Below are 288,358 nucleotides of genomic sequence, written 5' to 3' on the forward strand. Positions count from 1 at the left end.
TAGCAATATTAATACTGTGAGCTGCAACTTCATGAACCAGTCCACGATACCTTTCCTCTCAAAGAAACATTGGCTAGAAAGTCTACCATTGAAGCTTTTGCATGTGTGGATGGCAAGTGCTTAGCATTGCTGCCTTGCAGCGCCAGGGACCAAGTTCAATTCCAGCTACGGGTCATAGTCTGTGTGGAGTTTGCATGTTCTCCCCATGCCTGCATGGGTTTTCCCTGGGTGCTTCGGTTTCCTCTCACAGTCCAAAGATGTGCTGTTTAGTTTGATTGGCCATGCCAAATTGACCGTTAGTGTCAGGGGGATTTGTAGGTTAAATAGTGAGATTAGTGGATTAGGTCCTGGGTGGGATTGTGGTCAGTGCTGACTCGATGGGCCAAGTGGCCTCCTTCTGTAGTGTAGGGATTTTATGTGTGCAAGTTTTATAGCAGCTAATGTGGAAATTAAAAGTAGCATGGCTTGATTAGAGTTGGAGAAGAACAGACTGCATTACTGTTGATGAACATTTCCAATCTTTCCCATAGGAAATCATTTGCATCCTGCAACATTCTGTATAGGATATCCTGGTGTCTTTCTGATTGGGAAATGATTTGCTGAGACACAGCAATACTATCCATTCAAAAAAACAACTCATTCATGGATTCTTGATTTTGAACCAAAGGCGTGATGGAGAAAAGCCTCCCCTAGCCTTGGGAAGGTGAAATATTGCTCCCTGTGTATCCTTCCCGAAGCCATTAGGAGCAGCATTTTCCTGCTGCTTCCCCATGTCGACACAAAGGACAGCCAAGCTAGAGTGTGAATTCATGTACAGCAACAATGTTAATATGGTACAGAGGGGATGAGTCTGAGCTACTTGGAAAGTGAGTTTCACATTGTACTGCCAAAAGCTTTTCAAGTCATGGAAACAACCTTTCTAATTATCTGAAGACACATTCAGCCTAGATCAGTCAGCGATTCAAAGGTGTTTTCTCCCCCACTGTTATTGTGTGGTCATTTTTATTAGTACAAGCAGCAATTATGTCCCAGCAATCATAAATCTAATATATATATCTTATGTGATTTCCTAACTAACTTCGGCAAGGAGGTTTCTTGGTTTGTCTGACTACCAATTATGATTGCGAGAAATAGAAATTAATTCCTGCACTACATTTTCATAGAGTCAAAGAATCATACAGTGCAGAAGAGGCCCTTCGACCCATCGAGTCTGCACCGACACACGTGAGACACCTGGCCACCCGCCTAATCCCATTTATTTAAATGTTTATTTAAATGACCTAATACTTTTGGGATGTAATTGATTATTTAAACAATACTTATTTTTACAAAGGAATGTAGCCAAAAACTCAGAATGATCAATTATATGTGTGTGTGTGCCTGTATTTGTGAGCATTGTGCATTCATGTGTGTGTGTGTGTGTGTGTGTGTGTGTGTGTCACCATTACCTAATTTAGAAACATGAACTGTTTTAAATATGAACATTGGTTAACAGATCTTAGTTGGATAATTGGTGAATGCATCATAGCTTCTAAAAGAATGAAACTGAAGCTAAGAAATCAATATCCTCTTTGCTGCTCCTATTTTTACTATTGGTAAATTATAGACTGAGATAGCACAGGGGTGGATATTTGGCCCATTGTGCCTGTGCTGGGGCTTTGAAAGATATCCAATTAGGTCCACTTAACCTGCTCTTTCTCCTCAACATTGCAAAGGTTTCTCCTTCAAGCATTCACCCAATTTCCTTTCGAAATGGTGATATTGATTTTAGATAACAACTTTTTTAAAAAATGCCCTGTTCTAATGTAAGTGTCCTTTTTTATTTATCGAGACCATAAGATCTATTAAATCTATCTCTTCACCTGTGCAAATGTAGAATTATATATATATGTGTGTGTGTATATATAGAACATTTTACAATTAAATAAAAATGCAGAAAGCTTTGTGGAGTGTCATTTTTTTTTAACCTGGCCTGCCTCTTTAAGTAGGCACTGCATATCTCTTGACAGGGAGTCTATTTGAGGGAAGTGTGGGACAGGGAGGCTGTATGAAATGACAGAACAGGACTTTGCTGTACCGAGCAGCAGTTGGGAGCTTGGGCTGCAGCCATCAGCAGCAAGGAGGTAAGAAAGGGGCAGGTGTAAAAGAAGGACAAAGAGGGATTTATTACCTGCAAGCTCCTCCTCTTGATTATCACAGAATTATAGAATCCCTACTGTGCAGAAGGAGGCTATTCGGCCCTTCGAATCCACACTGACTTTCTGACAGAGTACCTTTCCCAGGCCCTCTGCCCCGCCCAATCCTACACATTTCCCATGGCTAATCTCATCTAACCTACGCATCTTGGGACACTAAGTGGCAATTTAGCACGGCCAATCCACCTAATCCTCACATCTTTGGAGTGTGGCAGGAAATCTGAGCGCCCGGAAGAAACCCACACAGACACAGGGAGAATCTGCAGACTTCACGCAGGCAGTCGCCTAAGGCCAGGATTGAACACAAGTCCCTGGCGCTAACCACTGTGCCACTGTGCTGCCCATCATATGAATGCCTAAGGGAGTGAGCACAGACAGGATAAGAAGGTGCTTCTACTTCCTTTGAATTTCGAATCAGGTATCAGCAAATCATCTTCACTCTCATTTCACATTCCAACCACAAACAAAGAAACATTGGAATTAGGAGAAGGAGTCGGCAATTCAGCTAATCGAGCCCACTCCGCCATTTAACATGATCGTTGCTGACCTTATCCTGGTCTCAACTTCACTTTCCTGCCTGCTCCCCATAGCCCTTAATCCCGCTTTTCATCAGAAACATATCTATCTCTTTCTTGGTCTGTTGACTGATTCTGCCTCCACTGCACTCTGGAGCAGTAATTTCCACAGATTCACAACCTTCTGAGAGAAAGAGTTTCTCCTCATCTCAGTTTTGGACCTACCTCCCCTCACTCTATATCTATAACCTCTTGTTCTAGACTGCCCACAAGGGGGCACATTTGATCAATCTCCACTTTATCACAGAATCACAGAATACTGCAGTGCACAAGAGCTCCTTCGACCCTTCGAATTTTCAGCGACGCATGAAATGCCCTGACCTGTCCACCTAATCCCATTGCTAGCAAGGCCCACAGCCTTGAATGTTATAAAGAACAAAGAACAACACAATGCGGGAAACAGGCCCTTCGGCCCAACGAGCCCACGCCACCATTTTAACATTGTGAGTTCCCTCTTCCAGCCATGACCCTTGTCTACGCTTATGACACTCCACATTGGCATGCCAAGTACTCATCCAGGAACTTTTTAAAGGATGTGAGGCATCTCACCTCCACCACCCTCCCAGGCAGTGCATTCCAGACCATCACCACCTTCTGAGTAAAAAAGTTTTTTCGTAAATCTCCCCTAAACCTTCCACCCCTCACTTTTAATTCATGTCTCATTGCAACTGACCCATCAACTAAGGGGAACAGCTGCTCCTTGTGTATCCTGTCCATGTCCCTCATAATCTTGAACACCTCAATCAGGTTGCCCTTCAGTCTTCTCTGCACCAATGAAAACAACCCAAGCCTATCCAACCTCTCTTCATAATTTAAATGTTCCACCCCAGATAGCATCCTGGTGAATCTCCTCTGCACCCCCTCCGTTGTATTCATGTCCTTCCTATAATGTGGTGACCACAATTGCACATTGTACTCTAGCTGTGGCCTCACCAAAGTTCGATACAACTCCATCTTGACTTTTCTGCTTTTGTATTCTATACCCCAATTGATAAAGACGAGCCTTTTTCACCACCCTATCTACCTGCCTTTCTACCTTCAGAGATCTATGGACAAACACGCCAAGGTCCCTTTGTTCTTCAGAACTTGCTGGTGTAAGACATTTCCTTCCTTGTCAAATTACACTTTCCAAAGTGTGTCACCTCACACTTTTCAGGGTTAAATTCCATCTGCCCATTTGACCATCTTGTCTATATCTTCCTGTACCCTAGACACTCAACCTCACTCTTAACCATCTGGCTAATCTTGGTGTCATCAGCAAACTTACAGATCCTACCCCCCTACATAGTCATCTATGCCATTTATATAAATGACGAACAATAGGGGGCACAGCATGGATTCCTGTGGTATGTCACTAAAGTAGCCATCTGTCATCACCCCCTGTCTCCTACCGCTAAGCCAATTTTGAATCCACCTTATCAGATCACTGTGTATCCCATGTGCATTTGCCTTCTTAATCAGTTTCCCATGTGAGACTTTGTCAAAGGTTTTGATTAAATCCATGTAAGCTACATCAACTGCACTACCCTAATCCACACACTTGGTTACATGCTCAAAAAATTCAATCAAATTTGTTCAGCATGACCTCCCTCTGACAAAACCATGCTGTCTATCCCTGAGCAAACATTGCCTCTCCAAATGGAGATAGATTCTCTCCTCCAGAATCTTCTCCAGTAGTTTCCCAACCACAGACGTGAGACTCACTGGTCTCTAATTCCCTGGCTTGTCTCTACAACCTTTTTTAAATAGTGGCACCACATTAGCTGTTCTTCAGTCCTTTGGCACCTCCCTGGTGGCCAGGGAAGAATTGAAAATTTGGGTCAGAGCCCCTGCAATTTCCTCCCTTGCCTCCCACAATAGCCTAGGATGCAATTCATCAGGACCTGGAGCTTTGCGCGATACCTTGTCACTCCCTATGATAATTTTCTCTGGAGTCTCATAGTCTCTCTCCCCAGGTTCCATAACTACCTCCTCATTCTCATGGGTAAAGACAGATGTGAAATCATTATCATTTTATATCAATATCATTTTATATCTGCCAATTAGATCCCCCTCATTCTTCCGAACTCCAGCGATTACAAGCCTAAGTGATTCAGCCGGTTCTTGCATGGCAGCCCTTTCATCCCTGGAATCAATCTGGTGAACCTCCTCTGAACTGCCTTCAGTGGCAATAAGTAGGATAGCCAACTCAATAGGCCCCATGATCCTTCAGACTAGAAAAGAAGAGAAAACCACAGTGAGCTCTACGAATTTGTGAGGGAACCCTGACTCTCATCCCTCACTTCCTCTGGGCCTACGACCCAATGGCAGCACACTCAGTAGGTACCTCAATGCCATCCCTCGCACCCCCCACTCGGATACTGTAGGCACATCTCCACATTGGTCCCTGTCAACTTCAGCAGGATGCAGCGTGTAGATCCATCAAATTCCCACATTGTCCCAGACCCCAAGCCCCGCCAAAGAAACCTGGCATCACATTATCTGACAGGTACCTGCACAGTGTCCTGTGTTCGCTTCCTGGTGGGGGAGTTCGCCAATGCACCCAGTCGTGACCTCGATTGGGGTGCGTAATGATAGACATCCCCTTGCAGAGGGGTTCAATTCGGTGTTATCCATGTGATGATGCAGCTTTTCTGGGCATGTCAGCTCAATGCTTGGGACACGCATTAAAAGGTGCCCTCCACTAAAAGGCTGTGCTGTTTGGCTGCACAGAATTTATTGTCATAACCACTAGTAAGGGGAGGCCCCGGGATGGCTGTTCAGCCGAGTGTCTGCCTCTTGTGGCAGATGAGGCGCAGCTGAATCATGAGACCAGCAGTTAGTTTATCCAGCGCATTCCCAGAGTGCACCCTGTTTCCCCAGGTCACAAGGGATGCAGGACTGAGCAGCCTTCCATGATCCATTGAGAGTACCGTTACACGCAAGCACCGGGACAATAGGTTTTTGGACTGCCAGACATCTTCTCCCCTTTGTCCTCACACCCCTGCCTGAGTGTGGCTTCCAATCACACTGCAATCACCCTCCCGTGAGCGCAAGGCCCTTCAGGCCTCATGTGGGGATTTGCAGCCCATTACTGACTTGCCCATTCTGCCCTTGCAGCCTGGCCTTTTATGGGACCCCACCAGGGTAATGCACAGTTGCCCCCAGTGCTGAGCCTCTTGTTTTCAAACCCTCCCAGACAGTCCCACTGAGGTCAGGCACTTCCTCAGCTGCGATATGACAGGAACCCAGGAAGGAGGACATGGGAAGTGAAGTCAGCATACCAGTGTTCATAACCCCTTTAAAACAAGGGGTGCCCCAACATGAAGGGAAGGTAAGGCCTGCAAATGACTCCTGTGGACACCTCCCCAAAAAATGATGATCCTGGAACCCCATCTTCAGCCCGGAGTTGAACTTATCTGGGTCCCCTGCATTGTCTCTAGTCCCCCCCTTGAGCAATGAACACCGTGGAGCGCTTACCTCTGAAACCTCCCTGTGAGGTAAAGGTGGAAGCTTCACACTTATGTTGTAAGGTCTTCATCAGGCCTTCCAAACCCACTTCCTGACACCGGGGCATCTCACAGGCAATGGGAGGAACAGTGTGGCACGGCTACATCAGTGTCATCTGTAAGTCGGCTGGGGTCCTCCAGGTCTTGGCCCCCAGGGCATCACAGGCCAAAGGGTACAGAACGCAGCTGATGTGCATCCTGGGGAATCACCTAGACAAAACCACATAACACTAAAAATGTTTTACCGTCACCAAGAGGTTGTCAGGTTTGGGCTGTATGCCCTGTAAATAATCAGTAGCAAATGTTATTGCACCCCACAATGGGGGACAAATGGGGGGGTGGATTTGAGACCAGGGAGAGATCAGCTATGACCTGATTGAATGGCGGAGCAGGCTTGAAGGGCTGAATTTGTTTACTTCTGCTCTTAATTCCTGTGTTCCTGTGCTCATATTGCAAGGTGGCACAGTGATTAGCATTGCTGTCTCACAGCACCAGGAACCCGATTCAATTCTAGCCTTGGATGGTTGGCCACGGTCCGAAAGATGCGCTGGTTAGGTGCATTGTCCATGCTGAATTCTCCGTCAGTGAACCCGAACAGGCGCCAACTATTTTCACAGTAACTTTATTTGCAGTGTTAAGGTAAGCCTATTTGTGACACTATTAAATAATCTTTTAAGAAACTATTGTCAGACAAATTATTTAGCCAAACCAGATGCAGAGCTGAGCCAACAAATTCTGACTGAGGACTGGGTGCTATCAATTGAGCTCAATTCTGTCTATTTTTTCATGGGATGGGAACACCAACAAATTGCTCTTGAACTGGCTAGGCCATTGCAGGGGGCAGTAAGAGTCAACCACATTGCTGTAGATATGTAGGCCAGATCATGAAAGGATGGCAGATTTTCTTCACAGATGGGCTAATGCTTTCATGGCCATTATTTAAATTCCCGATTTTTCTTGGATTCAAATTCCACCATCTGCCAATGGTGATGGTACCAAATAAACCCGTTGGACGTTAACCTAGCATTGAGAGACTCCTAACTGTGCTTACCCCAGCCCAATGCTGGCATCATCACTTTCCCTGACTCCAGTGATTCCCAAAAGATCACTGCTAATGCCTTCACAATCTCAAAGAACAAAGAAGAATCACTGAAGAGATTGCTGAAGAGGTCTCTGGAACGTTACCCTGCGTGTCTGGATTAATACTCCAGTGATAAAACCACTACATCACCATCTCCCCAGACCTGCCAACAAATTTATGGGGAACCAAATAACTATGTCGACAAGCTTTTCCTTTTCCGTGTAAAAAATTACCTTCTCTACAAGTCTACGTGATTATGAGAGTTACGGGCAGTGTGGATAGTCAGAAGCTTTTCCCCAGGATGGAAGAATCAATTACGAAGGGACATAGGTTTAAGGTGCGAGGGATAAGGTTTAAAGGACATGTACAAGACAGATTTTTACACGGAGGGTGTTGGGTGCCTGGAACTCACTGCAGGGGGAGGAAGTGGAAGTGGATACAATAGTGACTCCCAAAGGGTGCCTTGACAAATACATGAATAGGATGGTACTGGAGGGATATGGTCTCCAGAAGGGTAGGGGGTTTTAGTTGAGTCGGGAAACATGGTCGGTGCAGGCTTGGAGGGCCAAAGGGCCTATTCCTGTGCTGTAACTTTCTTTGTTCTGATTTTTTTTTAAATGTTGCCTACTGATGTGGATGCATAGTATGTGTACGGACTTCTTTCAGCGCCTATGTTATAGGGTTCTGCCAATTGTGTAGCCAGAGACCTGGGGAGAAAAAGTGGGTGTTGGCAGCACAAGTGGTTTCCTCCCTGCAACAAAATGGGTCAATGACTGCAGAGTGTATGGCGCAAGAAAGGAAAGTGCCTTAAACAAGGTGAAAACAGTGGAAATACTCCCAAGAGAATCAGGAGCCAGAGATGAATATAGTGGCCATTACTAAGGAGAAGGTGCTAGGGAGGCTGAAGGGTCTGAAGGTGGCTAAATCATGCATACCAGAGCTCTCAAATTGATTGCTGAAGAGATGGTGAAGACATTAGCAGTGATCTATCGGGAATCACTGGGGTCAGGGAAAGTGATGATGCCAGCGTTGGTTTGGGGTAAGCACAGTTAGAAGTCTCACAATGCCAGGTTAAAGTCCAACAGGTTTATTTGGTAGCACAAGCTTTCAGAGTGTTGCTCCTTCTTCAGATGAGTGAAGAAGGAGCCAGACCCCAAAAGCTTGTGCTATCAAATAAAACTGTTGGTCAGGAAGAGTCCCCGAGGACTGGAAAATAGCTAATGTAACACCCCTGTTTAAGGACGAAGGGAAGCAAATGATGGGAAATTAAAGGCCAGTTAGCCTGACCTCAGTTGTTAGTAAGATTTTGGAGTCCATTATTAAGGGTGAAATTTCGAAATACTTGGAAGTGCATTGTAAAATACCACAAAGTCAACACGGTTTCATTAAGGGGAGGTCATATCTAATAAATCTATTAGAATTTGTTGAGGAGGTAATGTGCAGGCTAGACAAAGGAGAACCAGTGGATGTTATCCATTTGGATTTCCAGGGGCATTTGATAAGGTGCCATACAGGAGGCTGCTGAATAAGATAAGAATCCATGGTGTTCGAGGCATGGTGCTGGCATAGATAGAAGATTGGTTAACAAGTAGAACATAGAACATTACAGCACAGTACAGGCCCTTCGGCCCTCGATGTTGCACCGACCAGTGGAACCAATCTAATGATCCTCAAACCTAAACTATTCCAATATTATCCATATGTCTATCCATTGACCATTTGAACGCCCTTAAAGTTGGTGAGTCCACTACTGCTGTAGGCAGGGCATTCCAAGCCCTTACTACCCTCTGAGTAAAGAATTTACCTCTGACATCTGTCCTATATTTATCACCCCTCAATTTAAAGCTATGTCCCCTCGTGTTAGCCATCACCATCTGAGGAAAAGGCTCTCACTGTCCACCCTATCTAACCCTATGATCATCTTGTAGGAGACAGAGAGTGGGGATAAAGGGGTCCTTTTCAAGATGACAGCTGATGATTGGTGGAGTTCTATAGCAGTCAGTGTTGGTTCACAATTTTTCTCTTTATACAGCAAAGATTTGAAAAAGGAACTGACGACACTGTGGCCATGTTTGCAGATGATACAAAGATAGGCAGAGGAACAGGTAGTATTGAGGAAGTGGGGAGGTTGCAGAAGGACTTGGACAGATTAGGAGAGTGGGCAAAGTAGTTGCAGATGGAATACAAAGTGGGAAAGTATGAGGCTATGCACCTTGGTAGGAAGAATGGAGGCTAGACTATTTTCTAAATGTGGAGAAAATTCAGAAATCAGAGTTCAAAGGGACTTGGGACCCCTAGTCCAGGGTTCTCTCAAGCTTGAGTTGCAGGTTGAGTTGGTAGTTAGGACAGCAAATGCAATGTTAGCCTTCATTTTGAGAGAACTAGAATGCAAAATAAGGGATGTACTGCTGAAGCTTTACAGGGCTCTGGTCAGACCACATTTGAAATATTGTGAACAATTTTGGGCCCTGTATCTAAGGAAGGATGTGCTGACCTTGGAGAGGAGCAGGGGTTCATGAAATACATCCCAGGAATGAAAGGCTTGACATTTAAGGAGCATTTCAGTGTCTGGGCCTGTACTCAATGGAGTTTGGAAGGATGAAGGGCGACCTCCTTGAAACATAGAGAATAGTGAAAGGCCTGGATAGAGTGGACGTGGGGAGAATGTTTCCATTAGTAGGAGAGACTACGATCTGAGGGCACAGTCTCATAATAAAGGGACAACTCTTTAGAACCAAGATGAAGAGGAATTTCTTCAGCAGCAGGTGGTCAATCTATGGAATTCATTGCCACAGAAGGCTTTGGAGGCCACGTCATTGAGCGTTTTTAAAACATAGATAAGTGGTTCTTCACTGGTAAGAGTATCAAAGGTTACAGAGAAAAGGCAGGAGAATGAGAGTGAGAAACATATCAGCCATGCTTGAATGACAGAGCAGACTTGATGGGCCAAATGGCCTAATTCTGCTCCTATATTTTCTGGTGTTATGATCAGGCAGCATCTGTGCTGAGTGTAGGGTTGCTAAGCACCGTGATTGTGCTGGGATATAGTTTTACGTTTATTTATAAGTATCACAGTAGGCTTAGCCCATTTGGTTCACTAAGGGAAGAAAATCTGCTGTCCTTTCATGATCTGGCCTACAGATCCACAGCAGTGTGGTTGACTCTTACTGCCCTCTGAAATGGCCTAACCAGTTTTTCACTCAGTGTAAGATTCGGGGACAAGGTCTGCCCCCGCTTGGCCAGCTCACTTGGCAGCCATTTAACGACTATTGGGTAGTTATTGGCATGCTGTGGGCCTACATCAGGGATGGTAGTCTCGTCTCCAAGACTGCAAGACAAATAAATCCCTGCAGCACCACTAGTGGGACTGCAGCCAGTCCTGAAGTAGGCATTCAGAAATGAAGGCAGGGATTTAAGGCAAGTCTGGGATATAACCAAGCCCCAGAGAGGGCAGCGAATTGAATAGGTGTGGAAGTATTTGATGGTGTGAACACAGCAAAGCAATTGGGGAAAAGCGAGGGTTGGGAGAACCTCTAAATTGGTAACAGGAGTCCTGTAAAGGGTGGCACCCCACCTCTGGACAGCCAACCGGCCCATCCAGTGAAATCTGTAGACATGGCTTCGGCCTTTCCTGCCACAGGTAAAATCTGAGCGATAATGGGGGAAGAGGCTGAGGTCACAACTGACCTGCAGATGAGTGGGTGATCCTCCCAACATCTTCCCACACTGCTGGTAAAATAGCGGTGATGTGGGGACAAATAAGTGGCCGCACGCACTCATAGCATGGAGCCCAATTTACCAAACCACCCACCAACTGACAATCACCACCCCCCCCGACTACTGTTGTTAGCGATGAAGGATTCCACAAGTGAAATATTCCGTCAGCCTTAACTGTTCAAACTGACTTTGATTCTTAACAATGTTTTCCTTTAAAATTGATGAGACCTCACAATACTCTGACTATAATAGGAAAATTCCGTAACCATGGAAGCTTTTCCAGCTATGACGACATAGTCAACAAAAGCAGATATGCACTTCATTTCCGCTTGGGTCAATGTGTTGCGAACACTGTCGATCTTAGTGCTGTTTAGCGTATTGCTTGCCTTTTTCTTTCTCAGTAGTTTTTAGAGTTATTGGAAAAGCGTTAATTGAAGTGGAGTGAAAGAACAACCACTGCGGGAGCGTCACGCAGGTTTTGCGTGAAGAGCTTTCAGGTATTTTGAAATCACTCAGAGTTGAGCAGAATTTGTCAAAGTTGGAATGTTAGGTCAAATTCAGATGTGGGAGAAATGGAAACATGAATGCCAGTGAGAGTGATCCTGTCTGCATTGTGGCAATTGGTAATGGCTCCCCACAACCAAAAATAAATTGGCCACTTTTGTGTCTGAATTGGGGCAAATGGAAAATGTTTCTTCTGTCAGGGGTGCCACCTTCAGGATGAAACACTTTATCAAGTCTCTGTCCCTTAGGTGGTCGTAAGATCCCATGATACTATTCAAAAAACAATAGCAGAGTTATCACTCCTGTTCTGGCCAATATCAATCTCAAAAAAAGTTTATTAAAATAGATGATTTAGTCGGTATCACATCGCTGTGTGTGACAATTGCTGCATGCAAATTGTATGGTGTCTTTTCTATCTAATAGCAATGATGGCAACGAATGAAGCACCTGGAAAGTGGGAAAGTGTTTTGGGGTATCCTTTGAGGTTCTATTTTGGGTGATGTATTGAAGTGCCTGATGGATGATATCCCAGGCTGGCTCAGTGATCTTGTTAAAGTTTAAACATTCTTATTGAGACAAAGTGAACATTAAAAAGGCAATGGACATGAAGTCTGCTTTGGCATCTATTTAAGTCTGACTGCGGTCTTCTACCTTCCGTGTTTTAATTTAGGCCTGATGTTTGTCTTGTTTATATCTTAGATTTGACTGCATATCATCTTAGAAGTCACACTTGGAAGCAATCCAACTTCCGTGCTGCTGCTTAGAAGCAGAAAGGTGATTAACTATTCTCACTTGTTCATTTATGTTGTCATGGTTGGAATTCATTTCATGGTTACAGATTTATGCTGCAGACCTTTGTCAGATCAATGTATTTAAGAAAATGCTCTTGGAAATATCGACCAGAATTTTAAAAACCTTCATCACAGGAATAGGTTGGCAGGCATTGGACACAACTATATTGAGTCAGTTGGCAGGAGATGCTAGTGTCCATTATCTATTTGGCTCCACTGGTATGTTAGCATGGTGGAAGGATAGTTGGCAAGTACCGCGCCCTCCTTTAGACTAATTGAACTAAATTGATCACCTCTTAAGAGGATGTCTTCCTCAGCTGCTGCTCATATTTTATGTGAGGGACAGGGCCAAAGTCTCTTTGTGACCAATGGGCAACCAATCTGCCATCCTTTCATGGGCTGGCCTACAGGTCCACAGCAGTGTGGTTGACTATGAAATGGTCTAGTCAGTTTTCCACTCAGTGTAAGATTCAGGGACAAGGTTTGCCCCTGCTTGGCCAGCTCACTTGTTGGCCATTTAACAACTATTGGGTAGTTGTTAGCATGCTGTGGACCCGCATCAGGGGTGGTAGTCTCATCTCCAAGACTGCAGGACAATTAAATCCCAGCAGCACTACCAGTGGGACCACAGCCAGTCCTGAAGTAGGCATTCATGAAGGCAGGGATTTAAGGCAAGCCTGGGATCTTAGCAGGCCCCAGAGAGGCCAGCGAATTGAATGGGTGTGGAAGTATTTGATGGTGTGGACACAGCAGAGCGTTTGGGGAAAAGCAAGGGTAAGATGACCTTTGCGGGAACCTCTAAACTGGCAACAGGAGTCCTGTAAAATGTGGCACCCCACCTCTGGACAGCCCACCAGCCCAACCAGTGAAATCTGTAGACATGGCTCCGGCCTTTCCTGCCACAGGTAAAATCTGAGCGATAATGGGGGAAGAGGCTGAGGTCATAACTAACCTGTGGATGAGTGGGTGATCCTCCCAACACCTTCCCCCACTGCTGGTAAAATAGCAGTGACGTGGGGACAGATAAGTGGCCGCACACACTCATAGCATGGAGCCCAATTTACCAAACCACCCACCAACTGACAATCACCACCCCCCCACTACTTGTTGTTAGCGATGAAGGCTTCCACAAGTGAAATATTCCGTCAGCCTTAACTGTTCAAACAGACTTTGATTCTTAACAATGTTTTCCTGTAAAATTGATCAGACCTCACAATACTCTGACTATTACAGGAAAATTCTGTAACCATGGAAGCTTTTCCAGCTATGATGACATAGTCAACAAAAACAGATATGCACTTCATTTCCGCTTGGGTCAATGTGTTGTGAACACTGTCGATCTTAGTGCTGTTTAGCGTATTTCTTGCCTTTTTCTTTCTCAGTAGTTTTTAGAGTTATTGGAAAAGCGTTATTTGAAGTGGAGTGAAAGAACAACCACTGCGGGAGCGTCACGCATGTATTGCGTGAAGCGCTTTCAGGTATTTTGAAATCACTCAGAGTTGAGCAGAATTTGACAAAGTTGGAATGTTAGGTCAAATTCAGACGTGGGAGAAATGGAAACATGAATGCCAGTGAGAGTGATCCTGTCTGCATTGTGGCAATTGGTAATGACTCCCCACAACCAAAAATAAATTGGCCACTTTTGTGTCTGAATTGGGGCAAATGGAAAATGTTTCTTCTGTCAGAGGTGTCACCTTCAGGATGAAACACTTTATCAAGTCTTTGCCCCTTAGGTGGTCATAAGATTCCATGATACTATTCAAAAAACAATAGCAGAGTTAGCACTCCTGTTCTGGCCAATATCGATCTCAAAACAAGTTTATTAAAATAGATGATATATTCGGTATCATATCGCTGTGTCTGACAATTGCTGTATGCAAATTGTATGGTGTCTTTTGTATCTAGTAACAGTGATGGCAACCAATGAAGCACCAGGAAATTGGGAAGTGTTTTGAGATATCCTTTGAGGTTCTATTTTAGGTGACGCATTGAAGTGCCTGATGGATTATATCCCAGGCTGGCTCAGTGATCACGTTAATTTTCAAATTTTGTTATTGAGAGAAAGTGAACATTAAAAAGGCAATGGACATGAAGTCTGCTTTTGGCATCTATTTAAGCCTGACTGCAGTTTTCTACCTTCCATGTTTTAATTTAGGCCTGATGTTTGTCTTATTTACATCTTAGATTTGACTGCATATCATCTTAGAAGTCACACTTGGAAGCAATCCAACTTCCGTGCTGCTGCTTAGAAGCAGAAAGGTGATTAACTATTCTCACTTGTTCATTTATGTTGTCATGGTTGGAACACATTTCATGGTTACAGATTTATGCTGCAGACCTTTGTCAGATCAATGCTTTGAAAAGAATACTCTTAGAAAAATAGACCAGAATTGTAAAATCCTTCATCACAGGAACAGGTTGGCAGGCACTGGACACAATGATATTGAGTCAGTTGGCAGGGGATGCTTGTCTCCATTGTCTCTTTGGCTCCACTGGTATGTTAGCTTTGTGGCAGGATCGTTGGCAAATACCACGACCTCCTTTAGACCACTTGAGCTAAATTGATAACCTCTTAAGAGGTTATTTTCCTCAGCTGCTGCTCATATTTTATGTGAGGGACAGGGCTAAAGTCTCTTTGTGGCCAATGGGCAACCAATCTGCCGTCCTTTCACGGGCTGGCCTACAGGTCCACAGCAGTGTGGTTGAGTCTTACTGTCCTTTGAAATGGCCTAGTCAGTTTTCCACTCAGTGTAAGATTTGGGGACAAGGTCTGCCCCTGCTTGGCCAGCTCAGTTGGCAGCCATTTAACAACTATTGGGTAGTTGTTAGCAAGCTGTGGGCCCGCATCAGGGGTGTTGTCTCGTCTCTAAGACTGCAGGAGAACTAAATCTCAGCAGCGCTACCAGTGGGACCGCAGCCAGTCTGAAGTAGGCATTCGGCAATGAAGGCAGGGATGTAAGGCAAGTCTGGGATCTTACCAAGCCCCAGCAAGGCTAACTAATTGAATGGGTGTGGAAGTATTTGATGGTGTGGACACAGCAGAGCGATTGGGGAAAAGCAAGGGTAAGATGACCTTTGCGGGAACCTCTAAACTGGCAACAGGAGTCCTGTAAATTGTGGCACCCCATCTCTGGACAGCCCACCAGCCCAACCAGTGAAATCTGTAGACATGGCTCCGGCCTTTCCTGCCACAGGTAAAATCTGAGCGATAATGGGGGAAGAGGCTGAGGTCATAACTAACCTGCAGATGAGTGGGTGATCCTCCCAACATCTTCCCGCACTGCTGGTATAATAGCGGTGATGTGGGGACAAATAAGTGGCCGCACGCACTCGTAGCATGGAGCCCAATTTACCAAACCACCCACCAACTGACAATCACAACGCCCCCGACTACTGTTGTTAGCGATGAAGGATTCCACAAGTGAAATATTCCACCAGCCTTAACTGTTGAAACAGACTTTGATTCTTAACATTTTTTTCCTTTAAAATTGATGAGACCTCACAATATTCTGACTATTACAGGAAAATTCCGTAACCATGGAAGCTTTCCCAGCTATGACGACGTAGTCAACAAAAACAGATATGCACTTTCATTTCCGCTTGGGTCAATGTGTTGCGAACACTGTCGATCTTAGTGCTGTTTAGTGTATTTCTTGCCTTTTTCTTTCTCAGTAGTTTTTAGAGTTATTGGAAAAGCGTTATTTGAAGTGGAGTGAAAGAACAACCACTGCAGGAGTGTCACGCAGGTTTTGCGTGAAGCGCTTTCAGGTATTTTGAAATCACTCAGAGTTGTGCAGAATTTGTCAAAGTTGGAATGTTAGGTCAAATTCAGATGTGGAAGAAATGGAAACATGAATGCCAGTGAGAGTGATCCTGTCTGCATTGTGGCAATTGGCAATGGCTCCCCACAACCAAAAATAAATTGGCCACTTTTGTGTCTGAATTGGGGCAAATGGAAAATGTTTCTTCTGTCAGAGGTGTCACCTTCAGGATGAAACACTTTATCTCGTCTTTGTCCCTTAGGTGGTCATAAGATCCCATGATACTATTCAAAAAACAATAGCAGAGTTAGCACTCCTGTTCTGGCCAATATCGATATCAAAACAAGTTTATTAAAATAATGACATGTTCGGTATCACATCGCTGTGTTTGACAATCACTGTATGCAAATTGTATGGTGTCTTTTCTATCTAATAACAGTTATGGAAACCAATGAAGCACCTGGAAAGTGGGAAGTGTTTTGAGTTATCCTTTGAGGTTCAATTTTTGGTGATGTATTGAGGTGCCTAATAGATTATATCCCAGGCTGGCTTAGTGGTCACGTTAAAGTTCAAATTTACTTGCTGAGACAAAGTGAACATTGAATAGGCAATGGACATGAAGTCTGTTTTGGCATCTATTTAAGTCTGACTGCATTCTTCTACCTTCCATGTTTTAATTTAGGCCTGATGTTTGTCTTATTTACATCTTAGATTTGACTGCATATCATCTTAGAAGTCACACTTGGAAGCAATCCAACTTCCGTGCTGCTGCTTAGAAGCAGAAAGGTGATTAACTATTCTCACTTGTTCATTTATGTTGTCATGGTTGGAACACATTTCATGGTTACAGATTTATGCTGCAGACCTTTGTCAGATCAATGTATTTAAGAAAATACTCTTGGAAATATAGACCAGAATGTAAAATCCTTCATCACAGGAACAGGTTGGCAGGCAGTGGACACATTGATATTGAGTCAGTTGGCAGGGGATGCTTGTCTCCATTGTCTCTTTGGCACCACTTGTATGTTAGCTTTGTGGCAAGATCGTTGGCAAGTACCGCGACCTCCTTTAGACCACTTGAGCTAAATTGATAATCTCTTAAGAGGTTATCTTCCTCAGCTGCTGCTCATATTTTATGTGAGGGATAGGGCCCAAATCTCTGTGGTCAATGGGCAACCAATCTGCCGTCCTTTCATGGGCTGGCCTACAGGTCCACAGCAGTGTGGTTGAGTCTTACTGCCCTCTGAAATGGCCTAGTCAGTTTTCCACAGTGTAAGATTCGGAGACAAGATCTGCCCCTGCTTGGCCAGCTCACTTGGCAGCCATTGAACAACTATTGGGTAGTTGTTAGCAAGCTGTGGACCCGCATCGGGGTGGTAGTCTCGTCTCCAAGACTGCAGGACAAATAAATCCCAGCAGCGCTACCAGAGGGACTGCAGCCAGACCCAACGAGGCCAGCCAATTGCATGGGTGTGGAAGTATTTGATGGTGTTCAGAGCGTTTGGGGAAAAGCAAGGGTAAGATGACCTTTGCGGGAACCTCTAAACTGGCAACAGGAGTCCTGTAAATTGTGGCACCCCATCTCAGGACAGCCCACTAGCCCAACCAGTGAAATCTGTAGACATGGCTCCGGCCTTTCCTGCCACAGGTAAAATCTGAGCGATAATGGGGGAAGAGGCTGAGGTCATAACTAACCTGTGGATGAGTGGGTGATCCTCCCAACATCTTCCCGCACTGCTGGAAAAATGGCAGTGATGTGGAGACAAATAAATGGCTGCACGCACTCATAGCATGGAGACCAATTTACCAAACCACCTACCAACTGACAATCACAACCCCCCCGCCACTGTTGCTGGCGATGAAGGGTTCCTCAAGTGAAATATTCCATCAGCCTTAACTGTTCAAACAGACTTTGATTCTTAACAATGTTTTCCTGTAAAATTGATCAGACCTTACAATACTCTGACTATTACAGGAAAATTCCGTAACCATGGAAGCTTTTCCAGCTATGACGACATAGTCAACAAAAACAGATATGCACTTCATTTCCGCTTGGGTCAATGTGTTGCGAACACTGTTGATCTTAGTGCTGTTTAGCGTATTTCTTGCCTTTTCCTTTCTCAGTAGTTTTTAGAGTTATTGGGAAAGCGTTATTTGAAGCGAAATGAAAGAACAACCACTGCGGGAGCATCACGCAGGGTTTGCGTGAAGCGCTTTCAGGTATTTTGAAATCACTCAGAGTTGAGCAGTATTTGTCAAAGTTGAAATGTTAGGCCAAATTCAGTTTTGGAAGAAATGGAAACATGCATGCCAGTGAGAGTGATCCTGTCTGCATTGTGGCAATTGGCAATGGCTCCTCACAACCAAAAATAAATTGGCCAATTTTGTGTCTGAATTGGGGCAAATAGAAAATGTTTCTTCTGTCAGGGGTGCCACCTTCAGGATGAAACACTTTATCAAGTCTCTGTCCCTTAGGTGGTCATAAGATTCCATGATACTATTCAAAAAACAATAGCAGAGTTAGCACTCCTGTTCTGGCCAATATCTACCTCAAAACAAGTTTATTAAAATAGATGATTTAGTCGGTATCACATCGCTGTGCCTGACAATTGCTGTATGCAAATTGTACGGTGTCTTTTGTATCTAATAACAGCGATGGCAACCAATGAAGCACCTGGAAAGTGGGAAGTGTTTTGAGATATCCTTTGAGGTTCTATTTTGGGTGATGTATTGAAGTGCCTGATGGATGATATCCCAGGCTGGCTCAGTGATCTTGTTAAAGTTTAAATATTCTTATTCAGACAAAGTGAACATTAAAAAGGCAATGGACATGAAGTCTGCTTTTGGCATCTACTTAAGTCTGATTGCAGTCTTCTACCTTCCATGTTTTAATTTAGGCCTGATGTTTGTCTAATTTACATCTTAGATTTGACTGCATATCATCTTAGAAGTCACACTTGGAAGCAATCCAACTTCCGTGCTGCTGCTTAGAAGCAGAAAGGTGATTAACTATTCTCACTTGTTCATTTATGTTGTCATGGTTGGAACACATTTCATGGTTACAGATTTATGCTGCAGACCTTTGTCAGATCAGTGCTTTGAAAAGAATACTCTTGGAAAAATAGACCAGAATTGTAAAATCCTTCATCACAGGAACAGGTTGGCAGGCAGTGGACACAATGATATTGAGTCAGTTGGCAGGGGATGCTTGTCTCCACTGTCTCTTTGGCTCCACTGGTATGTTAGCTTTGTGGCAGGATTGTTGGCAAGTACCGCGACCTCCTTTAGACCACTTGAGCTAAATTCATAACCTCTTAAGAGGTTATTTTCCTCTGCTGCTGCTCATATTTTATGTGAGGGACATGGCTCAAGTCACTTTGTGGCCAATGGGCAACCAATCTGCCGTCCTTTCATGGGCTGGCCTACAGGTCCACAGCAGTGTGGTTGAGTCTTACTGCCCTCTGAAATGGCCTAGTCAGTTTACCACTCAGTGTAAGATTTGGGGACAAGGTCTGCCCCTGCTTGGCCAGCTCAGTTGGCAGCCATTTAACAACTATTGGGTAGTGGTTAGCATGCTGTGGACCCGCATCAGGGGTGTTGTCTCGTCTCCAAGATTGCAGGACAATTAAATCCCAGCAGCGCTACCAGTGGGACCACAGCCAGTCCTGAAGTAGGCATTCAGCAATGAAGGCAGGGATTTAAGGCAAGTCTAGGATCTTACCAAGCCCCAGAGAGGGCAGCCAATTGCATGGGTGTGGAAGTATTTGATGGTGTGGACACAGCAGAGCGATTGGGGAAAAGCAAGGGTAAGATGACCTTTGCGGGAACCTCAACGTTGGCAACAGGAGTCCTGTAAATTGTGGCACCCCATCTCTGGACAGCCCACCAGCCCAACCAGTGAAATCTGTAGACATGGCTCCGGCCTTTCCTGCCACAGGTAAAATCTGAGCGATAATGGGGGAAGAGGCTGAGGTCACAAATAACCTGTGGATGAGTGGATGATCCTCCCAACATCTTCCCGCACTGCTGGTAAAATAGCGGTGATGTGGGGACAGATAAGTGGCCGCAGGCACTCATAGCATGGAGCCCAATTTACCAATGCTCCTGCCAACTGACAATCACAACCCCCCCGCCACTGTTGCTGGCGATGAAGGGTTCCTCAAGTGAAATATTCCATCAGCCTTAACTGTTCAAACAGACTTTGATTCTTAACAATGTTTTCCTGTAAAATTGATCAGACCTCACAATACTCTGACTATTACAGGAAAATTCCGTAACCATGGAAGCTTTTCCAGCTATGACGACATAGTCAACAAAAACAGATATGCACCTTCATTTCCGCTTGGGTCAATGTGTTGCGAACACTGTCGATCTTAGTGCTGTTTAGTGTATTTCTTGCCTTTTTCTTTCTCAGTAGTTTTTAGAGTTATTGGAAAAGCGTTATTTGAAATGGAGTGAAAGAACAACCACTGCGGAAGCGTCACGCAGGTTTTGCGTGAAACGCTTTCAGGTATTTTGAAATCACTCAGAGTTGAGCGGAATTTGACAAAGTTGGAATGTTAGGTCAAATTCAGACGTGGGAGAAATGGAAACATGAATGCCAGTGAGAGTGATCCTGTCTGCATTGTGGCAATTGGTAGTGACTCCTCTCAACCAAAAATAAATTGGCCACTTTTGTGTCTGAATTGGGGCAAAAGGAAAATGTTTCTTCTGTCAGAGGTGCCACCTTCAGGATGAAACACTTTATCAAGTCTCTGTCCCTTAGGTGGTCATAAGATTCCATGATACTATTCAAAAAACAATAGCAGAGTTAGCACTCCTGTTCTGGCCAATATCGATCTCAAAACAAGTTTATCAAAATAGATGATTTATTCGGTATCACATCGCTGTGTATGACAATTGCTGTATGCAAAATGTATGGTGTCTTTTCTATCTATTCGCAATGATGGCAACCAATGAAGCACCTGGAAAGTGGGAAGTGTTTTGGGATATCCTTTGAGGTTCTATTTTGGGTGATGCATTGAAGTGCCTGATGGATTATATCCCAGGCTAGCTCAGTGATCACGTTAATTTTCAAATTTTCTCATTGAGACAACGTGAGCATTAAAAAGGCAATGGACATGAAGTCAGCTTTTGCCATCTAGTTAAGTCTGACTGCAGTCTTCTACCTTCCATGTTTTAATTTAGGCCTGATGTTTGTCTTATTTATATCTTAGATCACACTTGGAAGCAAATAACTTCCGTGCTGCAGCTTCGAAGCAGAAAGGTGATTAACTATTCTCACTTGTTCATTTATTTTGTCATGGTTGGAACACATTTCATGCTTACAGATTTATGCTGCAGACCTTTGTCAGATCAATGCTTTTAAGAAATTACTCATCGGGAATTGGACCAGAATTTTAAAATCCTTCATCACAGGAACAGGTTGGCAGGCAGTGGACACAACTATATTCAGTCAGTTGGCAGGGGATGCTAGTGTCCATTGTCTATTTGACTCCACTGGTATGTTACCATGGTGGTAGGATAGTTGGCAAGTACCTTGACCTCCTTTTGACCACTTGAGCTAAATTGATAACCTCTTAAGAGGTTATTTTCCTCAGCTGCTGCTCATATTTTATGTGAGGGACAGGGCCCAAGTCTCTTTGTGACTAATGGGCAACCAAACTGCCGTTCTTTCATGGAATGGCCTACAGGTCCACAGCAGTGTGGTTGAGTCCTCCTGCCCTCTGAAATGGCCTAGTCAGTTTTCCACTCAGTATAAATTCAGGGACAAGGTATGCCCCTGCTTGGCCAGCTCACTTGGCAGCCATTTAATAACTATTGGGTAGTTGTTAGCATGCTGTGGGCCCGCACCAGGGGCGGTAGTCTCGTTTCCAAGACTGCAGGACAATTAAAACACAGCAGCGCTACTAGTGGGACTGCAGCCATTTCTGAAGTAGGCATTCAGAAATGAAGACAGGGATTTAAGGCAAGTGTGGGATCTTACCAAGCCCCTGAGACGCCAGACAATTGCATGGGTGTGGAAGTATTTGATGGTATGGACACAGCAGAGCGATTGGGGAAAAGCAAGTGGAAGATGGCCTTTGTGGGAACCTCTGAATTGGCAACAGGAGTCCTGTAAATGGTGGCACCCCACCTCTGGACAGCCCACCAGCCCAACCAGTGAAATCTGTAGACTTGGCTTCGGCCTTTCCTTCCACAGGTAAAATCTAAGTGATAATGGGGGAAGAGGCTGAGGTCACAACAAACCTGCGGGTGATCCTCCCAACATCTTCCCGCACTGCTGGTATAATAGCGGTGATGTGGGGACAGATAAGTGGCCGCAGGCACTCAAAGCACGGAGCCCAATTTACCAAACCTCCCACCAACTGACAATCACCACATCAACCCCCCCGCTGATGTTCTTAGCGATGAAGGCTTCTAGAAGTGAAATATTCCATCAGCCTTAACTGTTGAAACAGACTTTGATTCTTAATAATGTTTTCCTTTAAAATTGATGGGACCTCACAATACTCTGACTATTACAGCAAAATTCCGTAACGATGGACGCTTTTCCAGCTATGACGACATAGTCAACAATACCAGATATGCACCTTCATTTCCATTTGGGTCAATGTGTTGCGAACACTGTCGACCTTAGTGCTGCTTAGTGATTTCTTGCTTTTTTCTTTCTCAGTAGTTTTTAGAGTTGTTGGGAAAGCATTATTTGAAGTGGAGTGAAAGAACAACCACTGCAGGAGCATCACGCAGGTTTTGCGTGAAGCACTTTCAGGTATTTTGAAATCACTGTGAGTTGAGCAGAATTTGTCAAAGTTAGAATGTTAGGCCAAATGCAGATGTGGGAGAAATGGAAACATGAATGCCAGTGAGAGTGATCCTGTCTGCATTGTGGCAATTGGCAATGGCTCCGCACAACCAAAAATAAATTGGCCACTTTTGTGTCTGATTTGGGGCAAATGGAAAATGTTTCTTCTGTCAGAGGTGCCACTTTCAGGATGAAACACTTTATCAAGTCTCTGTTCCTTAGGTGGTCATAAGATCCATGATGCTATTCAAAAAACAATAACAGAGTTATCACTCCTGTTCTGGCCAATATTGATCGCAAAACAAGTTGATCAAAATAGATGATTTATTCAGTATCACATTGGGTTCTATGACAATTGCTGTATGCAAACTGTATGGTGTCTTTTCTGTCTAATAGCCGTGATGGCAACCAATGAAGCACCTGGAAAGTGTGAAGTGTTTTGGGATATCCTTTGAGGTTCTATTTTGGGTGATGTATTGAATGCCTGATGGTTTCTATCCCAGGCTAGCTCAGTGATCACGTTAAAGTTCAAAATTTCTTATTGAAACAAAGTGAACATTGAAAAGGCAATGGACATGAAGTCTGCTTTTGCCATCTATTTAAGTCTGACTGCAGTCTTCTACCTTCCATGTTTTAATTTAGGCCTGATGTTTGTCTTATTTATATCTTAGATTTGACTGCATATCATCTTAGAAGTCACACTTGGAAGCAATCCAACTTCCGTGCTGCTGCTTAGAAGCAGAAATGTGATTAACTATTCTCCCTTGTTCATTTATTTTGTCATGGTTGGAACACATTTCATGGTTACAGATTTATGCTGCAGACCTTTGTCAGATCAATGCTTTGAAAAGAATACTCTTGGAAAAATAAGCCAGAATTTTAAAATCCTTCATCACAGGAACAGGTTGGCAGGCAGTGGACACAATGATATTGAGTCAGTTGGCAGGGGATGCTAGTGTCCATTATCTATTTGGCTCCACTGGTATGTTAGCATGGTGGTAGGATAGTTGACAAGTACCTCGACCTCCTTTAGACTAATTGAGCTAAATTGATAAGCTCTTAAGAGGTTATCTTCCTCAGCTGCTGCTCATATTTTATGTGAGGGACAGGGCCCAAGTCTCTTTGTGACCAATGGGCAACCAATCTGCCATCCTTTCATGGACTGGCCTACAGGTCCAAAGCAGTGTGGTTGAGTCTTACTGCCCTCGGAAATGGCCTAGTCAGTTTTCCACTCAGTATAAATTCAGGGACAAGGTATGCCCCTGCTTGGCCAGCTCACTTGGCAGCCATTTAATGACTAATGACTATTACCATGCTGTGGACCCGCATCAGGGGCAGTAGTCTCGTCTCCAAGACTGCAGGACAATTAAAACACAGCAGCGCTACAGGTGGAACCGCTGCCAGTCCTGAAGTAGGCATTCAGAAATGAAGGCAAGGATTTAAGGCAAGTGTGGAATCTTACCAAGCCCCAGAGAGGCCAGCCAATTGAATGGGTGTGGAAGTATTCGATGGTGTGGACACAGCAGAGCGATTGGAGGAAAGCAAAGGTAAGATGACCTTTGCGAAAACCTCTGAATTGGCAACAGGAGTCCTGTAAATTGTGGCACCCCATCTCTGGACAGCCCACCAGCCCAACCAGTGAAATCTGTAGACATGGCTCCGGCCTTTCCTGCCACAGGTAAAATCTGAGCGATAATGGGGGAAGAGGCTGAGGTCATAACTAACCTGCGGATGAGTGGGTGATCCTCCCAACATCTTCCTGCACTGCTAGTAAAATAGCAGTGACATGGGGACAGATAAAGCTGCACGCACTCATAGCACGGAGCCCAATTTACCAAACCTCCCACCAACTGACAATCACCACCCCCCCCCACAACTGTTGTTAGTGATGAAGGGTTCCACAAGTGAAATATTACGTGAGCCTTAACTGTTCAAACAGACTTTGATTCTTAACAAGGTTTTCCTTTAAAATTGATCAGACCTCACAATACTCTGACTATAACAGCAAAATTCCATAACCATGGAAGCTTTTCCAGGTATGACGAATAGTCAACAAAAACAGCTGTGCACTTCACTTCCGCTTGGGTCAACGTGTTGCGAACACTGTTGATCTTTATGCTGTTTAGCGTATTTCTTGCCTTTTTCTTTCACAGTATTTTTTAGAGTTATTGGGAAAGTGTTATTTCAAGTGGAGTGAAAGAACAACCACTGCGGGAGCATCACGCAGGTTTTGCGTGAAGCGCTTTCAGGTATTTTGAAATCACTCTGAGTTGAACAGAATTTGTCAAAGTTGGAATGTTAGGCCAAATTCAGATGTGGGAGAAATGGAAACATGAATGCCAGTGAGAGTGATCCTGTCTGCATTGTGGCAATTGGCAATGGGGCAAATTGAAAATGTTTCTTCTGTCAGAGGTGCCACCTTCAGGATGAAACACTTTATCAAGTCTCTGTCCCTTAGGTGGTCATATGATCCCATGACACTATTCAAAAAACAATAGCAGAGTTATCACTCCTGTTCTGGCCAATATCTATCTCAAAACAAGTTTACTAAAATAGATGATTTATTCGGTATCACATCGCTGCGTGTGACAATTGCTGTATGCAAATTGTATGGTGTCTTTTCTGTAATAGACGGCAACCAATGAAGCGTCTGGAAAGTGAGAAATGTTTTGGGATATCCTTTGAGGTTCTATTTTGGATGATGTATTGAGGTACCTGATGGATTATATCCCGGCTGGCTCAGTGGTCATGTTAAAGTTGAAATTTTCTTATTGAAACAATATGAACATTAAAAACGCAATGGACATGAAGTGTGCTTTTGGCATCTACTTAAGTCTAACTGCCATCTTCTACCTTCGATGTTCAATTTAGGTTTGACTCGAGTCTGATATTTGTCTCATTTATATCTTAGATTTGACTGCACGTCATCTTTGAAGTCACACTTGCAAGCAATCCACGTCCGTGCTGCTGCTTAGAAGCAGAAAGGTGATTAACTATTTTCACTTCTTCATTTATGTTGTCATGGTTGAAACACAATTCATGGTTACAGATTTATGCTGCAGTCGTCAGAGCGTAGTGAGATCAGTGACACGAGGCAAAGATCACTTGGAATCATTGCTTCTTAGGAAAAATTTTCGAAAAATCGGCTGCAATTTTAGAATCACTCATTAAGGCCAATTCTCTACTTCTGGTATGAAGCTCTTTGGACATCCTTCCAGTTGTGCGAGGTGCTATATAAATCAAAAATCCCATTTTGAGTGGCCCACTGAGGTATCTGAAGGATTCAATCCCAGGTTGTCTCGGCCGACATGTGTTGGTTTCTCCTGTGACAATTTAACAGGGTATTCAATTCCTGAGGGAATGGCATGAATGTGACATTATTGAAGGCCATGCTAGCTGGCTGAGAGCGTAAAAAGTAAAGCGAAAGAAAGATTTTTTTTGTACACCAGAGTAAAGAGAACTGTGCAAAATCTCAGAAGCACGTGGAGACCATGGAGCGCCCCAGAGAGGCAACACAATTGGGTGAAGGGAGATTGAATTTGAATAAATGCATTGAAAAATGTTGACTGCACAAATTAAAGTATTACGTTTCTTAGCAGACCCTGAAAGGGCAAAAAAATGGTGGCAGATGAAAACTGTGGCATTTATCACCCAGTATTTAAGTTTGCATGCAGTCTTCAACCAGTAGTTTTTAATTTAATTTTGATGTAAATCTGATGTGTTCTCCTTTATATTTTAGATTTGACTGGATATCATCTTCAAAGTCTACTTGTATAAAATAATCCAAGTTTTGTGCAGGTGTTTTGAAAGAAAACAGGTGATTGTTTATCCTCAGTTGGTCACTATATTGTCAGAACTAAAATATTTTACCACAGATCACAGTGTTTAAATTGACTGGGTGTGTAAGACAACCCCGTTTTCAGCCCCAATCATTGACGAGATTATCCGGCCTCCCTGCTGTATGTTTCCCGCCAGCGGGAGGTAGGACGTTGTTTGCTAGTGGCAGGAGTCTCTGCTCCTGCTGCTGTCATTGATGTCACCCCACGCCGGCAGGTGAATAAGTCAAACCCAACACCCCACCCCCACCCCACGCAGCCCCCCACCTCCCCTATCACCACTTCAGCTGCAGCTTTTCAGCCACAACATGCCATATTCACATTGATAGGCAACCTCAATCTTTCACCCCACAGATAGAGGTTTAACTTACCGGTTTGCAATAACTTGGTGCAAGCGATCCAGCAAACGATATGGGCTGTGTTTTGACAATGTGTGGGAGTTTAAGATATTGCCACACAAAGCAAATACGCCTAGTGCTGAATGACCAAAATGGTGACCACCCACAACCAGTTCATTATCATCCTCAGCACGTAAGCCAAATCACACATTTTGATTTTCTGAAGTTCTACTTTGGGTGATGTACTGAGGTGCCTCATGGATTATATCCCAGGCTGGCTCAACATTAAAGTTGAAATTTTCTTATTCAGACAAAGCGAACATTAAACAGGCAATGGACATGAAGTCTGCTTTTCGCATTTATTTATGTCTGACTGTCATCTTCTACCTTCCATGTTTAATTTAGGCTTGACTCCAGTCTGATGTTTGTCTCATTTATATCTTAGATTTGACTGCAAATCATCTTTCAAATCACAAGTGGAAGCAATCCACATCCGTGCTGCTTTTTAGAAGCAGAAAGGTGATTAACTATTTTCACTTCTTCATTTATGTTGTCATGGTTGAAACACATTTCACGGTTACAGATTTATGCTGCAGTCATCAGACCGTAGTGAGATCAATGACACGAGGCAAAGATCACTTGGAATCATTGCTTCTTAGAAAAACTTTTCGAAAAATCAGCTGGAATTTTACAATCCCTCGTCACAGGGAACAGGTTGGCAGGCAGTAGACACAATTACATTGAGTCAATTGGCAGGGGATGCTTGTGTCCGTTGTCTACTTGACTCCGCTGGTATGTTACCATGGTGTTAGGACCGTTGGCAGGCAGGTACCTCGCCCTCTTTTAGACCACTTGAGATCAATTGATAAACTATTAAGTGGTTTTCTTCCTCAGCCGCAGCTCATATTTTATGTGAGGGACAGGGCCAAAATCTCATTGTGGCCAATGAGCAACCCATCCCAGCAGCAAGGCCCACCCCTTCCTGGAGAACCCGTTCCTATTCTGGCCACTCAATCACACCACCCCCAATCATCCCCCTTCCAGGTTCAGACTGATGTCTCCTTCTCACTTACCTTTAAGACTATAAGATATGGGAGCAGAATTAGGCTCTTTGGCACATCAAGTCTATGCTACCATTCAATCATGACTGCTAAGTTCCTCAATCCCACACTCGGGTGTTGGTGATACCACCTCTGGAGTATTCTGCACAGTTTTAGTATCCTTAAATGAGGAAGGATGTCCTTTCTATAGAGGGAGTACAGAAAAACTTCACCAGGCTGATTCCTGGGTTGGCAGATCTGTCATCTGAGGAGAGATTAAGTTGGTTAGGATTATATTCACCGGATTTTAGAAGAGTGAGAGGGGATGTCATAGAAACTTACAAAATTCTAACAGGGTTAGACAGGGTAGATTCAGGAAGAATGTTCCCAACGGTGGGGGAGTCCAGAAGTACGGGTTATAGATTGAGGATAAGGGGTAAGCCGGTTAGAACTAAGGTGAGGAGAAATTTCTTCACCCACAGGGTGGTGAATGTGTGGAATTCACTACCGCAGAATGTCATTGAGGCCAAAATGTTGTGTGTTTTCAAGAAGAAATTGGGTAGCTCTTGGTGCTAACAGGATCAAGGCATATGGCGGGCAAGGAGAGAATCAGGATATTGAATTCTGTGATCAGCCATGATCAAAATGAATGCTGGAGCAGGCTTAAAGGGCTGAATGGCCTACTCTTGCTTCTAGTTTCTATGTTTCCATGTTTTTTCCACATCTTATGTTTAATTTAGGATTGGCTCCAATCTGATGCTGTTCTCATTTACCCTTTAGATTTGACTGTATATCATCATAGAATTCAACTTGTGGGAGTAATTCCGTGCCGTTGTTTTTAAGCAGACAGGTGATTAGCTATCCTCAATTGTTCGCTATACTGTCATAGCTGAATTGTTTAGTGATGTAATAGTCAGTCTGAATATTACACCAGCACAATGTACAAAGTATATTAAAGAATTATTACTTTTACAAAAGCTCCTTGCAAACACTGAAAGGAGTATACTTTAATAACCATATATTGTAAATGCTGGTGGAATACTTCACTTGTGGAGAGTCTCCATCATTGATTATACCAGTCAGGAACTCTGTGAAAAAGTCCTCTTAAAGGACCTTACCATTTACTAGACAATGACATGCAATGCTACCTGGATTACTATTATAATTGTCAAAAGCCAAATAAGTCAATGAATGCAACTCTCTCCTATTGCCGCAGTGACATACAAACTTACATATATACTCCACAGTGTATATGAACTTAAAATTGTTACACTGGGTGGCACATGATAGATTTAAGCATTTATTATCACAATTAATAAATGGTTGAATTCACCTGGATTTATCAGTTAACTTTGCACTAATTTAGCATGTATGTAACTACTTGTGTGTAATTCTAAAGCCACCACAGTGAATTGTGGAAAAAGGGGCAGGAGAAAAAACAATTCCTGAAGAGGCAGAAGGCAATGGTGAGCTTCTTTGCCTTCTGGCCTTTTCTGCTTCCATTCCCATCCATGATTGCTGCACCATGACAATGCTGCCAGAAGTAACTTCAGACTTGCATCAATAGCAGCTCTCTGACTGGATTATAGTCATCTGAGCAGAAAATCTAGGCTGACAAAGGTGTTCGGTACCGAGCAGGTGTCACATTGTCAGAAGTGCCATTTTTCAAATGTTAACCTGAGCTCCTGTCTGCCTGCCTGATTGGCTGTAAGATTCCATGGTACTATTTGATGAAGAACACTGGACTTCTCCCTGGTATTGCTGCTAACATGCATGCCACAAACAACATTAAAGTAGATTATCTGGTAATTTTTTCAAACTGCTTGTGGGAACTCGCTGACTGCAAATTGTCAATAGCATTTCCTGCATGAAAGCCAATGAAGGACTTCTGGTATGAGGCTCTTTGGACATCCTTCCAGTTGTGCAAGGTGCTATAGAAATCAAAAATCCCATTTTGAGTGGCCCACTGAGGTATCTGAAGGATTCAATCCCAGGTTGTCTCGGCCGACATGTGTTGGTTTCTCCTGTGACAATTTAAGAGGGCATTCAGATCTTGAGGGAATGGCATGAATGTGACATTTTAGAAGCCCATGCTAGCTGGCTGAGAAGGTAAAAAGTAAAGATAAAGAAAGATTTTTTTTGTACACCAGAGTAAAGAGAACTGTGATAAATCTCAGAAGCATGTGGAGAGAATGAAGGGCCACAGAGAGGCAACACAATTGGGTGAGGGGAGATTGAATTTGAATAAATATATTGAAAAATGTTGACTGCACAAATTAAAGTATTATGTTTCTGAGGAAGACTTAGCAGACACTGAAAGAGCAAAAAAATGGTGGCATATGAAAACTGTGACATTTATCACCCAGTATTTAAGTTTGGATGCAGTCTTCAACCTGTAGATTTTAATTTAATTTTGATGTAAATCTGATGTGTTCTCCTTTATATTTTAGATTTGATTGGATATTATCTTTGAATTCTGCTTGTATAAAATAATCCAAGTTTTGTGCAGGTGTTTTGAAAGAAAACAGGTGATTGTTTATCCTCATTTGGTTACTACACTGTCAGAACTAAAATATTTTACCACAGATCACAGTGTTTAAATTGACCGGGTGTGGAAGACAACCCCGTTTTCAGCCCCAATCATTGACGAGATTATCCAGCCTCCCAGCTGTATGTTTCCCTCCAGTGGGAGGTAGGACGTTGTTTGCTTGTGGCAGGAGTCTCTGCTCCTGCTGCTGTCATTGATGTCACCCCACGTCGGCAGGTGAATAAGTCAAACCCAGCACCCCACCCCCACCCCACGCAGCCCCCCACCTCCCCCATCACCACTCCACTTGCAGCTTGTCAGCCAGAACATGCCATATTCACATTGATAGTCAACTTCAATCTTTCACCCCACAGGTAGAGGTTTAACTTACCGGTATGCAATAACTAGGTGCAAGCGATCCAGCAAGCTGTGTTGTGACAATGTGTGGGAGTTTAAGATATTGCCACACAAAGCAAATGCGCCTAGTGCTGAATGACCAAAATGGTGACCACCCACAACCAGTTCATTATCATCCTCAGCATATCAGTCAAATCACACTTCTTGACGTTTTGAGGTTCTATTTTGGGCAATGTACTGAGGTGCCAAATGGATTATATCCCAGGCTGGCTCACTCGTCACATTAAAGTTGAAATTTTCTTATTCAGACAAAGTGAACATTAAACAGGCAATGTACATGAAGTCAGCTTTTCACATCGATTTATGTCTGACTGCTATCTTCCGCCTTCCATGTTTAATTTAGGTTTGACTCCAGTCTGATGTTTGTCTCATTTATATCTTAGATTTGACTGCACATCATCTTTCAAGTCACACGTGGAAGCAATCCACGTCCGTGCTGCTTTTTAGAAGCAGAAAGGTAAATAACTATTTTCATTTCTTCATTTATGTTGTCATGGTTGAAACACATTTCATGGTCACAGATTTATACTGCAGTCGTCAGACCGTAGTGAGATCAATGACACGAGGCAAAGATCACTCGGAATCATTGTTTCTTAGAAAAACTTTTCGAAAAATCGGCCGGAATTTTACAATCCCTCGTCACAGGGAGCAGGTTGGCAGGGAGTAGACACAATTACATTGAGTCAGTTGGCAGGGGATGCTTGTGACCGTTGTCTACTTGACTCCACTGGTATGTTACCATGGTGGTAGGATCGTTGGCAGGTACCTTGCCATCCTTTAGACCACTTGAGATCAATTGATAAACTATTAAGTGGTTTTCTTCCTCAGCTGCAGCTCATATTTTATGTGAGGGACAGGGCCAAAATCTCATTGTGGCCAATGAGCTACCCATCCCAGCAGCCAGGCCCAGCCCTTCCTGGAGAACCCCTCCCCATTCTGGCTATTCAATCACACCACCCCTATCATCCCATTTCCAGGTTCAGACTGATGTCTCCTTCTTGCTGACCTTTAAGGCCATAAGATATGGGAGCAGAATTCGGCTGTTTGGCACATCAAGTCTACGCTACCATTCAATCATGACTGCTAAGTTCCTCAATCCCACTCTCGGGTGTTGGTGAGGCCACCTTTGGAGTATTATGTTTTAGTGTCTTTAAAAGAGAGATCTTTAACCTATCTCTTCAACCTATGCTAAATCTCTTTAAGCTATGCTTAATGCTATCTCCACTCACATTGTCTGCTCCTTTAAGACTTGATTAGTTGTAAAGAATTGCATCCTAATCAGTATTCTGTAAACTGAGTGTGTGTCTTTATATGCCCTGTTTGTGATCAGAACTCCCCATTCACCTGACGAAGGAGCAGCGCTCCGAAAGCTAATGGCATTTGCTATCAAATAAATCTGTTGGACTTTAGCCTGGTGTTGTGAGACTTCTTACTGTGTTTACCCAGTCCAACGCCGGCAACTCCACATTATTAGTGCTGCACCATGACAACGCTGCAAGAAGTAGGTGTCAGTCTTGCCACTCAATCTGACATTTGTAGGTTGCTGAGATTTGTGCACATAATCTGGGCTGACACATGTGTCCAGTACTGGGCATGTGCTGCGCTGCCAGACGCACCATCTTTCAGAAGAGACATTTAAACCAAGCTTCATCTGCCCACTCCAGCAGTCATTTGATTCCATGGTATTATTCTAAGAAAAGAGTAAGGCAGGTTTTAGTGGTGTTCTGACCAACATTTATTTATTCTCAGGCAACACTACTTAAACAGATTATCTGGTCATCATCACATTGCTGTTTGTGGGAGCTTGTTGTGTGCAAATTGATTTCCCTACTTCCCTGTATTATCACAGTGACTATACTTCAAAGGCCTCAAATTCATTTCTCCTTTGAAACACTCTAATGTTGTGAAATTTGCAATTGTCTTCTTTCAAAGTAATAAAACGTGGAACAAAAAGACTGGCAAGTGTGACACTCTGACATGTCCAGCACTAGTCCACACTAACTGATTTTTAGCTAGTTTTTATCCCAATCTTCATATCTTCCTGGAAGGTGAAAATCCGCAAACTGGTCTGGGACATTAATGACAGGATATCACTCCTGCTGAGATGATAATCATCTTCTATTATCTCCGCAAGAGATACTAGTTAGTGTCTATGACTTTTATGCTTTTGATGTGTCCTTGTCTTAAAACAGAGTGTGAATCCATTGTTTCTCTCTTTGTATCATACACCAGCAATTTAGCCAGTGATTGAATTTACATCCTCAGCCATCGTTGACTTTTGTGTCTATTTTTAAAATCACAGGACTTATTGAAAAGTTCATTATGTTCATACGTAATATTTGATTTTCTTCATCATCATGACATGAGAAATGTCTTATCAATTCATTTAGACAGAGAAGGCTGAAGAGAGAATGGACAAGACTTTCTGCAGTAAGCTCTGCCGCTGCATCAGTGGAGGCCCCCCGCCATTGGAAGAACCTGACACTATGAGCAACGAATTTGGTTATTTAAACCTATCGTTGCCAAAATCGAAGCGCAACCACAGGGAACAGTTGACAAATCTCTCCCAATCTGGGAGTGTTAAAAGCAGACGCAAATGGGTGAGTAGACAATGGAGCTAGAAGGAAATTATAGATTTGTTGAGGGGTATTCTATCAGTTTTCATATTAGATGCTGATAAAATATCAATAGTACAGAGAAACCTATAAGTACATCAAAGTGGGAAACCTATTGAATCTAATATAAGGAGTAAAATAATAATATTAGTGCTGCACCATGACAATGCTGCAAGAAGTAGGTGTCAGTCTTGCCACTCAATCTGACATTTGTAGGTTGCTGAGATTTGTGCACATAATCTGGGCTGACACATGTGTCCAGTACTGGGCATGTGCTGCGCTGCCAGACGCACCATCTTTCAGAAGAGACATTTAAACCAAGCTTCATCTGCCCACTCCAGCAGTCATTTGATTCCATGGTATTATTCTAAGAAAAGAGTAAGGCAGGTTTTAGTGGTGTTCTGACCAACATTTATTTATTCTCAGGCAACACTACTTAAACAGATTATCTGGTCATCATCACATTGCTGTTTGTGGGAGCTTGTTGTGTGCAAATTGATTTCCCTACTTCCCTGTATTATCACAGTGACTATACTTCAAAGGCCTCAAATTCATTTCTCCTTTGAAACACTCTAATGTTGTGAAATTTGCAATTGTCTTCTTTCAAAGTAATAAAACGTGGAACAAAAAGACTGGCAAGTGTGACACTCTGACATGTCCAGCACTAGTCCACACTAACTGATTTTTAGCTAGTTTTTATCCCAATCTTCATATCTTCCTGGAAGGTGAAAATCCGCAAACTGGTCTGGGACATTAATGACAGGATATCACTCCTGCTGAGATGATAATCATCTTCTATGATCTCCGCAAGAGATAGTAGTTAGTGTCTATGACTTTTATGCTTTTGATGTGTCCTTGTCTTAAAACAGAGTGTGAATCCATTGTTTCTCTCTTTGTATCATACACCAGCAATTTAGCCAGTGATTGAATTTACATCCTCAGCCATCGTTGACTTTTGTGTCTATTTTTAAAATCACAGGACTTATTGAAAAGTTCATTATGTTCATACGTAATATTTGATTTTCTTCATCATCATGACATGAGAAATGTCTTATCAATTCATTTAGACAGTGAAGGCTGAAGAGAGAATGGGCAAGACTTTCTGCAGTAAGCTCTGCCGCTGCATCAGTGGAGGCCCCCCACCATTGGAAGAACCTGACACTATGAGCAACGAATTTGGTTATTTAAACCTATCGTTGCCAAAATCGAAGCGCAACCACAGGCAACAGTTGACAAATCTCTCCCAATCTGGGAGTGTTAAAAGCAGACGCAAATGGGTGAGTAGACAATGGAGCTAGAAGGAAATTATAGATTTGTTGAGGGGTATTCTATCAGTTTTCATATTAGATGCTGATAAAATATCAATAGTACAGAGAAACCTATAAGTACATCAAAGTGGGAAACCTATTGAATCTAATATAAGGAGTAAAATAATAATGGAGAAAATACTAGAATTTCAGTTCGGTAGTCCTACTGGGTAATTTTAAGGAACTGGTGGGATAATTGCAGGCATCCTGGATATAATTTCCAACATGCTCTATATTGTGGAATTATGTGGTTAGATTGTAAAATAGGAATGTCACTCCGTTATTTATCATTTAAGAAGGGTGAGAGAAACCCAGGAAACTTTGGGGGTGATTCTCCCATCACAACCCTTAAATTTTCTGGTCAGTCGGGTTGGGAGATGCGCGTGTAGGCCATTTCACAGGTTTCCCATGAGCGTTTACGACTCACTTGCATCTCCCAACCGGAAAGAAATGGCACCACAGGGACCGCACGGAAAACTGGTGTGCCGCTGATTTGCATGTCTTACCATACCCCAGCATGCCATTATCGGGATCGACATGGCAATCTCCAGCCACATTTCCATCTCCCACCTCTTTGGCGTGATGTCACTTTGGCGCGAATCAGAGTAGGTATATAAAAGTCTCAACCTGGCGTGGCAGCCTTGAACTGGTGTGAGGAGGTAACTGCTGCTAACGGAGCATGAGGGATGTTGCAGGCAGGCCCTGGAGATGCCTGGTGGCCTTCGTTCTGCTGTCTTCAAGTGTTGGCCCATTGACCAGTGATATCTGGGGTGGGGGGGGCACAGAACGCTTCTATTTTATCAGAGCTCTCTGAGCGAGGTTCCATGAAAGAGTTCTGCTCAGCCCTCCCCTCCAGGGCACTTTGCAGTGACATTATCTTGCCGTGGGGTGTGGTCAGGGGTTGTACTAAGTGCTGGTATTACAGGGTCGGGGACAAGTGTACCATGTGCTGACTGAGGCCTAACCAGATGAAGCAGCTGCTGCTCCAGAGGTTCAGACATGGACTGCATGGAATCTGCTGTCACTGGGCTCACATCTGGTGCTGATTTACAGTCTGTCCCTGCCCTGTGACACGGACCAGCAACACATGCCTGCAAACAGATGTTGCAGTTGCACATGTAGCAATGGCTCAAGGGTACACATTGCCCACAGTTGCACACCGACCTGCATAATCTGTGCCAGCATTTGGCATGATGGAAATCTCACACAATACTAATCGGGCCACTCGTGGCACCATGGATTGTGTGGTGTTGCCAGTCATTCCATGCTCTTTCCAAACCCCACTGTGTAGATGGATCGCAGTTTGCTCAATTTAGAGCTGGCCATTATGGTGGATCCAGGGGTAGAGGAGGAGGAGGAACAGGCAGCTTAGAGGTGGTGGGTATGGAGAGACAACCACAAGAGCAGCCACCACCAGACCCTCAGGAAGGAGGACATGGGGCTGCTGCTCAGGGCCAGGAGGTGGGTGAGCATCTCCCGAGAGGATGCACAGAAAATGGAGGATGCTGAGGCTAAGGAGGTACAGGCCCCACAATTCCTTCCAGGCTCTCTCGAAGGAGATGTGCTGTTGCCGGCTGTGCCTGTCCAAGACCACCGTGAGACACCTTTGTGAGGTGCACTCACACCTGCCACTTCAGGGGAGGGGCGGCCACTCGTTCCCTGTTGATGGGAATGTTATGGCTGCCCCAAAGTTTAATGACTCTGGCTCACTTCAGGCACCTGTGACACAGATATGGGTCATGATATGGGTCTGATGTGGGCCGTGCACAGCAGGATACCTGGGCTCTCGGCTCTGCTTCTATTGCTGGGATTCCCCATCCAGAGAGCAGTGACCGGGACACACATCGCCTTGCAGGCCCCATATACAGGGCCCCAGCAATTTGTGAACAAGAAGGGATTCCATTCCCTGAACATCTAAATCGTCTGCGACCATCTAATGAGGATCATGCAGGTCAATGGATGTCCCCCGGGGAGTGTTCATGACAGCTTTGTGCTCAGGCAGTCAGACATCCCTGGGCTCTTTGAAGACCAGCCCAGGCTCTTGGGATGTCTACTGGGTGACAAGGGGTACCCACTAAGGTCATGGCTGATGATGCCTGTGCAGAGGCCCCAGACCAAGGCAGAGACCCACTACAACAAGGCCCATGCAGCCACCCGGTCCATCGTTGAGCGGTACATTGGCTTGCTGAAACTGCGGTTTCACTGCTTGGACCGTTCTGAGGGGCCCTCCAGTGTGACCCTGTGCATGCTTCATGCATCGTTATCATTTGCTGCTCTTTTCACAATTGGAAAGGAGGAGGAGGACGAGCAGCGAAGGGGCCAGGTGTGCACCCCACCACATGAATAGCCGCAGGAAACAAGGCAGGCGGCAATGGCAGGTCTCGGCAGCCTTGATTGCAGCTGGTGCTGTGCAGTGAAGCGGGTGCAACCAACACATGTCCACCACTCCCCAGGAGCAAGTGCAGCCACTATTCCCCCTCCAAACCACCTGGACCCCCAAACCACATCATCCTTCCCATGCTCCTGTCATCCCACTACCCTGTCCCCCAGAATCTTCCAACCCTATTAATCTGCCTGGACTGGCAGTGGTTGTGAGTCTTGACTGGAGGCTGGAGGATGATGACGACTCGCTGCTGTGCACACTGGGATCCTGCCCCTGGTGCCACTCAAGTCTGTACTTGGAATGCACACTGTCACATAGCCATAAGGGTTGGGGACACATGCATTTTGGCCAATGTTGGGGGTGGGGGGGGCACTTGCACCAAGGATCTGGTGGATGTTGGGGAAGGTAGGGCAGGCACTCTGAAACATTGGCTGAGTCTTCAGGCTCAGCAGACAGCACCTCTATGTTTGGGACTCAGGAACACTCAGCTCTGTGGGGGATGAGGGGGGAATCAGAAACACATTAGTCACAGCTGTGAGGTGCAATTAACAGTTTATTATGTTCTTAACATTATTGATTAATAAATCCTGACTACTGGTGACCATCACCTGTGCCCTCTAGTGAACTATAACTTTCTAATTTTGTGTGGTCTACTGCTTCTTCTAGATCTGGAGGGCTCCGGCTGATTTGCGGATGGCAAGGTTTCGTGCCACCCTGTTCATCTCACTGCTCTTAAGATGTTCTGGTGTGAGGAAGGGGGGAATTGGAAGGTCTCGGGACATCCGGGATCTCCTGGGTGTAAGGCCCCAGCATAGGCTTAACCCTTCTTCCTCCCTTGGGGTGCCCAGAGGCTCCAGGGACACTCCATGGGATGCCAGGGTAGCTGGACTGAGCTTCAACCTCTGGCATCACCTGGCTCTGCCAGTCTTGGAGACCAAGATGTGTCTGCCCCATGATTTGTGATCCCTCAGCCCTGTTCCTCTGCTTCAGCATTCTGTAAGCAAGCCAGGCTCTGGAGCCTCTCAGCAGTAGCCCTCTGAGCCTGGGCTAAGTTGTCGAGTCTCACAGCCACTGCCTGCTGCGTCTCCAGAATGCCAGCAAGAGTCCCAGCCGTGGCCAACAGTATCTCCCACATATCCCCGACACCCACGGCCAAAGAACCCTGTGCCACCTGGATGACGGAAACATACTTGCCTTTGGCCCAGAGTGTCTCCAGGATAACCTGGACCCTAGCACCCATGAGGACAGACCCCTGAGCCAGACTTTCCACTGCAGTTGCCACCCTTGCAGTGTTGGTCTGGGTCTCACGCTGAATCAGCACCACCTCCTGCAACAGCACTTTGTTTGACTCCCTGAACAGCCTTGCAGTTGCAGCATGGTTGCTGACAGCCCTTCCACAACTCCCCAGGTATCCTGATGTATCTCCACCAGCCTTGGGAGGAACAAACCCAGAGGCCCAGCAGCTGACCTGAGGACAGCTGAATCCTGGCCTCCGGCAGACCTTTCTGTGCATCTGTGAATGGTAGGTCAGGCTGGAATGAACTGGTTGAATTTTTGTGGTGCTCACTAATGATGCAGTTAAGGGAATACCTATGTTATTTTTAAACTTGAGCCAAGTTACTTCAGTGTTTGTACACATGACATAGACATGTCTTGGACATATGGAAACTTTTGTCAGACTACAAATGTTGGGCTAATTCAAAATTCCAAGACCAGATAGAAAGGGAGATAGGTAAATGTTTATTTTGTCAGGGCATTGAGGAATATGGATAAATGATGGGTAGGTGGAGTTGATAGAGAAATTAGTCATGATCTGATTGATTAGAACACATTCAAAAGGCCTCCTAGTCTCATGAATGCAAATAGAATGGTTTAAATCTTGAGATTTGCAGCAGACAGAATATTGGAGAAAAAGGGCAAATATATTGAGGGTGCTGGAATACAGATTGCTGCAAACTTTGCTGCTTAATGTTAAATTAAGTAGTGTTGTAGGTAATAGGATACTTTAATTTAATACTGGTCTAAGTTCCATCTACCTTGAAGACAATATACCTCAATTATATGTATTTATTACAACATAATTGAGCTCCATGATGTAAAATGCTGGGGTCAGTGGAGATGACTATTCTGGTTTTGGCACCTCTTCAATTTGTATAAACAAAAGAAAATGCTTTAAATGAAATTACTTCTGAATCACAAGCTGCAGAGGACTGTTTTCACCTTTTATTTGGGGTTAATGATGGATGGTGCTGCATGTGTTGGCCACCTTCCATCTGCTCTCCCACGTGTTCTCCCTGCAGTAAAGAGATTCCAAATTCAAACCAGATTTTCAAACTACTTCCTGGACCCGATACAGGAAAATAACATGTCATCTGCTCGGCAATCCTTCTGTTCACTGTAAGCATATTGTGGTATTATGACTGCCAAAACAAGGAAAACAGTGTTCCTGTGCATATATACTTTCTAAGTTTTTTACCTGAATGATTGCACCAGAATTGATGTTCTCCTCTGCATATTTAACTTCAACACCCCCATCAGGTTTTGCTTTGAATATTATTAAGCTTCAAAGATTTCTTCCATCCCCGTTGATTGCTTAATTACTCCATCTATTCAATGTGCTGTAAAAAAACACAGCAGTTTTGATTTATGACTGTGTATACTTGTGTTGGATTATGTATGTTATTTTGCTGGCTCTGTGAGCATTTAAAGGGTTTTGAGATACTGGAGGTCAGAAATACCCATAGTGTACACTGGGGTGTACACTGCCAGGGACCTCGGTTCGATTCTTGACTTGGGTCACTGTCTGTGTGGTGTTTGCACGTTCTTCCCATGTCTGCGTGGGTTTCCTCCGGGTGCTCCAGTTTCCTCCCGCAGTCTGAAAGACATGCTGCTTAGGTGCATTGGCCATGCTAAATTCTCACTCAGTGAACCCAAATAGGCACTGGAGCTTGGTGACTAGGGGATTTTCACAGTAACTCCATTGCAGTGTTAATGTAAGCCTACGTATGACACTAATAAACAAACTTACAAAATGACTCTTCTTCTGTTGCGCCATGCAATGAATGGGAAGGAAGGATTGAGGAGGAGCTCAGAGAGTGAGGAAATGATAATGAACTCCATGTGGTGTGGGAAGAAGCCAAGAGTGTCGAGTGAGAACACCATCTCCACCATCACCCCACCGCCCCCCCACCCCCGCCCCCACTACCACCCCCTCCCCAAATGCTGCATAGACCAAGGTTTCTGGACTTCTCTATAGAAAGCCTGTGATTATCAAGGAGGATGCCATAAAGCTGAGTTATTTAGAAAACTAAGCATTGATATCAAACACACTGATTTAAAACTAATTAAAAGGTGATTATGAAGAAGGAAAGCTGAGCGAGAGTTGACAGCCTGCTACCTCCATGGCAGAACAGATGGAAAGAATGATGAATAGAGTGAAAGAGGAAGGAACAGGAGAGAGCAAAATACTTCATGCATTGTAAAAGTCAAAGGGAATGTATTGACAGCTGGTAGCCTTTATTTTAGAAATTTATTGCAACCACTTAATAGTTCTTTTGCTGAAGCATGGACTTCCCACAATCTCCTTCACTCAGATTGTCAAAGTGGTTGAAAACCGCCAATTTATTTTACTATAATTTGTCTTACTAGATTGAAATGTGATGGTATATAATCAACAAGAGCATTGTATCTAGCAGTGTTTTGCCTGAACATCAAAGTGAATGATACGTGGCCCTTTCTTCCTGGATTGAGCTTATAAAACAATGCAGCACACATAAAATTATAATTACTGATTTCAGCCACAATGGTAAAATTAAGTTTTGATACCTAGTTACGTTGGGAGACCAAAATTAATTGGGCTTAATTCTTCTTGTCAAAACCAGCTGTTAAAATCATTATCAGCATCCTGGAAGTTACCATTGACCAGAAACTGACTTGGACTAGCCACATAAATGCTATGGCTGCAAAAGCAGGTCAGAGGCTGGAAATGCTGTGTGAGTAACTCATCTCCTGACTCCCCAAACAAAGCCTGTCCAACTTCTACAAGGCACGAGTCAGGAGTGTGATGGAATACTTTCCCCTTGCCTGGATGGTGCAGCTCCAACAGCACTCAAGAAGCTCAGCACTATCCAGGACAAAACAACCCTTTGGATTGTTACCCCTTCCATAAACATTCACTCTCTCCTCCATAGATGCACAGTGGCAGCAGTGTGGACTATCTACAAGGTGCACAGCAGCACCTCACAAGGCTCCTCCAATGGAACCTTGCAAATCTGTGGCATCTACCTTTAGAAGGTCCAGGACAGCAGACACATAGGAATGCCACCACCTGCACTCACCAAGCCACTCACCATCCTAATTTGGAAATAGAGCCCCATTCCTTCACTGTCACTAGGTCAAATTCTGGAATTCCCTCCCTAACAACATTGGGGCTGTATCTACACCACATGGCCTGCAGCAGTTGAAGAAGGCAGCTCACCACTGTCTTCTCAAGGCCAATTAGGGATGGACAATAAATGCTGGCCTAATCTCTGACACCCAAGCCCATGAAAAGAAAAGTAAAATAACAAAATAACTTTAAAATTCAAATGAGGATTTTTGATTGATGTCAGATCTGAGACCATAATATTTACAGAAAGATGAGTAAGATTCAGGAAGCTGAGACTGACTGAAGGTTGGGGCATGAAGGATCTGTCAAACTTTAATAGCAGAATTTCTAACATAACTGGCAATAAGGATAGTGAGATCCAGTTATTATGTATGCCCCTATGAGCTAAGGGTACATATCACGAGGTAGGCCTGGCAACTTGAACAGTGGGACCTCTTTATTAGAGGTGTACACTCATTCACAGTCAAGTCTAAGACTGCCCAACAGGGTTCCATACTGGGAGGAGCTGGGGTTACCCGACCTGCATTTTTAAAGGGCCGTTCGCACTCCAAACTTCAACGTACAACATATATGTATACTTCACACCCCTCTAGCTCTCACATAGTGAGAAAGGCACTTGCTTTGTGGAGACAGCACCTTCCTCCTCGCTTTAATGACCTAAGAAAACCAAGGTCCCAATTGTTCTAAGGCTTTATTATAAATGATTTGTGTAAGATCCCCCGCCCTAAAGAGGCAGCACACTTGAATCTCCACTGTTTTACAATAGATGTGTATGAAATATGTTATTAGCATATTCCCCATTTATTGCCTTTACTGCCCAGCATGGATGTTTGAATCCATCTTGGCTGTGCTTTCATTGTATTTTTGTTTATCCTCAAACATGAAATCTGAACAGGTTACTTGGATTTGTTTTGTTGTGTTCATTATGTGGAGCTGGGTGTTCCTGGCATTTATTGCCCATCCCTAATTGTCCTTGGCAGTAATAAGATAACTAAGCAACTTGTTCAGCGTCTTAACTAAGAGGGCAGTTCAGAATCAGTCACAATGTCAAAGGCCAGATCAGGCAATGACAACAGACTTCCTTCCCTGAAGAACACCAGTGAAGCATTGTGTTGTTATGACCTTCTGGTGGATTTATGACACACTGATGCCAGCTTTTTAAGATTGAAATCAAATTTTTAAACGATTGTTATTAGTCTAGGCCTCAGGATCGCTAATTCAGTTGCTTAATCACTGCACTACTATATGCACTTACATGGTGGCATGGTGTCACACTGATTAGCATTGCTGCCTCCAGGGACCTGGATTCAATTCCAGCCTCAGGTCACTGTCTGACTGGAGTTTGCATATTCTCCCCACAGGTTAGGTTGATTGGCCATGCTAAATTGACCCTAGTGTCAGGGAGATTAGCAGGGTAAATATATGGAGTTACAGGAGTAGGGCCTGGGTGGGATTTGGTCGATGCAGCCTTGATGGGACGAATAGACTCCTTCTGCATTGTAGGGAATCTATGATTCTAGGAAATGTGTACTATCCCAGGGACAGCTCAACATGCTTCATAGTGAGCTACTTTGGTTGAAGTGCGATCATTGTTGCTCTGTACACAATGTGATAACAAATTTGCTTGTAGGAAGATCTCACATACAGTAATCGCGATGAATGACTACTTAACGTGTCTCCTTTTTAAATTTTTATTGGGTTAGGTTGAGGGATGAATGTTGGCCTGATGAGTGAGAGAGTCCCTTCCGTTTCTCTGAACAGTTTCATTGAATCCTATGTTTATTTGAGCAAGGCAGATGGATCTAAACTTAAAATTTTGCCCAATTTTGTCAGTTTTTGAAGTTGTGCTTGCCTTGGAAAACTGGGTTGGATGGGAACAGTAATCCAGAATGCTGGTTGGGGAGTGATGTTGGAGATGTAATGGTGGGTACCACTTCAGGGTGATCAAAAGTGGAATGACAAGTTTAGCCCCTGATTTCTCATAATGACTTAGTCTCAAGCTTCTTAGTAGAATTTTAACTCAGAAGAACATGCAAGTTGGGAAGCAGCTCACCTGTAATCTTGTAACAAATTTTTCCATTCATGGCTGGAAATTCCCAACCTCGCCCATGGCTGGGATTCTTCAGTCCCGCTGCAGTGGCTGGAGTTTTGACTGAGCACACATTCTTCATTCTCACTGGCAGTGGTAGCGTGATGCATAAGACTGGACAATTTCTGACAGCTTCATGCTTAGTCTCAGCTTGCTTCTTCTCATTTCTCATGCATGTTGCAGTAAATTATGTACTTACATCTATAGGAGCAGAAGTAGGCCATTCGGCCCATTGAGTTTGCTCCAGCATTCAATAAAATCATGATTGATATGATAATTCTCAACTTCATTCTCCTGTCTTACCCCAAAAATCTTGATTCCCTTTCCATTTAACAATCTACCTCAGTCTTGAACATAATGACCCAGCCTTTTCAGCTCTCTGCAATAAAGAATTCCGCAGATTCACTACCCTCCGAAAGAAGAAATTTCTCCTCGTGTCTGTCTCTCACTGTTAGATAATTCCCTCTGGTCCTGAGTTTCCATATGGAGAAGATGTTTAATCTGATGGGTGATACTGAGCTGAATTCTTTATTCTGTCCTGGGATGTGGGCATCACTGGCAGGGCCAGCATTTTTGCCCGTTCCTCATTGCCCTTGAACTAAATCACTTGCTAGCCATTTAAGAGTGAACTGCATTGCTGTGGGCCTGCGGTGACATGTAGGCGGACCAGTGGTAAGCATGGCAAGTTTCCTTAGTGAACTAGATGGTAGTCATGGTCACCATTATTGATTTTTCATTCTAGATTTATTAATCAAATTAAAATTCGAACAGTTGCCATAATGAGTTTTGAACCCATGTCTCCAGAACAACAGCATCTGAAGTGTTCCATTTTTAGGGTTGATCGACCTTATTTTGAATTAAACAGAATGGTCTGTCATTTTAACATGTGACTGGTCTCTGCGCCTCCCAGTCCTCCCCCGCTGTATTTTGATAACTTTTTTTTCTGTCCAAAACAGCACTGGTTAAAAGAGTGCAGCAGTCACCTCTATTTTCACTCCCTACAACACAGACCAGCCTCTGAAGCTCTGCCAAGAACAACACAGACAGTGGGGAATGTTGTTTTTTTGAGACACCAGTCAGTCACAGAGCATTGTCTCTTATTCTTCACGAGCTGTGCCAGTGCTGAAAGTGGATTTAATCACTGAAATAAAAACAAATGGAATTGGGTAACAGCTTCTTAAGCCGGCTCGATGCCTCCAGTAATTATCCCCCGTGATAACTGCGTCTGTCTTTATTCCACAGTAAAACTGCGTTAATTCAAAAGTGGCTGTGACTGGAAAAGCTTTTCAGTGTAACTTCTGTGTCATTCTATGATTTGTTAGATAAGTTCCTTTTCTCTCCCATTCTCCCCGTATTTCCAGCCTCTTGCTGCAGGGCTACTTTCTGCATTGAGAAGTGCTTATCTCACCCAAAAGAAGTATGGACAGGATAGAGTCTTTGGGCACTGTAGTGTCTTGGAACTTGTGACTGCTTTTCTTATTCACAAGTTTCATAATGTGCACGTTGCCACAATCTGATCCTTCAGTCCACAACATCTAATATCAGCGGCTGCAATCTTTTTTTTTGGGGGGTGGGGAAGAGATATTGGAAGTAAAGGTTTAAGTCAAGGGATCCATAGAGGTAAGTGTTGCGTCACACACAGCGTGGGAGGAGTTGCAGCTGAATTCTGTGTCAGAAATGGATTTATTACTGTGCTGCTTAGCTTTGGAACTCAGTGGAGTATGTGACAGGATTTCTAAAACTTCAGTTCAAAGTGCTCAAGGATCTCTGGAGTAATTGTCATGAAGAGAAAAAACGAATGTGGTTACCTTGGAAGTATAAAGTGGTCCAGGTAGTTATTTTTCTATGTTTCATTTAAATGGATCTGAGAGAACCAGAGCCAAAGCTCTTGTAGTTAGTTTTTCCTTGTCACTGAATATGTTGGTCTTGTAATGCAGTGTCTGAAATATATTGTGTTGTCCTTTTTTGCTGCCTAGTAAACATAAATGCAATTTGATATTCCACAAGATCTTTTTTCATGCTTGAGCTTCTGTAAAAATCCATTGTGATCCCATGGGATCCTTGCTAAAGTTTGGTTTCAGTTTTTAATTGATTCCTACTGTGCCAACATTAATTAGACTTAATTTTATTATGGCCAAAGGGGAAACTAAAGCAAAGGATTTGCAACATGTTTGCTCAGTGAAATGCTGCTGTTTCAGTATCATCCGTTTGGTACCAAAATTTTATATTAAGATTGGTGCCCAGATTTTCCAGGATGTTGTTGGGAAAATGCTGGGACATGTGTGGGAAGAGGTATAGAGGGTTTTTTTCCTCATTAGTAAGTTGTACATTGCACTACATTTACAATGTTCATGAATCAATGAGCAAAATTAACACTATTGTGATTATTAATACAACTCTGCAGTTTGTAAAGTAAAATTGGAAGCTGCTTTTTAAACCCCTATTATACTGTGTGAAGACATTCTGCACTGTGGATGTCAGGAAAATAACAGCACAATGGGGAGTGACAAGTGTGTGAAGGATCTTTAGTATAGACTTTGAAACAGGGGTAATTTGCATCCCTTGTTAATTTAATTAATGTTGGAAAGTCTCGCTAAAGTGCTCAGGAAGTCCCGTGAGCATTGTGAATATTTTAATATCGTTTTGAGAGCAATATGTGAAGTAGACAAAGTTTCCTCAACTCTACAGGAGTCTATAATTAGATATAATACTGTCTGCATTCTGGATACAAAATTTCAGGAGCTTCTCCAGAGGGATTTACTCTATTTTTGGTTTGACTTCTCCACAGCACAATTCAGTTGAAGACTGTGATGAAGAGATAGAAGACGGGGCTGTTTATAATGTGAGCTTGAAGAAAATCCAAATACAACAAGCGGCCAGCAAGAGTCCAAGATGGCCGGGGGTGAGTATAGCTTAATCTTCCCTTCTACCTTTCCTCCTTTTTTTCAAAACAATGCATGTATATTTAAATGCTTATATTGGGGTTAAACTCTGGCTTTATTACATGCTCAAAAGGTTGAATGGGAATTGTCCATTTCATCAGGAATACATTTATCTAAAATCCTGTGTATTGAGGTTAATAGCTGATCAAGCACTAAAGAAGTGGAAACAAAAATGAAGCGATACAGCATCAAACGTTAGCAATTAAATTTGATGAAATTAAATCTTTGGCAAATGTGCTTCATCTAGATTAATCTGGTTGTTCCCATTACTTGGTCAAATTTAGCCATGTGCTTTCCTAGTTAATCTTCTAAAGCAAACTTCAGATATATCCAGTGAGTGCTTGCGCTTGGCCAAGTCATTCTATGGGTGTGCATGAAATATTCCTATACCATTGTGGAAAAACTACTTGAGCATTTACAGGGACTAGAGATGCTCACCCTTCTTACCAAGAAAATACTTTCTTTGTTACCTCATTAGTTTGACCTGAAACTGAGAATTCTGGTGTTCCATGAGGGATTTCCCCCCACAAAAGTAGCTTGTACATTTGATGGCTGATTGCAATTGTGGATGTTCAGCTCAGATCCTTATTTACAGTACTTCTTTGCAAATAAGTTTGATACCATGCTGTTTTTAATTTCCAAATAGCACAGCTGTTTATAAAACTGAACCAACACTGGAACAGAGCTAGGATCTTTGCAACTTGATAGGGTAGTGAGTTAATGTGGTGGCATGTGGGATTATAACCTGATATAGAAGGAGCAATCTGATTTTGTTTATCGATTGTTCTCTTACTTTGTGGTGCATTTAATGCTTTCAAACACGGTATCTTCTTTAGAATCCCTAGAGCGCAGAAAGAAGCCATTTAGCCCATGACATTTGCATCAACTCTGACAGAGCATTTTATCCAGGCCCTTTCCCTTGCCCTTTTCCTGCAAGCCCACACACTTACCATGGCCAATCCACCAAACCTGCACATCTTTGAACCATGGGAAGAAACTGGAGCATCCAGAGAGCCCATACAAACACAGGAAGAATGCGCAAACTCCATACTGTCACCCAAGGCCTGAATTGAATCTGGGTCCCTGGAGCTGAATCAGCAGTCCTGATCGCTGATGTTGGATCTAATGTACAACCATGGAAATCCAAGTTACTCTTGTGACAAATTTGGTACTTGGGATGTAGGAGTTTCAGCTCATTTTTCTGAATAGAGTTGATCACTAATACAGAGGCTTGAGGATGAATACTCACTTGGAAAGATTTTGTCGTACAGGTCACTTCATATTGTTTGAGAAGCTTATTTTGTCCATAGCCCGTACTTTGTGACTTTTTTAAAGAAAACTCTATTTGCATGGAGCTGCAGTTTGCTTAACCCCTTCCTTAGATGCATTATCTCACTTAATATTGTCCTTTTGACATTGTCATCATAGTACTAACAGCACCTGCCTAACCCTGGCCAGCTCCAGAACATAAGAGCATAAGAACTAGGAGCAGGAGTAGGCCATTTGGCTCCTTGAATTTGACCGTCACTCAATAAGATCAAGGCTGATCCTTTTGTGGACTCAGCTCTCCTTGCCTGCCTATTCACAACCCTCGATTCCTTTACTGATTTTAAAATCTGTCTATCTTAGCCTTACAAACCTTCAATGAGGTAGCCTCAACTGCTTCACCAGATTCCACCGAGATAACAAGAATACCTATTTCAGACTCCTATTTATTGACTACACCTCAGCCTTCAACACTCATTCCTGTACTCTGTCTCGTCATTGTTTGAGGTCTGACCCACTATGGTGGTGTCTTCAGCAAACTTGAAAATCAAATTGGAGGGGGATTTGGCTGCACAGTCATAAGTGTCTAAGGAATATACTCATCTCTGAACTCCATGGCCTAGGCCTCGGCACCTCCCTCTGCGACTGGATTCTGAACTTACTAACTCTCAGACCACGATCAGTAAGGATAGGCAACAGCACCACCTCCACAAGCATCCTCAACACCGGTGCCCCACAAAGCTGTGTTCTCAGCCCCCTGCTATATTCGTTATATGCCTATAACTGTGACTAATTTCTCCTTCAATTCAATTTTCAAGTTTGCTGACGACGCCACTGTAGTGAGTCGGGTCTCAAACAATGACGAGACAAAGTACAGGACACAAAGAGAATCTGAACTGATGCGGCAACAATAATCTCTACCTCAATGTCAACAAAACAAAGGAGAATGTCATCTACTTCAGGGAGCGTAAAGGAAAACATGCCCCCGTCTACATCAACAGGGATGAAGTATAAAGGTCGACAGCTTCATGTTTTTAGGTATCCAGATCATCAACAACCTGTCCTGGTCCCCCCAATGCCGACACTGTCATTAAGAAAGCCCACCAACGCCTCTACTTTCTCAAGACTAAGGAAATTTGGTATGTCAGCTCCAACACTCTCCAACTTTTACAGATGCACTATAGAAAGCATTCTTTCTGGACAGTTTGGTATGGCTCCTGCTCTGCCCATGACGGCAAGGATCTTCAAAAGGTTGTGAATGTAGCCCAATCCATCTCGCAAACCAGACCTCCCACCCGTTTACTCTGTCTCCACTTCCTGCTGCCTTGGCAAAGTAGCCAGCATAATTAAGGACTCCATGCACCCTGGACATTCTCTCTTCCACCACCTTCCTTCGGGAAAAAGATCCAAAAGTCTGAGGTCACATACCAACCGAACAACTTCTTTCCTGTTGCTGTCAAACTATTGAATGGACTTACCCTGCATTAAGTTGATTTTTCTAGCTATGACTGTTTCACTACATCCTGCACTCTTGCTTCCTTTTCTGAAGTGTTTTGTTTGTATAGTGCACAAGAAACAACACTTTTCACTGTTCATATACATGTGACAAGAGTAAATTAGATTCACAACACTTTGGGTGAAGAAGTTACTCTTCAACTCATTCCTAAATCTGTTTCCCCTTATTTTGAGACTATGTCCCTTGAGTTCTACTTTCCCCTGCCAGTGGAAACAACTTCTCTGCCTCTCTCTTAAATTCTCTTAATTTTATGTTTGTAAGATTCCCACCTCATTCTTCATTCCAGTGAGTATGGTCTCAGTCTCATCACAACCCAACCCTCAACTCCAGAATCAACCTCATGAATCTCCTCTGCATCCCCTCAAGTGCCATTATATCCTTAAGTAAGGAAACCAAAACTGTACACAGTATTCCAGGTGTGACTTCACCAGCACCTTATACAGCTGCAACATAACCTCCCCGTTTCTAAACTCCCTCCCTCCCTCCAGCAATGAAGGACACAATTCCATTTGTTTTTATTATCTGCTGCACCTGCGAACCAACTTACTGTGATTCATGCACAAGGACACCAGGCTCCTCTGCACAGCAGCATGCTGCAATTTTTTACCATTTAAGTAATAGCCCATTTTGCTGCTATTCCTACCAAAATGGATGACTTCATATTTAACAATATTTGTACTTCATGCCCTACCCACAAAGTATCTATATCCCTTTGCAGATGTTCTTGCACACTTTGCTCCACCAGTCATCTTCGTGTCATCTGTGAACTTAGACATTCACTTGGTCCCCAACTCCAAATCATCGATAAAAATTGTAAACAATTGTGATCCCTATACTGATCCCTGAGGCACACCACTAGTCACTGATTGCCAACCAGAAAAACACCATTTACTCCCACTCTTTGCTTTCTGTTAGTTAACCAATCTTCTATCCATGCTAATTTGGTATCCATAATACCATGCACCTTTATCTTGTGTAGCAGCCTTTTCTGTGACACCTTATCAAATGCCTTCTGGAAATCCAGATACACCACATCCACTGGTTCCACAGTGCTTCTAATGTCCTCAAAGAATCAGTAACTTAGTCAAACTTGATTTGCCTTTCATAAATCCATGCTGCGTCTTCCTGGTGGGACAATTTCTATCCAGATCTCTTGCTAGTTCTTCCTTGATTCAAGCATTTTGTCTCACTGCAGAAGTTAAACTAACTGGCCTGTAGCCACCTTTTGTCTACTTCTTATTTACAAGCAGTGGCATCACGTTTGGGGCAGTGCCAGTAGATTGGAAAACAGAGTCAGCAAATTTGGTAAATTACCACAAATGCATTTGCTATTTTTCCCTGCCATCTCTTGCAGTACCCCGGGATGTATTCCATCAGGGCCAGGAGACTTGTTTCCCTTTAACCCCATTAGCTTGCCCAACACTGCTTATTTAGTGATAATGACCATTTCTAGGTCCTCACCTGTCATAATCTTTTTCATCAATTTTTGGCATGTTATTTCTGTCTTCCACTGTGAAGACTGACACAAAACATCAAAATGTTCAATGCCTTGGCCATTTCCAATTATTAAATTCTTGTTCTTGTCTTCTAAAGAGCGAATGTTTACCTTTTCATTTGTATCCTTGTAGAAACTTTTGTTATCTGTTTTTATATTCTGAGCTTGTTTACCCTCCTCTATGTAGCTTTTTTCATTGTCTTTCTGTTGAGTTTTAAAGATTTCCCAATCCTCTAGTTTCCCAGTAGTCTTTGCTCCTCTTTATGCATTTTCTTTGCATTTGATATCCATGGCTGATTATCCCTTTTTCTACAGTCCTTCCTTATCACTGATATATACTTTTGCTGAGCACTTTGAAAGTCCTCCTTTGTCCTATCATAAAGCTATTGCTCCCAGTCTACCTTGGCCAACTCCTCCCTCATCCCATTGTAGTTTCCTTTAAAGCACTTGGATTTTACCTTGCACTCCAGGGTCCTGCTCCTCTGAAATAGCCATGAACAATAGAGCTATTCCTCATTTACAACTCCCAATGTAATCCTGAAAATAGTGCGCCAAATGAAAATCACTTTGGCCTACCCCGGTGTTGAAGTGGAAATTTTTCTGCTTCTTGACTGTGATAGAGAAAGGGGCTCAACAAAATTCATTCCGACCAAATAACTAGTCTTTATTTACAAAAGACTGCATGCAGTAGTGGCAGTAACATGAGTTTGGAGAGCCGTTGTTATGACTTGCTAATTCCTTTTCAAGTCCTCACTTACATATAGAATCAGTTCAGTATTTAGACAAAATCATTATCAGTTTGTGTGACCAGAGTTTATTCAGGAATTCAATCAGTAGTAGCATCATCAGCAATATCATAAATCATGGTACAACTTGCTGACCTCCTAGAACTCTTTGTCTCATCAGTCATACCTTTATCTTGTCCTTTGATAGAACAGAAGAAACTTGGTGACTCCTTCATCCCTAACCTTATCTTGTCGTAGTCATACAGCCCTAGGTTATGCGGAGTCAGCCTTATCAGGTCTTGACCTTCTCCAATCTTATTCATGTCTAGGGTTATGCGGAGTCAGTTTTCCTTATTTTGTACCAAATATTCGACCAATTTTCCCATCATGCTATTACTTCATTCGTACAACTTCACAACAGCTGTATTCAGCTCCTCAAGCCTGATGGCATTTGGTTCCTGTACCATGTTTACCCCCTGGTAATCTTTCACCCCTTTGATTACCAGTTCCCCTCTGTCTACCGCACTAGTCACGTCCTCATAGAAATCCAATAAATTCATCAAACACGACTTCCCCTTAACAAATCTGTACTACGTCTGCTCTATCAAACCATTCTTTTCTAGGTGCCTCACTAATTCTTCTTTGATGACGGATTCAAGCATTTTTCCAACTACAGACGTTAAACTAGCCGGCCTATAATTCCCTGCCTTTTGCCTGCTACCTTTTTTAAACAGCGGCGTAACATTAGCCGTTTTCCAATCTTCCGGCACTTACCCGGAATTCAGCGAAGTTTGGTATATAATCACTAAGGCATCTACTATCACCTCTGCCATTTCCTTCAGAACCCTGGGATGCATTTCATCCGGTCCTGGGGACTTGTCCACAATCAGTCCCGTTTCAGTAAGTTTCTTACTACTTTGTGTAGTATGCTTTGTCTGTGTAGTGCACAAGAAATAATATTTTTCACTGTACGCTCATGTGACAAATCAAAAGCAAACTCTCCAAACCTCTGCTCCATTTTAAATGGATGACCCGAGAGGCTTGCTAGACAGGATAGTCATGAGTGAACCACATTGCTGTGGGCCTGAAGTTTCATGTAGGTCAGACCTGGTGAGGGTAGCAGAGTTCCTTCCCTAAAGGACATAATGAACCAGATTGTTTTCTATACAATTGGTGATTTTCCTCTCCTAGATTTAAGTGAATTCAAATTCCATCAGCTGCTCTGATGGGATTGGAACCCATGTTCGTTACAGCATGCGTCTAGGCCTCTGGATTAGTAATCCAATGACACTGACACTGCCACCATTCCCTCCATGCTCTTCACCCACCCCCCATCCCCCAAAAGAAAACATGTAATAAGGGTGGGTTATGTTCCTGACCGGGAATACGTACATTCAAAAGCCTATTGGCTGCCTTGAACCTAACTGGCTCAAAAATCCTCAACTCTTGATTCTCAATACAATTCAATTACCTCCTTGCTGCTTCCCACTGTCAGCTCACTGCCACTCCTGATTCTCCTGCTCAATGCTTCCCTTTGCTACTGTAAGCAAGGGCTTGGGACATGGATGGTGAGAGCAAGGGAGCAAAATGAGCTGCAAGTGTCAAGGCACATGGGGAATGTCAGGGTGGGAGGTGGCAAGCAGAACAGTCACAAAGGGAGATGCCTAGCAATAAACTGTGTCCCTGTTAAAATGAAAGAGCACAATTGGAACATCCTCTAATTTGACAAACTCACTCAAATGCATGTGTTAGAATATACTTAAAACGGGTGATGCTTCCACACTGCTGTGACACTGCATTCGTTCTCCCTGCCACAGTTTGTTTCTTGACCCATCTTCAACCCTTTGACACCGTTGACCAGAACATCCTCTTCAATTAGTTTCTTTTTCCATGTTGGTGAGACTGTTCATCACCATTGTCTCTAGTCTTCCACTGAGAACTTGACATCCATTTGTGGGATAAATACCAGCTGGGAGCTAAGTGGCTCATTGGAATAAAAGTTGTATGATCCTGCATTTCTGAGAGGCGCAAGCGGTGAGACAGTGACTGATTGCAGGGCCACCATGAAGTACAAGATTGATTTACAACAGAATAGTACACATTACAGAAATGAACATGTGCTGACTCCTGGCAAATTGATCTGTGGTTAACCTGGTGGTGCAAAGTATTTACTAACTGAAGAAATTGGTGCGATTCTGGCTAAAGTTGGTTTTGACCATGAGGAAAGTTAGTAGTACTGCTCTCTGCATGTACAACATCTCCAAAGGGCTTTCAGTACTAGCTCTTCTAGGAGTGCGCAGTAAATATAGAATAAATTTCAAATTTAGAATTGTTCTTCTTTTGTTAATTGTTGAATTGAAAACCAGCCAGGAAGAGTTGATAGAAAATGGAGAGATGAACTAACCAAGGACATTTAATGTTGAAACTTGCAGGTGGCTGGTTAGTTGGATGACTTGTTATTCCATTCCATCTCATCACTTCAATCCCACCCCTCCAAACTAATTTCCTTAAGGGTTATGAAGGGCATGTAATAAGTGAAAAGGATTCTGGAGATGATTGTAAATCATGGAAAGTATGTTTTTATTTTATTTAAATTTTATTTAAATTTCCCCTTCCTGGATGTGGTACAGCAAGCCAGATATCTATGGTTAGCTCATACAGGTGTGAGCTTAAATAGAGTTCCAGCAGGCCATTTTACCAGGTGGAGGTCAACAAAGATTGTGTAGAGCTCGCGATTCTGCTCCTGACACTTCTCCTGAAGTTGGCACGCAGCAAAAATCATGTCAGTAGTCCCACAACCTTTGTGGAAGCCACACTGTGACTCTGGAAGCAGGCCCAGCTCCAAATGAGTGACCAGACGATTTAGCACGACTCTTGCAAGGGTTTTCCCTGTGATGGAGAGCAGCGAGATTCTTCAGTGGTTGTCGCATACTTGCCGATTGCCCTTCCTCTTGTAGAGGTGTATGATGGAAGCATCTTTAAGTTCCTGAGGAATGGATCCTTGCTTCCAAAAGGACAGGAACAACTCGGTGAGCTTCTCGATAAGTGCAGGACCAGCTTTATAGATCTCTGCGGGTATGACATCTGCCCCTGGGGCTTTGCTGCTGGATAGCTGGCTGACAGCTTTTGAGACTTCAGCTACTACCGGTGGGTCATCCATGGCACTGTTGATATCAACCTGGAGAACCCTGTCTATTTCCTTATCGTTAACAGATGACGGTAGTTGAGGATGGCTTCAAAGTGTTCAGCCCATCTCTGCAGGATCTGAGCCTTCTCCGTAATGAGAGATGTACCATCTGTACAGAGGAGGGGGGGAACTCCCGAGAGATTGAGATCCATAGAGAGTGTTGAGGGCTTCATAGAAATGCTTCAAGTCGTTTCTGTCAGCGTATCCCTGTATGTTATTTCCCTTGGCGCTCAGCCAGGCATCCTACATTTTACACAGTTTATTCTGGACTGTCCTGCAAGCACTGGTAAAAGCATTTTTCTTGGCAGCTGAAGATGGGTCGTTCTGACAGACCCTATGAAGATAGTGCTTTTCAACAAGTAGAGCCTGTATCTCCTCATCATTCTCATCAAACCAATCGTGCTGTTTGCGGGTAGACAGTCTGAGCATCTTCAGTGCAGATGTATGGATATCATCCCTGAAGTGTTCCCAGTCGTCCCCAGCGCTGCCTGCGAGGTGTAGGTCAGCAAGCTTGATTTCTAAGTCTTCAGCCAGTGCTGAAGCTATGCTGGGGTTCTTTAGCTTGGCCGCGTTGACTCTTTTCATTACCTTGCTTCCTTGTGGTCGCCTCTTGCGTCTGATGCGGAGCCTCATTTTGGAGACGATGAGCCTGTGATCTGTCCAGCAGTCAGCACCACACATGGCCTTCGTTAGTCTGACACCCTGCCTGTCTTTTCTCCTGACAATGACATAGTCGATAAGATGCCAATGCTTAGAGTGGGGGAGTGCATCCAGAAGGCCTTGTTACGGATAGGCAGACGGAAGGTTGTGTTGGTGATGAGGAGGTCGTGTGCTGCACAGGTCTTCAGTAAGAGTAGGCCGTTACTGTTACACTTGCCCACTCCATGCCTCCCAATGACTCCCTGCCAGATTGCAGAGTCACACCCTACTCTTGCATTGAAATCGCCAAGCAAGATCAGCTTGTCGGTACTGCTCACTGCTGATAGTAGGGCGTCTAGTTCTTCGTAGAACTTGTCTTTCATCTCGTCCGGGTTGTTCATTGTGGGGGCATAGGTGCTGATCAGGGTGGCTTGACTTCTGTTCTGTAGCAGAAGCTGTAATGTCATAAGCCGGTCGTTCGCACCCTTTGGTAGACTATCAAGTTTCCAAACAAGGTGACTCCTCACGGCGAATCCAACTCCAGCATCACAACGCTCATCACTGCTGCGACCACTCCAGAAAAATGTGTATCCACCTCCAGTTTCAGTCAACTGACCTACGTTGGCAAGACGAGTTTCGCTCAGGGCTGCAATGTCAATGTTGTACCTTGCAAGCTCTCTGGCAACTAAGGCTGTTCATCTCTCTGGTCTGTCTGCTGTAGGGTTGTCCAAAAGCGTGCACATGTCCCAAGAGCCAATGGTGAGCGGTGTCACCTTGTATTTTATTTTGTGTGTTCAACCTCAAGATGGGATCCCCGCCAGCCGCGATAAACTGGCCAGCGTGTAGTGAAGCAGGAAATGTTTAGGGCACCTTTTCTAGCCCCTTCCTCATCCTACAGAGGTGAGTAGTGCGTTCCTGAAGAGGACTGCTCAGCCGCCCACGTAGTCGCCGAGTTCCACTGCTGCTTCGGTCAGCAGAAAACGACCATTAGACCTGAGCCGCCTGCGTGCGGATCTGTGACTACAGCTCCCAGTGTATCCATACCTGCTGCTTCATCGCTTGCCCATCGCTACAGGACTTCAAGGGTTAAACATGATGATGGTGGTGTCAAAACTAGCGTTTGATTTTGATTAAAGTGAGGGAGAGTTGTGCAGTGTCAGCCTCACTCTCTCTTCCAAATTCCCATCAAGATCCAGTGGCAAGACAAGACTCAAGACATCTGGAGGTGGGACTAGGCACAGTGGATGACCAGGACGTCTTCTGTGTCTTGTCCTGCTCTTCGCGTTCCACGATGCTTGCACAGACCGCCTCTTGACCGTTGGACCTTCCATTGGTCTCTTCCGATCAATCCGCCGGACTCTGTCTTCACATACTGGGATAGACATCTCCCTGTCTCACTGAGAGTTGAGACCCGTCGGCTACCGGCTTGTCGAGGCCGTTGCCCGGGGTGTGGCTGCTGTCGCATGCAAACAGCTACGGGGAGCCCACAGGTGAGAGCTGCATGCCAGGTGGGGACAAAGGATGGACAAACAGCCCTGAAAGGACGCGATGTGTTCCCCCACCAAAGGTATTATCCCTCCCTGACACCTTGCTGCCCAACTGAGGCTTTTTTCTTCTCCTCCCCACTCATGTGGGGAGGAGAAGAACTAATTGTGGAACCCCTTTGTCCTGCTCCAGCTGGACAGCTTTGGAACTTGGAACATTCTTGTTTGGTTCCGTTGGGAAGCTTTCTCTTTTGTCATCTACTGGGGATTACCCTCTGCATTTTTTCATGCTCCAGTACACTAATTCCTCCAATTATCAGTGAACTAGTCACATGCACATAATGTTTTGGCTTTAACTATTTTGTATGAAATGGTTTCCATAGTACATGAAATGACCAGTCAATGTCAAATAAGATTGAACAAAATCAGTCTCCCTTTCATTGTAACCACTTCCGACCTTGCAATGCATGCACTCTTATTGTTTATCCCTGATTTTGTTTCATTCTGTGATTGGTGACCAGGCCTTCAAATGCCAAATCCTTAAACTCTGGAATTCCTTCCTAAAACTCATGTTTTCCTTACCTCTACTGGTAAAAGACTCCTCTTTAAAAATGTATATTTCTGATCAAGTATTTCTCTTCAAGACTTGGTCTCAATTTCATTTAATAATGTTTCTGTGAGGCATCTTGTAATGTCTCTACAGTGCAAAATGTTATGGAAATGAATGTTCTTGTTGCTGTACTTTTGCGTGGCATTGACCTTTTTTATCTTTGCATCTTGTAGGTGGAAGGAAACGAGGTGCCTCCAGGTCACACCGTCAGTCAGTTTGAAACACGTAGAGTCCGCACAATTAAGGCTGGGACCTTAGGGAAGCTTGTAGGAAATGTATTTACAGCTTTTGATAACAACGATTTCAGCTATATCAGCATATTCCTCTCAACATACAGAGCTTTCACTACTGCTGATCGTGTGTTGGAACTCTTGCTGGACAGGTGAGAACAATTAAGTGGCATCTCTTGTTTAATGGCAGTGGTAGAAAGGATTTTTTTGGTCAGGTTGTTATTTTTCATGTTGTTAATCTGAAGCTCATCTTCTGGAAATATCAACAGTCACTGGTCATGGACTGAGCATCCTGACCATGAGGTATGGGAACAAAATTAGACCATTAAGTCCACTGAATCAGCCCCACATTTCAATCATGTCTGATATGTTCCTCGACCACATTTCCCCTTTAATCTCCTTACCAATCCAAACCCATCATTCTTTGCCTTAAATACACCTGGTCTTCTGTGGTAACGAATTTCATAGATTCACCACCCTCTAGCAGAAGAAATTCCTCTTCTTCTTGGTTCTAAAGGGTCAGCCCTAAGTCTGTGCTCTCGGATCCCAGTCTCTTACAAATAGAAACATCTTCTCATCCACTCTATTCAGGCCTTTCAGAATTCTGTAAGTTTCAATGAGATTCCCCCCTCATCCTTATAAGTTCCATTTGAGTACAGACCCAGAGTCGTAAATGTTTCTCATTCATCAAGCTTTTCATTCACAAAATAATCCTCATGAACCTCCTCTGGACCCTCTCCTCAAGGTCAGTATATCCTTCCTTGGATGTAGGGCCCACAATTGCTTTCAATATTCCAAATGTGGTCCAACCAGAGCTTGCCATGATGACCAGACACCTGTATTAAAAGTTTATTACCATTCCTGAGACTTGTTGTTTGTAGGTTATAGCTACCTGCAACAGGTAATATTCTGAATGTGTAAATGTCTGGAAGGGTTGGAGGATTAAAAAATAATTTGTTGTTGTGCCCAATGTAAAGTTTCTAAATTGAATATTTAAAACTAATCCTGATTAGAAAATCTGAGATGTTGGTCAAATCTGTTTATTACTGAAATATGCAAGATATCACAATCATTCTGCAGCAATGGCACATAAAATACTTTTTAAGTGCCATCAGAGATAAGACTGGTTTCTCCTTGTCCTGTTCCCCACACTTACTGTGCTTCACAAGTGGTCAGTTGGGGTCACTGCGCACAACTCAGTAGTGGTGCTAGCCAGTGTGCCCCAACTGAGTTGATGACCTTTGTGTTCTGACTTTAGAGAAACAAACTGCATTTGGGGAAGAAGAGTTTACCAAATGTGCTATGGTTAGGAAAGCTTAAAATTGGCAAAACAACCACAGAAGATTTTTCTTGAAAGCTACGAGCTTGTGATCTGGTTTGCACTGTCTGCAAGGGTGTTGGAAGTATTAGTAACAATATGCTTGAAAAGGAAAGTATTGCATGGCCGTGTAGAAGGAGTGGAGTTTACGTATAGCAGTTTCAAGAGCTTACACAGGTCTATAACAGCCCGAATGTCCTTAACCGGTGGAGTCTATGATTTTAAGATAGAAAATGTCACTATGTTAAAAATGGTGACATTTCTCATCTCTTCCCTCTGTTTCCCCAAACATGTTTTCATGAATATTTGGGCACTGTTAAACAGGTGAATGCAGCAAAGGCACATATGTGAATATTGAGCAAAGATAATAGTTCAACACTAAGCTATAAAATGTTAAATAGGAATTAATAGAAAGAGCTTCAATGAACAAGACCAAGGCTTGAAGTTTTGAATCCTGAGTCTTCAGGGCTTTTCCATGGTTGGAAGACAATCCTAGATGCAAGTGCTTGTTTAAAATGACTTGATTTATGCTTTGTAAGAAATCACAAGTACGGAAACTTTGACCCTTCAAATGGAATTCTAAATTCTTCAGAAACAAATGCAGTAAACAGACAGTAAGTTCAATCTAACAAGTCTGCTTCAATCAGAATGCAGGAGAGGTGGTGGATCATGTATAAAATATGAGAGGTAGTGGCACAGTGGATATCACTGGTTAGTAATCCAGAGAGTCAGAACAAAATCTGGGAATCCTGGTTTAAATCCCACCACAGCAGATGGTGAAATTTGAATTCAGTAAAAATCTGGAATGAATGATCTAGTGAACCAGATGGGTTTTACTACAATGGTTTCATGGTCATCAATGTCCTTTAGGGAAGGAAATCTTCTGTCTTTATATGATGAGCCCTACATGACTCCGGATCCACAGCGATTGTGGTTGACTTTCAAATGGCCTCTGAAATGGAGGGCAGTTACAGCTGGGCAATAAATGCTGGCCCAGCAATGCTCACAACCTGTAAAATGAATTTTTTAAAATGTTTTGAATCTTCAAAAGTGGACACTTTTCCTGACTATAGCAGTCACATTAAAGAAGCTATTAGTTGCCTTTAATATTTGTATCATTCCTAGAGATTTGAAAGCTTCTATTTTAAAAATTGCAACGTCACAATACTTTCAATGGAATGATTATTTAGGTCTTGGAGTTAAGGTTCATCTGGCACTGTTGGACAATGAAACAAGGATAAATATATTGAAAAAATGGATCATCTCTGCTGCACCCGCTGCAGCCTCATTTTTGGTGTCCTGTAAACTTCCTATGAAGGTTTTAAAGGAAATTATTCATTGCAGTCATACATCTAGAGTGACTTACAATTATAGAATCCCTGCAGTGCAGAAGGAGGCCATTTGGCCCATCAGGCCTGCCCTAAGAACTATTCCTGTAACCTCCATTTGTTTACTCTGACACTTTTAATAACAGCCAAATGTCAATGCAACTGTTTTCATAACTTTTTTCCTGATCAATTGCTGGTGCAGAAACTGTGATAGTCTAAACTATGAGGAAAATCATAAGTGTTTTCCAGGGGCACTTGCAGTCATCAGACGGCAAGTTCAATCCAATGTGTAACCACATTCAGAAATTATAAAATATTAAAGAAATGAGTTTGCCGCTTCCTTCCACATCTCCCTTGCACACTCTGTCTCTTCCCAGTTGCTGTTATCCATCTGGAGTGTGGCAGATCAGCTTATCAAGGGTTTAAATACCAAATCCTTAGTCTGCAAGGGTTCATTTTAAATGGCCAGATGCATATGCTTTTTGGAAATGATTTAATTTGTGCGTTTCGATGAATTGCAGGTATGGAAACCCCCACAGCCCCAACTATATTGCAGATGGAAATTGTACTTCTCCAGGAACAATTGCAGTGATCAGAGAGTAAGTTAAATTCTGCTTCATCCCAAACAATGCAAAAACAGAATTGCTGGAGAGACAGAAATTCTTGTAAGATTATGTGGCAGCAACTTTCTGAATGCATCTCATGGAAGTGCCATTCTGAACAATATCAACTGAATTAGAGACTGCTTGATACAGGAAAAAAATCTGTAATTTGTGATTGAAATTTTATGAACATCTGATCAAGTCTTATTGAGACTGTTAAGTGGGAGCTGATCTTCCTTCAGGCAATGGGACCCAAGGCTGCACGCTACCAATAGTGACCAGTTAAGAGACTGCAGCTGGGCCTACTATCCAATTTAGGATGCAGTCTAGTCTCAAGAGCTTCTGGTCCAATCAGATGGATGGCAAATTAACAGCCTCTCCTCCAGTGGCTGCTGAGGATAGGGCATCTCAATGATGGGTTGGGGGGGTGCCAGAAACTTGAGAGATTGGTGGGGTTTAGAAGCTGCATTTATATGACAACAGAAACTGGTGCAGCAGCCCCTCAAGGCAGGAAGTGGTCCTCAGTTGGTATTGTAATTGGCTGCCCAGTGGTTTTGCCAAGCTGCCCAAGTGCCACACTTTTGGCAAATATGGCATAGCACTGGATAATGATTAGGCTAGACTCCTGATTACTCCCAGTATTTTGCCAAGATTCATACCCCCTGGCCCATCACCAATTATCCAGGAAAGTGCAACACTATCGACACAGCATCAAAACTCTTCAACGAGTAATTGGAAAATGATTTGCCCTTCAGGCATTGTTCACTTCCAGTGTCTGGTTATACCACAAAGTTCCATTTGAAATTTCGAAGATTTAAGAAAAAGTCACCATCTCATGCATTTATGAGTATCTTGAGTGTGATTTGTTTTATAAACCCTGCAGATCAAGATTTGAAATACTGCATCTTCAGTTCAAAGAGGTGTCACGGAGGCGCGGGGGAGTGGGGGGGGGTGGTGGCGGGCGCGGCAGCAATGTTTAATGGGTTAAATTTTGAATGCAAATACATGCTTAAACTGATGTGCTGTATGACTACAGCGATGAGGACTTTGACATGCCAAACAGTGAGTTAGTTTCAATGCCATGTTCTTCAGAAGCTAACTCAGTCAAGAAGTAAGCCTGATCCAATATCTGACTAAACTCTATTTCATTCAGAATCTGTGTAAAAGGGAATTGCTGGCTCTTCCTGTAAGAATCATGTAGGAACAGCTTCATATAATAATGTAGTGAAAACCATTCCAGACCACAACACTGACATTACTGCCTCTCTCTGCATTTGCCTTATTCCTCGGCATTTCTAAATGAAAAATACATTAGTACAGAATAAAAGATGATGCATTGATGCAAATCAGCTGATCAAAGGTTGAAATATTGAATCCCGGAGTCTCCTGTTTTTGATATGAAGACCACTTGTGGATGCAAGCGTTTGTTTAAAACCACTTTTCTTTGTGACCAATTGCACCTGCAGAAACTGTGACAGTCCAAATGGTGAGGAAAATGGAAATCGTGTATCTGCAGGAACCATTGCAGTAATTGGAAAGTGAACTTAATCTGATGTGTGACAACAATTCCTTCTTTCAGAACACCATAATGTAAATGTGAATGGCTGTGGAGCTAGCAGTTCCTACAGATAATGTAGGAACTTGCTCATAAAGGCATGTAATAGTGCAGCAAACATCATCTAGACCATAGCAATTACATGAAAGGAAGTGACTGAGGTCTGGCACAGTAGCACAATGGTTAGCATTGCTGCTTCACAGTCCCTGGTTTGATTCAGCTTGGGTTGCTGTCTGTGTGGAGTTTGCACCTTCTCCCTGTATCTGCTGTGGAATTCCCAGCCTCTGACCTGCTGTTATAGCTGCAATATCTATAAGGCTGGTCCAATTTAGTTTCTGATGAATTGTAACTCCCAGGTAGAGATTGTTGGGAATCGGCAATGATGATGCAATTGAATTTCAAGGGCGATAGTTGAAATCAAGTTACAAATGGTGCTGAATCATGTAAGGTCATCAGCTAACATGCCCACTTCTGATCTTATGGAGGGAAGGTCATTGAATGAAGTAGTTGAAGATGGCTGGGCCGAAGACACGCACTCTTCTGAGGAACTCGCGCAGTGATGTCCTGGGTCTGAATTGACAGACCTCTATCAAGCACAACCATCTTCCTTTCTGCTGCTTGCAACTTCAGCCAGGGGAGAGTTTTACCCCTGATTTCCCATTGATTCCAGTATTGCCTGGGTTCCTTGATGTCGATGGCAATCACTTTGAACTTGTCTCTTGATCTCCATTCTCTGTGTCTGTGATGTGGCCAGGTGCTAAGTGACCCTGACTGAATCCAAACTGAACACTTGAGCACAGGTTATGCTGTATGATAGCACTGTTGATGGCCCCTTCCATCACTTCCCTGATTGAAAGTAAACTGATGGGGTGGTGATTTGCTGGGCTGCATTTTGTGTGCAGAACCTACCTGGGCACATTTCCACGTTTTTGGGTAAATACCAGTGTTGTCGTTGGACTGGGACAGCAAATTCTCAAGCAGAAATCTTCAATACTATTGGTGTAATGTTTCTGGGGTCCTTGCTTTGAGGTATCCAGTGACTTCAGATGTTTCTTTATGACATGAAGTGAATCAAATTTGCTGAAAACAGGCATTGATTATGCTTCGGTCATGGAGGCCAAAACGGATCATCTACTTGGCACTTCTGGGCAAAGATTTTTGCAAATACTGCTTCAGCTTTGTCTTTTGCTCAGATGTGCTGGGAGTGGAGATAATTGTGGACTCACCTCTCCAGTGAGTTGCTTAACTGTCCGCCACCATTCATCAAGAGATGTGGCAAGACGGCAGAGCTTGGCTCTGATCCACAGTCTATCACCTGCTGCTTATACTGTTGGGCAGCAAATAGCCCTGTGTTGTAGTCTCACCAGGCTGACGCCACATTTTTAGGTCATCCTGATGTTGCTCCTGGCTTGTCCTCTTGTACACTTCATTCAACTAGGGTTGACCCCCAGCTTGATTATAATAGTGAGGAAGTTGCCACACCATGAAGTGTGTGCCCTGTTCGACAAAACACAGGTGGTGTTTAAGGGGGGATGGGGGTTTTAATGGGTTGAATTTTGAATGCAAATACTTGCTTAAAATGACCTGCTTTATGACCACAGCCATGAAAACTTTGACAGTCCAAAGTGCGAGGAAGATAAAAAGTCATGTTCTTCAGAAACCAACTCAGTCAAGAAGTAAGTTTGATCCAATCTCAGACTAAACTCTGCTTCATTCAGAATCTGTGTAAAAGGGAATTGCTTGCGCTTCCTGTAAGAATCATGTAGGAACAGCTTCATATAATAGTGTAGTGAAAACAATTCCAGACTACAACAATCACATTACTGCCTCTCCCTGCTTTTGCCTTATTCCTTGACATTGCTAAATGAAAAATACATTGGTACAGAACAAAAGATGATGCATTGATGCAAACCAGCTAATGAAAGGTTGAAATATTGAATCCCAGAGTCTCCTGTTTTTTAAATGATGGCCACTTGTGGATTCAAGCGTTTGTTTAAAATCACTTTTCTTTGTGACCAATTGCACCTGCAGAAACTGTGACAGTCCAAATGGTGAGGAAAATGGAGATCGTGGTTCTCCAGGAATCATTGCAGTAATCGGAAAGTAAGTTTAATCTGATGTGTGACAGCAATTCCAGTTCATTCAGAACACTACAATGTAAATGTGAATGGTTGGGGGGCTAGCAGTTCCTGTAGATAATGTAAGAACTTGCCCATAAAAACATGTAATAGTGCAGCAAATGCCACCTCAGCCATAAAAATCACATGAAAGGAACTGACTGAGGTCCTGGCACACTAGCACAATGGTTAGCACTGCTGCTTCACAGTGCCAGGTACCTAGTTTGATTCCTGGCTTGGATCACTGTCAGTGTGAAGTTTGTACCTTCTCCCTGTATCTGCGTGGGTTCCCTCCCACATTCGGAAAGATGTACTGGTTTGGTGCATTGATGTGACGAGGGGAATTCCCCAGTAACTTAACTGCAGTGTTAATGTAAGCTTTACTTGCGACAAATATTTATTTTTGTCTAATGTTTGCATTATTCCTAGAGGTAGTTTTTAACTTTTTTGTGGGTGTTTGGGGGGAGGAAAGAGAGAAAAGGGGAGTTTTTTTGGGTGATGGCAAAGTCCTGCTGCTGGTCCTGAACTGGCATTGGACCCAGGGCAGCATGTTGCTGGTGGTTGCCTGCTGCCATGGGCCTGACCAATAAATGGTGTTGCCTGGTATCCAGAACTGCCTGTCCAATCACTAGGATGTTTCAGCAACCACCTCTTCAGTGCTACTGGTGGCCATTGCTGAGGTTGCCTCCAGAATAGGCCAGGATCTATCTGGTGACTTCCCCAAGTGGTGGCCATGGTTGGCATGAGCAAAATGCCTGTGGAGGTAGGAAGTGATTGGCTACTTTTTGATCCATACATGGGATGTGGGTGTTCCTGGCTAGGCCAGCATTTATTGCCTGTCCCTATTGCCCCTCCAGAAGATGGTGGTTGGTGAGCTGTCTTCTTGAATTGATATTGTCCCTGAAGTGTAGGTACATCAATGGTGCTGTTAGGGAGGGAATGCCACGACTTTGACCCAGCAACAGTGAAGAATGGTGATATATTTCCAAGTCAGGATGGTGAGTGACCTGGGGGAAACCTGGGAGGTGGTGGCGCTCCATGTGTTTGCTCTTTGTCCTCCTCGGTGGTAGAGAACATGGGCTAATAAGATTGTTGAAGTGGGCCTTCGTGAGTTCCTGCAGTGCATGCTGCAGCTCATGTACATTAGTGTCACTGTTGGAGGAAGTGAATATTGAAGGTGATGGATAAGGTACCAATCAAGCAGGCTGCTTTGTCTTGGAATGTGTTGAGCTTCTTGTGTTGTTGGAACTGCAGTCATCAATGGGAAAAAGATTATTCCAAACCACTCCTGACTTGTGACTTGTAGATACTGAATAGTTTTTGGAGAATCAGGACGCAAGTTACCTGCTGCGGAATTCCCAGCCTCTGACCTGCTGTTACAGCTGCAATATCTTTAAGGCTGGTCCAGTTTTGTTTCTGAAAAATTGTAACTCCCAGGGTAGAAATAATTGGGAATCAGCAATGATGATGCAATTGAATTTCAAGGGCGATGGTTGAAATCAAGTTACGAATGGTGCTGAATCATGTAAGGTCATCAGCTAACATGACCACTTCTGATCTTATGGAGGGAAGGTCATTAAATGAAGTAGTTGAAGATGGCTGGGCCAAAGACATGATCTCTTCTGAGGAACTCACGCAGTGATGTCCTGGGACTGAACTGACAAACCTCTAACAAGCACAATCATCTTCCTTTCTGCTGGTTGCAACTCCAGCCAGAGGAGAGTTTTACCCCTGATTTCCCATTGATTCCAGTATTGCCTGGGTTCCTTGATGTCGATGGCAGTCACTCTGACCTTGCCCCTTGATTTCCATTCTTTGTGTCTGTTTGAACTAAAGTTGTGATGCGACCAGGTGCTAAGTGGCCCTGACTGAATCCAAACTGAACACTTGTGCACAGGTTATGCTGTGTGATAGCACTGTTGATGGCCCCTTCCATCACTTCCCCGATTGAAAGTAGACTGATGAGATGATGATTTGCTGGGCTGCATTTTGTGTGCAGAACCTACCTGGGCACATTTCACGTTTTTGGGTGGATACCATTGTTGTAGTTGGGCTGGGACAGCAAACTCTCAAGCAGAAATCTTCAATATTATTGGTGTAATGTTTTTGGAGTCCTTACTTTGAGGTATCCAGTGAGTTCAGATGTTTCTTTATTACATGAAGTGAATCAAATTTGCTGAAAACTGGCATTTATGATGCTTGGGTCACGGGCGCCAAAATGGATCATCCACTTGCCACTTCTGGGCAAAGGTTTTTGCAAATGTTTCTTCAGCTTCGTCTTTTGCACTGATGTGCTGGCAGCGGGGATAAATGTGGACTCATCTCCTCCAGTGAGTTGTTTAATTGTCCACCACCATTCATCATGAGATGTGGCAAGACTGCAGAGCTTGGCTCTGATCCACAGTCCATCATCTTGCTGTTTATACTGTTGGGCAGCAAATACCCCTGTGTTGTCATTTCACCAAGTTGAAGATGCATTTTTAGGTCAGCCTGACATTGCTTCTGGCTTGTCCTCTTGTACACTTCATTCAACTAGGGTTGATCCTGCAACTTGATTTATAAAAGTGAGGAATTTGCCAGGCCATGAAGGGTGTGCCCTGATCAACAAAACCAGCTGATCAAGGTTTGAAAGATTGCACCTTCAGTTTAAAAGTGGGGGGAGGGGGTAATGGGTTTAATTTTGAATGCAAATACTTGCTTAAAATTACCTACTTTATGACCACAGCCCTGAAAACTTTGACAGTCCAAAGTGCGAGGAAGATAGGAAGCCATGTTCTTCAGAAACCAATTCAATCAAGAAGTAAGTTTGATCCATTGACTGAATCCAAACTGAACACTTGTGCACAGGTTATTCTGTGTGATTTGCTGGGCTGCTGCTTGTGTGCAGAACCTACCTGGGCATATTCCCACATTGTTGGGTAGACTCCAGTGTTGTAGTTGCACTGGAACAACTTGAATAGGGGCACAGCAAATTCTCAAGCACAAATCCTCAATACTATTGGTGTAATCTTGTTGGGTTCCTTACCTTTGAGGTATCCAGTGACTTCAGATGTTTCTTTATCACATGAAGTGAATCAAATTTGCTGAAGACTGGCATCAATGCTCCTTGGGTCATCAGGGAGGCCAAAATGGATCATCCACTTGGCACTTCTGGGCAAAGGTTATTGCAAATGCTGCTTCAGCTTTGCACAGATGTGCCAAGAATGGGGAAAATTGTGGACCCGCCTCCACCTGTTTAATTGTCCACTACCATTCATGATTAGATGTGGCAAGACTGCAGAGCTTGGCTCTGATCTACAGTCTATCACCTTGCTGTTTATGCTGTTCAGCAGCAAATAGCCCTGTGTTGTAGTTTCACCAGGCTTGCGTCACATTTTTAGGCCAGCCTGGTACTCCTTGTCCTCTTGTACACTTCATTCAACTAGGGTTGACCCCTAGCTTGCTTATAAAAGTGAGGAATTTGCCATGCCATGAAGGGTGTTCGACAACACCAGGTGATGAGGGCTTGAAATATTGCCCCTTCAGCTTGGGGGTTGCGGGGGGGTGGTGCAGTTTAATGGGTTGAATTTTGAATGCAAATACTTGCTTTATGACCACAGCCATGAAAACTTTGACAGTCCAAAGTGCGAGGAAGATAGAAAGTCATGTTCTTCAGAAACTAACTCAGTCGAGAAGTAAGTTTGATCCAATGTCTGACTAAACTCTGCTTCATTCAGAATCTGTGTAAAAGGGAATTGCTGGGGTGCTGGTTCTACCTGTAAGAATCATTTAGGAAGAGCTTCAAATAATAGCATAGTGAAAACCATTCCAGACCACAACAGTCACATTACTGAGTCTCTCTGCATTTGTCTTATTCCTCAATATTGCTAAATAAAAAATACATTGGTACAGAACAAAAGATGGTGCATTAAAACAAACCAGCTGATGAAAGTTTGAAATATTGAATCCCAGAATCTCCTGTTTTTTAAATGATGGCCACTTGTGGATGCACGCATTTGTTTAAAATCACTTTTCTTTGTGACCAATTGCACCTGCAGAAACTGTGACAGCGCAAATGGTGAGGAAAATGGAAATCAGGTTTCTCCAGGAAACATTACAGTGGTCATAAAGTAAGTTTAATCTGATGTGTGACAGCAATTCATTCAGAACATGACAACGTAAATGTAAATGGCTGGAGAGCTAGCAGTTCCTGTAGATAATGTAGGAACTTGCTCATAAAGGCATGTAATAGTGCAGCAAACACCATAGCAACCATGTGAGAGGAATGTGAGACCCTGGCACGGTCGCACAGTGGTTAGCACTTCTGTTTCACAATGCCAAGAACCTGGTTCAATTTCCGGCTTGGATCACTGGACTTTGCACATTCCCCCTGTGTCTGTGTGGGTTTCCTCCCACATTCTGAAAGATGTGCAAGTTAGGAGGTACGTTGACTTTAACAGGTGCCGGATTATGGTGACTAGCAGAGTTTCACAGTAATTTAATTGTAGTGTTTATGTAAGCTATACTTCTGACAAATAATTTTTTTGTCTAATGTTTTCATTATTCCTAGAGGCAGTTAACTTTTTTTATCCGTGTGTTTTGGGAGAGGGAGAAGGAGGTTTTGTGGGTGAAAGCAAAGCCCTCCTGCTGGTTTTAAAGTGGCATTGGACCCAGGGCAGCATGTTGCCGGTAGTCGCCTGCTGCCATGGACCTGATCCAATAAATAGTGTTGCCTGGTCTCCAGAACTGCCTGTCCAATCACTGGGATGTTTCAGCAAACACACGTTCAGTGCTACTGGTGGCCATTGCTGAGGTTGCCTCCAGAATAGGCCAGGATTTATCTGGTGTTTTCCCCAAGTGGTGAGCATGGTTGGCATGAGCAAAATACCTGCAGAAGTAGTGAGTAATTGACTACTTTTTGATCCATACATGGGATGTGGGTGTTCCTAGCTGGGCCAGCATTTATTGCCTGTACCTAATTGCCTTGAGAAGATGGTGGTGAGTTATCTTCTTGAATTGCTATTGTCCCTGAAGTGTAGGTACATCAATGGTGCTGTTAGGGAGGCAATGCCAGGACTTTGACCCAGCAACAGTGAAGGAACGGTGATATATTTCCAAGTCAGGATGGTTAATGACCTGGAGGAAACCTGGGAGGTGGTGGCGCTCCATGTGTTTACTCTTTGTCCTCCTAGGTGGTAGAGAACATGGGCTAACAAGATTGTTGAAGTAGGTCTTGGTGAGTTCCTGCAGTGCATTTTGTAGCTGATGTACACTGCTGTCACTGGTGGAGGAAATGAATATTGAAGGTGATGGATATGGCTGCTTTGTCTTGGATGGTGTCGAGTTTCTTGTTGGAACTGCAGTCATCAATGGGGAGAAGATTATTCCATACCACTCCTGACATGTGACTTGAAGATACTGAACAGGTTTTGGAGAGCCAGGAGGCAAGTTACCCACTGCGGAATTCCCAGCCTCTGACCTGCTGTTACAGCTGCAATATCTTTAAGGCTGGTCCAGTTTTGTTTCTGAAAAATTGTAACTCCCAGGGTAGAAATAATTGGGAATCAGCAATGATGATGCAATTGAATTTCAAGGGCGATGGTTGAAATCAAGTTACGAATGGTGCTGAATCATGTAAGGTCATCAGCTAACATGACCACTTCTGATCTTATGGAGGGAAGGTCATTAAATGAAGTAGTTGAAGATGGCTGGGCCAAAGACATGATCTCTTCTGAGGAACTCACGCAGTGATGTCCTGGGACTGAACTGACAAACCTCTAACAAGCACAATCATCTTCCTTTCTGCTGGTTGCAACTCCAGCCAGAGGAGAGTTTTACCCCTGATTTCCCATTGATTCCAGTATTGCCTGGGTTCCTTGATGTCGATGGCAGTCACTCTGACCTTGCCCCTTGATTTCCATTCTTTGTGTCTGTTTGAACTAAAGTTGTGATGCGACCAGGTGCTAAGTGGCCCTGACTGAATCCAAACTGAACACTTGTGCACAGGTTATGCTGTGTGATAGCACTGTTGATGGCCCCTTCCATCACTTCCCCGATTGAAAGTAGACTGATGAGATGATGATTTGCTGGGCTGCATTTTGTGTGCAGAACCTACCTGGGCACATTTCACGTTTTTGGGTGGATACCATTGTTGTAGTTGGGCTGGGACAGCAAACTCTCAAGCAGAAATCTTCAATATTATTGGTGTAATGTTTTTGGAGTCCTTACTTTGAGGTATCCAGTGAGTTCAGATGTTTCTTTATTACATGAAGTGAATCAAATTTGCTGAAAACTGGCATTTATGATGCTTGGGTCACGGGCGCCAAAATGGATCATCCACTTGCCACTTCTGGGCAAAGGTTTTTGCAAATGTTTCTTCAGCTTCGTCTTTTGCACTGATGTGCTGGCAGCGGGGATAAATGTGGACTCATCTCCTCCAGTGAGTTGTTTAATTGTCCACCACCATTCATCATGAGATGTGGCAAGACTGCAGAGCTTGGCTCTGATCCACAGTCCATCATCTTGCTGTTTATACTGTTGGGCAGCAAATACCCCTGTGTTGTCATTTCACCAAGTTGAAGATGCATTTTTAGGTCAGCCTGACATTGCTTCTGGCTTGTCCTCTTGTACACTTCATTCAACTAGGGTTGATCCTGCAACTTGATTTATAAAAGTGAGGAATTTGCCAGGCCATGAAGGGTGTGCCCTGATCAACAAAACCAGCTGATCAAGGTTTGAAAGATTGCACCTTCAGTTTAAAAGTGGGGGGAGGGGGTAATGGGTTTAATTTTGAATGCAAATACTTGCTTAAAATTACCTACTTTATGACCACAGCCCTGAAAACTTTGACAGTCCAAAGTGCGAGGAAGATAGGAAGCCATGTTCTTCAGAAACCAATTCAATCAAGAAGTAAGTTTGATCCATTGACTGAATCCAAACTGAACACTTGTGCACAGGTTATTCTGTGTGATTTGCTGGGCTGCTGCTTGTGTGCAGAACCTACCTGGGCATATTCCCACATTGTTGGGTAGACTCCAGTGTTGTAGTTGCACTGGAACAACTTGAATAGGGGCACAGCAAATTCTCAAGCACAAATCCTCAATACTATTGGTGTAATCTTGTTGGGTTCCTTACCTTTGAGGTATCCAGTGACTTCAGATGTTTCTTTATCACATGAAGTGAATCAAATTTGCTGAAGACTGGCATCAATGCTCCTTGGGTCATCAGGGAGGCCAAAATGGATCATCCACTTGGCACTTCTGGGCAAAGGTTATTGCAAATGCTGCTTCAGCTTTGCACAGATGTGCCAAGAATGGGGAAAATTGTGGACCCGCCTCCACCTGTTTAATTGTCCACTACCATTCATGATTAGATGTGGCAAGACTGCAGAGCTTGGCTCTGATCTACAGTCTATCACCTTGCTGTTTATGCTGTTCAGCAGCAAATAGCCCTGTGTTGTAGTTTCACCAGGCTTGCGTCACATTTTTAGGCCAGCCTGGTACTCCTTGTCCTCTTGTACACTTCATTCAACTAGGGTTGACCCCTAGCTTGCTTATAAAAGTGAGGAATTTGCCATGCCATGAAGGGTGTTCGACAACACCAGGTGATGAGGGCTTGAAATATTGCCCCTTCAGCTTGGGGGTTGCGGGGGGGTGGTGCAGTTTAATGGGTTGAATTTTGAATGCAAATACTTGCTTTATGACCACAGCCATGAAAACTTTGACAGTCCAAAGTGCGAGGAAGATAGAAAGTCATGTTCTTCAGAAACTAACTCAGTCGAGAAGTAAGTTTGATCCAATGTCTGACTAAACTCTGCTTCATTCAGAATCTGTGTAAAAGGGAATTGCTGGGGTGCTGGTTCTACCTGTAAGAATCATTTAGGAAGAGCTTCAAATAATAGCATAGTGAAAACCATTCCAGACCACAACAGTCACATTACTGAGTCTCTCTGCATTTGTCTTATTCCTCAATATTGCTAAATAAAAAATACATTGGTACAGAACAAAAGATGGTGCATTAAAACAAACCAGCTGATGAAAGTTTGAAATATTGAATCCCAGAATCTCCTGTTTTTTAAATGATGGCCACTTGTGGATGCACGCATTTGTTTAAAATCACTTTTCTTTGTGACCAATTGCACCTGCAGAAACTGTGACAGCGCAAATGGTGAGGAAAATGGAAATCAGGTTTCTCCAGGAAACATTACAGTGGTCATAAAGTAAGTTTAATCTGATGTGTGACAGCAATTCATTCAGAACATGACAACGTAAATGTAAATGGCTGGAGAGCTAGCAGTTCCTGTAGATAATGTAGGAACTTGCTCATAAAGGCATGTAATAGTGCAGCAAACACCATAGCAACCATGTGAGAGGAATGTGAGACCCTGGCACGGTCGCACAGTGGTTAGCACTTCTGTTTCACAATGCCAAGAACCTGGTTCAATTTCCGGCTTGGATCACTGGACTTTGCACATTCCCCCTGTGTCTGTGTGGGTTTCCTCCCACATTCTGAAAGATGTGCAAGTTAGGAGGTACGTTGACTTTAACAGGTGCCGGATTATGGTGACTAGCAGAGTTTCACAGTAATTTAATTGTAGTGTTTATGTAAGCTATACTTCTGACAAATAATTTTTTTGTCTAATGTTTTCATTATTCCTAGAGGCAGTTAACTTTTTTTATCCGTGTGTTTTGGGAGAGGGAGAAGGAGGTTTTGTGGGTGAAAGCAAAGCCCTCCTGCTGGTTTTAAAGTGGCATTGGACCCAGGGCAGCATGTTGCCGGTAGTCGCCTGCTGCCATGGACCTGATCCAATAAATAGTGTTGCCTGGTCTCCAGAACTGCCTGTCCAATCACTGGGATGTTTCAGCAAACACACGTTCAGTGCTACTGGTGGCCATTGCTGAGGTTGCCTCCAGAATAGGCCAGGATTTATCTGGTGTTTTCCCCAAGTGGTGAGCATGGTTGGCATGAGCAAAATACCTGCAGAAGTAGTGAGTAATTGACTACTTTTTGATCCATACATGGGATGTGGGTGTTCCTAGCTGGGCCAGCATTTATTGCCTGTACCTAATTGCCTTGAGAAGATGGTGGTGAGTTATCTTCTTGAATTGCTATTGTCCCTGAAGTGTAGGTACATCAATGGTGCTGTTAGGGAGGCAATGCCAGGACTTTGACCCAGCAACAGTGAAGGAACGGTGATATATTTCCAAGTCAGGATGGTTAATGACCTGGAGGAAACCTGGGAGGTGGTGGCGCTCCATGTGTTTACTCTTTGTCCTCCTAGGTGGTAGAGAACATGGGCTAACAAGATTGTTGAAGTAGGTCTTGGTGAGTTCCTGCAGTGCATTTTGTAGCTGATGTACACTGCTGTCACTGGTGGAGGAAATGAATATTGAAGGTGATGGATATGGCTGCTTTGTCTTGGATGGTGTCGAGTTTCTTGTTGGAACTGCAGTCATCAATGGGGAGAAGAGTATTGCATACCACTCCTGACTTGTGACTGTAGAAACTGAACAGGTTTTGAAGAGACAGGAGGCAAGTTACCTGTTGCAGAATTCCCAGCCTCTGACCTGCTGTTAGAGCTGCAATATCTACAAGACTGGTCCAATTTAGTTTCTGATGAATTGTAACCCCAGGATAGAGAGAGTTGGGAATCAGCAATGATAATACAATTGAATTTCAAGGTTGGATTCAAGTCACAAATGGTGCTGAATCATGTGCAGTCATCAGCAAAATGCCCACTTCTGACCTTATGACTTTATGGGGAAAGGTCATTGAAAGAAGCAGTTGCAGATGGCTGGCCAAGGACACACTCACCTGAGGAACTCATGCAGACATGTTCTGGGGTGAACTGACAGACTTAACAAGTGCAACCATCTTCATTTCTGCTGGGTACATTTGCAGTCACTGGAGAGTTTTTCCGCTGATTTCCCATTGACTCCAATATTGCCTGTGTTCCTTGATGCTGATGGCAGTCACTCTGACCTTGCCTCTTGATTTCAATTTCTTTTGTGCCTGTTTGAACTAAAGCTGTAATGTGACCAGGAGCTAAGTGACTTGACTGAATCCAAACTGAACAGTTGTGCGCAGGTTATGCTGTGTGGTTTGCTGAGTTGCTGCTTGTGTGCAAAACCTACCTGGGCATATTTCCACATTGTTGGGTAGATTCCAGTGTTGTAGTTGGACTAGAACAGCTTGGATAGCGGCACAGAAATTCTCAATCTCAAATCGTCAATACTATTGGTGTAATGTTATTGGGTTCCTTATCTTTGAGGTATCCAGTGACTTCAGATGTTTCTTTATTTCATGAAGTGAGTCAAATTTGCTGAAGACTGGTATCGATGATGCTTGGGTCACCGGGGAGGCCAAAATGGATCATCCACTCGGCACTTCTGGACAAAGGTTTTTGCAAATGCTTCTTCAGCTTTGTCTTCTGCACAGATGTGCTGGGAGTGGGAATAAATGTGGACTTGCTTCCTCCAGTGAGTTGTTTAATTGTCCACTATCATTCACAATTAGATGTGGCAAGACGGCAGAGCTTGGGTCTGATCCACAGTCTATCACCTTGCTGTTTATGCAGCTGGGCAGCAAATAGCCATGTTGTAGTTTCATCAGGTTGAACACCGCATTTTTACATCAGCCTTGGCTTGTCCTCTTGTACACTTCTTTCAACTAGGGTTGGTCCCGCAGCTTGATTTATAATAGTGAGGAATTTGCCAGGCCATGAAGGGTGTGCCCTGTTCAACAAAACCAGCTGATCAAGGTTTGAAAGATTGCACCTTCAGTTTAAAGGCGGGGGGGGGGAGGTAATGGGTTTAATTTTGAATGCAAATGCTTGCTTAAAATTACCTACTTTATGACCACAGCCCTGAAAACTTTGACAGTCCGAAGTGTGAGGAAGATAGGAAGCCATGTTCTTCAGAAACCAACTCGGTCAAGAAGTAAGTTTGATGCAATGACTGAATCCAAACTGATGTGTGCAGGTTATTCTGTGTGATTTGCTAGGCTGCTGCTTGTGTGCAGAACCTACCTGGGCATATTCCCACATTGTTGGGTAGACTCCAGTGTTGTAGTTGCACTGGAACAACTTGAATAGGGGCACAGCAAATTCTCAAGCACAAATCCTCAATACTATTGGTGTAATCTTGTTGGGTTCCTTACCTTTGAGGTATCCAGTGACTTCAGATGTTTCTTTATCACATGAAGTGAATCAAATTTGCTGAAGACTGGCATCAATGCTCCTTGGGTCATCAGGGAGGCCAAAATGGATCATCCACTTGGCACTTCTGGGCAAAGGTTATTGCAAATGCTGCTTCAGCTTTGCACAGATGTGCCAAGAATGGGGAAAATTGTGGACCCGCCTCCACCTGTTTAATTGTCCACTACCATTCATGATTAGATGTGGCAAGACTGCAGAGCTTGGCTCTGATACACAGTCTATCACCTTGCTGTTTATGCTGTTCAGCAGCAAATAGCCCTGTGTTGTAGTTTCACCAGGCTTGCATCACATTTTTAGGCCAGTCTGGTGCTCCTTGTCCTCTTGTACACTTCATTCAACAAGGTTGACCCCTAGCTTGATTATAAAAGTGAGGAATTTGCCAGGCATGAATGGTGTTTGACAAACCCCGGTGATGAAAGCTTGAAATGCTGCACCTTTAGCTTAAGGGGACGGAGTGGGGTTTAATGGGTTGAATTTTGAATGCAAATACTCGCTTAAAATGACCTGCTTTATGACCACAGCCACGAAAACTTTGACAGTCCAAAGTGCGAGGAAGATAGAAAGTCATGTTCTTCAGAAACTAACTCAGTCGAGAAGTAAGTTTGATCCAATGTCTGACTAAACTCTGCTTCATTCAGAATCTGTGTATAAGGGAATTGCTGGGGTGCTGGCTCTACCTGTAAGAATCATTCAGGAAGGGCTTCATATAATAGTGTAGTGAGAACCATTCCGGACCACAACAGTCACATTACTGAGTCTCTCTGCATTTGTCTTATTCCTCAACATTTCTAAATGAAAAATACATTCGTACAGAACAAAAGATGATGCATTAAAGCAAACCAGCTGATGAAAAGTTGAAATATTGAATCCCAGAGTCTCCTGTTTTTTAAATGATGGCCACTTGTGGATGCACGCATTTGTTTAAAATCACTTTACTTTGTGACCAGTTGCACCTGCAGAAACTGTGACAGTCCAAATGGTGAGGAAAACGGAAATCATGTTTCTCCAGGAACCATTACAGTAATCGGAAAGTAAGTTTAATCTGATGTGTGACAGCAATTCCATTTCATTCAGAACACCACAATGTAAATGTGAATGGTTGGGGAGCTAGCAGTTCCTGTAGATAATGTAGGAACTTGCTCATAAAAACATGTAATAGTGCAACAAACATCATCTAGACTATGGCAATCACATGAAAGGAACTGACTGAGGTCCTGGCACGGTAGCACAGTGTTAGCACTGCTGCTTCACAGTGCCAAGGACCCAGTTTGATTCCTGGCTTGGGTCACTGTGTGGAGTTTGTACCTTCTCTCTGTGTCTGTGTGGGTTTTCTTCCACATTCTGAAAGATGTACTGGTTAGATGTACCTGAACAGGTGCCGGACTCTGGTGATGAGGGAAATTTTACAGTAACTTAATTGCAGTGTTAATATAAGCTTTACTTGTGACTAATATTTATTTTTGTCTAATGTTTGCATTACTCCTAGAAGTAGTTTTTAACTTTTCATGGGTGTTTGGGGGGAGGGGATGTGGGGAGGAAAGAGAGAAAAGGGGAGGTTTTGTGGGTGATGGCAAAGTCCTGCTGCTGGTTCTGAAGTGGCATTGGACCCAGGGCAACATGTTGCTGGTGGTCGCCTGCTGCCATGGACCTGACCAATAAATGGTGTTGCCTGGTCACCAGAGCTGCCTGTCCAATCACTGGGATGTCACCTCTGTAACCATCTCTTGCAGCTGAGGTTGCCTCCAGAATAGGCAGGATTTACCTGCTGATTTCCACAAGTGGTGGGCATTTTGCCTGTGTAGATAGCAAGTAATTGGCTACTTTTTGATCCATACATTGGACGTGGGCATCAGTAGCTGGGCCAGCATTTATTGCCCATCCCTATTGGCCCTCCAGAAGATGGTGGTGAGCTGCCGCTATGAATTGCTTTTGTCCCTGAAGTGTGCGTACATCCATGATGCTCTTAGAGAGGGAATTCCAGGACTTTGACCCAGCAACAGTGAAGGAATGATGATATATTTCCAAGTCAGGATGGTGAATGACCTGGAGGAAACTTGAAAGGTGGTGGTGTTCCATCTGTTTAACTCTTTGTCCTTCTAGATGGTAGAGGTCATGGGTGAATAAGATTGTTGAAGTGGGCCTTGGTGAGTTGCTGCAGTGCATCTTGCCACTGATGTACACTGCTGTCACTGATGGAGAAAGTAAATATTGAAGGTGATAGATATGGTACCAATCAAGCAGGCTGTTTTGTCTTGGTGTTGAGCTTCTAGTGTTATTGGAACTGCACTCATCAATGGGGAGAGTATTCCATACCACTCCCGGCTTGTGACTTGTATATCCTGAATAGGTTTTGGAGAGTCGGGAGGCAAGTTACCCGCTGCGGAATTCTCAGCCTGTGACCTGCTGTTATAGCTGCAATATCTATAAGGCTGGTCCAGTTTTGTTTCTGATGAATTGTAACCCCCATGGTAGAGGTAGTTGGGAATCAGCAATGATGCAATTGAATTTCAAGGGGTGATGGTTGAAATCACCCCTTTCTGCTGGTTGCAAATCCAGCCAGAGGAGAGTTTTACCCCTGATTTCCCATTGATTCCAGTATTGCCTTGGTTCCTTGATGTCGATGGCAATCACTCTGACCTTGCCCCTTGATCTTCATTCTTTGTGCCTGTTTGAACTAAAGTTGTGATGTGGCCAGATGCTAAGTGAGCCTGACTGAATCCAAACTGAACATTTGTGTGCAGGTTCTGCTGTGTGATAGCACTGCTGATGGCCCCTTCCATCACTTCCCTGATTGAAAGTAGACTGATGGGATGGTGATATGCTGGGCTGCATTTAGTGTGCAGAATCTACCTGGGCACATTTCCACATTTTTGGGTAGATACCAGTGTTGTAGTTGGACTGGGACAGCAAATTCTCAAGCACAAAGCTTCAGTATTATTGGTGCAATGTTTTTGGGGTCCTTACTTTGAGGATGCCAATGACTTCAGATGTTTCTTTATTACATGAAGTGAATCAAATTTTCTGAAGACTGGCATTGATGATGCTTAGGTCACCAGGGAAGCCAAAATGGATCATCCACTTGGCACTTCTGGGCAAAGGTTTTTGCAAATGGTTCTTCAGCTTTGTCTTTTGCACAGATGTGCTGGGGGTGGGGATAATTGTGGACTCATTTCTCCAGTGAGTTGTTTACTTGTCCACCACCAGTCACAATTAGACATGGCAAGACTGCAGAGCTTGGCTCTGATCCACAGTCAATCACCTTGCTGTTTATGCTGTTCAACAGCAAATAGCCCTGTGTTGTAGTTTCATCAGGCTTGCTCACATTTTTAGGCCAGTCTGGTGTTCCTTGTTCTCTTGTACACTTCATTCAACAAGGTTGACCCCCAGCTTGATTAAAAAAGTGAGGAATTTGCCAGGCCATGAAGGGTGTTCGACAAACCTAGGTAATGAAAGCTTGAAATATGACACCTTCAGTTTAACAGGGGGCGGGGGGTGGTTCAATCGGTTTAATTTGGATGCAAATACTTGCTTAAAATGACGTGCTTTATGACCACAGCCGTGAAGACTTTGACAGTCCAAACTGCGAGGAAGATAGGAAGCCATGTTCTTCAGAAAACAACTCAGTCAAGTAGTAAGTTTGATGCCATGACTGAATCCAAACTGAACATTGTGCGCAGGTTATGCTGTTTGATTTGCTGGGCTGCTGCTTGAGTGCAAAACCTACCTGGGCACGTTTCCACATGGGGTGGATTCCAGTGTTGTAGTTCGATTGGAACAGCTTGGATAGGGGCACAACAAATTCTCAAGCACAAATCCTCAATTCTATTGGTGTAATGTTTTTGAGGTCCTTACCTTTGAGGTATCCAGTGACTTCAGATGTTTCTTTACATGAAGTGAATCAAATTTGCTGAAGACAGGCACAGATGATGCTTGGGTCACTGGGGAGGGCAAAATGAATCATCCACTCAGCACTTCTGGACAAAGGTTATTGCAAATACTGCTTCAGCTTTGCACAGATGTGCTGAGAATGGGGGAAATTGTGGACCCGCCTCCGCCTGTTTAATTGTCCACGACCATTCACGATTAGATATGGTAAGACTGCAGAGCTTGTCTCTGATCCATAGTATATCATTTTGCTCTTTATACTGTTGGGCAGCAAAAAGTCCTATGTTGTGGTTTCACCAGGCTTACGACATATACTTAGGTCAGTCTGGTGTTCCTCCTGACTTGTCCTCCTGCACACTTCATTCAACTAGGGTTGATTCCCCAGCTTGATTATAATAGTGAGGAATTTGCCAGGCCATGAAGGATATTTGATAAACCCAGGTGATGAAGGCTTGAAATACTGCATCTTCAGTTTAAGGGTGTGGGAGGTGTTTAATAGGTTTAATTTTGAATGCAAATACTTCCATAAAATGATATGCTTTATGACCACAGCTATGAAAACTTTGACAGTCCAAACTCCAAGGAAGATAGTAAGCCATGTTCATCAGAAATTAACTCAGTCAAGAAGTAAGTTTGATCCAATCTCTGACTAAACTCTGCTTCATTCAGAATCTGTGTAAAAGAGAATTGCTGGCGCTTCCTGTAAGAATCATGTAGGAACAGCTTCAAATAATAGTGTAGTGAAAACCATTCCAGACCACAACAATCACATTACTGACTCTCTCTGCATTTGTCTTATTCCTTGACATTTCTAAATGAAAAATACATTGGTACAAAATAAAAGGTGATGCGTTAGTGCAAACCAGCTGATCAAAGGTTGAAATATTGTATCCCAGAGTCTCCTGTTTTTTAAATGATGGCCACTTGTGGATGAAAGCGTTTGTTTAAAATCACTTTTCTTTGTGACCATTTGCACCTGCAGAAACTGTGACAGTCCAAATGGTGAGGGAAATGGAAATCGTGTTTCTCCAGGAACCATTGCAGTAATCAGAAAGTAAGCTTAATCTGATGTGTGACAGCAATTCCTTCTTTCAGAACACAGCAATGTAAATGTGAATGGTTGGGGAGCAAGCAGTTCCTGTACCTAATGTAGAAACTTACTCATAAAGGCACATAATAATGCAGCAAACACCATCTAGACCATAGCAATCACATGAAAGGAACTGACTGAGGTCCTGGCACGGTAGCACAGTGGTTAGCACTGCTGCTGCTTCACATCACCAGGCACCCAGTTCGATTCCTGGCTTGGGTCACTCACTGTCTGTGTGGAGTTTGCACCTTCTCCCTGTATCTGCATGGGTTTCCTCCCACATTCTGAAAGATGTACTGGTTAGGTGCATTGACCTGAACAAGTGCCAGACTATGGTGGCTAGGGGAATTTCACAGTAACTTAATTGTAGTGTTAATGTAAGCTTTACTTGGCACTATCTGAATGCTTTTTAAAAGATAAAATTTTACCTGCCTCTACTACTACCTCTGGCAGCTTGTGAGTAAGAAAACACTTCACCACCCACTGTGTGAAAATGCTGCCCCTTTGGACATTTTTGCATCTCTCCCCTCTCACCTTAAACCTTAGACTCCCATACCTTTTGGAAAAGATATTGACTACCTAGCTTGTCTATACCCCTTCTGGGCAAAGGTTATTGCAAATGCTTCCTCTGCTTTGTCTTTTACACAGATGTGCTGGGAGTCCCCATTTTTGAGCATGGGGATAATTGTGAACTCACTTCCTCCAGTGAGTTGTTTAATTGGCCACCACTATTCACAATTAGATGTGGCAAGACTGAAGAGCTTTTTGTTTCAAATCATTTGACCTGGCTGCAAGTTCTTTGTTTGAAATGACTTAACATGTGCTTTATAATCAATAGTAGCGATGGAAAATTTGACGAATCAAACTGTGATGGGAATCTAAGTTCACCAGAACCAAGTGCACTAATCAGAGAGTAAGTTTAATTTGATGTGACTAAATTCTACTTCATTTGGAATACAAGATTGTGAACTGTTGCCATCCCTATATTTAAAAAAAATTAGATAGAAACTTTCTCATGGAGGCCTCCCATAACAGTGCAGCAAACACCATTCCAGACCATATCTATCATGTTAAACTGCTGGATTGCCTCTAAAAGTTGTTACTGCAGCAGAAGCCTATTGTGACTGCCCTGGCTCTCCAAGAGAACATTATGACTTAGTGCCATTGTCTTGCCTTTTCCCTATTTCCCTGCACATTGTTTATAATGTAATCATTGAACACTTCGTTTGAACCTGCCTCCATCACAATTCCAGATGGTGTATTCCAGATCCAAACCACCCGTTGTGTGATATTCTTTCCTTGCATCACATTTGTTTCTTTTGCAAATCATTTTAAATTCTTGCCCTCTCATTCTTGATCCCTTCATGAACAGAAACAGTTTCTTATCTAATCTATCCAGCCCCCTCATGATTTTGGACATAACTATTCGATCTCCTCTTAGCCGCTGCCACGCCAAGGAGAACAGTCCAACCGTGAAGATGTTCAATGGCGTATGCATGATAAAATTGCATCAACATAAATATCCAGAATTCTGTTTACCTCAACTATTTCTAACCCCCATCCCCGGCCACACTACTTGTGAAAGTTTCAAAAACCGCCATCTAATGCAGTCGTGCACCTGGAGAGTGGCCGTTAACAAAACCAGCTGATCAAAACTTTAAATAGTGTTTTTTCATGGTGAGCAAGCAATGGTGTCTAGATGCTTAAAATGACTTGACTTGGGCTTTGTGGCAAATTGCAGGTAGGGAAGCCTTGATAGTCCAAACTGATGATTCTTTGTGTTAAGAAAAAACACTTTCAAATGTAATCATTTATTAGCAGATTGCATCTCTCATGTAATAATGAATAATTCATAGATGAATAAAAACCATAGGTACCTATTTTTTCTTTTCAAGATTGTTGGGGTCATTTTAATTCCCTGGATCACTTCGATTAACTCACTGGAGACCTAAACCCAGGATTATTCTGATCTATGTAGCTCTTTACCTAAGCTCTAAACTCATCATACAACAGAAAACAAAGTTATTAGCAAAAGCTTTTAAACAGCCCATAAGCAATAATGTGGAATTAAGCTTTGAATCTGAGTAGTGTATATCACGGACAATACTATATACACTGAAGCTCCAGGTCAAATGTTGAGTTGGAAGCTTATGTTTGAGGGTTGAATTGGGAATGGTCCGTTTAGAGCTTGAGTTTTTTTTTGTTAGAGTTGAGAGAATGGGATGTTGTCTCTGGACTTGAATTTCCTTTGATTAAAGGAAATGAGAGCAAGAAATTGGTGACAAACAGAGAGGAATCAGTCCTTGACAGGCATGTGAATGGTAAAAGAGTGATTTAGGGATCAAATGGGGAATCTATACATGGAGGCAAAGGACATGGCTGTTAAATGAGCACTTTGCATTAGTCTATACCAAAGAAAATGCTGTCCAAATGAAAGAGAAGGTAATTGAGGCACTAGATGAACTGGGTTTGGTTGGAGAAGTATTAGAAAGATTGGCTATTTAACAATGATCTAGTCTTCATGATTTACCAGACATCCAAGGATAGTTAAAGTGCAAGTGGAACCTGCAAAATTGTCCACAACAAGTGGAACAAGTGCAAGTGGAACGTGAATAACTTGTCCATAACTGTCCAATCCTAATTACAGCAATAACGCCAGAGCACCTGAGAATTGCAGAAGTTACAACCTTGTTAGAAAGGTGTGAAGATAAACCTAGTTAGTGGGAAAGCACTTAGAAATGATATTCTGGGCTAAAGGTAACAGTTACTTCGAAAAATGTGATTTAATTTTGAACAATTAAGATTTTATCACCATGTTAGTTTAATTATATATTTGGAGCGTGATCTATTTAAAACCCACTGAGCCAAGCTTGAAATACTGAATCTTCAGATTTGGATTTAATTGTGAATGAAAGTCTTGCTCATTTTGTGCTTTAAAACCAGTTGCAGTCACGGAAACTATGACAGTCCAAACTGTGAGGAAGATGGAAATCTAAGTCCACCAGGAATGAGCGAAATAATCAGCAAGTAAGTTGCATTTGATGTGTGACTCAATTCTGCTTCATCCGGAATGTAATGTGAAGGGAAATTGCTGACGATTCCTGTAAGATAACGTAGGAATTTCCTCGAAGACATTCCATTGCAGTGTATTAACTGACAACAGCAATCACATAATACTTGCACCATTTCAAGAGATGCGAGAAAACTGTCAGTGCAAAACGTGTTTATTAAATAGTAAGCAATTTTAATGACCAAAGTCTTGAGTTGTTTGCCTCAGTTTAATATTCATGGACTATGCAGCAAGGATGAAATATTGGGGAAATGGATGCCCCCCACCTTCTCTCCCCTCTCTCCCCATTGCACCCATCCCCAGTCCCAATTGCCTTGGCCCTCCAGCCTTGTGGCAATGCCCTATAAACTTCCTGCGAAAGGTTGAAGGGGAAAAAGGAAATCACCATCCATTACAGCGATACATCTGCAGTGCAACCTGTTCAACAAAATGAGCTGATCCAAGTCCCAAAATGCATAATTGATTGTTTGGGTTGCTTTGAACAACTAACCACCACTGTAGATGCGTGCAACGTTTTAAAGATTTATTTTGTGATCAATTGCAGATGCGAAAACTTTGGCACTTCAAACGATGATAAAATTTTCCAGACAAGTTTTCCAGAACCGACAGCAGGGCTCAAAAAGTAAGTTTTGAACTAATATGTAATCACCAAATGCCTCATTCAGAATGCGATGAAGTGAAATTACTGGAGAGCCAGCAGTTTCTGTAAGATTATGTGGAAACTTCTCCCATGTGGACATCTCATTGCAGTGAAGTGAGCACCATTCCAGACCATAGCAGTCACATTAGAAAAACTGGTGGAGAGAGTTTAAAAAATATATACATCAGCACAAAGTGTCTGAAACTCTCGAGTTGGGTTGATTGGCTGACAATATCAAGGTCTTGAGTGACTTTATCTTGGATTGACATTTTTGGACCTTGCATTAAGGGTATAATTAAGTTGGTTTCCCTCTTTAACCTTGGCTTCTCTACAATATACTTCAAACTTCTTGTGAATGTTCTAATAGAAAATAAATTGCCCATCTGGTGAAATCATTCATCTGAACTGTCACTTGTTCCTGGTATCCTACCTTGGTAGACTTCTCACTAAGTTTTCATTTGTCCAGCTGGTTTCTAAATTAATGCTGTCAAGTACTTTTTCCAATTGTTTGAATCATGTTAGTTGAGACCTGCCAAGGGTATTTGACTGTAGGCAGTATCACATACAATGCTGCAGAATACATTGGCGATTGGTGGGAACGCTGTATATATTAAAAAAATTTGACCTATACCGATTTTTGCTGAGGTCATTTTATGGCAGTGGACCAAGTCATCTGTTAACTGAGTTGAGACCTGGGATTAAACCCATGGGTATTCTGATCAATACAACTTTTCAATTAAACTCTGAGCTATTTAACAGGAAAGAAAGAAAAAGCATCAAAAAAGATTGAGTAGTGGACTTGGAGTTTGGTTTCTGTACTCAGGCAGTGGTTCTTTTCTCGGTTTATGGCTTGCTCACTAATTTGTTTTTTTTCTGAGTGGAAATATTGTCTTTTGTCACTTTGGTTAGTGAGAATGACCTGAAAGACCAAGGAGCAAAAAACAAATCTGCTTGTGATCAAATTGAAAAGCATGTTTGTGTTGTATTATAAAGAGAAATAGTCAGTTTGGAGGAAAGACAGTTTTCTAGGAATGCTTTCTCTTGCAATGAAATAGCAAGCAATTCCAACAGGAATGCACTGACACAAAAGAAACCACTCATCAATCTCTGTACATGTTTGAAAATGGTACGCAGAAGAAAACCCTATACTCAACCTAACTGTTGCAGTACCTACCATGCCAACCCCACCAAGAGATCTGTGACCTCTTGGAATGAGCAAAAAAAAAGTTTATCAAAATCTGAGGCATGAGGGAGGGAGAAATCCTCCAACCCCCTAACTAACTCATTTTAGATTGGGGAAACTAATACAGGAGACTACATCTGTTCTGGATGAATGTTATGTGAGTCCTATTTATTGTACCAGGATGTGCATACACAATAATGAAACAGGAAGGGGCCAAAATATTGCTGATTCCTCATTGAGGAAAGCGTAAATCACATTAAGATAATGTGCTAGCTGGCCAGTTACTTAGGAAGTTGATCTCTACAACCCTTTTTGGGTAGAGTGAGGGCAGTATGAAACTCTTGCCTTTGTTTTCCACAGTACCATGATTTTTGAACTGTTGGCGTTGTGTTTAGTTAAGCAAATACCAAGAACAATTTGTATTTAAATGACATTAATGTGGTGAAACATCCAAGATACTTCATAGGAACACTGTTGAACAAAGTTGCAAAAATGACCAAAAGCATGTTTGAAAACAGGTGTTTTAAGGAAGGTCTTTCAAGAGGAGGGAGAGGCAGAGGTTTGTGATGGAGTTGACATTGAAAGTGCAATAAAACTCAGATGCCTCAAAACACAGAACTGGAGGAAAGTGCACAAAGTCCACAAACTTGGTGATTTGCAAATGAAGCATGTGATGTGAGGAAGAAAACACCTTCACATTGATTTGGGATGCACTGCCTAGCAGGGTGGTGGAGGCAGGTTTAATCGAGGCATTCAAGAGGGCACTGGATGATTACTTAGAAAAATATGCAGAGTTCTGTGATACTGTGTGTATAATTATTTGAAATATTACCTAAGATTACAATTATTTCCAGTCCTATTGTGTCCTTGCATTTTTCTCCAGTGTCACCACAGTCTTGAGTATTTTCAGTGTTGGCTTTCAGAAGCGACCATTCTGGGTACTGAAAGGAATGCTGTTGAGTAATTGAATCTTAACAGAAGTTTCAGATGACTCAGTGGCAATATACTCCCTTGTTAATTACGTGTTGTGAACAGGGGTTTTAATCCAGTGGGATCACAGATTAGTGCTTTGGGCCAAATTTTCTCAGCTGCAGGTACTGATTAAATTTTACCATAATGAGTCAGCAGGGTAGATCCTCTTTAGCTCTAACTTATTCCCAACTGGGTATTTTGTTGCTGGAATAAAATTTTATGGTTGTGATCTTTTGAGTTTCTTTCTTATATCTTTTGAGGATTACTGGTTAGGTGTTTTTAATGCCTACACTACTTGATTTGAGCAATACCAGGCAAGAATTTCTTGGTGCAATAAATCATCCTGGTTTCCTCCTGTGGTCTAATTTCAGTTGTAAAGCCATTGTTTCCTCTAGTGAAGGTAACTACCTGAAATATATGTAACTTTTCCATGGCATTCTTCCCCTCTCTATCTCTGATATTTTTCTTGAACCTAATACTGAGATTTCTGATCCTCTTGTGCATCTTGGATTTCCTTTGTCTTGCTGTGCTTTCAGCTGTTTTGACCCTTAACTCTGGAATTCCTATGCAAATGTTTAAAAACTATCATTTATCAAGGTTCAGGTCATGCAGCTGACTTCACTGACGGAATTTACTGATATTTCCAAAAATTCCAGTACTTCACTTTAAATTGATTCCGTATCCTTAAAAATTTAGGCCACCAGTTTTGGGACTGATTTGAAAGAACAGTTATCCCTGGATTTAATTTGTGATCTGAACGCTATCATACTGAATACAGATGAAGTAAAAATTGTCCCTGCAGTGCAAAATATTTCTAAGAATGAGTCATCTCATTATCGAACAGCATAAGACTATTACTGCATGTGACACAGCAAGCCACTGCCACCTCCCCCATCCACCCCCATTTTAATAAGAATGAAATTGGTTAGTCTTAGTAGAGTCTGTGCATGCGTGTAGTCCACACAATATGGAGTTACTGAGAACAGATGCGTGCAACTTTTAAAGGCATGTCCTTCTGTTTCAATTAATGGAGCAAAAAAGGTAAAGTGTCATAGTCCAAAATGACTATAGGCTGCTCTCCCTCTCAAACATTTAACCTGAAGATCCTAAGGCAAGGGACAAGATTGAGAAGATGGGGCTTTTGTGCATAACCTCAGCCAGTACGGGAATTGAACCTGTGCTGTTGGCATTGAAACAGCTGTCCAGCTAACTGAGCTAAACCAACCTCCACTCAGATGTAGCAAACAGTGCAGACTTGTAGGAGAGTTTCCTAATGAAAAACTGATGACTTCAGTATAAATTGTATGTTATTTTAAGAAGAATGGTTCACTTTAGTCTTTACAAAAAAACAACTCCTACTTTAAACTCCCCTTTGTAAACTTAATCTCATCTGGAATTCAGTCCATCTCTATTTGCTGACCCAAATGTTTCCTGCTTCACCAATGCCTGAATTTGATTTTTTGAATAATTCTGATTTCTCCAAGGCCTCCTTTCTCTCTCATCCTTGTGAATCCCTAAAATTCTTCTGGAGCTCCATGTTCCACTAAGTATGGTCTGTTGTGTATCTCAGCTGAATAAATCCTTCCCCTTAAATATCTCCATCTTTCTCTTTTTAAGAAGCTCTTCGAAAAATTGTCTCCTTTGGTTTGTCTGGCTTTGTTTGATGAGCCTCAGGAGGTTGAATCAGTGAAATTCCCCAAAGAAGAAATACCTTGGAAACAGCAGCCCTCAAAGTTCTGTTCAAAGACATGTCACATCCTGACGTACCTTCAATCCTGGAGTGTCACTGGGTTAAAATTCAGCAGCTTGCAGCCTGATGACACCATGGGAGTACCATCAGCAAGCACACAGCAGCAGTTCAAGAAGGTGGCTCATCACCACTTGCTGTCAGTTAACTAGAGAGGTACAAAGAAATGCTGGTATGACCCATGTCGGAAGAATACATTCAAAAACAGGTTTGATCTACAAAGTTTAAAGTTGCAGATTACTAACTTAATTTTTGCTTGATGGACAGTTACTCACTTGTATAATTATTTCCAGTACTACAGTCTCAATTCTACGAGCCTGGCTAGACCAGTGCTCAGAAGACTTCCGCCAAGTTCCAAATTACACACGCCTCTGGAAGGTTATTGCCTACTTGAGGCAGATGATGCCAGGATCTGAGCTTGAGCAACAGGCACAGAACCTCCTTGATCAGTTTCAGAAGGAAGAATCAGGAGAACAGGAGCTTGACAGTAAGATATTAATTTTTGCATTGCAAAGATAAAAACTGCTTGTCAAAACAACAGAGGTAGAATGGAATTTTACTGTCTTGGGGGCCAGAAAATAGGATGAACTGTTCAAAAGTCCACTGACTTCAGCAAGGCCAGGAAATTCTACTGGGGTGGGTGGGTGATGGTTGCAAATATTTTATCGTGATTGCAAATACTAGTGTGAAGCTTATTTTAATTTCATCTTTCAAAACTTATTTATGCCATACACGTGAAATAACATCAGAATTATGGACCTCCAATCCTTCTACGACCCCGTTTTCCTTCCCACTGTGCCAAAACCAGAACAATATCAGAGCTCTCTGCTCCTTCCTCGAATGGAGACCCATCCACTACCTTACCATACCTGAGCAAGCCTGTCCTAATTCTGAACAACTTCTCCGTCAACTCCATTCACTTTCTCCAAATAATTAACTGCGTGAGTCCTAGTTATGACTGCATTTTTGTTTTTGCAGGACCAAGTGGATCATTCATTTTTCCAGTCCTACATGGGGCCCCTCCCTTATCTCATTTTTCCTGTATGTTGATGACTGCTCCAGCCATGATCTGGGAAATTTAATGGACCTTGTTTTTGAATTCCACCCTTCTCTCACCTTCACCAGGTTCATCTCTGAGAAAAATCAAGGGAAGGAAGAATCAGAGATGAATCCAGTTTCTGGATTCAGCCTGTCAATTAATATTTGCCACAACTACATTGACTACATTTTTTGCACTGCTTTCTACATAGAACATAGAACAGTACAGCACGGTACAGGCCCTTTAGCCCTTAATGTTGTACTGAGCTTTGTCCGAAACCAAGATCAAGCTATCCCACTCCCAAGAGTTCTGGTGTGCTCCATGTGCCTATCCAATAGCTGTTTGCAAGTTCCTGAAGTGTCCAACTCCACTATCACAGCAGGCAGTCCCATTCCACACCCCAACCCCTGAGTAAAGAACTTAGCTCGGGCATCCCTCCTATATCTCCCACCAAGAACCTTTTATAGTTATGCCCCCTAATAACAGTTACATCCACTCAAGGAAATAGTCTCTAAATGTCCACTCTATCTATCCCCCTCATCATCTTATAAACCTCTTAAGTCGCCTCCCATCCTCCTCTGCTTTAAAGAGAAAAGCCTCACCTCCCTCAACCTTTCCTCATAAGACCTACCCTCCAAACCAGATAGCATCCTGTAGTCTCTCCAATGCTTCCACATCCTCATAGTGAGGTGACCAGAACTGCACACAATTTTCCAAATGCAGTCTCACCAAGGTCCTGTACAGTTGTAGCATAACCCCACGATTCTTAAATTCTAACCCCTGTTAATAAACGCTAACACACTATAGGCCTTCTTCACGGCTCTATCCACTTGAGTGGCAACTTTCAGAGATCTACGGATATGAACCCCAAGATCTCTGTTCTTCCACATTCCTCAGAATCCTGCCGTTGACCCTGTAATCTGCATTCAAATTTACCCCACCAAATTGAATCACCTCACACTTCTCAGGATTAAACTCCATCTGCCATTCTTCGGCCCAGCTCTGCATCCTATCAATGTCTCTTTGCAGCCTATAACAGCCCTCCACCTCATCCACTACTCCACCAATCTTGGTGTCATCAGCAAATTTACTGACCCACCCTCAGCCCACTCCTCAAAGTCATTTATAAAGATCACATATAGCAGAGGAGCCAACACTGATCCCTGTGGTACACTGCTGGTAATTGGCCTCCAGTCTGAAAATTTTCCAATTTCCTGTAAGGACTCATTCCATTCTCCCAGTTTCTTTGACTCCGTTACATCTGTTCTGCTGATGCAACCTTCCACATCAGTGCTTCTGACATAAATCAGGATTGCCATCCAGAGTGGTTGATCGACCACTTCACTGTGCCCAGTCAACTTCACACATTTTTTTTGTTCTCACCCCTTTCCCTCCTTCCAGAGCAGTAATTAATAGGGTCACCTTGCCCTTGCCTTCCTCCGGATCGTTCTCATTTTTTTTGCCAGCTCCAGCTTAATACTACCACAAAGTACATCTTCCCCTGCCCTCCCCTTTCAGTATTCCAGTCACCACTAACACATGTCCAGCACTTTTGTGTATTCACAGGAGATGCTACACCTGTACTTTGACCTTTTCCTTTCTCCACATCCAAGACCCCAGCCATTCTTACCAGGTGAAACAATGATATTACTTTTACTCTGAGAGAGGAGGGCAGGGGAAGATGTACTTGGTGGTGGTATCAAGCTGGCAAAAAAAAATGATCCAGTGGAAGGCATGGGCAGGGTGATCCTATTAATCAGTGTTCTACCAATACTGTTTGCTGCTCAGTAGAGAGGGCCAAACTGGGTGATGACTTTGCAGAAACATGACCGTGAGTATCCTGTCAATTGTCATTTCAATTCACCACCTTGCTCCCACCTTTCTGTCCATAGCATGCTGTGATGTTCCAATGAAGATTGATACAGGTTAAGGAACAACACCTGATCTCCACACATCTCCACACAATATAGCACTCAACACACAACTTGGATAATAGCCTGTGACTCCTTTTTTTTGCTGAATTGTTTTTGATTATGTTGCAATTGGATGACTGCTATATCATTCATCCCTCACTTGGACACAGCTTTTGTTTCTTTATTCTACACATTATCACTCTCGCTATTGCATCAAAATCTTTTGTTTATTTCTCCTCGCCACCCTTTCCTTTTGTTCCTCCCTTAAAAATCTTAATTCCGACGATAAGTCATTGATCTGAAGCAGTCTCTCCACACACTGCCAGTCTTGCTGAGCATTCTAGCATTTGTCTTTTTAACATTGCACCAGAGCCACTTTCACTTCGAACCTCCATTCAAAAGAATCAGTTTTATTTGTTATGTTGGAAATACTCCAGTCAGCTTTTTGTGCAACGTTTAAACACTGAAGGAGTTAGAAAACCATTGGTGCATGGATTATTACAATTTGCTGGGCGGAGAAGTGCTGAGAAATGAGATTGCAGCTAATGGATCCATTTGAGAGTTGGAACCAGCACCGTCACCTTTGGCCAAATGGTTAACCTGTGTTTCACTTTGAAACATCTACATGAACATACTTTGATAACTGCCAGTTAAACTACTCTACAACTCAATGGTAACTCAAAAGATAAAGGTTTTCAGTCTCTCTGAAAGATAAAAAGGTTTAGTTATACACTGGATTGTAATGGAATTAATGAACTTGGTACAATGATATTTTAAAGATTACCAGATCTTAAAAAAAACACTATTGACAAATTGTAATCACCAACATGCAATACATGTTGTTACAGGAACACCGTTTTACCCACATATACTCCAATTGAGTATTCTGCCAGGTTGGAAGAATCATTTCCGAATGGTGTGGTGTTGTGAATTAGTTTATTTATGTGTATTGTGTAAAGCTTTTCACATTACTGGCATTCTTAAGTAAACTAATTCAGAACATCCGCTGACCATAGGTTCATGCAGAGTTATGCCCAGTGGTTTTGAAATTCATTTGGGTTTCCTTTCTCATTTTTTTGAAATTGTTTCTGAATTCTGAATTTATAATTAAGCTAAGCTTGTTTAAAAATGAATCAGAGTTGAGTGTTGTGCTGACATTGACTGGAAGAGGGTCTTTTTTTTTGTTGTGGTGCCAGATACTTATTTGCCATTTCAGTCTTGACCTTTTGTAAAGCCTGTATCTGTCAAAGTATCAGAAAGGCTTTTCCAGAACTTTCAGTGTTTCTGGAAAGGACTCTGAAATGTTTCCCTCTCCTTCTCTAACCCCAATCTTTTCCTGCCCCCTCCTTGCACTACCAATTTGAGGCGTTATGATTACAGAATACACAAGTGCAAGATATACATCATGCAACCTGAAGAGGAAGATGCACTATGATCTGATTTTTGCCTGGCAGCATTTATTACGACCTATTGGCAATTTCTTCTAGCTGTTGCTATCAATGGTATCTTTATTACATTCTGTGACTTGCTCTATGACAAAGTTTTGAAATAAGAACATACTAAGTGTGGTGGAAGATTTACTCAGACACAGATTAGCTTCCCATCTATCAGGACTGCTGAATGAGAACACATCAATAAATATTTTCTTGCTACTCAAGTGCTCTCCATTAAGAGACTTTGACTGTAACATTGTTGAAGATTAATTTCACTGAATCTAGATTGAAAAAATACAGCTGTAAGAACATTTTAAACCAGTGCTAGATTTCTAATTGTGCATATTTGAGAAGTGTATTGTTTTTAGAAATTTTAGTTAAGTGCCATGAACTTTGGGCACAAAATAAATGTCTCCTTTCAATTGTACAGATAGTAACTATGGAACCATCACTTTCCGACTGGGAGAGGAAGGGGATGTAGAGATAGGGGGAGTTGATGAGAAACAGGACATCCTCTCCTTCCCGTCAGACATTGTTGCAGAGCAGCTGACATACATGGATGCTGTGAGTAAACGTGGACTTGGGGCCATTCTGTAGGGACCAGTTGCCCACTATGCTGCGTGTGATGTTTTGGATGGCAGTCAGTGATCCAATTTCTCTTCACATAATTAGCAGTCACTATAACTGAGTTCACACACAATGCAGTGTCTAAGACACCAGAGCATGTTTGACATGTGACCTCAGTAACAAGATTGGAATATCTTTCAATGAAAACTTCAACTTTGTTTCTCTGAAGGTGAAAGTCATGTGAAACAAGTAGCCTTGGGGGTGACTGAAAACCCCTTTATTATTAACATCTCCTGTTAAACTTCTCTGCATTGTGTAATGGTATTGCAGGATTAAAGCTGCAATGTTCACAGCTGACATAAAAATGGTAACAAATATGAGCAGACCAGTGTAGTTTCCTTTTTAGTTTTCAGATAAACACTGATACAAGTCAGGCTTGCATGGAAAAAGCTTGGCAAATTTTTCATGGTGTATAGCAGTCAAAGTGCAACCAGTCCGCTTGAGTAACCTAGAGAGTTACAGCATGGAAACAGGCCCTTCAGCCCAATTTGTCCATGCCACTCAGCTTTTAACCATTAAGCTAGTCCCAATTGCCCATGTTTGGCCCATATCCCACTCGACCAGTCTTACCCATGTAACTACCTCTGGCAACTCGTTCCAGATGCCCACCACACTTTGGGGGAGGGGGAGGGAAATTGCCCCTTTAGACCCATTTGTATCTCTCCCTTCTCACCTTGAACCTATGCCCTCTAGTTTTAGACTTCCCAACTTTGGGAAAAGATGTTGACTATCTACCTGATCTGTGCCCCCCTGTTTTATAGACCGCTAAGATCTCCCTTAGCCTCCTCTGCTCCAGGTAAACAAAGTCCCAGCCTCTCCTTGTAATTCAAACCATAATGTCCCAGTACCACCCCAGTCAATCTTTTCTACACTTTTTTCCTAGTTTAATAATATCCTTTCTATAATAATAGGGTGACCAGAATGGTACATAGTATTCCAAGTATGGCCTTACCAATGTCATGTACACGTCCCAACTGCTGTATTCAATGTTCTCATTTATGATGAGACCAATTTAACATATGCTAATGGAGGGTGCAAATAGGCTGTAAAATGAGTCTTTTGCCCAATCCCATCTTGACAAGTTACGTTAAAATTGCAACCTATGGTTGTCTCAAAATAAAATGTTTTAGAAATCTGTTTAATTGAAATGCCTAGTCTATGCAGGACATCTTACTTTTTTAGAATATTGGGAGAGGGCAGCTGTTTAACAGTAAAACATTCTATAAATTGGCTTCCTTTAGTCCAGATCAGCTATTCTCCTCTCCAAACATCACTGGATCCAGGTAATAAAGTACATGCTGCTTTAGCACCCTGAACCCACTCACCTACTTCAACTACATGCTGCCTCTGGCAATATGATCTGCAGACATGGGAGTTAGCTTCGACAGGCACTTTGATGCCTAACTCTACCTCTCTGCCATTTTTCTTGACCTTTCGCCTTGTCACTTGCATTGTTAGACTGGCAGTTCATTCAGTTGTGCATGAACAAGCCATAAATTTCCCAGCATTGATCATGGAGGAGAATGGAGGCATAGTCCATCTTCAGCTGGCACTAGAAACTGCATGCTTTCCCAGTCACTATCTCTGATTAAAAACAAACTGTCTACAGCATGCAGAAGTGTCACTTTTAACCCCATTGCACAAAGAATTCAGTTCAATTCTAATACTGCCTGCTTTTGGTCATAGTACAACCAATCTTCCACTGAAGCCATTGTTCATGCCTTTCATTTCCATATCCAAAACTCTTCACGAGCTCCTCCAAAACTCTTGACACTGTATCCTATCAGCACAAATTCACTACTTCTCCAACTCTAGTATTTTCTGCCTATATTCCATGCTTGCATTTCCTCCCCAAATCTCTTCTGCCTCTTCCTGCTATGGCCTTTCTTAAAACATACATCTTTGACTAAGGTTTTAGTAAACCTTCCTAATATTGCCCCTTGTTTCTGGCTATGTCTTGAATCCCATCTCCATATGATTGAGTAATATAGTTGTAGCTGTTGTGGTTCACTCTCACCTTTTAATTTGAAGATCTCATTAAATGTTACCAAATATTTTAATTGGTGTGTGAGAGGCTCTTGTAAAGTAGATAATCTGGTCAAAAATAATCCGTCACTCACTTATGGGGTAGAAATTTGTCTCAGGTGGTGGTGCAAATTATGTGGTATTGGATTAGCCACTCATATATACACCATCCAATGTTAGCAGGCAGCTGAACAGATCCTGCATGTTTCACTCCACTAATGCCTATATCTGTGAGAATTATACACTGTCACTGTCTAACCTTTGTATTTTAGTTTTAAATGTATAAAGCAGTGAAGCTGGTTGACCATTACCTGGGCAAGTTTTGTTTGCACTTTAGTGTTCAAAAGGTCTATGGTAGTAAAAACATCTTTAGTATTCATTTTTATTTTTGATCAGTACCTGTTCAAAAAGGTGGTCCCCCATCATTGCCTGGGATACATCTGGTCCCAACGGGACAAAAAGGAAATCAAACATCTAGCACCTACAGTCCAGGCTACCATCACTCAATTCAATCTCGTCACTAAGTGTGTCATTGGTACCATATTAAAGGACCTCCAGTCGAAACCACAGCAGAGGGCTAAAATAATTGACAAGTGGATTCACATTGCTCAGGTATGACATTGTCTATCGATCTCTATGCAAAAGGCAAAATCCCACAGGGATGTGGAAGGCCGCATGCAAGCAATTTGGGTTGGGTGTTAACAAGTACAGAAAACCTCATGGATAGTGGGTGAGGGAGGAGCAGTGAGGTAGGTTTTTGACAAAGAAAAGTTGATTGCTTCTGTAGAATGTTGAATTATGGCAATCATAATTCCCACAGTGAGTTTGGAAGGTGAAATCAGTATAATTTGCTTTTGTAAACAAAACCCAGTATGTGCTGAACATTGTATCCTTTGGCTGCAAATAACAGAGTAAGCTGAGTAAGCAGCCCCTTCTTAATTTGCAGTACCTATTACAGAAGCTGTTTGCCAGCTCCTGTGCATTAGAGATCCTGTAGTCATATCACAATCTGGCATCATTTAATTATATGAAATGTATGGCGGCCATGTGACTGCCCTGCGTTTTTAAAGATCTAAAGCCACTGTTGGTTGAGCTCTGGGTCAAGACCTCTGCCCAGTTTTCAACCTAGGCTTTATTTTTCCTCAACGAAATCAAATAGTTAATAAAGCTGCAGGATGTCTAAAGAGGAAGAGGTTGGTGTTATGTACCTAACAGGTCATGCCTCTGCTAATGCTTGTATTTGAATATTAACAAGTCACGTGAAGAAACAATGCAAACTGATTTCAGGTTATTAATTGCATTTCCGCAATGAAGTTGAGTATTACAGTTTGTACTTTGCATCCCTTCCCCTTCTGGCTGTAATTAATGTTTATATTTTATTCTTCCTTTCCATCAATTCTTGCTGGTGAATGACCCCATGCCCGAGTGACTTCCCTCCAGCATCTTCCAAATTGGCTGTTCATCACACGCAGAGGCAGGGGATGGGGGGATTAAAAGAGATTGGGAGCAGGTCCTCTTTTAGGTCAGCAATAGAGGCAGACTGGGTCTAAAATTATCAGTGCCAGTTTGGTATTCTGTTTTCCTGCTCATTTTGGGGAAGGTGGGTTTGAGGCTCAGCAAGGGTGCCCACCTTGGTTGCGCTCTTTAAGATCATTGACAGGAGGTTAAATGAGATTTTCCACTCGGTCTCCAGTTTCACAACATGACAGGTACAGTTCAATTGGCTGCAGCCTGGCAGACACCCAGTGGCAGTCTCGCATGTATACTCCAGGTAGGCAGACAGGTCCTCCCTGCCTAACTGGGTACTAGCACAACCAAAGGCCACCCTGTAGAGGCAGTCCCATCCTGTTGGTGGCCTTTGCTGCTTTATCTATAATGAAATCAGATTTTTTGTTTTTTTTTCCATTTTGAAACACCTTCTATTACTTATCCTTGGCAACAGCTGGCTGTTCCCCTCGAGCTGGAAGGCTGATGCCCCTCTAGGTTTGAAAGCCTGCCTGGGATCCCTGTCTCCATGCCTTTTTCAAGTGGGTACTTCCATAAAAATCACACATTTTCACAAACCCTCACCCAGCCTCTCAACCAGGTGGTTTTGGAACCTGGCAACAGTCCCAGATCCTGTTTCCTGCCCTCGGGAGCAGGAATTATGACTGATTTAATTTCTCCCGCTTCCTTTTGTAGAGTCAAGTGTATGGTGGGCACTGCTGCTGCTATCCTAGTTGAGATCAGCTAACTTGGATATCAACAGTTTTATTTTAGTCAAAATGTAGTCAATAAAAATGTACTCAATTTTCTGATTTATATGTTTTTTTTAAAAGATTATCTTGTGCTGCCTGTACTACCCTTTTTACTCTTTGTTAGAAATTACAATATTTGTCACCAATTCATCAGCCTAACAAAATGGGCAGAGGCTTCCCCTCTCTTCTTCTCTTCCCTCCCCTCTTCCCCTCCCCCTCTCATACCCTCTTCCCCTCTCCCCTCCCCGCTTCCCCACTCCCCCTTCCCCTCTCCTCTTCCCCCCTTCCCCCTCTTCCTCTGAAACACACCATCTGACCACAGCTGAAGAGAGTGTGGTAGAGGAAAAATAAGGGAGTAACGAGCGTGAAATGTGACAATGTTTTTCTGTAATTTGTTTTTGCTGCTGTTATTTTCACAGCCGAACTTCTGTTCTTGTCAGCAAATGGGAGCTGCTGTTACTTACACAGAACTCCTTTGTTTTCCAACAGGAATGTAGGATCTTGAAGAATTTTTCATCTCTGTATGCGATTGTGTCTGCAATGCAGTCAACTCAAATATTCAAGTTGAAGAAGACTTGGGCATTCATATCAAAGTAAGTTCCTTTTCCACAGTAGCTGTGAAATATTTCTGATAAACATACAGTACTGGATAGCAAGTTCTACGTGTGTCAGTAAGACTACCAGAGGTACTTGCTGTGCACTCCTAATAATTAGCTAATTGTCAGAATTGATCTTCCTTTGGCTAGTGCCAGGGACCTGGGTTCAATTTAGGCCTTGAGTGACTGTGGCGTTTGCACATTCTGTGGCTGCGTGGTTTTTCTCCTTGGTGCCCGGTGCGACTAGCAGGATAAATCCATGGAGTTAGGACCTAGATTAGATTGTTATTGGTGCAGGTTGGATGGGCTGAATGGCCTCCTTCTGCACTGTAGGAATTCCGATTCTTAATAAAGCTGTTCAGCTTGAACTTTAAATTATTGTGCTCCCAAACTGATCTGCTCTTAGATAAAACCTGCCACAATTCGCCTAGAATGATGCTGTGCCAGCCATATAAGACGGTGGATAAAAGCAAATTCCTGTGGATGCTGGAATCTGAAAAGAGCTGAACATTCAAAGGGTCATCTGGACTCAAAACGTCAGCTCTTTTCTCCCCTTACAGATGCTGCCAGACCTGCTGAGATTTTCCAGCATTTTTCTCTTTATTGATTTCATTTAGAATGCTGGAAGTACAGAAAAGTCAGTCTTTTATCTCCTGAGGAAGTGCAATAAACCCTTGAGAGCATACACATGTAATTTTTATCTCTGTGCTGCAGACAATTTAATCCTGTTTGCATTTTTGAGTTTCTTGGCAGTTTCTCTTGCTGCCAATAATATTTGCCAAAGGATAGCTAATCCGATTCATTAACATTAAATTCTGTAAAACTCCCAAAATGCTCATCATCCTCCATTGTATTTGTTACCTGTTTGTAGATGTTGGAGTCCTTGGCAGCCATTAGTTAATCTCCTTCTATTCCCTCATGAGTAATTTGTCTCATTCTCTTGACTAGGCACAGTACATCAATGTTTCATGAGCTTTCAGATATATCCTTCAATGAAAATAATTCTGTGACAAGTAGAGACCTGCTAATGAAGGTAAGATGTTGCATGTGGCTCAATGGATCTATTTTAGTGAGCTGTTCAATGTTTTAAAGTAAGTAATAAATAGTATCTATAATGAGTTAAACTAGTGGCTGACTGCATGTGAATGTTGTCAACCAATGAAGCAATAAGTGTACTAGGTGGTCTGGCTTGGCTTAAGCATTCAAAGCCTGTCGGATGCTAACTTTTTTAATAAACATTTAATGTGGGTATGCTGCCAAGAATACAACCTAAGTGTATCTTAGGAATTTGAACTTGAAGGATAAAGTGAGACTTGTGCCAATGGATTTTTGCTTTGTGCACTGAGGGCATGTAATTAAAACCCAAAGTGGAAGAGTTACAGATTCGATTGGTTCCCTTAAGTATTTATTTGTTAAATTTTTACCTGTTTTTCTTGTTTGTCCTCTATAATAAGGATTAGTTGTTGCATGAGAACTGGGGCAAATTTGTAATCCGATTGCTTTATTTGTTATATTTCAAATTATAGTGACCTAATTTCATATAGTTTGTATCAAAACAGACACCAATCACAGCATCTGGAAACATTGTGCTTTTATTTTGTTTTAAGAGAGCCACGTACTCCAGGAATACTGAATTACTGAAATATTAACACATAGAAATTTACAGTGATGAAGGGGCCACTCGTCCCATTGTGTCCATACTGGCTGATTTGTAGCCATCAGTCTAATCCCACTTTCCAGCTCTTGATCTGTAATTTTGATAGGTGTACATGCAAGTAGTTAGAGGATCGCTTGTCAATACCAGTGAGTTCCCAAACCCTGCCACTATTATTAGAACCATAGGAATATCCACCCCCACTATTCCACACCCTTGTGGTTTCGAGTGAGTCCTGCTCTTTTATCTGCACTAGCTCTTAATGTATTCTGAAAAAGTCTTTGGGTTTCTTTGATTTACTTACCAATATCTTGATGCCCTCTCTTTACTTTCCTAATTTCTTTTTAAGGTCACCTGTACACTTTTTTTTTACTCCTCCTAGATTCTTCATAGCACTGAGCCTTTGGTATCTGTCAAGAGCTTCCTTTTCTTTCTTTCTCCTAAGCCTCTTGACAGCCAGTGGCTCTGGATTTGTTAGTCCAGTTTTTTTGAGGGACATATTTGACCTAAACTCTTGTTATCTCTTCCTTGCCTGCCTCCCATTGAGAGCTAAGACCAGTTGAATAACAACTCCTTTTCTCTGATGTGCTTATCAAGAATATTGGATGATTGTTAATGATTTTGCCAGGATATTTTTGAAAGTTCTAGTGGACAGCCAAGTATAGCAGAGTCCTCCACCAGAAAAAAACAAGCCCAACTAGGAATGCACACTCACCATGTTTTGGATAGGGCTTGCAACACCTAACTCTCGGTATCTGAGAAGGACCAAAATGCATTCGGTCAAATTGAGGGGTTTGACAGGATTGCCTGTTTTAATATGTGTTTGACATGATTTTGCAATGCCATGCTGTGGTTGTACAAAGTTGATGTGACTATTTATTGGCTTGCTAGATTTTGGCAGTGTGACAATAATTCAGTTCATCTGAATGGATTTTGCCTTTTCTAAAAGAACATGATTCAGCTCAAGCACATGTTGTTGCACTTCTAGGAATTGCAGCTACATTCTTCTCCTTCTGCCCTTTTCACCACCGTGCCTGTTTTTAGTGCTTGGCTCCGTGAGGAGCATTTTTATTTCCCCACTCTCAGGCACTCCCTTTCAAACATGTCTTCTTTGATTTGAATTAGTGTCCAATAGGATGGGAGGCAGTAAATCTATGCTAATATTGTAACAATCAACACTGATACTTGTGTTTTGAAGAAAATGGTGATCTCATAAAGCATTTGTCCATCTCTGGGGGACTGTACCCCCCAAATTAGATACAGATTTTATCTTGAAGTGCTTCCAAAGTTGTTTTTTACTTGATTAAGCTGATTGGCCTAGTAAATGACATGCAGGAGGCCTAAACCTGATTTTGCTTCTCCCTGTATATTTTCCTGCATATTTTCAGTTGAATAATTGGGCTGAATGGTCAACATATTAGTCAAGAAGAAGGTACAATCCCAAAATTCGTAACTTGTGGGTTGCAGGAAGTGTTCAGTTTGTCTCGTGCTGTTTTAAAAAATATTAAGGCACTCCAATGTCATCTGTACATACAATAGTACATCCTGGCATATTTATCATCACTTGGGTATCAGGAAGCCATTGTTTCTCGCTCCTGCCGTAAGCTCCCTCCTTTGCTCAGACTGAACTGGACAGTGGAAAAACTTTGGCTTTCTGTTTTATCTAGACCTATATCCTACATGAACTCCATCACCAAGACCACTTGTTTCTTTGCAGCATCTTGTGTCCCACATCAACTTAGTCCCAGTGTCCTTGCAATTTTTAATCTTTACATTTGATTGGATACTTCCAACACCCCACTTCTGACTAGCCTTAAGTCCAACTTTGTACCTCATCCTTGACTTGTTTCTCCCTGCTTCTCTCTAACTTGAGGAATGTTCTGAAAAGCTTTATTTTGAATCAAAATTTCAGCGAACTCTCCTAATGTTTGTGCTCATGGTTTGTGCTCATAGATTAATATGCTTAATTTCTCCAACTGATAAAGTGATTAGTTACATTATAAATTTCGAGGTGCCAAATTATCCCACATGCTTCATTGTGTACAGAGCAGAAAATAATCAAGCATGGGTTGTTGCTTAATTCCTAATCAATTTTGGAGGTAGTCAAAGCATTTGTCTTCTGAATTCGAAGAGGACTGTGTAATATTTTTGTTAGGACTAATCTGTCAGGCACCCTGATCCATAAGCACATTTGAAAAGGAGCAGCAGTAGGTCATTTGGCCTCTTGAACCTGAGCTGCCATTCAATAAAATCATGGTTCATGTTTTTATGGGCTCAGCTCCACCTCCCCATAATCCTTAATTCCTTTACTGTTCAAAAATCTATCTATCTATGCTTGCCTTAAAGACAAACATTCAACAAGGTAGCCCCAACTGCTTCACTGGGCAGGGAATGCCACAGATTCATAACTGTCTGCTGGGGAATTCCCCCACCCCCCAGCCCCACCCAGAAACCCTAGGTAAAAATTTCAAACTGCAATTACCCTGCAATGGGAGCCATCCAAAAGTACAATATAAATAGCAAACTTTGGTTCCAACTGTCTTACAATCGTTTCCCAGAAGAAGTCAGAATTAAAACCACTTCTAACTTCTGGATAACTATAAAGTACAATATTCACTCTGAGCCCCACCATTGACAACCCAACCCCCATCCTGCTGCTCCCCAATTCTACCCACTTGTCTTACAAACTTACCTTCTCCATGTCTTTCCCAATGTGGCTGGACCTTTTAAACTTGCCTGCTTTATGACAACTAGAGCTGTAAAAGAAGGTGTGGTTTTCCTTTCTCTCCAACTCTCTGCCTGTGCCACATGCAAATATAAGAAATGAGTTCAAATCCGACCACAGAAACTAGGGATTTAAATTCAAATCAATAGGCATGAAACTATCAGATTGTTGTAAAAACCCATCTTATTCACAAATGTCCTTGAGGGTAGAAAATTGGTTATCCTTATCTTGTCTGCCCTACATGTGACTCCAGATCCACAGCAATATAGTTAACTCAACTGCCCTCTGAAATGGCCTAGCAGCTGTCAAGAGAATGGCTTGCCACCACCTCGAGGGCAATCAGAAACAGACCTTTCTAACAAAATCACAAACAGAATTTGCGATTCAAATGCCCTCAATTACATCACGCCGCAAAATTAGAGCAATTAATTCTGCCGTCGACAGGCGATCCAGTCTCGAGTGCATCACCCAGAAAGTGTTCTCATTTGTGTTCTAATCTGAGACTGGCATTAATGATCAGCTTTTGTGTTCATTTGGTTCTCAATATGGGATAAATTGCAGTTTCACTTCAAAATATCGCAGGTTGAAATTGGAATTTGCCCAACATGTTAGCACAAGCCTTCAGATTTGCTATGTAATTTATAAAAACACGAGGCTTTGGGGTTAAGATCTCACTTGGTGTCACATTGGCCAGAGTTCATAATTGATTTTTTTCCTAAATCTTCAGGAAGAAACTTTAAAGTTTGCAAACCTTGACAGCCGTGTGAAAGATAACCAAAAGCGGGGTCAGAAATGGCTACAGATGCAGAAACAAATGGTGTGTCATCTAGTCATTCCAAGACTTAACAGTTCTCAGATTGAATTCAAATAGTGATTCATCTTTACGTAATTCTTTGCTCTAAATGAGGCTATTAACCATTTCTCCTTTCTATTTCCAATGAGGACGCCACTGTTGCTGTTTGACTGGTTGCATTTTAAAAGCTATAATTATTGGGACGGTGCTGATGTTTATAAATATAATCATGTATTGACAACCAATGTATCATTTGAGATCTAAATTGTTCCACATTTAAGATGATCCAAAGCTAGTATGGGCAGAATCTTCGTCATGGTCTAAAGGGTAAAGGCAGTATTCTGACTCAATCACTGCTGAGTATACTGATGTTCACAAGGGTAGAAATTGGGGCTCCCATTTGGTCACCTATTTTAGGATAAGGAAGAAAGAACTAAATTCCGTACAGAAATAGGTAATTAGTGTCAGCTCAAGTCTGTTAGGCTGAATGGATTAGTTCTGGGGATGGATGTATAATCCTGTGAAAGATTTTGCAGGTCAATGCACTGGATTGGAAGAATGAGATGGAATCTCAGTGAAATGCAAGGTTGAGGATTTGGCAGGAAATCTATACACGGAAGAGCTGTGGACACTTGGTTGAAGATCAATAGATTTGAACTCAGGAAATCAAGGGAGATAAGAATCAAGCCAAAAAGTGGAGTTGAAGACAGTCACTTATTAACTTATTGAATGGTGGGAGCTGTAGGGTCTACTCTAGTTGTTACTTGTGTTCTTTCTGCTATAAAATAACACAACTAGTTGGCACTGCTGATAGCTGACCATTAGCTCCTTCTGGAAAGCTGCATATCTGATCATTATTTAAGGACTGCAGTGCCTTTTGATAGAATAAGATACCAAAGGTTATCCTCAAGATCACCATATGAAGAGAAGTTCCAGCCATGAATTTCTGGTAACAAAGGAGAAAAAGAAACTAAAGTGATGGAGGATAATATAATGTTTTGCCTGCACTTACAATTAAGTGGTAATTTGGGGTTAATATTGGCAAATGTTGTATTTGACCAACGCTGTTTACATTTTTATTATTGTTTTGTACATAATTACTTATCACTTAAATATTCACCATTAGCAAGAATGGGTAATCTATTTATAACCCCTGATATGTGAGAGAATTCCCAACCTTCAAGTGATTGATATTGATCAACTCAACATGGGAGATCCAGCTCTAGCTTTCCATCCCATGGTATGATCTGTAATTAAATAGACTCAAGTGTTCAGGTTGCAAACTGATTTAGTTACGTACAAAAGGGAGCGGTTTTAAGTATGGATAGTATGTTTAGGAAATGTGACATGCATTTAAAATGGATTAAACAATTTTGCTCCTCTTTTATAGGGTGTGATGCAGGGAACTGTGCCCTACCTGGGGACTTTCTTAACTGATCTAATTATGTTGGACACTGCTCTTCCAGATTATATTGATGTAAGTCTCTTTACATAAGAACATAAGAAATAGGAGCAGGAGTAGGCCATCTAGCCCCTCGAGCCTGCCCCGCCATTCAATAAGATCATGGCTGATCTGAAGTGGATCAGTTCCACTTTCCCGCTCTCTTCCCATAACCCTTAATTCCCTTGTCTGTCAAAAACCTATCTTCCCGTGTCTTAAATATATTTAGCGAGGTAGCCTCCACCACTTCAACGGGCAGAGAATTCCAGAGATTCACCACCCTTTGAGTGAAGAAGTTCCTCCTCAACTCTGATCTAAACTGCTCCCCCCCACTTATCTTGAGGCTGTGCCCTCTAGTCCTGCTATCCTTTCTAAGCGGGAAGAATCTCTCTACCTCTACCCTATCCATCCCCTTCATTATCTTATACGTCTCTGTAAGATCCCCCTTCATCCTTCTAAACTCCAACGAGTACAGACCCAGTGTATTTAGTCTCTCTTCATAGTCCAACCCCTTCATCTCCGGTATCAGCCTAGTGAACCTCCTCTGCACTCTCTCCAAGGCCAAAGTATCCTTGCGCAAATGCGGCGACCAAAACTGCACACTGTACTCCAGCTGCGGCCTCACCAGTGCCCTGTACAGTTGCAGCAAGACCTCCCTGCTTTTATATTCTATCCCCCTCGCTATAAAGGCCAGCATTCCATTTGCCTCTTTGATCACCTGCTGCACCTGCAGACTGGGTTTTTGTGACTCATGCACAAGGACCCCCAGGTCCCTCTGCACCATAGCATGCTGCAGCTTTTCACCCTTTAAATAGTAATCCCTCCTACTATTATTTCTGCCAAAGTGGATAACCTCACACTTGCTAACATTGTACTCCATCTGCCAGGTCCTTGCCCACTCGCTCAGCCTATCCAGATCCCTCTGCAGCCTTTCCACACCCTCCGCGCAATTTGCTTTTCCACTCATCTTCATGTCATCAGCAAATTTCGTCACCCTACACTCAGCCCCCTCCTCCAGATCATCTATATAAATGGTAAATAGCTGAGGCCCCAGCACCGATCCCTGCGGCACTGCACTAGTCACCAACCGCCAATCAGAATAGCACCCATTGATACCAACTCTCTGCCTCCTATTAGACAACCAATCCTCTATCCACGCTAACATCTTACCCCCAACTCCATGCACCCTAACCTTCTGAAGCAACTTTTTGTGAGGCACCTTATCAAACGCCTTTTGAAACACCACATCCACTGGTTACCCTCTGTCTACCTCACTAGTCACTTCCTCATAGAAATCCAATAAACTCGTCAAACATGACTTTCCCTTAACGAATCCGTGCTGCGTCTGCTCTATCAAACCACTCCTTTCCAGGTGCCTTGCTATTTCTTCTTTGGTGACGGATTCAAGCATTTTTCCAATTACAGACGTTAAACTAACCGGCCTATAATTCCCTGCCTTTTGTCTGCTACCTTTTTTAAATAGCGGCGTAACATTCGCCGTTTTCCAATCTTCCAGCACTTCCCCGGAATCCAGCAAATTTTGGTAAATAATCACTAAGGCACCCACTATCACCTCTGCCATTTCCTTCAGAACTTTGGGATGCATTCCATCCAGTCCTGGGGACTTGTCCACCATCAGTCCCGTTAGTCTATCAAGCACTATCTCTCTAGTGACAGTAATCGCATTCAGGCCTTAACTCCTACCATCCTTCTATCTTTAATATCCGGCAAACTATTCGCGTCCTCCTCCGTGAAGACCGAGGCAAAAAACTTATTTAAGGCCTCAGCCATTTCCTCATCTCCCACCACTAAGTCCCCCCTCTCATCCTCTAAGGGTCGAACATTCACTCTAGCCAGCCTCCTTTACAACATGTTGAGATTTTTTCTTTGCTATGATTACAGTTGTAGTGCAAGTTGCTTGGAGATGGGAATCAAAAAGACAATGAAAGAATTAATGAGACGAATGAATGAAGCACATTAAAGACAGTACATGCACGGCTTTGATTTGATGCTTTGTACTATGGATCAATCACTTGGTGATTTGCATGCAGCTTATTCACAAAGCAGCCAGTTGTGTGTAGCCCGATTTATTTTGTAGCCTAAAAATGTTATATAAATTGCACACTTTTTATTTGCGCAGGTAAGATTCTGTTAATTGGACATTGTTTTCCATTGCATTCTAAACTTTAAGTTTATTAATGTCACAAATAGGCTTACGATAATACGGCAATAAAGTTACTGTGAAAATCCCCCAATCGCCACACTCTGGCACCTGTTCGGTTCCACTGAGGGAGAATTTAACTTGACCCAAGCAGCTAACCAGCATGTCTTTCAGACTCTGGGAGAAAACCAGAGCACCTGGAGGAGACCCATGCAGAGAGGGGGAGAACATGCAGACTCCCCACAGTGACCCAAGCCGGGAATTAAACCCAGGTCCCTGTTGCTATGAGACAGCAGCGCTTGCCACTATCTCCCCTAGCTTGCCTACTTGTATAATAAACTTGGTGTTTACAAATTTGACTGCAGTAGAGGATTCTGTATAATTTTGCAAAATAATGACCTGTCAGTGCAATGCATTTATTTGTGTTGTACACAGCTACATTTTAATTTGGAGCCAGGTTTACAGGACTTGGATTTCACTCCTAAGTATCCTTTCAAGTTCACAATCTTGTAGTGTGATCTGACTGTTCGACAAGTCAAATTAATTTTTGCTGTTCTTGTTTGTCTCATATAGAATGGTTTGATCAACTTTGAGAAGAGACGGAAGGTTAGTATAAATTATTGCACCAAGCAAAACTTCGACAGTTGTATTTGGGGGGGATGGGGAGCATGCCTCTGTTATTGGGTTTGGAAGCAGAAATCCAAAACTCCAGGTCTGAAACATAAAAGTCACTAAAAATTGGATGAAGGAGGAACTTGACATGGTTGTCTTTCCGAGAAAGCTAAATGCATGGAAAAGGAATAAGAGAATGTTTGCAGTCTGATGAAGACAGGAGAGGCATAAATGCCAGCGCACAACCAGTTGGGCCAAATAGCCTATGTCTGTGCTGTTAATTTGAGTAAGAAGTCTCACAACACCAGGTTAAAGTCCAACCAGTTTATTTGACAGTAAACCCACAAGTTTTTGGGGTTTGCCCCTTCGTCAGGTGAGTAGAAAGTACTGGTCTCAAACAGAGCATATAAAAGGCACGCACAGTTTCACTATGCATCAAATCTAGCAAACAAAATGTTTTAAAATAGTTTTGGCACTATTCTAAAATCAATGACTCCGGTAAAGCAGCAGCAATTATAGTAGCTTTAAATCTCAACTTCCAATGTTTCTTTCCATGTTCTTTTTAGGAATTTGAGGTAATATCACAAATTAAACTGTTGCAGTCTGCTTGCAACAATTACAGCATCAATCCAGTCCAGAAGTTTTTAAAATGCTTTCACGGTCAACAATACTTGACTGACAAAGAAAGGTAAGAGGGTATTGCAAGCATGTGCTGATCAAACCATCAATGATTGTATAATCTTCCACCATTAGTGAGCTTGACAGTTCCCTGTTATAAATAGTTTTGTGATGGGAACCATACAGCACACAAGTTCATTCAGCCCATCTTGTTTGTGCCTGCTCAAAGATTTTTTTAAAAAAATAGCCGCCTGTTCTAATCCCACATTTTAGCAACTGGTCCGTAGCCTAACTAATTTAAAAAGGTACCAGGCTTATAACCTGAAAGTATCTGCCTCTACCAAAAAGAATTCAGACACTCACCATGCTCTGGGTGGAGAAGTCCATCTATCAATCACCTTAAATCTGTGTCCCCTGGTAATTGACCTCTCCGTTAGGGGGAGCTGGACTTTCCTCATAGCCTCAATTTTCAAGCTCTGACAACATTCTTGTAAATTTCCTCTACTCCAGAGGAATTATGTTGTTCCTGTAACATGGCAGCCAGGACGGTACATAATTCGAGTTGTGGCCTAACTGGTGTTTTATATGGGTTCCAGCATTACATCCCTGCTTTTGCAATCTATATCTTGTCCAATAACAGAAATATTCCATATGCCTTCTGTATCATAACCATCTGTATTGCCACCTTCAGCGACCCGTGGGATGGACTCCGAGGTATTGCATTTCATCTACCCCTCCCGTTTATTTCCTATTCCCTTGCATCAACTTGCACTTCAGGTTCAATTCCATTTGCCAGTTTTTCCACTCACTCAACCAAATCATTTTGGGTAGATGCACAAACACTGCTATCATATTCATGTCTTTATATCAGTATATAGTAACATGCACCAAACGAATAAGCCAATAGTTAGAGGAAAAAATGAGACCCTGATTCAGAAACCATGTTTTGAGTTTCTACTTTGAACACATCTGCTGGTCCAGATGTAAACTGTGCTACTTTCTGAAGTTTCTGCTCAAACATGTTTGTGCACCACTGACTTTTATCGCACACAATTGGCCAGCATTTTGGAAAGTGATTTTTTTGTTTAAATTTATACAAAATATTTGCCTCAAAGTATTCCTTGATGTACTGCTGTTTTATTAATTATCTCAAAAACCCCAAAGTTTAATCAATATCTCATCCTCTTCCTGGGATTTGAAATAATTGAAATGGACTTGTAGAAAGCTTTTATATAGTTGCATTGAATTGCAACAGTTGGCTTCTTAGTAAATGAACAAAAAATGAGCTTAAATATTCTTGCACCTTTTACACCACCTCAGGCTGCAGACAGACCTGCTGAGCCATTACCTGGAATGATTCATTTGAGCTGGGAGTATGGCCATTTTGTGGGTGGGGGAAGCTTTTACTATTTTCCTTTTTGGAATGGATTGGTTGATTTTGGGAAGATTGCACTCGAAACATTGGCAGCACAAACTTTTGCCCTTTTAATGTTTTGTCTGTTCCCATCATTGCCAGTCAACAAGATCTGCTCCTCATTTTGGTATCTGTACTCCTAGCACATGAGTGTTAGTCACTCAGTGAATGATGGACCAACTCCTTGCATTAACAATGGGTAGCTGCCCACCATCAGCTGTGTGCACTCATGGGTCAGTTTAACTCAGTTGGCTAGATGGCTGGTTAGTGATGCAGAGCAACAGCAACAGATCAGGTCCAATTCCGATATTAGCTGAGGTCAGTAATGAAGTCCTTGCCTTCTCAACCTTGCCTGTTGCCCGAGGTGTGGTAATCCTCTGGTTAAATCACCACCACTCAATACTCTCCATCCAAGGGGAAAGTAGTCTTTGGTCATCTGGGACTATGTCGACTTTACCTTCATGTGAAAATACAGATAAGGCCAGGAACTGCTGGCGATTTTGCAGCCTAATGCTAACTAGTGCACTTACTATTGCTTTATTTTCCTGTACCTCATGTTCAGGTTGGAAGATTTTGTTCCCTTCAGTGTGTCCCACAAAAAGGCTACGATGGTAATGGTGGCTGTCTTCTAAGAATGTCTGACACATGAAGTTAAATTCATTTCCATCTGCATTTCATGCAGTACAAAAGACTGCAGTTCCAGTAGCGAGAACCAGCAGTTAATCATTAATCAAAGTGCAGTGTTCTCCTGCCTGAAAATAAGTGCCTTTTGGAAGCAAATTAATCATTTGTGCAATTATTTTGTTTGTACAAATGAGTTTTTCAAAATATTAAGTTAATGAATATTGAATATTAAGCAAAGACATCACTTTTTTTAAATGGACCTTGTGTGAAATATGTTTATCTGCCATCCTGCAGCTATCGTGTGTCCTGTGAGCCAGAGGCAACTCCTGATGTTAGATCCACATCACCAAAACTCAGAAAGCGTATAGCGAAATGCCTCAGCCTGTAAGTATCATAAACAGAGAAGGTATCTCATCTGGTTGCTTTCTTTGAAATAAGCACCAATAGACAGACATGATGTGCATCAGCTACACCATGAATGTATATTTTAATTTGTGGCCAATATTGTTTTACTGGAGTGTGAAGATTCGGTGGTTGATAAAATTTAGTTTGAGATAATGTGATAACCGTTGGGGGTTGTTTTCGCCTCGAGCCTATATCTGTTGTCGATTAATTGACATAGGCTGATTGCTAATGACTAATCAATGACTTCATTATCATTGTATCATTTGATTGGACCAGATAGTCTTGCCTAGCAATTCCTATGTATCAAATGATAGCCAGTGTATAAATGGCTTGAACTTTTCAAATTTGCACTGAGAGGAGGAATCTCAAAAATGGATTAAAATGAAACGGCTTTGAGCATAGTTGTGTGCCTACATAATAAAAACTGAATTTAGTTGATTATTTGAATGCAAATCCAATCTACATTCCATGTTCTTTAAAGTTTACTGTTATGCGGATCAGCAAACAGCAAAACAAATCAATCTGCAACTCTATCACTGGTGATTCATGTTTGAAGATCAAATGTACAAATTAACATGCAAGTGTGTGTGCATCAAGATTACAAAGATATTTTGTTCTCAGATTGTCCCTGTCGTAGTAAAGCACCATCTTTTATTTATCTCCACATGGGCAAGGACTAAACAATGTGGAGGTTGAGGGAGAATCATTCCTTCCTACTGTGTTGTACCTTGCAAATTGTCTGTATTGCAAATTGTCATTGTTTTGGTCATAGAGAATATTGAAGTCAAGGCAGAGAAACATATATTGATTGCCTGGTATATTATCTTTCTATATAATTGGGTTGGCTTTAGTTGCATGTTATAAGTTCATAAGATATCAGAGCAGAATTAGACTCTTCGGCCCATTGAGTCTGCTCCGCCATTCAATCACCCTTCAACCCATCGCCAATTAAAAATCTGTCTAACTCCTCAAATTTACTCACTGTCCCAGCATTCACTGCACTTTGGGGTAGCAAATTCCACAGATTCACAACCCTTTGTGAGAAGTAGTTTCTCTTCAACTGTTTTAAATTTGCTACCTCTTATCCTAAGACTGTAACCTCTCATCCTAGAATGCCCCACAAGAGGAAGCATCTCTTCCATATCTACTTTATCCAAACCTTTTATCATCTTGTATACATAAGAACATAAGAAATAGGAGCAGGAGTAGGCCATCTAGCCCTTCCTCTTGACCTCCCCTCATTCCTCTCAACCTCTCCTCATTCTTCTAAATTCCAGAGAGTATAGGCCTAAACTGTTTAATCTCTCTTCATTCAGCAAGCCCCTCGTCTCTAGAATCGATCTAGTGAACAACCTCTGAACTGCCTCCAATGCCACTACATCTTTCCTCCAATAAGGAGACCAAAACAGTGCAGAGTACTCCAGGTGCAGTTTCACCAATGCCTTGTATAGTTGCAACAACACTTCCTTGTCTTTATTCTATTCCTTTAGCTATAAATGGCAACATTCCATTTGCTTTCTTTATTATCTGCTGTACCTGCATGCTAATTTTCTGTGATTCATGAATGGGATATCCCAGATCTCTCTGCATCAGAGCATCCTGAAGTCTCTCCCCATTTAGGTCATAAGTTACCTTCCTGTTTTTCTGACCAAAATGCACCACCTCGCACTTGTACACATTCAACTCCATGTGCCACATTTTAGCCCACTCTCCTAACCCATCTGTAACCATTTAAGGTTCTTTCTTCCTCATTGCAATTTACTGTCACACCTATTTTTGTGTCATCTGCAAATTCGGCTATTGAGTTTTTGATGCCTGTATTATGTTGGTTATTGTAGCTTAGTTGTTGTCACGCTCCAAGAACCAGAATGAACACTCTTTATTTGATGTCACAGGTTCTAAACTGTCTTTTCTTGCTTCCCCTATAATACTTAATGCCTATTGTCAACTCCAGGCACCTGTAGTGCTAAATCATTTTTGTTTGCATCCAGCCATCTGTGTCACACAGCAGCTATTTTGGTATTTATACTTATTTCCATGGACCAAGCTGCAGGGAATGAAAAATTGGAGCAGCCAGTGGGCATATTCAGTCATTCCCACTGTTGCAGATGCTTGAAGCAAATTATTGACTAATGCTGTGAGTGCCTGTTCAGAAGTTCTGAACAATTTTGGCTGTTGCTTTCTTTAACTAATGACATACTGAACATGGCCCACTACATTTGCCAACAGTTTTGTGCAACAGCATTAACTGTCAGTTAGATGTTTTGTGTTTTGCCTATTTGGTCCTATCATGCCAGAACACTGCCATAACTGTTGTCGTTGAGCTTTTCACAATATTGCATTTGGAACCTTTTAGGAATGGGTCTCATTTTTGTTCTGCTTCATCTGGCTCTAGTAAGAACATGCTACTTATAGTGACAATTTTATTTCTCTGATTGTCTAATGGCAGATGGCATTGATTCCTATTAAAATTAATTGCATTCATGTGGCTTATTTGTTAGCCTTGACTCAGCCCAGTCAGAGAACTAAATTCAAGTTTCATTCAAAAGATTTAAGCGTATAATCTCGCTGATTTTTCTCAGTGCAATGCTCGACAAGGTGCTGCTCTGTCAGAAGTGCAGTTTCAGATGAGACTTTTCCACAGGAGGTCCCCATCTACTCTCTCAAATGTGAAGGATCCAATGGTACTCTTCAAAGAGCAGCTGAGGACTTTTTATCAACATATATCCTTCCTCCAACATAAACGATATTAATTGATGTCCTTGGGATCCTGTACACTGCCATGTTTTGCACAGTGTGACACTGACTATACAGTCTAATTGCTTATTTGACATGAGTTCACAGATGAGAGAGAGCCTCTTAAAGCTTGACTACATCTGACTGTCTACATCCTGCACTTCAACTGTGACTCCCATCATGCTGATCCACTGCTAATTCAGGTTGAACTCAGATCCACAATATCACAGAACCCAGTTTCACCTCCTAGACATTAAACTATAGGATCCGCTACAATTAAGCAATTAACTACTTGAGCCTGAGTTCTGCTGTTTAGTAAGGTCATTGCTGATTTGTGATCAAACTCTTCCCTCCCCCACCCCCCTCACCTTTGGCATGATCCAGCATCAACCCTCATTTTGAGATGAGTGGGGTCAAAGCTTATGGGGAGAAAAAAGGATTAGGTTGATCAGCCATGATTGTGATGAATGGCAGAGCAGGCATGAAGGGCCAAATGGCCTCTTCCTGCTCCTATCTTCTATGTCTCTGTTTGAATGAGATTTCCAAATTTTGTCTTCCTTTCCATATGAAAGTGTTTCCTAATTTCACTCCTGACAGATCTGACTCTAATTTTTAGGCAGTCTGAACTTCTTCAGCCAACAAAAATACTACTTTGTCTACCTCACAGTTCCCCTTTAAACTTTGATCAAATCATTTGATTGTCTAAATACAAGGAAATATAGCCCTGGTTTTTATAATTGCAAATATGAGGACACCAGGCATTAAGGCTCATTTTGAGTTAGCCACTTATGGTACAGAAGGAGACCATTTGGCTTGAGTCTGTTCCAAGTTTTATATTTACACATGTTTGCATCACTACAACTGTCACCAACATTACATGTAAAATGTGCCTCCTCTACCACTGAAGTCCTCATTCATGCTTTTGTCACTTTTTCAGATGCCTTAACCCCTTGTACTATGTGATCCCTGAACTTTATCTCATTCAAAATCTGTTGCTTGTTTTCTGATTCCTTTTGAATCATACCCTCACCAACCTCCACTGGTTTCCTATCCTACTTCCCGGAATCCTTCTGTTCCTTTGCCCATACCTAGCTCTGTAATTTTCTCTGGCCCTGGGGGACCTGTACAGAGATTCTGCTGATTTGATTCTGATCATCTTTGAATTCCATCTTCCCCTCCACATAACAATTGGCAAAAGACTCCTCGGCATGTTAGATCCTTCATCCTAAATTGTTCTGTGTGTGCCCACCATGAGCCTCCAGAAATCTTATCTGCCATCTGCCCGACTACAATGAAGTGCTTTGAAACATTTAACCACCATAAAGATGGGATGTAAATGCAAGTTCCTGTGTACATCCTTGTAAAAGTTTTTTGTGCAGTTTCTATCAAGTAAGTGATTTGCCCTTATTTTTTTCTGAAAGATGAATTTTATTAAGTACACATTGGGAAATTTTGTGCACTAAATATTTAATACCAGATTTTCACACAAGAGAGTAATAGCAGGGTTGGAATAATACACTGAAAAGTCTAGGCTGCCGTGTCATCTGAACACACAAAACAAAAAACCTCATGGATTTTTCCAGCAAAAGAGGGAAGATCTCCGCAGGAAGCAATTACTGCCCAGGGACTTCAGGGAGCAATTCTCCTACCTCCATCTCAGTGAGGAATTAATTATGCATCAGATCCACACTGCAAACTCCTCTCTCCCCACCACCACCACCCCCCACACGAAACCAGACATTCTGCAAAAAATAACCAGCTTTTTGGGGTCTGAGGATATTTAGCAGTAATTATTGAGATTATCATTAAAAAAAACTCATTCAACAAATAAACTTTTCCGGAGTTTTTGCACAGACTAATAGTATGAAGTTCACTAATTTGCATATAGATAACACTGCAATCTTGCAGAACCAATGGAGAACATAGGGTGACAGGCAATTCCTGGGTATTCTACACTGAGATTTGTCAGCTTCAGTGACTGGATTCTGTTTTGCTCTCCATCCAAAATCTGTTGTTTAAATATGACAAAACAAGCCCTTTGCTGTACATTGCATATAAGACAACCCTATTTTCTGGCTTCAAAAGTCATGGTTTTTCCATAACGCTTGTACTTTCAGTCCTATTGTGCTATGCTTATATTAGTGGCCTCAATTTTTCACCTCATAAATGCATTTTTTCTCCCTCCGATACATATAGTGCTGCACAAGAAATCAGACAGGCAATATGGGCTGTGTTGTGAAGATTTTATGCGGGTTTATAATGTAGTAGACCCCATGTGGTTAATGACAAAGAAGGCGACCACTGAGGCCGCACTGTTCACCTTTAGCTTTACCATACAAGTCAACCCTGTTTGGAAGAATTTTTCTAGGTTTCAAAGGACAACTCAGGCCAGAATTCTCTGATGTATGCCCTGCCACCACTGTCAGTGTCAACAGTGCTGAGGCAGCAGTGACCACTGCAACATGCCATTCATCTGTTCTTATTTCAATAAGTTGCATAATCAACCATGGGGTGGGAAAGAGTATGTACCACTACTTCAAAATATGTCCATGTATTGGGCCATTGTTGGGTAACCAAGTGCCACTTTAATCAGCTGTAAACTCTTTCTGTAGAATGCAATGACTTTTAATAGTCTTTTAGTATTTTTACTGACCGATCCTTTTCCTTTGTGCAGCCTATTTCTAGGAGGAGATGTTAATGAGAATGGCACTTCAACTAAGTGCTCCGACCAGCCTAAACCCCCCGAGAGTGGGAATTCAGCAGAGAGCATCAAGTCGGTCAGCGTTTCATCAGATTCCAGCAGTTTGGAAAGTGAAGAGCCCTGCACTTCGTACGCTTACGCTCAAGAAGGACCCCAGAAAAAGGTGACAGAGGCATTTCTCACAAAACATATTGTGGGAGTTCTTTGTACTTTGTACTTTGATTATCAATGGGATACAAGGGTGCTCACCAACACCTAACCTGATCACTGGTTCTGCCTGCCCAAACGCAGCATGCCTTTCTTCATGGGCACATAATATCTGATTGAGCTAACACACCTCTTGGGAACAAGCTATCGTCCTTAATTTGAATGTATTTAAGGTGACAGCCTCATAATTGGCTTCTGCCTGCAATATGCAACCCCAGATTACAGCACTGGTCAAAGTTTCAGATCTGCAGGTGAGACTTCAGTCTCAACAAAATTCAACCCATGTTGTTTATAAAGCCATCAGATGCCAGAAGATTTATAATTAACTGCATGGAATGCAAACTGATTTTGTTCATATGAAATACGAGCTTCTTTTGCATTGATTTTATTAAATATGTACAGAGGCAGATCCACGTCACAGTAATAACCAATATCATGAATTTAAGTTTGAAACATCTTTGATAGCGCAGGCTGATTTTTATGGTAAAGTTAACACACGGGCTGTTGTGACCATAACAACTTCAAGTGTGTAGTCCACAAAAACAGCACTTTGGATCAAAATCTAACAAACTACTCCACCAATAGCAACAAAGCAATGCAGCTCTGCTTGTACATCAGAGTCCCTCCTGACTGCCTGCTTTGTTTCTTTTCTGCACTTGACCTTTAGTTATTCTTCAGCATATTCTCCAACGGTGAGTGATATTTCTTGGGAGATTATCAATGACCTGGATCGTCACTTTTAGTAGAATATGTTGATGACTTGTTCCTTGGAAATTTCAGTAATTCAGAAGTTTTAAAATACCCTCCCTCTTTATAGATTCTCCTTTTTCAGTCCTTGTATTCCATCTCTCCAATAATGTTACTGCATTGCCAGTACCCTGCATCTCAAGATCTGCATTAGAGTGATTTGGCTTTTAATTCCCTTCTATCTTTCTGTGCCTTCTTGTCTCCTTTTCTGGTGCTTTGCCCCACCTGCACAAAGCATCACCACTGGATGTATTTCATTTCAATCAGTGTCAGTGGGTGCTGCAAGTGAGGAACCAGGTGAGGCAGGCAGGATAACATTCCTGTGAGTATGGGAGTGCTCAACAGTGTGTAAACCAAAATCCCAAAGGGACTATTTGACGATTTAAGCATAGCTTAAATATCTGAATGTAATGGCCCACCGGGCACTTATACATATGTGCTAAATGATAACTGCCAATGTTGGCTTGGCGACTAGTAGACATTAGATGGTATCATTCATCAGCATTGATTTTTAGCTGGGAAGAATCACAAGGATTTCAGTATAACTACCTCGAAATTGTGCATTCCTCAAGGCCAAACTGTTGTGTCCGCAATGCCCCCTCTTCTGAGGGAATGGCAGAAAGTTTGTGTCCAAATAGATGTAACGGGGAAGAAGGACCTGTCTGAAATATAATCATTGGCAATTTTTTTCTAAAATAATTCAGCAATCATCTGAATCCCTCTCTTCTGCGGACACCTCCTCCTCCTCGGGAATTACATTCCGAGTATCGCCGCCGCCAGTATCGCCGCCGCCACCATCGCCAGCATCGTCAGTATCGCCATCGCCGGAATCGCTGCCGGCAGTATTACAGCTACCAGGATCGCGGCTGCCAGGATTGTGGCTACCAGGATGGCGGCTGCCAGGATCGTGGCCGCCAGGATTGTGGCTACCAGTAGCATGGTCCTCAGTATCACCGCCACTTCCCAACCCTACCATGGTTCACAACCATTTTGCCTCAGTCACTTCCTACAATGCAGGTCCCATGCTCGACAAGCCGAATGAAGACAGCTGTATCATCTGGGTCAGCCTAGAGAATGACGATGGAAATCTATACAAAAGCGTTTTGGTAAGTATGTGGATTGTTTTCTTTATTCATGTTCATGCTGTATAAAGGTTGTTAATTTCTGCCAGTATAGACAGAAATGCAAAAGGACATTTATCTTTGAGGGCAAAAACTGGCCTCGGAACCATTTGTTACCGCACAGTCATACTCAAGATGACTTGTGTGACTGTGACCAGTGCTACTTCACTGTCTACTTTCCATGTCACTGAAGCTTTTGATTCCTGTGCGCTCTGACCATTTCAGCTTTTTCATAGAATGTTGTCGCATTTTGTGTGAGTTTGGAGCCTTTTTTTAAATGTCCTTATTCATTAACAATACAGAACACAACAAGATGTAGCACTTTAATATGTTTATTTAAGGGGTGAGCTGTGATTAATTTGTACTATTTCCTCACCCCTTGTGCAACAATGCAGTTAAGAGATACAAATTGAAATCTAAGTCACTTGATTACCGCATGACTAACTATGGGTAGCTCTGGTCCTCCTGTTGGCTAATTGACTAATTTTTGCCAGGCATTCCTTTGGGGCTTGCATGGAATTTAAAAGGATAGAGAATAGAAGAGAGCAAAGCAAAAATGGAGGTGGTGAAAGGGTACAATTTAATTACCAATGATAATTGTTTAATCACACTGCTTTTATCTCTTAACCGATTTTGTATCCATGTTGCCACTGCTTCTTTCATCCCAGTGGCTTCAATGTTGCTTGTACTGTGCAGTACTTTAGCAAACATCTTTTTGAAAATCTGAAGTACCTCACCTATCTTTGTACTAATCCTCTAGTCACTCAAATAATTTAGTGAAGTTAGTCAAACAGATACATGCAGCTGTCATTTGACACATTTTTTCCTAAACGATGAAGATGGCAATTAACTATATCAAACAGATATGCAGTCTCCAGATCTGATTGGAGGAATTTAGCCTATCATCTTCATTTGGACTGAGACATTTCGGGTGTGTACAAACAATTAATTATACATATTAGTTGTAGACATACCTCGTGTCTGATATTGCACCCAAGACGAGACAACCATTAGAAGTTGAAACTATTTCAATTCTGCTGCTGTTCAGGGCAGTCTTCCTGACCCAGTTTGGTTGAGCTATTGTAGAAATTATTTTTCACTTGAGATTGAATAAAGTCAACAAATTAAATTATTGTTTCAAACTGAAAATTTGCAATGCAGCATGCCTCATGAATGCTGAAAGGAATTGCCCCATTTAAGGTTTACTAGATTGGACTTGTAATCAGTATTGCCATAAATGTACAGAGACTGGGTTAGTTAAAATCTACTTCCTTTGAGAAAGAACATAAGAACATAAGAAATAGGAGCAGGAGTAGGCCATCTCGCCCTTCAAGCCTGCCCCGCCATTCAATAAGATCACGGCTGATCTGAAGTGGATCAGTTCCACTTTCCTGCTTTCTCCCCATAACCCTTAATTCCCCTGTCTATCAGAAACCTATCTACCCGTGACTTAAATATATTTAGCAAGGTAGCCTCCACCACTTCAACGGGCAGAGAATTCCAGAGATTCACCGCCCTTTGAGTGAAGAAGTTCCTCCTCAACTCTGATCTAAACTGCTCCCCCCCTTATCTTGAGGTCCTCTAGTCCTGTTATCCTTTCTAAGCGGGAAGAATCTTTCTACCTCTACCCTATCCATCCCCTTCATTATCTTATTCATCTCTATAAAATCCCCCCTCAGCCTTCTAAACTCCAACGAGTACAGACCCAGTCTATTTCGTCTCTCTACATAGGCCAACCCCCTCATCTCTGTTATCAGCCTAGTGAACCTCCTCTGCACTCCCTCCAAGGCCAATATATCCTTGCACAAGTGCGGCGACCAAAACTGCGCACAGTACTCCAGCTGCGGCCTCACCAGTACCCTGTACAGTTGCAGCAAGACCTCCCTACTTTTATATTCTAGCCCCCTCCGTATAAAGGCCAACATTCCATTCGCCTTCTTGATCACCTGCTGCACCTGCAGACTGGGTTTTTGCGACTCGTGCACAAGGACCCCCAGGTCCCTCTGCACCGTAGCATGCTGCAGCTTTTCACATTTTAAATAATAATCCCTTCTACTATTATTTCTGCCAAAGTGGATAACCTCACACTTGCTAACATTATACTCCATCTGCCAGGTCCTCGCCCACTCGCTCAGCCTATCCAGATCCCTCTGCAGACTTTCCACACCCTCCACGCAATTTGCTTTTCCACTCATCTTTGTGTCATCAGCAAATTTTGTCACCCTACACTCAGCCCCCTCCTCCTGATCATCTATATAAATGGTAAATAGTTGAGGCCCCAGCACCGATCCCTATGGCACTCCACTAGTCACCAACTGCCAACCAGAATAGCACCCATTGATACCAACTCTCTGCTTCCTATTAGACAGCCAATCTTCTATCCACACTAACACCTTACCCCCAACTCCGTGCACCTTAACCTTCTGTAGCAACCTTTTGTGGGGCACATTATCAAACATCTTTTGGAAATCTAAAAACACCACATCCACCAGTTCCCCTCTGTCTACCACACTAGTCACGTCCGCATAGAAATCCAACAAATTCGTCAAACACGACTTCCCCTTAACGAATCCATGCTGCGTCTGCTTGATCAAACCATTATTTTCTAGGTGCCTCACTATTTCTTCTTTGATGACAGATTCTAGCATTTTTCCAACCATAGATGTTAAACTAACAGCCTATAATTCCCTGCCTTTTGTCTGCTACCTTTTTTAAACAACTGAGTATCATGAGCCATTTTCCAATCTTCCGGCACTTTCCCGGAGTCCCGCGAATTTTGATAAATAATTACTAAGGCATCCATTATCACCTCTGCCATTTCTTTCAGGACCCTGGGATGCATTCCATCCGGTCCTGGGGACTTGTCCACCTTCAGTCCCATTAGTCTATCAAGCACTACCTCTCTAGTGATAGTAATTGCATTCAGGCCCTCAACTCCTCATCCTTCTATCTTTAATATCCGGCAAACTATTCGTGTCCTCCTCCGTGAAGACCGAGGCAAAAAACTTATTTAAAGCCTCAGCCATTTCCTCATTGCCCACCGCTAAATCCCCCCTCTCGTCCTCCAAGGGTCCAACAGTCACTCTAGCCAGCCTCCTCTTCTTTATATATTTGTAAAAACTTTTACTGTCATTTTTTATATTTAGTGCCAGTTTAGCTTCATACTCTATCTTTCCTTTCTTTATCACCTACTTAGTCATTCTTTGTTGATTTTTAAATCTTTCCCAATCGTCTAATCGCCCACTATTTTTAGCCACTCTGAACACATCAGCTTTTAATTTAATACTCTCCTTTATTTCCTTCGATAACCACGGCTGGTTATCCCTTCTCCTACAGTCCTTCTTGACCATTGGAATATATTTCTGCTGAGTACCGAAAAAGATCTCCTTAAAAATCCTCCACTGTTCTTCAGCCGTCCTACCAGCCGATCTGCACCCCCAATCTACATTTGCCAATTTTGCTCTCATCCTATCATGCTCCCCTCTGTTCAAACAGAGGACACAGGTTCAGGATCCTACTTTCTCATCCTCCAACTGCATCAGAAAGATCCACACAAGTTTAATCATTTTCTACAGAAGCATTCAGAATATATTGTGATAGTCTTTCATAATGGGGGAGAGGCTTTCTGATTCCAAAGATGTATGCAGAAACTTTTCTATCATAAGGTACCAATCCCACCAAGAATAACAGGAATCTTGGAATGTATGAAACATATGTTTCTCTGTTCTATCTGTCTTCACCAGATTACACTCTGACTATGCTGTAAGTGTGATGCCAACTGACAGAGATCCAGCTTGTGAATTCATAACATAACATTGCTATGTTTGAAACTGACACAAGTAAATTCTTTTCAGTGTTCAAATTGATAGTCTGTCATGAGGATGGAGCTGCTAAGGTAGATATGGAGCAATCTCAGGAGACCAAGCACATCTTCACTGATATGCATCCTGACAGGTTAATCAGAGTGGTGCGTGAGATCAAAGTCTGCACCAGTCACTGGACTTGCCCTTGGGCAACTGACCATCCCCAAGGGTTCTGCTACTAAATGACAGCATGAAATTCATTCTTATGAATGGTAGATCATCCCTTTCTTATGCTAGAGGATATTATCATGAATCAGAAGTGCAAGTTTGTCAATTTACAATATCTTGAATGTCTTGCAATTCATCCCGGAATGGGAGGATCTTTAATGATTCCACTGAATCTGCAGATTAAGAGATACAAAAGGTTGTAATTCTCGGATAAGTCAACCTTGGTATCGACAACTGCAAATTGATGGGATCTTGTACTGTAACATTGTTGCTCTTTTATATGTTTACGAAGAGCTTTGTTTCTGAGGGGCTGGAAAAATTGAATTTGTAAACCATGGCCTGCAGCTTAAAAGAAGAAAAGCGTGCACAGTCTCTCAATTGGGAAAACTCCCCAATTCTCTCAAACAAATACCCAGATCTGCCAGTGTACTTCATCTCATGGGATCAGCCATTTGCTGGACTGCTCAAACTTGAGCTGGGAGAAATGAGCTCCAGATGTAACATAGGACTGAACAAAAACCGAAAGGAGGTTGTTTTTAAAAAAATAACACTGCGGTACATTTTGGTCACTTCAATATCCTGTTTACCTACGCAAGTCCAGTGATTCAAAATTTGAGGTGAATATTAAGTTTCTGAACTCCATTCAGGGACTAAATGTTGCTTAATGTCGCAATCATTTTTATGAATCACTTTTAGATAAACATGAACTAATATTATATGTCAGATTGAGTATTGAGCTTTTAGCTCTATGAGCAATAAATGTCAAAAGTAAGCAAATGGTATAGGGGAAAAGAATGGAGCATTTAAATTGATTTTGTTTTGGACAAATTTATTTGCTTTAAACTACAAATATAGGTAAGTTTGCCCAGGAATCTTTGTGGTGAAACACTGGGCTCTGTTTCTCTTAGATATTTAAGCATGTTTCCTCACAAATGGATTTTGGTGCATTGAAGGCAAGTTTTTGCAATACCAGTCCTAAGACATTACAGTTGTAGAGATGGATATTATTTCTCTGTAATTTGTACAGTATTCAATACAATGCCACTATATATCTACTGAGTGAAAACAGCCATTTTTTAAGGGCTTGCACTTTTTTCATTATTCCTAAAGAAAAGTAAATATTTTTTCTATTTAGGTGACAAATGGAGATAGGACACCTGTGATTATCCAGAGAGCCATGTCCAAGCACAACCTTGAACCAGAACTGATGGATGATTATCAGCTCGTACAGATCATCTCAAAAGATGAAGGTGAGAGATGGGAATTGTATCTCAATTTATGATAAGTAGCCACCTTTTGGCAGCAGATTGGTGTTTTCTTTATGTTTCACCAAAAAGCTTGGAAAAACCATATTCCTATTATTGAATAGATCCAGTTTCACTCAGCTGGATCCAACTTGGAGAAACAAAAATAGTGCTTGAAAAACTCAGCAGGTCTGGCAGCATCTGTAGAGAGAGAAAAATGAGTTAAAGTGATACAGACTTGATGTTGACTCTTTTTCTTTCTCCACAGATTCTGCCGAACTTGCTGAGTTTTTTCCAGCATTTTGTGTTTCTATTTCAGACTTACGGCATCTGCAGTATTTTGCTTTCTATCCAACTTGGAGGAATTTGACTTTACATTCCTCAATAAGTAACAATTGCCTGGACCTAATGAAAGCAACGAATATCAACCAATTCTCTGAAAGCAATATTGTGTTGAAGGATGCACAGCTGGAGTTGGTTGCAAATAGTCGACATTATTCTGGTTTATTCATTCTAATTCAAGCTTTGTATTCTGTGGGGGGAGAAAAGATGCAAGAATCATTATTTTGAAACTGAAAGCCTTTTTACCTGCCTTTTCTTGGCCCTCTGGCAATTTAGCAATGAAACAAGAAAATTGAATGGGGTTTCTTCTAGTTTTCTACTGAGCCAATCAGCACTATCAAAATGCATGTGTAAATAACCTTATACATTTCCTTTGCTTTTCAGAGCTTGTGATTCCAGACACTGCCAATGTGTTTTCTGCTCTGGACCCTTCTGGGAAATTTTACTTTATTCTGAGAAACCGGTACTCCTGCAGATAACAGGTTAAGCTACAAATCCGGTCATGCTTGACACTACCCAAATCAGCGCATAGACTAAGCAAGGTTACTCTGTAAGGAGTGCCACTTTTCACACAGCTATACCTGTCGAAGCTTAAACAAAACACCACTTAGTACTGAAAAACCCTGCAATATATGTGAATAAATTACCTGACAGTATTTTACTTAAATTATTGGACACTATGGATAGCATTGTCCAAACACTTGAACGCATGCTTGTCTGCTTTTGAAACATTTTGTACATCAGCCCTTTTGAAAGAAGACTGTCAGATTGGATCCTGTCACCAGAGTCTGTTGGAGAGCTACAGACTTGATGAAGATCATATGCTTGTTGGAATTGGTGGAAGAGGAAAATGTTTTTGTTATATATGAATTGTGTGACTATTTGCAAATGAGCTGGCCTGGGGTTCCTCCACAATCACTTTGTAACCAGTGAACCAACTGCCATCTAGTTAATTGGCCGAATGATGACTACTTCAATGAAAGTAGTTGGATTGGCCCTTGAGCTCTTCAGCACACGTTTCCTGCCTTCCCTCTTTATTTTTCCAGCAGCTTATCCACCTTCTGGAATATACAGCATCAACTTGCCTTCAACGAAGACAACTGCAAGAAATTATGGAATAGTTTATTATTAATGAGACTCCAGGATGGTAGTCTGCCTCCCTGGTGCCAGGGTATTAGAACATAGAACATAGAACATTACAGCGCAGTAAATGTTAAATGCCCTCGGCCCTCGATGTTGTGCCAACCAGAGGAGGGGCTAAAAGAGGTGGGGGAGTAGCAATATTAGTTAGGGAGCATATTACAGCGGTGCAGAGGGTGGACAATTTAGAGGGGTCATGTAATGAGTCACTGCGGGTGGAGCTCAGAAACAGGAAGGGTGCAATCACTATGCTGGGGGTATACTACAGGCCACCCAACAGCCCACGGGAAGTGGAGGAACGGATATGCAAGGAGATTCTGGATAGGTGCAGAAGAAAATAGGATTGTTGTAGTGGGAGACTTTAATTTCCCTGATACAGACTGGAAAGTGCTTAGGGCTGAGGGTCTGGATGGGGAGAAATTTGTAAAATGCACACAGGGAAGTTCTTTGGAACAATATGTAGATAGCCCAACTAGAGAGGGGGCTATACTGGATCTAGTACTGGGAAATGAGCCCGGTCAGGTCAGTAGGGGAACATGTGGCAAATAGTGACCACGATTCTGTTGACTTCAGGAAAGTAATGGACAAGGATGAGTGTTATCCTTTGGGGTAGGGTGCTAAACTGGGGAAAGGTTAACTATAGCTGGATAAGGCAGGAATTAGTGGCCGTTGATTGGGAGAGGCTGTTCAAGGGTAAGTCCACGTCGGGCATGTGGGAGTCTTTTAAGGAACAGTTGATAAGGGTGCAGAACAGGCACGCGCCTATAAAAAGGAAGGATAGGAAAGGTAGGATTCGAGAGCCGTGGATAACCAGGGAAATTGAGGATCTGATCAAAAGGAAAAGAGAGGCGTACGTTAGGTCCAGGCAACTGAAAACAGACAGAGCGCTGAAGGAATACAGAGAAAGTAGGAAAGAACTCAAACGGGAAGTTAGAAGGGCAAAAAGAGGTCACAAAATGTTCTTGGCAGACAGGATAAAGGAGAATCCCAAGGTATTTTATTCATACGGTAGGAACAAAAGGGTTGTCAGAGAAGGGCCTGTTTCCTGTGCTGTACTGTTCTTTGTTCTTTGTTTGTACTACCAATGATATTGCACTTGTTTTGAATTGATGTTCAGCTTTATACTAGATTTATACTGAATTATTATTTTGTGTATATGTAATTGTAAATGTAAACCTTTTTGGGAAAAAATCTTTAAAAGCTGCAGAAGGGACCAGATCACCTGAGATATGAATACTTGTTTCTTTTTGTCCCTCATTTATCTTGTATTCAATTACTTAGAACTGCCATTATTTTGTGGGCTAGCCTACAATACTAAAAGAATAAGCAATATCCTTTCTGTGTGAATCTACAGACCTTAGTAGTCAGAGCATAAATTAGACACTAATTCATTGACCGCTTCATTTTTATGTAATCACTTCTCAGGTATAGGACAGCACTGACTATATATGTTCACTCATTAGATTTACCCCAAAAAAAACCCTTGAAAGTAGCAACAAATGCCAAGAATGTCTTAACAGTCTTTGGGTTTCTATCAAATTCAGATTTGCACATGTATAAATTAACCACCAGAAAAGGCAAGTGCTGAAGCACTTTAACATTTCAAGCATCTTCCACACATGATGCTCCAGTATCCTTCCCCCAACATGAATTGACGTGCCTATGAGTTGTGGTGAGGGGGGGCTTTAGGGAACTCACCACTTAATTTTTGGAGGTCCATGTATTTTTCTTGTTGCCTCCCATCAATCACTTGCTGCCCTGAAATAGGATTCACTAATCAGGCACAATTACACAAGACCACTTGTCACTAAAAAGGTTCAACATCTGTGCCAGCAACAGGTATTAGAGGAAATCATCTGCGTTATTTGTATATTTTTCTAAGTGCACACTTAAATATTTTCTGTATTCCTCACATAATTTGTTTTAAATAAAATGTTTCTAAAATTTCAAAACCTTCATGCTTCTTTCTTTTGAAATGGAAGGCAGGACCTGATAAGACCAGATATGTTATGTATCTACTTCAGTTGAGAGTTTACCTTAATGTGAACCATGCCATCTGGCATTATGGACAGTCCTATTCTAGAAACCAAGGGCAATGACTGATAACTGCAGTGTTCTCATGTTTTTGCAACAGCCGATCATGATCCAGTGGTCGATTGAAAAGCAAAATGGCTAACCTTCTGCATTAATCATGTACAAGTTGTGGTGTGAACACTGAATGGCCAGCTTCGGCATTTCCCATTTTTCTAATATCTTGCCCCATCCCGTGCTGAAATCTTTAACTTTTTGATTTGTTGTTGCCTTTGGTATATTCTCAATCTCTCCTTCCCAGCTCCATCTTTTTATCACTGCTAGGTAGTTCAGATTTAAAGTGGGTTGCCATGTGTAGGGGAAAAATCACAAAGATGGCTATCTGGCACATAAAGTTACTTGGGGAGAGAGACATTAAGCAAGCACTGACTTTTAGCGGACTATCCATAGCAGTTAGTTAGCATTGCTGCCTCACAGTACCAGGGTCCTGGGTTCGACTCCTGGCTTGGGTCACTGTGTGGAACGTGCACGTTCTCATTGTGTCTGTGCAGGTTTCTTCTGGATGCTCTGGTTTCCTCCCACGGCCTGAAAGACATGCTGGTTAGGTGGATTGGATATGTCATACTCTCCATTAGTACAGTTGAACAGGTGCCGGAGTATGGTGACGAGGGGATCTTTACTGCAGTGTTAATGTAAACTTACTTATGACACAAAGAACTAAACATACTGTGGGCAGCATAGTAGCACAGTGGTTAGCACTGCTGCTTCACAACTCCAGGGACCTGGGTTCGATTCCTGGCTTGGGACGGTGTCTGTGTGGAGTTTGCACATTCTCCTCGTGTCTGAACTAATAGGGGACAGGCACTGTGAGATGTTAGTGGACAGGGGAGCATCCATATCTGTCACCGACCTACCCTTACCGACTACAAATAAAATGATTTACCTAACCGTGATAGGAGGAAACACATCCACCTACCTAAGCGAGACCACGTTAGTAAAGATAAATAATCTGTATACACCAATGAGGCTTTATGTGTGCAAAAATAACATGGATATAATAATGGGAAATGATATGATGAAAGAATAAGATTTTGATAGACTGTGGAAAGGGAGAATTAATCTGGCCAAGACAAGATGGTCGTAAAACTAGAATAGGGAAACTCACAAGTCACCTCAACCATTAAGGTGACCAGCCACTACCAGAAATCGGGAATTAGAGACAGGAGGGTTTGGAGCCATCTGTGCTTCCGTCCTCGGGGTATGGGCTAAAACAAAGTTAAATACCGGTTTTACTAAAAAGTGCCCAATAAAGGGGCTGGGACTGGAACAAAAGCCACATCGACAATACCCAATAAAACCAGAGAAAGCTGTAGTGGAGGTAGTTAAAGGGTTAGTGGAAGGGAAGATTCTGAGAGAAACCACAAGCACCACTAACTCCCCAACATGGCCAGTGAGCAAGCCTGACGGAAGCTATAGGCTCACGATAGATTACACCAGACTCAAAGTCACACCCAAGTTGCACCCTGTTGTAGCAAGTCCTTCGACAATCCTGAATGGACTGTCACAGGAGCACAAAATATTGGACATAGCCAACGGATTCTGGTCCTTACCGTTGGATCCCGAATCTCAAGACAAATTTGCCTTTACCACAGGGATTCCACAATAGCCCTGTTATATTCCATTGTGTAATAAGTGACATCCTGAACAGTGTAGAACTGCCAGAGGGTAGTACGGTCCTACAATATGTAGACAACATCCTAATGGCCTTGCAGTCCAAGTCAGGGCATCAAGCAGCCTTATATTTAGTACTGAATGAATTAAAAACCACAGAGTTAAAAGTGAGCCCCAAAAAAGGCACAAATCAGGAAAACACAGGTCCTATACTGAGGACGCTTTATATCCCAAGAACTTAAAGAAATGCCAACGGACAGAAAGAAGGTGATAAAACAAATGCCATGACCCGTCGCCATGAGAGGCGTCAGAAAGGTGCAAGGATTATTCAACTAGAGCCGGAGTTTCATCCCAGGGTTTGCAAAATTAGCAGAACCCATACAAAGACTCGTCAAAGGGGGAAAACCAGCTTTAGATCCCTTAAAATGGGAATCCAAGTAGGAAGAGGCTTACGACAAACTAAAAACAGAACTGATATCAGCCCCTGGACTAGGATTACCAGATTCTAATAAGGACTTCCACATCCATTGTAGTAATAAGGGAGGGTTCTATTCTGCAGTGGTAACACAGGACCACGGCGACAGAAAGAGACCCATAGGCTATTACTCCACCGCAGAAGGGCCGGTAGTCACCAAACTACCAAGGTGCATAGCCTCCTTGGATTGCGCTGTCTGGGCCGTAAAGGTTAGAGAGCCAGTAATCATGACAGGGAACATAATCCTTCACACCAAACACATTTTTGTGGAAATATTGAACACAGGAAAACTAAGGTCAGTCTCAAACATGAGAAGGACTAAAGTGGGAAGCTGTCCTCCTACCTCCAAGAAAGTCCGTGATAATAATAAGGGATACAGGGAAAAACCCAGGAGAAGGGATTTTAGACGTAGGAGAGCCACACAATTCTGAGGGTATAGATAGGGACAAAGGAGAGGGTAGGATAAAGGGTATACCCTAAATAACAGCTGAGGAGACTCTTTTTGTAGATGGGTCACGCAACTATGTGGAAGGCTCACCCCAGACAGTGGGGGGCAGTAGTAAATGACAAATTAGACACAGTAAGGTCAGGAAGGATTGACAGAGGTCTATCCATGCAAGTGGCAGAACTAGTGGCACTCACACAGGCACGAGAGTTATCTGAAGGTAAAACGGTGAACACCTATACAGATAGTTGCTATGCATTCAGAGTCATACATGACTATATGACAGCAAGGGGAAGAAGAAGGTTCATAACCACGGGAGGAACCCCTATTAAGCACCAGCAAAGAATTGAATCATTATTGAGAGATAGCGAGAAACCTAGAGAAGCTGCAGTAATCAAAATTAAAGCGCACCAGGAAGAGATAACCTGGACTAGTTAAATTTCAAAGGGAACCAAGCCGCAGACAGAGCGGCACAGTTAGCCTTAGGACAGGAGACAATTGGCAAGCTGCCAATAGCAACGATAGAACAGACCGGACAAAATAGATATTCGGGACTTACATGAGGACACCTCAAAAGAGGAAGAAGAGAGATGGGAAGCACAGGGAGCAATCAAAGGGACTGATAACATTTGGAGATGGGAAGATAAGGAAATAGCACCAGAGTGATTACAAAACACACAATTAAAACTACACCATGGACTACTCTCACATGTGGGTAGAGAGGCCATGATAACTAGTATAGGAAAGGAATGGTGGTGGAAAGGAATGGGAAGAGATATAGCCCAACACTGTCACCGATGCGTGATGTGCGTGCAACACAACCCTGGTAGACCCATAAAAATTAAAATGGGACACCAGCCAAGGCCAAAGGGACCCTGGGAACATCTGCAAATAGATTTTACAGGACCACTACCACAATCCCACGGCAAAACTTATTGTCTGGTTATTATAGGCAAGTTCACCAGGTTGGTAGAAATGTTCCCTACCACAAATTGTACTGTTTCCACAGTGGCTAGGATATTGGCAGAAGAGGTAATCCCTAGATGGGGAGACCCCCTACAAATCGATTCGGATGAAGGGATGCACTTCACTGGAAAGATGGTAAAAACAGTATGCCAATTAATGAGGATAAAACAAAAATTTCACATCCCTTACCACCCACAGAGTTCTGGAATGGTGGAACGTATAAATAGAACGCTTAAGAATGCACGAGCTATAGCCATACAAACATTGGGAAAAATGTGGACAGAGGTATTGCCCACTATACTAATAAGATTAAGAGCTACCACAAACCAGACAACCGGATTAACCCCTTATGAACTAATGACAGGACAGGATATGCAATTACCAGAAGGCATCATAACGGGTGGCACTGATGTAGGTCCATTTAAAGATAAAATCAGGAGATATGTTTTGGAACTAAGCACCCAACTCAAAGGGATGTGCAAATTGGGAAAGGACAATCAAGAACAAAGAGACACAGAGAGAGAGCTTGAAATGCTCCCTGACGTTCCAACAGCAGGAAGTCACGTCCTAGTAAAAACATTGCCTGACAAACCAGGGTTTGCACTAAAATGGAATGGGCCATATGAAATTATAATTAGTGGAGACACCTGTGCCTGTATAGACATAAGAAGGAAAGGTATATAGAAACATTGGACACAGCTGAAATTACACAAAGAAATGCATGAATGAATGAACGAGTGAACTAACAGAACTGCTTTCCTCAACACACGCAAAGACTGCAAACAAGAACAACTGGCACATGCAAGTCAGTAGATAATATAACTTTTGGAGATTATATAAATTATAGCTTTAGGTTTGATATCTGATCATTGTGAATATGTACGTAATCTCATATGTAACTGTACTACTTAGCATTGTCACGACTGTAAATTTGATTGGATTGGAGGATAATCTATTTTACAAAGCTCATGTACATTTACACAGGAATTGAACTGTATGTTACCCCTCCCAGAGGGGCATAATTGGTAGAGGCCCTATTTGTAGCAACACCTGGATGGACCTCTCATGACTTATATACTGTAGATCCATCAGATGCACCCTGTGAGGGACAAATTGGCAAAGATAAAAGACAGGAGATGTGTGGAACTTGCAAATCCCACAGACCCTATGTGCAGGGCGTTACAACAGAAGGGAGGAAAAGCTTGTTCAGACACTGCAAGCTATCCGCATTGTTTTACGGGGCAGGGATGAGGATGTGCCTATGTCTTTGTCCCCAAGAATGATTCCTGCGTGCAGACGCAGTGTGTCCGTCAACACTTTTGGGTTAATAATGGACAGTTTATTTGCACTTGTGATAAACAGAAATGTCCGAATATAACCACGGGAAAACAGCTCATTTGTGGACAGTGCAATGGAACTCACGTAAGCTCAGCCAAATGGGCATGCCCATTTGATACTTAACAGGTGGTGGGATCAAACGGGGAGTCAGGTAAACCAAGCAACTGGCAATATGAACAAATTCATAATCAAGACACTAGATGTTACTGGGCTAAGAAGGGATATGTGTTCCTCTTCAATGGTACTTACACGACAGAAACACCAAACCTCCCAAACAGTTTTGCAGTAGCAACAATAGGACCACTGACGGTTCCATGCCCTCAAAAGGGGCATATACGGAGAAGAATAGTAACTCAGGCTATCAGCAAGGGACTCTATGCTGATTGGGAAGACTCGGGCACAATGGGATCCTCACTGGGATACAGGTTCCCTGGAGCCCTATCTCTGGGAGGGGCAGCAGGAATGATTAGTGCAAAAAATATGAAATATATTGTTTGTGAACGAACAGACCTGGGAACAGCACTTCAAAAGCACTAGAGGCTGTTAACCAAGAAATGGCTGAACTGAGATTCAATGCACAACAGACATGATATGCAGTGGACTACCAGTTAACACAACAAGGGGTGTGTGTACAATTATAGGCAATAAATGCATAACCCATGTCACAGTCGAGTCTTATAACATTACACAAGTCATCAATAACATCAGAGAACAACTTGATAGCTTCAGACAGGGACCCAAGAAAGGAAGTAACTGGCTGGAATGGCTAGTGGGGGATGGGGGGGTGAGCGGGGGGGGAGGGTTCCTGGGAATGTTATTTATCACATGGATTGGTCATACTCATTTTAATTGTAATTGTCTGTTGTCTAATTGTTGGATGCCTAAAAGTCTGCTGCAAGGTTATAGAATCATAGAGGTTTACAGCATGGAACCAGACTCTTCGGCCCAACTTGTCCATGCTGCCCTAGTCTGGGGTCTAGTGGTCTAGTCTGGCTTCCTCATATAAATTGCGGTTCTGGCTCAGCACCCTAACATACTCTATTTGCCAAATGGTTGCCCACTCAATTCACCTATCTGCATCCCTTTTGTATTCTTCTTACATCCGCTTCACATCTTACTTCCCACCTGTCCCTGTTTCATCAGCAAATTTAGAAACTACACCTTTGGTTCCTTCATCCAAGTCATTTATACATATTGAAAGAAACAACTGAAGCACCAGCACTAAACCATGCATCACAACGCTGGTTACATTTTGCCAAACAGAAAGAGACCCATTTATACCACCCTCTGTTTCAAGTTAACTAGTCAATCATCTATACATGAGTCCTAGATTACCCCTACACCATGAGCTTTTGTTACTCACAATAACTTTGCAACGCGGCGCCTTAACAAATGCCCTCTAAAAATCCAAGTATAATACATCCACCAGTTCCTCTTTATCCACTGCAAGTCATTTGCTCAATGAACTTCAAGTTGGTTCAATATGACTTCCCTTTCAAAAACCATATGGAGTCTGCCTGAATTTTTCCAAGTGTCTTCAATAACAGTAATATTAATATTAGTTTCTAACAACTTTGCCTAAATGGTTAAACAAACTGACTCATTTTTTCCCTGCTTTCAGTCTCCCTTCCTTTTTGAATAAAGGAGTTACATTAACTATTTTCCAATCAAATGGAACCTTCCTCAGAATCCAAAGAATTTGGGAAAATTAAATGCGAATCACAAAAGGAATGGAGGCAATGGAAAACGGAATGGAAAATGGAAAATGGAAAACGGCTAATGTTACGCCGTTGTTTAAGAAGGGTGCCAGGCAAAAGGCGGGGAATTATAGGCCGGTTAGTTTAACGTCTGTGGTAGATAAAATGTTAGAATCCGTCATTAAGGAGGAAATTGCGAGGCATCTTGAAGGGAATTGCTTGATAGAGCAGACGCAGCACGGTTTCATTAAAGGGAAGTTGTGTCTGACAAATTTACTGGAGTTCTATGAGGATGTGTCTAGGGCAGTGGATAGAGGAGAGCCGGTGGATGTGGTCTTTCTGGATTTTCAGAAGGCGTTTGACAAAGTACCTCACAAGAGGTTATTGCAGAAGGTCGGGGGACATGGAGTTGGGGGTAGGGTGTTAGCGTGGATAGAGGATTGGTTGTCAAACAGGAGGCAGAGAGTGGGGGTCAACGGGTGCTATTCGGATTGGCGGATGGTGACTAGTGGAGTGCCCCACGGGTCGGTGCTGGGGCCTCAGCTATTTACCATTTATATAGATGATCTGGAGGAGGGAACCGAGTGTAGGGTGTCGAAATTTGCTGATGACACCAAGATTGGGGGAACGGCAAATTGTGCGGAGGGTGTGGAGAGTCTGCAGAAGGATCTAGATAGGCTGGGCGAATGGGCCAGGAAATGGCAAATGGAATTTAATGTTGGCAAGTGTGAGGTGGTCCACTTTGGTAGGAATAATGGTAGGAAGGACTATTACTTACGTGGCGAAAAACTGCAGCAGGCGACGGTGCAGAGGGACCTCGGGGTCCTTGTGCATGAGTCGCAAAAACCCAGCTTGCAGGTGCAACAGGTGGTCAGGAAGGCAAATGGGATGCTGGCCTTCATCGCGAGGGGGACTGAATATAAAAGTAGGGAGATCTTGCTGCAGCTGTATAGGGCATTGGTGAGGCCGCAGCTGGAGTACTGTGTGCAGTTTTGGGCGCCGCACCTGCGCAAAGATATTTTGGCCTTGGAGGGAGTGCAGAGGAGGTTTACTAGGCTGATACCGGAGTTGAGGGGGTTGAGCTATGAGGAGAGGCTGAATAAACTAGGCTTGTACTCGTTAGAGTTTAGAAGAATGAGGGGAGATCTCATTGAGACGTATAAGATGATGAATGGGATGGATAGGATAGAGGTGGAGAGACTCTTCCTGCTCAAAAAAGACAGTAGGACTAGGGGGCACAGCCTCAAGATAAAGGGGGGGCGCGGTTTAGAACGGAGTTGAGGAGGAACTTCTTCACTCAAAGGGTGGTGAATCTCTGGAATTCTCTGCCCGTTGAAGTGGTGGAGGCTGCCTCGCTAAATATTTTTAAGACGCGGGTTGATGGGTTTTTGATAAGAGAGGGGATTAAGGGTTATGGGGAGAGGGCGGGAAAGTGGAACTGAGCCACGACAGATCAGCCATGATCTTATTGAATGGCGGGGCAGGCTCAAAGGGCTAGATGGCCTACTCCTGCTCCTATTTCTTACGTTCTTATGTTCAAACTACTGCAGATGTTGGAATCTGAAACAAAAACAGAAAATGCTGGAAAATCTCAGCCGGTTTGATAGCACCTGTAGAGAGAGAATAGAGTGAATGTTTGGAGTCTGGAAGATCTTTTGTCAGCTCCGGATTCAAAACATTGGCTCCATTCTCTCTTCACAGATGCTGGCAGACCTTTTCTAGCATTTGCTATTTTTATCACAAAAGAAGTGGCTAAGGATGTAGTTTAAAACTCTAGGATGAAGTTCATCAGGGCCTAGGGACTTGTCATTCCTTGACTTCAAATATTTAGTCAGTACCACCTGCCTAGTGATTGTAATTTTCTTGCGTTCTTCCCCCACTTCCTTTCATTTCAAGCTGATTTACAGCTTTTTCTGGGATGTTACTTGTATTTGCTCATGAAGACTGATGCAAAATACCTGCTCAGTTCATCTACCATCTCCTTATTTTCCATAATTAATTTCTCAGGCTCACTTTCTACAGAATCAGCATTCACTTTAACTCTTTTCATTTTAAAATAGCTATAGAAACTCTTGTTGTCTTTATATTTATATTTCTTGCTAGTTTTCCATCTTTTTTTAATATATGGTAACGAGAACTGTGCCAGGAGCTAGTGTATCCATCGAGGAAGAACCCATGATGAAGATCCCCGAAGACATCAGAAGAAATGAAGAAGGAAAGAAGAAAATTGACTTCTACATGTGAAGATGCAGCTGTTGGTCTAGGGATTATTAAAAATAATAATAATCCGGACCAGAAGAGGGGATTGTAGTGGGAAAAATCACAAAGATGGCTATCTGGCACATAAAAAAGTTACCTGGGAGAGAGACATTAAGCAGGCACTGACTTTTAGTGCAGACAGCTACTTGAAACTAAAAACATGCAGGACAGACAGTTATTTAATGTTAAACATGCAGGAATCAGATACTGCAGGAAGCTAGTAGAGAGCTTCAGGCACTTCTAAGATCAGGACAAACCTAGAACAATAAGGAGATTAGCCATAAATGGGAATGGGATTACATAAATGCAGGAAAACCAATTCCTGTATGTATAGACCGAACTAAGTCATTGATAGTTACTGATAGAGGAAATGTATCCATTCTATGAACAACGCAATATTAAATGCCAATGTCTGTATATGTCTGGCTGTAATGATGTGTTAAACTATCACTCCTGCTCAACGATAATGATGTGTTAAATGGCTAGTGTTCAGACTATCCATAGTGGCACAGTGGTTAGCACTACTGCCTCACAGCACCAGGGCCCTGGGTTCGATTCCTGGTTTGGGTCACTGTCTGTGTGGAATGTGCATATTCTTCCTGTGTCTGAGTGGGTTTCCTCTGGATGCTCTGGTTTCTTCTACAGCCTGAAAGACATGCTGGTGAGGTGGATTGGCCATGGCAAATTTTCCCTTAATGCAGCTGAACAGGTGCCGGAATATGGTAACGAGGGGATTTTCAATGCAGTGTTCATGTAAACCTAGTTATGACACAAATAACTAAACAACATATTGTGGGTGGCACGGTAGCACAGTGGTTAGCGCTGCTGCTTCACAGCTCCAGGGACCTGGGTTCAATTCCCGGCTTGGGTCACTATCTGTGTGGAGTTTGCACATTCTCCTTGTGTCTGCATGGGTTTCCCCTGGGTGCTCTGGTTTCCTCCCACAGTCCAAAGATGTGCGGGTTAGGTTGATTGGCCATGCTAAATTGCCCCTTAGTATCCTGAGATGCGTAGGTTGGAGGGATTAGTGGGTAAAATATGTAGGGATATGGGGATAGGGCCTGGGTGGGATTGTGGTCGGTGCAGACTTGATGGGCCAAATGGCCTTTTTCTGTACTGTAGGGTTTCTATGATTTCTATTGAGAGAAGGTAGCTGCCCAGTACTGCGGAGTGCCAGTGCCTTTTCTCCACGAAGCTTTGTTAAATAAAACTGTATTGTTGCACCCCAAGTCTGACTCCGAAGTGGTCATTTCCCTCAACACCATGATTCAAATCTTTAAGGTCTACTTGATAGTTTATTTTAAGTTTGAAGCAATCTTTCCACTCAAGAAATCCATATGCATGACCTTTTTCCAAATGTTGGAAAGAAAGTGTTCAGAAACTTGCGTAATTAGTAACTAAGTGGATCGGTTGATATTGCTGAGTGTTTACTTGGACTTGTGTGGAAGGAGTTTATCTACATACTAGGTCAGATAGCAGGCTCTGCAATCAATACAGACTGAAAGGGAAGACAATACAGCATGTCTTAATTGAAAAATTCTAAGTGGAGGATGCTGTGCTAATCATCTGTGTGCAGACTCAGCTAGAAATATGTATGGGTTGTTTTCCATGTCTATAATCTGTTCTCCATTGTTGTGAGCCATACAAAGTGCTGAGAACACTGGGCTAAAAACCAACAGCAAGCCCAAGGAAATGATGGTTCTGGGTCAGAATGTTATATCTCAATGATATTAAATAACACTTTGCTGGAAGTTGAGTAAATTCTTCTACGTTGTGTCCATGATAGACAGTCTACCTTGATGTAGAATTTGACTTGCATTGGAGAAAAACAGATGTAACCTTTGGCTGACTCAGGAAATGTGCATGAAATAACATCAATCTGACTTGAAACCTGGGTGCTGGTTTGAAGCCTGTATTCTCTGGATCTTGTACATGAGTGAAAAGTGAACAACTTGGCAGTTATCATGAAAGGGATCCCAATAACTTCCATCTTTGCTATTTGTGGCAAATTTTAGGCAACTCATGGAAAGATAAAATGACAAATGCAGAAGGACAAATCTCCCATCAGGCAGTGGTGACTTTGGCTTGGGTACATTTAAGGGATGGAAGACGGTTGGGTGCCCGTGCAAGGTATCCAAAATCAGAAAACCAGTAGGACACACAAAGCAAATCTGAAGTTTGATTTTTTTTACATCTGGACAACACTAAATGACAGGAAAATGCTGGCATCATCTATGCCTCAGTGTGCACCACCATGATGAGCAGTGGCTTGGCAACTGCTGTCAAAACCAAAAGCAACCCACATGACATGATCACTTTGTATGTGACACTTGTGGTTGAACCTGTCTGCCAAGGTTTGGTCACTTTAAGCCATTCTATTCCCAAGGAATTTGATTAGCTGTGTTTCCATTTTACATTGCTATTGACAGCTTTCCATCTATGTGATGTTGTATTCTCCACCTTCGCATTTTCAGTCATTAATTTGTATCTCATTGGACCAAAGCAGGGCAGAAAGAGGCCATTCAACCATCAAGTCTGCACCGACTCTCTCTTACCCAGGCCCGATTCTCATATACTGTGGCTAATCCATCTTTGGACTGTGGGAGGAAACTGGAGCACCCAGAGGAAACCCACACAGACCATGCAAACTCCACCAGTCACCCAAGGCCAGAATTGAATCTGGTGCTGTGAGGCAGCAGTGCTAACCACTATGCCATCATACTGCCCAAGTCTCAGCTTTACATTTCTTGTGTGCTTTTGGTCTAGATTTCTCTGCATTTACAATGTGAAGCAGTCATGGTGAGAAAAATTTGTAATTGTTTTCAGATGTTTTGTGAATTAATTGTTTTAAAAATCATTTGAAAGGAACCTTGAAGCATTTGTATCAATTGTACAGGGATTGATTTTAATATTTGGATACAAAGTACTGGTCCCTTGATCTGGAAATAGTGCCAACAGGAATAAAGTTAAAAGAGGCAGGTCATGTGGCAGACCACATAACAAACGAAAGGGAATAGCTGGAGGAAACAGACCTGCATATCTGCTATTCCATGTATAATTTGTACCGACTGATTTGTCTGCTAATTAGTTAAATTTGCATTGATTCTGATTTTTATTAAAAGTTAGAGTAAAATCGCGCTTGATAAGTTATTTTCATTTGGGGTTGTTTGGTAAATTTGGTTTATTTGCTTTAAGGATCCCCACAGGTACCATAACAGAAACTTTTCACATGCTGTAATAATGAATTTCTGTGGTGGGGTTCCTGCCATGGTGTGTGGTCGTACCGACAGTTCAAGGAATTGATTTTACGTTTTGTGAGAAGGAACAAAATTTTATTATTGGTTTATTTTACTTCACGACATCACCAAGATAACTTTTGTTGGATTGTGAGGTTTCAGAACCAATCGCATGATTTGATGGTAACGTCATTAGAATGTGCATTCAGGCTGCTGCTTAACTTTCAATTTTGTATTCTGATGTGTTAGTTGAATCTGAATGTACAAATCAAGTCTGTCTTACAACATGATAACGAATTGATTGCTTTCAGAGCTATAAGCAGATGTGGCAGCCTATTTGCATACAGGATTCTACCATATGGTAAAGCAATTTTTAATGGTGTTGGTTGATGGAGCTCTTTGTTGATGGTGAAATGTTACCCAGTATCGTATTCTCTGCCATTTTCCACCTAGAGGCATGAAATCTCTTTGTATCTACTTGTCTTAACCAAAAGGCAGCACTTCCAATGATGGAGTACTCCCACAAGGGTCATCTGGAATACTTTAGGACTATCTCAGTCCGCCCACATTACAACTGAGACAACGATCTTACCATCAGTGGCAATCTGAATAAAGATGCTCTGACATACGCACAGCAGTCATCAATATTGAGTTTCAATACCTGGACCGGTAGACGGGCGCCGCAACAACTCAGTGACTTGCGCTGCTAGCTGTGCAGATACATGGATTTGGGCCTGTGTCTGTGGGAGTTTGCGCATTCTCCCTGTGGTTGCGTGGGTTTCCTCCGGGCGCTCCGGTTTCCTCCCACACCCCAAAGGTGTGCTCTTAGGCTGATTGGTCTTACCAAATTGACACTATTCTCCCCTGAATCTGGCTAAGTTAGGAGTTCCATTCGTAGACATGCAGGGTAGAATAGGTGTAGGGTGATGCGGCGGCGCAGGCTCGTTGGGCCGAAGGGCCTGTTTCCCGTGCTGGGTTGTTCTTTGTTCTTTGTTCAAAACATAAATAGGGAGGAAATAAAGGGAGACGGACCAAGTGAGGGAAGAAGGTTTTTTAGTTAGGACATCAATCGGCACAGGTTTGGAAGGCCGGAGGGCCTATTTCTGTGCTGTACCTTTCTTTGTTCTTTGTATAAGTGGCAGACACCTTGAGATGAACTGGGGCATTCATCAAGTGAGTCTATCACAATACGTTCATGGTCAATGCTATCTTTTGTGCTTTCTAATTAATTTCTGCTTATTACTGAATGTCTCAGCATCTGTGTAGCCCGAAACAATATTTTGTGCAAAGTATAAAGTATTCAGAAAAGTTAGCAGTACGATTCAGCTTGATGTAACTTCCACGTGATGCTTGAACATAATTTAGGGGATCGGCTAAACCCTTGAACTTGATGTTTTAATCTATTATATTTTCAAAGAAGCTAGTGATTGATATCCATAAGTTTAAATTTTACTCTTGAAAGAAACCTGACCAGCCTATTCCTACCTATTCAAAAATGGCTAGCTCTGAGGTGATTGAATTCTTTTATTTGAACATGTCTAGGACAAGGCAAGGTGAAAGGTCACAACCTGAATCAGTGAGTGTTTTTTTCTCTCCACAGCTGCTGCTGCCTGATCTGCTGAGTATTTCCAGCATTTTCTGTTTTTGTCTGATTTCCAGCATCTGCAGTTTTTTTGTGTATTGTTGAATCTGTGTTCAAGTGTATTAACGATGAACAATGTACACAACAACTTGTTCTGCAGTGGAACTTGGTGATTGCAAGTTAAAGTACAGTATATTTCTCAAGTATTAATATTGTCCAATCTACTGTGTTGGAATTTGGTCTTCTAGAAATTATTTTAAATTTTGACAAATAGAAGTTCACAAATAGAATGAAGTATCGAGCCAATTATGTTGAAATTTGAAGTTCTTCTTTAGAACTATTATATTGAACTAACAAAAGCATTAACTCTGTTTCTGTCTTCCTGGATGCTTCCAGACCGTTGAGTATTCCTCGTATTTGCTTTTTTTAAGTTCAGGTTTACCAAAATCTGCAGTGTATTGTTTTAATTGCAATTGATGTGTTGACATGCAAAAGATTTGAGGACTTTGAATGAAAATTGGAAATGCCCTTTCTCTGAAATCATGGTGATTGAGTGGCTTGGAAAACATCTGTCTTTCAACAGCAGGCCATTCATTACCTCACCCTCCAACCAGTTTCTGCCCACGTGTGATAGACTGTGTCACTTGAGAACACTTGTTTTTAGTGTGGAAAGTCATCTGAGGGAGTGCCAAAGAAGAAGAATTATTGAAATGGCCATTCTCTTGGATATCACGCCCTTAATATTTTAAAATGCATGCAATTGCAATGAGGGTGACCCATTCATAAGGTGGTGAATTGGCCTGAAGTGTTTAGGTGCAGTGAAACAATGAAAAATTAAAGACCAGAAACAGCCTGAAAAAAGATTAAATACAATTGTTCATTTTACAGAATGGTGGCTAAAACAGCTGGAGCAGAGAACAGCACAAATATTAAGTACTGAAATATAAATTAGTCACACTGCATCCTATGGCAGTTTCCACGTGGTGTGCATCTGTCCAATCCACGATTGCTTGTCACGAAGTATACTGCATGGTAAAGACTAATATTCCACTCAGCAGTGTGTTCTGATAAATTTCCTGTCCTGGATGGCCTCCTGAAGTTCTTCACCTGCTTGAGCTTTATAAAGTGGTCGTGTGAAGATTGTTGTGTTGTTAGCAGGCTTGTGAACCAGAAAATCCAACTCTCTGGCTTTGAACTAACTTTGGGAGTTCAGAAGTGTTTTGAGTGCTGAACAGCCTGTTGCAAATTAATCATGTGTTTGAGAATCCAGGCAGCGCAAAAGTAAACCAGAATCATCTTGACGCCTTTAGGCCATTTCTAGATACTTGTCGTTGAATGTTAGTCTGTTCCTTATGTTCATCATGTGGAAAGTCTGTGGTGACCAATGAAATGTTTGTCAATTCAGGAAACACAGTTGCAATTAAGGAATGGGTATTGTATGAATTCAGTGTAAAGTTTGCGCTATGTTGTCATGTTGCCTTAATTTCTGAACTCCAAAATTGTGACCTTTCAACTTCCCCCAACAGCCATACAATGCAGCCTCTGGCTGAACTCTGGAATAATCACATTGTTTCACAGGAATGAGTGCCAGGTTAAGACATCCCAAAGTCACCCCACATCAGACCCTCGGAAGCACATGAAAGGGCCATGTGCTAACTCTGCACTACAGTGCCTTGAAAATGAATTAATGGAAAGAGGTGAAGCAAATGTAAATGCAAGCCAGTTGAGAAATTAAGGCTTACTTTTTTAATCCAATAAAAATCTAGAATTAAAGATATAATTACCAAAAAAACTATAGACAATTGTCATTTAAAAAAAATCTAGTTCAGTAATGCATTAGCAAAACAAAATCGGCCATCCTTACCTGGTCTGGCCTACATGTGACTCCAGACCCACAACAGTATGGTTGACACTTAAATGTCTCTGAAATATCCTAACAAGCCACTCCATTCAAGGACAATTAGGGATGGGCAATAAATGCTGGCCCAAACGCCACTTTCCTTTTACCTCTTATTCAATCTTGATGCATGTGAAAAGGAAAAGATGAACTAGGACAAATGTGGAGCCATTACAACTAGAAACAAGAGACTTCATAATGGAGAAAAGGGAAATGGCGGAGGAACTAAATGTTGTGTCTGGTTTCACGCAAGAAGATAGTGAAAAATATTGATTCTTGCATGCTACAGAGCTAAAATTTATTGTTCATAAGAACATAAGAAATAGGAGCAGGAGTAGGCCAACTAGCCCTTCCAGCCTGCCCCGCCATTCAATAAGATCATGGCTGATCTGTCGTGGCTCAGTTCCACATTCCCGCCCTCTCCCCATAACCCTTAATCCCCTCTCTTATCAAAAACCCATCAACCCGCGTCTTAAAAATATTTAGCGAGGTAGCCTCCACCACTTCAACGGGCAGAGAATTCCAGAGATTCACCACCCTTTGAGTGAAGAAGTTCCTCCTCAACTCCGTTCTAAACCGCCCCCCCTTTATCTTGAGGCTGTGCCCCCTAGTCCTACTATCCTTTCTGAGCGGGAAGAGTCTCTCCACCTCTATCCTATCCATCCCATTCATCATCTTATACGTCTCAATGAGATCTCCCCTCATTCTTCTGAACTCTAACGAGTACAAGCCTAATTTATTCAGCCTCTCCTCATAGCTCAACCCCCTCAACTCCGGCATCAGCCTAGTAAACCTCCTCTGCACTCCCTCCAAGGCCAAAATATCCTTGCGTAAGTACGGCGCCCAAAACTGCACACAGTACTCCAGCTGCGGCCTCACCAATGCCCTATACAGCCGCAGCAAGACCTCCCTACTTTTATATTCAATCCCCCTCGCGATGAAGGCCAGTATCCCATTTGCCTTCCTGACCACCTGCTGCACCTGCAAGCTGGGTTTTTGCGACTCATGCACAAGGACCCCGAGGTCCCTCTGCACCGTCGCCTGCTGCAGTTTTTCTCCACGTAAGTAATAATCCTTCCTACCATTATTCCTACCAAAGTGGACAACCTCGCACTTGCCAACATTAAATTCCATTTGCCATTTCCTGGCCCATTCGCCCAGCCTATCTAGATCCTTCTGTAGACTCTCACCACCCTCCGCACAATTTGCCTTTCCACCAATTTTGGTGTCATCAGCAAATTTCGACACCCTACACTCGGTTCCCTCCTCCAGATCATCTATATAAATGGTAAATAGCTGAGGCCCCAGCACCGACCCCTGGGGCACTCCACTAGTCACCATCCGCCAATCCGAATAGCACCCATTGACCCCCACTCTCTGCCTCCTATTTGACAACCAGTCCTCTATCCACGCTAACACCCTACCCCCAACTCCATGCCCCCTGACCTTCTGCAAGAACCTCTTGTGAGGTACCTTGTCAAACACCTTCTGAAAATCAAGAAAGACCACATCCACCGGCTCTCCTCTATCCACCGCCCTAGACACATCCTCATAGAACTCCAGTAAATTTGTCAGACACGACTTCCCTTTAACGAAACCGTGCTGCGTCTGCTCTATCAAGCAGTTCCCCTCAAGATGCCTCGCTATTTCCTCCTTGATGACGGCTTCTAACATTTTACCTACAACAGACGTTAAACTAACAGGCCTATAATTCCCCGCCTTTTGCCTGGCACCCTTCTTAAACAACGGCGTAACATTAGCTGTTTTCCAATCTTCCGGCACTTCCCCGGAATCCAGCGACGTCTGGAAAATAACCACCAAGGCATCCACTATCACCTCCGCCATTTCTTTCAGGACCCTCGGATGCATTCCATCCGGTCCTGGGGACTTGTCCACAATCAGTCCCTCCAGTCTGTCGAGCATCACCTCTCTAGTAACAGTAATGTCATTGAGACCTTCCAGTCCTACCACCTTTCCATCTCTAACATCCGGCAAATTATTCACGTCCTCCTCCGTGAAGACCGAAACAAAAAAGTTATTCAAGACCTCAGCCATTTCCCCATCCCCTACCACTAAGTCCCCCTTCTCATCCTCTAAGGGACCAACGTTCACCCTAGCCAGCCTCTTCCTTTTTATATATTTATAAAAACTCTTGCTATCCTTTTTTATATTAAGCGCTAGCCCAGCTTCATAGTTTCTCCTACCCTTCTTTATCAACTTCTTTGTCAATCTTTGTTGACATTTAAACCTCTCCCAATCCTCTTCTCGCCCACTACTCTTAGCTACTCTAAACGCCTCCGCTTTTAATTTAACACTTTCCTTCACCTCCTTCGTCATCATAGTGTACATTGGGGAGAAGGAAAGGAGAGGATGTAGAATATGGTGTTGAAGTAACAGGCAGGGGTGAAGAGAAAGATCAGCTTAATATGATGGGTCCATGCAAAAGTCTGATGACAGCAGAGAAGATGCACTTGAGTTGGGTAATATATGTTTTCAGGCTTTTGTATCTTTTCCCTTACAGAAGAAGGTAGAAGAGTATATTTCCAGGGTGTATGGGGTCCTTAATTATGCTGGCTGCTTTTCTAAAGCAGCGGGAAGTGTAGGTGGATTCAGTGGATGGGAAGCTGGTTTGCATGATGGCCTGGGCTACGTTCCCAACTCTTTGTAGTTTTTAGTGGTCTTGATCAGAGCAGGAGCTATACCACACTGATACACCTGGAAAAGATGCTTTCTATGGTGCATCTGTAAAAATTGACGTGCTGAATATCCTCGACCTTCTGAGAAAGTAGAGGCGTTGGTGGACTGAAATCGAAAAACTTGAAATTCTTGACCATTTCCACTTCGTCCCCATTGATGTAGACAGGGGTGTGTCCTCCACTCTGCTTCCTGAAGTCAAGAACTATCTTGTTTTTACTGACATTTGAGGGACAGATTATTGTCATAGCACTATTCCACCAGATTCTCTGTCTCCTTCCTGTATCCTCCTCATTGTTTGGGATCTGACTCACTGTGGTGATGTCATCAGCAAACTTGAAAATGGAGTTGGAGTGAAATTTGGCCACACAGTCATAGGAATATAGCAAAGGGCTGAGGACACAGCCTTGTGGGCAACAGCATTGAGAATGATTATGGAGGGGGTGTTATTGCCTATCCTTACTGATTGTGGTCTGTGGGTTAAGAAATGGAGGATCCAGTCTGAGGAAGGAGCTGAGCCCTAGGTCACAAAGTTTGAAGATGAGTTTTGCTGAGATGGTGTTGACCGCTGAGCTATAAGTCTCCTTGTTGTCCAGGTGTTCTAGGATTGAGTGCAGGGCCGGGAAAATGGCATCTGTTGTGTATCTGTTGCAGTGATAGTCAATTGTAGTGGATCCAGTCAATCTGGGAGGCCAGAGTTGGTGTGCCATAGCTAACCTTTTGAAGCACTCGATCATGGTGTCAGAACCACCAGGTGGTAGTCATTAAGGCACGCTGCCTGCTTTTTCTTTGGTACCGAGATGATAATCATCATTTTGAAGCAGATAGGGACTTCAGCCAATGTAAGAAGTGGTTAAAGATATCTGCAAATACCGCCACCAGCTAGTCCATGCAAGATCTAAATGCTCCTCCAGGTGCCCCATCTGGGCCAGTCGCTTTTGGTGGGTTAACATTCCAGCCTGGTGTCTGTGATGGTGACTTTGGATGCCAGTTTGATCTGGGCAGAATCCTGTTAAGTCTCATGAAAATCAAATACATCACATCCACTGGTTCTCAATCTAAGCTACAGGTAACATCCTCAGAAAAAAACCTCCCAATGGGTTTGTCACAATACTCTTTCAGAACATGGACATGTTGACTCTGTGATAAAGGATGTGATGATTAGATATTTAGAAAGTAAAGATACAACTGAACAAAGTCAACATGTCCATGTTAAACAAGGACGTAATCTGTGACAAACCCATTGGGAGTTTTTTTGAGGATGTTACCTATAGCTTAGATAAAGGAGAACCAGTGGATATGGTGTATTTGGATTTTTATCAAAGTTTTAACAAGATCCCACCCAGGGGGTTTGTAACAAAATTAGAGCATGTAGAACTCGGGGAAATATATTTGTATGGATTAAGATTTAGTTAACAGACAGAAAACAGAGTGGGAGTAAACAGATCATTCTCAGGATGAAAGGCTATTACCAGTGGGGTACCTCCAGGATCAGTATCAGGGCCACAACTGTTCACAATCTACATAAATGATTTGAATGTGGGAACTAAATGTCATATTTCCAAGTTTGCTGATAATACAAAACTAAATGAGAATGTGAAGAGGATTCAAAGAGGCTTCAAGTGAAAGATGGGATCAGAATATTGAATTCAATGATCAGCCATGATCAAAATTAATTGAAGTTGAAGGGCCAAATGGTCTTCTCCTGCTTCTAGTTATGTCCAAAGGGACCAGGGTGAGCATAAGCCATTAAAAGCTAGCATGCTGGTATAACAATAAGGAAGGTACATTGGCCTTTATCATCAAGGGATTTGAGTATAAAAATAAATATCTTGCTGCTGTTGTAAAGCATCTTAGTGAGACCGTACTTGGAGTACGATATGCAGTTTTTTGGCCTCCAGACGGAATACAATGGATGTTTATCAGACTAATTCCTCGGGTAGCAGGAATGTTTTCGGAAGAGAGATTCAGGAAACTGTGCCTGTATTCTCTAAAGCAGGGTTTCCTGAACTGTGTTCCACACTTGTATATAAAATTCGAAAAAATATAATGAAATTGCTTGTCCAATCAGAGTCTGGCTGATGGAAAAAGCAGCCTCTGATTCGATGACCGAGAAACAACACACAACTCAAATTCCCAGATAAGAGTGAATGCAGACTGTGGAGTGTCAGGGAAATGGCATGGCTTGGCTGCAGAGTGGGAGTTAGAAAAATTTAAAGAGAATTAAACTTTTTTTCATTCTAACACTAGTTGCTGGTAAATTTTTGATATACAAATTGCAGGTGGAAATTTGAAAACCCTTCAGGCCTAAGAAAGGTAAAAACAAAGTCCCTTTGTGGGACTAGCAGAAGATTAATTTCAGGTGGTTAGTAAACCAGTTCAGATTGTATTTCTTTTTAAACAGGGGAAGAACAGACTATAGAAACAAGCTTGCCAGTGCTTTTGCAGGGAGTGCCATTTTGCTCTGAGCTTGGGTGTGAATGTGGGGGTGTGAGTATTTCTGTGTTATGCTTTTCTTTTATTATGTCCCAGGTTAGTGGGAGCAGTTGCAGGCCAAGGAAGGAGGACTGAACACATCTGTGTGATCACAGATAAGTGACTAGGAGGTGAGTCTTTCTCCAGACTTTGGAAGAGAAGATTGATAGGGAAGCAGAAATTGCAGAAAGTCAAGATTAGTGGTATAAGTTAAAACAAATTTTAATTCTAAATTAAATAAATTCTAATACAATGAAATAAGGATGCAGAGTCAGGTGACGTGCTGTAGTGCAACACATAGGAGCTGGTGGACCCCATTGTGATTCCTGGTGACCATGTCTGCAGCAAATGTCAGTTGCTTGAGGAACTTTGTCTGAGTTAATGAGCAGGAGTCTGAGCTACAGACATTGTGACACATCAGGGAGGGGGAGAGGAACCTGGATGCTGAGTTTCAGGTGGCAGTCAGTGCCCCCCCCCCCCTTTAGATTAACAACCTTAAATTCTGTCAGTTGTCAGAGATGAGATGGTGTGATTGTGAGTGAGGCAGGTGGAGGGGTCAAAAAGGCAGAGCACTGCAAGAGCCTCGCTCCTTATCAATGTGCAACAGCTTTGAGATTCTTGCTTCCTTTGTGGACAAAATGAGCAAACTTACCATCTTCAGCTTGAAGATAAGGTCAGGCTTGTGGCCTTGCTTGAAAAAAAACATCTGAAACTCTCCTGTTTTCATCCTTGTTTGGGACTTAAAAGTTTGTGGTAAGATTGCCCCACCGTCTTTGAAAAATGGAGCCGGCAGTCACAAAAAAGTCAATTTGTTGGGGGGTAGGGGGCTCTGCACAAAAATGAGTTTGAATATCACTGTGCTTGTGGTAAGAGTGATCTTGCTATCTCATTGACAAAGCAAGTTTCAGCTTCATTAGCTGAAGGCTCAATTTTGAAAGGAATTTGCTTTACATTTGAAGAATTTTGACACCTTTTGATTGCTTGTGAGTTTGTAAAAGTGCCAGTTTCTAATGGCTTTGCATTAGTGATGTGATTATTTAATCCTCGCAAATTGGCTTAGTGGTATGCCCAATCTAGTCCAGTGCATGAGTTTCAAAATCGCCAAAGAGTTCGAACTAAGTTCTGGCTGTAAGTATTCCAACATTGTCAATTAACTGGAACCACTTCCTGGCCTGCATTCATAGGAGGAGAACTTTTGGCAATTTATAAAGCAATGGAAATTGAAATGAGATTACCAATGGAGGAATGCATTTTATTAAATATTTAAATATGTGATGTTAGGCTATATTTATTCATTTTTTAAATACAAGGATTCTAAAATCTGGCTGTTGATTTAGTACCAAAATTGACAAACAAGCTCTATTATAAGGCCACTGGAAGTCTTAGACCTCGAGGCTAGCTACAGATGTGTTTAAAGGAATAGTCAGAATGTCACTACAAGGGCTTCCACAAAAGAGTTGTTCTCTGCTTTGTGTCTAAGCATAAGTAATGTCACAAGGTGTACTATAGTGACTGTAGCATTTTTACCATGCCATAGGCTATATTCAGTTAACTTGGATCAGGGGGTTGTGGGTTCAAGTCCCATTGTCAAGATTTATGCATATAATTGACGCTAACACTTTAATGCCATATTATTGCAATTCTGTTTATACAATGTCGATGTATTGATGTCCTCAATGTTGAAATTATAAAAATGCTTATTCCCAACATCATTAAATTTTAAGCTGAGGACATAATATTGGCTGGAGGATTCCACTGTCACCCTAGAATACTACTAAAGGCAGAGTACTTCCCCTGTTAAACCCCACAATCATATTTAAAATATCTGAATGTGCTGCACACTATGAAATACCCTTTGCCATGTTGTAAAGGATCTATAGTGTTCACTTCAACTTGAGCAACCTGTCAAGATGTTGAAATTAGAAAATGTTAAGCAATGTTTCACATGGATTTGATTCAAATTAACACTGCAGCAAAAGGTACATATTGCTAATCTATGCCTAATCCAAGGATCACTGGATGTATTCTGAGTTTTATTTGTTGACTTACAATTGTTCAACGATGATATGTAAATAAGGGGAAATAGGCAGGATAGACAAGAACAAGAGCACCCAGGAGTAAAGTGAAATTGGCTGAACAACCAGATGAAGAGAAATATCTTTGCATATTTACTTTGTTCTGAAATTCACTGCCTGAAGCACTGGTGGAAGCAGATTCAGTAGTAACTCGAAGGTAATTGGAGGATATAAAATTACAGGGCTATGGGAAAGAGTATTGGAATGGGATTAATTGGAACAACTCTTCAAAGGACGGACATAGCCACAATAGGTTGAGTGAGCCCCATTTGTGTTGTCTCAATTAGAAATATATACAGCAAGTGAAGACAAATTTACCTAAAATGTGGTTAATAATTGTTGGTACTTAAATTTGTATGAAAGCTCTCAATCCAAAAGTTGAGATTTTTTTCTACAAGTACAGTAAGGGTGATAGGATGTGCACCATTGTTTTCTTGGCTGCTGTGATTATTATTATTTTCACTGGCAAATATACCACAGTTTCCCCTGATAGAGAAGTCTTGTTAGTAAAGCCTCAAGGTCTGTCAGGCCATGTTGCTGAATTTGATGTAATGGATTGCAGCACACTCGCACAGTTACAGCCAACAATTCAGTGGGATTGGCAGGAGGGAACACAGCTATGTCATAACCTTGAAAATAGTTGACAAAGAAAGATAAAGAAAATTGTATTTAACGAATACCTTTCACCTCCTTGGGATGTTCCACAGCATTTTACAGCGAATTAATTACCTGCAAAATGCAATAATCACTGCTATCAAGTGGCAAGAGCTTTGGATGGTTTGCACCAAGGCCTCAATGTGATAGAGTGGAATATGTAGGGTGGAATTGCTTGAGGGAAACATTACTGGCTAAATAAATTTCTTGTGAACTGGGAGAGTCAAGTCAGAATACAGTTTCAATTTCTACTGATATAGAGAATGGTCACGAACATTTCATAATGCCACTGTTACACTCCTAAATGATAGTTTGGAGTTGTATGGACAGTGGGAGTCTCAGGCCATATCCTGTGAATGCTTCTTTAAAGACCCAGTCACAATCCAAGCTACAGGGGTTAAATATATCTATATTCAAAAGAATCTAGACAAAGTAAGAAACAGAGCTAAGAAATTGGGAGACAGATTTTGTTATGGATAAATGTAGACTTTTAAAAAATATATATGATATATAGTCCTGAAATGTGAACATCATTGGCAGTTCTGGCACTTATTGCTCTGAATTAGGTACAATTGATCAATTATTTCACAGGGCAGTTAAGACTTTGAAATGGGCTTAGAGTTGCATAGAGACCTGACTGAGTAAGGGCAATAAATTATTTCCCAAAAGGAATGACAGGGATTCAGACCTTTTGATTATAAGCTCAATAAGGCAAGTAGCATATTACCATTGTGCAACAGTAATGTGCACTCTCACTAATGACTGTCATAGGATCCTGGCACAATCGTCTGCAGCTTGGCAGGATGAGATGAGCTGGATTGACAACTTCCTTTTTGTTTTTGAAAGCTTAAGCAATTTGCCACTTCCCCTTGGCACTGCACTGGCAAAGATACCCAGTGACCATAAAGGAGTGGAATTGGAATACACCAGCAGTAAAGAAACAAGTCTTTGATGAATCAGCAGCCAGTTATTCATGTGCCTGCTGTCTATTCTAATGACATTGAAAGATGGAAACTCAAGTCTAAGTTGCAGTAACAGAGACTTTATTCACAAGTATGCTTGGGAGACACAACCTGCTCCTGCAGGGTGTCTTGTATTACACAGCCTTTGTATATTTATATATTTTAGTTATCACATGTGCATGATAAAATCCCAACAAGCAGCATTATACTGGTTGCAGCTGTAATTTAACTAACTGAAGGCTGAAGTCAGTGCTCCTTATCATACTTTTGCTTAACCATTCTGTGAGTCATTAAATTTTTGATTGTTACTTTCCCACACCAGGTTGCTGAGAAAGGCCTTGAATAATTTATTTTAAAACTGTTGATGCTCATGACTAATAGATCTGAAATAGTCAAATGTAACGTTTAATGTCCAATTGTTTCGACTACCCCACTCCACATTCAGAATAGTTCAAACGCTTCTTTGCAAACTCGGTTCTTACTCTGCTATTGCTTTTATAGGTTTGGAATTGTAAATCTTAGCGATATTTTCCAAGTCAAAGTGGTGAAACATCTGATTCGCTGGGATCAGTTTCATCCCCAAAGCCTGAGAATTCCCTGGGCAGCTAGAAGCCAGAAGAACAGTGATTACTGTTTCTTTCTAGCAGAGGGCAAAAGCTAGGGTGATGTTGTGTTATCATCACATGTAGTATACACCCTCCTTTTCACCCCATGTCAGATTTTTGCAAGATTTCTTTACTGAGCAGCATTGATTGTCCTGTTAAACTTGCACCAGTGCAAATGTTGCAAACACACTCATGAAGAGGGTTGACCAAAAGGATGATATGTCTCTTGATGTCACATGTCTTTGTTTCAGTGCTGCTGAAATTAGGAAATTACATTGAACCATTCAGTCTTCTGATCAAAATGATCACAGGAATTTATTGTTGAAAATAGCAGGTGACTGTCTTGTTCTGGGAATCTTCTCGGCAGCCTCGATTGCACTCCATGCTGGAAGTGTCTGATACAGCAGCCTGCTTAAATTGAAAGCAGGATGCTCTCTGGCAGTTTCTATTGCTTTTGGCAACCCACTTAAAATCACTGTCAGTAAGAGGAAACCTGTCCTTCAACAAGAACTTCCTTGTCATTGAATATTCTGAGCAATGCCATTTCACAAAGTAGTGTCCAGCCTTGTATATAAATCTCAAACTTACATTTGAAAGAAATCCATTCTAAGTTGATCAAGGCATTGATTGGTGCCTAAAGCTCATTTAGCCCAGCTGCTGTTTGCCCAGTCGCTCCAGCTGTCTGCCGGTTTTCACTTCCGTGGAACCCCTTAAATTCATGCCCCCTCCCCCAGCAAATGACATCTACCACTGGAGGCACAAGCAGGTTATTTCTAAATTGGAAATTATTGGGAGAGACAAAGTGCTGCTCAGTCTGTTTTTTTTTATTGTTGAGGGGGAACGAAGGTGGGAATTCAGTTTCGACTCTAGTGCTCAGTTTACTTGGGTCAGCTGATCCAAGCAAGTTCCTTGCTCGTATTGCTGGCACAAAGTTGGTGGGGAAGAGGGAAGACTGGGAACTAACTTACTGTAAAACCACCTGATTTTAATCTTTGATTTAAACAGAATGAAAGCCAGGCATTTTCTATATTGGGCAGTCAATACATTCTGTCAGGCTAATGACAATTGGCACATTGCTAATTCTTAATATAGGAATGGACATCAGAGGTACTGTTGGTAGGGGAATTGCATTTCTGGCCTTTGACATTACAAACTCCCCAGTATTAATAATAATTGGTCTTCACACAGGAATATAAGATTTCAGGAAGCACAAAAGGGAAGCACTGACACTGGGATTTGTAGAGGAAACTGAAACAGCCTATGTTCATTTTCCAATCTATGATATTAACTTCTTCACATTAGCAAAATTATTCTTTCAAAACACATTGCCAAAGTTAGTATTTCCGGACATAGAAATTGACAAAAGTACCTGTTTGTTTTTGGAAATCTTGTGTGCAAAAATCACTTAAGAGGAATCCAGCTGATAATTTTGATGGAACTCCAAACCGAGCTGTTAACCTGATAGGGCTCTCAATGCTTGGCTCTCATCCTGTAGAAATTAAGGGGATTAAACTCAGGTGGCTTTTCAATGAGTGTAATTTTTTTACAAATAATGATGTTTTAAGTATTTTCAAATAAACGAATGTTCTGTATCTTGTATGACAATTGCATTAACAGCTCCTGAAACCCCTCAATAGTAGCATAATGCAACCCTTATGCCAAAATGGCTCTCTGCCTCTATGCTTTTACCATGGTCAGTTAACACCAGACTTAAATAGCCACTGTTCATGCAGTTGTGACTTGACATACTCTAATGGTTATGTCTGCAGGGTGCAGTGTATATCTCTCCCCCTCCCTCCCTCAATATGGTGAGCTTGGTCATTGTTCGTATGAATCTTCTGAAGTGAGCTTGTGTGGTTGGGGTACAGTGGCTAACTGTAGGTGGCCTAACTAAAACTCTGCTATTGAATACTTCAGTAAATCATTTTCATTGCCTTGGACACCTCCCAATCTTTGACTGGATTGGATGCTAGTATTTTTAACTCGAGGCACACCATTATGTTTTCCATTACAACTGTATTCAGTATGATCGAACTTCATCTGATATTGTTACAGTTTGGAACATAGAAACTTTTTCATTTATATTTGTTCATGGGATGTGTGTGTGCTGGCTGGGTCAACATTTATTGCCCATCACTAACTGACAATGAACTATGGTTTTCTCAGTCATTTTGGAGGGCATTTAATAGTCAATTACATTGTTGTGGCTCTGCAATCACTTGGAGGTCAGACCAGGTATGAACAGCAGTTTTCATTCCCTAAAGGATATTAGTGAGCAAGATAGCTTTTTTATGATGACAATCAATAATGCTTTCATTCCAGGTTTCAACTTTTCATTCCAGGTTTTTGTTGAATTCAAATTTCATCATCTGACATAGTGGGATTTGAACCCATGTCTCCAAGGTAATATCCTGGGTCTCTGGAATGCTAGTCCAGCAACAATATCACCATGCCACTGCTAAAGAATCAGGTCATTTAGTCTGCCCCACCATTCACTGATCTTGACTGATCATTTATGTCTTTTTCCCACATTATCCCAATATCCCTTTGACACTTTTAAATATCAATGATATAATGTCTGCTTTAAAAATACTCAATGACTGAGATTCCACAGCTCTCTGGGATAGAGAATTCGAAACATTCACAAGATTCTCATTTTGAAATTTGGTCCCCTGGCTCTAGATACGCCAACTAGGATAAACAGCTTGCCTGCATCAACTCTTATCTATCTATCCCTTTAAATGTTGTGAAGGTTTCAATAAAGTTGCATCTCATTCTTTGACACTCTAGAGAATACAGGCCCAGTTTCCCCAATTTCTCTTGGAGACAGTTCCACCATCCTAGGAACAAGTCTGGTGAACTTTTGTTGCACTCCTTTTATGACAATCATAACCTTCCTCAGGCAAGGAAAGCAAAACTGCACACAGTGCTCCAGGTGCGGTCCAACCAAGCTTCTATACAATGGAAGCAAGGTTTAAGAACATAAGAACATAAGAAGTAGGAGCAGGAGTAGGCTATCCAGCCCTTCAAGCCTGCCCTGCCATTCAATAAGATCATGGCTGATCTGAAGTGGCTCAGTTCCACTTTCCCGCTTTCTCCCCGTAACCCTTAATTCCCTTGCCTACCAAAAACCTATCTACCTGTGTCTTAAATATATTTAGTGAGGTAGCCTCCACCACTTCAACAGGCAGAGAATTCCAGAGATTCACCACCCTTTTGAGTGAAGAAGTTCCTCCTCAACTCTGTTCTAAACTGCCCCCCACCCCCCCCACCCTTATCTTGAGGCTGTGCCCTCTAGTCCTGCAGTCCTTTCTGAGCGGGAAGAATCTCTCTACCTCTACCCTATCCATCCCCTTCATTATCTTATACGTCTCTATAAGATCCCCCCTCATCCTTCTAAACTCCAACGAGTACAGACCTAGTGTATTTAGTCTCTCTTCATAGTCCAACCCCCTCATCTCTGGTATCAGCCTAGTGAACCTCCTCTGCACTCCCTCCAAGGCCAAAATATCCTTGCCGCAAGAGCAGCGACCAAAACTGTACACAGTACTCCAGTACCAGGTTGGTGGGAGGGGGGGGTGAAACGGGTGCTCAGGTCTGCCTGGGTCCTGAAGAGTTGGGGTGAGGGTGTTAAAGCTAGGGTGTGGCAGATATCAGGGGAAGGTTAGAATCAGGTTTGTGGGGTGGTGGGTATGTCCCTTGTGGTTGGAATAGGGAGATTGCCTTAGGGATGGTATAGAAAGGGTTTGCAAATAACTTGGTGGGGGTAATTAGTCGGGATATAGGAGTCCCGTGCGTGGAGGGGGAATTCTGTGCAGATCTGTGGTCTGGATGTTTAAAATAATTGCATTGAAGTGTTTTTATTTCTTCTAACTCTTGAGTAACTATTGGTGTAAAACTGGCAGACCAATCAGAAGTTAGTGCTTAAAATCACTTTGTCAGATGGTTCCTAATAAAGGGCAATTGTCTAGGGGAAGTAAGCCCTTTGGGGGTATAAGATCCTAACTCGAGAGTGCATACCGCCTCCTGTTGCCTTTAAACACCTGGAGAAGTAGGCGAAAATCCTCCACGTTATTTCTCTTTTTTTCTCTTATTTAATCCCATTACTCATGATAAAACTTTACAACTCCTTATCTCCATTAGTTCTTTTTCAATCTTGAGACTTTTCAAACTAGAATATGATTGTCACTTGAAGTACTTTGTAACTTTTTTCACTCTTGCTAATGTCCCTTGGGTTCAACACAATTTGGCTTTGGAAAAAATCGGATTTTGTTTGATTTAAAGCCTTGCTGAGGGGCAACAGCCCCTTCAAAACAAAAACTAAACTATTTTCTGACTTTTTTAAATTCAAAACTCCAATTATGGGATAATAGTTTCCATTTCTGACTCTATTAAAAGAACTGACAAATAAATCAAAGTCGTGCCGTGGTTTTTGTGGAAGATTTTGATTGGCCGAGTTGTGGAACCAGGAAGATACTGCTGTTGTTTTTGAAACTTGTTTGGCAATACCCACAACTGGCTGTCCGCACACCACGTTTGTCTCATTTAGAAATGCAATTTTGTAGAGTATATGGTTTCATTCAGCCTGTTGTGGTTTGGCTGCATGCGCCTCTTTGGAATCGCTAAGTGAGAAAATGTAGTAGTTAGGGTGCAAATTTAGCTGGCCAGCACTTCTACTTTGCAGCGAAGGAAATTAAATCATCGCGTATCATTTCTGAACTTGTCCAATGGTAAATCCTCAAATGTCAATGACCGTTAGAAAGGAAAAATGTGAGACTTGGTCATTTTGAAACTTCATGTTCAGTCTTGCTTGAGCTAAAGGCATTTTCTCTCTGATGACATTACTTAATAAACAAGCATCGAAACTGCCCCCTCTAAATTGTACCAAGAACTATTTGTTACAGTCAAACATTGGGATATGTCTTCCCTTGCTGATGGGCAGAAAAAGCTCTGTCTCCACTTTGCTAGAAAATTTATGAAGCCCCCCCCACTCCCATTTGCCACACAACACAAAAGTGACTGTGCGATTAAAATTAAGGAGAAAACGCATCATTCTACATTTAGGATATAAGATACAGGGCTATTGGAGGGTGGGGGATGGAGTGGGCGGAGGAATGACACTAAGTCATGCCGCTCATTTGAAGAGCTGTTCCAGATACGATGGGCTGAATGGCCTCTCTGCATTGTAACAATTTTGTGACTTCACAAATTTCATAATTAAATTCTCAATTATTATCATATTTAAGTCAACCTAAAAGATACTCAATAGAATTTTAACACAACAGTGCAATGGGCTATTCATTTTTTTTCTGTAGGAGACGTGAATTTTGCAATGTATTGTAATTTAGGTTCATAGAATTATTATAGAACCGCTATAATAATACAGAAGGAAGCCTTTCAGTCTAACAAGCATGCCCTGACAACAATCTCACCCAGGCCCTCGTATTTACCCTGCTAATCCCCCTGACGCCAATAGGCAATTTTGCATAGCCAATCGACCTACTGCAAATCTTTGCGTACTTGCATGTTCCTAATTGTGCAATTTTTTTCTGAATGATTGTCTATAACAATGTTATGATTAATTGCTTTACTTGAACTGTCAGCATTGGTTGGCACCTGACTCCATCATGACTGACCCTGTTGATAGCTGCAGGAAAATATTGGAGACACAAACTCAAAAATGCATTGCATTTCATAACTTTGCTTTGGATTGTCATAAATCGATGTAAAATGTTTGTCAAGAGTCAATATTGTACTAATTTCTCACCGTGACATGAAAACAACAGAAAATTGTTTAATATTTATTTTCTTAGCTAGTTTTGAATAATGAGAATTAGATAATGGAAATTATTGCTTTGGCTGGGTGAATCAATCCTTCGTGAAACTTCTGCTGATCGGCTGAAATTGCACTTCCTGAACGTTGTTCCTCCGTTTCTTTTTCTCAAAAATTCTGCGGTCTACTGCTCATGAAAACCAATTCCTGAGCAAAGCAAAAAGTTTGCATAGGAACCCAATAAACAGCAACGTGAATTTACAGAACTGACCCAAAGGGATAAAATGTCCCAGGGTAACTCAGCAACATAATCAAACAATAGTCAACACCAAACCACTTGAGATATTGGAAGATGTAAAATCCAGGGCAAAGGGATATGTTTTCAGGGGCATCTTAGAAGAGGAGACTCTGATAGAAAAATAGAGAAATGAATGGAGGGATTCCAGAGTTTAGGGACCAGGCAACTGACGGAATGGCAACCGTTAATGAAGCAGTCAAAGTCAGGGATGTGCAAGAGGCCAGAACCAGGAGTACAGCTGTCTTGGAGGGTTGCGGGGCCGAAGGAGTTTTCAGATCTGGGGAAGGACAAAGACATGGGGAGATTTGAAAAACGGAGGCATTGCCAGTTGGGGTGTAAATGGAGATCAGAAAGTACAGCAGCAATTGGATTAATTGGCAAGTTAGGATTCAGACATGCAGAGTTTTCAATGAGCTCAACTTTAATTGCGGTGCGGGGCGGGGCGGGGGAGGAAGAGTTGGAAGCAGCCGGAAGAGCTTTGAAATAATCCAGTCGAGAGGTAACAAGGACATGGATGAGGGTTACTGCAGTTGGTAAACTGAGGGTTAGAAGTGGACGACGTTATGGAGTCAGAAGTTGATGTTGGTGACAGAGGGAAAACCGAGTCGAAAGGTCAGCTCAGGGTTGAATGGGGTCAAATAACGAAAGAATTTTCATCCTTACAGATTTTCACATTCTCAGGTACACCAATAAATAGTCTTGAAGCGTAGTCACTGCTGTTAAGGAAAATAATGCAGCAATCAGATTACAAGAAATTGCTGAAATCAGCAATAAGATGAATGACCAGTTAATGTTTTTGATTCAGGGATATTGACTAGGACGTTGGGAGAATTCCCTGCACATTTTTCAAATGCATGCCATGAGCTCTTTTACTTTGATATACAAACGGCCAGATGAAGTTTCAGATTGATAGCTTATCCAAAAGATGACACAAGCAACATTGCACTCTCTCAAATTCTACACTGAAGTGTCAGCCGAGGTTATACGCTCTAGAATTGGAGCAAGGCTCGAATCCATCAGCTTCTGATTTGGGGGCAGGGATGTTATCACTGAGTGTGATAACTGGTGCTTGGCTGTATCAATTTCACCCTCTGCCAAAGAAAAGAAACACCCCATCACAAGATGAGTTATCATCCAACAGTTAATGTAAGAAACATTTGTCTGATCAGAAAACAGAAAGGACAATTTAAGAGCTGAGTTTCACCCGAGATAATCTCCTCTTTCTGAAAGCTGAACAGATCCTAAATTCAAGTTTACAGACAGCCTCCTCATGCTATTAGACATGGAGTTAACAGCTGCCTATAATTTTGCTGGATGCTAAATTGAGACAGCACAATGTTGGCTGGTTTATGAAATGGATAATTTAGATTGGGCAGTGTTAATGCTATTGATTCTCAGGCCATAAGGAGAATGGTTTGATCCTGGATAATAAAGGGAGAGAGAAAGAAGTAACATTGGCCATGATGTTACAAAAAAATTCTAAGTGTTGAACGAGTGAGAAAACGGAAGAGTTTCAGGCTTTTTTTGGGTGAGTTTGAAGATGCAAGCTTACGGCACTGTCACTTTTTTGGACAGAAGTGCAATCCACACGAGTGTTGTGTGTGGATGGGGGAAGGTGCCTAAGTTCACTGATTTGTTGATTTCTTTAAACTGTTCCAGTCAGGCCAAAATAAATAGTCATTATGAAGTAAGTTTTTTTGGCTGCAGAAAGGTATAAAGTCGTTTCAAGATGGGAGGTGCAACAGCTCCAAATTCTACTTTTTCAGCAATATTTAATATTAAAACTTCAAGTTGATGTTAGAGGTCAGTCCAAATGGCTGATTGCAGTTGTCGGCTGACTCCAACATGACATTTGAATAAAGTGCATCAGATGTTTGAAAGAACATTACTCATATTAAAGAAGTTTCATTCATTATATTTAATAGGTGGATCTTGTTTCGAATAAGACACGTAGCTAGAGAGGGTTTGCAGAAACAGTGGTTGCAGATTTTTGTAATGTTCTAGATTTCAATAAAAAAATCTTAAAGGTTGACCAGTTACCCAATGATTATTCAGTGGAAATGGAATGTAATGCACCTTTTTTCTCATTAATGTCATCAAGGAATTTGAGTGTCTCTTGTCTTGGAAGATGGACTGGTCAAATTTACCACTTTGTCCTTCCTTGGATATTTTAATCCTAAATTTCAATCTTTCAGGTCGCTCCTCAATTTTCTCTGCTCCAGAGAAAACAACCCAAGCCTATCCAACCTCTCTTCATAATTTAAATGTTTCATCCCAGGCAGCATCCTGGTGAATCTCCTCTGCACCCCTTCCAGTATGTTCATGTCCTTCCAATAATGTGGTGACCAGAACTGTACACAGTATTCCAGCTGTGGCCTCACCAAATTTCTAAACAACTCTTTCATGATCTCTCTGCCTTTGTAATCTATACCCCAATTGATAAAGGCAAGTATGTCAAATGCCTTTTTCATTGCCCTATAAACCTGCTTTTCCACCTTCAGAGATCTGTGGACAAATACACCAAAGTCCCTTTGTTCTTTGGAACTTCCCAGTGTGAGATCTTTCATAGTATGCTTCCTTGTCAAATTACTCCTTCTAAAGTGTATCACCTCACACTTTTCAGGGTTAAATTCCATCTGCTACTTACCTACCCATTTGACCATTTTGTGTATCTCTTCCTGTAACCTAAGACACTCGGCCTCACTGACTACCCGGCCAATTTTGTATCATCAGCAAACTTGCTGATCCTACCCCATACGTGGTCATTGATGTCGTTTATATAAACGACAAACAATAGGAGGGCCAGCATGGATCTCTGTGGTACACCACTGGTCTCCAGTCACTCAAACAGCCATCTGTCACCACCCTCTGTCTCCTACCACTAAATCAATTATGAATCCGCCTTATCAGATCACCCTGGATCCATGTGCATTTGCCTTCTTAATCTGTCTTCCATGTGGGATTTTGTCAAAGGCTTTGCTGAAATCCATGTAAACTATATCAACCACACTATTCTCATCCACATACTTGGTTACATGCTCAAAAAAATTCAATTAAATTTGTTAAGCATAACCTCCCTCTGACAAAACCATGCTGACTATCCCTGATCAAACCTTGCCTCTCCAAATGGAGATAGATTCTCTCCTTCAGAATCTTCTCCAGTAATTTCCCAACCACCAACATGAGACTCATTGGTCGGTAGTTCCCTGGTTTGTTTGCCAAGGAACTACGTTTGCCAGTTACGTTAACTTTTGAAACTAACATGGCAGTTCATTCTGTATTCTTGTGGCAAGTTGCCTTGTTAAACAGCAACGACATTTCAGAAGTAATTAATTGGCTGTAAAGCACTTTGTTTGAGGATGTTGAAGGTACTGTTGAAAAGCAAGTTCTTTGTGTTTTGTCTTTAAGTTATTTCTTCACCATGACCTTTCTCCCTACACAGCTCCTGAGGCCCAAAGTAATTCTACACTGGCGGTAGAGACAGAAACTGAAATCCGTTAAAGGAAATCAGCAAACAATTTGACCACAAATAATTACAACCAGAACCTCAGAACTTTAACTCTGGAAGAGATGATTATTTTTGAACTTGTACCCTTTCTGTTCAATATAGGTGTAACAGCCAAAGAAAATGTCAGGAAGGAGTGTCCCTCACTTAAGGCCTTTTGCTAAGCAACTAAATGCTGCTGTTTGCCCAGTTTGTTTTACGTTTTGCTGAGCTTGCATAACCTTGTGGTGTAACTTGCTCCATTTACACTGACAGCTCTGTATTTTATTTCTCAAATTAGATGGTTGCTTTAAACACTCAGCAAGTTAAGATGTCATTGTGCAGGTCCGTTATGCACTGAATCGAGAGATTCCTTTAGTTCCTCACTGGCATGAATCCATAGCATGAATTTCAGAGCATCAAATGCTGGCAAACAACGGGCACAATCTTACTGGCTCACTGAGTCGGTCGATCGGCGCATGAGCCAGCAAGATTGCAAGCGGAATGAAAATTCTGGTTTGCGTCCAGTTTCTGGCCTCACTCAGTTACTGGCACTGTTTTGCAGGTGGGAATTGGCATTGCGCCCCAAAAAAAAAGGCACATAGCCTATTCGCATATTAATAACATGCTTAACCACAGCTGGTTTCTACAAGCGGAGACCAGACATGATGGCCTCACAAGATTATAGTCGATTGAAACGCTGGTAGTTGGTGTCATGGCTGGGTAGTGCCCATGGGGGAGAGCTAGCCTGCCAGTGTGGCACCTGGCACTGTCCACCAAGCATCATAACAGTGTTCGGGCATTGCAAAGGGGTGGTATCTGAATGGGGGCATTGGGCTGTGCCTGGGAGTTCTACAGGGAGTGAGGCAAGTGGGGAAAGGGGAGCTCTGTGTTTTGGGGAGTGGCGGGGAGGGCTGATCAGCAGAAGTTATGCAAAGGTGGTGATCAGGGGAGTGTAATCAACAGGGGTCTGCGGCAGGGGTAGGTATGCAAGGGGGGGGTTGATATGTGTGGGGGGTGGGGGGTGCGGGGTGATAGGCAGGGATGGATATGCAAGGGATTGACGGTAAGGGTGAAGAGACTGGCCACGTGGGTATATGCAGGCTGGGTTGTGGAGGGGGTCATGATGGGGGACTCATTGGGAAGGTCCTAATGCCGGTTACCTGTGATGCCATGGGGAGGGGCTTACACTGCCGCAGATGATGGGATAGCAGAGAAGAGCAAGAAGTTTCCCGGTTCACTGGGAGATTAGGGTGTCTGTACAAAGGTGCTCCAAGCTCCTACTCTAAACTCCAAAATTCCTTATACTCTTTGCAAATTCTTTCTCTTCAAGCATTTATCCAATTTCCTTTTGAAAGTTATGAGTGAATTTGTTTCCATCATCCTTTCAGCTCGTAACTCATTGCATAAATGTCTTTTTCCTGATGTTGCCCCAGGTTCTTTTTGTCAATTATCTTAAATCTGTGACTTCTGGTTATCAACACTTCTCCCAATGGAAACCTCCCCTGCCCACCCACCCCTTATTTACTCTCTCATCCGCCTTTATGAATTTGAACATTTTTATCAAATCTCCCTTTCACGTCACTGCCTGAAGCTGAAAAACTTCAGTTTTTCTCATCTCCATGTCTTTCATCCATCACAACATTCTTCTGAGTGCAACTTTGTTTAAGAAAGGAGGGAGTGAGAAACTTCAGGCCAATTAGTCTGACATCAGTCATCTGGGAAGTGCTGGAATCTATTATTAATGAAGTCTTAACAATACACTTAGAAAATATTAGTATCATCCAACAGTCAACATCGGTTTACAGAAGGGAAATGATATTTGACAAATTTAATTAAGTATTTTTGAGGATGTAATGAGTAGGGATAAAAGGGAATTGGCAGGTGTATTTTACTTGGATTTCCAAGTAGGATTCAGAAAAGTATCTCACAGAAGATTAATACACGAGGTAATGGTCCGTGGAGTTTGGGATTATGTATTAACATGAATGGAGGATTGGTTAATGGTCAGGAAAAAGAGTATGGATAAAAGGAGCAATTTCAAATTGGAAGGCCATAATGAATGCGGTACCACATAAATCTATGTTGGGGCCTCAGCAATTTAGGTCTAAATTTTTTCATCCCACCTACCATGGGAATTGCCTTGGGTGGAATTGAAAATGTAACCGACTAGCAAAAGATCAATTGACTTTAGATGGGAATTTCTGGTCCTGAGGCAGACATTAATGACTTAGATGAAGACAGTCAGAGTAATGAATCTAATTTGTCAGTACGAGAATTGAACCCACGCTGCTGGTGTCATTCTGCAGCATGAAACGGCTGTCCAGCCAACTGAGCTAAACTGACCATTTATCTTGATACTTAAAAAGAATATTTGCCTAGGAGACCCTACAACAAATGTTCACTGGATTGGGAGGCCAAAGGAATGAGAAGTTTACTCAATGATGAAGGGCTGAATAAATTGTGCCTATACTCTGATGATCACAAGAATGAGAGCTGAAGCATACAAGATTCGGAACAAACTTGACAGAGACTATACCTAGAGGTCATTTCCCCTGGCGAAGAAATCTAGACTATGGGGCACGAGCCTCAGAATAAGGGGGTAATCGTTCAGGATTGGGATGGGGAGATATTGTAAAGTTTTGGAATTCTCTACCCCAGAGGCTTGTAGATTCTCCATTGTTGAATATAGTTAAGGTTAGGATAGAGAGATTGGCGATCTCTTAAGGAATCGGAGTGTATGGGGGTAGCCTGCAAGAAACTGGAGCTGAGACAGAAGGTCTGTCATAATTGCATTGATGGCTTGTGAGGTGTTATGACCTATTTCAGCTCCTATGTTCTCAAATCTCGGCTGCATTCTGTGTAAGGTCTTTATTTCTTTCATAGAATGTAGTACCTAGAATTTTCCACTATTGTCCAGCTGTAGCCTCATCTGTATTTTATGAAGGTTTAACATGTCTTACTCTTCTAAGCATCCTTTTGCAACAGAAAGGAAGAGGCAACTTGATTGAACACTTTAAGAGGTGGAGAGAATGTTTCTGATATCAGTGAATCTATAACTAGGGAGTCAATGTTTAAAAATAAGGGGTCGCTCATTTAAGACAGGTAAGGAGAACTTTTTTCTCTCAAAGGATCATAAGTCTCTGGAACTGTTCCTCCAACGGCAGTGGAGGCAGAGTCTATGAATATTTTTAAGGTAAAGCTAGATAGGTTCTTGATTAACAAGGGGATGAAAGATTATTGACTTTAGATAGGAATGTGGGGTTGAAATTGCAAGCAAAAGAGTCACAAAATTGTTGAATGGTGGAACAGGGTGGAGGGGCTGAATGGCCTATTCCTGCTCCTAATTTGGAAATCTGAACATTTTAAAAATAAATGTTAAAACAATTCACCAGATCTGCTATTATCTGTGAGGAGAGAAAGTTTATACTCTGTGCCTCTCTTTATAAAGCCAAAGATCATGTATTGCTTTTTAACAGTTTTCTTGGGTCATTCTGCCATTTTTTAAAGAATTTTATTTCATTTGTAAACTTTTAACTGATATCCCTTGTACCCAAGTCCAGCCATATCATTAATATATATCTACAAAAAGCAGTCGTCCTAACACCGACCTCTGGAGTACACCTCTACGCTGTTTGTGTTCAATACTGCACAAAATATTGTGCCTCCAGCATCTGTCAGAAAAATGAAGTTCCATCTGGTGTGAACACAAGTCTTCTTGTTGGGTGCTGCAGTTTAAGTGCTGGCTTGACGCTGCTGGAGGCAAGGGAATTAATGAGTTGTTGAATGCAAGTAATGGAAAGTGACAGAGAGAGAGAATGGCCTCATTTATATTTCAGTTAAAGATAGGGAATAGGTAGGAGGGCAATGATTGCTCTTGAGTTTATTCATCTGACCGTTGTATGTATTGAATCAGTACAAGAGCAAGAGGAAAATGGATCATGCTGGAATTCCACAGTGTTCAGATAAAAGAAATTGGACTTGATCACACCAATTATTGGGGTGCTACAAATGCTTTGAGAGCTGAGCAATAGCATCCCGTGGGATAAGTCGTGTTGGACTTCATATTGACCTCAGGACATGTGTGGTGAGTAACTGCAGGAAATATGCAGAGCAGGCAGGCCACAATGTTCATCAGTGCGTTTTGAAGCTCAGTGCTCCAGCTAATGTCCTCTCTTAACTTCACACAGCTGAATATGCACTCAGCAGCAGGAAAGATCCCCCATCGGTGCTATTTAAAAAAACTATCAACTACTCATAGGGTAGTTGCTTATTAATTTCTACTGGTTGTTGCTCCAGCCCTACAAGTGTTGAAGCTCTCAATTTTTGTTGTTTCAAGTCACTGAAGTCAGGTACTAATGAACCTTTTGTTGACTTCAGTGTTCTGCATAAAACCAACTGTTCCCAGACATGGGGGGGGGGGATCTGGAGGACATTCCCTTGGAATACAGCATGAAAGTGAGAGATTAGGCATTGCAGAACTCGCAATGTTGCTAAAGAGGGAAGAAAAAAGTTAAGGATTTTCAGCAGGTGGCCATACCTGAGTGTGCAGGGAGCAATTGTCCCACCTGAATCTCAGTGAGAAACAATGTGGGAGATTACTCTTTTTTTCGTTCATTCGTGGGACATGGGTGTCAATGGCTGGCCAGCATTTATTGCCTTCATTCTGTGGTAGTCTACAATGCTAGTTGCATGTGTGCCATCAAGGCAAACCAAAAGACAGAAACCGGGTATAAATGACTTTACCTGCATGCACGAGTTGTGAGTCAATGTGCACACAATGAGAGCAATGCAGCCATATGACACATAATAGAGCTAACCGTTGGCGTGCTGAAGAGACACTGCCACTATTTTTAAACTTCAACAAATACAACTCACGAGTCAGGGGTGTTATAGAACACTGTCTTCTTGCCCAGCTGTTTGCAGCTGTAACAATACTCAAGGGGCTTAACACCATTCAGGGAAAAGCAGCTTGCTTCAATAGCATATTGGGCATTCACTCCCTGCACTGCAGCAGCTTACTGAAGCTTTGTCTGTAGCAGCTCTCAAACCCACAACATCTACGACAATGATTGATTCGGGTAACAAATGCATAATACCATCATGGTTCAATCAATAGGTTGTATTTTACAAGGGGGTGGGGAGCAGCATGGTGAATGTTTGCCACCCCTGAAGCATGCTGTGGGCAGGCTAAAGTGGTTGAGACTGCCATCCCTCAGTGAGAGGAAGTTTTGCCGTCGGGAGCTGCCAGGCAATCTGACTGGCATCTCCAGAAGTCTCAGCAGCACCAGAGATCCATAGTGGGCACTGCTGGTACTGCAAGTGGAGCATCCGGAGGATGGATGGCTGCCCTAGAGAGGTAAGTTCTGGGCTTTGGGGCAGAGTTTTGGAGGGCAGACGCCACGGAAGGAAGGGCTGTGGAAAGGCTCTGATGCATAGAGGGATCCCTCCAAATGAGGTGTCCCAACTGCCCCCACTCCGCCTTTTTCTCATTTAGGTGTTAAGAACAGCCTACTCAACCCCTATCGACATCATCTGTATTCTGGCATAGCTAATGTGTTATCCAGATCAATAAGTTTACTAAGAAGCTCATCCAACATATTGTTATGTAATTACTATACCACCCCACCTCCGACTCTTCGACTTAGCATTCCTTCCCCAGTCCTAGGCCAAAATCCTGAAGCTCCTTACCTAACATCACTGCTGGCATACCCATACCTCCAGAACTGCAACACTTCAAGAAAGTCAACTAACCAAATGTCCACAGCAGTTAGAAGTTAGAAGACTACTACATCCAATTGAGCAGACAGGCTGATTAGCTCCCAAGGAAAAAGATCCATTAGTAGTTGTGCTCTGGAGATCATGTGGCTCAATGGGTAAGTCCCTCTACCTCCAAGGCAAAACCTCTGGGTTTGAGTCCTACCCCAGGACTTGATGATGAAGATGTTTTTGTGGTGTGGCCATGCAGCTGAGTGTCCATCTGTAAATCCATCTGATACAGCTATGGCAAGAGGTAAGAGTGGGAGAGTTTCCTGATCAGCCAGAACTTGCAGATGGTAATGGCAAGTCACTTATTACCTCATCAGGTGTAACCATGGACTGACACACATGGTCTCTAATGCCCTCTGAGGCCATGGTACCTGAAGCTTGTGTGTTGAGCTGTAATAACCACTGTTACATAATGGCTGCCATCACCCTTAACTGGCAGACTTGCAAGTAGCAACGTTTGGATCAAACATTTACAACATCATAATGCCGATTTACACAAAGGTGGCTGAATTCTTCTGACAATGTTATGAAGCCCAAATTGACAAGTTTGACTACAGAAAATCAGATGAAAAGGGAGACTTCACCAGACCCTTGAGCCTTCAACCCCCTCAGTTACATCAGGTATGTGTTGGCAGACAACAAAAAAAATTCAAAAAATAGATTTGATTCTGACTGCTTTCTGCAGTCCCTCTGGCTATTTTAGTCAAATCATCTAGCTGCTTTTTGTTTGGGACATTTCTGAGTGTTCCATCCAATCTCCCCTACATGAGTATGTCCCCAGTGTGACAGCTGTGGAACAAGCTGCCATAAAGCAAAAATAGCAATTGAATCTTTCACTATTTTAAACTGATTGAGGAGTTAAACGTAACCTTTCAAAACCACAAAAGTGAGTGTTATATCAGCTAAATATTTTGCATTAATACCCTAGATAATAACTAAATTAAATTTGGGCAACTGGGATAAAGTGAACAGATATTTTCAAATATACAATAAATGTAATAAATTTCACTGACATTTATTATAAACCAAGCTTGCTGGATAAAAAACACATGTGGGTTCAATACCTTTGAGAACCATTTCCCAGTCAAAAGAATTTGAGATAAACTACTCACTCTGGCTTCAAGTAAATGCTCTTCCATCTTTCGTGTGCATTAAGTGTGAGTCATGCTGTAGTTATTTTGTCCTGAGTGCAGCAGGATGAATAAATTATTTCATAAACAGACACCTTGAAATTGCAAGACTTTAATTTACTTTCACGTGGGATTTGCACAGTTGCACAATTCTATTGATTTGGAAAGTCAGACAATCTCAAGCCATTCTTTAAAATCCTCTGATAGATTGTGCTGGGGCTTCGGGGAAGGGCATTAGTAAGGTATATGGTACATTTAGCACCCTGTCATGCAGGGGAATGTAGATGGAGAAAGAAATAGGACTATCGCTGGACAATGTCGCAATCTCAAACTGATCAAAATAGTGGGTTCTGTGACCTGTGCCCTAAACAAATGTTTAACATTATAGATTTTAGGCTCATGACCAGTGTACCATGCCCAATTAAACAGCCATGTTTGAGGAAGCAGAACAGAGCAGCAGGGAGGTGTTTTGAAGTTGTCTCATGGACATGTATTGTGGTATGCTGTAATTATGTTTGTGTTTTGGTAAACACAAATTTGCTTTTTCTTTGACTGCAGAGAAGAGAAAGCATTTGAAAGCAGCAACAAATAAGATGGCACTGTTTATTAGTGGCAATAATTATATTAGACTGCTGCAAAAATGCTTACCTCTGTAAAATGGTGATAAATGCTTGGAAAAAGCAGCCACTTGAGTGGAACAGATTTTAAAAATAAAATAGGGACTTTCCAAGGGCTGAAAGATTTAGGCCACAACGTGTAATATCAATGGTTTGGAGGTGAAGTGGACGGCTAATCATTACAGAAGGCCAGAACTCTCCATTCACCTGACGAAGAGGTTAACCTCAAGCTTGAGTTTATTATCAAATAAATTGGTTGGACTTAAACCTGGTGTTGTCAGACTTCTTACTCTGTGAAAGGAAACCAGAGAACCCAGAGGAAATCCACGCAGACACGGGGAGAAGGTACAAACTTCACACAGGCATTGACCCAAGGCTGGAACTGAAATCGGGTCCCTGATGCTGTGAGACAGCAGTGCTAACCACCGTGCCACCAGAACCAAAAAAGAATTATTGATGTTTGGTTTTATTTAATGGTTCATTTTTGTCAAATACAAATTGTCAGGATAATTTCTTCCTTACCCTTTAAAAGATTTGCAAAGTTAAAGATAGCAGACATCTGAGAATTAGCTTCATTTATTCTGCCAACTGAAACATTTATCATTTAACGTTTTGTACAGAACGGTGCCCATGTAAAGCTAAAACCATCCATGCAGGAAAATTCTTGGAAGAAATTGCAAGAAAACTTGTCCAACCCTGTAGTCAAGACCAGCAAAGCAAAGTTCCTGTTGTGTTTTATGACCTGCTCTTCCAGTCTTTTTGAGCAAATTGCCAGTGATGAAGGGGTTTCATATCTTTTCACATAAGACTGTTACTTACTATTGTATTTCCCAAACCACGTTACCTTATTATATTGCAGTTATCTCTTGTTTTACCTTACCCCTGCTTTGATGAAGAACCCACATTTAAGTGGTTTACTCCTAACACCACTTTAGTGCTATAGTATCCATCTAGCTTATTTATTTAATAATCTATATGTGCCTAATCTTACAGTATGCCTGTCTTTGACTGTAATTCATCCTTCTCCAATGTTATCGCAAAAGAGACAGGTTTTACATAAATGGGATTTCACACAATTTGATCCATTTTACTGTTCAGCTATTGTTCTGTATTATACTCTTTACACAAAAGGTGCACAAATTAATTTGTTTTTTTTTGCTTGTCTGTACAATGTTTTTAGACACTATCCCTGTATCCCTGTGCAAGTTCTATTCCAGCATATGTAATGACAACAAATGGAAACGGTCAGCAATTTGAAAACAACCATGATGGCAGAGTGAGTCATTTTTTTCATTCCTGAGTGTGATTGGGACACCATTGTTAACTTACACAGGATCCTAGAATCCTACAGTGCAAAAGGAGGGCATTCGGCCCATCAAGCCTGCATTGACCACAATCTCACCCAGGTCCTATTCCCATAACCCCATACATTTACCTGGCTAGCCCCATGACACTAAGGGGCAATTTAGCATGGCCAATCCACTTAACCTGCGGCTGGTTGCCGTCGGCAGGACTGAAGGAGGAAACCCACACAGACACAGGGAGAATGTACAAACTTCACACAGACAGTGACCCAAACCAGGAATTGAACCCAGGTCCCTGGTGCCGTGAGGCAACAATGCTACTGCTGTGCTGCCATGGATAGACCCATATTTTCAGCATACCTTTCAGTGTTAATTACTATCAGGTGAGCAAATGCATGATCAGATAATAATTAGAACTAATGCATACGGAGTTGTGATTCTGTGTGATAGCCCAGCTTTCAATAAGAACACAAAATAAAAGCAGTGAGTGCTACAAGCATCAGCAAATCAGGCAGCATCTCTGGAGAAAGAAACCAAGAGGCCTGTAAATACAAGAGTCAAAGATTATGGCCAAAAGATTTTCAGTCCTTCCCACAATTGGGCTCTCCCAGTCCTGCCGATGGCAACCAACTGCAGCTTGTTCCCTGGTGGCAGAGGATGTAGGGTATACATAATCCCATTGACATCAACAGGACTGGAAGATCCACTGCTGGAAAATAATCCCTACAGCTTGAGTTTTCGAGGATTGGTATTTATGATTAATGCCGATAGCTAACAATAAATGTTTTACTGAGCAGATGGACTCCACCTCCTGCTTTTCTTCACTCATAAAAGTGCACTTCTCACACCACAGTGATCAAAGTTCCCTTCTCATTACCTCAATTCTCTGAGTTATCTCAGTCAGGGGTAACAGCTCCTTATTGCGTTCGGTCATCGGCAATGTTACAGACCGAAGGGAGTTTAATTTTAAACAGCCCTGATTTCTTCCTTCGTTACCCATCCATAAACAGAAAGATGTTTCTGATTTTTGATTTCCCCCTTTATAAATGATGCCATATTTTCTCCAACTCCTCAGTTTGGATGGTCCAATCCTCTATTAAAAACCCCACAGCAAACTCCAGATTTTATAGTAACTTAATTGCAGTGTTAATGTAAGCCTACTTGTGACGCTAATAAATAAAGATAAGGTAAAATATGAGGGTTTATTTTACGCGCACACACACACAAAACATGAAAAGGAATTTTATAACTTCTGTCCCTTTTTGCACTTAAAATAAAAAAGGATAAGGGAAAGAAAGAGCACAGGCCAAGATCATAATAAAAATAAGAGTTATGGTTTCATTTGAGTCCAGATCTCTGAATCAAAGCCGTATTCCTTCAGAGGTTAACAGGCTGAAACTGTTGCAGAGCAATTCTTCTTTCCGGATGTGAGGACTTCCATGGTGGAAAAGGGCACATGGAGATGAATTAACCTAATAGACACCGATGCAGGAGTTCCAGTGTTCCTGTCATACACAGTGTAGATGTGCTTTGGGCACTTTTCCTGGATAGACATCCTTCTGCAGCTACTTGTTAGGTGGTAAAAGGATAGACTGCCTGGGTTCAGTTCTACATGACAATAGTACAGATTCTAGCAGCTTGGGGGAGGTCATGTGACATACCTCCCACCACTTCTCCTGAGTTTTGGACGCAGGATATATTCTTCCATGTTTGAAATCTTGGAAGGTTTGGCCATGCAGACAAATTATTTCTTTTCGCCAGAGCTCTGTTTTAGAAATGTAAGTGATGTTGGTACATCCCTTTGGAATTTGATTTTCTGCAATCACAGGAGGCATTACATAGAAACTAGAAGCAGGAGTAGACCACTGGGCCTTCGAGCCCGTTCCAATGTTCATTTTGATCATGGCTGGTACCTGGTCCTGTCTTCTCCCAAATCCCTTGATCCCTTTAGCTCCAAGGGCTACATCTAATTTCTTCTTGCAATCACACACTGTTTTGGGTTCAGCTACTTTCTGTGGTAGTGCATTAGTGCCTCTTTAAATATAACAAGATTGATGTTGATTTCTCAGGTATGAAATTCCTCAGGTATGAATCATGGCTAGTCAGGCCTTTGTCCATTTAAAATAAAAATGATAAAGTAACCAGGTTGACATAGATATAGGGGAGGCAGTGGTGTAGTAATATTGTCACTGGGCAACTAATCCAGAAGACCAAATTAATGATCTGGGGAACTGGGTTCAAATCCTTCCATGGCAGATAGTGAAACTTGAATTCAATAAAAATCTGGAATTAAATGTCTAATGATGACCCTGAAACCATTGTCAATTGTAGTAAAAATCCATCTTGTTCACTAATATCCTTTTAGGGAAGGAAATCTGCCGTCTTTATCTGGCCTGGTGTACATCTGACTCCAGAGCCACAGCAATGTGGTTGACTCTTAACTGCCTTCAGGAATGGGCAATAAATAGGTGCACAATGCCCACATCCCAAAAATGAAAGAAATATAGATCTTCCTTCCTGTCCTTTGGATGAGACAGCTCAAACACCATTAGCAAGTCATTCTGTTAAGAAAAGTTAATATTACTGTCAGGTTGTCTCTTTTAAAAGAAAAAGAATGCAGTTGCACTTTTTAAATGCACTTCAGGGTGTCCAAGAGTGGTTCAAAGCCAATTACATGCCTTTGAACCTACTTTTAAAGTAGTCACAGTTTTAATGTGGGAATGTATGCAGCCAAATTCCACTCAGCAACCTCCCAAAAACAGCAATTCATTTAATAACTCGATCACTTATTTTAAGTGTTGATTAAGGGATAAGGGTTTACTCGGACAATAGGCAGAGCTCCTCTGTTCTGCTTTCAAATAGTACTGGGGGATCCACCTGTGGGAAGCCAGGACTTAGTCCTACCTGAAAGATGGCACTTCTAACAGTACAGCGTGCCCTCCGTACAGTACTGGAGTGCCAGCCTGGGTTTCATATTTAGGTCTCTGAGTAGAGATTTAAACTACAACTTTCTTACCAAAAATAAGAGTCTTGTGTGCTGTTTTGGTCTCTTTTTTTGAGGAATGATGCTCTTGCTGTAGAGGGAGTGGAGAGAAGGTTTACCAGACTGATTCCTGGGGTGGTGGGACTGACATACAAGGAGAGATTAAGTCAGTGAGGATTATATTTGCGGGAGTTTAAAAGAATGAGGAGGGATCTCAAAGAAACCTATAAAATTCAAACAGGACTAGACAGGATAGGTGCAAGAAGGTTGTTCCCGATGGTGGGGGGGCGTGGGGGGGTGTCCAGAACCAGGGCTCACAGTCTGAGGATACAGAGTGGGCCATTTAGGGCAGAGATGAGGAGAAATTTATTCTCCCAAAAAGTGGTCAGTCTATGGAACTCATTACAACAGAAAGCATTTGAGGCCAAAACATTGCATGTTTTCAAGAAGTAGTTAAATATAGCTCTTGGGTGAAGGGGATCATCAGATATGGGGAAAGCAGCATCAGGCTACTGAGGTGGATAATTAGCCATGATCAGAATGAATGGCAAGTAGACTCAAAGGGTTAAATGGCTTCCTCTTCCTCCTATTTCCTGTTTATGTTTCTTGCCCACTGAGCTACGGTTCATATTTCTCTCATTCCACTTTGCTATGTTTCCGTGAGAAGGCAGGGTTACAGTTCCAAATGTCTCACTGAGCAGAAAGGAAAGTTGTTAGCCAACGTGGCCTGAACCAGATTGTAATTCAACTTTGTGCCATCTCTTTTCTTGGGACTTTGATCTTGTTGTTTGGAAACTGTCTTAGCTGAGGTATCCCAGTCACGCAAGATGATCACCACCTTGAAGTTCCAAAGCAGGGAAGACCATCATACAAATGGCATCTGACGGGCAGAGACATCTCTCTCCAAGTGCCTGTATAAATATTATAAGTGGAACTGGGCTTCATTCCATTCGGAGTTTTAAATGTTATTGCAGGATGTTAGCAGTTACTGACTAGTGCAGTCTGTCCAGAATTATAACTGGAAGTATCGCTAAGCCATGTTCACACACCACTGGCTGTTCACTGCAGTCATGCAACTTATACAAATCCTGTTGCTTATCAGTGACAGTGCCATTTATTATTTGGCTGTGGGAATGTATTTATTTCTTTGTTCCTGAGAGTTCCCCAATCAGGAGATATCCTGTGTGAAGCTTTACATTTTTAAAAAAAAAATAAATTCATGCTTATGGGATGTGGGCTTCGCTGGTGAGGCCAGCATTTAATGCCCATTCTTTATTTTCATTGAGTAGGTGGTGGTGAGTTGCCTTCTGGACTGTTGCAGTCCATGTGGTGTAGATACACCCATAGTGCTGTGAGGGAGGGAGTTCCAGAATTTGACCCAGGGACAGTGAAGGAACAGTGATATATTTCCAAGTCAGGTTGTTGAGTGGCTTGGAGGGGAACGTGCAGGTGGTGATGTTCCCAGTTATCCTTCTAGATGGAAGTGGTCGTGGCTTTGGTAAGCTTCTGCAATGTGCCTTGTCTGCCATTATTCATTAGTGGTGGAAGGAGCCAATTAAGAGGGTTGTTTTATCTTGAATGGTGTCAAGCTTCTTGAGTGTTGTTGGAGCCACATTCATCCAAGCAATTGGAGAGTACTCCATCACACTCCTGACTTGTGCCTTGTGCCTTGATGGTGAACAGGGTTTGGGGAGTGAGGACAGGAGTTACTCATTGCAGAATTCCCAATCTCTGACCTGCTCTTGCTGTTATAGTATATTTATGACTTATTCAGTGATATTTATGGTTAAATTAATATAGAAATTTGAGGTTTCACTCTACCAGCTCTGTTGTAACTTGCATGAACATTGCAGCTCTGACTTGAAATTAGAAACTTTTCCGATGTTACTTTGATCCTAATCTTGTGGAAGATCTGTTCAGTCAATATTAACAGCAATAACTGATCCTGTTCTATTTGCAGTTCTAACTGGAGTGGGAAGCCTGGATGATTTTCTGCTTTCTACATTAGGGAATGGGGACAACTCTGACCTCCCTTCCCTTCTCTTTTCCACCTTACCATGCACCACCACCCCCCCAATTTCTCCCCCCCCAACCAACCCCGCTAAAGTTTCTGTCAAAGATTTGTTCTGTAAACTGTGATGATATTGTGCCTTTAAGAAATGTACTTACATCATGTTTTTCGTGAGGGGTCTGTTTAAACTTCAGCTCGGTTTACCTGGTGCCAAACTGTCAGCAAACCAGACAACTCCATGCTAAAAATGAATTGACCCTAGATAATGAGGTGTTTGTTTTAATCTGATCTGATGCATCTTTTGTTTATTTCTGGTTTTTCCCCTGGAGTTTCAGGGTAGGGTTTAATTAGGTTCATTGACAAGAGATAGAGTCATGTGAATGGATGGAGTTAAGCTTTCAGGGAAAAACAATTTGTTTCTGCTTGATCCTGAAAGAATCCAGAGGTTGGTCTCTCTCATTCACGCTCTTTCTCTGGAGACTGATGTTTGAGTGTAGAAGACAGGTATCTGTCTCTATCTTATTCCAAAGATGTTCAAAGGCTCTAGGACTGTTAATTAACTTTTAAAAAATGCACACAAGCCTATGTTATTTGCTAACTGATTTTGAAGTGAAGTTTTATGAGGAATATTTCTTAAATTGGAACTAATAGAGATTGGTTAGCAGTTAAGAGTTGTATCTTGCTATACTTAAGTATTTCAGTTGGTAAAAATGAAGCTAATTCATTCATTATATTTAAATTGTATTGTTAAAGTTTTATTTTGATGAAAGTCTCCTAGTGCGTCAACAGAATCACGCCCGGAGTGAAGCACCTTATCCTCACACCAATGGCAAACTCAAACAAACGATTTAGGTCTAATCTAGCTTCATAATATATTTTGGGTTCTTAACAAAGCAGAATAAGATCAAGATAGAAGTGTATAAGATGTTGAGAGGTATAGATCGGGTGGATTCTCAGAGGCTTTTTCCCAGGGCTGGAATGATTGCTATGAGAGGACACAGGTTTAAGGTGCTGGGGAGTAGGTACAGAGGAGATATCAGGGGTAGGTTTTTCACTCAGTGGGTACTGAGTGAGTGGAATCAGATGCCGTCGGTGGTGATGGAGGCAAATACGAAAAGGTCTTTTAAGAGACTCCTGGATGAGTACATGGAACTTAATAGAATTGAGGGTTTTAGGTAAGCCTAGTAGGTAGGGATACCATCGGCGCAACTTATGGGCCGAAGGGCCGGATTGTGCTGTAGTTTTTCTATGTTCTAGTTACTTGAAGAATATCTGCCCTGAGCTTTCTTTCTGGCAGAGTAAACATTCCTAGGTCTGTTAATCTCCTGTCACAACTCTTGATGTTTTAAGCCATCAGGTATCAGTCTGATTGTCCTTTTCTACACTACTCACAGTTTTGATATCCTTGCTACAGTACAATATCCAGAATTTTTTACTCATAAGACATGAGTGTTGTGGGCTGAGCCATCATTTGTTGTCCATCCCTAATTGCCCCTGTACTGAATGGTTTGCTAGGCCATTTCAGAGGACAGTTAAGAGTCAACTGTAATGCTGTGGGTCTGAGATCACATTTAGGCCAGACCACGAACTAAGGACAGCAGATGTGTTTTTACAACAATCGGTTTCGTGGTCACCATTAAAGTTTAAATTCTTAAAATTTATTTATTAGTGTCACAAGCAGACTTGCATTAAAACTGCAATGATGTTACTGTGAAAATCCGCTAGTCGCCACACTTTGATGCCTGTTCGGGTACACTGAGGGAGGATTTAGCATGGTAAATGCACCTAACCAGCACATCTTTCAGATTGTGGGAGGAAACCGGAGAACCTGAAGGAAACCTATGCAGACACGGGGAGAATGTGCAAACTCCGCACAGACTGTAATTCAAATCCAGATTTTTACTGAAAAAACATTTCACCATCTGCTGTGATTGGATTCGAAACAAGATCACTAGCCCAGTGATGATACCATTACATCAATGCATCTCCACCTTTTAATAGCTTTACATAGTTCACCAGGTCTTGACACATTAGTTGCCTTGAACAGACTCACTATCACCACCTGGACTTTGTGTTATACTCTTTGGTTCTACATCCAAAGATCTCATTCGAATTCCTCACAGCTGTTAAGTAAGCTCTCCACTAATAAACCACAGTCCCTTACTCTCTTGCATTCTGTAGCCTGGAGCCATTTAATTTTTGCCCACTACTGTTTCTCTCATTAACCTGCCTTTGTCCACGCTGAGTGCCATTTACTATTCACCCATTTAGGATAAGGGTGATCTGTCCCCTTCATTGTGCTAATAAAAGTTTTGCATGAAAGGAGGAGGCATTCGTCCTGGATTGGAACCTGCTGATTATATGAACAGGCTTCATGTGTTTCGCACAACCACGTAGATTCCAAACTCTTCCCAAGTTCAGAGCTCTCAATGGAAGTAATTGCTATGGCAGAGATGTTAAACAGGCTGCCTCTCACTACAACCACTGTAACACTATGCACACTAAATCCAAATTATCCCTATGATCCCCAATTCATCCCCAAGCATTGAAAGAGTCACTTGACTGCCAAGTGCCTGTTACACCCAGCAAGAAAGTATACAGCTGAGGAATGCTTTGCAATGTATTAAAAACTCTTTCTAGTGGAATAGACAGATGGGACGCGATCTTACTGGCACACCACACCAGTTGATTGGCGTGGTGAGCCGGTAACATGGGGCCAGAGGTGAAAAATCTGATTCGTGCCCAGTTTCTTGCCTCTCTCTATCTTACCAGTGCTGTTTTGCTGGGGAAATCAGCCACAATATCATTTAAGTGTCATTTGTGAGTCCTGGAAATGAATCACTGATTAGGTTTCCACCCAACACCACCGCCCCCCCGCCCCCTGTTGGCAAGAAATGCATTTTTTGGGAAAATTCTGCCCCTGATCTTTATAATATAAACTGCTTGTTGCTAGCAAATGTTGAGAATTATTATACCTGTCTTCCTGCCCTGCACGAAGTAACAAAGAATTTCCTCCTTCCTCCCTAAACTGCTTCATTAGTAATGCTAAACTAGAGAGCTGGTCTAGAATGAGGACAAACATGAAATAGAAGCTGGACTAATTTGGCACATCTTGCTCAGAGGGAAGGTTTGCAGTCTCTGAAAACCAATAAAAAGGAACTCCATTGACATTTTTTTAACAATGGGAGCAGTTTATGGGCCGTCCTCAGAGCTTCAAAGCTACAACACAGCCCTGATTAGGTAATACTTTACAGATTGTAACATGTTTTCGATTCATGTCTGGAGTTTCTATATATCCCCTGGAGATTACTACTGGAAACGTCAGGCACACCTATACATTGTATGAATGTGTTGTGCAACTCATTAAACTGGCAAACACTCAGGTTAATACGATTCAGCACCTCAGATGGCATTCTTTCTGAATGCTATCTCAGTAACCCCCTCAGGCTCCACAGTTCCCTGAGAATTCTGAATTCCTCCACTTCTGTCCTCTTAGCATCCCTGCTTTCCTTCCCATCAGTTATTGATGTCCAATCCAAAAGATGTACCTGTTAGGTGCATTGGCCATTGCAAATTCTCCCTCAGTGTACCTGAACAGGTGCCAGAGTGTGGCAACTAGGGAATTTTCACAATAACTTCATTGCAGTATTAATGTAAGCCTACTTGTGACACTAATAAATAAACTTTTAACGTTGAAACTTTAAAAAAAGTATCTAGGGCCTAATCTCTAAAATACTCTCTCAAATCTCACTGACTCTCTGCCTCTCTCTCACCTTTAAGATGCTGCTTAAAGCCAATCTCTTTGATTTTTTTTGCCTTAATGATTTTGCCTTTTGATTTCATCTGCCTTAATGTCTCTTTCTTTTGTTTGCTCTCAAATTTTGTTTGAAGCATCTTAGAGAATTTTAGTGTTTAAAAGCATTATATAAATGGATATTGTCACAAGATCTCACTTGCAAATATGTGCCTCCTATCAACCTCTAGAAGGTGGTGCTACTTAGCAGTGGAATTGGGGATATAACAAACATAGAAACATCGAAAGTAGAAGCAGGAGTAGGCAGTTCAACCCTTTGAGCCTTCTCTGTCATTCATTTTAATCATGGCTGATCTTCAAGTTGATTTTATTTGATTTTGATTTGGTTTGATTCATTACTGTCGCTTATTAGCACACAGTGAAAAGTATTGCTTCTTGTGCGATATACAGACAAAGCAAACCGTTCATGGAGAAGGAAATGAGAGCTTTCAGAATGTGGTGTTACAGTCATAGCTAGGGCATAGAGAAAGATCAACTTAATGCAAGGTACCATTCAGAGACTAATGATGATGATGTTACACAATGGGTTACTGCAGAGCTAGCATTTCTCCCTTACGCCTGGCTGTTCCCATTCCAAACCTCCATGCAGACATCTGTACCTCAGGTTTTACGTTGGTTTGTTGTTCATTTTTCCCTGACTTTTAGTTAGCAATTAAATGGCATACTGTTCAGGGAGGTGTTTGGAAGGGAAGACTGAGAAAAGAATGTTTTTTCTTAGCTCTTTAAGGTGTAAAATCGACAGTTTGGGGAAGCCAATGATCTCACCTTTTAAGTAACATGAGGCCTATTCATTACAGGTTAATGAGGCAAAGGTAGGGAAATACAGAGGACGAAAATCAAATGGCAGAGCCAAGACGTCTGCCTGCCAATTCGAGTGCAGCAGTGATGGTGAGTGCGAACACTTGCATGGGTCAATGATTACTGTGAGTTCAGATCAGCTCACTTTGGGTCATTTCGGGGTATTTGTTTCCACTAACAGCCCCTGTGTCTTGCTATGACGAGAGGTTACATTTGCTGCCCTCTTTCCACCTGTGAGTGTAACAATGAAACACTATTGTGATCTGAGCTGGATGGTCATGGGGGCATTTCACTCCCCCTGCCCCCCCCCGAAAAACTAAATGCCCAACGGACAGGAATACAGGGAGTTTTTCCACCTGTATTTAGGGCGAGCTTACTTGTGTGAATCTCTGGGACTCGGTGCATCACACAGTCCTTAATGTGATTCACATCGCTGGGTGGAGGGTTGGGGGGGTGTGTGGGAGCCTGAACCCACTGGAGAGGCCAGAATCAGCATGCTGAGGTGGCCAGTGCTCATGTGCTGATCAGTCAGCAGGGAGATCGGCACATGTGAAGTGGCCGGTGCCTGGTCGGCAGTGTCAAGGTGCCTGATGGGCAGTGCCAGGCTCTCACTGCTAGACTGTCAGGCTGGCAGTGCCAAACTGGTACTGCCCAAGGAGCAGCTCCCCCACCCCAACTTCCCGGAGGTGGGAAGGGGGGCCTCAATGGCTTCTGGTCCCACCAGCAGAGTGATCATGCCTTCTCCCCATTGATGGGGACCAGCCGAAATCCCCAGCCATGGGAATCTCTCCTGGCAGGTTGGGAGACATTACTGAACCTGGAGGATATCATCCCGGGCTCGCCAATAATATGGAAATAAAGGTTTCCATATTGTAATCAGCCTTGCGATTGGATGGACACTGGTCACAACTCTCACTGACATTGCTCAGTCTTTGCGATATTCGAGCAGCACAGTGGGCTGGGAGAATCACACCCCATGTCTTTTATTTAAACAAATACCTTCCGACAGCAGAGTGAGTGAACGTTCGATGAGGTGAAGAGTTTGATTTAGTTCACACACTGCTTTATTTCATGGATCAGCGAAAGATAGAGTTGTGGATACGGCTGGAGCCACTTAGTTCAATCCAGGCAATTAGTTTCTACGTAATACTACAAAATGAAGAACTTGCAAGGAACTTTCTTACTCAATGAGTCATCTCACTTAACTTCTCTGTATTGTATCCAACAATCCATGGGCAGACTTTCTCTCTCCACGGCTTTTTGCTGCCCTCCACTGTGCACTCTTGTTTGTTAAAATCAAATTAGCTACCTTGGCATCCATGTTGAACATATTCACCTGGATTTACAACTGCCAGGAAAAAATACACAGTAGCATAGGGATTAGCATTGCTGCCTCAGTGCCAGGGACCAGGGTTTGATTCTGGCCTCGGGTGACTGTCTGCACATTCTCACCATGTTTGTGTGGATTTCCTTCCGGTGCTATGGTTTTCTCCCACAGTCGGAAAGATTGGCCATGCTAAATTCTCTCTCTGTATCCAAACAGGCACAAGAGTCTGGCGACTAGGGAATTCTCACGGTAACTTCATTGCAATGTTAATGTAAGCCTACTTATTTACTAATAAATAAACTTTAAAAAAAATTCTTGAAAAAGCAATCCCTTTGTCAAAACAATTTTAAAGATTTAATTGCTACTAAGGAATCCAATAAGAAACCCAGGAGCAACTTTTTCCACCCAGAATGATGGAAATGTGGTGCCTGCCACCACAACGGGGGGTGCGGATGTGAATATCATTTAAGGGAATAAACACATGCGAGAGAAAGGTAAATGCCTTACTCTTCCCATCCTGCCCACTGCAGGAACCGGCACGGGCAGGATGGATAATTTGATGGACCAGCAAAAGGTCCATTGACCTCGGGTGGGAATTTCTGGTCCTGGAGCAGGTGGAAACGGAAAATCCTGTCAATAGAATGATATGCTGAGAGGGTGAGATAAGGGGAAGGAGGCTCGTGTGAAATTCAAATACTGCCATAGATCTCTTAGGCCAAATGGCCTGTTCTTGAGTTCCAAAGTCTATTTTTTAAAAGTTTATTTATTAATGTCACAAGCAGACTTACATTGCAGTGAAGTTACTGTGAAAATTCCCTAGCACTCTGGTGCCTGCTCAGGTACACTGAGGGAGAATTTAGCATGGCCAATGTACCTAACCAGTATATCTTTCCGACTATGGGATGGAACTGAAGCATCCAGAAAGAACCCATGCAAGCTCTACACAGACAGTGACCCAAACCAGGAATCGAACCTGGGTCCTTGGTGCTTTGAGGCAGCAGTGCTAACCACTGCGCCACCATGCCACCCCTGTGTGAGACACTGCTCCATCCAGTGTAAATGTTGCCCGAGATCTCTTAGTTTAGTTTATTTATTAGCCTCACAAGTAGGCTTATACTAGCAGTGTAACGAAGTTACTGTGAAAATCCTCTAGTCACCACACTTTGGTGCCTGTTCAAGTACACTAAGGGAGAATTTAGCATGGCCAATGCACCAAACCAGTACATCTTTCAGACTGTGGGAGGAAACTGATGCATCTGGAAAAAATGCAGACTCCACACAGACAGTGACCCAAGCTTGGAATTGAACCCAGGTACCTGGAGCTGTGAGGCAGCAGTGCTAACCACTGGGTCACCATGCCGTTCTAGGCCTGAAGCCGAACAGGGAACATACAATGTTTGACAATCTCAGAGGGGTTAAGGGGCATCCTAAAAAAAAATGACTTCTCAGCCACGTTACAGAGAATGAATTAAATACTGAATCTGTAAAGAACAGAGGAAAGGGTTCATATTGTCTGATCGTAATTTCAAATTTGATTTAGAGTACCTATAATTCACATTTCCTCCACGTGAATTTGTTCTATAAATTGAAAGAAATAATCTCAAGTCCTGAGAGTCAATACCACAAAACCCCAAATGAAGAGAAGCCTGACTATAACGAAAATTGACAACACATTGCGCTACAAAGCAGCACAATTTCAGCAGAAAATAACACAGGGCCAGATTTCTGCTGAGGGAGAATGAAGTCTAAGGTGAAGTTAAAAGGAACCACATCAAAAAACTTGCCACTTAAAGATTCGAGCACCATCCAAACAGTCTGCATATTCTCAATTTTTCTTTCAAAGCCTCTGACTTTTCTGGGAATTAATCATCTAGGATCCAATTGCAGAAATAGAATCACAGAATTGCAGAAACTGAGAGGCAATTGTGGGGTTTCCCATACATGCCTCTAAGAGTATGGCAACATGCTCAGTTTAAATGAGTTCAAGGGCTGTAAATGCCCATTTCATTCATAACAAGAAGCTGACACCTACACCTACTGGCCATCTCTCATAACAGTAGCTGGAATGCTTCTCGGCCTTTTGGCTAAGATCAAGTGTAGTATCGACATGCTGCACTTGGTTGAAGTCATTAGGATACATTTTAGCTTCATTTGAAGCAATTTTTTAAAGCGGCATCTCGGCCTTTTGGCTAAGATGCAAATAAGATCAAGCCTTGGAGGAGGAGCTATACCTACTCCAATCAGCTTGGATCACGTAAATCAAGCCCAAGACAGGAGGTGAGAGCCCTGTCTTGTCAGCTTGGATCAGGGATGTCTCAACTTGTTGGGACTCTGAATTGGATTTGATCTGATTAGATTGAATTGGAATAAAGAATAAACAAAAAACAGTAGCTGGAATGCTATATCACAAGGTATAATGTGAGCACGCTCTGTTATAAGGCAACAGTTCACTAAATTCCATCAGTGACATTAATATATTATTGTAGGTAATGGGGTTAAGAAGCCATAGGATTTGGAGCCTAATGGGATCAAATTTGTACAGGTTGATTAGTTTAAAACACATTCAAAACAAAATTGTCAGTCTTATTGAACGTCAATGCACTAGTGTACCATGCACAGATCAGCTAGACAGTCAATATCTTTTCCCAAAGGTAGGGAAGTCTAAAACTAGAGGGCAGGGGTTTAAGGTGAGAGTGGAAGTGTCCAGCGGGGCAATTTTTTTCACAAAGGATGGTGAGTATCTGGAACAAGCTGCCAGAGGTAGTAGTAGAGGCGGGTACAATTTTATCTTTTAAAAAGCATTTAGGTAGTTACATGGGTACGATGGGTACAGAGGGTTATGGGCCAAATGCAGGCAATTGGAATTAGCTTTGGTGTTTTAAAAACAAAGGGCAGCATGGACAAGTTGGGCTGAAGGGCCTGTTTCCATGCTGTAAACCTCTATGACTCTATGCACAACAGACTTAATTCAATATTCTCTATCCTACTGTAGAGCTTCCATTTTGTATTTAGTGAAATTAGAATGAACTCATGAATGTCTAATCAAAGAACAAAGAAAATTACAGCAAAGGAACAGGCCCTTTGGCCCTCCAAACCTGCACCGACCATGTTGCCCGTGTGAACTAAAACCCCCTAACCTTCCGGGGACCATATCCCTCTATTCCCATCCTGTTCATGTATTTGTCAAGATGCCCCTTGAAAGTCACAGTCATATTTGCTTCCACTAGCTCCCCAGCATTGAGTTCCAGGCATCCACCACCCTCTGTGCCTCATATATCGCCTTTAAATCTTGCCCCTCGCATCTTAAACCTATGCCCTCTAGTAATTGACTCTTGCATCCTGGAAAAAAGCTTCTGATTACCCACTCCGTCCATGCTCCTCATAATCTTGCAGACTTCTATCAGGTCACCCCTCAACCTCCGTCATTCCAGTGAGAACAGACCAACTTTCTCCAACCTCTCCTGATAGCTAATCGTTGATGGAAGTTTGATAGATGAGAATAGAACTTTATTGCCCACACGAGATGGAATGTCTTTGGCTTCACCTCCAGTATGACACATTATCATATTGTCATTAGATTAAAAAGTGACCATTTCGTGTGTAACTACATTCATACATTTGTTGACATATACTATACATCCATACCGTACAAACAGAACACATTGCACTCTGCCATTAAAACACTGACTGCAGTTGATTAAATAAAGTAAATAATAACAGCGGGCTGAGTTTATATTGGGGTGGGGCGGGTGGATTCTCCAGGCCCACCAGCTCTGATTGCAAATCGTGATGGCCTGAATATCAGAAGTCAGTGGAAAAGTGGGTTTTGCTCCAGACAGACATCAAATCCGCTGTGACCCTCCAAGGCCACGCTGCCAGCCTCGACCTGGGTTCCTTCCATAGCATATTCAAAGCCACAAATATATATATAATCAGCGGGCTTTCAGCCCCAGTCAAATAGCACCAGCTATTCACCCATCTCCCCAGCAGAATCTGCATTGGGCCGCCTTTGATACAGGCCCTCACATATGAGGAACTGACGTGTTGGACCCTGAGGAAACACCACCAACCCCTCAGCAATGAGAGGCATCCTCCCTGCCAAACCATGCAGGCTTGAGCTTTATCCGACACAATTCCCCACACAGATTACTCCCCTGTCAGACCCACACACAGCCCCTTCCCCCGGGCTCCATACATAGCTCCTTCCCCCCAGACCCTCCACACAACCCCTCCCCCCTCAGACTCCGCACACAAGCCTGTCCCCCCTCAATACCTCCACATAACCCCCTTTTCACCTCAGATCCCCCACACAGTCTTTTTCCTCCTCAGAACCCTCTACACAACCCTCTCCCCCCTCGAACCACCCACACAGGCCCTGTCCCACCTCAGACCTTTACACACAGCCCCGTTCCCCCTCAGACCACCCACATAGGCTCACTCCACCCCCAGACTCCATTCGTAGCCCCCCTTTCACCTCAGACACCCCCAACAGTCCCCTTCCCTCTCAGACCTCCCACACAGCCCCCTTTCTCTTTCAAATCCTCTACACAGGCTCCTTCCCCCAAAAAGGACCCTTTCCCCCTCACAACCCCCCACACAGACCCCTCCCGCCTCTGATGCCTGAATATTACCCTTGGCAGCCCTATGATCAATATCTGAAGTGAAACCACAGGCTGTCAATCAGAACTAGACTGTGTCAGCATTGCGGTCAGGATTAGTGAGGTACTTGAGGTGCATTCAACCTTGAAGGGAAAGCAAAATAAACACAGATGGCTGGAAGATGATAGAAATCCATTGACCTGACAGCTGAATCGTTGGTGTTTTATAATTTTTTATAAGGTCCTTGATATTAATGAAAATCTTACCATTCTAAACAGTGTTTGTCGCAGCAACATTAATGGTCAGATTCAAAAAAAAGATAGGGATGGAAGGAGGGACAGATACTGGTCTATCACTCATTTACATCATAGCAAAGTTAAGTGCTAGATGATTTGTGCAAACCCAACACGTCAGTCAAAAATGGCAGCTCCTGACAGTAGGGCAACACATGGTTCCTGGGGGCTGAAATTTTTAACCAGCCCACAGTAGCAGAATGAAAACCATTTGTTTCACTGCTGGCTTTAAGAGTCTGATATGAAACAAGTCAGCAAAGTCTCAAACCGGTTCATACCACGGTTGGCTCAAAAGCATGCCACTACACATAAAGAGGCAAAGCTGGTGACGTGCTGAGATTGTCTGGTGTAGGAAAGGCCAAAAAAAAGTTGAGAGAGAGATCTACTACTGGGGAAGATCTGATCTAATACTGGGATAGAGGGTGATCGGGGGAGGCGCTGGGGAGGATGGCAGGGTGGTGGAGGTGGAGGTGGAGAGGCTGCTTTTCTGATACTCAGTTTTATGCACAGTGTTGGGTCAAATTAGAAGGAGCTATCCCTACATTACGGTGTGCTAACCTGATGTGCCTAATGATAACAAAATTGGATGGACAATTTCCTGCAGCCACTTATCCTCAATGAATTACTTCAATCCAGGGAGGAAAGTTTATTTGCTTTAGTACAAAAAAAATTCAGGAACATTAAGGCCCATTATTAGTGTTAGGTGATTTTAGATAATAATATTGGAGGGGATTCTTTAGTTCTTGATGTGAAGAGGTTTTAATGTAATGGCCAATTTAGCATGGACATTAAAAATTTCTTCCATGCTTCTTGGGGTAATTTTAGTGGAAATGCGACACAAACATAATTGATACAGAAATAAGATTACAACAGTGGAGGAGAAGGGTTGAAGTGTTTGTGGGTCTTTTGCTTTGAGTCTCCTCAAGTTGATGTTGTGCAGTGTCCTTAACCTCAACAGAACTTGACATGGGCTGTTATCTGAAGTCCAGTTTAAGGTACTTTAATTATTGTTGGACGGAGTGCATCGTAATCAGCCATCCATGCTGTCTTTTACTGTTCCAGGTCAATGCTTGAACTGGACATTGCTCTGATAGCTTAAGGTTGAGGCTGCAGCTGGAGCAGCTCCAGTCAGAGGCAGAGGGGTGGAGGGGAACGTTGATGCTGTCTTCTGATTATTCACTGTACCTTTGGTGGAAGATCAGCAGAAACTCAGATATCAAGAGGAATTCCCCAATCTTAGCAGATCAGCTAGAAAAACAGAACAGAGGCAGTAGATCACGTGCGTCTTGAAGGAATCTCTGCTCTTAATGCCAATTTACTGGTGTGCTTGTGGCACGGTACTGATGTTTTCCTGATCAGCAATGCTTCTTGTCAATTGTTGATTACCACAGGGCTGGTGGCGGGACAGGGAGGGCTGGTGTAGAGGACATATTAAACGTAAACTGCAACTCCTGTAAAGCCTGTTTAGAAAGAGCAGGGCCCATTATCACAGAATGTAAGTCTCTCCCAACCTGCGCAGCAAGCTTGGTGTTCAATGTTGGAAGATCTTCCAGCAAGTAGTTGTGTGTCAATCACAGGATTGCTAGTATAATTCTGAGACTGGTGTGGCTATCCACTGTCTGGCCTTAGGGGAACCAGCAACCCGCAGGAGAAAGAGAAAGGATGCAAAGTCAAAAGGGAGGAAGAAAAGTGGTATTGTGGCATCTTAGTGAAATATGCATGTTAGAATGTAACCGATGATAACATTGGGTCTGTTGTAGTGTGACCAATGGTAACAAGCTGTAAGGGTCAGCTAATCCAATAAACTATGTAGCCAATGACATGGTGGTCACTGACTCAGTATAAATAAGAACTTGTTGGAATTGTTAAAGAGCTTGGAATGGCCCAGGGTGAGGCCTCAATTGTTGGAGTAATGATGTTTCTTTATTAAATCTTTCACTTTGATTTGCAAATTGGAGTAAGTTTTGTTTCATTTTATTGCCTATAACTGAAGACTCCCATCTGCTGGATGAACACTTTTCCTTAAAGTCTTTTTATTTGAACTGTTGGTTTGAATCCTCACAATTTAAATTGCAGGGCTTAAAACAGACCTTGGCACCCAGACAGAATAAAAGCAAAAAAAGGCACGCTGCTTTCCAAAGTGAAGGACTAAAGATTTGCTAGCTGTTGATTTATGGAGATGAGCTGGCAGTTGAGTTATGGAGTGAAGCCTGTACCAGTGGTGTCACAGTGACAAAACGCTTGTCAGTTTCTCACATGACAAGTGGGGTGTGAGAAAAATCTTCTTCACATAGTGAGTGGTTTGCGTCTGGAATCCACTGCCTGGAAATGTGGTGGAGGCAGATTCAAGCGAGGCATTCAAGAGGGCGTTGGCTGATTAGTTGAATAGAAACAATGTGCAGGAGGAGTACAGGGGAATGGCATTAAGTCACAATACTTGTTCGGAGAGCCGGTGTGGACACAATGAGCCAAATGGCACCTTTCAGCGTCAGAACAATTCTGTGATTCTGAATTAATATTTCCACTTGTCAGTAAGGCTGCCTTACATCTGAAACACCTGTTTCAGATGTTCCTGCAGGATTAGAGATGATCCAGAATTCTGTTTCTCTTGGCACATATTCAATAGATCAAACATCACGTCAAATCTTAGTTACAATTGAAGACAACCTATGTTTCCCACATTATTGATTTGAATATTGAATTCTCCCGCCCCCAATAAAACACCATGAAATTATCAGGACAATGTTTGTTGCATATGTTTTCTCTTAATACAGGTTCCCTCCAACACACACAGGGAATGAGTCTTCCACCCTGCTGCCCTGATCGATTAACATAGCGGGGTGGGAAATATGAGTGGGAGGTGAAAAATCCAAATCACTCCCAGCGTCACGCCATTCGCCATCCTCCAAGGCCATCTTTTCCAGTGCAATCTGGGCGCAACGTCAATTTCAATGATTTTGAATGTATTTCCATATTATTAGTGAGTTTGGCTTGGCCCTTTCCCCCTCCTGTATCTTAACCCCCTCCCCGTTCCCCCCAACCCTTCCTGTGTGACATCATGCCAGCATCTTTCAAGGCTGCTGTGAAAAGTCTGGGTCAAGCACAACAGTAGTGAGGGGGTGCACGGTGGCACAGTAGTTAGCACTGCTGCTTCACAGCTCTAGGGATCTGGGTTCGAGTCCCAGCTTGGGTCACTGTCTGTGTGAAGTTTACACATTCTCCTCGTGTCTGCGTGGGTTTCTTCCAGGTGCTCTGGTTTCCTCCCACAGTCCAGATATATGCAGGTTAGGTTGATTGGCTATGCTAAAAATTGCCCCTTGCTGGGTGGGATGGGGGAATTGCATGGATGCTGGAGTTTGTGGGGCACCCATGCCGCTGTAGGGGTCCACAGGTCAGAGGTCACCACTGGCTCCAAGCCCCATGGTGCATGCATTGAACCTGGCTGCAGAGAAACTACTGAGAGGTGTCACATGAGGTCCACCACCAACCTCACAATTACTGATTTATTATCGTTACATGTGTTAGTGTACAGTGAAAAGTATTGTTTCTTATAGACAAAGCATACCGGTCATAGAAGGAAATGAGAGAGTGCCAAATGGAGTTACAGTCACAGTTAGGGTAATAGGGAAAGATCAGCTTAGTGTGAAGTAGGTCCATTCAAAAATCTGATGGCAGCAGGGAAGAAGCTGTTCTTGAGTTGGTTGGTACGTGACCTCAGACTTTTGTATCTTTTTTCCCAATGGAAGAGAATATGTCCAGGGTATGTGGGGTCTTTGATTATGCTGGCTGCTTTTCTACACCAGCAGGTGGTGTAGATAGTGTCAATGGATGGGAGGCTGGTTTGAGTGATGGACGGGGCTTTGTTCACAACACTTTGTAGTTTCTTGCCGTCTTGGACAGAGCAGGAGCCATACCAGGCTGTGATATAATCAGAAAGAATGCTTTCTATGGTGCATCTGTAAAGATTGGTGAGAGTCGCAGTGGACATGTCAAATTTCCTTATTATTCTGAGAAAGTGGTGGTGGGCTTTCTTAACTATAGTGTCAGCCTGGATGGACTGGACAGGTTGTTGTTGATCTGGCCACCTAGAAGCTTGAAGCTCTCGACCATTTCTATTTCATCCCCATTGATGTAGACAGGGACATGTCCTCCATTATTGACCTGCTTCCCTGCTATCTGTCTTCTGGACGGACATTGTGGCTGACTCCAGACCTTACATCCCAGAACCCACTAACAGGTAGCAGGTCTGGCAGCTGCTGTCCCAAGCAAAGGAACTGACCAGAAGTTAATATGGCCCCTCATGCTGCATGGACTCTACTGTGCTGCTTTGAATGGGAACCCATCTTGTGATAGTCAGGAGGCTGCCCCTCCCGTCTGGCTGAACTGCAACTCATGGAAGGTAATGTAGTGGCTGCACTCATGTCAATACTTCGAGGGTCTGCAATGGGGATCCCGCACGCAGACATGTATGCTTTCCCTTTCTGCCGTGGCCAGGAGGTCAACGGTAGGCAACACGATGAGGTGACACATGGCACTGGGGATGGTGACAGATTGCCAACATTCACTCATGGGACCACTAGTCATAGAAGCAGTGGAAGCCTGGGATGGGCAACTGTACTAAATGTTTCTCTCCTTCTCTGTCACCAGCAGCCCCCACCATGGGGCCAGGACATGGCAGTGCATCCTCTTGCGGGGGAAGGAGGAGGCGGTGACCCAGGGCTCAGGTCCTTCGAGGGGATGACCGAAGGTGTGTGCTGCCGCAGGCTCTGACTGTAAGAGATGGTATGGCACCTGTGTCATGTCCTCACAGATCTTGCACCTTGAGAGACAGGAGAACAACTGCTCTAGTGGAAGTGAAGGTCACGGCGGCCCTCAACTTTATACCACAGGCTCCTTCCAGGCATATTTGGCAGCTGTTGCCCCAGGCGAACAGGGTATCCTGGTGCGCTAGGGTGGTATGTTTGTGCACAGAGAGCTGTGAGATGCCACAGAGGTCTAGGGATCCACAGATTGGGGATCACCATTGGCTCCAGGCTCATGGTGCACTAACAGACCTGCAGCCTATTACTGTTAGTGGTGCATGGGATGTAAGCTCTGGAGTTAGCCACAGTGCCTGTCCAGCAGACAGACAGCAGGGAAGCAGACTGATATTTGCGGGGTTGGTGGTGGACCTCATGTGGCAACCGGCTCCCCCCCACCCCCCCATGGGTCTCTCTGCAGCCAGAGCTATGCACCCACCACAGACCTGGAGCCAATTTTGACCCCCCCACTACCTGAGGACTTCTAGACATCTGCGGCATCTCGCAACCCTCTGTGCACAATTGCGTCTGCCAGGGCACGGATGCCCTGTTCACCCAGCCTGCCAATTACATTCATTTTTACATGGGCCAGGTCCAACAGAAAGCCTCGGCAGGAGGCTTCATCAGCATGCCCCATGGCTTCATTATCGCTGGTCCTGAAACTCCATTTCTCACAGCATTGTGGATGTACCAACATCACAAGCATTGCAATGCCTCAGGAAGATGACCGCCAATCAATTCTGGCTTTGTCAATAATGCTCACATCCCATGAGCATAACTAAGTAAGTTAAAGAACACTTCATAGAATCATAGAATCCCTAAAGTGCAGAAGGCCATTCGGCCCATCGAGTCTGACAACAATCTCACCCGTGCTCTATTCTCATAACCCCATGTTATCCCCCTGACACTAAGAGACAATCTGACCCAGTCATGTTCCCCATTACCCCAAATATTTACCCCGCTCATTCCCCTAACCTGCGCATCTTGGAACACTAAGGGGCAATTTAGTATGGCCAATCCATCAAACGTGTGTGTCTTTGGAGTGTGGGAGGAAACCAGAGCACCCGAAGCAAACTCACACAGACATGGGGCAGATGTGCCAAATGCTACAGACAGTCACCCGAGGCCGGAATTGAACCTGGCTCTCTGGCACTGAGGCAGCAGTGCAACCATTGTGCCAACCCTTATTCCATTGCCCAATACTTTTAAAAATTGTTATTAAACAACATTTCCCAAATTTTTTGTAATGCTATTGTTTTTATTGATTTACGGTTTATCTCCAGGGTTTTTCGCAAGAGTGTCCTAGATACTAATACTTAATTTCTAGAGACTTCAGAACAGTGCTGCAGAGGTTGACAATCCGACCACAGCCTTAGGTGTATAAATTTGACTAGTCCCATTTTCTTCTGCCTTTGTCCAGTTAGAAGGCTGGCGACTGTCCATCAACTGACTATCAGTACAGCAATACTAAGACGCAGTGTTCCTGGTAGTAATCCAAAAACTGCCATGACATCTCTGAATAAGTCTCAGGCAACTGCAGATAGTCATTGGAAAAGTCCATTCTGGTCTCTTTGTAACCTTCCTTTTCTACCAATAAGTTTTAAACTGATATTGGTATATTTGATCAAAATGTGTAACAAAATGGATTATTCCTTCAGAGGCTGACATGGCAAAAGAAATCCTTGTGTCTTTGTCTACATATATCATGTTTGCGAAACCTACCTCTCCACTCACCTGATGAAGGAGCAGCACTCCAAAAGCTCATGATTTCAAATAAACCTGTTGGACTTTAACCTGGTGTTGTGAGACTTCTTACTGTGCCCACCCTAGTCCAAGGCCGGCATTGCCACATCATGGCAAAAGTAAAGCAGAAGCTCATTGTTGTGAGGGATGCATGCTGCATTATTAAAACAGTGATGGCCACTGAATTGAAGTCAATTCACTTACGTTGTTTGCTATTAGATTTAAGTTGAATAAGTTTGCCTTTTTTTTGGCAGACTATTTTTGACGGCACGGTACACAGTGGTTAGCACTGCTGCTTCACAGCTCCAGGGACCCGGGTTCGATTCCCGGTTCGGGTCACTGTCTGTGTGGAGTTTGCACGTTCTCCTTGTGTCTGCGTGGGTTTCCTCCGGGTGCTCTGGTTTCTTCTCACAGTCAAAAGATGTGCAGGTTAGGTTAATTGGCCATGCTAGAATTGCCCCTTAGTGTACTACGATGCTTAAAGGGATTAGTGGGTAAACATGTAGCGATATGGGGGTAGGGCCTGGGTGGGATTGTGGTTGGTGCAGAATCGATGGGTTGAAGGACCTCTTTCTGTACTGTATGGTTTCATGATTCATAATTTAAAATAATTTATAATAATTTAAATAATTTAAAGTAATTCACAGTTTTTTTAATGCTCCAGCTGATGTTGATTGTGCCAACTGCCTTTAGTAACAGTTCTGATCGATAAGGGAATTAAGGATTATGAGGAGCAGGAGGGTAAGTGGAACCGAGCCACTTCAGATCAGCCATGATCTTATTGAATGGCGGGGCAGGCGCGAAGGGCTAGATGGCCTACTCCTGCTCCTATTTCTTATGTTTAACAGCAGTGAGCGAATGTTCATTTGACCAATTTTAGCCAGGATTTAGGTGCAATTTTCCATGCCCAAGAAGGCTTTATACAGACACCACAAGTGCAGAATACACCCTAATGAGGTGGCCCAATATCAGAGTCAAATTCCTTGCCAGGGTAATGTGTTTGAGAGATGCTACATAATAATATATAAAGTAGGGAAGGGGTCGAGGTAAAGATGCCTTCCATAGGTTTGTTGACTGGAGAACTGGTTTATTAGTTCAGAGGTTGAGGCTAATGGGCCTACGTTTTAATGTCCTGGCCCCCTAATTTACTGGAAACTCATTGAATTCAATTTTCAGTGAGCCAGTAACATTTTTACTGGCATGGATTGCAGCCAAAGAAAATACAACAGATCTGAAGAATGGGAGAAAAGCAGCTGAGATCTCTCTTCTTGCTTGAAATAAGAGGCACAAAAATAATGCAACATACCCATAAGTAGCCTTTGTGAGTAAATAATAAGGAAGGAGGACAAAATTGGGAGAAAGAGAAAAGTTAGCACAGTAAACTTTCCTATTCTGTAAGTCTATTTTATTAGTATTTACTATTACAGCAGCAATATCACTACTGACAGCTCAGTAATATTAGGCCATTTTTCAGGCTCAGTTGTGGAGCCTGCCATTGATGGCTAACCAGGGAACACAGAATTTCCTGCTGCTCTTGGTCATTTCAATTGTCAACCTGGGCTCCCAAGGAGTTAGAATTAGGATAATGTCAATAGATTTGGTGCAGAAACTTGAGTATAACTTCATCTTTGGCCAAACTAGCACAGTTTCCAGCACACATTTTATCAATTGAGTTGAAAGGCTTTGGGGCCTACTTCAGAGACAAAAGCCTAGCATTTCCAGGAAGGCTACAATTGGCAAAATCTGTGCTGGAAACTGCGCCAGTTTGGCCAAAGGTGAAGTTACACTCAAGTTGCCTGCATGAAATCTATTGACATTAGCCCGAAGGTAGAGTCTCCTCTGAATCAGTGGGAGATACAGAGGTGGTAATGTCACACGACTAGTAATCCAGAGGCCCAGACCAATGCTTTGGGACCAAATCCCACAGCAGCTGGTGGAATTTAATTTTAATGAATACATCTGGAATTAAAAGCTACTCAATAATAGTGACAATGACAACTATCATTGTTGTAAAAATCCACCTAGTTCACTAACCCCTTTTAGGGAAGTAACTTGGTCGTCCTTACTCGGTGTGACCAACATGTGACTCCAGACCCAAAGCAATGTGGTTGACTCTTAACTACCCTCTGAAATGCCCTCACAAGCCAATGAGTTCAAGGACAATTAGAGATGGGCAACAAATGCTGGCCTTGTCAATGACAGCCACATTCCATTAAAGAATGAGTGTGATTGGTTGATTAGCGAGTGAATTCTACTGGAGCGGGATTACCCAGAAGTAAGCCATCTTCAGCTGGTTGGTTTTATGCTCTTGCTTTAAATTATTTTAACTTCAATTTAAATCATTGCAAATTCAGTCAATCATAGCCAAGCATGGCATACCACTCTGACTTCAGCTGGATAGCTTTGATGTGTCTTTGGTACCTAAGACCAAGAATTCAATTGAAGTTAAACTGGTGTGGCCTCCTTGGCTATGACTGACTGAATTTACAACAATTTAAATTGAAATTAAAATAATTTAAAGTAAATTCACAGCGTGATTGAATGCTGATCACTGCAGTAATGCTGGAGCCATGTGTGTCTGTGCAACCAAGGCTATGAGTACAGTGTGATGAATATCCTCAAATGGGAACAGTCTGTGAGACCTCACTATGCCAACCTAGGAGCACGGCCACGTTTAGAGATAGGGACTTCTTCAGGTGAGTGGACATTTGAGTCAGTGTAAGAGATCGCAGAGACTCCTGTGCAAAAGTAGTTATGGATGCAATTCATTTGCGCTGAAAGATCTGAGAAATCTTTAGCACTGTTTCAATCATTTCTACCAAGGTTTCGCCGATCTGGGTAGAAATTATGCATAAACTCCAGCTGATTGGTTAGGCAGGCATTCCAGTGCAGTGCTCTGGGAGTGCTGCAATGCTGGGGATTCTGTCTATCAAATGTGTGATGGAGATTAGGCGATCCCCGAGAATAGTAAGGGAATTCTGTCTGGAATCCTGGCCACTATTTATCCCTTAATTAACATCACTTAAAAAAAAATTATCTGATGACTCTCAAGTTGGGAGCTTGCTGTGCACAAATTGGCCACCATGTTTTCTACCTTAAAACAGAGACTACACAACAAAAACCTGTGGCTAATTCATTCTAAAGCATTTGGAATGCCCTGAGATCATGAAACACAATGCATAAATCCTTTGCTTTCGTAAGTGTAACGTCCCAGGAACCACCAGTTTAACCACAAATTTAGAGATTAAAGCAAAAAGCCTTTCCTCCTCCTCTCTCACACCTTTCTCATAATAGTTCTTATTATGTAATGATAGAGAGGTAAAAGGAATTGAGTCCAGGTCTGCAAACAAGTGTTGGAACCTTTAGTTTATGATGTTACCTGAAACCATTGAATACATTAAGAACCTTGTAATTCCTTTGCAAGGAGCTGGTCTTTATTTAACTGCACTTTCCATGGCCACCAAGTGCTACCTCTTGTTCCAGCCGTCAGATATACATGTTAACAACCATCTCTGGCTGTCAAGATGGTCACAGCATTGATGGTATGACAGGAGTGTTGGTGTGAAGTGTTTGACTTCACGCCAATGTTAAGTTCCTGTCAGACTACTGCACTTGCGGTTTGGTCTGCCTCCAGAGGAGAGTGCAGCGGAACCCCCTAGAAGAAAGCATCACTTCAGAATCCAGTTGACTTGATCTTTATACTTCTTGGACTTGTGGCTAAGGAAAATCACATTGAAGTAACTTTACAACCATAAGCCAACCACACCCTTAGACTAACGGCGGGGGAGGAGTGGGGGAGGGAGAATAGTCGTCTGAAACCAGAGTCAATTTATTTAATTTTAGGAGTAGAATTTCAGAACATTAATTCAACAATGGTAAAGAAACAAAACACCTTATGTCCAAACCAAGATGACATGTAACTTGGCAAGAATTGATAAATTGCCAGGATAGTTTCACACCTATGTGTGAAATTTTGAGTTGCATAATTTGCCATGCTGTATCAGAGATCAGTTAGGATCCACCATATAATGTGGGACACAGATCCCAAAAGATCCAGCTTGGGGAAAGGGTGAAAGCTCCCTTCCCTGAAGGCAATTTCATTTTTAACGATTAATCTTCATAGTTTTATTCTGATGCTAACCCACAAAAGGGAATTCTCCAGTCTTGTACACCCCACTGCTGCTGCCAACGAGAATTTGGCGCTCAGCCAAATCTCTGTTCGCTGCATTGGGACTGGAGAATCCCCGCTGTGCGTGAAGTCAGAGAACTCCAGCTACTGTGTCTCAATTCAGTGCCAAAGTGAGATTTGAATTAATTCCCCTGAAGGGTAGAGCTTAGCACAGAAGATGTGAGGAGGCTTAGACTGTGGGTGGAAAGGCAGAGCTTGGCAGGGAGGCATGAGGGACATAGGAGGTGGATGGAAGGGCAGAGTTTGACATGGGAATGAGGGATGTGGGGAGTGGATGGAAAGGCAGAGTTTGACACAGGGGGGTTTGAGGGGCATGGCGGGTGGATGTAATAACAGAGTTGACACAGGGAGCATGAGGGACATAGGGGTGGATGGGAAAGCAGAGTTTTGCACAGGGGACATGAGGGACATAAAGGATGGGTGGACGGGTGGAGCTTGGCACAGGGGGCATGAGGAGAACCTTTTGAACTTATCTTTTTAAAGGTCCCCTCAGTCAGACCAGGGTTCACAACTTCTCTAAGGGGCCATCAACCATGACTCTTTAAAAACCTGACCCATCTCCATGACAATTGTAGAGTAGGAGATACCTACATCTACAATGGAACCAGCCACGTTGAGATTGCCAGATGTGGGCTTCGGACAAGAAGCAGCTCAAAATACTTTAAGGCACTCCTGAAAAATCAGACAGCCAGGGAATAGGGTTGGGAATCCCAGAATCTGGACCCATCAGCCGTTTTTAAAAGGCTTCCAAATCAACGTGACTCAGTGAAAATCCAGACCATTCTTTTTCCTGAAACCCACTGATTTCCTTTGCTTCCTTTGCCCTTGTGAGCTTAATTGTTTACCATGGGTTTGAATATGAGCCACTGAAACAACTTAATGTCCCAGCTCTTTTACCCTGAATCTCTGAGGGAAATGATCATCCTGTATTAAATTCCTGTCATTGTTCTATTGCACTGAGAAGTAACAATGGACTAATGGGATTTGCTTCTGATAGATAGGATTGCCAACTCTGGAATATATTCCTGGAGATTTTATCACATGACCTCGCAGCTCCATTACCCCAAACAGCCAAATAAACTTAATTCCCTTCTCCAAGTTTTTAAAGCTGATAAACAAATGTGCTCTCATTAAAATAAAAAAATTCTTCAGAATTCCTATGATTTGTCTCCCTGGTTGCAGCCAAGTTTGGAAAATAAATCTTTAATTCTTGGTGAGTCCAGGACATTCCAGGAGGGTTGCAAACAAAGTTTCATCAAAGGCATTTCTTTTTATATTACAGTTCCATCCACTTGGTAGTCTTTGAGCCGCAATGGGGCACAGAGAGAGGCCCTTTGGTCCACCAATTATCTGCTGAGCATTCTAGTCAATTCCAATCCCTTGGCAGCCTGCAAGTTTACTTCCATCAAGTACCCATCCAAGTTTCCTTGTGAAACCATTGATCATCTCACTCCTGACTTCTGCAGCAATATTGCTGAGCAAATGAGGGCAGCACAGCTTTCTGGCAACAGGCCAAAACTCTCCTTTGACTGCAGTTGCAAATTCCGACACTGGAGGGAGAGGTGCTTTCATTTCTGTGACACATCACATTCCAAAACACTTGATGCAAAATGAATTCCTTTTGAATTTTGAGTGATCCTTGTTACAGATCAAGTCTTACAAATGCAGCAATCCATCATCATACAGATAAACATTCAGTGATAACAAATGGATGAGTAATACCTTGGTTTTGGCACACACTGTAGCATTTTTCTGCTGTAAGGGGTGGAAAATTGGGCGTGAGTCAGGACCCGTCCTGGACTAACAAGTCATTTAGGGGCCACGGTGGAAGTTCCCGTTTGTCCCAAACGTGGCCTCTGGAAGTGGGCCAACGATGGATAGGGGAATTCCGATGTCTGGAATCTCATAGGAATTTAATTCTCTAACATTAAGTTGTCTTATATTTCAGGATGAACCTGTCTTATTATAGACATCTGCCGAGACATAGGTAAGGTCTCATCCAGAGGCCCAGGCCTCGAGCCTGCATGAACCACCAAGCAAAATGTCAGCCACTCCTGAATATTAACTCCCCAAAAAAAGGGTTGACTGGAGAAATGGGAAGAAAATTATACCTTCTCAAAAAAGTTCTTGTAGTCTTGGGACTAATTGAAACAATTTGACCCGATATTACAAAGATTGGGGGTTCCTGTTTGTTGGCGTGGTGGGGGGGAGGTGGGGCAGGAGGCTGGGGAAGGGGTATGCTGGAATGACAATATGATCACGGAAGTGTGGAAGTTGAAGTCTATGTTGCCTTTCTCCTCCTGAAGCTGTGCTTTATCACAGAAAGTCTTGACCATCTTATATGCAGGTGGCACAATGGTGAGCACTGCCACTTCATAGCACCAGGGACTGGGTTTCAATTCCAGCTTCAGTCACTGTCTGTATGGAGTTTGCACATTCTCCCTGTGTCTGTGTGGGTTTCCTCTGGGTGCTCCAGTTTCCTCCCATAATCCAAACTTGTGCAAGTTAGGTTGTTTGGCCATATTAAACTGACCCTAGTGTCAGGGGCATTAGCAGGGTAAATATGTGGGGTTGCGGGAATAGGGCCTGGGTGGGATTGTGATTGGAGCAGGCTTGATGGACCAAATGGCCTCCTTCTGCACTGTAGGAATTCTATGATAAAAGGGTGGAGATTTGCAGTGCTTTTCCACTCAATACCTACTAAACATATCAGAAAGTAGGTTTTGTCTACTCAAGCATAAGGTAATATTCCATGGTATGGTGTCTTAATTACTAACTTCTCTGGAATGAAGAATTCACGTGTTGGCATCACAGGCATGTTCAATTGTGGATTGTGGGGGCAAGTGAGGCAGAGTCCAAAATATTACGCCACTGTGACTATCCTGTGGGATCTTCCATTGGTGCCTGCCATGGCAGCTCAGGAAACCTGCTGTAGACAGGGTGTAAAACCGATTTCTGTCATGCTAATTGGATGCAAATGAAGGCCTGACTGGAATCATTCCCCTCTCCCACACACCCAATTCTCTGCAATGCCACAGGAAGCAATGCCAGTCTAGAACACATCTGGAACAACGTGGCTTACAGGAGCCAGTTGAACAACGCATGGGGCTGCCTTTGGAATTCAGGATGGAGGCTGCCAATGGCCTGGAATACCACAGCAGAAGGTGGGGGAAGAATCTTCAGGTGGACTCTCCAGATTCCATGTCATTGAGAAGTTCATCTCAGGAGTGTTCCTGGAGATTGATCTTTTTCAGGAGGTCCATCTTTTTCCTTGCTTTTACTTACAGTTGTTAATTTGTTCAGATGTCTTATAGCTAATATTTCATAAGTCTGAAACCTGCCATTTTTTATAGACCCTTTGGAAAATTAGGAAATCTGACAGATTAAAAATCTTAATTTGAAATGCAATTTTACATTTAAAATTGTAATACATGTCACAATGCAAACGACAATTTAATGTTATTTGCAGTATCCAGGAAGAAGGCTTTTCAAAGTCAGCTGGAGTAAAAATAATTTAAAAATAGGATAGCTATTTGAAGCTTAGAAGGTAATTGGGCAGGGGGGGGAGAGGGAGCAAGCAGGAGGTTAGTTACAGACAGCTCAAAAGAGCAGCAGCGATACAATGGGCCCAATAGCTGTAGAATCATAGAATCCTACAGTGCAGAAGGAGGCCATTTGGCCCATCGAGACTACACTGACCACTGTCCCACCAAGACCCTATCCCCATAATCCCAGGCACTTACCCTAGCTAGTCCCCCTAGCACTAACGAGCAATTTAGCATGGCCAGTCAAACTAACCTGCACATTTTTAGACTGTGGGAAGAAACCGGATTACCCAGAGGAAGCCCATGCAGACATGGAGAGAATGTGCAAGCTCCACACAGACAGTGAACCAAGCAGGAACCCTGGTCCCTGGCACTGTGAGACAGCAGTGCTAATCACTGGGCCACCGCGCTGCCGCCTTCTGAACTGTGGACTTCTATGGCTCAGTAATTGTTTTAATTCTTTAGGTGCACCATTTTAATATTTTGAATCACAAGTTGAATTCAATGCCAAGTTGTTCGTGGAGAAGTCCAGTTTCTGATAGCAAGGGCAAGGCTTTAACATTCAAATTCTACCCAATGCTCAAAACGCTTTATTTCCACTGGAATACTGATGTTCTCAGCTTTTCTTTGCTTGATTCTCCTCATGGCCGGATTTTCCAGTAAGTGTCACCCCAATATTCAGAATATCCAACACCAAGATATTTTACAATGGTGAAATGTTTAGATCTAAATTTACAGTTATATAGTTCTGTATAGAACTGTATAGTATGGTATATAGTTTTATATAGAAATAACATAGAATGTAAAAGCTTTACCACCCCTCAGAATGAAAAAAGCTCTAAATTATAGAAACATGGAAACTAGGCCATACAGCCCTCCGAGCCTGCTCCGCCATTTTATTATGATCATGGCTGATCATCGAATTCTCCTTTTCCTCCCGTATCTCTTGATCCCTTTAGCCTCACAAGCTATACCTAATTTCTTCTTGAAATCAGACAACATTTTGGCCTCAGTTACTTTTTGTGGTAATGAATTCCACACATTCACCACCCTCTGGCTGAATAAATTTCTCTTCATCTCAGTTCTAAAAGGTTTACCCCTTATCCTCTATCTATGATCCCTAGTTCTGGAGTCCCTCACCTTCAGGAACATTCTTTCTGAATCTACCCTGTTCGAGTTTCGAAGAGATCCCTTCTCATTCTTCTAAACTCCATTGTATGTAATCCTAACTGACATAGTCTCTCCTCATACGACAGATCTATGCACACATTATTATCTGAACAAAAGGATAACCAATGTTTTTACACAATATCGCACAGGGGTAGACTGTACACTGCCTTCTGCATTGCAGGGATTCTATGACGATGGACTGCAACAAAAAAGGATAATCGGGTAAGTACTTGAAAAATAATGCAGAAATGGTAATGAAATGAGTTTAGATTAGATGGTGCCAATCAGAGGGCTAGCAGCCATTCAGCCCATGGAGTCTGCACCGACCACAAACCCACACAGGTTCTATTCTCATAACCCCACTTGTTTACACTGCTAATCCCCCTGACACTAGGGTCAAATTATCATGGCCAAACAAACCTGCACGTCTTTTGGAGTGTGGGAGGAAACTCCACACAGATAGTGACCTGAGGCCAGAATCGAACCCGGGTCCTGGCGCTGTGAGGCAACAGTGCTAGCCACTGTGCCGCCATGGCTTTTTGGTTGATTATTCATTCATGGTAAAGAGAGTTGCAGTGTCTGCTATGATTGTCATTTAAAGTAAAATATCGCAAAAGTATTAATGTACCAAGGTAAGCGGAAGACATTTTTCTCTTCCACTGCTTCTTCCCTGATCTTGAGAATATCCGTCTAACTTTTTAAATTATGTTTCTTATCGTCGCAGATCCTTGTTTTGGATGTTGCTGGATCTTCTTTTCTTACTACAATATCTCATTCTCAACTGGTGCCTTTGTACCAACTGTGTTTTTTGTTCCATAAATTTATGATTTTGTTTGGTCAGTTGCAGCAAAGTAAGGTGGTGGGAGTTTTGTAAAAGGTACATTGCCAGAAGTGTGCTTAGGCACAACAGTTATATGGTGCGAGTCCAGCATCGAAACTTCTGTAGAATCTGACCAGTTGCAGTTGCCTGGACACCAGCATTTTGCAGGGTACAGAAATACAGAGGAGCAATTCAGTGGATTTTTTTTTCATTTAAAAAGAGCCAAAATCCCATCAGCTCTGTCACACCATAAAGAACAAAGAACAACCCAGCACGGGAAACAGGCCCTTCGGCCCAACGAGCCCGCGCCGCCGCATCACCCTACACCTATTTTACCCTGCATGTCTACGAATGGGACCCTACTCAGTCAGATTCAGGGAAGAAATAGTGTCAATTTGGTGGAAACCGATTAGCCTAAGAGCACATCTTTGGGGTGTGGGAGGAAACCGGAGCGCCCGGAGGAAACCCACGCAACCACAGGGAGAATGCGCAAACTCCCACAGACACAGGCCCAAATCCATGTATCTGCACAGCTAGCAGTGCTAGTCACTGAGCTGTTGTGGCGCCCGTCTATTGGTCCAGGATCAAGCACACACACCGACATGAAGTACTAGGCCACTCCTGGACTTCCAAGAGCAGCCCACGCACGACCCGCCGTGTGCATGCCCCTCGCTTGACACGAGGTGGAGTTTTATGAAGATCTTACTGATTATCTTATTCAGTCCAGTGTGTGGGCATGTTGCTGAAAGGTTTTTCTTGAAAAAGAAGCAAAACAACCAGAAGCATTGACTGTGCTGGTAACATTACAGAATGCCAGGTTGGAAGTGAAGCAGTAATGAGTATAATAGCTGGTTATTCTATCAGCACAAGAATAAGAGGGTTTTAAGTTGCTGGGGACACTGAAAACTCTTTACTGTTTATCTGCTGATTTATGACTTTAGCAAGTTTTATCGATGTTAGATACTTCAGACTGCAAAAAGGGCAGGGATTGCACTAGCAGACCTCAAAGGTGTACATGTGAACAATAATCCAGTGTTAAATTACACAACAGACTATGTAGCAACCATAATTTAACTCTGATACCCAAATGAGTAGAGATAGACTTATGCTTACAAACTAACTCCTGGTCTTCCCTTGGTATTAAAACCACAAATCCATAATTAAAAAATAACTTTCTATTGTTTTGGACTCTCTTCCACTCAGTCCGTTGAAACCAAATGGTGGGAATATCAGGGAGTTGGACAACAATGACAACTTGCATTTATATAGCACCTCTAATGAAGTAAAATATTCAAAGGTTTTCACCATTAGGAAATTAGGACATGTGACCAAAATCATAGTCAAAGGAATAGGTCTTGAAGAAGTCAGTGAGAGATATAGGGAGGTGATTCTGGAGTTTGGAGTCTCAGCATTTGAAGGGACAGCTATCGATGAGTTTAAGGTTTTAAGTTTATTTATTAGTGTCACAGATTGGCTTACATTCACACTGCAACAAAGTTACTGCAAAGGGAATCAGGAATTCACCATAGGTCAGCATTGAAGAATGCAGAGTTCTTGGAGGATTATTGGGTTGGACATGATTACAGAGATAGGAAGAGGTGTTACTAAACTGGGGCTAATATAGGTCAGCAAACACAGGGCGAGACAATGGGTAAATGGAACTTGGCAGGGGGTTAGGATGTGGGAAACATTTCTGCATTTTCATACAAAGTTTGAGTTTGATAAGTTGACAGGTCGTTGAGTTAAAAGCTGTCTGATTGTCATCTGCTGCTGGCCGCTCAAAATTACAAGCTTTCTCCCAGGCATCTGAGTCAGATTTACAACTATTTGCTGGATCGTGTACACACAAACCAGTTCAGCAGCTTCTGCAAGAACCTCCTTCCACAGCAGGCAGCCTATGCTGTGTGTAAATGGAAAAGCAAAGACTTGTACCACTGGAAAATAACAAACAGAGAAAACACCAAGCTAATTGTTGCAGGATCTGATACTAGGAGGGCTGCCTGCTGCCCCTGATCTGATTCTGCAAGTGGTTCCACAATGTGGAATCCTTCTTCCTGTCCTCATCCCTTCATTCCCATCTGGATAGATTCCGGACATTAGATCATGAAGGAAGTCCACAGCTGCCAGTGCTCAAAAGCTGTGCATCTGGGGCTGCATTTGAGGTTAGAGGGGAGGCAGTCCCAGCCTATTTCTCACTTGTATCCACAGCACCACACACCCCCCCCCCCGACAACTTTAAAAAAAAGGTCACCCCTCAGCAATAACACCTTAATGATAGAGAGTGAGATTTCTACCCCTCAGTGGGAGCAAGTCTCCTCTCTTAAACATTGCTGGTCAGTCAGAGTGGCTGGCAGCTCTCGCTGTCACTGCAAAGTCTGAACTCAGTGGTGGGTGGTGTTGGGACTGCAAATATTCCCCGGCATGAAGAGCAACGGATCCCAGTCTAAAGTTAAATCCCAGGCTTTTAGGGAAGAAAATGATTGGGTATCCTAGAGATGGGAGGAGTGAGAGTGGGGTGCACAAAGTGAGGGTGCCCACAATACTCACAGGACAACTCTCAAAGGATTGCCCACTCCTTCCCATCTTTTCACCTCACAAGGTGAAAAAGCCAACTCCCCAATTTTTCTCACTACCAACCACACTATGGCATGGGCAACATGGCATTCTGGTCAATTAACAAGTTCAATTGCACATTAATAATTTCTTTAAAGAGTGTGGAGTTGCAGATTTCTGCCCCTTCAGCTTATTCACTGCATTATAGGGACCAGGTCAGGGCTAGGCAGGAAGATGGTGGTCGAGCCACCTGTCATATTTACCTGCTCTTCCCCTTCTACGTCCCACCACTGCTTAAAGCATGAGTGGCTTTAAGCAGTGGTTGGGGGGGGGATGGTGGTGGTGGTGGGAAGGGGATATAAATTCCAACTTTTTGTTGCACGTATGGCCAACATTAATGTGAGTGAAGATCAATTTAGGCATAGCAAAAAAAAGGGATTTGACCATAAAACATAGGAGCAGAAATAGGCCATACAGCTCTTTGATTCTACTCTGTCATTCAGTGAGATCGTGATTGATCTGGTGTGATAATCCTCAACTCCACTTTCTCACCTTATCCCCATAACCCTCCATTCCCTTACTGATTAAAAATCTATTTCAGCCCTGAACATACTTAACCACCAAGCCTCTATAGCTCTCGTTGGTAAAGAGTTCCACAGATTCACTGATCCGAGGAGAACAAATTCCTCCTTATCTCTACCTTAAGTGGATGAACCCTTACTCTGCAATAATGCCCTCCAACACCTCTACTTTCTCAGAAGGCTAAGGAAATTTGACATGTCTGCTACGATTTCACCAACTTTTACAGATGCACCACTGAAAGCATTCTTTCTGGTTGTATTGCAACTTGGTATGGCTCCTGCTCTGCCTAAGACTGCAAGAAACTACAAAGGGTCGTGAATGAAGCCCAGTCCATCACACATTGACTCTGTCTACACTTTTCCACTGCCTCGGAAAAGCAGCCAGCATAATTAAGGGACCACACACCCTGGACACACTCTCTTCCACCTTTCTCCATTAGGAAAAGATACAAAAAGTCTGAGGTCACATACCAACCCGACTCAAGAACAGCTTCTTCCCTGCTGCCATCAGACTTTTGAATGGATCTTCCTTGCACTAAGTTATCTTTCTCTACACCCTAGCTCTGACTATAAGACTACATTCTACACTCTCTCCTTTCCTTCTCTATGAATGGTATGTTTTGTCAATATAACATGCAAGAATCAATACGTTTTACTGTATACTAATACATTTGACAAAACAAATCAAATCAGTACCTTGGTCCATCCATGGTGATCTTGAACACTGTCAACTGAGAGAGCTACAATTTTCACATTATGTTTTTGAAATTCTAGGGCCAGCTTTGACATGCAGCCCAGCTCTGTAGTGCAGACAGGGGTGTAGTCTGCTGGGCGAGAGCAAAGGAGGCCCCATCTGTACAACAAACAAAAATAAACCATCAGTACACCACTTCCCATTTTGGATCTGGATGTCAAGAGAAACGATGCCCAGGCAAAACCCTATTGAATTTTTAAAATTATTTAAAAGTTATTCATTTGTGGGATATGGGCATTGCTAGCTGGCCAGCATTTACTTCCCATCCCCATTTGCCCTTAAGAAGGTAGTGGTAAGATGCTCCAGTCCATGTGCTGTGGGTTGAGCCACAGTGCTGTTAGGGAGGTAATTTTACAACTTTGGCCTAGTGACTGCGAAGGAACAGCGATATATTTCCAAGTCAAGATGGTGAGTGGCTTGGAGGGGGATTTGCAGTTGGTGGTGTTTCCATGTGTCTGCTGCCAATGTCTTTCTGGATGAAAGTGGTCGTAGGTTTGGAAGTTGCGGTCTAAGAATCTTTAAGAACATAAGAAATAGGAGCAGGAGTAGGCCATCTAGCCCTTCGAGCCTGCACCGCCATTCAGTAAGATCATGGCTGATCTGAAGTGGATCAGTTCCACTTTCCTGCTTTCTCCCCATAACCCTTAATTCCCTTGTCTATCAGAAACCTATCTACCCGTGACTTAAATATATTTAGTGAGGTAGCTTCCACGACTTCAATGGGCAGAGAATTCCAGAGATTCAACACCCTTTGAGTGAAGAAGTTCCTCCTCAACTCTGATCTAAACTGCGCCCTCTGTTATCTTGAGGCTGTACCCTCTAGTCCTGCTATCCTTTCTCTCTACCTCTACCCTATCTATCCCCTTCATTATCTTATATGTCTCTACAAGATACCCCCTCAGCCTTCTAAACTCCAACGAGTATAGACCTAGTCTATTTAGTCTCTCTTCATAGTCCAACCCCCTCATCTCCAGTATCAGCCTAGTGAACCTCCTCTGCACTCCCTCCAAGGCCAATATATCCTTGTCCAAATGCGGCGACCAAAACTGCACACAGTACTCCAGCTGCGGCCTCACCAGTACCCTGTCAGTTGCAGCAAGACCTCCCTACTTTTATATTCTATCCCCCTCCGTATAAAGGCCAACATTCCATTCGCCTTCTTGATCACCTGCTGCACCAGCAGACTGGGTTTTTGCGACTTGTGCACAAGGACACCCAGGTCCCTCTGCACCGTAGCATGCTGCAGCTTTTCGCCTTTTAAATAATAATCCCACCTACTATTATTTCTGCCAAAGTGGATAACCTCACACTTGCTAACATTATACTCCATCTGCCAGGTCCTCGCCCACTCGGTCAGTCTATCCAGATCTCTCTGCAGACTTTCCACACCTTCCACGCAATTTGCTTTTCCACTCATCTTCGTGTCATCAGCAAATTTCGTCACCCTACACTCAGTCCCCTCCTCCAGATCATCTATATAAATGGTAAATAGATGAGGCCCCAGCACCGATCCCTGCAGCACTCCACTAGTCACCAACCACCAACCAGAATAGCACCCATTGATACCAACTCTCTGCTTCCTATTAGACAGCCAATCCTCTATCCACGCTAACACGTTACCCCCAACTCCGTGCACCCTAACCTTCTGTAGCAACCTTTTATGAGGCACCTTATCAAACGCCTTTTGGAAATCTAAAAACACCACATCCACCGGTTCCCCTCTGTCTATCTTTGGCGAGTTGCTGCAGTGCATATTATAGATAATACACACTGCTGCTACTGAGCATTGGTAGTGGAGGGAATGGATGTTTGTAAACATGGTGCCAATCAAGTGGGCTGCTTTGTCCTGGATGGTGTCAAGCTTCCTGAGTGTTGTTGGAGCTGCATCCATCCAGGCAAGTGAGGAGTATTCTATCACACTCCTGACTTCTGCCTTGTAGATGGTGGACAGGCTTTAGGGAGTCAGGAAATGAGTTACTTACTGCAGTTCCTAGCCTTTGACCTGCTCTGGTAGCCATTTGTTTATGTGGCGAGTCTAGCTGAGTTTCTTGTCAATGGTAACGTCAAGGATATTGAAAATCAAGTGATAGTTTTCACAGTTTGACACAAAAGAGGTGGGAAGTTCACATCTCTTTTTAAAAATTATTGGTCACTATGAAGATGGTAACATAATTAAAATGGCAAATCAGGGCCTTGCTCATGAAGGCTGGTGATTTGAGGTGAAACACCAATACAACCTTTAACTCCGAGAGTTAAGAAGAGGAGAACAAGGGCCAGTTGTGACAATATGATTCAGAAAGGCAACCTAGGTCAGTGAGTGAACCGCATGAATGGCCCTCCTGCATCTCAGTGGGCCGCAGATTGAAATTGGGCTTGTTCACTAACCATGAGTTCATTAATAAGGTTGAAAACACGCCAAATGTTTCATGATGAGTTGTAGAAAATGCTTAATCATTGGTATATTCGTAAAACTATAATCAAATTCAAATTGTAAAAACAAAAGAAATATTTACACTTTGGATGCAGCGGGAATGCACAGCTCTCAGTCACTGATATGAGAAATCAGCACATAACTTGTCCTTGCTTTACACAAAAGTAAAAGTTCAAAAGGCGTACATTTAACCCTTCACTATCTTGTATTTTACGTCTATGCTGATTTATTTTTTGGTCAGTAATCCCATCCAGAGCCTCGGCTGCCTTTGGGGGAGATTCATGACAGGGTTTACAATTTGGGACTCTGCTCCAGCTGCTGGCGCCTGGCACCCCGAGCTGCTCCTCCTGGCCGGCAGGGGGCGGGGTTGAGCGGGTCCTCCGGGCCGGCAGGGGGCGGGGTGGAGCGGGTCCTCCGGGCCGGCAGGGAGCGCGTTGGAGCCGCGTCCTCCGGGTCGGGGGAGACGATCCTCCGGGCCGGCAGGGGGCGGGGCGGAGCTGGTCCTCCGGGCCAGGGGAAATGGTCCTTCTGGCCGGCAGGGGGCGGGCTGGAGCTGGTCTTCCGGGCGAATGGGTTTGAGATAAACGCCTTCGAGCGGTGAGGAGAAGCCGTCTCAGTTTCAGTGAAAGCTCTTCCCGGACATGGCGACTCATGTCAGCGAGCTGGAGGCAGCCAAGAAGACCTTGACGGAGGCTTTAGGGGAGAATGTGAAGCAGTGAGTGTGGCCGTAGGGAGGCTGTTGCTGCTGGAGTCGGGGCCCGAGACCGCCATTAACATTAACCCCTGTGTGGATCTGCTGCTTGGGTTCAGTCAGAGTGCCCGGGCCCTGCGGATATCCAGTGGGATGGGAGAGAGACCCTCTCAGTTGTTATTTAAATCCAGTGAGAGCCCAGGCTGCAAGTTAGTTGTGGGTATTGGAGTTGCGATAGATTTAAATCTAAGCAAGTGCGAAGTTATTAATTTTGGAGTGAAAAATGATGAGTACTTTCTAGATGGTATGAAGTTAAATACAGTGGATGTCCAAAGAGATTTGTGGGTCCAGGTTCCATAAAATGCCACAAACAGCTGCAGAAAATAACCAAGAAAACTAGGAATAGTGGCCTTAATATCTACAGATTCACAAGCATGATGCCTGGACGTCAGGGATTTAATTATGGGAGAGATTATACAAATTAAACCTGTTTTATCTAGAATTTAAAAGGTTAAGGGTGATCTGATTGAAGTCTTCAGGATACTAACAGGAAAAGACAAGGTAGATAAAGTTAAAACTAGTTCCACTGGAGAGTCTAGAGGAGTGCCAGTGGTCTATAAATTATGGCCAGACCATTCAGGAGAGATGTTAGGAAGCACTTTTACACACAAAGGATAGTAGAGGTTTGGAACTCTCTGCCACAAATGATTTTTGATGCTAGATCAGTTGCAATCAGTTTAAATCTGAGGTAGATATGTTTTTGTTAAGCAAAGGTATCAAGGGATATGGGCCAAAGCAAGTATATGGAATTAAGCCACAGCCTTGATCCCATTAAATGGCAGAATAGGCTCGATGGCCTGCTTCTGTTCCTACGATACCTCTGCCTGTCTCTGGAGTTCAAAAGGTGTACATTTGACCCTTCACTATCTTGTATTTTACTTCTATGCTGATTTATTTTTTGATTTGGATGTTTGGCAGAAATAGGCTAGAGGTTTAGACAGTGAATGATATGAATGGGTCAAATGTGCACCAGTAAGGGCAGCTTTTATTTAAAAGTAGTTCTCAAATAGTTAGGAACCATTAGATCTCATTATACAAAGCTTGAGTGAATTTGATGACTGCCAATTTAAAAAGTCTTTGTTTTCAATATTGCAAACTCAAAATGGACAAGAATCTTTATTTTTCCAATAAATGTTACAATCAAGCTAAATGACAGTTCACTGACACCTGTCTGAGGATTTCCCAACAAACACTCATGTCGTCCTGTTAATAACTTTAAATTGAAAGAAAAATAAAAAGCCCTTTAAGGATGTAACTAGTAGGGTAGATGAAGAGGAACCAGTAGATGTAATATATATGGGTTTCCAAATGACATTTGATGTGCAAAAGGTTAGTAGGCAAGATAAGGGCTCATGGAGCTGAGGGTAATTTATTATGGATAGACATTTGGTTAACAGATCGGAAACAGCGGCCATAAACTGGGTGTTTTCAAGGTGGTAGACTGACTAGCAGAACGTGGCAAGAATTTGTGTCAAAGTCCCAGCTATTTGTGATTTATATGCATGAATTACACAGAGTAGTGTATCTATATTTGTTGATGGGACAAAGCTATGTGCGAAGGTAAGCTGTGTGGAGGACACAGACTGCAAGAAATACAGACAGGTTGTGAATAAACAATAAAATTGCAGATGGAGTATATTGTAAGGAAGTGTGAAGTTATTCATTTTGATCATGAGAATAGAGAAACAGTACATCTTTTAAAAGTTGTAAAACTTATAAATATTGATGCCCAAAGAGATTGGGTGTGCTCATGCAAGAGACGCAGAAAGTTAGCATGCAGGTACAGTAAGCAATAATAAAGGCAATTGGCATGTTGGCCTCTATCAGTTGGGAGTACAGGAATGAAGAAATTCTACAGTTGGACAGGTTTTCGGTGAGACCTCATCTGGAATTCTAAGTGCAGTTTTGGTCTCTATTAAGGGAAGAATATAGTTGCATTGGAGGTTGTACAGTGAAGGTTCACTAAATTGGTCCTTGGGATGAGGGTTGTCATATGATGAGAGGCTAAGGAAATTGGGCTTGTATTCTCTGGAATTTGGAAGAATGAGGCAATCTCATTGAAATCTACAAAATTCTGCAGAGGCTTGATGAAGTGGACACTGAAATATACTGGATTCTGAAAGTGCTTGATGGAATAGATGCTGAGAGATTGTTTCTGCTATTTCTGGGAGTCTAGAATATGGGGGGCACGGTCTTAAGATAAGGTGCCAATTATTTAGGACTGAGATGAGGAGAAATTACTTCACTTAAAGGATTATAAATCTTTGGAACTCTACCCCAGTGGATTGTGGATTCTCCATTGTTGAATACGTTTAAGATTAGGATAGCCAAAATTTTGGTATCTCAGGGGACTGAGGGATATGGAGACTGCAGGGTGGGGAGGAGATTTGGAATCTAAAGAGAAAATTAGCCATGATTGTTCTGAATGGTGGAGCAGAAGTGATGGATCATTAAGTCATATGGTCTACTGTTCCTATTGTGGTATTATTGGAGCTCCTGCAGCTATGATAGTGAGATAATAAGAATCATTGCAGATTATGAAGATCCTTTTTTTAAATATAACAAAATGCTTTAGTGTATGACCAGAGTCGGCCTTTGACTACTTATAAACCTGTTTGATCTTGCCTCTGATTACCTGGAAGAATTGCGTTAAAATATATATCTTGCAGTACATTCTGCATTGCCAACTTTATTCCACACCTAATTAGGAATGAAGTAAAATGTACCAGCATTTCATGTACATCATCCTTCCAGTGATGCCTGAAGGGTGACATAGTCGTTGTTTTCGCATCTGAATGATGCGTGGGTGTCTTGTCTTTGACGTTAGCGTGATTTAGAATAGGTGACATGCATGCTAATGTCTTGGATGCAATTTCCTTGCATCTTGACACCTGATTTTTCAACATAAGAAAATAGGAAGTTTTTTTTAATCTAATTTGGGAAGAAATTAATATTTGCTGATTCACCACTGAAATTATTGTACATAGAAGAAGTTGGGTTTGAAGGGCTAATTTTTTTAACAGGACTTATACATACATTTACAGTGTGACGTACGGCTGAAAAAAAAATCAAATCTGAAGGTTGGAGGAAGATACAGCAGCTGAGGTTTAATTTTTATGATATTGCTGTTAATAATTGCTGAGCTGCCCAAAGAGAAACTTGGATTAGATATCTCAACAATTTGCAATTTGTATTTTATTATGAAAAGATATGGGTACTGAAGTCAGGAACAAAATATTCCAGTGCCACTTTTGGAGGTTTTAAACATTAAATCATTTATTTAAAAAAAGAAAACTTAAAGACGTGATTATAATTACACAGTTAAAAATAGTCCCAAAAATATTTCCCACAAGATTTATGTCTAGTTCACTTCACAGCCTAATATCCCTTTTCAGTCAAAAAAATCCAATAATACTACCATAAGATATCCATGGTTACTATAGGGGAGGTATTCATAAGGCTTCTCCCCCCTCACTTGATAAAGGAAATTCAAGGCGTGTAACAAAAGTTTGTCTTCAAGAACAGAAATAATTTTTGAGCATTTAGAGCTCACTTTGCCTCTTTCACAGCTATCTCTAAACAGAGCATATTCTTCAGGATATTGCATGGCCGCTGTCTATTCTTCCAGCTTTCAATCCTTGCTTAAGTATGTCTTTTCTCATTCATTTTTAAAACCCATTGTTCATAACATTCTTCGCAAGTTACCTTTCCCAGAATATAAAAAAAATTATGTTGCTTTATAACTACTACCTTTGGGTACAAATAAGCTTAATATGTTGTTTTATTCGTTTATGATCTGTGCCAGTTGTAAATTTTCCTTTTGAAGTACAACCACTAATCTTCAACTACCCTCTTATCCCCTAATGCAAAATTCTATTCATGTTGTTCCCTGGTACTCCACCATGTGCACCTGCATTACTTCTATATCTAACCCTTTCCGATGATTTAACCTTTACAGTCTAACTGTCTTCGGTTTAATTAAATTAGTCACACGTGTGCACACAGCACCCATAGTCTGTTTCACAGTAAACCACAGTGAAATTGGGAAACTCCGATATTTCTTTACGTCATCACATTTGCGTAAAATTGTTCCACAGATTGTTTTATCGCCCATAACCAGTCCTGGTTCATCCTCTCAAAACACGGTTGTCTACTCACAAACCTTATTGAGTTCTTTGAGAAGATGACCAAAGAGGTGGATAAGGGTAAAGCAGTTGATGTGGTGTATATGGATTTTAGCAAAAAGTTTGATAAGGTTCCCCATGGTAAGCTACTACAGAAAATACGGAGCATGGGATTGAGGGTGATTTAGCAGTTTGGATCAGGAATTGACTAGCTGATAGAAGATAGAGGGTGGTGGTTGATGGAAAATATTCAGCCTGGAGTTCAGTTATTAGTGGTGTACCGCAGGGTTCTGTTTTGGGGCCTCTGCTGTTTGTCATTTTTATAAATGACCTAGATGAGGGTGTAGAAGGATGAGTTAGTAAATTTGCGGATGACACTAAAGTCGGAGGAGTTGTAGACAGTGCGGATGGATGTTACAGTTTGCAGAGGGACATAGATAAGCTGCAGAACTGGGCTGAGAGGCGGCAAATGGAGTTTAATACGGAAAAGTGTGACGTGATTCACTTTGGAAAGAGTATCAGGATTACAGAATATAGGGCTAATGGAAGGACTCTTGGTAGTGTCGACGAGCAGAGAGATCTCGGTGTACGTGTGCATAGTTCCCTGAAAGTTGGCACCCGGGTTGATAAGGTTGTTAAGAACGCGTACAGTGTGTTAGCTTTTATTGGTAAGGGGGATTGAATTTTGGAGCCGTGAGATTATGTTGCAACTGTACAAAACTCTGGTGCAGCTGCACTTGGAGTATTGTGTACAGTTCTGGTTGCCGTATTATAAGAAAGTTGTGGAAGCGTTGGAAAGGGTGCAGAGGGGTTTACCAGGATGTTGTCTGGTATGGTGAGAAGGTGTTATGAGGAGAAGCTGAGGGACTTGAGGTTGTTTTCGTTAGAGAGAAGAAGGTTACGAGGTAACCTAATTGAGGCATACAAGATGATCAGCGGATTAGATCGGATGGACAGTGAGAGCCTTTTTCCGCAGATGGTGATGGCTAACACGAAGGGACGTAGTTTTAAATTGAGGGGTGATAATTATAGGACAGATGTCAGAGGTAGGTTCTTTACTCAGAGGGTAGTAAGGACATGGAATGCCCGGCCTGCAGCAATTGTGGACTCGCCAACTTTAAGGGCGTTCAAATGGTCACTGGATAGGCATATGGATAATATTGGAATAGTTTAGGTTAGAGGGTCATTAGATTGGCTCCAGGTCGGCGCAACATCGAGGGCCGAAGGGCCTGTACTGCGCTGTAATGTTCTATGTACTGGTCTGATGTATGTAATATCCTTCTTGAGGACCTGCAAGTTCGATCTTATATGAAGACCAACTCATTCAGACTCCTCTCTCAGTGGGTACAGAAGCCAGCCTAGAGGCTGGCTTCTATCATAGCTGAAAACTCAAATTATCATCATTCTAATGAACTATAATGAACACTTAATGTAAGAACATAAGAAGTAGGAGTAGGCCGTCTAGCCCTTCGAGCCTACCCCGCCATTCAATAAGATCATGGCTGATCTGTCCTGTCTCAGTTCCACATTCGCGCCCTCTTCCCCATAAGCCTTAATCCGGAAATGTGTTGTTTTAGTAAAAAACAACTCAGCGTGTCTTGGTGCAGTGCGAGAATTAATTTGATTTGGTTTATTTGGTTTGCCTGAAAGAGAGAGCGAGAGATGACCGCTTTTCCAAATTCGCACCCTGCCTACCTACTGCAGATGTGGAGATGCGGACACTGGACTGGGGTAAACGCAGTAAGAAGTCCCCTTTTGGGCAAACCCCGAAAGCTAGTGAGTTTACTATCAGATAAACTTGTTGGACTTTAACCTGGTGTTGTGAGACGTCTTACTGTGTTTACCTACTCCAGACTAGGTTGTGTGTGTCAGAGCTTCTGCCAGGAGTTCTCTCTCTCTCAGACATACAAGTCGCTCATTTGAATGAGGAAGTGGGGGGAGTGAGATCAGGGCGAGAGGGTGGGAGGTAATCTGCGGCGGCCCGATCCGGAGTGGATCTGGATCCGGATCCGGAGCGGAGTTTGATGAGTGTGGAGTGGGAGGGGAGAAGGTGGCGCTGGCCAGCAGCTGTTGCTCGTTAGGCAGAGAGAGCTGGGGCAAGCTTCCGCGGGGCTGCCAGGCAACCGCAGGGAGAGAGAGAGAGAGACAAGGCGACCTCTCTGCAGTCCAGCTTTTGGTGCTGGGAACGAAACATTTTTTGAGCCGGTGGATTGTGTTTTTTTTCCCCCTCCTCCCTTCTCGCCAATGATTTCTCCGTCTCCTGTGGAACTCTTGCAAGCCCCGATGTGGGCACTCACGGCATGTTCGACCGCAAGCGCTCGGCAGTGCGGAACATCCAGCGGAGCTTGGTCCTGGAACTGCTGGACGAGCCCAATGTGGCCCTGCAGAGCTATCAAGCCCGGTGTCCGGAGGAAAACAACTCCTCGGTATGTGTCTGAGAGAGAGGCGAGGCTTGATTCTCACTGTGTGGGGGGTTGGTTACTGATGGCTGTATTGAGCAGATAGTTGTCGCTGGACTCGCTGTACACATTCCAAATGGCAAGTTTATTTTTTCCCATAATAAGGTTATTTCGCGGCAAATCCTGACTCTGCATCAGTGGTTGAAGGAGAGAAGGATTATATTTGAGTGGCATCTGTGTGAAATATATCTAGGACTGCATAATAATTTCTGTGCTGTATTATTTTACTCGTATTAAGTAATAACTGGTTTTTGAACGAACAACCATTTGGTGTGCTTTATTCATCAATCAAATTAGAAACGCCACTTTATTTTAGTTGGCCACTTCAATTTATTAAGCCAGAAATGTCAGTTTTAATTGACTACTTATTCATTTATGCTAGAAAAGACAATTTGTTTTAATGGACTATTTCTGGAAGACCCCTTTGGCCTGTTTGGAAGAGGCTGTTACTGTCTTCCCCAGTGAGATGGCTGGTGGATAGATATTCGCCATAGCATTACTGATGGGAGAGTCTACACAGCAGTCGTCACTCACTGCTCCGTCCTCTCAGTTTTTGCCTCTCGCAGAGAAGGTCTTTCGCATACTTGAGTGCGACTTTTTATTGGAACAGTTCTGACGTGCAACCGCTGAGGGGGCTGTTGTATTAGTTTTTTAATCATATTGCAAATTCAGCAAATTAAGATTTGTATGTGTTAAACGTAACATGACATTTGAAAACAGGAATTGCTTTAAATTCACCGAATGAGAAGTTTCAGTGGTATTTCAACATGCATGACCAAGTAGCTTCATCGTTCATTCCATCAAATCAAATGTGTTCGCAAAGGGCCTGGCTGCGCAAAAATGTTACAAGCAAAATTCTGGTCCAGGTGAAGCCCCGAGTTCTTGTTTCGGTGTTACTAGTTGGGGAAAGGGAGGGACGGGGGAGGAATTCAATGTTTGGCTGTGTTGAAACGCCTCAACAATGCAATCTTTCGCTCCTAGCCCTTACACTTTGGATGCTGCTAATTACTTTATTAGAAAAGCGTACCGCAGCTATAGAATCGCCCGGTTGCAAAATATTAGCTACTGATAAGGGACAAAATCTGAATAATCTTGTGCTGGGGACGGGAGCGGGGTAAGGGGGAAATGTACATCTGCTATTAGAATAATGAAGTTTCAGGTTCTATCCTGATATACATCCGTTCCTGGAGGTGTAGTGTGGCAAACCCGTGCTCCAAACATGAGATGTTGACTGATAACAAAGGTTCCCGATTGTTGAAGGATTTTTGTTGTGGTATTCTTTAAAAATGAATCGTCAATCCACACACTTTAAACAAAGGCACGTTTAATTAACTGCGGAGCCGTGGCCTCGGAGTTCTGCTACAGTGTGGGATTTTCTAAAATATTTGTATTTTCCCCAACCTAAAGGTAACGGGGGATTGGGAAGCACTGTCATTGTTCATCTGCAGCTATTGTGCACAAGCTCAGCTGAGGCCAAGCTGCAGATAGCTTCCTTTTTAATTTACATACAGTAACGGCTTTGTGCAGGGAGGATAATATCCAGGGAGATAGAAAGCAGCTTCAGGTAATTGACTTCACTGTCGGGTGAAAATCATGTTCTGTCTTTGTGTGTGTGTGTATGAGAGAGAGTGGGGGGGGGAGGGAGGGAGAAGAATCGGAAAGGGGTTTATGATGGGAGTAGTGGAGCTGCCTGGGTAGTGTATATCGCATAACTGCAGTGATGCATCAGAGATCTGACTTTGCAGAGGAATTCGTTTGCACGTTTCATTATAAAGTTGAACATTCTGATGCTAAGTATTATTTTGGAAGGTTACTATTCCTTTCCAAAAGAGAATAAGATGCAATTTCATTCCACTCTTTGATTTTTCCCAAAATGAGTTCCATGAGATTATTAGTTTTTACAGCAGATATTATGCAATTTGTCCAATCCAATTAATTTGGTGCCTGTATTAGTGATTAATTAGAATTTGCTACAAATAAGAAAGATCTATGAAGGCTGTATCAGTGTTATAACTTTCACATGTTGCTCTGGCATTAATCTTGCACATTGGTCAATGATCACTTCTGACAAAAGTATCATGTCAAATTAGTGAAGGGGAGGAAGAAGGAGGTAGTCAATTCCTTTAAACCCATCTTTATTTTCAAGAAATGACACATCTGAAGTGAGTTGTTTATGACTTTTGTCCATGGCTGCTTCAGTGTTGATGTAAAGTTTTCCTTTTTTCTATCTGGCATGCTGTGATTAAAAGAATTTTCTTCATTCAAGGGATTCTTTCTAAATAAAAGGGTTGAGCAGTGAGCACAAGTTATATGAAGTGCACAACCATGAGAGCTTGTTGCTATTTTCCCTTGTCAGAGGTAAGAAATTGACGTGTTGCTGATGCTGAATAATCTTTAAATTTGAATTTATTGCCAGGGCATGTTTCATGCCAGTGATCTATATAATCACATTAGTGTGAGTCTCAATCTTCTGAGGTGATGGGCGGTGTGTTTCTGCATGGGATGATTGCCTCAAATTTGAGGTGACTTAAGGTTGTGCAGTGAGCATAATATTTAACGTGCTTCACTTGTCCTGGCTGAGGTACTATTACAAGAGCTTTTGACTGCATGTCTCCTTGCCTGACTTAGCTCACTTCCAATTGGGCTCAACTATGTCCATTAGGGGTCTTGAATGTCATCAGGACTTGCTCTACGTTTTCATAAATTTTGCTTTGAAGGATTTTTCATAATGACATCTCATCTCATTCCAGGGACAAAAACAACAAATGCTGGAAAACCTCAGCAGATCTGACAACATCTGGAGAGAGAATAGAGCCAATGTTTTGGGTCAGGATCATCACTTGGCGCCACAAAGGATCATCCTAGCACTCTCTCTCTCTCTCCCCCCTGCATATGCTGTCAAACCTGCTGAGGTTTTCCAGCATTTTCTGTTTTTGTTTCCAATCTCTGCATCTCAGTATTTTGCTTCTGGCATGCCAGAGATTTGCACATAATCTAGATTTCCTCAATAGCACAGTGCTGAGGAAGCACAGTCTTTCAGATGAGACGTGAAACTGAGGCTATGTCTTTCTCTCTTACAGGCTTCTTGTTGAGGTACTTTTCTATAACTAGGGATCATAGTTTGAGGATGAGGGGTAAACCTTTTAGAACTGAGGCGAGGAGAAATTTCTTCATCAAGACGGTGGTGAATGTGTGGAATTCATTACTACGAAGTATTTGAGGCCAAAACATTGTCTGATTTCATAAAATCATTGAATCCCTACAGAGTGGAAAGAGGCCATTTGACCCATCGAGCCTGCAACAATTGCAGCCAGGGCCTACCTCCATAACCCTACGTATTTGTGTCCGCTGATACTAAAGGGTAATTTAGCATGGGTCAGTCAACCTAACCCACACATTCTATGATCAACCATGAACAAAATGAAAGGCCTTTTGAGCCTGCTCTGCCAAATGATCTACTCTGCTTCTGATTTCTATGTACCCAGCATCACAGATGCCAGTCTTCAGCCAAATCAATTCACTCCATGTGATATGAAGAATATTGGCAATCAGTCAGCTCTCTTCCAGGTTGTCATTGGTGGCATTCCTCAGGATAGTGTCCTCAGTGCAACAATCTTCAACTGCTTCACCAGTGAACATCCTTCCACCCAAAGGTCAGAAGTGAAGATTGTGGCTGACGACTGCACAGTTTGATGTTCACCATTTATGACTTTGTACTGAAGCAATTCCTATCCAAATACAGCAAGACCTGGGCAATATCTAGGTTTTGGCTTACAGGTGGCAGCATTCATGCATACCACACAAACACCAGGCAATGGCCATTAAGAGCAAGATAATCTAACTGTCGCATTCTTGACATTGACGTTCTGGGGTATTACCATCACTGAATCTCCCACTGGGGATTGATTATTGACCGAAAACTGGGTGTCCATTAACATCTAGAAGGACAAAGAGCAGCAAACGCATGGAAACACCACCACCTGAAAGTTTTCCTCCAAGTCCCACACCATCCTGACTTGAAGTATATTGCCATTCCATCACTCTTGCTGGGTCAAAATCCTGGAACTCCCTAACAGCATTCTGGCTATACCTGCATCTTTGGAACTACAGTGATTCAAGATGGCAGCTCACCACCACCTTCTTGAGGTCAAATAGAGATGAGTAATAAATCCTGGCCAAGGAGAAATTTTCCATATCCTGTAAATAAATCAAAAAGGACACAAGATCCCATGACACTATTTGAAAGAAGGCAGTCAGGTTCATCTCCATTCTGGCCAATATTTACCCCAGAACCAATATCATTAAAATAGTTCTGGTTATTATCTCCCAACTGGCCCATGTTGTGCACAAAATTGTTTGCTACATTTCTTGCATTGTAACAATGACTACAATTCATTGTGTATTATTTTTGAGGTTTCATCGAAGTCGTAAAAGGTGCTGTATAAATACTAAGACTTGGTTCTAAATTTATCAGAACTAAATCAATGAGAAGGTATTCAGACATGTGCTTCCCATATGTTGGGTTGCATTCCTTTGTAATAAAACGTCTTTAAGTCTGCAATGTGCAAATGCAAACATTATTTTGGTTTATTTATTCAATACCTCTTGCAGTTTGGTATTGAACTGGTTCACTCTCATTTCTGCACCCTAAATATTTTTAGGGCAATGTTGCGAAGTGGTATGTGGACTGCTTGTATTAGTTGATGCTGAAAACTCTGCCATTTTCCCACTTTAAGGGGGAAAAATTGGAATATTTGATTTGTTTACTGTATCTAGGCTAAACGTTATATGTTTTCAGAAGGACTTTTGGAAGAAACTGCAGATTGGCATTATCTCATGGATTCTTTAACATTTATTCAAAACTGTGAAAAACCCATCTGTCCCCTAACGAAAAATCCTTCCAAAAGAGCCTGACTGGATCAGTTGATTTGAGAACTCTCCTGTGTAATTTAGTAAAGTTATCAAGATAGCAAATCGAATATTGTAGTAAATATTTATCCCATAGTCTGTTAGGATGCAACAGATGCAAATGTAATGGAGATGTGACCAGACTGATGATTTATCTACGCTACTTTCAAAGTGCAAGGGCTCACAATGAAGCCTTGAATTAAAAATTGAAGTTTGGCTGCCTCGTTTTAAAGCTGCAGGAATGCTTGTGGCTGAGCAGAGTGGTGATATCCCCCTCAGTACAATGCATTGGCATGGCCAGGTAAGAAAATGAGTCAGTAGGATTTCTGAAAGGCAACTGAGTGATCTGTTATCTCTGAACATCAGGATAATCTGTCTCCAATTTGCTTTGGGGTGCACGGCTGCACTTTTGCAAATAATTCTCATCAGTGGTCCAAATTACATTTCCCTTTTCAAATCCATGTAAATGTGAGCACAAGTTGACACAGCAGTCGCCTCATGGTATACATCAAGTGGTAGGACTTCTGTTATGTCATTAATGATATTAGAGAAGAGGGGTCGGTTTTTTTCTGCAGAGAGGCATAAACCAAGTTATTGAAGACTGATTACATAAGCAGCGGCAAATTGCAAAGCAAAACGGCCAGGGAACAGGTTACTTGTCTTATCCCCTGGATGATGAATGAAAGGAAATGGTATTTGCTTTTTCATATGGATTGCAATCAGTGAAAATGTCAAAGTTCAGTCTTTTGAATTTTCTATTTTGCGTTATCTACTTTAAATTTCTATTTAGGTCTGAGCGATCTGTTGTTTTCATGTAGCTTCAAGGTTTGTATTTCTAAAGGTGCTGACTTTCTAACAAGTGTCCGTGGTGGGTGGCATTTGAATCAACTGAATTTATCCAGAAAGAAAAGCCAAATAGCTGGCTAAACCTTTTTTCAAAAAAATTGTTTCGAAAACCTCGTGAACGTTGCTGGAACTCTTGAGTAAAACTTGTTGCTGCTGACCTCTTTGGGATAAATGAGATGCAGAGCTATGGTCTCTATTTGACCTAAGCGCTCAAACACAGGATTGCTAGTTTTAATGAGTGTCACCTATCTCCGGACGTCTTAACTCCCCATGGATGATATCTGATGTTGAACATTGGTTTATGATTTGGATCCTTGAGTTGAGTATATTCATAAATCTGTGATAAGAAGGAATAAAAACTCCTACTTGTGTTGTCTGATAAGAGTGTAAACTACTACCGTAGTCAGCCAGCAGTTAACCATGAACTCATATTACAGCCCACTCTGCAGTTGTTGGACTCTCAGCAGCAACAGTAGCAAATTAACCTTGTTGACCCAGCAAAAGCTGGCAAGCAAGCATAATATCAACTTATTGATAACGTCCTTGCAGGGATGTTCAGAACTACTGATGTGGGAGCAATGTATTAAAAGAAAAATGTCAGACTCTGCAGTACATTCCATGTGGTAAATAGTTTTTTTTAGGACTTTGACTATTTTAAAAATGCTTTTGATCTATAGCTGTATGGTGTTGCCTCAATATAGAGTACTGTTGCACTTCCGTTCAATGACAGATATGGAAAAAGGAGGAAAAAGTATTGCTAATGCAGTAAAGGAGACTGCATCAAGGACCTGAGTTTGTTCATTATTATTGTTATGTGAATGGACAATCCATAACCAAGTTTAGTTTGAAACTAACTTGCAGTTTCAGCAGGCACAGTTGCTGGTTTGCAAGGCCAATGGTAAAGTGGCTTAACTGCTAGCAGCAACTTCTGAATATTTTGGTTTGACTACGTGTCTGCCTTTTGCCTAAAAAACTTAGTATGCCAATAGCAATGAGCACCATTTGCTCAGTGTTTTGATGGCAGAGTTTGGACCAGTCCCACTTGGGATGGAATGAACATGGTTGGTCCTTTCGAATAAAGCTGGAGCCCCAGTGAAATATTAAAAGTTGGAGTTAAACATCCACAGTACGTAGTAGCTGAAATTGCACAAAAAACTGATCAGAGGGAGCAATTGCAAAGAAAGGTGCTATACTCTCAAGGCACTTGTATGTTAAAATGGAGTGCTATGTTATTGCAATAGCACTTTTTTTGTTTAACAATTGACCTTGCTTGAAACAACAAGCATATTGTCCAGAAAGACAGTGAACATGCAGTACATTGAAGGTGCAGTGAAGGGCTGCCAGTTCCTATCTTGGAATCCTGTAGGATGTACAGTTCATTCTGCAGATAGAACGTGTCACTTGTTCAGTCAGTGTGAAAAAGAATGACAGCAGTTAAAGGGTAATCGAGAGTTGTGCGTATTTTGTAGCCAGTCACTTTGGCCTATTGAATACAATGTGGTCAGAGTTAACTAACTGACCTTGAATAAAGCTGTCAGGACTTAGCAATTTCTGTAGTATGGATTTTTCCTTTTTCCTGGCAGCAGTTTCAATCCACCACCACTTCCAAGTGGATCTTGAGGCATGCAGCAGCAGGGGAGGCAACCAATCAAGTTTAAGTATCCTCAAGAGGCTGCAAACCAAGATGTTAAAAGCACTGATTTCTTCACTGTATAAATTTCAATTGTCAGAAAGCAAAATGAATAAAATTACGATTGGACTCAAACCTGGGAGGGGAAAAGTCTTTTGATACTTAATTGTAATAAGGGATAGATTTAACTCCTCAAATATAAAATTAGCTTTTCAGGAAAAATGTCAGTGTTCAACAGAATTGTTAATCTGCCATCTAAAACCATTCAATAAGTTGTAATTTTTATAGTGTTTTTATAGGGTTATAGGGTTTTTATAGTGAGATGTGCAATTTACTATTCTGAGTGTACTATTATGCTGAGTTTTACACTCTGGGCAGAGAATGGGAGGTTGTCCCAGAAGAGGAATGTGGAATCACTAACAGCAATTTTTGCATTTTCACATTATTCTGCTTGTGTACGGACTCCTGAAGTCTGGCTTAGTTCCAGTGGAGTAATGACTGTAGACGCCAAGGGATTTGCTGTTACACTGCTGTGATGTCCCAAGCCTCTGATCCAATCATACATGGGTGATATAGCGTGTGTATATGAAATTGAGTTTGGGGAAATTTGCCTTTTTTAAAACTGAGATCCATTTATGTTTTTTGGGAATTTTGTAGGTATAAATAAAATTATTTTGCATGTCGTCCCTTTGATTTCTCTGCTGCCTCACAGCACCAGGGACCCAGATTCAATTCTCAGCTTGGGTCACTATCTGCAGAGTTTGCACATTCTACCTGTGTCTGCATGGGTTTCCTCCGGGTGCTCCGGTTTCCTCCCACAGTCCAAAGATGTGCTGGCTAGTGCATTGGCCATGCCAAGTTCTCCCTCAATCTACCCAAACAGTGACTGGTGTAGTGACTAGGGGATTTTCACAGTAACTTCACTGCAGTGTTAATTAAAGTCTATTTGTGACAATAATAAATGAATTTTAACTACTAAACCAGTGGATTGATACATGAATCTGAAGGATTAGCATGCCAGCAGGAAAAGGTTCTGGGGTGTGGCATTGGGATGCAGTTTGTGTTTTTAACCTGAGTAATATGACCATGCCAGCTGTTGGTACAGCTACTTGCTATATTTTTCAATTGAAATTCTTACTCTGTTGTACTTGAGGGGGACTTTTTAGATGGTGTTATATCATTTTTACCCATGTCTCTACCGAAAGGCAAGGTAAAGGGACTTTCTGTGCCAGAATAAAAATGTCTCCCTTCAGTGCCCTTCAAGTTGCCTGCATGCCGTGGCTTCAGATTTTCGGAGACAAAGTAGATTAGTAGCAATGCTTTGGTTTTATAAATGCTTTCCTTCAGTTATTTCAAAAAGTTGTTCAAATCTAAGTCATGTGTTGGTAATCCAAATTATGGGGGATATTGACTAGAATTAGTTGTGCCTTCCTAAAGAGAGGCTAAATCGTGACTGCTGCACTGTCTATTCATCTGGATAAACTTTATATGCATCTCCAATCCGGGCTAATACCTGAGTTTTGAGCCGGTTTTAATCCCCTGATGGAATAAAGGTTTTGTTGTAATTAATGATACACATCTGACTGGATCAACTAGATTTGGTCACAATTTCATAAAGGCCAATTCTAACATCTGTCTCACTGGTTGTAAGTTATCGATACCTGCTGAGCCAACATTTTTTAACTGTAGGTGGCACTGTATACATGTCTGCATATGATTTTATTACAAATGCAGCAAAGGGAATGCTAAGAAGCCACCTTTCAGTGTCTTTTTACACCATTGTTTAACCATAATAGATACTTTCTTTAAAATGGATGTTTTGCCAATTGAGTATTTAACTATATATGTGCTATGATAACAGACACAACCAGACAAGTTTTCACAAAGAAAACAGGACAGACCAGCTTAAGTTCTTTAATGACGAGCACTTTAAAATCTTTCTGCTGTTATGTCTTCCGCCACTGTGCTGTTTAGTTAACTTTTTATGGCGTTGCATCTGGGCATGGTGCAATGTGCATGTGTGTCCTGTACTTTCTTGACGGTGGAGGAAGCGTTTTGCCAGCACCAGGATTTGTTAAATTCCACTTGGAGCTTCATTAAATGGCACATTCTGTTTTTGTCTGCATTTGATTTATATCCAAAATCCATTATATATCTTCTGCGTGGGTTCAAGGAAAGGAAGAGAGCCCAGTGTTCACTAATTATGAGCAGGTCATGAATAATTAATGCATAACAACAATTTAATGGAAATTGTGAATAAGTACAGCATTTGTTCCAAGGCATGACGTGGATATCATACATATTATCATGTTGATTTTTTTCATTACTCTCTATAAATGACCTATGATACAGTTCACTCATAATTGAGTTTGGACTCGAGGTGAGGCAGTAACACTAAGAGCTGTGCCAGTGGGGTAAGGTTAATAAAATTTCTGTTATCCACTCTTCCATACAGACAGTGAATCGAGCTAATTAATGTGACATTTCTGTGACAAATGGGAACGCTTGATGCATTAGAGAATTCTAATACAATAATTTTTGTGCAAAAGCTTGTTTGAGGTGCTTCTCAAATGGTACTTGATGATCATTTGATCAGAAGAATTGTTTGGGAGTTATGTTTCATGTTGCAGTGATTATTTAGTGTAGGGTGTTTGTACAGCCCTTTGGAAGGTGAGGATGCTAAGGAGCAGTCTTTGAATTGCAGTGTTGCAAATGTGGGTTGAGGGGATAAAATTAATTTCTGGAATTGTAACCCTGAAGAGAATCCTGAATAATGTTTGACGCTGTGTGAAGGCGTAGGCATAGATTTAATGTGCTATTTATAACTTCAATCTCACTCTCCAACCCTCTAAGCAGAAAAGTATACCCTGGTTTCCAAGATCTTGCTTGTTACCCAATTGCTGGCAATAGAACTATTTATCTGCTAGGTTACAATGATTCTAGAATCTTTCCAGTGCAGAACGAGGCCATTTGGCCCATTTGAGTCTGCACCAACTCTGACAGAGCATCCCACCCAGACCCTTGGTTGAGAGGGGGTTCTCAGCAATGAATTAAAGTTACAATGGAATCCACCAGCTCACAACCATGTTTGCACCACTGGGTGACAGTTATGTGACAAACCTACCTTAAGTATCTACTTTCTCTGCCGTAGAGAATGGGCAGACAAGATGCTGAAGGAAGATAACCCAGATTTTGTGGGGGGAGGGAGCGGTGGTTTCCTTCCCCAGGGCACACTCCAACTTGCAAGCTTTTGACCCTGTTTGTGGGTTGACTACCCTAAAGGAACTTAACCCCACATTTCTATCTCCCAGACGAACAGGCAAATTGTCCATCCAAATCTTTATTTAAATTGGCTCAGCAAGGGAAAACAGCAAGTGAAGTTAGTTGAGCACCAATCTTCAGACTCTGTATATCCCTTTTACTTCTCTGGACTCTATAGGGACTCTGCTTAATCCACCCTTCCCCATATTGTATGGAGTGCAATCCTTGTGTTTGTGTACTTAAGCTGGTCTGTCCTGTTTTCTTTGTGAAAACTTGTCTGGTTGTGTCTGTTATCATAGCATGTATACAGTTAAATACTCAATTGGCAAAATATCCATTTTAATGAAAGTATCTATTATGGTTAAACAGGAGAGGATGTAAAAGGAGGGTGCCCATCCAACCTTTCTTCACTTAATCGCAACTATACCCTTAAAAGGCAACTGTTCCACTTGTGTAATTTAGAAACTGCGCGCAACAAATGAGCTAAGTGACAATATCAAGCTAAAAGAAAAGGCTTGCAGAACTGCAATAAAATGTAGAAATCCAACTGGCCATAAAAAGCAACAAAATGAATGTAGCAGAATATGCTGGAAGGATGTACAAAAAAAATTGGAAAGCTAGCACTAAATGTTGGAGAAAAATTATTAAACAAGAATATGGATTCATTAAGCAAGTGTAGGTGAAACTAAGTGGACAAGGCAGATTTGTTAAACAACTCTGGTGCTTGGTACCCGTTTTCACAGCAGAGGAAGGGAGCTATAAATACCAGTGTTTTTTTAAATTCAAAAATTTAGATCAAGGGGTGAAGACGAGTGGCTTTAATGGTTGCGGGGAAAAATAGACAATTGAGAAAATAATAAACAATTTCCAAAGCCTAATATTCCAAAGCCCTTAGGGTAATGGGTTGTTAAATCGCAAATGTCATTCCATTCCTTAGTAGAAGAAATTTAGATACTTGCAGTTCTGTCAGTTTGATACCAATTGTAGTCAAGTTAATAGAGTCTAACATTCGCAGTGACTGAGCCCTTGGACATCCAATTCATCAGTTAGCATAATTTTAAGGGACGATCAATTCTAATTTAATTGAACTATTTGAAGAGATCATGGGCGCATGTGGGTAAGGAGGGTTGTCTATGGATATTATTGATATAAACCAGTCAAATCAATTTCACGTGAGGTTAACAGTACCTGAAATTAGAGGTAGCCTTGCGTCATATTTCAATAATTGCATAGTAGACACTAGGGATCAGTGATTTGTTTGGACTGTGTTCTTCCACTGGCAGTCACAGCTTTTTGCTATACATATTTATTAACTTGGATGATGTAATAGGGAACTTGAGGTCATCCACTTGGATGTATCCGAGACAAGCCAAGTTAATTTAACTTGTCTTGATACAAGTTAAATTAAGAGTGTGGTTTCAAAACTTGGTTTGTATTCCCTTGCGTCTTTAGTAGGGCAAAGCATGACTTAATTGAGATATTTAGTATGATCATGCAATTTTATTGGGCTAAACATATTGAAACCGTTGCCCAGATTTTATAGTTGTAATGGTGAAACTGTCAGCATTTTCTGTCATCAGAATGGTGGCTTGACAACTTCTGCTATGCACGTACATAGATGACAAATACTAAATGTCACGTGGGATTTGAATCCATGCTTTCAGAGGAGACTGCAACATGATTGCATTGCATTTTAAACACTCAATCATCCTGATTCCATTGCCTTTTGATAGTTCAGCTTCTGTGCATGCTGCAAACTTTTTTGCACTCCTGCCTAAAATGAAAGTTAGCTGGTTTATTTTACTTGTAGGTTTTCTATGAGAATGTAGTTAGCTGCTTCACCTGCTTGATGGCAACACTGCTGGGTGCCAAAAAATTTACTTTTATATTTTGTAGTGGAATGAAATTGAAAATGATGAAATCCGCATCAAAGCGTCACTAAATCTTTTGTCAGCAGCTTTTTTTAAGGTCAGAGTAAAACAAAATTATTTGGTTGCTGACTTCAAAATTAAGGCCTTTTCTCTGCTGGGGGAATGCAGAAAAGGGAGGCCTGATCTTAAAGTTAGGCCATTAAGAATGCAGTTTTCTCACGGTAGTGGAGATCTGGAACATAATGGTGGCTAAATTGAGTTGAGGTACAGATTTCAAGTGGGACGGGCTTGAGAGACTGAATTGTCTCCTGCTATCCCTTTTCTCATGAGCCTTCATTACAAACATACTCAAATTTAACCTTCAACTTTTCTCCTTCATCTGCTATAACTATAAACATGTCTGTTGCCTGTGTATATTGTTGACATTACGTTCATGTTATGACTTCACTGAGTGAATACAAAACATCCTTAGTTGGTTTGGGGAAGTGCTAATTGACTTTGTTTAATTATATTTATTCTTTCTCCTGTCCTTGGATTTCCACATTACAGGAACTCCTTGTGATCTGAAAAAGTGCATATTTTGCAATACCTTAAATTTAAATTCTTAAGATCAGGGGTTAAATGTCTTCTTGGCCAGCCATTGAGAGTGCTTGTTAACAAAACAGCAGAGTTGTATCCTCAAAAAAGCACCAACAGCAATAAGTTTTTAACAACGTTTCGGGATGATCTGCAGATTTTCAGTTCTACCGAGTTCCTTCCTTCTGGTGACATGCTAGGATGGCTTGATTTCCTCATCTGAGATCTGGAATGCTCCGTTCACACACACGCTTGTCTGTGTGTCACAGCTAAACAATCCTGTCATCATCCAATGTACACAAAGGCAAGAATCCCTCATGGCAGTGAGGGATAGTGGGTGGCACAATGGTTAGCACTGCTGCCTTACAGTGCCAGGGATCCAGATTCCATTCCAGTCTTGTCTGTGTGGAGTTTGCACCTTCTCCCAGTGTCTATGGGTTTTCTCTGGGTACTCTGGTTTCTTCCAGTTCTTCAAAGGAGTGTAGGTTAGGTGGATTGGCCATGCTAAATTGCCTCTCAATGCTGCAAGATATTAGTTTTACGCGTTTACCCTAACCAATGTGGTAAGGCTGGATAAGAGGTGGTGCAAATGTAATGGGCTGAATGGCCTCATTCTGCTCTGTAGAGATTCTGTGGTATTGGTGAACTCATTCTTTTTTTTCCTCAGCTGAATTTTCAAGCAAGTTCAAGTGTTTGCACTCCTGCCCAATTGAAACCTGTTTACCTGACACAACTCTGGTAACGAACCTAGAATTTTCCAAATCCAACTCAGTCCCATTCAACTAACTGACAATCATGAAAATCTCATTCTTATAACATTAAATTGCAATGTATTTTTGTGCATTTTTATTGGTTATTTACATGGAGGCAGTGAAATATTTGCAAATAATTTGTATTAAGGGCTTTGAATGCTTCTGTTTATCTAAAATGTGATAAAGTTGGCAACCAGGAATTAAAAAGTAATATATGAAAACAATTATAGACCACGTTGTTCAGCTTCTAACTTAAATAAACAGTGTGGCTAATGGAGGAATGATTTGTTTACATGTGGCACATCCAACAGTGGAAATGAAAGTAAACAGTTCTCAAAAATTGGGAAGTCTTTCATTTGTTTAGGTTTTCCAGAGCACATCAAAAGCTGGTTCAGTTGTGAGATTCTTTCATTTATTATTATCTTGAGCTTGTTTGAGAGCTGAGCACAATTATTGACCTTGCTGAAGGAGGAGCTCTCAATATGTCAGTGTGATGTGTCTTTTGTCACGTACGAGCTATAAGATCTGAATGATTGCATACCTTGAAGTGACAGGTTTGTTTTCAGGTATTCAGCTGACTCTGTGCTGTGTCACCTTTTTTCACTGCTAATGAACGAAATGAACAAGTCTGTTACTTTTTTCTGAAGAGCTGAAATGGGCAACCTTTATACAAAAGCTCAGTTTCTTTTCTGGTTCCTGGGCATTTCTGTGGATAAGAACATTGTCTGTAACCGACATTGGCATTGATTATTGAATCAATGCCACCTTAGGTGAGTCTCCCCCAATAGCCCATCCCATTTCATTTTATGAACTGATGACACGATTTCAAAATGTGTTCATTAATGCAGTTTTTCTGAAAACAATCTACAATTTGATTTAAGAATTTGAGTTTGCATGTTTCAGTGCCAAAAAGGATGCCCTCAAAGTCACTTGATTCCTGCCTTTTTGCTGTAGTTGGATCCAATAGTTCTGATAAATTTGCTCAGTTGTTTCTTTTGCATTTGTAGAATGGTTGCAATCTTAAATACAGCCTTTTAAATGCATTTTCAGTCATAATGTGATTATAGTATGATTATTGCCCATTTTTAATGGATTGATTTCAATACACTTCAACCTTGCACTTATCAAGTTTTCTGAACAGACACTAAATTTATTGATATCTACAGTGGAGAGTTGTTTATAACCTTTTTTTAATTTTTTCTGTGACACTTTTTGGTCACCACTTGCTCTGTCTCCAGTTGGAACCACCAGACTCCATCCCCATTTATGTTGCAAGATTAGCATGAGGCATGGTTCCAATGTAATGAAGTTAATTTGTTTTGTTATCCCTTGTTTCTGTACGGTCTTCCATTTATTCAGAGCAGACAAGACTTGAGGACTGAGTAAACTAGGTTTTGAGTGACAGCTAAACCCTTGGATAGGGAACTGGTAGCTGTTTTTTCTGAGCAGGAAGTATTTTGCCAATTCAGAACCTGAGATTAATGTTGTGCAATGTGAGGGGAAAAAAGCATTTACTTTTTTTTTGCTCTGAAGATATTTGACTTTTATTGAACTGTAATAACAGTGTCCAGATTTTTTTGCTTCGAGGATTCTTCTCCCATAGTTTTTTAAAAAGAAGCACCTTCCTCAGATTCCAAGCGGGAAGATTGTTAAAGTGACATTATCCCAGCAGGAAGTCTCCTCGGATCGCCACAAGGTGCCTTGACCCCTTGCAATTTTAACCACATTTTGCTGGGAGCCCGACAGGGATGGCACTGAACGCGGACGCGGCGTTTGAGAAGGACTTGGGCGGATCTGGAGAGGCGCCCTCGGCCAAAGGGGACCACCAGGAGACGGAGAAGCTGCTCAACATCTCGGAGGGGAGCCTGGAGAATGGCATTCTGGCCAGGTGAACACTGAGACCCAACATGGCCCTGTACCTGTCCTGCTATAGTAATTTGAGATCTGTCTTTACACATTTTTCTATTAAAATAGAATAAATAATGAATGTAGAGGGGTTTTTGTAAGGCCTCCATCATGTAGTGTCATTATAGTCTAACACAGAATTTTGTGCAAACTATTACCATTGTCATTTTGTAAAGTTGCTTCATTGTTCATTTGTCTCAGCTGGTCATCTTCATTCCAGCAGTGGTTCAATTCAGGTGGGGTATAGTAATACAATATTAAATTATTTGTGGTTTGAGGAAGATGACCAACACTGAATTCTTTGAAATTTCCTTAAATGTCAACACTCTTGCTGGATGCCTGATGGCTATTTTTAATACATTGTTTATACACTTTAGTTATCTCTCTGAGCCCAAGGGCATTGCCCATCCTTGGCTGTACTTGAGAATGTTGAGGTGCCAGCACCTTGAAAAATTAATGTGTGGTGAAAGTAGTTGGAGTGGTATTTGTGTAGTTATGTCCAGAATTTGAGACAGTTGACTATAAAGAAATGTTGATACATTCCAAGCTGTGACTTGGAGTTGAACATGGAAGTGATGCTTTATGCTATCTTTGACCTTCCGAACAGTAGAAGATGTGGTTCTTGAAGAAGAGGTTGTATGTGTTGTATGTTTGAGTGATTATTTTTGAGTCGTGTGCTTAAGTTCAGTGTAAATATTTAACATTCTCTTTGAGTCTATTGGTAATGCGGTCACAAAAAATGTAACTTTTTTTTATGAGGACACAGGACTTTTCAAACCAGCATGAAACAAATGACTACTGAAACAGCAAAATTTGAAAAATAACTTCTGAATAAAGTGACCAATTTATCTGTTTCTTGGTGAACAGTTAGGTTGGATGTGATCTATTTTATTGCATTACTATTCCAGAACAATTGAGCAGTTTTGATTTCAGTAGAAAGCTCTATCTTGATTGGAAATAAATGCAGTTAGTCATGTTGCATACAAGCCATGTGTCAATGGATTTTGATGCAGATTATATTGATGTTTTCCTTGCATTTGCCAGGCATTTATCAAAGTTGGTTTGTTAACTTAATCAAATTTTAATAGTTTTATTGTACTTCCACACTTCTGGACTACCCTAGCACTTCAAGGCTCTTTATCAAAGACCAGAACTACTGCTTACAGGACCATGTAACAAAGGCAGAATATTGAAATATAACTAGACAGATAATATCATTGGCTTCTGTTAGCACAGCATGTTCATGTGTGAACATGTTGCCCTGCTACGTGTTGCAACAGCAGTTATGGCTGACAGTTTTCCAGAAGTCAAACTTTTTAATCTTCCTTGTACATTAGTGCAGAGAATAAACACTGGCTCAAGATTTTCCCCAGACAAAGATGAAATCAGTAGTGAGTCATTCAAATGGTTGGTCTCGCATCTCCTTGTACTAAACTGCCAGATGATTGTACAAATATTTCTTCCCCTCAGGTTAGAAAATAATTCATGATATGTAGAGAGAATGAAAATAAAACCAACTATTCATTTTTACACATTTTTACATTCTTTATACACATTCCATAGTGGTTCACAGGAATGTTAAAAACAGAATTTGACACTGGGCTGCAGAGATATTAGAACATAAGAACATAAGAACATAAGAAATAGGAGCAGGAGTAGGCCATCTGGCCCTTCGAGCCTGCCCCGCCATTCAATAAGATCATGGCTGATCTGTCGTGGCTCAGTTCCACTTTCCCGCCCTCTCCCCATAACCCTTAATCCCCTCTCTTATCAAAAACCCATCAACCCGCTTCTTAAAAATATTTAGCGAGGCAGCCTCCACCACTTCAACGGGCAGAGAATTCCAGAGATTCACCACCCTTTGAGTGAAGAAGTTCCTCCTCAACTCCGTTCTGAACCGCCCCCCCTTTATCTTGAGGCTGTGCCCCCTAGTCCTAGTGTCTTTTTTGAGCGGGAAGAGTCTTTCCACCTCTATCCTATCCATCCCATTCATCATCTTATACGTCTCAATGAGATCTCCCCTCATAATATTAGGACAGATGATCAGAAGATTTTGACCATCTTAAAGGAGAAGAGGGACAAGGAGGCAGATTTAGAGGGAGTTTGAGAATTTTAGGCTTTGGCAGGTAAAGGTACTGCCAACAATAGTGACAGCATTGCCTAATAGGCCTTTGATTCAAGTCATCTGATGCTTCATCCTGAGCTGTTTTCTTGACCTGATTTTTATCAGGTTTGGTTTGCCACTGCATTGCGCTCTTGGGGGCAGATGAGGAGGCAAGTCCCTACTCATCTTCCACCAGAATAGGAATTGAACCCCTGGCTGATTTAAGAAGAGGCACAGATAACCTGGCAGAAATGCAGAGGAGATGTCAGAGGTAAGTTTTTGACTCAGAGGGTGGTGAGTGAGTGGAATTGGCTGCCGTCGGTGGTGGTAGAGGCGAACTCGTTGGGGTCTTTTAACAGACTTCTGGATGAGTACATGGGATTTAATGGGATTGAGAGCTATAGATAGGCCTGGTAGGTATCTATATGATCGGCGCAACTTGTGGGCCGAAGGGCCTGTTTGTGCTGTAGTGTTCTATGTTTTTGACTTTCACAATTTGACTAACTGGCCCCTTCCTTGGATCATCAGCAACTTTGAACAGTGACTGTATCTTTATAATGGCTGGGTTTTTTTTTTAAGCCAGCCCTTGTGTTAAGACAATACTTTTTGATGCTCCTTACAATTTAAGAAGCCGCTAAATTTATCATTACCAGAGGGGACTGTTCAACCAAAACCTTGGACTGACTTCAAGTAAATTGAAAGGCAAATGGGAGCCCTATTCACTCCACTCCCTGTGGTGTGTGGTCTGATTGTTGGAATGTTTTGAATGGGCCCTGCACGTGAATGTTGCCTTGAAGGCATTCTTTGGACAGGTGGAAAGTCCAAGTAAGTTGGTTTGAGACCTTTCCACCTTCGCAGCATTGAAATACTTTATCTTCTTCCCAGGAGAGTTTCATTTGCCATAATGTCTTGATTTGTCAGAATTATAATAACACCTGCTTCAAACGCTGGAGCCTGTTTGATTTGGCAGTTGTCAATTCACATTTACCAACTGAGAGTTCAGTTCTCCTGTCATGCGAGAGTCGCACTTGGTGACAAGCAACAAGTGCCTGTTCATTGATATCTGGATGTACAAGATTGCTATCCTCTGTCCCTTTCAATGTTCACATTTGTACATGAACAAAAAACTGACCAAATGTAAAATCTTGCTGCCCTTGTTTCAAAGGTTTAATTAGTCGGTCTGTAATTCAAGGAACAGTAGCAGATCTGCAGTTATTAAATAAAACTTGGTGCCTTCAATGTAATGGGCCATCCCAAATCTTGATATGGAGGAATTATAAAACCAGCTGTATGACAACAAGCCATGTAGGGAGATATTAGGGCTGATGATCAAAACCTGTGTTAAAGGAGGAAAGCAAAATGAAACAGTTTAGGGAGGTATTCCAGATCTTGCAGACAGGCAGCTGAAGGCATGGCCTTTGTTATTGGAGTAATTTAAAACATGAATGCTCGAGGCCTGAATTAGAGGGGTGCACAGACCTCTCAGACAGTTGTCCTGTTGGATGCATTTTCAGAGATAGCTAAACCAAACAGTTTCTTGTTGGTGCGAATGTCTTGTCTTGTTTCAGTTTCAGCTTTGAGTGAATGTAAACATCACACTGGGCACAAGCCATCTTCATTTTGTGTCGTTGACTTGTGGTTCAGCATCTGAACGGCAGTGAAGAAATGGTCTCTGTTTTTCTCCAGGATCTTACGTGCAAAGTTGAACAAGAATTGCAGAGTACAGTACAGTTCCCTGTAGAGTCAAGGTGGGTAATCCATGCACATATTTTATTTTTGCTGAAGGCCAGTGGTCCTGCCAAGAAGCTAACATCTGGGGGGGTGGGGGGGAGTTGCGCATCAGGCTCATAACTTTCAAACTGACAGCTGACAAGATCTGGTCTGTACGTTCTTTTAAATCCTTCTCCCTCTTAGCGTTTCCTTATTCTAAAGTCAGCAGATGCTATGAAGAAATCCTCATTAAGAACATAAGAAATAGGAGCAGGAGTAGGCCATCTGGCCCTTCGAGCCTGCCCCGCCATTCAATAAGATCATGGCTGATCTGTCGTGGCTCAGTTCCACATTCCCGCCCTCTCCCCATAACCCTTAATCCCCTCTCTTATCAAAAACCCATCAACCTGCGTCTTAAAAATATTTAGCGAGGTAGCCTCCACCACTTCAACGGGCAGAGAATTCCAGAGATTCACCACCCTTTGAGTGAAGAAGTTCTTCCTCAACTCCGTTCTAAACCGCCCCCCCTTTATCTTGAGGCTGTGCCCCCTAGTCCTACTATCCTTTCTGAGCGGGAAGAGCCTCTCCACCTATATCCTATTCATCCCATTCATCATCTTATACGTCTCAATGAGGTCTCCCCTCATTCTTCTAAACTCTTAACGAGTACAAGCCTAGTTTATTCAGCCTCTCCTCATAGCTCAACCCCCTCAACTCCGGCATCAGCCTAGTAAACCTCCTCTGCACTCCCTCCAAGGCCAAAATATCCTTGCGTAAGTATGGCGCCCAAAACTGCACACAGTACTCCAGCTGCGGCTTCACCAATGCCCTATATAGCCGCAGCAAGACCTCCCTACTTTTATATTCAATCCCCCTCGCTATGAAGGCCAGTTGAGTCATTGGTCCTTTTGGATGCCGGGGTTCTATTCATTTGAACATAGCACCTGGCAGTAGGTATTTAATTAAACTATGCTACTTTTAAAAATAATTGACCATTATATCCACCCACTGCATTTTGTTAACGTTTGGCAATGCAGTTTTAGACTAGGTAATGTTGTGTGAGAGCATTCAGTTTGCAGAAGGCGGTGCAAGTTGCTAAATAGGAAATGATCATGGAGTGAAATGTGCTTTGTTTAATGTATTATACCAACTTATTACATTCACAGATGCCGGAGTAAACAAAATCTAACAACTTGCCTTGTACAAAACATACAGAAAAAAAAACATGCTGAAAGTTGTAATCGGATATTTTGCATTCGTTGCTACTTTTGAAATATGAATAGAGTGAACTTTTTGCTATCAAAGTTTGTAGAAGGAGATTGAGTAATTCCCCATTTTGTGATGTTGGCTATCTTATGGGATATTAGAGATGCCACAACTAACATCAGTGACACAATTTACATAAACATTGAAAAAAGAAGCAGGACTATGCCATTTGGCTCTTTGAGCCTGCTCCACCATGCATTATAATCATGGCTGATCATCCAACTCAATAATCTGATCCTTCCTGTCACCACCCTCACTGCCGCGCTCCCCATTATCCTTGATTCCTTTGACCCCAAGAGCTATATCTAACTCCTCCTTGAAAACAAACATACGATGTTTTGGCCTCAACTGCTTTATGTGGTAGAGAATTCCACAGGCTTGCCACACTCTCTCTGGGTGAATTAATTTATTCTCATCTCAGTCCTAAATGGTCTATTCTGTATCCTTTAGACTATGACCTCTTGGTTCCAGACACATCCACCATTGGGAGCATCCTTCCTACATCTAGTCTTGTTAGCATATTATAGACTTCTAAGATTCACCCCCTCATTATATTCGCTGGAGTTCTGAGGAATAACCAACTGTCTCTTCTCATCAGTCCTGCTATCCTAGGCTTTGGTCTGATAAACCTCTGCTGCACTCCCCCCTAAAAGCAAGTATATTCAGCTGTGGCCTTACCAAGACCCTGTATAATTGCAGCAAAATATCCCTGCTCCAAAAAAAATCAACTGATGCAAATTACCTTCTTCCCTGGTCCTTGAGAACTTACTACTCACCTGACAAAGGAACAGCGTTCCGAAAGCTTGTGGTGTTTACTATCAAATAAACCTGTTGGACTTTAATCTGGTGTTGTGAGACTTCTTACTGTGTTTACCCCAGTCCAACGCTGGCATCTCCACATCTTGTTACTACAGCCCTTACAAAGTATAAATCAAAAAAAGCTTACAAGCAATACCCAAACTTGTTCACTATTTACCAATTGATGATCTGCATTGTAGCCATTGAGGCAAGATCTCTCAAGAAAGCAAAGCAAAAAACCACCCCTTTGCCTTCTATACCCAATCTCTAAGAGCTGGACTCTGCTAAAGAAGTGGAAACTAAGCCAGTGTCTACTTCTCTGGAAAAAGGTTGCCTATTATTTATCCATCTCTTAACTTTTCTAACGTTAACAATATTGTTTATTTTGTGCTGTTCTTGCACTGCCCTTAAAATAGCGTTGCCACAAGTGCATTTTCAGCCCAATTGCTCTGAAATCTTTGCAAAAATAAACATCCACAATTCTGGGTTTAGATTTTGGAATTGGGATACAGTGGTGGATTAAGCCAGCTGGTTGGAAAATTCGTTGTGCTATCTGCATATAAGTGGGAAATGATTAATCATCATTAAAGGATTCCAAAGATGCTGATTGCAGAAGTTATCATCCAGTGAAACCATCTATTATAGGTGCCCAATATTCAGTGCCAACACAAGAGCTGGAAAGAAAAATTGCTTGAAATACCTAGCCAGGGAATTGTCAATGCAACGCATACCCACCCTTGGGTTTAAAACCAGTTGCTTTCAAATTCTTGTGCATGTGCCTGAGAGTTGGACAACTGAATTTGAAAATTTAATGAACATCTTACTCAATAAACCCATTTATGATATCTCTTTTGCAGTCAGTTGTTTTTCACTCTTGCACCATGTTTGTAAAATGTTTTGCTACAACTCTGGAGGTCAGCACTTGTCTCCCATTTGTTGATAAAATGGGTCTATTGTGCTTTTTCCTAATTGTCCTTCAAGCAGTTATGCATTTGCAGTGTGCTGTTCATAGTTCCCTAAACCAATCAGAGCCACTCAACATAAGAACATAAGAAATAGGAGCAGGAGTAGGCCATCTAGCCCCTCGAGCCTGCCCCGCCATTCGATAAGATCATGGATGATCTGATAGTGGTTTAGTTCCACTTACCCACCTGCTCCCCATAACCCTTAATTCCCTTATCAGAAATCTATCTACCTGTGACTTAAACATATTTAATGAGGTAGCCTCCACTGCTTCAATGGACAGAGAATTCCAGAGATTCATTACCCGCTGAGAGAAGTTGTTCCTCCTCAACTCTGTTCTAAACTGACTCCTCCTTATTTTGAGGCTGTGTCCTCTAGTTCTTGTTTCCTTTCTAATTGGAAATAATCTCTCTGCTTTAACCCTGTCTAGCCCCTTCATTATCTTGTATGTCTCTACAAGATCTCCCCTCAGCCTTCTAATCTCCAATGAGTAGGCCAATACGTCCTTTCGCAAATAAGGGGACCAACATTGCAGACAGTACTCCAGTTGCAGCTTTACCAGTACCTTGTATAATTGCAGCAAGACCTCCCTGCTTTTATATTCCATCCCCCTCACGATAGAGGCCAACATTCCATTTGCTGTCTTGATCACCTGCAAACTGTGTTTTTGCAATTCATGCACAAGGATCCCCAGATCCCTCTGCACAGTAGCATGTTGTAATTTTTCACCATTTAAATAATAGTCCATTTTACTACTATTCCTTCCATAGTGGATAACCTCACACTTGCCAACGTTGTACTCCATCTGCCAGATCCTCGCCCACTCACTTAGCTTATCGGAATCTCTCTGCAGACTTTCCGCATCCTCCACGCAATTTGCTTTCCCACTCATCTTTGTGTCATCAGCAAACTTTGTTACTCTACACTCGGATGCCCTCCTCCAGATCATCTATGTATAAGGTAAACAGTTGAGGTCCCAGCACCGATCCCTGTGGCACACCACTAGTCACCAACTGCCAACCAGAAAAGCACCCATTTATTCCAACTCTCTGCTTCCTATTAGATAGCCAATCCTCAATCCACGTTAACACTTTACCCCCAACTCCGTGTACCTTAATCTTCTGCAGCAACCTTTTTGTGAGGCAGCTTATCGAACGCCTTCTGGAAATCTAAAAACACCACATCCACCGACTCCCCTCTGTCAATCGCACTTGTTACATCTTCATAAAAATTCAGTAAATTCGTCAAACACAATTTTCCCTTCATGAGTCTGTGCTGCGGTTTCCTCCCACAGTCCAAAGATGTGCAGGTTAGGTTCATTGGCCATGCTAAGAAATTGCCCCTTAGTGTCTAGGGTAGTGGAGGTTAGAAGGATTACTGGGTATAATATGTAGGGATATGGGGATAGGGCCTGGGTGGGATTGTGTTCGGTGCAGACTAGATTGGCCGAAGGGCCTCTTTCTGCGCTGTAGGGTTCTATGAAACCTCCCCTTGATTGGGATGAGCCTACCAGGAGATGCGTCAAAAAATGAGAGCGCTTAGTTTATTGCCATCTCCAAGGTGCAATCATATGGTTTGGCTCCATAGTCCTCACATCCCCTGCCCTAACATTAATTTGGTGTTTCTGCTATAGTAGTGGGGAAGGTTGCATACAAGTGCTTGGCAGCTGAATGGCTTTTTTTTTGTATACCATTTGTAAATATTTATCCTGCTGTGAAACTTTTACTAAAATGACTCTCTTGTATATTGTACAAATGTTGATCTTTAGTGTTGTTTTTAAACTTATTGTCATGGTGGGTAGGGGGAGAAATGAGGGGAAAACTAATATTTTATTTTGTTTACTTTATTCCAATCCAATCGAGTCAAATTAAAGCCAATTCAGAGTCCCAACAAGTTGGGACATTCCAGATCCAAGCTGACAAGACAGGGCTCTCACCACCTGTCTTGGGTTTGACCTACATGATCCAAGCTGATTGGAGTAGGTGTAGCTCCTCCTCCAAAGCTTGATCTAATTTGCTTCTTAGCCAAATGGCTGAGATGCCGCTTTAAAAAAATTGCTTCAAACGAAGCTAAATTGTAACCTAATGACTTCAAACAAGCGCAGCATATCGATACTACACTTGATCTTAGCCAAAAGGCCATTTCTGTAGGAAAATACGATAGAAATGATCCCAAAACTAATTTTTTTTTAAACTTTATTCCAATCCAATCAAGTCAAATTAAAGCCAATTCAGAGTCCAAACAAGTTGGGACATTCCCGATCCAAGCTGACAAGACGGGGCTCTCACCCCCTGAATTGGGGTTGACCTACATGATCCAAGCTGATCATGTAGCTGGTGTAGCTCCACCTCCAAGGCTTGATCTAATTTGCATCTTAGCCAAAGGCCCACATGCCACTTTAAAAAATTGCTTCAAATGAAGCGGAAATGTAACCTAATGACTTCAACCAAGTGCAGCATGTCGATACTACACTTGATCTTAGCCAAGAGGCTGAGAAGCGATCCCAAAGCTATTTTTTTTTCTAAAAATATACTTTATTCATAAAAATCTCAATTAATCTATGGCGAATGTACAGGGCTTTGAATAGCAAAACAATGTGGAATCAAACCATTTTTACAGATCTGTACAAATTACAATGGCTACATTTCAAAACTTAAAAACTATATCCATGCCTCAATATTTACAGATTTGTGCGAATTACAATGATTACATTTCAATACTTAAAACTATCTACATGCCTCCATAAATTACTGTGTGCCGTTATTGCTCAGATTGGCACACAGCTCCGCAGGTCGAGGGTATTCTGCAGTTCCCGGGCCCTCGGTCTGCCTCCGTTAAAAGGCCTTGCAGTGTGGCCTTTCCCCATTGTGCCTTTGCGGCGGCTGCCCCAAGCTTCAGCCCGTCCCTCAGCACGCAGTCCTGGACCTTGGAATGTGCCAGTCTGCAACACTCGGTCGAGGACAGTTCTTTCCACTAGAAGATCAGCAAGTTTCGGGCGGACCAAAGTGCGTCCTTCACCGAGTTGATGACCTTCCAGCAGCAGTTGATATTTGTCTCGGTGTGCGTCCCCGGAAACAGCCCATAGAGCACAGAGACCTGCGCCACCGAGCTGCTCGGGACGAACCTCGACAAATACCACTGCATCTCGCTCCAGACCTTCTTTGCAAAGGCACGTTCCACAAGGAGGTGTGTGACCGTCTCGTCAGCCCCGCAGCCGCTTCGAGGGCAGCGTGCGGTGCTGCTGAGACCTTGAGCGTACGTAAAGGATCTGACGGGGAGTGTCCTTCTCACCACCAGCCAAGCCAGATCTTGCTGCTTGTTTGTCAGTTCTGGTGATGAGGCATTCTGCCAGATGACACTGACAGTCTGCTCAGGGAACCTTCCGACAGGATCCGTCATCTCCTTTTCTCTCAGGGCCTCAAGGACGTTACGCGCTGACCACTGCTTAATCGTCGTGTGGTCAAAGGTGTGTTTGCGGAAAAATTTCTCTACGAAGGACAGGTACTGCGGTACGGTCCAACTACTCGGAGCGTTCCGCGGCAGTGTGGCCAGACCCATCCTCCGCAGGGACAGGTAGACCCTCGAAACAAAGTGGCACTTGCTGTTAGTGTACCGAGGATCTACGCACAGCTTGATGCAGCCGCACACAAAGGTAGCCATCAGGATGAGGGCGGCGTTGGGAACATATTTCCCTCCGTTCTCTGGAGATTTGTGCATCGCTTCCCTCTGGATGCGATCCATCTTTGATTTCCAGATGAACTTGAAGATGGCCTGCGTCACTGCTGCAGCGCAGGATTTGGGGATAGGCCACACCTGCGTCACGTACAACAACACGGACAGCACCTCGCACCAGATCACCAGGTTTTTCCCTGTCATGGAAAGTGAGCGTTGCTCCCACAAGCCCAGTTTCTGCCAGGCTTTGGCGATGCGCTCCTCCCAGTTTTTGGCGCATGCCCCTGCCGCTCCAAACCATATTCCCAGCACCTTCAGGTACTCTGCCCTGACGGTGAAGGGGACAAAGGATTTGATGGCCCAGTTCCCAAAGAACATGGCCTCGCTCTTACCCTGGTTGACTTTGGCTCCCGAGGCCAGCTCGAACTGCTCGCAGACCTGGAGGAGCCTGCGAACAGACGAGGGGTCCGAGCAGAAGACAGCCACGTCATCCATGTACTGGGTGTATTATGGTAAAGGTTTGTGACACTACTGTGCCTTTATGAAATGTATTTTAATCACGTTTCTCTACTGGATGTTTTAGCAAATCCTAGGATTTTGTCTGCAGCTCGTGCTCTTTTTGATATTCAAACAACATAATTGACATTATGGTTCCAAAAGGACTTGCCCATATATTTGTGTTCCTGGTTTGAATTCTGTTTGAGCTGTTGGCATCTTATGACACTTTTAGTTCATGCAAGTGTGCAGAAAAAAAGGGGTTGCAAACAGTTGCATGTCATTGTTTTGAGTGTTTTGCACTTGTCTGTAGATATTTTTTGTGAATAGACAACCAGGTTGTGCAGTACAGATGTCTCAATTGAGTTGGCCTGATTTTAATTATTCATACAGGCAGGTAATGTTGCTTGAAAACCCACCTCCCTTCGCCACTCCTCACCTTGTTCTAACACAGACAAAACCGTCTTTTTCTCTCTTCAGCACCTGGGGGTTCATGAGTAGTGGTGGGGGTCCAATCTTGCTGCTGCTGCAGTTTTGTGCAGACAGAGCCTGAGAATGAGGTGGGCTATTGTGTGGCCAGGACAGCGGCTGGAATCTTTCTTGTGGTGGCAGTGGCGGGAGACATTGGAAGTAAAGGTTTAAGTCCAGGGATCCACACAGGAAAGTATTGCGTCACACACAGCGTGAGAGAAGTTGCAGCTGAACTCTGTCAGAAATGGACTTATTATTGTGCTGCTTAGCTTTGGAACTCGGTGGAATATGTGACAGGATTTCTAAAACTTCAGTTCAAAGTGCTCAAGGATCTCTGGAGCAATTGCCATGAAGAGAAAAAAAACTGAATGTGGTTACCGTGGAAGCATAAAGTGGTACAGTCGGTTGTGTTTCTGTGTTTCTATGAGAAAACAAGAGTCAAAGCTCTTGTAGTTAGTTTTTTCTTGTTACTGAATATGTTGGTCTTGTAATGCAGTGTCTGAAACACATTGTGTTGTCCTTTTCTGCTGCCTAGTAAACATATATGCAATTTGATATTCCACAAGATCTCTCTTTCATGCTTGAGCTTCTGTAAAAATCCATTGTGATCCCGTGGGATCCTTGCTAAAGTTTGGTTTCAGTTTTTAATTGATTCCTACTGTGCCAACATCAATTAGGTTTAATTTGACTCTGGCCAAAGGGGAAACTAAAGCAAAGGATTTGCAATATGTTTGCTCAGTGAAATGCTGCTGTTTCGGTATCATCCGTTTGGTACCAAAATGTTATATAAGATTGGTGCCCAGATTTTCCCAGGATATTTTAGGGAAAATGCTGGGACACGAGTGAGAAGAGGTATAGAGGATTTTTTCCTCATTAGCAAGTTGTCCATTGCACTATATGTACAATGTTCGTGAATCAATGAACAATGTTAACAGTATTGTGATTATTAATACAAATCTGCAATTTCTAAACTAAACTTGGAAGCTGTTTTTTTAAACCCCTGTTATACTGTGTGAAGACATTCTGTACTGTAGATGTTAGGAAAATATCAGCACAATGGGGAATTGCAAGTGTGTGAATGATTTTTAGTATAGATTTTGAAACAGGCATGGTTTGCATTTCTTGTCAATTTAATTAATGTTGGAAAGTCTCGCTAAAGTGCTCAGGAAGTCCCGTGAGCATTGTGAATATTTTAATATCGTTTTGAGAGCAATATGTGAAGTAGACAAAGTTTCCTCAACTCCACAGGAGTCTATAATTAGATATAATACTGTCTGCATTCTGGATACAAAATTTCAGGAGCTTCTCCAGAGGGATTTACTCTATTTTTGGTTTGACTTCTCCACAGCACAATTCAGTTGAAGACTGTGATGAAGAGATAGAAGACGGGGCTGTTTATAAATGTGAGCTTGAAGAAAATCCAAATACAACAAGCGGCCAGCAAGAGTCCAAGATGGCCGGGGGTGAGTATAGCTTAATCTTCCCTTCTACCTTTCCTCCTTTTTTTCAAAACAATGCATGTATATTTAAATGCTTATATTGGGGTTAAACTCTGGCTTTATTACATGCTCAAAAGGTTGAATGGGAATTGTCCATTTCATCAGGAATACATTTATCTAAAATCCTGTGTATTGAGGTTAATAGCTGATCAAGCACTAAAGAAGGGGAAACAAAAATGAAGCGATATAGCATCAAACGTTAGCAATTAAATTTGATGAAATTAAATCTTTGGCAAATGTGCTTCATCTAGATTAATCTGGTTGTTCCCATTACTTGGTCAAATTTAGCCATGTGCTTTCCTAGTTAATCTTCTAAAGCAAACTTCAGATATATCCAGTGAGTGCTTGCGCTTGGCCAAGTCATTCTATGGGTGTGCATGAAATATTCCTATACCATTGTGGAAAAACTACTTGAGCATTTACAGGGACTAGAGATGCTCACCCTTCTTACCAAGAAAATACTTTCTTTGTTACCTCATTAGTTTGACCTGAAACTGAGAATTCTGGTGTTCCATGAGGGATTTCCCCCCACAAAAGTAGCTTGTACATTTGATGGCTGATTGCAATTGTGGATGTTCAGCTCAGATCCTTATTTACAGTACTTCTTTGCAAATAAGTTTGATACCATGCTGTTTTTAATTTCCAAATAGCACAGCTGTTTATAAAACTGAACCAACACTGGAACAGAGCTAGGATCTTTGCAACTTGATAGGGTAGTGAGTTAATGTGGTGGCATGTGGGATTATAACCTGATATAGAAGGAGCAATCTGATTTTGTTTATCGATTGTTCTCTTACTTTGTGGTGCATTTAATGCTTTCAAACACGGTATCTTCTTTAGAATCCCTAGAGCGCAGAAAGAAGCCATTTAGCCCATGACATTTGCATCAACTCTGACAGAGCATTTTATCCAGGCCCTTTCCCTTGCCCTTTTCCTGCAAGCCCACACACTTACCATGGCCAATCCACCAAACCTGCACATCTTTGAACCATGGGAAGAAACTGGAGCATCCAGAGAGCCCATACAAACACAGGAAGAATGCGCAAACTCCATACTGTCACCCAAGGCCTGAATTGAATCTGGGTCTCTGGAGCTGAATCAGCAGTCCTGATCGCTGATGTTGGATCTAATGTACAACCACGGAAATCCAAGTTACTCTTGTGACAAATTTGGTACTTGGGATGTAGGAGTTTCAGCTCATTTTTCTGAATAGAGTTGATCACTAATACAGAGGCTTGAGGATGAATACTCACTTGGAAAGATTTTGTCGTACAGGTCACTTCATATTGTTTGAGAAGCTTATTTTGTCCATAGCCCGTACTTTGTGACTTTTTTAAAGAAAACTCTATTTGCATGGAGCTGCAGTTTGCTTAACCCCTTCCTTAGATGCATTATCTCACTTAATATTGTCCTTTTGACATTGTCATCATAGTACTAACAGCACCTGCCTAACCCTGGCCTGCTCCAGAACATAAGAGCATAAGAACTAAGAGCAGGAGTAGGCCATTTGGCTCCTTGAATTTGACCGTCACTCAATAAGATCAAGGCTGATCCTTTTGTGGACTCAGCTCTCCTTGCCTGCCTATTCACAACCCTCGATTCCTTTACTGATTTTAAAATCTGTCTATCTTAGCCTTACAAACCTTCAATGAGGTAGCCTCAACTGCTTCACCAGATTCCACCGAGATAACAAGAATACCTATTTCAGACTCCTATTTATTGACTACACCTCAGCCTTCAACACTCATTCCTGTACTCTGTCTCGTCATTGTTTGAGGTCTGACCCACTATGGTGGTGTCTTCAGCAAACTTGAAAATCAAATTGGAGGGGGATTTGGCTGCACAGTCATAAGTGTCTAAGGAATATACTCATCTCTGAACTCCATGGCCTAGGCCTCGGCACCTCCCTCTGCGACTGGATTCTGAACTTACTAACTCTCAGACCACGATCAGTAAGGATAGGCAACAGCACCACCTCCACAAGCATCCTCAACACCGGTGCCCCACAAAGCTGTGTTCTCAGCCCCCTGCTATATTCGTTATATGCCTATAACTGTGACTAATTTCTCCTTCAATTCAATTTTCAAGTTTGCTGACGACGCCACTGTAGTGAGTCGGGTCTCAAACAATGACGAGACAAAGTACAGGACACAAAGAGAATCTGAACTGATGCGGCAACAATAATCTCTACCTCAATGTCAACAAAACAAAGGAGAATGTCATCTACTTCAGGGAGCGTAAAGGAAAACATGCCCCTGTCTACATCAACAGGGATGAAGTATAAAGGTCGACAGCTTCATGTTTTTAGGTATCCAGGTCATCAACAACCTGTCCTGGTCCCCCCAATGCCGACACTCATTAAGAAAGCCCACCAACGCCTCTACTTTCTCAAGACTAAGGAAATTCGGTATGTCAGCTCCAACACTCTCCAACTTTTACAGATGCACTATAGAAAGCATTCTTTCTGGACAGTTTGGTATGGCTCCTGCTCTGCCCATGATGGCAAGGATCTTCAAAAGGTTGTGAATGTAGCCCAATCCATCTCGCAAACCAGACCTCCCACCCGTTTACTCTGTCTCCACTTCCTGCTGCCTTGGCAAAGTAGCCAGCATAATTAAGGACTCCATGCACCCTGGACATTCTCTCTTCCACCACCTTCCTTCGGGAAAAAGATCCAAAAGCCTGAGGTCACATACCAACCGAACAACTTCTTTCCTGTTGCTGTCAAACTATTGAATGGACTTACCCTGCATTAAGTTGATTTTTCTAGCTATGACTGTTTCACTACATCCTGCACTCTTGCTTCCTTTTCTGAAGTGTTTTGTTTGTATAGTGCACAAGAAACAACACTTTTCACTGTTCATATACATGTGACAAGGGTAAATTAGATTCACAACACTTTGGGTGAAGAAGTTACTCTTCAACTCATTCCTAAATCTGTTTCCCCTTATTTTGAGACTATGTCCCTTGAGTTCTAGTTTCCCCTGCCAGTGGAAACAACTTCTCTGCCTCTCTCTTAAATTCTCTTAATTTTATGTTTGTAAGATTCCCAACTCATTCTTCATTCCAGTGAGTATGGTCTCAGTCTCATCACAACCCAACCCTCAACTCCAGAATCAACCTCATGAATCTCCTCTGCATCCCCTCAAGTGCCATTATATCCTTAAGTAAGGAAACCAAAACTGTACACAGTATTCCAGGTGTGACTTCACCAGCACCTTATACAGCTGCAACATAACCTCCCCGTTTCTAAACTCCCTCCCTCCCTCCAGCAATGAAGGACACAATTCCATTTGTTTTTATTATCTGCTGCACCTGCGAACCAACTTACTGTGATTCATGCACAAGGACACCAGGCTCCTCTGCACAGCAGCATGCTGCAATTTTTTACCATTTAAGTAATAGCCCATTTTGCTGCTATTCCTACCAAAATGGATGACTTCATATTTAACAATATTTGTACTTCATGCCCTACCCACAAAGTATCTATATCCCTTTGCAGATGTTCTTGCACACTTTGCTCCACCAGTCATCTTCGTGTCATCTGTGAACTTAGACATTCACTTGGTCCCCAACTCCAAATCATCGATAAAAATTGTAAACAATTGTGATCCCTATACTGATCCCTGAGGCACATCACTAGTCACTGATTGCCAACCAGAAAAACACCATTTACTCCCACTCTTTGCTTTCTGTTAGTTAACCAATCTTCTATCCATGCTAATTTGGTATCCATAATACCATGCACCTTTATCTTGTGTAGCAGCCTTTTCTGTGACACCTTATCAAATGCCTTCTGGAAATCCAGATACACCACATCCACTGGTTCCACAGTGCTTCTAATGTCCTCAAAGAATCAGTAACTTAGTCAAACATGATTTGCCTTTCATAAATCCATGCTGCGTCTTCCTGGTGGGACAATTTCTATCCAGATCTCTTGCTAGTTCTTCCTTGATTCAAGCATTTTGTCTCACTGCAGAAGTTAAACTAACTGGCCTGCAGCCACCTTTTGTCTACTTCTTATTTACAAGCAGTGGCATCACGTTTGGGGCAGTGCCAGTAGATTGGAAAACAGAGTCAGCAAATTTGGTAAATTACCACAAATGCATTTGCTATTTTTCCCTGCCATCTCTTGCAGTACCCCGGGATGTATTCCATCAGGGCCAGGAGACTTGTTTCCCTTTAACCCCATTAGCTTGCCCAACACTGCTTATTTAGTGATAATGACCATTTCTAGGTCCTCACCTGTCATAATCTTTTTCATCAATTTTTGGCATGTTATTTCTGTCTTCCACTGTGAAGACTGACACAAAACATCAAAATGTTCAATGCCTTGGCCATTTCCAATTATTAAATTCTTGTTCTTGTCTTCTAAAGAGCAAATGTTTACCTTTTCATTTGTATCCTTGTAGAAACTTTTGTTATCTGTTTTTATATTCTGAGCTCGTTTACCCTCCTCTATGTAGCTTTTTTCATTGTCTTTCTGTTGAGTTTTAAAGATTTCCCAATCCTCTAGTTTCCCAGTAGTCTTTGCTCCTCTTTATGCATTTTCTTTGCATTTGATATCCATGGCTGATTATCCCTTTTTCTACAGTCCTTCCTTATAAGAACATAAGAACATAAGAAATAGGAGCAGGAGTAGGCCATCTGGCCCTTCGAGCCTGCCCCGCCATTCAATAAGATCATGGCTGATCTGTCGTGGCTCAGTTCCACTTTCCCGCCCTCTCCCCATAACCCTTAATCCCCTCTCTTATCAAAAACCCATCAACCCGCTTCTTAAAAATATTTAGCGAGGCAGCCTCCACCACTTCAACGGGCAGAGAATTCCAGAGATTCACCACCCTTTGAGTGAAGAAGTTCCTCCTCAACTCCGTTCTGAACTGCCCCCCCTTTATCTTGAGGCTGTGCCCCCTAGTCCTACTGTCTTTTTTGAGCGGGAAGAGTCTTTCCACCTCTATCCTATCCATCCCATTCATCATCTTATACGTCTCAATGAGATCTCCCCTCATTCTTCTAAACTCTAACGAGTACAAGCCTAGTTTATTCAGCCTCTCCTCATAGCTCAACCCCCTCAACTCCGGTATCAGCCTAGTAAACCTCCTCTGCACTCCCTCCAAGGCCAAAATATCCTTGCGCAGGTGCGGCGCCCAAAACTGCACACAGTACTCCAGCTGCGGCCTCACCAATGCCCTATACAGCTGCAGCAAGACCTCCCTACTTTTATATTCAATCCCCCTCGCTATGAAGGCCAGCATCCCATTCGCCTTCCTGACCACCTGCTGCACCTGCAAGCTGGGTTTTTGCGACTCATGCACAAGGACCCCGAGGTCCCTCTGCACCGTCGCCTGCTGCAGTTTTTCGCCACGTAAGTAATAGTCCTTCCTACCATTCTTCCTACCAAAGTGGACCACCTCACACTTGCCAACATTAAATTCCATTTGCCATTTCCTGGCCCATTCGCCCAGCCTATCTAGATCCTTCTGCAGACTCTCCACACCCTCCGCACAATTTGCCTTTCCCCCAATCTTGGTGTCATCAGCAAATTTCGACACCCTACACTCGGTTCCCTCCTCCAGATCATCTATATAAATGGTAAATAGCTGAGGCCCCAGCACCGACCCCTGGGGCACCCCACTAGTCACCAACCGCCAATCCGAATAGCACCCATTGACCCCCACTCTCTGCCTCCTATTTGACAACCAATCCTCTATCCACGCTAACACCCTACCCCCAACTCCATGTCCTCTGACCTTCTGCAGTAACCTCTTGTGAGGTACCTTATCAAACGCCTTCTGAAAATCCAGAAAGACCACATCCACCGGCTCTCCTCTATCCACCGCCCTAGACACATCCTCATAGAACTCCAGTAAATTGGTCAGACACGACTTCCCTTTAATGAAACCGTGTTGCGTCTGCCCTATCAAGCAATTCCCTTCAAGATGCCTCGCAATTTCCTCCTTAATGACGGATTCTAACATTTTACCTACCACAGACGTTAAACTAACCGGCCTGTAATTCCCCGCCTTTTGCCTGGCACCCTTCTTAAACAACGGCGTAACATTAGCCGTTTTCCAATCCTCCGGCACTTCCCCGGAATCCAGCGACGTCTGGAAAATAACCACCAAGGCATCCACTATCACCTCCGCCATTTCTTTCAGAACCCTCGGATGCATTCCATCCGGTCCTGGGGACTTGTCCACAATCAGCCCCTCCAGTCTGTCGCGCACCACCTATCACTGATATATACTTTTGCTGAGCACTTTGAAAGTCCTCCTTTGTCCTATCATAAAGCTATTGCTCCCAGTCTACCTTGGCCAACTCCTCCCTCATCCCATTGTAGTTTCCTTTAAAGCACTTGGATTTTACCTTGCACTCCAGGGTCCTGCTCCTCTGAAATAGCCATGAACAATAGAGCTATTCCTCATTTACAACTCCCAATGTAATCCTGAAAATAGCGCACCAAATGAAAATCACTTTGGCCTACCCCGGTGTTGAAGTGGAAATTTTTCTGCTTCTTGACTGTGATAGAGAAAGGGGCTCAACAAAATTCATTCCGACCAAATAACTAGTCTTTATTTACAAAAGACTGCATGCAGTAGTGGCAGTAACATGAGTTTGGAGAGCCGTTGTTATGACTTGCTAATTCCTTTTCAAGTCCTCACTTACATATAGAATCAGTTCAGTATTTAGACAAAATCATTATCAGTTTGTGTGACCAGAGTTTATTCAGGAATTCAATCAGTAGTAGCATCATCAGCAATATCATAAATCATGGTACAACTTGCTGACCTCCTAGAACTCTTTGTCTCATCAGTCATACCTTTATCTTGTCCTTTGATAGAACAGAAGAAACTTGGTGACTCCTTCATCCCTAACCTTATCTTGTCGTAGTCATACAGCCCTAGGTTATGCGGAGTCAGTCTTATCAGGTCTTGACCTTCTCCAATCTTATTCATGTCTAGGGTTATGCGGAGTCAGTTTTCCTTATTTTGTACCAAATAGTCGACCAATTTTCCTATCATGCTATTACTTCATTTGTACAACTTCACAACAGCTGTATTCAGCTCCTCAAGCCTGATGGCATTTGGTTCCTGTACCATGTTTACCCCCTGGTAATCTTTCACCCCTTTGATTACCAGTTCCCCTCTGTCTACCGCACTAGTCACGTCCTCATAGAAATCCAATAAATTCATCAAACACGACTTCCCCTTAACAAATCTGTACTACGTCTGCTCTATCAAACCATTCTTTTCTAGGTGCCTCACTAATTCTTCTTTGATGACGGATTCAAGCATTTTTCCAACTGCAGACGTTAAACTAGCCGGCCTATAATTCCCTGCCTTTTGCCTGCTACCTTTTTTAAACAGCGGCGTAACATTAGCCGTTTTCCAATCTTCCGGCACTTCCCCGGAATTCAGCGAAGTTTGGTATATAATCACTAAGGCATCTACTATCACCTCTGCCATTTCCTTCAGAACCCTGGGATGCATTTCATCCGGTCCTGGGGACTTGTCCACAATCAGTCCCGTTTCAGTAAGTTTCTTACTACTTTGTGTAGTATGCTTTGTCTGTGTAGTGCACAAGAAATAATATTTTTCACTGTATGCTCATGTGACAAATCAAAAGCAAACTCTCCAACCCTCTGCTCCATTTTAAATGGATGACCCGAGAGGCTTGCTGGACAGGATAGTCATGAGTGAACCACATTGCTGTGGGCCTGAAGTTTCATGTAGGTCAGACCTGGTGAGGGTAGCAGAGTTCCTTCCCTAAAGGACATAATGAACCAGATTGTTTTCTATACAATTGGTGATTTTCCTGTCCTAGATTTAAGTGAATTCAAATTCCATCAGCTGCTCTGATGGGATTGGAACCCATGTTCGTTACAGCATGCGTCTAGGCCTCTGGATTAGTAATCCAATGACATTGACACTGCCACCATTCCCTCCATGCTCTTCACCCACCCTCCATCCCCCAAAAGAAAACATGTAATAAGGGTGGGTTATGTTCCTGACCGGGAATACGTACATTCAAAAGCCTATTGGCTGCCTTGAACCTAACTGGCTCAAAAATCCTCAACTCTTGATTCTCAATACAATTCAATTACCTCCTTGCTGCTTCCCACTGTCAGCTCACTGCCACTCCTGATTCTCCTGCTCAATGCTTCCCTTTGCTACTGTAAGCAAGGGCTTGGGACATGGATGGTGAGAGCAAGGGAGCAAAATGAGCTGCAAGTGTCAAGGCACATGGGGAATGTCAGGGTGGGAGGTGGCAAGCAGAACAGTCACAAAGGGAGATGCCTAGCAATAAACTGTGTCCCTGTTAAAATGAAAGAGCACAATTGGAACATCCTCTAATTTGACAAACTCACTCAAATGCATGTGTTAGAATGTACTTAAAACGGGTGATGCTTCCACACTGCTGTGACATTGCATTCGTTCTCCCTGCCACAGTTTGTTTCTTGACCCATCTTCAACCCTTTGACACCGTTGACCGGAACATCCTCTTCAATTAGTTTCTTTTTCCATGTTGGTGAGACTGTTCATCACCATTGTCTCTAGTCTTCCACTGAGAACTTGACATCCATTTGTGGGATAAATACCAGCTGGGAGCTAAGTGGCTCATTGGAATAAAAGTTGTATGATCCTGCATTTCTGAGAGGCGCAAGCAGTGAGACAGTGACTGATTGCAGGGCCACCATGAAGTACAAGATTGATTTACAACAGAATAGTACACATTACAGAAATGAACATGTGCTGACTCCTGGCAAATTGATCTGTGGTTAACCTGGTGGTGCAAAGTATTTACTAATTGAAGAAATTGGTGCGATTCTGGCTAAAGTTGGTTTTGACCATGAGGAAAGTTAGTAGTACTGCTCTCTGCATGTACAACATCTCCAAAGGGCTTTCAGTACTAGCTCTTCTAGGAGTGCGCAGTAAATATAGAATAAATTTCAAATTTAGAATTGTTCTTCTTTTGTTAATTGTTGAATTGAAAACCAGCCAGGAAGAGTTGATAGAAAATGGAGAGATGAACTAATCAAGGACATTTAATGTTGAAACTTGCAGGTGGCTGGTTAGTTGGATGACTTGTTATTCCATTCCATCTCATCACTTCAATCCCACCCCTCCAAACTAATTTCCTTAAGGGTTATGAAGGGCATGTAATAAGTGAAAAGGATTCTGGAGATGATTGTAAATCATGGAAAGGATGTTTTTATTTAAATTTCCCCTTCCTGGATGTGGTACAGCAAGCCAGATATCTATGGGTAGCTCATACAGGTGTGAGCTTAAATAGAGTTCCAGCAGGCCATTTTACCAGGTGGGGGTGCAGCAGCAGGTCCAATTCTGTTGTTGTTCGTCCATCGTCATCAATGAGGACCTCAACACCATTAGTCATTTTGAGGCTGGTTGCGGTGTGTCTGAAGATGACTGATCAGGCCAATTTGGGCACGGAATATCCTGGCACATATTGGACAGACTTGTGTAGACACTGTAGTTGTTGCGCTGGTGGCTCTGGACTTGGTAAGAAGTCTGAGAACACCAGGTTTAAGTCCAACTGATTTATTTGATAGTAAACGCACAAGCCTCGAAAGCTTGTGAGTTTACTATCAAATAAATTGGTTGGACTTAAACCTGGTGTTGGCAGACTTCTTACTGTGTTTGCCCCAGTCCAACGCTGGCATCTCCACATCATGGCTCTGGGCTTGCGCTTAAGCTGTGCCTCAGCAATACACCTTGCTTTGTGAGCTTGACAGCCTTTGTGGATGAGGCAGCACCAGCTAGGGCGGTTTTGTGCCAGCGTTTCCCAGGTGGTCATGTCAATGTCAAGCGACTTCAGGGAGGCTTTGAGCATGTCTTTGAAACATTTCTTCTGCCCTCCATGCGAGCTTTTTCCAGCAGAGAGTTCTCCCAAAAAGGAGCTGCTTGGGTATGCGCTCGTCTGACATACGGATGACATGACCTGCCCACCGGGTCTGCACTCTCATCAGCAGTGTGTGGACTGATGGTAGACTTGCTCTAGGGAGAACTTCAGCGCCTGGTACTTTGTCTTGCCATTGGATGTGTAATATTCTGCGAAGACAAGTCATGTGGAAATGATTGAGCTGACTTGCACGCCTTTGATACACAGTCCATGTTTCACAGGCATACAAGAGGGTAGTGAGCACCATGGCGCTGTAGACCTTCAGTTTTGTTGCTGAGCTAATTCCTCGACATTCCCATATAGTGGAGCGCAGTCTACCAAAAGCAGAACTTGCCTTTGCTATTCTGCAGTTAACTTCTGCATCAATAGTCACTGCTTGGGAGAGGGTGTTGCCAAGAAAAGTGAACTGGTCCACTGCCTGTAGTTTCTGCCCTTTGATTGTGATTATGGGTTATGTGTACGGTGCATGAGGACCAGGTTGGTGCATGACTTTGGTCTTTTTAATGTTGATGGTGAGTCCAAAGTTGTCACAAGCCGTGGAATATTTGTCCATACTGACTTACATCTCTGGCTCTGCGCCAGCATACAGGGCGCAGTCATCGGCAAAGAGGAAATCTCTCAGAACAGCCTCCTTCACTTTGGTAATACCTTGAAGTCTCCTCAGGTTGAAGAGCTTCCCATCCACTCTGTACTTGAGGCTGATTCCAACGACACTGTCCTGGAAGGCATCATTCAGCATGGCAATAAACATCATGCTGAACAATGTGGGTGCGAGCACACAGCCCTGTTTGATGCCATTGGTGACTGGGAATGCCTCAGAGGATTCTCCGCCATCCAGTACTCTGGCCATCATGCCATCATGGAACTGGCGTACCATCTGAATGAATTTGGGAGGGCAGCCGAACTTTGACATGATCTTCCACAGGCCTTGTCGGCTTACAGTATCGAAGGCTTTTGCGAGGTCAACAAAGGTTGTGTAGAGCTCGCGATTCTGCTCCTGACACTTCTCCTGAAGTTGGCACGCAGCAAAAATCATGTCAGTAGTCCCACAACCTTTGTGGAAGCCACACTGTGACTCTGGAAGCAGGCCCAGCTCCAAATGAGTGACCAGACGATTTAGCACGACTCTTGCAAGGGTTTTCCCTGTGATGGAGAGCAGCGAGATTCCTCAGTGGTTGTCGCATACTTGCCGATTGCCCTTCCTCTTGTAGAGGTGTATGATGGAAGCATCTTTAAGTTCCTGAGGAATGGATCCTTGCTTCCAAAAGGACAGGAACAACTCGGTGAGCTTCTCGATAAGTGCAGGACCAGCTTTATAGATCTCTGCGGGTATGACATCTGCCCCTGGGGCTTTGCTGCTGGATAGCTGGCTGACAGCTTTTGAGACTTCAGCTACTACCGGTGGGTCATCCATGGCACTGTTGATATCAACCTGGAGAACCCTGTCTATTTCCTTATCGTTAACAGATGACGGTAGTTGAGGATGGCTTCAAAGTGTTCAGCCCATCGCTGCAGGATCTGAGCCTTCTCCGTAATGAGAGATGTACCATCTGTACAGAGGAGGGGGGGAACTCCCGAGAGATTGAGATCCATAGAGAGTGTTGAGGGCTTCATAGAAATGCTTCAAGTCGTTTCTGTCAGCGTATCCCTGTATGTTATCTCCCTTGGCGCTCAGCCAGGCATCCTGCATTTTACACAGTTTATTCTGGACTGTCCTGCAAGCACTGGTAAAAGCATTTTTCTTGGCAGCTGAAGATGGGTCGTTCTGACAGACCCAATGAAGATAGTGCTTTTCAACAAGTAGAGCCTGTATCTCCTCATCATTCTCATCAAACCAATCGTGCTGTTTGCGGGTAGACAGTCTGAGCATCTTCAGTGCAAATGTATGGATATCATCCCTGAAGTGTTCCCAGTCGTCCCCAGCGCTGCCTGCGAGGTGTAGGTCAGCAAGCTTGATTTCTAAGTCTTCAGCCAGTGCTGAAGCTATGCTGGGGTTCTTTAGCTTGGCCGCGTTGACTCTTTGCATTACCTTGCTTCCTTGTGGTCGCCTCTTGCGTCTGATGCGGAGCCTCATTTTGGAAACGATGAGCCTGTGATCTGTCCAGCATGGCCTTCGTTAGTCTGACACCCTGCCTGTCTTTTCTCCTGACAATGACATAGTCGATAAGATGCCAATGCTTAGAGTGGGGGTGTGCATCCAGAAGGCCTTGTTACGGATAGGCAGACGGAAGGTTGTGTTGGTGATGAGGAGGTCGTGTGCTGCACAGGTCTTCAGTAAGAGTAGGCCGTTACTGTTACACTTGCCCACTCCATGCCTCCCAATGACTCCCTGCCAGATTGCAGAGTCACACCCTACTCTTGCATTGAAATCGCCAAGCAAGATCAGCTTGTCGGTACTGCTCACTGCTGATAGTAGGGCGTCTAGTTCTTCGTAGAACTTGTCTTTCATCTCGTCCGGGTTGTTCATTGTGGGGGCATAGGTGCTGATCAGGGTGGCTTGACTTCTGTTCTGTAGCAGAAGCTGTAATGTCATAAGCCGGTGGCTCGCACCCTTTGGTAGACTATCAAGTTTCCAAACAAGGTGACTCCTCACGGCGAATCCAACTCCAGCATCACAACGCTCATCACTGCTGCGACCACTCCAGAAAAATGTGTATCCACCTCCAGTTTCAGTCAACTGACCTACATTGGCAAGACGAGTTTCGCTCAGGGCTGCAATGTCAGTGTTGTACCTTGCAAGCTCTCTGGCAACTAAGGCTGTTCATCTCTCTGGTCTGTCTGCTGTAGGGTTGTCCAAAAGCGTGCACATGTCCCAAGAGCCAATGGTGAGCGGTGTCACCTTGTATTTTATTTTGTGTGTTCGACCTCAAGATGGGATCCCCGCCAGCCGCGATAAACTGGCCAGCGTGTAGTGAAGCAGGAAATGTTTAGGGCACCTTTTCTAGCCCCTTCCTCATCCTACAGAGGTGAGTAGTGCGTTCCTGAAGAGGACTGCTCAGCCGCCCACGTAGTCGCCGAGTTCCACTGCTGCTTCGGTCAGCAGAAAACGACCATTAGACCTGAGCCGCCTGCGTGCGGATCTGTGACTACAGCTCCCAGTGTATCCATACCTGCTGCTCCATCGCTACAGGACTTCAAGGATTAAACAGGACACTGTTGATGATGATGGTGTCGAAACTAGCGTTTGATTTTGATTAAAGTGAGGGAGAGTTGTGCAGTGTCAGCCTCACTCTCTCTTCCAAATTCCCATCAAGATCCAGTGGCAAGACAAGACTCAAGACAGCTGGAGGTGGGACTAGGCACAGTGGATGACCAGGACGTCTTCTGTGTCTTGTCCTGCTCTTCGCGTTCCACGATGCTTGCACAGACCGCCTCTTGACCGTTGGACCTTCCATTGGTCTCTTCCGATCAATCCGCCGGACTCTGTCTTCACATACTTGGATAGACATCTCCCTGTCTCACTGAGAGTTGAGACCCGTCGGCTACCGGCTTGTCGAGGCCGTTGCCCGGGGTGTGGCTGCTGTCGCATGCAAACAGCTACGGGGAGCCCACAGGTGAGAGCTGCATGCCAGGTGGGGACAAAGGATGGACAAACAGCCCTGAAAGGACGCGATGTGTTCCCCCACCAAAGGTATTATCCCTCCCTGACACCTTGCTGCCCAACTGAGGCTTTTTTCTTCTCCTCCCCACTCATGAGTTTAATTGTGGAACCCCTTTGTCCTGCTCCAGCTGGACAGCTTTGGAACTTGGAACATTCTTGTTTGGTTCCGTTGGGAAGCTTTCTCTTTTGTCATCTACTGGGGATTACCCTCTGCATTTTTTCATGCTCCAGTACACTAATTCCTCCAATTATCAGTGAACTAGTCACATGCACATAATGTTTTGGCTTTAACTATTTTGTATGAAATGGTTTCCATAGTACATGAAATGACCAGTCAATGTCAAATAAGATTGAACAAAATCAGCCTCCCTTTCATTGTAACCACTTCCAACCTTGCAATGCATGCACTCTTATTGTTTATCCCTGATTTTGTTTCATTCTGTGATTGGTGACCAGGCCTTCAAATGCCAAATCCTTAAACTCTGGAATTCCTTCCTAAAACTCATGTTTTCCTTACCTCTACTGGTAAAAGACTCCTCTTTAAAAATGTATATTTCTGATCAAGTATTTCTCTTCAAGACTTGGTCTCAATTTCATTTAATAATGTTTCTGTGAGGCATCTTGTAATGTCTCTACAGTGCAAAATGTTATGGAAATGAATGTTCTTGTTGCTGTACTTTTGCGTGGCATTGACCTTTTTTATCTTTGCATCTTGTAGGTGGAAGGAAACGAGGTGCCTCCAGGTCACACCGTCAGTCAGTTTGAAACGCGTAGAGTCTGCACAATTAAGGCTGGGACCTTAGGGAAGCTTGTAGGAAATGTATTTACAGCTTTTGATAACAATGATTTCAGCTATATCAGCATATTCCTCTCAACATACAGAGCTTTCACTACTGCTGATCGTGTGTTGGAACTCTTGCTGGACAGGTGAGAACAATTAAGTGGCATCTCTTGTTTAATGGCAGTGGTAGAAAGGATTTTTTTGGTCAGGTTGTTATTTTTCATGTTGTTAATCTGAAGCTCATCTTCTGGAAATATCAACAGTCACTGGTCATGGACTGAGCATCCTGACCATGAGGTATGGGAACAAAATTAGACCATTAAGTCCACTGAATCAGCCCCACATTTCAATCATGTCTGATATGTTCCTCGACCACATTTCCCCTTTAATCTCCTTACCAATCCAAACCCATCATTCTTTGCCTTAAATACACCTGGTCTTCTGTGGTAACGAATTTCATAGATTCACCACCCTCTAGCAGAAGAAATTCCTCTTCTTCTTGGTTCTAAAGGGTCAGCCCTAAGTCTGTGCCCTCGGATCCCAGTCTCTTACAAATAGAAACATCTTCTCATCCACTCTATTCAGGCCTTTCAGAATTCTGTAAGTTTCAATGAGATTCCCCCCTCATCCTTATAAGTTCCATTTGAGTACAGACCCAGAGTCGTAAATGTTTCTCATTCATCAAGCTTTTCATTCACAAAATAATCCTCATGAACCTCCTCTGGACCCTCTCCTCAAGGTCAGTATATCCTTCCTTGGATGTAGGGCCCACAATTGCTTTCAATATTCCAAATGTGGTCCAACCAGAGCTTGCCATGATGACCAGACACCTGTATTAAAAGTTTATTACCATTCCTGAGACTTGTTTGTAGGTTATAGCTACCTGCAACAGGTAATATTCTGAATGTGTAAATGTCTGGAAGGGTTGGAGGATTAAAAAATAATTTGTTGTTGTGCCCAATGCCAAGTTTCTAAATTGAATATTTAAAACTAATCCTGATTAGAAAATCTGAGATGTTGGTCAAATCTGTTTATTACTGAAATATGCAAGATATCACAATCATTCTGCAGCAATGGCACATAAAATACTTTTTAAATGCCATCAGAGATAAGACTGGTTTCTCCTTGTTCTGTTCCCCACACTTACTGTGCTTCACAAGTGGTCAGTTGGGGTCACTGCGCACAACTCAGTAGTGGTGCTAGCCAGTGTGCCCCAACTGAGTTGATGACCTTTGTGTTCTGACTTTAGAGAAACAAACTGCATTTGGGGAAGAAGAGTTTACCAAATGTGCTATGGTTGGGAAAGCTTAAAATTGGCAAAACAACCACAGAAGATTTTTCTTGAAAGCTACGAGCTTGTGATCTGGTTTGCACTGTCTGCAAGGGTGTTGGAAGTATTAGTAACAATATGCTTGAAAAGGAAAGTATTGCACGGCCATGTAGAAGGAGTGGAGTTTACGTATAGCAGTTTCAAGAGCTTACACAGGTCTATAACAGCCTGAATGTCCTTAACCGGTGGAGTCTATGATTTTAAGATAGAAAATGTCACTATGTTAAAAATGGTGACATTTCTCATCTCTTCCCTCTGTTTCCCCAAACATGTTTTCATGAATATTTGGGCACTGTTAAACAGGTGAATGCAGCAAAGGCACATATGTGAATATTGAGCAAAGATAATAGTTCAACACTAAGCTATAAAATGTTAAATAGGAATTAATAGAAAGAGCTTCAATGAACAAGACCAAGGCTTGAAGTTTTGAATCCTGAGTCTTCAGGGCTTTTCCATGGTTGGAAGACAATCCTAGATGCAAGTGCTTGTTTAAAATGACTTGATTTATGCTTTGTAAGAAATCACAAGTACGGAAACTTTGACCCTTCAAATGGAATTCTAAATTCTTCAGAAACGAATGCAGTAAACAGAGAGTAAGTTCAATCTAACAAGTCTGCTTCAATCAGAATGCAGGAGAGGTGGTGGATCATGTATAAAATATGAGAGGTAGTGGCACAGTGGATATCACTGGTTAGTAATCCAGAGAGTCAGAACAAAATCTGGGAATCCTGGTTTAAATCCCACCACAGCAGATGGTGAAATTTGAATTCAGTAAAAATCTGGAATTAATGATCTAGTGAACCAGATGGGTTTTACTACAATGGTTTCATGGTCATCAATGTCCTTTAGGGAAGGAAATCTTCTGTCTTTATATGATGAGCCCTACATGACTCCGGATCCACAGCGATTGTGGTTGACTTTCAAATGGCCTCCGAAATGGAGGGCAGTTACAGCTGGGCAATAAATGCTGGCCCAGCAATGCTCACAACCTGTAAAATGAATTTTTTAAAGTGTTTTGAATCTTCAAAAGTGGACACTTTTCCTGACTATAGCAGTCACATTAAAGAAGCTATTAGTTGCCTTTAATATTTGTATCATTCCTAGAGATTTGAAAGCTTCTATTTTAAAAATTGCAACGTCACAATACTTTCAATGGAATGATTATTTAGGTCTTGGAGTTAAGGTTGATCTGGCACTGTTGGACAATGAAACAAGGATAAATATATTGAAAAAATGGATCATCTCTGCTGCACCCGCTGCAGCCTCATTTTTGGTGTCCTGTAAACTTCCTATGAAGGTTTTGAAGGAAATTATTCATTGCAGTCATACATCTAGAGTGACTTACAATTATAGAATCCCTGCAGTGCAGAAGGAGGCCATTTGGCCCATCAGGCCTGCCCTAAGAACTATTCCTGTAACCTCCATTTGTTTACTCTGACACTTTTAATAACAGCCAAATGTCAATGCAACTGTTTTCATAACTTTTTTCCTGACCAATTGCTGGTGCAGAAACTGTGATAGTCTAAACTATGAGGAAAATCATAAGTGTTTTCCAGGGGCACTTGCAGTCATCAGACGGCAAGTTCAATCCAATGTGTAACCACATTCAGAAATTATAAAATATTAAAGAAATGAGTTTGCTGCTTCCTTCCACATCTCCCTTGCACACTCTGTCTCTTCCCAGTTGCTGTTATCCATCTGGAGTGTGGCAGATCAGCTTATCAAGGGTTTAAATACCAAATCGTTAGTCTGCAAGGGTTCATTGTAAATGGCCAGATGCATATGCTTTTTGGAAATGATTTAATTTGTGCGTTTTGATGAATTGCAGGTATGGAAACCCCCACAGCCCCAACTATATTGCAGATGGAAATTGTACTTCTCCAGGAACAATTGCAGTGATCAGAGAGTAAGTTAAATTCTGCTTCATCCCAAACAATGCAAAAACAGAGTTGCTGGAGAGACAGAAATTCTTGTAAGATTATGTGGCAGCAACTTTCTGAATGCATCTCATGGAAGTGCCATTCTGAACAATATCAACTGAATTAGAGACTGCTTGACACAGGAAAAAAATCTGTAATTTGTGATTGAAATTTTATGAACATCTGATCAAGTCTTATTGAGACTGTTAAGTGGGAGCTGATCTTCCTTCAGGCAATGGGACCCAAGGCTGCACGCTACCAATAGTGACCAGTTAAGAGACTGCAGCTGGGCCTACTATCCAATTTAGGATGCAGTCTAGTCTCAAGAGCTTCTGGTCCAATCAGATGGATGGCAAATTAACAGCCTCTCCTCCAGTGGCTGCTGAGGATAGGGCATCTCAATGATGGGTTGGGGGGTGCCAGAAACTTGAGAGATTGGTGGGGTTTAGAAGCTGCATTTATATGACAACAGAAACTGGTGCAGCAGCCCCTCAAGGCAGGAAGTGGTCCTCAGTTGGTATTGTAATTGGCTGCCCAGTGGTTTTGCCAAGCTGCCCAAGTGCCACACTTTTGGCAAATATGGCATAGCACTGGATAATGATTAGGCTAGACTCCTGATTACTCCCAGTATTTTGCCAAGATTCATACCCCCTGGCCCATCACCAATTATCCAGGAAAGCGCAACACTATCGACACAGCATCAAAACTCTTCAACGAGTAATTGGAAAATGATTTGCCCTTCAGGCATTGTTCACTTCCAGTGTCTGGTTATACCACAAAGTTCCATTTGAAATTTCGAAGATTTAAGAAAAAGTCACCATCTCATGCATTTATGAGTATCTTGAGTGTGATTTGTTTTATAAACCCTGCAGATCAAGATTTGAAATACTGCATCTTCAGTTCAAAGAGGTGTCACAGAGGCGGTGGTGGGGGGGGGGTGGTGGCGGGCGCGGCAGCAATGTTTAATGGGTTAAATTTTGAATGCAAATACATGCTTAAACTGATGTGCTGTATGACTACAGCGATGAGGACTTTGACATGCCAAACTGTGAGTTAGTTTCAATGCCATGTTCTTCAGAAGCTAACTCAGTCAAGAAGTAAGCCTGATCCAATATCTGACTAAACTCTATTTCATTCAGAATCTGTGTAAAAGGGAATTGCTGGCTCTTCCTGTAAGAATCATGTAGGAACAGCTTCATATAATAGTGTAGTGAAAACCATTCCAGACCACAACACTGACATTACTGCCTCTCTCTGCATTTGCCTTATTCCTCGGCATTTCTAAATGAAAAATACATTAGTACAGAATAAAAGATGATGCATTGATGCAAATCGGCTGATCAAAGGTTGAAATATTGAATCCCGGAGTCTCCTGTTTTTGATATGAAGACCACTTGTGGATGCAAGCGTTTGTTTAAAACCACTTTTCTTTGTGACCAATTGCACCTGCAGAAACTGTGACAGTCCAAATGGTGAGGAAAATGGAAATCGTGTATCTGCAGGAACCATTGCAGTAATTGGAAAGTGAACTTAATCTGATGTGTGACAACAATTCCTTCTTTCAGAACACCATAATGTAAATGTGAATGGCTGTGGAGCTAGCAGTTCCTACAGATAATGTAGGAACTTGCTCATAAAGGCATGTAATAGTGCAGCAAACATCATCTAGACCATAGCAATTACGTGAAAGGAAGTGACTGAGGTCTGGCACAGTAGCACAATGGTTAGTATTGCTGCTTCACAGTCCCTGGTTTGATTCAGCTTGGGTTGCTGTCTGTGTGGAGTTTGCACCTTCTCCCTGTATCTGCTGTGGAATTCCCAGCCTCTGACCTGCTGTTATAGCTGCAATATCTATAAGGCTGGTCCAATTTAGTTTCTGATGAATTGTAACTCCCAGGTAGAGATTGTTGGGAATCGGCAATGATGGTGTAATTGAATTTCAAGGGCGATAGTTGAAATCAAGTTACGAATGGTGCTGAATCATGTAAGGTCATCAGCTAACATGCCCACTTCTGATCTTATGGAGGGAAGGTCATTGAATGAAGTAGTTGAAGATGGCTGGGCCGAAGACATGCACTCTTCTGAGGAACTCGCGCAGTGATGTCCTGGGTCTGAATTGACAGACCTCTAACAAGCACAACCATCTTCCTTTCTGCTGCTTGCAACTTCAGCCAGGGGAGAGTTTTACCCCTGATTTCCCATTGATTCCAGTATTGCCTGGGTTCCTTGGTGTCGATGGCAATCACTTTGAACTTGTCTCTTGATCTCCATTCTCTGTGTCTGTGATGCGGCCAGGTGCTAAGTGACCCTGACTGAATCCAAACTGAACACTTGAGCACAGGTTATGCTGTATGATAGCACTGTTGATGGCCCCTTCCATCACTTCCCTGATTGAAAGTAAACTGATGGGGTGGTGATTTGCTGGGCTGCATTTTGTGTGCAGAACCTACCTGGGCACATTTCCACGTTTTTGGGTAAATACCAGTGTTGTCGTTGGACTGGGACAGCAAATTCTCAAGCAGAAATCTTCAATACTATTGGTGTAATGTTTCTGAGGTCCTTGCTTTGAGGTATCCAGTGACTTCAGATGTTTCTTTATGACATGAAGTGAATCAAATTTGCTGAAAACAGGCATTGATTATGCTTCGGTCATGGAGGCCAAAACGGATCATCTACTTGGCACTTCTGGGCAAAGATTTTTGCAAATACTGCTTCAGCTTTGTCTTTTGCTCAGATGTGCTGGGAGTGGAGATAATTGTGGACTCACCTCTCCAGTGAGTTGCTTAACTGTCCGCCACCATTCATCAAGAGATGTGGCAAGACGGCAGAGCTTGGCTCTGATCCACAGTCTATCACCTGCTGCTTATACTGTTGGGCAGCAAATAGCCCTGTGTTGTAGTCTCACCAGGCTGACGCCACATTTTTAGGTCATCCTGATGTTGCTCCTGGCTTGTCCTCTTGTACACTTCATTCAACTAGGGTTGACCCCCAGCTTGATTATAATAGTGAGGAATTTGCCACACCATGAAGTGTGTGCCCTGTTCGACAAAACACAGGTGGTGTTTAAGGGGGGATGGGGGTTTTAATGGGTTGAATTTTGAATGCAAATACTTGCTTAAAATGACCTGCTTTATGACCACAGCCATGAAAACTTTGACAGTCCAAAGTGCGAGGAAGATAAAAAGTCATGTTCTTCAGAAACCAACTCAGTCAAGAAGTAAGTTTGATCCAATCTCAGACTAAACTCTGCTTCATTCAGAATCTGTGTAAAAGGGAATTGCTGGCGCTTCCTGTAAGAATCATGTAGGAACAGCTTCATATAATGTAGTGAAAACAATTCCAGACTACAACAATCACATTACTGCCTCCCCCTGCTTTTGCCTTATTCCTTGACATTGCTAAATGAAAAATACATTGGTACAGAACAAAAGATGATGCATTGATGCAAACCAGCTAATGAAAGGTTGAAATATTGAATCCCAGAGTCTCCTGTTTTTTAAATGATGGCCACTTGTGGATTCAAGCGTTTGTTTAAAATCACTTTTCTTTGTGACCAATTGCACCTGCAGAAACTGTGACAGTCCGAATGGTGAGGAAAATGGAGATCGTGTTTCTCCAGGAATCATTGCAGTAATCGGAAAGTAAGTTTAATCTGATGTGTGACAGCAATTCCAGTTCATTCAGAACACTACAATGTAAATGTGAATGGTTGGGGGGCTAGCAGTTCCTGTCGATAATGTAAGAACTTGCCCATAAAAACATGTAATAGTGCAGCAAATGCCACCTCAGCCATAAAAATCACATGAAAGGAACTGACTGAGGTCCTGGCACACCAGCACAATGGTTAGCACTGCTGCTTCACAGTGCCAGGTACCTAGTTTGATTCCTGGCTTGGATCACTGTCAGTGTGAAGTTTGCACCTTCTCCCTGTATCTGCGTGGGTTCCCTCCCACATTCGGAAAGATGTACTGGTTTGGTGCATTGACGTGACGAGGGGAATTCCCCAGTAACTTAATTGCAGTGTTAATGTAAGCTTTACTTGCGACAAATATTTATTTTTGTCTAATGTTTGCATTATTCCTAGAGGTAGTTTTTAACTTTTTTGTGGGTGTTTGGGGGGAGGAAAGAGAGAAAAGGGGAGTTTTTTTGGGTGATGGCAAAGTCCTGCTGCTGGTTCTGAACTGGCATTGGAACCAGGGCAGCATGTTGCTGGTAGTCGCCTGCTGCCATGGGCCTGACCAATAAATGGTGTTGCCTGGTATCCAGAACTGCCTGTCCAATCACTAGGATGTTTCAGCAACCACCTCTTCAGTGCTACTGGTGGCCATTGCTGAGGTTGCCTCCAGAATAGGCCAGGATCTATCTGGTGACTTCCCCAAGTGGTGGCCATGGTTGGCATGAGCAAAATGCCTGTGGAGGTAGGAAGTGATTGGCTACTTTTTGATCCATACATGGGATGTGGGTGTTCCTGGCTAGGCCAGCATTTATTGCCTGTCCCTATTGCCTCTCCAGAAGATGGTGGTTGGTGAGCTGTCTTCTTGAACTGATATTGTCCCTGAAGTGTAGGTGCATCAATGGTGCTGTTAGGGAGGGAATGCCACGACTTTGACCCAGCAACAGTGAAGAATGGTGATATATTTCCAAGTCAGGATGGTGAGTGACCTGGGGGAAACCTGGGAGGTGGTGGCGCTCCATGTGTTTGCTCTTTGTCCTCCTCGGTGGTAGAGAACATGGGCTAATAAGATTGTTGAAGTGGGCCTTCGTGAGTTCCTGCAGTGCATGCTGCAGCTCATGTACATTAGTGTCACTGTTGGAGGAAGTGAATATTGAAGGTGATGGATAAGGTACCAATCAAGCAGGCTGCTTTGTCTTGGAATGTGTTGAGCTTCTTGTGTTGTTGGAACTGCAGTCATCAATGGGAAAAAGATTATTCCAAACCACTCCTGACTTGCGACTTGTAGATACTGAATAGTTTTTGGAGAGTCAGGACACAAGTTACCTGCTGCGGAATTCCCAGCCTCTGACCTGCTGTTACAGCTGCAATATCTATAAGGCCGGTCCAGTTTTGTTTCTGAAAAATTGTAACTCCCAGGGTAGAAATAATTGGGAATCAGCAATGATGATGCAATTGAATTTCAAGGGCGATGGTTGAAATCAAGTTACGAATGGTGCTGAATCATGTAAGGTCATCAGCTAACATGACCACTTCTGATCTTATGGAGGGAAGGTCATTAAATGAAGTAGTTGAAGATGGCTGGGCCGAAGACATGATCTCTTCTGAGGAACTCACGCAGTGATGTCCTGGGACTGAATTGACAGACCTCTAACAAGCACAATCATCTTCCTTTCTGCTGGTTGCAACTCCAGCCAGAGGAGGGTTTTACCCCTGATTTCCCATTGATTCCAGTATTGCCTGGGTTCCTTGATGTCGATGGCAGTCACTCTGACCTTGCCCCTTGATTTCCATTCTTTGTGTCTGTTTGAACTAAAGTTGTGATGCGGCCAGGTGCTAAGTGGCCCTGACTGAATCCAAACTGAACACTTGTGCACAGGTTATGCTGCGTGATAGCACTGTTGATGGCCCCTTCCATCACTTCCCCGATTGAAAGTAGACTGATGAGATGATGATTTGCTGGGCTGCATTTTGTGTGCAGAACCTACCTGGGCACATTTCACGTTTTTGGGTGGATACCATTGTTGTAGTTGGGCTGGGACAGCAAACTCTCAAGCAGAAATCTTCAATATTATTGGTGTAATGTTTTTGGAGTCCTTACTTTGAGGTATCCAGTGAGTTCAGATGTTTCTTTATTACATGAAGTGAATCAAATTTGCTGAAAACTGGCATTTATGATGCTTGGGTCACGGGCGCCAAAATGGATCATCCACTTGGCACTTCTGGGCAAAGGTTTTTGCAAATGTTTCTTCAGCTTCGTCTTTTGCACTGATGTGCTGGCAGCGGGGATAAATGTGGACTCATCTCCTCCAGTGAGTTGTTTAATTGTCCACTACCATTCATGATTAGATGTGGCAAGACTGCAGAGCTTGGCTCTGATCTACAGTCTATCACCTTGCTGTTTATGCTGTTCAGCAGCAAATAGCCCTGTGTTGTAGTTTCACCAGGCTTGCGTCACATTTTTAGGCCAGCCTGGTACTCCTTGTCCTCTTATACACTTCATTCAACTGGGGTTGACCCCTAGCTTGCTTATAAAAGTGAGGAATTTGCCAGGCCATGAAGGGTGTTCGACAACACCAGGTGATGAGGGCTTGAAATATTGCCCCTTCAGCTTGGGGGTTGGGGGGGGGGGGGGCGGGGTGCAGTTTAATGGGTTGAATTTTGAATGCAAATACCTGCTTTATGACCACAGCCATGAAAACTTTGACAGTCCAAAGTGCGAGGAAGATAGAAAGTCATGTTCTTCAGAAACTAACTCAGTCGAGAAGTAAGTTTGATCCAATGTCTGACTAAACTCTGCTTCATTCAGAATCTGTGTAAAAGGGAATTGCTGGGGTGCTGGTTCTACCTGTAAGAATCATTTAGGAAGAGCTTCAAATAATAGCATAGTGAAAACCATTCCAGACCACAACAGTCACATTACTGAGTCTCTCTGCATTTGTCTTATTCCTCAATATTGCTAAATAAAAAATACATTGGTACAGAACAAAAGATGGTGCATTAAAACAAACCAGCTGATGAAAGTTTGAAATATTGAATCCCAGAATCTCCTGTTTTTTAAATGATGGCCACTTGTGGATGCAAGCATTTGTTTAAAATCACTTTTCTTTGTGACCAATTGCACCTGCAGAAACTGTGACAGCGCAAATGGTGAGGAAAATGGAAATCAGGTTTCTCCAGGAAACATTACAGTGGTCATAAAGTAAGTTTAATCTGATATGTGACAGCAATTCATTCAGAACATGACAACGTAAATGTAAATGGCTGGAGAGCTAGCAGTTCCTGTAGATAATGTAGGAACTTGCTCATAAAGGCATGTAATAGTGCAGCAAACACCATAGCAACCATGTGAGAGGAATGTGAGACCCTGGCACGGTCGCACAGTGGTTAGCACTTCTGTTTCACAATGCCAAGAACCTGGTTCGATTTCCGGCTTGGATCACGGGACTTTGCACATTCCCCCTGTGTCTGTGTGGGTTTCCTCCCACATTCTGAAAGATGTGCAAGTTAGGAGGTACGTTGACTTTAACAGGTGCCGGATTATGGTGACTGGCAGAGTTTCACAGTAATTTAATTGTAGTGTTTATGTAAGCTATACTTCTGACAAATAATTTTTTTGTCTAATGTTTTCATTATTCCTAGACGCAGTTAACTTTTTTTATCTGTGTGTTTTGGGAGAGGGAGGAGGAGGTTTTGTGGGTGAAAGCAAAGCCCTCCTGCTGGTTTTAAAGTGGCATTGGACCCAGGGCAGCATGTTGCTGGTAGTCGCCTGCTGCCATGGACCTGATCCAATAAATAGTGTTGCCTGGTCTCCAGAACTGCCTGTCCAATCACTGGGATGTTTCAGCAAACACACGTTCAGTGCTACTGGTGGCCATTGCTGAGGTTGCCTCCAGAATAGGCCAGGATTTATCTGGTGTTTTCCCCAAGTGGTGAGCATGGTTGGCATGAGCAAAATACCTGCAGAAGTAGTGAGTAATTGACTACTTTTTGATCCATACATGGGATGTGGGTGTTCCTAGCTGGGCCAGCATTTATTGCCTGTACCTAATTGCCTTGAGAAGATGGTGGTGAGTTATCTTCTTGAATTGCTATTGTCCCTGAAGTGTAGGTACATCAATGGTGCTGTTAGGGAGGGAATGCCAGGACTTTGACCCAGCAACAGTGAAGGAACGGTGATATATTTCCAAGTCAGGATGGTTAATGACCTGGAGGAAACCTGGGAGGTGGTGGCGCTCCATGTGTTTACTCTTTGTCCTCCTAGGTGGTAGAGAACATGGGCTAACAAGATTGTTGAAGTAGGTCTTGGTGAGTTCCTGCAGTGCATTTTGTAGCTGATGTACACTGCTGTCACTGGTGGAGGAAATGAATATTGAAGGCGATGGATATGGCTGCTTTGTCTTGGATGGTGTCGAGTTTCTTGTTGGAACTGCAGTCATCAATGGGGAGAAGAGTATTGCATACCACTCCTGACTTGTGACTGTAGAAACTGAACAGGTTTTGAAGAGTCAGGAGGCAAGTTACCTGTTGCAGAATTCCCAGCCTCTGACCTGCTGTTAGAGCTGCAATATCTACAAGACTGGTCCAATTTAGTTTCTGATGAATTGTAACCCCAGGATAGAGAGAGTTGGGAATCAGCAATGATAATACAATTGAATTTCAAGGTTGGATTCAAGTCACAAATGGTGCTGAATCATGTGCAGTCATCAGCAAAATGCCCACTTCTGACCTTATGACTTTATGGGGAAAGGTCATTGAAAGAAGCAGTTGCAGATGGCTGGCCAAGGACACACTCACCTGAGGAACTCATGCAGACATGTTCTGGGGTGAACTGACAGACTTAACAAGTGCAACCATCTTCATTTCTGCTGGGTACATTTGCAGTCACTGGAGAGTTTTTCCGCTGATTTCCCATTGACTCCAATATTGCCTGTGTTCCTTGATGCTGATGGCAGTCACTCTGACCTTGCCTCTTGATTTCAATTTCTTTTGTGCCTGTTTGAACTAAAGCTGTAATGTGACCAGGAGCTAAGTGACTTGACTGAATCCAAACTGAACAGTTGTGCGCAGGTTATGCTGTGTGGTTTGCTGAGTTGCTGCTTGTGTGCAAAACCTACCTGGGCATATTTCCACATTGTTGGGTAGATTCCAGTGTTGTAGTTGGACTAGAACAGCTTGGATAGCGGCACAGAAATTCTCAATCTCAAATCGTCAATACTATTGGTGTAATGTTATTGGGTTCCTTATCTTTGAGGTATCCAGTGACTTCAGATGTTTCTTTATTTCATGAAGTGAGTCAAATTTGCTGAAGACTGGTATCGATGATGCTTGGGTCACCGGGGAGGCCAAAATGGATCATCCACTCGGCACTTCTGGACAAAGGTTTTTGCAAATGCTTCTTCAGCTTTGTCTTCTGCACAGATGTGCTGGGAGTGGGGATAAATGTGGACTTGCTTCCTCCAGTGAGTTGTTTAATTGTCCACTATCATTCACAATTAGATGTGGCAAGACGGCAGAGCTTGGGTCTGATCCACAGTCTATCACCTTGCTGTTTATGCAGCTGGGCAGCAAATAGCCATGTTGTAGTTTCATCAGGTTGAACACCGCATTTTTACATCAGCCTTGGCTTGTCCTCTTGTACACTTCTTTCAACTAGGGTTGGTCCCGCAGCTTGATTTATAATAGTGAGGAATTTGCCAGGCCATGAAGGGTGTGCCCTGTTCAACAAAACCAGCTGATCAAGGTTTGAAAGATTGCACCTTCAGTTTAAAGGGGGGGGGGAGGTAATGGGTTTAATTTTGAATGCAAATACTTGCTTAAAATTACCTACTTTATGACCACAGCCCTGAAAACTTTGACAGTCCGAAGTGTGAGGAAGATAGGAAGCCATGTTCTTCAGAAACCGACTCGGTCAAGAAGTAAGTTTGATGCAATGACTGAATCCAAACTGATGTGTGCAGGTTATTCTGTGTGATTTGCTAGGCTGCTGCTTGTGTGCAGAACCTACCATATTTCCACATTGTTGGGTAGACTCCAGTGTTGTAGTTGCACTGGAACAGCTTGATTCGGGGCACAGCAAATTCTCAAGCACAAATCCTCAATACTACTGGTGTAATCTTGTTGGGTTCCTTACCTTTGAGGTATCCAGTGACTTCAGATGTTTCTTTATCACATGAAGTGAATCAAATTTGCTGAAGACTGGCATCAATGCTCCTTGGGTCATCAGGAAGGCCAAAATGGATCATCCACTTGGCACTTCTGGGCAAAGGTTATTGCAAATGCTGCTTCAGCTTTGCACAGATGTGCCAAGAATGGGGAAAATTGTGGACCCGCCTCCACCTGTTTAATTGTCCACTACCATTCATGATTAGATGCTGCAAGACTGCAGAGCTTGGCTCTGATACACAGTCTATCACCTTGCTGTTTATGCTGTTCAGCAGCAAATAGCCCTGTGTTGTAGTTTCACCAGGCTTGCATCACATTTTTAGGCCAGTCTGGTGCTCCTTGTCCTCTTGTACACTTCATTCAACAAGGTTGACCCCTAGCTTGATTATAAAAGTGAGGAATTTGCCAGGCATGAATGGTGTTTGACAAACCCAGGTGATGAAAGCTTGAAATGCTGCACCTTTAGCTTAAGGGGAGGGAGGGGGGTTTAATGGGTTGAATTTTGAATGCAAATACTCGCTTAAAATGACCTGCTTTATGACCACAGCCACGAAAACTTTGACAGTCCAAAGTGCGAGGAAGATAGAAAGTCATGTTCTTCAGAAACTAACTCAGTCGAGAAGTAAGTTTGATCCAATATCTGACTAAACTCTGCTTCATTCAGAATCTGTGTATAAGGGAATTGCTGGGGTGCTGGCTCTACCTGTAAGAATCATTCAGGAAGGGCTTCATATAATAGTGTAGTGAGAACCATTCCGGACCACAACAGTCACATTACTGAGTCTCTCTGCATTTGTCTTATTCCTCAACATTTCTAAATGAAAAATACATTCGTACAGAACAAAAGATGATGCATTAAAGCAAACCAGCTGATGAAAAGTTGAAATATTGAATCCCAGAGTCTCCTGTTTTTTAAATGATGGCCACTTGTGGATGCACGCATTTGTTTAAAATCACTTTACTTTGTGACCAATTGCACCTGCAGAAACTGTGACAGTCCAAATGGTGAGGGAAACGGAAATCATGTTTCTCCAGGAACCATTACAGTAATCGGAAAGTAAGTTTAATCTGATGTGTGACAGCAATTCCATTTCATTCAGAACACCACAATGTAAATGTGAATGGTTGGGGAGCTAGCAGTTCCTGTAGATAATGTAGGAACTTGCTCATAAAAACATGTAATAGTGCAACAAACATCATCTAGACTATGGCAATCACATGAAAGGAACTGACTGAGGTCCTGGCACGGTAGCACAGTGTTAGCACTGCTGCTTCACAGTGCCAAGGACCCAGTTTGATTCCTGGCTTGGGTCACTGTGTGGAGTTTGTACCTTCTCTCTGTGTCTGTGTGGGTTTTCTTCCACATTCTGAAAGATGTACTGGTTAGATGTACCTGAACAGGTGCCGGACTCTGGTGATGAGGGAAATTTTACAGTAACTGAATTGCAGTGTTAATATAAGCTTTACTTGTGACTAATATTTATTTTTGTCTAATGTTTGCATTACTCCTAGAAGTAGTTTTTAACTTTTCGTGGGTGTTTGGGGGGAGGGGATGTGGGGAGGAAAGAGAGAAAAGGGGAGGTTTTGTGGGTGATGGCAAAGTCCTGCTGCTGGTTCTGAAGTGGCATTGGACCCAGGGCAACATGTTGCTGGTGGTCGCCTGCTGCCATGGACCTGACCAATAAATGGTGTTGCCTGGTCACCAGAGCTGCCTGTCCAATCACTGGGATGTCACCTCAGTAACCATCTCTTGCAGCTGAGGTTGCCTCCAGAATAGGCAGGATTTACCTGCTGATTTCCACAAGTGGTGGGCATGAGCAAAATGCCTGTGTAGATAGCAAGTAATTGGCTACTTTTTCATCCATACATTGGACGTGGGCATCAGTAGCTGGGCCAGCATTTATTGCCCATCGCTATTGGCCCTCCAGAAGATGGTGGTGAGCTGCCGCTATGAATTGCTTTTGTCCCTGATGTGTGCGTACATCCATGATGCTCTTAGAGAGGGAATTCCAGGACTTTGACCCAGCAACAGTGAAGGAATGATGATATATTTCCAAGTCAGGGTGGTGAATGACCTGGAGGAAACTTGAAAGGTGGTGGTGTTCCATCTGTTTAACTCTTTGTCCTTCTAGATGGTAGAGGTCATGGGTGAATAAGATTGTTGAAGCGGGCCTTGGTGAGTTCCTGCAGTGCATCTTGCCACTGATGTACACTGCTGTCACTGATGGAGAAAGTAAATATTGAAGGTGATAGATATGGTACCAATCAAGCAGGCTGTTTTGTCTTGGTGTTGAGCTTCTAGTGTTATTGGAACTGCACTCATCAATGGGGAGAGTATTCCATACCACTCCCGGCTTGTGACTTGTATATACTGAATAGGTTTTGGAGAGTCGGGAGGCAAGTTACCCGCTGCGGAATTCTCAGCCTGTGACCTGCTGTTATAGCTGCAATATCTATAAGGCTGGTCCAGTTTTGTTTCTGATGAATTGTAACCCCCATGGTAGAGGTAGTTGGGAATCAGCAATGATGCAATTGAATTTCAAGGGGTGATGGTTGAAATCACCCCTTTCTGCTGGTTGCAAATCCAGCCAGAGGAGAGTTTTACCCCTGATTTCCCATTGATTCCAGTATTGCCTCGGTTCCTTGATGTCGATGGCAATCACTCTGACCTTGCCCCTTGATCTTCATTCTTTGTGCCTGTTTGAACTAAAGTTGTGATGTGGCCAGATGCTAAGTGAGCCTGACTGAATCCAAACTGAACATTTGTGTGCAGGTTCTGCTGTGTGATAGCACTGCTGATGGCCCCTTCCATCACTTCCCTGATTGAAAGTAGACTGATGGGATGGCGATTTGCTGGGCTGCATTTAGTGTGCAGAATCTACCTGGGCACATTTCCACATTTTTGGGTAGATACCAGTGTTGTAGTTGGACTGGGACAGCAAATTCTCAAGCACAAAGCTTCAATATTATTGGTGCAATGTTTTTGGGGTCCTTACTTTGAGGATGCCAATGACTTCAGATGTTTCTTTATTACATGAAGTGAATCAAATTTTCTGAAGACTGGCATTGATGATGCTTAGGTCACCAGGGAAGCCAAAATGGATCATCCACTTGGCACTTCTGGGCAAAGGTTTTTGCAAATGGTTCTTCAGCTTTGTCTTTTGCACAGATGTGCTGGGGGTGGGGATAATTGTGGACTCATTTCTCCAGTGAGTTGTTTACTTGTCCACCACCAGTCACAATTAGACATGGCAAGACTGCAGAGCTTGGCTCTGATCCACAGTCAATCACCTTGCTGTTTATGCTGTTCAACAGCAAATAGCCCTGTGTTGTAGTTTCATCAGGCTTGCTCACATTTTTAGGCCAGTCTGGTGTTCCTTGTTCTCTTGTACACTTCATTCAACAAGGTTGACCCCCAGCTTGATTAAAAAAGTGAGGAATTTGCCAGGCCATGAAGGGTGTTCGACAAACCTAGGTAATGAAAGCTTGAAATATGACACCTTCAGTTTAACAGGGGGCGGGGGGTGGTTCAATCGGTTTAATTTTGGATGCAAATACTTGCTTAAAATGACGTGCTTTATGACCACAGCCGTGAAGACTTTGACAGTCCAAACTGCGAGGAAGATAGGAAGCCATGTTCTTCAGAAAACAACTCAGTCAAGTAGTAAGTTTGATGCCATGACTGAATCCAAACTGAACATTGTGCGCAGGTTATGCTGGTTGATTTGCTGGGCTGCTGCTTGAGTGCAAAACCTACCTGGGCACGTTTCCACATGGGGTGGATTCCAGTGTTGTAGTTCGATTGGAACAGCTTGGATAGGGGCACAACAAATTCTCAAGCACAAATCCTCAATTCTATTGGTGTAATGTTTTTGAGGTCCTTACCTTTGAGGTATCCAGTGACTTCAGATGTTTCTTTACATGAAGTGAATCAAATTTGCTGAAGACAGGCACAGATGATGCTTGGGTCACTGGGGAGGGCAAAATGAATCATCCACTCAGCACTTCTGGACAAAGGTTATTGCAAATACTGCTTCAGCTTTGCACAGATGTGCTGAGAATGGGGGAAATTGTGGACCCGCCTCCGCCTGTTTAATTGTCCACGACCATTCACGATTAGATATGGTAAGACTGCAGAGCTTGTCTCTGATCCATAGTATATCATTTTGCTCTTTATACTGTTGGGCAGCAAAAAGTCCTATGTTGTGGTTTCACCAGGCTTACGACATATACTTAGGTCAGTCTGGTGTTCCTCCTGACTTGTCCTCCTGCACACTTCATTCAACTAGGGTTGATTCCCCAGCTTGATTATAATAGTGAGGAATTTGCCAGGCCATGAAGGATATTTGATAAACCCAGGTGATGAAGGCTTGAAATACTGCATCTTCAGTTTAAGGGTGTGGGAGGTGTTTAATAGGTTTAATTTTGAATGCAAATACTTCCATAAAATGATATGCTTTATGACCACAGCTATGAAAACTTTGACAGTCCAAGCTCCAAGGAAGATAGTAAGCCATGTTCATCAGAAATTAACTCAGTCAAGAAGTAAGTTTGATCCAATCTCTGACTAAACTCTGCTTCATTCAGAATCTGTGTAAAAGAGAATTGCTGGCGCTTCCTGTAAGAATCATGTAGGAACAGCTTCATATAATAGTGTAGTGAAAACCGTTCCAGACCACAACAATCACATTACTGACTCTCTGCATTTGTCTTACCCCTTGACATTTCTAAATGAAAAATACATTGGTACAGAATAAAAGGTGATGCGTTAGTGCAAACCAGCTGATCAAAGGTTGAAATATTGTATCCCAGAGTCTCCTGTTTTTTAAATGATGGCCACTTGTGGATGAAAGCGTTTGTTTAAAATCACTTTTCTTTGTGACCATTTGCACCTGCAGAAACTGTGACAGTCCAAATGGTGAGGGAAATGGAAATCGTGTTTCTCCAGGAACCATTGCAGTAATCAGAAAGTAAGCTTAATCTGATGTGTGACAGCAATTCCTTCTTTCAGAACACAGCAATGTAAATGTGAATGGTTGGGGAGCAAGCAGTTCCTGTACCTAATGTAGAAACTTACTCATAAAGGCACATAATAATGCAGCAAACACCATCTAGACCATAGCAATCACATGAAAGGAACTGACTGAGGTCCTGGCACGGTAGCACAGTGGTTAGCACTGCTGCTGCTTCACATCACCAGGCACCCAGTTCGATTCCTGGCTTGGGTCACTCACTGTCTGTGTGGAGTTTGCACCTTCTCCCTGTATCTGCATGGGTTTCCTCCCACATTCTGAAAGATGTACTGGTTAGGTGCATTGACCTGAACAAGTGCCAGACTATGGTGGCTAGGGGAATTTCACAGTAACTTAATTGTAGTGTTAATGTAAGCTTTACTTGGGACTATCTGAATGCTTTTTAAAAGATAAAATTTGACCTGCCTCTACTACTACCTCTGGCAGCTTGTGAGTAAGAAAACACTTCACCACCCACTGTGTGAAAATGCTGCCCCTTTGGACATTTTTGCATCTCTCCCCTCTCACCTTAAACCTTAGACTCCCATACCTTTTGGAAAAGATATTGACTACCTAGCTTGTCTATACCCCTTCTGGGCAAAGGTTATTGCAAATGCTTCCTCTGCTTTGTCTTTTACACAGATGTGCTGGGAGTCCCCATTTTTGAGCATGGGGATAATTGTGAACTCACTTCCTCCAGTGAGTTGTTTAATTGGCCACCACTATTCACAATTAGATGTGGCAAGACTGAAGAGCTTTTTGTTTCAAATCATTTGACCTGGCTGCAAGTTCTTTGTTTGAAATGACTTAACATGTGCTTTATAATCAATAGTAGCGATGGAAAATTTGACGAATCAAACTGTGATGGGAATCTAAGTTCACCAGAACCAAGTGCACTAATCAGAGAGTAAGTTTAATTTGATGTGACTAAATTCTACTTCATTTGGAATACAAGATTGTGAACTGTTGCCATCCCTATATTTAAAAAAAATTAGATAGAAACTTTCTCATGGAGGCCTCCCATAACAGTGCAGCAAACACCATTCCAGACCATATCTATCATGTTAAACTGCTGGATTGCCTCTAAAAGTTGTTACTGCAGCAGAAGCCCATTGTGACTGCCCTGGCTCTCCAAGAGAACATTATGACTTAGTGCCATTGTCTTGCCTTTTCCCTATTTCCCTGCACATTGTTTATAATGTAATCATTGAACACTTCGTTTGAACCTGCCTCCATCACAATTCCAGATGGTGTATTCCAGATCCAAACCACCCGTTGTGTGATATTCTTTCCTTGCATCACATTTGTTTCTTTTGCAAATCATTTTAAATTCTTGCCCTCTCGTTCTTGATCCCTTCATGAACAGAAACAGTTTCTTATCTAATCTATCCAGCCCCCTCATGATTTTGGACGTAACTATTCGATCTCCTCTTAGCCACTGCCTCGCCAAGGAGAACAGTCCAACCGTGAAGATGTTCAATGGCGTATGCATGATAAAATTGCATCAACATAAATATCCAGAATTCTGTTTACCTCAACTATTTCTAACCCCCATCCCCGGCCACACTACTTGTGAAAGTTTCAAAAACCGCCATCTAATGCAGTCGTGCACCTGGAGAGTGGCCGTTAACAAAACCAGCTGATCAAAACTTTAAATAGTGTTTTTTCATGGTGAGCAAGCAATGGTGTCTAGATGCTTAAAATGACTCGACTTGGGCTTTGTGGCAAATTGCAGGTAAGGAAGCCTTGATAGTCCAAACTGATGATTCTTTGTGTTAAGAAAAAACACTTTCAAATGTAATCATTTATTAGTAGATTGCATCTCTCATGTAATAATGAATAATTCATAGATGAATAAAAACCATAGGTACCTATTTTTTCTTTTCAAGATTGTTGGGGTCATTTTAATTCCCTGGATCACTTCGATTAACTCACTGGAGACCTAAACCCAGGATTATTCTGATCTATGTAGCTCTTTACCTAAGCTCTAAACTCATCATACAACAGAAAACAAAGTTATTAGCAAAAGCTTTTAAACAGCCCATAAGCAATAATGTGGAATTAAGCTTTGAATCTGAGTAGTGTATATCACGGACAATACTATATACACTGAAGCTCCAGGTCAAATGTTGAGTTGGAAGCTTATGTTTGAGGGTTGAATTGGGAATGGTCCGTTTAGAGCTTGAGTTTTTTTTTTGTTAGAGTTGAGAGAATGGGATGTTGTCTCTGGACTTGAATTTCCTTTGATTAAAGGAAATGAGAGCAAGAAATTGGTGACAAACAGAGAGGAATCAGTCCTTGACAGGCATGTGAATGGTAAAAGAGTGATTTAGGGATCAAATGGGGAATCTATACATGGAGGCAAAGGACATGGCCGTTAAATGAGCACTTTGCATTAGTCTATACCAAAGAAAATGCTGTCCAAATGAAAGAGAAGGTAATTGAGGCACTAGATGAACTGGGTTTGGTTGGAGAAGTATTAGAAAGATTGGCTATTTAACAATGATCTAGTCTTCATGATTTACCAGACATCCAAGGATAGTTAAAGTGCAAGTGGAACCTGCAAAATTGTCCACAACAAGTGGAACAAGTGCAAGTGGAACGTGAATAACTTGTCCATAACTGTCCAATCCTAATTACAGCAATAACGCCAGAGCACCTGAGAATTGCAGAAGTTACAACCTTGTTAGAAAGGTGTGAAGATAAACCTAGTTAGTGGGAAAGCACTTAGAAATGATATTCTGGGCTAAAGGTAACAGTTACTTCGAAAAATGTGATTTAATTTTGAACAATTAAGATTTTATCACCATGTTAGTTTAATTACATATTTGGAGCGTGATCTATTTAAAACCCACTGAGCCAAGCTTGAAATACTGAATCTTCAGATTTGGATTTAATTGTGAATGAAAGTCTTGTTCATTTTGTGCTTTAAAACCAGTTGCAGTCACGGAAACTATGACAGTCCAAACTGTGAGGAAGATGGAAATCTAAGTCCACCAGGAATGAGCGAAATAATCAGCAAGTAAGTTGCATTTGATGTGTGACTCAATTCTGCTTCATCCGGGATGTAATGTGAAGGGAAATTGCTGACGATTCCTGTAAGATAACGTAGGAATTTCCTCGAAGACATTCCATTGCAGTGTATTAACTGACAACAGCAATCACATAATGCTTGCACCATTTCAAGAGATGCGAGAAAACTGTCAGTGCAAAACGTGTTTATTAAATAGTAAGCAATTTCAATGACCAAAGTCTTGAGTTGTTTGCCTCAGTTTAATATTCATGGACTATGCAGCAAGGATGAAATATTGGGGAAATGGATGCCCCCCACCTTCTCTCCCCTCTCTCCCCATTGCACCCATCCCCAGTCCCAATTGCCTTGGCCCTCCAGCCTTGTGGCAATGCCCTATAAACTTCCTGCGAAAGGTTGAAGGGGAAAAAGGAAATCACCATTCATTACAGCGATACATCTGCAGTGCAACCTGTTCAACAAAATGAGCTGATCCAAGTCCCAAAATGCATAATTGATTGTTTGGGTTGCTTTGAACAACTAACCACCACTGTAGATGCATGCAACGTTTTAAAGATTTATTTTGTGATCAATTGCAGATGCGAAAACTTTGGCACTTCAAACTATGATAAAATTTTCCAGACAAGTTTTCCGGAACCGACAGCAGGGCTCAAAAAGTAAGTTTTGAACTAATATGTAATCACCAAATGCCTCATTCAGAATGCGATGAAGTGAAATTACTGGAGAGCCAGCAGTTTCTGTAAGATTATGTGGAAACTTCTCCCATGTGGACATCTCATTGCAGTGAAGTGAGCACCATTCCAGACCATAGCAGTCACATTAGAAAAACTGGTGGAGAGAGTTTAAAAAAATATATACATCAGCACAAAATGTCTGAACCTCTCGAGTTGGGTTGATTGGCTGACAATATCAAGGTCTTGAGTGACTTTATCTTGGATTGACATTTTTGGACCTTGCATTAAGGGTATAATTAAGTTGGTTTCCCTCTTTAACCTTGGCTTCTCTACAATATACTTCAAACTTCTTGTGAATGTTCTAATAGAAAATAAATTGCCCATCTGGTGAAATCATTCATCTGAACTGTCACTTGTTCCTGGTATCCTACCTTGGTAGACTTCTCACTAAGTTCTCATTTGTCCAGCTGGTTTCTAAATTAATGCTGTCAAGTACTTTTTCCAGTTGTTTGAATCATGTTAGTTGAGACCTGCCAAGGGTATTTGACTGTAGGCAGTATCACATACAATGCTGCAGAATACATTGGCGACTGGTGGGAACGCTGTATATATTAAAAAAATTTGACCTATACCGATTTTTGCTGAGGTCATTTTATGGCAGTGGACCAAGTCATCTGTTAACTGAGTTGAGACCTGGGATTAAACCCATGGGTATTCTGATCAATACAACTTTTCAATTAAACTCTGAGCTATTTAACAGGAAAGAAAGAAAAGGCATCAAAAAAGATTGAGTAGTGGACTTGGAGTTTGGTTTCTGTACTCAGGCAGTGGTTCTTTTCTCGGTTTATGGCTTGCTCACTAATTTGTTTTTTTTCTGAGTGGAAATATTGTCTTTTGTCACTTTGGTTAGTGAGAATGACCTGAAAGACCAAGGAGCAAAAAACAAATCTGCTTGTGATCAAATTGAAAAGCATGTTTGTGTTGTATTATAAAGAGAAATAGTCAGTTTGGAGGAAAGACAGTTTTCTGGGAATGCTTTCTCTTGCAATGAAATAGCAAGCAATTCCAACAGGAATGCACTGACACAAAAGAAACCACTCATCAATCTCTGTACGTGTTTGAAAATGGTACGCAGAAGAAAACCCTATACTCAACCTAACTGTTGCAGTACCTACCATGCCAACCCCACCAAGAGATCTGTGACCTCTTGGAATGAGCAAAGAAAAAGTTTATCAAAATCTGAGGCATGAGGGAGGGAGAAATCCTCCAACCCCCTAACTAACTCATTTTAGATTGGGGAAACTAATACAGGAGACTACATCTGTTCTGGATGAATGTTATGTGGGTCCTATTTATTGTACCAGGATGTGCATACACAATAATGAAACAGGAAGGGGCCAAAATATTGCTGATTCCTCATTGAGGAAAGCGTAAATCACATTAAGATAATGTGCTAGCTGGCCAGTTACTTAGGAAGTTGATCTCTACAACCCTTTTTGGGTAGAGTGAGGGCAGTATGAAACTCTTGCCTTTGTTTTCCACAGTACCATGATTTTTGAACTGTTGGCATTGTGTTTAGTTAAGCAAATACCAAGAACGATTTGTATTTAAATGACATTAATGTGGTGAAACATCCAAGATACTTCATAGGAACACTGTTGAACAAAGTTGCAAAAATGACCAAAAGCATGTTTGAAAACAGGTGTTTTAAGGAAGGTCTTTCAAGAGGAGGGAGAGGCAGAGGTTTGTGATGGAGTTGACATTGAAAGTGCAATAAAACTCAGATGCCTCAAAACACAGAACTGGAGGAAAGTGCACAAAGTCCACAAACTTGGTGATTTGCAAATGAAGCATGTGATGTGAGGAAGAAAACACCTTCACATTGATTTGGGATGCACTGCCTAGCAGGGTGGTGGAGGCAGGTTTAATCGAGGCATTCAAGAGGGCACTGGATGATTACTTAGAAAAATATGCAGAGTTCTGTGATACTGTGTGTATAATTATTTGAAATATTACCTAAGATTACAATTATTTCCAGTCCTATTGTGTCCTTGCATTTTTCTCCAGTGTCACCACAGTCTTGAGTATTTTCAGTGTTGGCTTTCAGAAGCGACCATTCTGGGTACTGAAAGGAATGCTGTTGAGTAATTGAATCTTAACAGAAGTTTCAGATGACTCAGTGGCAATATACTCCCTTGTTAATTACGTGTTGTGAACAGGGGTTTTATTCCAGTGGGATCACAGATTAGTGCTTTGGGCCAAATTTTCTCAGCTGCAGGTACTGATTAAATTATACCATAATGAGTCAGCAGGGTAGAGCCTCTTTAGCTCTAACTTATTCCCAACTGGGTATTTTGTTGCTGGAATAAAATTTTATGGTTGTGATCTTTTGAGTTTCTTTCTTATATCTTTTGAGGATTACTGGTTAGGTGTTTTTAATGCCTACACTACTTGATTTGAGCAATACCAGGCAAGAATTTCTTGGTGCAATAAATCATCCTGGTTTCTTCCTGTGGTCTAATTTCAGTTGTAAAGCCATTGTTTCCTCTAGTGAAGGTAACTACCTGAAATATATGTAACTTTTCCATGGCATTCTTCCCCTCTCTATCTCTGATATTTTTCTTGAACCTAATACTGAGATTTCTGATCCTCTTGTGCATCTTGGATTTCCTTTGTCTTGCTGTGCTTTCAGCTGTTTTGACCCTAAACTCTGGAATTCCTATGCAAATGTTTAAAAACTATCATTTATCAAGGTTCAGGTCATGCAGCTGACTTCACTGACGGAATTTACTGATATTTCCAAAAATTCCAGTACTTCGCTTTAAATTGATTCCGTATCCTTAAAAATTTAGGCCACCAGTTTTGGGACTGATTTGAAAGAACAGTTATCCCTGGATTTAATTTGTGATCTGAACGCTATCATACTGAATACAGATGAAGTAAAAATTGTCCCTGCAGTGCAAAATATTTCTAAGAATGAGTCATCTCATTATCGAACAGCATAAGACTATTACTGCATGTGACACAGCAAGCCACTGCCACCTCCCCCATCCACCCCCATTTTAATAAGAATGAAATTGGTTAGTCTTATTAGAGTCTGTGCATGCGTGTAGTCCACACAATATGGAGTTACTGAGAACAGATGCGTGCAACTTTTAAAGGCATGTCCTTCTGTTTCAATTAATGGAGCAAAAAAGGTAAAGTGTCATAGTCCAAAATGACTATAGGCTGCTCTCCCTCTCAAACATTTAACCTGAAGATCCTAAGGCAAGGGACAAGATTGAGAAGATGGGGCTTTTGTGCATAACCTCAGCCAGTACGGGAATTGAACCTGTGCTGTTGGCATTGAAACAGCTGTCCAGCTAACTGAGCTAAACCAACCTCCACTCAGATGTAGCAAACAGTGCAGACTTGTAGGAGAGTTTCCTAATGAAAAACTGATGACTTCAGTATAAATTGTATGTTATTTTAAGAAGAATGGTTCACTTTAGTCTTTACAAAAAAACAACTCCTACTTTAAACTCCCCTTTGTAAACTTAATCTCATCTGGAATTCAGTCCATCTCTATTTGCTGACCCAAATGTTTCCTGCTTCACCAATGCCTGAATTTGATTTTTTGAATAATTCTGATTTCTCCAAGGCCTCCTTTCTCTCTCATCCTTGTGAATCCCTAAAATTCTTCTGGAGCTCCATGTTCCACTAAGTATGGTCTGTTGTGTATCTCAGCTGAATAAATCCTTCCCCTTAAATATCTCCATCTTTCTCTTTTTAAGAAGCTCTTCGAAAAATTGTCTCCTTTGGTTTGTCTGGCTTTGTTTGATGAGCCTCAGGAGGTTGAATCAGTGAAATTCCCCAAAGAAGAAATACCTTGGAAACAGCAGCCCTCAAAGTTCTGTTCAAAGACATGTCACATCCTGACGTACCTTCAATCCTGGAGTGTCACTGGGTTAAAATTCAGCAGCTTGCAGCCTGATGACACCATGGGAGTACCATCAGCAAGCACACAGCAGCAGTTCAAGAAGGTGGCTCATCACCACTTGCTGTCAGTTAACTAGAGAGGTACAAAGAAATGCTGGTATGACCCATGTCGGAAGAATACATTCAAAAACAGGTTTGATCTACAAAGTTTAAAGTTGCAGATTACTAACTTAATTTTTGCTTGATGGACAGTTACTCACTTGTCTAATTATTTCCAGTACTATAGTCTCAATTCTACGAGCCTGGCTAGACCAGTGCTCAGAAGACTTCCGCCAAGTTCCAAATTACACATGCCTCTGGAAGGTTATTGCCTACTTGAGGCAGATGATGCCAGGATCTGAGCTTGAGCAACAGGCACAGAACCTCCTTGATCAGTTTCAGAAGGAAGAATCAGGAGAACAGGAGCTTGACAGTAAGATATTAATTTTTGCATTGCAAAGATAAAAACTGCTTGTCAAAACAACAGAGGTAGAATGGAATTTTACTGTCTTGGGGGCCAGAAAATAGGATGAACTGTTCAAAAGTCCACTGACTTCAGCAAGGCCAGGAAATTCTACTGGGGTGGGTGGGTGATGGTTGCAAATATTTTATCGTGATTGCAAATACTAGTGTGAAGCTTATTTTAATTTCATCTTTCAAAACTTATTTATGCCATACACGTGAAATAACATCAGAATTATGGACCTCCAATCCTTCTACGACCCCGTTTTCCTTCCCACTGTGCCAAAACCAGAACAATATCAGAGCTCTCTGCTCCTTCCTCGAATGGAGACCCATCCACTACCTTACCATACCTGAGCAAGCCTGTCCTGATTCTGAACAACTTCTCCGTCAACTCCATTCACTTTCTCCAAATAATTAACTGCGTGAGTCCTAGTTATGACTGCATTTTTGTTTTTGCAGGACCAAGTGGATCATTCATTTTTCCAGTCCTACATGGGGCCCCTCCCTTATCTCATTTTTCCTGTATGTTGATGACTGCTCCAGCCATGATCTGGGAAATTTAATGGACCTTGTTTTTGAATTCCACCCTTCTCTCACCTTCACCAGGTTCATCTCTGAGAAAAATCAAGGGAAGGAAGAATCAGAGATGAATCCAGTTTCTGGATTCAGCCTGTCAATTAATATTTGCCACAACTACATTGACTACATTTTTTGCACTGCTTTCTACATAGAACATAGAACAGTACAGCACGGTACAGGCCCTTTAGCCCTTAATGTTGTACTGAGCTTTGTCCGAAACCAAGATCAAGCTATCCCACTCCCAAGAGTTCTGGTGTGCTCCATGTGCCTATCCAATAGCTGTTTGCAAGTTCCTGAAGTGTCCAACTCCACTATCACAGCAGGCAGTCCCATTCCACACCCCAACCCCTGAGTAAAGAACTTAGCTCGGGCATCCCTCCTATATCTCCCACCAAGAACCTTTTATAGTTATGCCCCCTAATAACAGTTACATCCACTCAAGGAAATAGTCTCTAAATGTCCACTCTATCTATCCCCCTCATCATCTTATAAACCTCTTAAGTCGCCTCCCATCCTCCTCTGCTTTAAAGAGAAAAGCCTCACCTCCCTCAACCTTTCCTCATAAGACCTACCCTCCAAACCAGATAGCATCCTGTAGTCTCTCCAATGCTTCCACATCCTCATAGTGAGGTGACCAGAACTGCACACAATTTTCCAAATGCAGTCTCACCAAGGTCCTGTACAGTTGTAGCATAACCCCACGATTCTTAAATTCTAACCCCTGTTAATAAACGCTAACACACTATAGGCCTTCTTCACGGCTCTATCCACTTGAGTGGCAACTTTCAGAGATCTACGGATATGAACCCCAAGATCTCTGTTCTTCCACATTCCTCAGAATCCTGCCGTTGACCCTGTAATCTGCATTCAAATTTACCCCACCAAATTGAATCACCTCACACTTCTCAGGATTAAACTCCATCTGCCATTCTTCGGCCCAGCTCTGCATCCTATCAATGTCTCTTTGCAGCCTATAACAGCCCTCCACCTCATCCACTACTCCACCAATCTTGGTGTCATCAGCAAATTTACTGACCCACCCTCAGCCCACTCCTCAAAGTCATTTATAAAGATCACATATAGCAGAGGAGCCAACACTGATCCCTGTGGTACACTGCTGGTAATTGGCCTCCAGTCTGAAAATTTTCCAATTTCCTGTAAGGACTCATTCCATTCTCCCAGTTTCTTTGACTCCGTTACATCTGTTCTGCTGATGCAACCTTCCACATCAGTGCTTCTGACATAAATCAGGATTGCCATCCAGAGTGGTTGATCGACCACTTCACTGTGCCCAGTCAACTTCACACATTTTTTTTGTTCTCACCCCTTTCCCTCCTTCCAGAGCAGTAATTAATAGGGTCACCTTGCCCTTGCCTTCCTCCGGATCGTTCTCATTTTTTTTGCCAGCTCCAGCTTAATACTACCACAAAGTACATCTTCCCCTGCCCTCCCCTTTCAGTATTCCAGTCACCACTAACACATGTCCAGCACTTTTGTGTATTCACAGGAGATGCTACACCTGTACTTTGACCTTTTCCTTTCTCCACATCCAAGACCCCAGCCATTCTTACCAGATGAAACAATGATATTACTTTTACTCTGAGAGAGGAGGGCAGGGGAAGATGTACTTGGTGGTGGTATCAAGCTGGCAAAAAAAAATGATCCAGTGGAAGGCATGGGCAGGGTGATCCTATTAATCAGTGTTCTACCAATACTGTTTGCTGCTCAGTAGAGAGGGCCAAACTGGGTGATGACTTTGCAGAAACATGACCGTGAGTATCCTGTCAATTGTCATTTCAATTCACCACCTTGCTCCCACCTTTCTGTCCATAGCATGCTGTGATGTTCCAATGAAGATTGATACAGGTTAAGGAACAACACCTGATCTCCACACATCTCCACACAATATAGCACTCAACACACAAGTTGGATAATAGCCTGTGACTCCTTTTTTTTTGCTGAATTGTTTTTGATTATGTTGCAATTGGATGACTGCTATATCATTCATCCCTCACTTGGACACAGCTTTTGTTTCTTTATTCTACACATTATCACTCTAGCTATTGCATCAAAATCTTTTGTTTATTTCTCCTCGCCACCCTTTC

General features: G+C 42.5%; 2 protein-coding genes, 2 long non-coding RNA genes and 2 other non-coding genes across 6 annotated transcripts in view; 4 read left to right on the forward strand and 2 right to left on the reverse strand.

The window, feature by feature from the left end:
- The first annotated feature begins 22,812 nt into the window (after positions 1–22,812).
- Positions 22,813–26,730, forward strand: LOC145348412 (uncharacterized). Its single transcript, XR_013887935.1, has 3 exons — positions 22,813–22,884; positions 25,829–25,902; positions 26,657–26,730. It is a non-coding gene; the product is annotated as an uncharacterized LOC145348412 (long non-coding RNA).
- An 8,109-nt stretch (positions 26,731–34,839) lies between these two features.
- On the forward strand, positions 34,840–127,189 carry LOC145347934 (ral guanine nucleotide dissociation stimulator-like 1). Its single transcript, XM_080195922.1, has 27 exons — positions 34,840–34,967; positions 46,645–46,758; positions 57,894–58,102; positions 61,118–61,195; positions 75,712–75,786; positions 76,586–76,660; positions 77,024–77,095; positions 79,621–79,695; positions 80,502–80,576; positions 80,932–81,003; positions 81,878–81,952; positions 83,983–84,066; positions 84,654–84,731; positions 88,945–89,138; positions 93,467–93,600; positions 96,085–96,300; positions 98,415–98,518; positions 99,470–99,554; positions 103,628–103,717; positions 105,084–105,170; positions 107,869–107,901; positions 108,474–108,595; positions 110,858–110,947; positions 116,379–116,568; positions 118,064–118,465; positions 123,647–123,761; positions 124,482–127,189. Exons 1-27 carry the CDS (start codon positions 34,854–34,856, stop codon positions 124,574–124,576), a joined length of 3,153 nt encoding a protein of 1,050 aa, XP_080052048.1. The 5' UTR covers positions 34,840–34,853; the 3' UTR covers positions 124,577–127,189.
- A 56,482-nt stretch (positions 127,190–183,671) lies between these two features.
- On the forward strand, positions 183,672–183,870 carry LOC145348712 (U2 spliceosomal RNA). Its single transcript, XR_013887964.1, has one exon. It is a non-coding gene; the product is annotated as a U2 spliceosomal RNA (small nuclear RNA).
- A 16,184-nt stretch (positions 183,871–200,054) lies between these two features.
- On the reverse strand, positions 200,055–209,398 carry LOC145347935 (uncharacterized). Its single transcript, XR_013887874.1, has 3 exons — positions 209,167–209,398; positions 206,596–206,752; positions 200,055–200,159 (listed from the first exon to the last, which is right to left on the reverse strand). It is a non-coding gene; the product is annotated as an uncharacterized LOC145347935 (long non-coding RNA).
- Positions 209,399–216,036: 6,638 nt separating this feature from the next.
- Positions 216,037–288,358, forward strand: part of LOC145347933 (ral guanine nucleotide dissociation stimulator-like 1) — a 107,557-nt gene continuing 35,235 nt past the window's right edge. Inside the window, 18 exon segments of the mRNA XM_080195921.1 lie at positions 216,037–216,385; positions 244,995–245,045; positions 245,047–245,109; positions 259,386–259,594; positions 262,607–262,684; positions 265,840–265,914; positions 266,267–266,338; positions 269,501–269,572; positions 272,214–272,288; positions 273,083–273,157; positions 273,521–273,592; positions 276,125–276,199; positions 277,006–277,080; positions 277,434–277,505; positions 278,380–278,454; positions 280,486–280,569; positions 281,157–281,234; positions 285,449–285,642. Coding sequence (XP_080052047.1) covers positions 216,260–216,385; positions 244,995–245,045; positions 245,047–245,109; positions 259,386–259,594; positions 262,607–262,684; positions 265,840–265,914; positions 266,267–266,338; positions 269,501–269,572; positions 272,214–272,288; positions 273,083–273,157; positions 273,521–273,592; positions 276,125–276,199; positions 277,006–277,080; positions 277,434–277,505; positions 278,380–278,454; positions 280,486–280,569; positions 281,157–281,234; positions 285,449–285,642 — 1,621 coding nt within the window. The 5' untranslated portion in view covers positions 216,037–216,259.
- On the reverse strand, positions 241,326–241,510 carry LOC145348731 (U2 spliceosomal RNA). The gene has a single exon (XR_013887978.1). It is a non-coding gene; the product is annotated as a U2 spliceosomal RNA (small nuclear RNA).

Source organism: Carcharhinus amblyrhynchos, chromosome 9 (genome assembly GCF_965287045.1).
Source record: "Carcharhinus amblyrhynchos chromosome 9, sCarAmb.v2.hapA, whole genome shotgun sequence".
Taxonomy (NCBI): Eukaryota; Metazoa; Chordata; class Chondrichthyes; order Carcharhiniformes; family Carcharhinidae; genus Carcharhinus; species Carcharhinus amblyrhynchos.

What these genes read in the sequence shown, in the direction of transcription:
- LOC145347934 (XM_080195922.1), top strand. Translation starts at nt 34,854, where the DNA reads ATGAGCAACGAATTTGGTTATTTAAACCTATCGTTGCCAAAATCGAAG. An exon ending in ACTTGGGCATTCATATCAAA is followed by an intron (nt 98,519 to 99,469) that starts GTAAGTTCCTTT and finishes TCTCTTGACTAG; the next exon opens with GCACAGTACATCAATGTTTC. An exon ending in GTAGAGACCTGCTAATGAAG is followed by an intron (nt 99,555 to 103,627) that starts GTAAGATGTTGC and finishes CTAAATCTTCAG; the next exon opens with GAAGAAACTTTAAAGTTTGC.